Genomic DNA, 288,358 nt, shown 5'->3' on the forward strand with positions numbered 1-288,358 from the left:
GCTCAGGGAGGACAGAAACCTCCCGTGGAGCAGAAGGGCAAAAGCTCGCTTGACCTTGATTTTCAGTATGAATATAGACCATGAAAGCAGGTCCTCACGATCCTTCTGACCTTTGGGGTTTTAAGCAGGAGGTGTCAGCAAAGTTACCACAGGGATAATTGGCTTGTGGTGCCCAAGAGTTTATAGTGACGTTGCTTTTTGATCCTTTGATGTCAGCTCTTTCTATTATTTTGAGGCAGAATTCACCAAGCGTTGGGCTGTTCACCCACTAATTGGGAACGTGAACTGGGACTAGACTGTCGTGAGACAGGTTAGTTTTACCCTACTGATGATGTGTTGTTGGCATGGTAATCCTGGTCAGTAGGAGAGGAACTGCGGGTTCAGACATTTGGTGTATGTGCTTGGCTGAGGGGTCAATGGGTCGAAGCTACCATCTGTGGGATTATGACTGAATGCCTCCAAGTCAGAATCCCACCCAGGCAGAACGGTATGGCAGCACTGGGAATCCTCGGTTGGCCTCAGAATCCTCAGCTGGCCTCGGACAGCCAGTCCCCTGCCATCCCTGCCGGCGGCCTGCCGCCCGCGTCCCTCGGTGCACAGCATGGCGTGCCCCGCTGTGTGTTGGGACCAGGTCATGCATTAGGACCAGGTCCGGTGCAGAAAGCCTTTCGTCCTGAGACATGGGGCACGGCCAGAAAGGCGGCCGCCCCCTCGCCCGTCACCACTGCAGGTTTGTGGGGAACCTGGTGTTAAACCAGACCTGCTTCTGGGTTGGGGTTTCATACGCAGCAGAGCAGCTCCCTTGCTGTGATCTATTGAAAGTCAGTCCTGGACACAAGGGTTTGAAAAAAGGAAAAGAACAAAAACAAAAAAAGATTTTTTAAAGTGTTGATATTAAAAAGTAAACACAGGAACTGTCCCTGGTGGTCCAGTGGCTGGGACTCCACGCTCCCGATGCAGGGGGCCCAGTTTGACCTGGTCAGGGCAATAGATCCCGTGCACTGCAACTAAAAGGTCCCTCCTGTCATGACTAAGACCCAGAGCAGCCAAATAAATAAACAAATAAATAAATAGTTTCAAAAAGTAAACACAACCAGGGATTGTAATATTCGTTTCCTGTATCTCAAAAGTCATCCTGCACTTCTCTTACTTTGAGGTCATTTCTTAAAACGATTTCCCAACAGATGGTGTACAAAGATGATTCCTGGGTTAAAGGGAAGTAGTGGTGACTGCTGCAATTTCTATTTTTAAATTCTCAGTTTAAAAAAGAAAAACTATTCAAGATGTTTCTCTTTAAATGGAACACTTTGAGAGCTTCTGAAATACTCCAAAAAAGTGAACACTTAGGACAGTTAATACAGATCAGCCAAATGTGCCCAGGATTCAGTGAGTCAGTTGATTTGTCACTCTGCTGAACCATGCTAACCATAGTAGCAGTCTTGATATCTGCAGTTTTTATTCTTAGTAATACAAATTTAATAAGTATCCCAAATGGATCACTGATTTAAAATAGGGGGCAAAAGGAAAAATATTTTCAAAATGTTAGTTAATGGAAGGCATTAAAACTAACAAATTTACATTTTTGTCTGATGGTGATTTTCATACCAATATATTTCACTGAGTACATCATATCAAATATTTAAAGGAAAAACACAGTGGTAGTAATACTCCATTTGGCTCTTTATGTACTGAGAATTATAGGGGAAAAAAAACACTTATGTTTCTCATGTTTCATTTATAAAGAAAACGTGAGACCTTCTGTCATCATTTACAAGACACAAAAAATTGTAAAACAATTATTTCCAAGCATCAGTCATAAAAGCAGTTTCTGCTTGGCTTAAATCCTCTGGATTGTACTTAATTTTTTGTCCAGCAACAAGCCCTGTTTTTTCTTACACGTATGAATGTTTGTATTACATATTAAATGGAAAAGAAATGCTGAAAAGGGCCACTCAGAAAAGCTTTTGATATTTACAGATTTTCACTTTTGCTAAACACAAAGCAATGAAATATTACTAAATGTGCTCACAGACATGAAAGGAGTTCATGATTCAATAAAACCAAGGAAGTGAAATGAAGTCACTCAGTCGTGTTCAACTCTTTGCAACCCCATGGACCTAACACGCTCCTCCAACCATGAGATTTTCCAAGCAAGAGTACTGGAGTGGGTTGTCATTTCCTTTGCCAGAGGATCTTCCTGACCCAGGAATCGAACCCGGGTCTCCCACATTGTAGGCAGATGCTCTACCATCTGAGCCACCAGGGAAGTCCTAAAACCACGGAAACTCTGCCTTAAACTAGCATGTTTCTATTAAGACTGAAAATGGACCTCATAATACAATCTTGAATAATATACAGTGTGTGTGCGCTTCCTGAAATTGGTCATGTTTGACATTTTAACTACAGCATTATTTTCTTATCAACACAGTAGCCAGTTCTGCTTTTTATATCAACACTTGATTTACGTAAACAGACAAAATAGCATATATAACTGTCAAGTTTAAAGCACTTTTCAAATATTGTCGAGTGAACACGAACATGAAAATCAAATACCATTTTGCTGTAAAAGCAAAAAAACCAAGACTTTTACTATCCACTTTGTATGTTAATAACGAACATCTAGCAGAGGGCTTCCCTGGTGGCTCAGTGGTAAAGAATTGGCATGCAATGCAGGAGACCCGGGTTCGATCCCTGGGTTGAAAAGATGCCCCGGAGGAGAGCATGGCAACCCACTCCAGTATTCTTGCCTGGAGAATCCCATGGACAGAGGAGCCTGGCGGGTTACAGTCCATAGGGTCGCACAGAGTCAGACACGACTGAAGCAACTAAGCAGCATCAGCAGAGGCACAGTAGTGAAATGTTTTAAATACTAGTATTTATCTTTACATACATTAAGTCCTTCTAGTTTTCCTAAGTGGCCTTTGGCTTTAATACTCCTGATAAGCGAAATGATAAGAAAGACAACGGAAAACAAGAAAATCACAGTAACTATCAGCGGTTGTTAACATGGAAGAAGTAGCAACAACCACATTCAAAGCTATGGGACACTTGCGCCCAGGACCACAAATCCCAGGATTGCCTGGGGTGGACGCGGAGCTACGTTCAAATTGATAACTTTTTCAGCCAATGACACAGCCAAGTCAAAGACCGCGAAAAGGCCTGATTGCTCTGCGTTCCAACACTGAAGTGATTATTTAAAAGTTCTGAGTGTATGTGGTGTTTCAGGGCCCCATTCGAACTACTAAGTATTTCTCACCCGCAGAAACGTACTGGTCAACGTCCCAGTTGTCTACCCGAGTCTGGCTCGGTGGCAGTTCTAGCGTCTAAACTCTGAAAGGAACTCACGTCGCCCTCTGTCAAACGGAAGGACCCAGTCGCCCGAGGAAGAGGCGGAACTCGCTTTCTTCTTGCCCTTTCTTGGACACGCCGCCAGGAGACTTACGCCTTCGTTACAACCAATGAGTCATTAAAACTTCCGCTAACGGAACGTACTTCCGTAACGTAAAGGGCGATGTTGCCCGTCCCTATACGGAAGCTGGGTCTACGTCTGCGCAGATGTCTAGCTTTCGTCCAATCCGGAAAGAGGCAACTCCCGGCGTTTCTTCTCACCTCCCCGCCCCACCTCTGTCCCCTCCCCGGGCAATGGCCCGCCTCTCTACTGTTGACCAATCCTCTGCGGGCTCCTTTGCGCGTTTATCCAATCAGAGAGTTGGAGGGTGGAGTTCCGGTCGTCCGCTCGGCTCCGAGTCTGTGCTCGAGTTCGTTCCCGAACCAGTCGCGGGCTTCCCGGTCAGGTATATTTTCCAGGCCTGGGGTGGTTAAGGTTCTTGGGATGGGCAGCTATCTTGACGGTCGGCGACAGTGCCAGTTGACTCTAGAAAACCGAAGTCGCTGAGCCTGTAGCTCTAGGGGCAGAGGGAAATTAGGGGAGGCGGTGAGAGGAGGGAGCCACGTGTTGGGACTTCTGGTGCAGTGATCCGAGCCCCTGGGTCATACCCATGCCGTCACTGCCCCGCCGACCTTCTGAGGGTTAGGTTGGTGTCACCGAAGCCGTCCTGTTTGGGTAAAAACTAGGCGTCTGTTTGTCAAGTGTTCAAGGAGGGGTAGCTGGGACCTATTTTTCCCCTACCCGCTCTCCCTCCCCTCACATTCTTTGCTACCCACCTCCTGTGTTGGTTAATTTTCGGGTCAGAAAAGCAGATTCTCCTCTGGGAAGAGACATCCTGGAGTATATAGTACGAACTGTGAGACTAGCTGCTCTGATAAGCACTTTAACGTGTATTATGTCATTTAATCTACACAGCAACACCTTAGAAGGGTAGATCTCATTTTCCTGCGGAGAAACACATTACTCGTTTACGTGTTCTCTTCAGCTTCTTTCTAACCACTTGCGTGTGACCTTAGGTTTCTATGCACGTAAAATTAAAATATGGTATTGCTTGTAAAATGTTGGTCTTGTTTTCTTTTCTAACTTGAAGTTATTTTAGAAGTTAATATAACTTCTAGACGTAGATCGGTTGCTGTTGTCGAGGTAAAATAATCTAGTAGAAAGACATCGGAGTAGGAGCCGTTTACTAACCTTTAACTGGGCAAATCAACCTCTCAGCCGCTGCTTTTTCCACTGCAGAGTTGAATTCAGTACCAGACGTGACTGCTTCCTAGAGTTGTGAGGATCAAATGAGATAATGAATATAAATTACTGATGTTAGCTACATAGGACTCTTTGTGCTTTTCAATTTCTTTCCTGTGGAAGCTAGACTACCTTTAATATGCAATATATAATATATTTAAGATATTATATACACACACACACAATGGATAACATGCAGCCTAGTACCACTTGAGTTGAAATACCTCTTAAGCCTATGTGGCCCACTTAGCTGCTTATCCAGGGTTCAGGACTTTATTCCCTATGAATGCAGAAGTGGTACTTGTCTGGTTTGTATTCTTATCTTACACTGCTGTAGACAGCATAAAGCAAAAATAGTTCAGCTCATTTAACTGCTTTTCTGAGTTCTGATTACTTCTGGAGACTCTGAGAGGAAGTCCCATTTCTTTGCTTTTTTCAGCTTCTAGTAGCCAGTATTCCTTGACTTGTGGCTCCTGTATTTTAAAAGCACATCTGTGAAACCTGTGTTTCCGTGATCTTATCACCCTCTGCCTTCCTCTTACTGGGGCATTTGTGTTTACAAATAGGTCCCACTTAGATCAGTCAGTTCAGTCGCTCATTCATGTCCAACTCTTTGCAACCCCATGGACTGCAGCACACCAGGCTTCCCTGTCCATTACCAACTGCCAAAACTTGTTCAAACTCATGTCCATCGAATCAGTGATGGCATCCAACCATCTCATCTGTCGTCCCCTTCTCGTGTCTTCATTGTTGCCCAGCATCAGGGTGTTTTTCAAGGAGAAAGTTCTTCACATCAGGTAGCCAAAGTATTGGAGTTTCAGCATCAGTCCTTCCAATGAATATTCAGGATTGATTTCCTTTAGGATTGACTGGTTGGAGCTCCTTGCAGTCCAAGGGACTCTCAAGAATCTTTCCAACAACACAGTTCAAAAGCGTCAGTTCTTCGGCACTCAGCTTTTTTTTTTTTTTTTTTGATGAGGCACTCAGCTTTATAGTCCAACTCTCACATCCATACATGACTACTGGAAAAACCATAGCCTTGACTAGACGGACCTTTGTTGGCAAAGTAATGTCTCTGCTTTTTAATGTGCTGTCTAGGTTGGTCATAGCTTTTCTTCCAAGGAGCAAATGTCTTATAATTTCATGGCTGCTGTCACCATCTGCAGTGATTTTGGAGCCCCACAAAATAAAGTCTCTCACTGTTTCCATTGTTTCCCCATCTATTTGCCTTGAAGTGATGGGACCGGATGCCATGATCTTCATTTTTTGAATGTTGAGTTTTAAGCCAACTTTTTAACTTTCCTCTTTCTCTTTCATTGAGGCTCTTTAGTTCTTTGCTTTCTGCCATAAGGGTGGTGTCATCTGCATATCTGAGGTTATTGATGTTTCCCCCGGCAATCTTGATTCCAGCTTGTGCTTCATCCAGCCCAGCATTTCGCATGATATTCTCTGCTTATAAGTACTACTCTGCATATAAGTCAAATAAGCAGGGTGACAATATACAGCCTTGACATACTCCTTTCCCAGTTTGGAACCAGTCTATGGTTCTATGTCCAGTTCTAACTGTTGCTTCTTGACCTGCATATAGATTTCTCAGGAGGCAGGTCAGGTTGTCTGGTATTCCCATCTCTTTCAGAATTTTCCAGTTTGTTGTGATCTACACAATCAAAGACTTTGGCATAGTCAATAAAATAGTCAGAAATAAAGGAAGTTCATGGTTCATGTACTGTTGAAGCCTGAGTTGGAGAATTTTGAGCATTCCTTCACTAGCGTGTGAGATGAGTGCAATTGTGTGTAGTTTGAACATTTTTCGACATTGCCTTTCTTTGAAAACTAACCTTTTCCAGTCCTGTGGCCACTGCTGAGTTTTCCAAATTTGCTGGCATATTGAGTGCAGTACTTTCACAGCATCATCTTTTAGGATTGGAAATAGCTCACCTGGAATTCCATCACCTTTACTAGCTTTGTTCATAGTGATGCTTCCTAAGGCCCACCTGACTTCATATTCCAGAATGTCTGGCTCTAGGTGAGTGAACACAACAACGTGGTTATCTGGATCATGAAGATCATTTTTGTATAGTTCTTCTGTGTATTCTTGCCGCCTCTTAATATCTTCTGCTTCTGTTAGGTCCATTGCATTTTTGTCCTTTATTATGCCCATCTTTGCATGAAATGTTCCTTTGTTATCTCTAATCTTCTTGAAGAGATCTCTAGAATTTCCCATTCTGTTGTTTTCCTCTATTTCTTTGCACTGATCACTGAGGAAGGCTTTCTTATCTCTCCTTGCTATTCTTTGGAACTCTGCATTCAAATGGGTATATCTTTCCTTTTCTCCTTTGCTTTTCGCTTCTCTTCTTTTCTCAGCTATTCATAAGGCCTCCTCAGACAACCGTTTTGCCTTTTTGCGTTTCTTTTTCTTGGGAATGGTCTTGATCACTACCTCCTGTACAATGTCACAGACCGCTGTCCCTAGTTCTTCAGGTACTTTGTCTATCAGATCTAATCCCTTGAATCTGTTTGTCACTTTCACTGTGTAATCGTAAGGGATTTGATTTAGTTCATACCTGAATGGTCTAGTGGTTTTCCCTACTTTCTTCAGTTTAAGTCTGAATTTGGCAATAAGGAGTTCATGATCTGAGCCAAAATCAGCTCCCTGTCTTGTTTTGCTGACTGTATAGAGCCATCTTTGGCTGCAAAGAATACAATCAATCTGATTTCAGTATTGACCATCTGGCAATGTCCATGTGTAGAGTCTTCTCTTGTGTTGTTGGAGGAAGGTGTTTGCTATGACCAGTGCATTCTCATGGCAAAATTCTGTTAGCCTTTGCCCTGCTTCCTTTTGTACTCGAAGGCCAAATTTGCCTGTTATTCCAGGTATCTCTGGACTTCGTACTTTTGCATTCCATTCCCCTATGATGAAAACGACATCTTTTTTGGGTGTTAGTTCTAGAAGATCTTATAGGCAGATAATCCACCTAGAGAATCCAGAGTAATCTGTCAATCTCAAGATCCTTAGCGTAATTACAAAATCCCTTTAATTTGTAAGGAAACATTCATAGGTTCTAGGAATTAGAGAAAGGAAGTTCTGGGTGGGGGTGCCTTGTTTAGCTTGCCACAAGGGGTATAAAGAAGGGTAAAATAGTTTCTATACTAGTGCAGTGTAAAGACTAGTAGGATATGCTGAGAGAAAAAAATATTAAGTGACTTCTGGATTGCTGTGAAAAGACCCTTAGTTACCATAAGTTGGTGCTTCAGCTTTTCCACTGGGGAATAGAAGAGGTAAGTGAGTATTCCTGTGATAATGTGGATACAAAGCCTGAATTAATCCCTTAGAAAAGTGAAATTTCTTGAATTCTAGTCTGTTATAAAAGTTCATGTGAGTGTTGCATTCAGTTTCATAATATTTGTGTTTGATACTGTTTTGAACTGTTGCCGTATCATAACATTGCCGTTCTAGGGAGAATAGAGTTTATTTTGTAGCTTTTTATAATAGCCAGTTTACTGTAGTCATAGGTGTGTCCCCTAGTTTAAGAAGCATGACCTCAGAAGATGGAGATGTATTATAAGGAAGTCAGTAAAGACTCAGTCTCATTCCTCCTAAGGCTAGAATATGCGTGAGTCGTCATGGAGAACTGGACTGATAGTCCCTCATCATTAATACCATCCAGTTCCCCCAGCAAGAAGATAGTAGCTCTGATGACTTCAGCTTTTACTCAGAAGGTAACAATCCGTTGCTCTCCTGTCTGGTTGGAATTAATAATTCTCAAGAGACAGAATCTGATGAGTGTTACCATCCAAGTATAGATATATTGGAAAAAGATTGGATAGATATATTGGAAAGAACTCAGGTCTAAGCAGTCATTCGGTATTCCAAGAACTCAGTTCAGTTCAGTTTAGTTGCTTAGTCGTGGACCCCAGGGACTGTAGCACACCAGGCTTCCCTGTCCATCACCAACACCCATTCCCTTCTTCAAGGGATCTTCCTGACCCAGGGATTGAAACTCGGTTTCCTGCATTGCAGGCAGATTCGTTACCGTCTGAGCCACCAGGGAAGCCCAAGTCCTTTTTAAGCTGGCTGCCTTCCTGTGCCATCATCAGATCCATAGGAAAAATCTCACATCCTTTGCCCTGAAAATAACAATGCATTGCAGTACAGCCATTTATCCTTGTTCTGTTGGAGCAGGTATCCAGCCACAGTCTCTTGGATCTTTCCAGGCATGGCTCTTGTGTCAACAGTTAGCAGGGTACCAGATCAAGGTCTGAGCTACTCTCATAAAAGTGGGCATGAAGAAAAAAATTCCTCAGTATTTTTCCACAAATAACTTACTCCAAAAAATTATTTTTCAGCTTCTTCTGTGCTTTTATTACTTAAAATGCGTGTCATGCTACCGATTACAAAATTAGTTTTAGGCTACCTTCTTGGCAAGTCCAGTGTGAGTGGTCTGCTTCCTGACTTAGGACTGGGAGGGTATAGTACACAGTTTTAGACTCTAATATATTTTTGTACACTTAAGGTACAGTTTGTTGGGTATTTTCTTGGTAATTAATTTTTAACTGATTATTTTAAAAAATCTCCCAGTAGTTTGAATTTTTAAACAAATTCAAACCTAAGGTATTTCACTTGGGAGAAGGAAATGGCAACCCACTCCAGTATTCTTGCCTAGAGAATCCCGTGTACAGAGGAGCCTGGAGGGCTGCCGTCCATAGGGTCACACAGAGTCAGACATGACTGATGTGACTTAGCATGCTTGTAAGGTATTTCACTTACTAAATGTTTCTCTTTGGTTCACTAGTCTTCTCTGTTTCTTTGCCCTGTAGTAATTCATATGAAATAAATATAGAGGAATGAATATTTTTGAAACTGATTATCTCTAGGAAGCTAACATTTAAGTGATTGAGATGAATGATAGAAGTGTTTTTTTTTTTTTGAATCCTAGAAAATAGTATTATTGTAGAGTTACATTATTTCACATATATGCATTTTAAATTGGATTTGTTTATCTTTATTTTATTTATTTTTTATTTTGTGGCCATGCCACGCAGCATATGAGATCTTAGTTCCCCTACGATAGAAGCATAGAGTCTTAACTACTAGGTCACCAGGGAAGTCCTCACTTAGCTTTAAATGCAGGTTTTTCTTGGGTTCCAAGTTTATTTTAGCTGAATTAACTAGTTCATCATTTCAGTTAAATAACTTGTACATCATACAATAATGAGATTTTTAGCAAATAGACCATAAAACTTCATTATGTTTTCTGCTGTACATTTTCCAAATTTTCTTGGCTATAAAGCAACTTGAAAAGTAGAAAGCTTAAAATTTTGGCAGCATAATGTGATAAAAGAAGCACTTGGACTCAGATCTATCTAGACCATGTTAAATATTTAACTTCTCTGAGCTTCAGTTTATTTATTAAAATAAGGATAATAGTATTTGTCCTATTTCAGGGTTGTGAGAAATAGATGAAATGACAAATACTATAGTCCTTAGAAAAATGTGGTTCTTTCATAAAATAGGTTATATTAAGTATCGGTAGTGCCTTAAAAGAGTTCAAGTATAACACTAATTCTATTGTGAACTCCACTAGTTCATGTGATTTTTGAAATTTTGCTGTTTCATAAGTTGACTGGATCAAAATACAATAAAAATCCTGTCTGTCAAGTTTTTTAAGTTAATATTAGTGTTAGTTAATATTTGTCTCCAAATTTCATTGTGTTGCTAACAATAGAATTTTGTAGGAAAATTAAAAGAAACCTCTGTGCCATTATAGTTGAAATTGTTTCCCTGGTAGTATAGATTAGTTTCTCATATCAGTTAATATGTTTCTTTTACATGGTCCTTTGTATTGGTATATATGCTGAGGTAAGTGATGGCGCCATTCTCTCTGTGGACGTTCATCCTGATCATTATTACTTTTTATTGGCTTTTTAAAAAAAGTGTTTCTCAATTTCTTTTCTATTATTATTATTTAATTGGAGGACAATTGCTTTACAATGTTGTGTTGCTTTCTGCCATACAACAATGCAATTTAGCCATAATTATATATATATATATATATCACCTCCTTCTTGAGCCTCCCTCCCACCCACCCCCATCTCACCTCTCTAGGTCATCACAGAGCAGCAGGCTGGGCTCCCTGTATTACACAGCAACTTCTCACCAGCTACCTGTTTTACATATGGTAGTGTATATATATTGATGTTACATTCTCCATTCATCCCACCCTCTCCTTCCCACACTGTGTCCACAAAGTCCATTCTCTATATCTGCATCACCATTCCTTCACTGCAGATAGGTTCATCAATACCATTTTTCTAGATTCTATGTATATGAGTTAATATGTGATATTTGTTTTTCTCTTTCTGACTTTACTTTGTATAACAAGCTGTAGGTTCATCCCCCTCACTAAAACTGGCTCACATGTGTTCCTTTATGGCTGAATAATATTCCATTGTACATATGTACCACAACTTCTTTATCCATTTACCCTATGATGAACATCTAGTTTGCTTCCGTGTCCTAGCTATTGTGCTGCCATGTGCTGCCATGAACGTTGGGGTATGTGTGTTCTTTTCAATTATGATTTTCTCAGGGTATATGCCCAGTAGTGGGATCAGTGGGTCATAAGGTAGTCTGGGGCTTCTCAGGTGATGCAGTTGTTAAAGAATCCACCTTCAATGCAGGAGACTCAAGAGACTCTTTCCTCGGCAGGAAAGATCCCCTAGAGAAGGAAGTGAGAACCTACTCCAGTGTTCTTTCCTGGAAAACTCCATGGACAGAGGAGGCTGGCGGGCTGCAGTTGATGGGGTCGCATAGCATTGGACACAACTGAGCTTGTATGCACATGTGTAGTTCTATTCTAGTTTTTTAAGGAATCTCCATACTGTTCTTCATAGTGACTGTGTTGACTTACATTCCTACCAACAGTGCAAGAGAGTTTCCTTTTCTCCAGCATTTATTGTTTGTAGATTTTTTGATGATGGTCATTCTGACTGGTGTGAGGTGATACCTCATTGTAGTTTTTTTTTTTTTTTCCTCTCATTGTAGTTTTGATTTGCATTTCTCTAATAGTGATATTGAGCATCTTTTCATGTTTTATTGGCCATCTGTATGTCTCTTTGGAGAAATGTCTCTTTAGGTCTTCTGCTCATTTTTTGATTGGGCTGTTTGTTTTTCTGATTTTGAGCTGTGTGAGCTGCTTATGTGTTTTGGAGATTAATTCTTTGTCAGTTGTTTCACTTGCAATTATTTTCTCCCATTCTGAGGGTTGTCTTTTAATCTTATTGTTTCCTTTGCTGTGCAAAAGCTTTCAAATTTAATTAGGTTTCATTTGTTTATTTTTATTTCCATTTTTGTAGTTCAGTTCAGTACAGTCACTCAGTCATGTCCAACTCTTTGCGACCCCATGGACTGCAGCACACCAGTCCACCCGGTCCATCACCAACTCCCAGAGTCTACCCAAACCCATGTCCATTGAGTCGGTGATGCCATCCAACCATCTCATCCTCTGTCGTCCCCTTCTCCTCCTGCCCCCAATCCCTCCAAGCATCAGGGTCTTTTCCAATGAGTCAGCCCTTCGCATCAGGTGGCCAAAGTATTGGAGTTTCAGCTTCAACATCAGTCCCTCCAATGAACACCCAGGACTGATCTCCTTTAGGATGGACTGGTTGGATCTCCTTGCAGTCCAAGGGACTCTCAAGAGTCTTCTCCAACACCACAGTTCAAAAGCATCAATTCTTTGGCACTGAGCTTTCTTTATAGTCCAACTCTCACATCCATACATGACCACTGGAAAAACCATAGCCTTGACTAGAGGGGCCTTTGTTGGCAAAGTAATGTCTCTGCTTTTTAATATGCTGTCTAGCTTGGTCATAACTTTCCTTCCCAGGAGTAAGCGTCTGTTAATTTCAAGGCTGCAATCACCGTCTGCAGTGATTTTGGAGCCCAGAAAAATAAAGTCAGCCACTGTTTCCATTGTTTTCCCATCTATTTGCCACAAAGTGATGGGACCGGATGCCAAGATCTTAGTTTTCTGAATGTTGAGCTTTAAGCCAACTTTTTCACTCTCCTCTTTCACCTTCAACAAGAGGCTCTTTAGTTCTTCTTCACTTTCAGCCATAAGGGTGGTGTCATCTGCATATCTGAGGTTGTTGATATTTCTCCCGGCAATCTTGATTCCAGCTTGTGCTTCTGCCAGCCCAGCGTTTCTTATGATGTACTCTGCATATAAGTTAAATAAGCAGGGTGACAATATACAGCCTTGACGTACTCCTTTTCCTATTTGCAGCCAGTCAGTTGTTCCATGTCCAGTTCTAACTGTTGCTTCTTGACCGGCATACAGGTTTCTCAAGAGGCAGGTCAGGTGGTCTGGTATTCCCATCTCTTTCAGAATTTTCCAGTTTATTGTGATCCACACAGTCAAAGGCTTTGGCCTAGTCAATAAAGCAGAATTATTGTAGAAGGTGGTTCAAAGAGGATCTTGCTGTGATTTATGTCAGAGTGTACTGCCCATGTTTTTGTCTAAGAGCTTTATTGTTTCTGGTTTTACATTTAAGTCTAACCCATTTTGAGTTTATTTTTGTGTATGGTGTTTGGAAGTGTTCTAGTTTCATTCTTTTACATGCAGTTGTCCAGTTTTCCTAGGACCACTTATTGAAGAGGCTGTATTTTCTCCATTGTATATTCTTGCCTCCTTTGTCAAAGACAAGGTGCCTATAGGTGTGTGGGTTTATCTCTGGGCTTTCTATCTTGTTCCATTGGTCTATATTTGGGTCTATATTTCTGTTTTTGTCCCAGTACCATACTGTCTTGATGACTATAGCTTTATAATATAGTCTGAAGTCAGGAAGTTTGATTCCTCCAGCTCCATTTTTCTTTCTCAAGATTGCTTTGGCTATTTGGGGTGTTTTGTGTTTCTGTACAAATTGTGAAATTGTTTATTCTAGTTCTGTGAAAAATTCCGTTGGTAGTTTGACACGGATTGTATTGAATCTGTAGGTTGCTTTGAGTAGTATAGTCATTTTGACAATATTGATTCTTCCAATCCAAGAACATGGTATATCTCTCCATCTGTTTGTGTCATTTTTTATTTCTTTCAACACTGTCTTATAGTTTTCTGCATACAGGTCTTTTGCCTCTTTGGGTCAGTTTATTCCTAAGTATTCTTTTTGTTGCACTGGTAAATGGGATTGTTTCCTTAATTTCTCTTTCTGATTTTTCATTGTTAGTGTATAGGAATGTAAGGGATTTCTGTGTATTAATTTTATATCTTGTGACTTTACTGTATTTATTGATTAGCTCTAGTAATTTTCTGGTGTCATCTTTACAGTTTTTTACATATAGTATCATGTCATCTGCAAATATCTCCATTTCTTAAATTTCAATAGATCTAGTGAGGTTAAGAGCACAGATTCTTAAACCAAGCTACCTGAGTTGAATACTGGCTCCAATTATAACTACTTTGTAGGCTGTTAGGAGAGTTAAATGAATAAATATTTGTGAAGTGCTTGAAACAGGGCCTGACACACACTATTTTTTTAATTAATTTATTTTAATTGGAAGCTAATTACTTTACAGTATTGCAGTGGTTTTGCCATACATTGACATGAATCAGCCTTGGATATACATGTGTTCCCCATCCTGAACCCCCCTCCCACCTCCCTCGCCATCCCATCCCTCAGGGTCATCCCAGTGCACCAGCCCTGAGCATCCTGTCTCATGCATCAAAAACCTGGGCTGGTGATCTGTTTCACATATGATAATATACATATTTCAATGTCATTCTCCCAAATCATCCCACCCTCACCTTCTCCCACAGAGTCCAAAAGACTGTTCTAAACATCTGTGTCTCTTTTGCTGTCTCGCATATAGGGTTATCATTACCATCTTTCTAAATTCCATATATATGCGTTAGAATACCGTATTGGCTGACACACACTATTAAGTAAATACCTTTCTTGATGATTTTATTCATATATCATTCATCAAGTATTAATGTGAAATAATAGCAAGAAGAGAAGAAGATGTTGGCTTATATTTTAAATTATATCTTGTACCTGACATTATTTTTTTTCTGACATTATTTTAAATCTTTCCTTAAGCCTGTAAATATTTGGAAATGTGCACATCTAGGCATCTAAAATTGGCACTGCATTTCACATCATTGATATTACCACTATCTTTTTAAAAACTTCCTTAGTATGAAGACTTTCCACATATATATGCTTTAAATATTTTAACTATATGTCACTTGGTTGTATGAATTCATTTTTGTTAGTGCCAATAAAAATTATAATAGCACCACTTTATATTAGACTGTTTATTTTTAGTTTGGCTACTCTGGGTCTTCATTGCAGCATGCAAGATCTTTTAGTTGCAGCATGTGGGATCCAGTTCCCTGGCCAGGGATTGAATCCGGGCCCCCTGCATTGGGAGCACAGTCTTAGCCACTGGACTACCAGGGAAATCCTGAATGGCCATTTTAGAATGCTTTGTGAAATATGTTCTTTATATCATTTGGGAGGTGGTATAAGGAAGTATTTAAGACTGTGGACTCAAGCCAGATTTGAGTTCCAGTCCCTGTTCTACATTTGTGAGCTGAGTGACTTTTGGCATGTCACCTACCCTTTCAAGCTTTACTTCCTAATTATAAAATAGGGAATCTACATCGTAGGGTTGTCTGGGAGGTTAAATGAGATATTCATATAAGACATTTAGAACAGTGCCTGGATTATAGCACAAGTTCAGTCCATCCTTAGTTACTGTTAATGTCACTGATGTATACAGAAGAATCAGTAAACACAGTAAGTAGAAATGTGAGGAAACTAAGATTCAGACCGAATCTGTGATTTACTAAGGGTCACATGCAAAAACGAAAAAAGTAAGGCCCCCTCACTTCTAGTGCAGATGTTTTCCCATGAAAAGAGTGTCTCCTTTTCTACCATTAACACCTTTTAGCACACTCATAATGACTAGGTACATCCCAGAGACATGTTCCTTCATTTTCCGTTGTGTTTCCAACTTTTGGCTGCTTGTTAGCATATTTTTATCTTGGTTCTAATTCTGTCAGACTGCTCTTTCTTCATGAATCCTTCGATCCTGCAGCATGCATGACAGGCATCTATCTTCAAGAAAGGAGAATAGATATTGAAGCTAAATTTTTCATAGTGGTTAGTTTATTTTAAAACATTTGATTTCATTAGCCTATGGTTAATTTGTATTTCATGTAGCCCTGAATTATTTTTGCAGAGCTATTTTATTCATTCTGAACTTACCCTCCCCCACCCTGCCCTGCAATTGTAAAGTCGAACTGAAGGTATTTCTTAGGAACTAAGAAAGGAGCTTGAAAATCACACAAATACCCTGAGCCATTCTAAAAATAGGAAGGATGCAATTTGTGAATCATCAGTTTATTTTTGAAAATTTTGAAAGATTATAATTTGGATGTATTTTTTTGGCATCAAAAACATGTTTATATCATAGGAACAAAGCAAGTAGTATTTAGTGTTTTATACTGGAATTTTGAATTTTTTGATCCTGTAACATGTTTTGTGAAAGAAGAGTTGCATTTTGAACATATTTGCTCCGAATTTGGGTGTGTAGGACTAGTTATTAAATAACATTCAAATCATCAGGTGTTTGTTTGCTAAATACTTTCTGCATATGGGGTGATGTTCCTAAATCCTAGTTCATTCTTCAGTTGTGCTTTCATGGTGCTTTCTAGGAGGTCGAGTGAATTGATCTTCTCAAAACTGTGGTTATGGGTTGTTGTTGTTGTTTTTAATCAATATTGATAAGATTATTACTATTTAATTTCTCTAGAAAGGGGATAGCTGCTTCTAAAGGTTGGTCTGTGTGTGTGTTTCCTGTCTTTGGCTGTCATTGTTTTACATCTGTGGGTAGTTCCTTATCTTTGCCACCTTGTCTGCCTCTCGAGTGTGTTTCGTATGTGTTTGTATTTTTACACTCCTCTTATGGGAGGTAGGATTTCCTGAGGCATGCTGTGGAGTTAGTCTCCAGCTGGTAGAAGATTGATATTAGAGAACTGAAAAATATAGTTCCTGTCCTTAAGAAATTTCTACTTTACACTGGGGAGAGAAACAAATATAAATATATAACACGTACAACTAGGGATAAATAACGTTTTAGTATATTTAGCATGTGATTGCTAAATGAGTAACAGTTGGTATTTTGGCATTCAGAGTAAGTAGAAACACTTTAGGTTGAGTTAAGAAGGATTTTGTAGTACTGGTGAACTTTTAGCTAGATCTTAAAGCATGGGTATTATCTAGATAACTCAAGAAAATGATGTAGGATTCTTGGGAAGAGTAGCAACTCTTTTAGCAGCTGTATTGTGGAGAAAATATTTTGCCTATTAAAATATTGTTGAGTCTAGGGATGCTATAAAATACATTGTGTAATTCACATGTTCAAATGTCTGCATGTGAAACAACAATAGAATGTATGTCATTTTTATGAAAATTATTTAGTTTTATGAACTTAAGAAATGTATGTGAAATCATATATTTGCTTTTATTTGTGATATACTGAATGTCAATATTTTTTACAAGATGAAGTTGGCATCTAAGAATAAAACCCTTACATGCTGTTTCTCCTGTAAGAAGTAAGAAATTTTCCCATTCTTGCCATCTTTGTTCAGGAGTCAGCTGTTGAATCAAGCGTTTCCTGTCATGCTCCGTATCAGGCACAGAGGAAGATTATTATAGTTGCAGACTAGAGGTAATGGAAAACAGGAAGACAGTGGCAGGATAAACAGTGAGGAGGTGGATGTGAAGGGCGATTTTCAAGGTAGGCTTTATTAGCTAGTGGAATCTTGTCCTTGGCCTCCCTTTAATCAAAGGTAATTCTGAGATTTTGAGTTTTGGTGACTGAGAAGACTGTGCAGTTAACAGAGATGAAGAATATATGTTTGAGTTACATTATCAGTATAATTAATTTCAAGTTTTAGCAGCATGTTCAGGGGTAGAGGTCTAGGCACATTAGAAAAACAGGATTAGAATTTTGAAGAGAGATCAGTGTTGAGGATAAAAGCTAGGAGTTCACATAGAGGTAGTAATTTATATTGCCAGGGGAAGAGAGGAAAAGAACAACTAAGAAAGTCTTAGTTGTCCTGGGAACAGTTTAAATTTCTCCTGTTTAGAGACTTTGTAGTTAAGTCCTGAATGATGTTTTTTGTCATTCTCTAATTTTTGCACCTGTTGCTTAATGGCTCTAGTCATTGGTGCCAAGAACAAAGTAGGCAAGTATTTAAAAAGAATTTGATAGTTTAAGTCCAAGCTAAATGTTTTCATGTTTAGTAAAGTTAAATTTGACAGTACATTATTTTCAGTCCTTTTTATCCTTCACATCAGATCTATATAGTAAGTGTGGAATTTTTTTTCTCTTAATATCCGGCTTTTGCAGGATGGTTCAAGAATTACGCCTTTTGTTGGTTATTTCTCTGATATCAGGATCTCTCACTGTGTTCAGAGGAAAGGAAATGAGTTTAGAACTTAACTACGTTCTTATCTTCCTGTGATATGGCACAGAGTGATTAAGAGCACTGGTCTGTCCTATTGAATCTTTACACAAACATAAAACTATAAGTATTTATGTTTAAGGGTTTTTACCACTCTTTTTCTATTTCAACAGATCTCTTTTGGCTATTCACCTAATTTAGAGTAATAAATAGTGAACCTAGACTTTGAAATGTAAAAGATGTCTTTAACTATCAATTTATAAACATTTATAAAATGTAGCCTTTTGTATGAGAGATATGGTGACATGATTATAGGCTCTCCAGTATCAGGAAGCCTCATTCTGGCTTAATCTTATTTTAAGTACTGATTAACAGTGGAAATTAAAAGAATGTTAAGGTGTTCTTCCCACAGTTTGTATATTCAATTTGATTTCAGTTGTCATGGTTAATCATGGGCTTCCCAGGTGCTGCTAGTGGTAAAGAACCCACCTGCCAATGCAGGAGACAGGAGACACAGGTTCGATCCCTGAATCTGGAAAATCCCCTGGAGGAGGGCAATGGCAACCCACTCCAGTATTCTCGCCTGTAGAATCCCATAGACAGAGGAGCCTGGCAAGCTATGGTCCATTGGGTCACAAAGAGTCAGACACAACTGAAGTGACTTAGCACGAACACATAGTTAACAACATGAGGGTGTGTGTGTGTGTGAAATCTAATAAGTTATTCTGCAAGTTTATCATTTGATGCTTGCATTTCTTTGAAATTTTCTATGCTGACACTTAATAGTCTTATGGGCCAGCCATCATTTTGATCACTTAATATGTAGTAGTTAATTTGTATCTTATAACAACCCTAATAGGTTGTCTTATAACAACCCTATTAGGTTGGAACTGTTAACCCCTGTTTAAAGAATAGAAGCTGAAACACAAAGCTAGTGAAGCCAGGATTTGAACCTTGACAGTCTGGCAGTATACTCATCCTCTTAGCTATTGTACAGTATCTGTTTCTCTAAGTCTCAGTTTCCTCACCTCAAGGGCAGTAATAAAAAGATTGTTTTTTAGGGTTACTGATTGGTAGGACTAAATAAAGCAATGCTTGTGAAGAGACTGATTCAGGATCCTAGATATTAATGATAAGTTAATACTTATTTGGCTACTTTTTGGGGGTCCTTCTGTTTCTTTTTTCCTTGTCTCCTTTATAGTTTTTATTTTTCCTCTGCCCATTTCTTTTAACTGGTGTTTCAAGGTTCCATTCTTGACCTGCTGTTGTATATCATTCTGTATAATTCCCCTTCAGGAGGTTCATCAACTTTCCCAGTTTTTAACCACTGCCTACTTCCTATAGGTCAATGATCCAATTCTGTACTTTCCTCCTGAGTTGTAAGCTGATGTATCCAAATGTCTGTTGTACATCCTCCTTTGCCTACCCCCACATGTCCCTCCAGCTTGATGCAGATAAAACTACAAACGGTTTTAATCGGACTTGAAACTAAAGGATACAAAATGGAGAATCTTGCACTTTAGCTCTCAGAACAGCAAAACTTGAAGACTAAGAGACTGATATTCCATAAATGCCTGATGTATAAAAGATTGAAACTTAACCTCTGACCAATGAATTGCTCCCCATCTTTGAGCCAGTTAACTCTGCATGGCCACTAATTGGGCTCTCCCCTTTTATACTCCTTGCCCGTGAATGCAACCCATTCTTAACCTTCTTCAGTGGACTCACCTATAGCTCACTGCAGCTGCATGTCCTGAATTACAATATCTCTGCTACTCCAGAATAAACTCGATTTTTGGTATCTTGTGAAGAAGGAAATGGCAATCCACTCCAGTGTTCTTGCCTGGAGAATTCTATGGACGGGGGAGCCTGGCAGGCTACAATCCATGGGATCACAAAGAATCAGACATGACTGAACGACTAACATACACATACGTTTGGTATCTTGTGTTTGCCTCAGCTTACCTCTTTTCTTTTAGGTTGACCTTACATGGTGTCATAAGTGGGATCTGAAGGCACCAACCACTTGAACCTGTGGAATCAAGTGAGTTTCTTGTAGTTGAGTCCTTTGCACTTAGCTTCTATGAGCCATTCTAACTTTGGTAAGTCTCCTCAGAGCTCAAGCTGCCTTCTTTTGTTTGAGCTCTCCTACTTTATTCAGGATCTAGATAGAGACAGATTGTCCTTCTGGTAAGTACTCTTGTTTCTGATAATTGTATCCAGTCATCTGAATGTACTAAAGGTACATTTAGTACTGAATGTACTAAAGTACTCCCCACAACCACCACCTTGAGGGATCCTAGCTGGTTTTATGTTAAAAAAATGTATGGCCTTTCCTCCTGTGCGTGTTTGACTAAATAGACCAATCTTACTAAGGATAACACAGAACTCCAATGGCCATTGTGTGGAAACTTTGATCTCTCCAAACTTGTTTTCTTTGAACTAAGTTAGAAGACCATGGCTACCATATTAAGCAATCTGAGTAGGATGGTTATTTTAATTGATATCTAGAGGCTACTAAATGTTCAGGATTCTAAAATTGCCTCCTTATTGTTTCTAAATTAACTGAGGCAAATAAACAACCAAAGATGGATTAAAGAAATCCCAGGTCCCTTCCTCAGTGCTCACTAAGGTCCTTTCTAACCCCACTGTTCCAGCTCCTCCTTATCTCCCTTTTCCCTTCCTGAATCTCTTCTCTGAATTTACTTTCCTTACCAAACAGAACCTATTAAGACCTTCTTTTTCAAAATTAGACCTTTTTAGGATCCTACTAAAAACTGCCGTAGATTTCCTACACCCCATGGACAAAGGGCAACATAATGGCTATAATAAAGGATTTCCCCTTAGTAACTGAGGATCCCAATATATTTGCTGAAGAATTCAATGCTGTAACCCAAACCCACCAACCTCATCTCTCTCATCTCTGTTAATTAGTTTACTTGCTTGTTGGAGAAGGTCAAGCCCCAAAGTGGATTAAAACTGTGGCTTGGGGAAACCCTGAACAATTTCTAGGGTTTAAGTTAAACCAACCATTAGTCCTTTTATATGGTTAACCTCATGGCAGAGCCAAACGGCTACACAAAGCCATCCCTGGAGCCTTCCCAAAACCTGTGGACTAGAATTAAAGTCAGGTATGCATCCAAAAGCCTGCTGAATCCTTCCATGACTATTAACAACAAACTCCAAACCGTTTCCAAAGGGAATTCTGGACTCCCTATAGATGTTGAGTCCTCTCAGGTGGCTTTTAATTCCATATGTGTAAATGGCCTACATAAGGACTTATCATTGTTGGTCAAAAGAACCTGTATCAAAGGGGAGAGAGTGTTCACCCCTGACCTTGTCAATCTGGCTATTAAATGAGCTCACACCATATAAGATGACTCCAGAAAGAAAAAAAAAATGGTAACTAAGATTTTGAATCTACAGCACCAATACATGGAAACTCCAAAGCAAATCCATCCTACAAGAATGTGTCATTATTGTATAAAACCTGATCAGGGGAAAGGATTGCTACAAATTGAACTCCAAATAGTTACAACCTTCTCAGAACCGTGGCCAAATCCACGCCAATGATGGGGCTTCAGGGACACACAGGGACTGTTCCTCTTCTGCCATTAGATAGACTGGGGAAAACTACTCTCCAGACCAGGGACAAATTCCTCACAGTGTTAACTGACACAGGGGCTGCTCCTGTCAGTGCTCCATCCCACTGCAATTAAACAGCCCCTTCCCTGGAGTAGTGTATTTGTTCAAATAGTGGGAGACTTAAGTAAACTGCAATGTGTCCCTATTTCCCAGCCCATATTTTTTGGTCTGGACCTTTTGTAAGGCAAGTGTCTGCTGCTTCTCAGTGATTTGGGTCCCAAACATTTATTGGGATGAGATTTGCTGGAGAAACACAATGCTGCCATTTTTTCTCTCAAAAGGTGGAAGCAAAAAAAAAAAGGTGAAAGTATCTCTTGAGTTTAAGTTCAACACTCAGGAAAATTCAACCCCCATTGCCATTATTTGCATTCTACAAACCAAGGCAGTCCAAACTTTGCACTCATCTGCTCTACTAAACATGAAATTCCCTGATCTTTGGGTAAAATCCTTAACTGAAATAGGCACAATTCATAGTGCCCCTCCCATTATGATCCAGGTGGACCCCACAAAACCTCTCCTAAGAATAAACAAATACCCTATAAATAAAGAAACTTATAGGGCATAAGGCAAATTACAGAGGAGTATAAAGCCCAGGCACTTAGAATCCTTTGTACTATCCTTGTGTTAATAATACCCTTATTTTGCCTGTAAAAAAAAAAAACACCAGTGGCTGAGAATGGAGATTTGTCCAAGACCACAGGGCAATAAATAGCATTGTAATTCTCTGCCATCTTGTCTTTTCTAATCCCTGCATGCTATTAGTATCCATCCATGCTGGAAGCACTTTTTACATTTTAATCAGTTTAGGCAGTGAGTTTTTAGTATCCCTGTTGAAAGGGATAGTCAGTATCTCTTTGCCTTTACCTGAGAAGGACAACAGTACATGTGGACAGTCATGCCTCAAGGCTCTACTGAGGCCTTCTTACTTCTCACAAGTTTGACAGGCTGATTTAAATGACATAAAATTCTCTAGGGGCTCCACCTTACTACTGCATTTGGATGAGCTTCTTTTTTGTTTGCCCTCCTAATACTTCTTGCAAAAAGAAGTATTTGCTGAAAATCTCAGCCCTTAAGGGACACACAGTCTTGAAGGGGAAATTACAATTTGTCCAAACTCAGGTTCAGTCTTGAGGACATTTAATCTCAAAACAGGTGCTACACCTAGATGCTGATAGGCTTCAAGGCATTTTAAACTTTTCAAACCATAAAAGCAAATGTTTCTTGGTTTTGGTTTTTTGGCCATGCCACGCAGTTTGTGGGATATCAGTTCCCCGACCAGAGGCTGAACCTGGACCTTGGCAGGGAAAGCCCAGAATCCTAACCACGAGGCCACCAGGGAACTCCCGAAAGCAAATGTTAATTGTGAGGTTTTCTTGGCCTAGCTAGCCATTGTCATAATTGGATCCCAAATTTCTTTTTGTTGGTTCATCCCCTATATACCCTGCTAAAGAACACCAGCCTGACCCCATAGTTTGGGATGATCAAGATAGCTTGGCCTTTAAGATCTTGAAGGAAAGCTTAATAAGTCTGCCTGCCCTTGGACACCTAAATTATCGGCTACCCTTTTCCCTTTTTGTATATGAGAAGGAAGGGAATACCCTCAGATTACTTACCCAAAACCATGGGGCTATCAGCAACCTCTAGATTGAGTAGCCAACAGTTAGATGCAGTGACCTGAGGATGCCTCCCTCCCTCCCATGCCCTAGAGCTATGCTTGCTTCCACTCCTTTAGCAAAGGCTACTGAAGAAATTGTTATAGAATCCTCTTTAATCATCTTTGTACCTTAGCCTGTTGAGCCTCTCTTAAATTTCATGCCACACTCAACATCTTTCAGCGAGCCATCCTACCACCTATGAAATCCTCTTACTTACCTCCCCTCATCACTCTTATTCACTCTAACAGTCTCAACCCTGCTCTCCTTCCCTCTTGCACTGATGAAATTCCCCCTGTCTCTTTGACTTTGATGGATCACCTCTTGACCCCTCATGATGACTTACAAGCTAATCTGGTTTATTGATGGCTATTGCCTAAAAAATGAGGAGGGCAAGTTTTGTGCCAGGTATGCAGTGTCAGCCATTTTCCAGGTCAGTGGAGCTGCACTCTTTCATTCAGCCGCTTCAGTCCAACAAGCTGAATTATATGCTGTCACTCAGTGTGTTTTAGCCAAAGGCAAGATGGCCAGCATCTATACAGATAGTTGGTAGGCCTTTGGGATAGCCCATGACTTTCTAATATTATGGAACAGTGGGGTTTTCTTTCTTTTAGTGGAGATAAAATTAAGAATGGCTCTTATGTCCAGAATTTGTTGGCTGCCAGACTGCTGCCAGCACCTCTAGCTGTCATTGAAGTCCCTGAGCATTCCAAGTCTGATTTCTGGAAGCCAAAGGAAATGACCTCACCAATATTCCTGCAAAAAAATGCCACCCTTCTGGAGATATATAAACCAAACCTCTACCATGGTCCAGAAGGCTACTCCCCCTGTGAAGACCTAAGGGCACTAGTCAGGAAAGTACAACAGTTGGCCTCTGAAAGGAAAACAGAATTGGAAGTCTAGAGGCTATTGGTCCCGTCAATTAAAGGGACGTTGGTTTGGACCCAGTAATAAGTTGGTCCTGCCAAGAAAATCTAAGATTTCCCTTATTAGACACCATACATGAATTAAACCATTGGTCCAATGAGAAAACAGTAGCATTTATGAATGAATATTGGTGAAGAAACATTGGTGAGGCCACAGAAAGCACATGTCTTGTTTGTTCTCCCTGCCCTAAATTCAACTCAGAGAAGACTCTATCTACGCTGCTGGGGACACATTGATTTACCTAAAAGACTGTCTGAGGTCTGGCAAATGGATTTCATACAATACTGCCTGTCTTGTGGATACAAATATATTAGTCTTGCAGGTTTGAAGGTTTTCACAGGGACTGAAGCATTTCCATGTAGAGAGGCAACTTCCTCTTCTACAGCTAACGTTCTTTTAAGAAAGATTATTTCCATTTGAGGAGCCTCCCTGGAACTCCATAGTGAACCCACTTTACAGAACAAGTACTTTGTGTCTTCTGGCCAGTTCTGCAACATTTTCATTCTGCTTATCATCCTCACTCTTCAGGACTAGTTGAACATTCAAATGGAATTATAAAGATCCATTGGCTAAATTAGTTAAAAACCTCCAAATACCTCAGCCAAAATTTTTTCTGCTGGTTTTTGTAAATCTTAGACCCATTCCATTCAGGATTCATAAACTCTTACCCTTTGAAATAATTACAGGACAGTCCCTGCTTCCTTTGACCTACGAATAATAAAAAGGGGATATATTTCAGTTTTGCAAAGGTGTAATTAAGTCCACTGAGAATAATAATGCTTTGGAAAAAGAATCTTTCCGTGGCATGCTCCCAGGAGACAAAGATGTCACATACCACATTTGCAGCCTGCTCTATTGGAAAAGGCATCTCCATAAAGTTTCCTTCTAACCTCGTTGGAAGGGCCCCTCGCAAGTGTTGCTAACTAACACCCGTGTCGCTAAGCTCCAAGGGTTGGACTCCTGAATTCATGCGTCTCTTCTATAAAAAGTGGATCTGCAACCTAACTGGTGATTCAAAGGTAAAGTTTTCTAATGACTGAAGCGGATGACATTAGAAATAGACCGCTTCCCCAAGATAACCAGACCAGGCCTGTGTCATGCTGCTTAAAGTTCTAATGGTCCTCTCTCTGGATTTCTTGCTGCCCCCTCATTTAGCTTTAGCACATCCCGTGGTTCCCTGCTTAGAAAAACTCCCAGTTTCTGCCAGCCTTACTGGTGGTTTGGTTTGTGCCAGAGCTGATAAGGCTCTTGATGAACCTGAACTGGTAGCCTGGCCATCATCCTTAGAAGGGTGGCACGGTCTCTCTGGCAGAGATGTAGTGTTTTCCTTTGGTCCCTTTGAACTGTTACACATTCTTCCTTCTGGCAAATTGGCACCAGACATTACAACATTCCATTGGGTGCCTCCCACCCACAAAGGTATACCCCTCACTCAAGTCTGGACTCTTACCCATAATCTTCCTTTGTGTTTCAAAAACGTTAATGGGACTGGTAAAAACTTTGTGGTGGGGTAACAAAAATTATAATGGTACTGGGGGATGGACGGCGGATGTCATTCCATTCAATGATAATTCGGTTGGTAAGAAATCTAGTAAGTGGTGGGAACGTACCTTCTCCCTGGAGATTCCCCAGACCTCCATCAGAACCTCACCCACAACAATCCAACTCTCCCATTATTCCAAATATATAGAAATTTAAGGTGTTCTTATAGCCATTTCCACCATGCCAACTATCATGTGCTATATGTAAATGACTGTTTTTGGTCATGAGAACTCTTCTTTTATCAGAGGAAAAAAAATACTTGGGCTAAAGGGCCCACTTATGCCCTTCCTTCAGAAAACACTGGTTATTTCTTTCTGTTTAGAAGAAATACACATTCCACATTCCCCCTGAAATGGAAGGGACCCTGCAGAGTTGTTTCCCTCACTCCTGACACCAGAGTCAGGAAAACCCTCCCTTCCACTGGAAGAACCCACATGGGTTCTTTCTCCTCACAACTTAAAGGAGCACGTGAACCTTTTGTTCAAAGTTGTAAAGCAGTTGTGGATTTAAAATATATCCATAAATTCTTAGATAGTCTTTCTTCCAATAGGTGGAACCTAATTGTCCTACTTTAAGTGGGCTGTAGTTAGTGACTCTCATCTATCAAGTAAAATGTGGCAAAAGTGACGGTGTGGTTTTCAGGACCAGATCATGAAAGGCATAGTGGCTTTGTGTGTGTGTGTGTGTGTGTGTGTGTGTGTGTGTGTTTATGGGTGTGTATGCGCTTTCTCTCTCTCTCTTGGATCACATCTTCTGGGGAAAGTTGCCACATCTTGAGGACACTCAAGCAGTTCTGTGAAGAGGTCCATCTGATCTGGAACTTAGGCATGCTGCCAATAACCGATAAAGAGGTGAAGCCTCATCCACAGTGAGGAAGCATTCTGGGGAAAGAAGTCCTCCAGCATCAGTCAAGCCTTCAGCTGACCGCAGTCTTCGCCACCATCTTGACTGTAGCTTCACGTGAGACCCTGGGTCAGAAACACTCGTCTAAGCCCCTCTCTTACTCTCGGAAACTGTGTGAAATAACGAATGCTTATTGTTTTAATCTGCAAAGTTTTGAGTAATTCACAATGCAAAAAAATTAACACACCATATTATCTTTATCATAGGGGTTTAATTTTAATAAAATGTGAAAACTAAAAAATCAGTGTGAAACTAAATGTGGAAATCAATGTGAAAACTAAAAAAAAAAACTAGGATGGATATAATTTTGGATGGATGCCCTCTAATAACCCTGTAGTAGTTAGGAAGGGATTTGAGTGTGTCTTTGGCTGTCTTTTCTCCCTAGGGTTAGAGTAATAGACTGTGAAAAAGCAAGTCAAAACCTCTCCATAGACATGGGAACTACCTTCAGTGCTTCTCTTAGAGCTTTTGAATAGCAGCAAACCCAGATAGACAGCCTAGCAAAAGTAGTCTTACAAAACCACGGAGCCCTAAAGCTCCTTACTGCACAGTAGGGAGGAACCTGTGCCTTGCTTTGGGAAGAATGCTATTTTTATGTTAACAAATAGGGAAACACAGTGGATGAACTAAAAATGATGGACAGTATCAATCTCTTAGCTGAAATGAAATATGCCAAGCCCTAGGATTGAAGACATTTTCAAGCTATTAAGTATAGGTAGCTGGGGAAACTGGTTAGAAGCTTGTTCCAGTTGGTAGCTATAATTGGACTTCTGACCCTGGCTATAATCCTTCTAATGAAATTTCTACTGTCTTGTTTCAATAGGCAAATGCCTTTCTCTCAGATATATATACAGAATAAAGTTCCTAAGGCTTATCCTGAGGCTTAATTGACCATGAAACCAAATTGACTCCCTTAGAGGAGTGTGACTGAGATTCTCCATGTTTAAATGAGGCAACAAATCAACTTGCCATGCCGTCTTCTGTGGGACAGAGCATCCTAGGATGGTCCTTTGCAGATTCAGGGGATACACAGCCCAACATCTAGCAACATCTCAGAATAAACAAATACCCAAGGTTGATCAGCAATACTTTTCTATGAGAGATCTTGCTCAAATGAGGAGGAAATAAAAGGATTTTAATCTAAAATGGAACCAGAGGGTATGAAATGGAGACCCATGCATGTGCCCTCAAGAAAAGCAAAACTTAAAGATTGAGAGACTAATTTCCCATAAATACCCAACTTAGAGAATTATCAGTTCAGTTCAGTCACTCAGTTGTGTCCTGACTCTTTGTGATCCCATGGACTGCAGCATGCCAGGCTTCCCTGTCTATCACCAACTCCTGGAGCTTACTCAATGTCATGTCCATCGAGTCAGTGATGCCATCCAACCATCTCATCCTCTGTCGTCCCTTCTCCCACTTTCAATCTTTCCCAGTATTAGGGTCTTTTCCAGTGAGTCAGTTCTTCACATCAGGTGGCCAAAGTATTGGAGTTTCAGCTTCAGCATCAGTCCTTCCAATGAATATTCAGGACTGATGTCCTTTAGGATGGACTGGTTGGATCTCTTGCAATCCAAGGGACTCTCAAGAGTCTTCTCCAACACCACAGTTCAAAAGCATCAATTCTTCGGCACTCAGCTTTCTTTATGGTCTATCTCTCACATCCATACATGACCAGTGGAAAAATCATAGCTTTCACTAGATGGGGTTTTGTTTCCATACATGACTACTTGAAAAACTATAGCTTTGACTAGACAGACCTTTGTTGGCAAAGTAATGTCTCTGCTTTTTAATATGCTGTCTAGTTGGTCATAGCTTTCTTTCCAAGGAGCAATTGTCTTTTAATTTCATGGCTCCAGTCACCATCAGCAGTGATTTTGGAGCCCAAAATATAAAGTCTGTCTCTGTTTCCATTGTTTCCCTATCTGCCATGAAGTGATGGGACCAGATGTGATGATCTTAGTTTTCTGACTGTTGAATTTTAAGCCAATTTTTTCACTGTCCTGATCTTTCACTTTCATCAAGAGGCTCTTTAGTTATTCTTTGCTTTCTGCCATTAGGATGGTGTTATCTGCATATCTGGGGTTATTGATATTTCTCCCAGCAATCTTGATTCCAGCTTGTGCTTCATCCACTCCAGCATTTCGCATGATGTTCTACTGTGCGTATAAGTTAAATAAGCCGGGTAACAGTATACAGCCTTGACATACTCCTTTCCCGATTTGGAACCAGTCTGTTGTTCCATGTCCAGTTCTAACTGTTGCTTTTGACCTGAATACAGATTTCTCAGGAGGCAGGTCAGGTGGTCTAGTATTCTCATCTCTTTAAGAATTTTCCAGTTTGTTGTGATCCACACAGTCAGAGGCTTTGGCGTAGTCAATAAAGCAGAAATAGATGTTTTTCTGGAACTCTCTTACTTTTTCTTTGATCCAACAGATGTTGGCAATTTGGTCTCTGGCTCCTCTGCCTTTTCTAAAAGCAGCTTGAGCATCTGGAAGTTCATAGTTCACGTACTGTTGAAGCCTGGCTTGGAGAATTTTGAGCATTCCTTCTCTAGCGTGTGAGATGAGTGCAATTGTGTGGTAGTTTGAACATTTTTCGACATTGCCTTTCTTTGGGACTGGAATGAAAACTGACCTTTTCCAGTCCTGTGGCCACTGCTGAGTTTTCTAAATTTGCTGGCATACTGAGTGCAGTACTTTCACAGCATCATCTTTTAGGATTGGAAATAGCTCAACTGGAATTCCATCATCTCCACTAGCTTTGTTCATAGTGATGCTTCCTAAGGCCCACTTGACTTCACATTCCAGGATGTCTGGCTCTAGATGAGTGATCACAACAATGTGGTTATCTGGGTCATGAAGATCATTTTTGTATAGTTCTTCTGTGTATTCTTGTCACCTCTTCTTAATATCTTCTGCTTCTGTTAGGTCCATAGCATTTTTGTCCTTTATTGTGCCCATCTTTGCATGAATTGTTCCCTTGATATCTCTAATTTTCTTGAAGAGATCTCTAGACTTTCCCATTCTATTGTTTTCCTCTGTTTCTTTGCATTGATCACTGTGGAAGCCTTTCTTATCTCTCCTTGCTATTCTTTGGAACTCTGCATTCAAATGGGTATGTCTTTCCTTTTCTCCTTTGCCTTTAGCTTCTCTTCTTTCCTCAGCTATTTATAAGGCCTCCTCAGACAACCATTTTGCCTTTTTGCATTTCTTTTTCTTGGGGATGGTCTTGATCACTGCCTCCTGTACAATGTCACAAACCTCTGTCCATAGTTCTTCAGTCACTCTGTCTATCAGATCTAATCCCTTGAATCTGTTTGTCCCTTCCACTGTGTAATCATAAGGGATTTGATTTAGGTCATACCTGAATGGTCTAGTGGTTTTCCCTACTTTCTTCAATATAAGTCTGAATTTGGCAATAAGGAGTTCATGATCTGAGCCACAGTCAGCTCCTGGTCTTGTTTTTGCTGACTGTATAGAGCTGTATGGAAGATTATCAGATGTAACAGATTTATTAACCTGTGACTAATGAGCATCCCCCAAAACTTTCTTCCCATCTTTGAGCCAGTGAACTCTCTGCATGTCTCCTACCTGGACTGTCCCCTTTTGCACGCTTTGTTCATAAAAGCAACCCACTCTTAACCTTAACAGACTTGTCTGTAATTTGCTACAGCGTGGTATCCCGAATTGCAGTTACTCTGCTGTTCCGAAATAAACTTGATTCCTGGTAACTTGAGCTTCACTTCTTTTAGACTGACATTTTATTATCTTAACCAATTTTCAAAAAGCAAAGATTTTAAATTTTAATTAATTCAAGCTTTTCTTTGCTGGTTTGTGCTTTTGTATACTAAGAAATCTTCACCTAACCCAGGGTCATAACTTCCCTACTTCTTTCCTAGAAGTTTTGTAGTTCTTGCCCTCACATTTAGGTCTATGACAATTTTAAATGAATTAATAGTCCTTGTTCAGACCTCTCCTTTATCTGATATTAATAAGCCACTGCAGTGTTGGGTTGTAAGTTAGTATGTTGTTGTTGTTTAGTCACTAAGTCTTGTCCAACTCTTTTGCAACCCCATTGACTATAGCCCACTAGGCTCCTCTGTCCATGGGATTTCCCAGGTGGCTCAGTGGTAAAGAATCTGCCTGCCAAGGCAGGAGATGCAGGTTCAATCCCTAGAGTGGAAAGGTCCCCTGAAGGAGGGTATGACAATCCATTCCAGTATTCTTGCCTGAAAAAATGCTGTGGACAGGGGAGCCTGGTGGGCTACAGTCCATGGGGTTGGAAAGAGTCAAACACGACCTAAGGGACTGAGCCTGCAGTGTTGGGATGCTGGAGGGCTTTCCTCATTGTCCCTCCTCCACTCACAACGTTAGGCAGGCACTGCTGTGCTGTGACAGATAGGGGATTTCTCACCTCACCCTTCCTCCTCCAGCGGTAGACTTGTTCCTTTTTACTCTGAATGAGAATCTTGATGGAGACAGAAGGTCATTCTCCATGGTGGCTTGTTTTTTCAAATTTGTATACATCTGTATATAATCAACACTCAAAAGTCCTCTTGCTCTCTTTCTCAATCTGGATCCCACCAAAAGATAAGCAGTATTCCAATTGCTACCATATAGATTTGTATCAGTGAAATCCTGCAGCACCCTGTTGTGCCAGGCTTCTATCACTAAACAGTTCTGAGGTTCATCCACCTTGTTGCATGTACTGGTGGTTTGTGGCTTTCTGGTTTCTTTGCTGTGTATAATTCTATTATATTAATAGATCAGTACCACAATTTATGAGCTTCCCAGGTGGTGCAGTGGTAAAGAACCCGCCTGCCAATGCAGGAAACATAAGAGATGCAGATTTCCCTGGGTCAGGAAGATCCCCTGGAGGAGGGCATGGCAACCTACTCCAGTATTCTTGCCTGGAGAATCCCATGGACAGAGGAGCCTGGCGGGCTGCAGTCCATAGGGTCGCAAAGAGTTGGACACTACTGAAGTGACTCAGCACGCACATAGGCTTCACAGTTTATAAAGACTATTTAAACAATTGGATGATTAATTATCTAATTAATCATCTTGTAATTGTCCTAAATGCTTATAATTATCCTAGAAGTAACATACCAGCGGTCTATTCACCTTGTCCCTGAGGCCAGAAACCTAAGAGTCATCTTTGACACTTCTCATACTCCTCTTGAAGTCTAATGAGAAAATTCTGTTTATTCCTCTTTTGTAATTATGGTCACAATCCAGCCACTTCTCCCTATTTTCGTATCTTTTGTCCACAGTTGTGCACAAGACTTTTTTTTTTTTTTTTTTTACTTTCACTTTTCACTTTTTTTTTTTTTTTTTTTCCAGTGGGTTTTGTCATACATTGATATGAATCAGCCATGGATTTACATGTATTCCCAATCCCGATCCCCCCTCCCACCTCCCTCTCCACCTGACTCCTCTGGGTCTTCCCAGTGCACCAGGCCGGAGCACTTGTCTCATGCATCCCACCTGGGCTGGTGATCTGTTTCACCATAGATAGTATACATGCTGTTCTTTTGAAACATCCCACCCTCACATTCTCCCACAAAGTTCAAAAGTCTGTTCTGTATTTCTGTGTCTCTTTTTCTGTTTTGCATATAGGGTTATCGTTATCACCTTTCTAAATTCCATATATATGTGTTAGTATGCTGTTCTTTATCTTTCTGGCTTACTTCACTCTGTATAATGGGCTCCAGCTTCATCCATCTCATTAGGACTGGTTCAAATGAATTCTTTTTAATGGCTGAGTAATATTCCATGGTGTATATGTACCACAGCTTCCTTATCCATTCATCTGCTGATGGGCATCTAGGTTGCTTCCATGTCCTGGCTATTATAAACAGTGCTGCGATGAACATTGGGGTGCACGTGTCTCTTTCAGATCTGGTTTCCTCAGTGTGTATGCCCAGAAGTGGGATTGCTGGGTCATATGGCAGTTCTATTTCCAGTTTTTTAAGAAATCTCCACACTGTTTTCCATAGCGGCTGTATAGTTTGCATTCCCACCAACAGTGTAAGAGGGTTCCCTTTTCTCCACACCCTCTCCAGCATTTATTGCTTGTAGACTTTTGGATAGCAGCCATCCTGACTGGCGTGTAATGGTACCTCATTGTGGTTTTGATTTGCATTTCTCTAATAATGAGTGATGTTGAGCATCTTTTCATGTGTTTGTTAGCCATCTGTATGTCTTCTTTGGAGAAATGTCTGTTTAGTTCTTTGGCCCATTTTTTGATTGGGTCATTTATTTTTCTGGAATTGAGCTGCAGGAGTTGCTTGTATATTTTTGAGATTAATCCTTTGTCTGTTTCTTCATTTGCTATTATTTTCTCCCAATCTGAGGGCTGTCTTTTCACCTTGCTTATAGTTTCCTTTGTAGTGCAAAAGCTTTTAAGTTTCATTAGGTCCCATTTGTTTAGTTTTGCTTTTATTTCCAATATTCTGGGAGGTGCACAAGACTTTTCACTGCCTCATTCTTACCCAAAGGTGTGTTCTCCAGGCTGGAACTGGCCAAGGAATCGGTCACAAACGTTCCTCACCTGCTGTCAACCTGCAGTGGCTTGCTTCCTTCCCTGAGAGTAAAAGCTGAAGTCCTACCATGGCCTGCAAAGCTCTTCTCTGACTCCCGCTACCTCTTCAACCATAATTCCTACGCCACTTTCTTTCTCTGACACAGCTTTAGCTGCTCCAGCCCACCTGCTGTTTTTCTTTGCCCAGGATGCTCTTGGCTCACATGGTCCAATACTTTGCTTCCGAATTTTCTTCTGGTGTCGGCTCAAATGTCACCTCATGAGAGAGGCTTGCCTCTAATGACCAAATCTAAAAGGCTCTTCCTGGGACTCCCCTGACTGTCCGGGGGTTAGGACTTCACCTTCTAAGGCAAGGGGTTCAGGTTCCATCCCTGGTCAGGAAGCTAAGATCCCACATGCCATGTGGCCAAAAAAACCAAAACATAAAACAGAAGCAATACTGTAACAAGTTCAATAAAGACTTCAAAAATCATCCACATCAAAAAAAAAAATCAAAAATAAAATAAGTAAAAGGCTCTTCCTGTCTCATGTCTTGACTTACACATTATTTTTTATAATACTTATCACTGTTTCCATTAGGACTTCCCAGGTGACACTAGTGGTAAAGAACCTGACTGCCAATGCAGGAGACAGAAGAGATGCAGGTTCCATGCCTGGGTTGGGAAGATCCCCTGGAGAAGGAAATGGCAACCCACTCCAATATTCTTCCCTGGGAAATCCCATGGACAGAGGAGCCTGGCAGGCTACAGTCCACAGGGTCTCACAGAGTCTCAGAGAGTCGGAAACGACTGAGGTGGCTTAGCATGCACGCACGGTTTCCATTACAATCGTCTATATATCTGTCTGTCTCCTCACCACCCTCTTTTGAGAGCAGGGACTTTGCCTGTGTTCTTTGCTAAATCCATTGTGTTTTAGGCCTGTCGTGTCAGCCATTCGAGAATTATTTCTGAATTATTGAATAAGGATTTAATGATATTGCTTATCAGTTTCTAACTGTAACAGTATTCAAATGGCTGGTTCTTTGATGTTAAAATCATTCTATTATAAGCCATGATTCTTTTTGTTCTCCTTCCTATCTTCCTTTTTCTTCTTGCAGTGATTAAAGAGAACGTTAACTTAATTTTCAAAAGCATCTATTGAGAATTATAAAAAGAAGTAGTAAACATAGAGTACCAATTCAAGATTTGAACTCTTCCACATTGCTACTGTCTGTTCCAAATTGAGACATCTGGTGATTGGGGAAGTTTGGTTCCTCTCTGTTTTGTTCACCAGCTGGTTGTTCTGGAAAGGCAAAGGCAATTTATTGTTCTTGTTGAAAGAGCTGGATGTTCATAAACTTACTATAAAGGATGGATTTGGGGTGGAAGATTTACTGGAGAAGCTGGACACCTCAAGATGTTACTGGGGAAAATGTCTGTTTTTTAAAAGTTACTTTGAGTGTTCTATCTGGAAGCTGAAGGGTAATCTCATACTGCTTGAGGGAGTGCATGTGTATCATTCCTTCCTACCCCCTCCCCGCTTTCCCTCGGTAACAAATTCCTGCACTTTGAACACTGTGCTTTCCCTAAGAATCTTAGTGTATTTAATGCATGAAGTACCATATGTTGCTGCAACCCGTATCTTTAACATTTGTGTGAGTAAGAATAGCATATTCAGGCTCACTAAGCAGGGTTAATTTACAAAGACATTAAGTCTCAGTCATTAATGAATATGATATTTGAAATTACACTGAAATTGTAGCAGATGTCAGTTTAGCATACCTTCCATTAAATATATAGCACTTCTGCCCAATTTAAAGCAAATGGTTCTTTGACAGCCTAGAGGGTTGGATGGGGTGGGAGGTAGGAGGAAGGTTCAAGAGGGAGGGGACATATGTATATCTATGGCTGATTCATGTTGACATGTGGCAGAAACCAGTATTGTAAACCAGTTAGCCTTCAATTAAAAATAAATTTAAAAACAATTTTAAAAATAAAACATGATTTCTTGATAAATTGTTTTAAAGCCAATTCTCTGTTAGTTTAAAACATACACACAAATTTCTCTACATTTGTTATATAAAAGTTTTCTGAGAAACGTTCAGCTGACATTAAACCAATGTTTGCTTTTTATCCCAAGATATTCTCTAGGACATATTGGTAATGCATATGAGTGACTGATCTAGAACTTTTGTAACTACCGTTAGATTTTTCCCGTTTGCCGTTGACCTTGCCAGTAGCACATGTCATGAGATATCAGCAGTTACTTCTTCCAAATTCTCTGCTAACACCCCTTTGCTTAAAAAAATAAGTATAGTGTATGTTTATTATACAGATAACATAGCCTACGGAGAAGGAAATGGCAACCCAGTCCCGTATTCTTGCCTAGGGAATCCTGTGAACCGAGGAGCCTGGTGGGCTGCTGTCTGTTGGGTCGCATGGAGCCGGACACGACTGATGCAACTTAGCAGTAGCAGCAGCAACATAGCCTACACCTATTTCTAAAAAATATGCTAAGTGCTTACCATAGAGACAGTATAGTATAGGAGTTAACTGTATGTATGGGCTCTGGAATGAGAATACTTGAGTTCAGAAGCCAGCATTTTCAGAACCTCCCTCTCACCTCTCACCCCATCCCACCCTCTAGGTTAGCTGCATGTTAGCTGTGTTTTTCTTATCAGTTTAATGAACATAATAGTACTTACGGGATTATATCATCATTGTTAAAAATTTTAACAATATAGAAAAAGTACTGAAAAGGCAACATATTCCCTCCATACACACACACATACATACACACACACTCTCCAGATAATTGAAATATATTTTATGAACATTATTCCAAGACCTTTCTTGTGTATATACAGATAAGCTGAACAGAACCATGCATGAATAGGAATAATTTTATTAAATATAATATTTATATATTTTATATAATATTTATTAGTATACATTTTCTCTGAATAGTATTGCATTTAACTTGGGTTTAATTAACAAAAACATAAAATGAAAGAAATAGCTAAAATTTAGGTCTTCCTTTAATATTTGCAAATTCCTTTGAGTTAACCCAAGGAAAAGATGAATGATATTAAAAAGTTGGAGTCATTATGCTGTGGAGTTTTTTAAACTACATCTTTCAGGTAGCATCTACACTGCTAATTAACTGATGCAATCAGATGTAGGTTTTTCTGTTCTGTAGTTAGCCTTTCATGTGGTGATTGGCAGAATCAGACTCCTTTCATTTTTTGACTCGACCATTCTTTTTCTTTGGTCACACTGAGTCTTCCGTGTAGTGCTCAGGTTTCTCACTGCGGTGGCATCTCTTGTTGCAGAGCACAGGCTGTCAGTGTGTGGGCTTCAGTAGTTGTGGCACTCAGGCTTAGTTGCTCTGTGGCTTCTAGGATCTTCCTGGATGAAGGATCAAACCCGTGATTCCTGCACTGGCAAGTAGATTCCTATCCACTGCACCACCAGGGAAGTCTGACTCAACCATTCTTTTGGGTCTTGGAATCCTCTGTATCCAGCCAGCAGATGGGTGAAGAGAAGGTGAAGAAGGCATCACCTTTTGATCACCTGACCCAAACACAACCATTGCTTCACTATTACTGGCAAAAAGTCATCACAGGCTAGGCTGAGGCAACCTTTGCTTGGGTACCTGGACTCTTTTCCCTTCTGGGATCCCATGAATGTCCTGTACCAAATCCCAGGTATATCTGTTCCTGTGGGCTGCTTCTCATGTCCTAAACTCAGTGTGGAGACCTTAGAAATACAGTAGGCAGCCCTCCTTCACCCTTCTGTACCCTTCACATAACCGTGATACATTTGTCAGAACCAGAATTAACACTGGTATGATACTGTTGACAAAAGTACAGAATTTAGCTGGATTTAACCAATTTTCCCACTGATATTCTCTTTTTGGTTAAGAATCTAATCAAGAATATCACTAATCTAATCAAGAATACACACAATCACAGACAACTAGCCAATCTGATCACATGGATCACAGCCTTGTCTAATTCAGTGAAACTAAGCCATGTATGTGGGGCTGCCTAAGATGGATGGGTCATGGTGGAGAAGTCTGACAGAATGTGGTCCACTGGAGAAGGGAATGGCAAACCACTTCATTATTCTTGCCTTGAGAACCCCATGAACAGTATGAAAAGGCAAAAAGATAGGACACTGAAAGATGAACTCCCCAGGTCAGTACATGCCCAATATGCTATTGGAGATCAGTGGAGAAATAACTCCAGAAAGAATGAAGGGATGGAGCCAAAGCAAAAACAACACCCAGCTGTGGATGGGACTGGTGGTCGAAGAAAGGTTCGATGCTGTAAAGAGCAATATAGCATAGAAACCTGAAATGTTAGGTCCTTGAATCAAGGCAAATTGGAAGTGGTCAAACAGGAAATGGCAAGAGTGAACATCGACATTCTAGGAATCAGCAAACTAAGATGGACTGGAATGGGTGAATTTAACTCAGATGACCATTATATCTACTACTGTGGGCAGGAATCCCTTAGAGGAAATAGAGTAGCCATCATAGTCAACAAAAGAGTCCGAAATGCAGCACTGGATGCAATCTCAAAAACAACAGAATGATCTCTGTTCGTTTCCAAGGCAAACCATTCAATATCACGGTAATCCAAGTCCATGCACCAACCAGTAACACTGAAGAAGCTGAAGTTGAACGGTTCTATGAAGACCTACAAGACCTTCTAGAATTAACACCCAAAAAAGATGTCCTTTTCATTATAGGGGACGGGAATGCAAAAGTAGAAAGTCAAGAAACACCTGGAGTAACAGGCAAATTTGGCCTTGGAGTACGGAATGAAGCAGGGCAAAGGCTAACAGAGCTCTGCCAAGAAAAAGCACTGGTTATAGCAAACACCCTCTTGCAACAACACAAGGGAAGACTCTACACATGGACATCACCAGATGGTCAACATCGAAATCAGATTGATTATATCCTTTGCAGCCAAAGATGGAGAAGCTCTATACAGTCAGCAAAAACAAGACTGGGAGCTGACTGTGGCACAGATCATGAACTCCTTATTGCCAAATTCAGACTTAAATTGAAGAAAGTAGGGAAAACCACTAGACCATTCAGGTATGACCTAAATCAAATCCCTTATGACTATACAGTGGAAGTGAGAAATAGATTCAAGGGACTAGATTTTATAGACAGAGTGCCTGATGAACTATAGATGGAGGTTCGTGACATTGTACAGGAGACAGGGATCAAGACTATCCCCAAGAAAAAGAAATGCAAAAAACAAAATGGCTATCTGAGGAGGCCTTACAAATAGCTGTGAAAAGAAGAGAAGCAAAAAGCAAAGGAGAAAAGGAAAGATATATCCATTTGAATGCAGAGTTCCAAAGAATAGCAAGGAGAGATAAGAAAGCCTTCCTCAGTGATCAGTGCAAAGAAAAAGAGGAAAACAATAGAATGGGAAAGACTAGAGATCTCTTCAAGAAAATTAGAGATACCAAGGGAACATTTCATGCAAAGATGGGCTCAATAAAGGACAGAAATGGTATGGACCTACTAGAAGCTGGAGATATTAAGAAGAGGTGGCAAGAATACACAGAAGAACTGTACAAAAAAGATCTTCACGACCCAGATAATCATAAAGGTGTGATCACTCACACTCACCTAGAGCCAGACATCCTGGAATGTGAGGTCAAGTGGGCCTTAGGAAGCATCACTATGAACAAAGCTAGTGGAGGTGATGGAATTCCAGTTGAGCTATTTCCAATCCTAAAAGATGATGCTGTGAAAGTGCTACACTCAATATGCCAGCAAATTTGGAAAAGTCAGCAGTGGCCACAGGACTGGAAAAGGTCAGTTTTCATTCCAATCCCAAAGAAAGGCAATGTCAGAGAATGCTCAAACTACCACACAATTGTATCATCTCACATGCTAGTAAAGGAATGCTCAAAGTTCTCCAAGCCAGGCTTCAACAATACGTGAACCGTGAACTTCCAGATGTTCAAGCTGGTTTTAGAAAAAGCAGAGGAGCCAGAGATCAAATTGCCAACATCCGCTGGATCATCGAAAAAGCAAGAGAGTTCCAGAAAAACATCTATATCTGCTTTATTGACTATGCCAAAGCCTTTGACTGTGTGGATCACAATCAACTGTGGAAAATTCTTAAAGAGATGGGAATATCAGACCACCTGACCTGCCTCTTGAGAAACCTATATGCAGATCAGGAAGCACCAGTTAGAACTGGACATGGACCAATAGAATGGTTCCAAATAGGAAAAGGAGTATGTCAAGGCTGTATATTGTCACCCTGCTTATTTAACTTCTGTGCAGAGTACATCATGAGAAACACTGGGCTGGAAGAAGCACAAGCTGGAATCAAGATTGCCGGGAGAAATCAATAGTTTCTAAATAGGTATAAAATGTGTGTTTTCTTTTTATACTTTTTTTCATCTTGTTTAAATGGGAAAGAAAGCTACTTCCTCTTCCATTATCGGCTTCCCTTGTGGCTCAGCTGGTAAAGAATCCACCTGCGATGTAGGAGACCTGGGTTTGATCCCTGGGTTGGGAAGATCCCCTGGAAAAGGGAAAGGCCACCCACTCCAGTATTCTGGCCTGGAGAATTCCATGGACTGTATAGTCCATGAGGTCGCAAAGAGCTAAACATGACTGAGCGACTTTCACTTCCATTATGGAATTATTTAAGCTAGCTAGGCTGTCCTTCAGATTTCATATTCAAACTTGGTCAATCCAAGAATAAGAGGAATGCCTAGTTGCAGTTAGATGTATTTAGAATGTACTTTTTGTATAGAAATAACACTTTATTGGGTTTATTTTAATAGGAAGTAAAATAAAAGAACATTTTGATTGATAAAGATAACATATCTTTATGCAAAAGCCCCAGAAGAAATACTTAATGTTTAGGGATGTTGTTATCAAGTAAATCAGCCCTCAACTATCTAAGGACTGTTCCTCAGATTAGAGATTAATGAGCATTTTCCATCTAATGTGTTTCAAGATGGCTTAATGAAAACTTTTTAGCCAACATAGCTTTAGACTCTACTGAACTTCCTTTATCTGGACTTTCCCTCCTTGTCTCATCTCAGTATTGGGAAAGTACAAAGTGCAGTGTGATTTAGGAGGTAGTGGCAGTAACTCCATTCCCTTCTCTTTTCTGTTTTGTCCTCTTTAGGCTTATCTTCATTTCTCTTCTTTTCTCCTCCCTATTCTTTGCTTCAGTATTCTTTTCTGTTCTTTTCTGTTTGTGCCCTTTTTCATTTGTGTGTGTGCATTAGTATAAGAAAGGCATCCTCAGCTCTCACTGGCCTGTTGAGATCTAAAATGCTAACTTAGCTTCCTTTTATGTATCTAACAGAAACAAATAGAGAAAATATTAAAATTATGGTTAGTCTTATTTGTTCTCTTTATACGTTTTTGTTAGGTTGAACTGTATGCAGTTGTCAATATTGTTTTAATCTCCAGAAATAGATCGAACCTTGTACTTCAGTTAGTAGCCTGCAGCAGAAGATTTGAGAAGGGATTGGATGAAAGCCCTGAGTAGGAGAGTTGGATTTTCCCCAGAGATTCTGGCTTAGGTAACTGAGTAGGTGAGAGTGCTGTCGTGGTGCCAGTACCACCAACCAACATGGAGAACATCGAGAAGCATAATTTGGTTTTGTTTTTAAGGAGAATGTTTCATGGAGGGGAAGCATAAATAATCAGTTTAACTTGGAGTTGTAGTGGGATTCAAGGAGAGATGGCTAGTTGACACTTGGAAATATGGGCTTGTAAATAGATGAGCTCATTGGCATGTTGGTGGCACTTGAAAACATGAATTTCAATGAGGTTACTGAGTGAGAAGAAAAGAGAGACCATGGCTTATCTTGAGGAATGGGAAGAGGATCATGCCAAAAGAAAAAAAAACTCAGATAAGGGCATACATAGAAGTAAAAAGGTTTATTTATCATTTTACAATGATTCATTAGTATGTAAAATTAAGATTGTGTAACCTTGGAAGTTATATTTCAAATATGTCTCATTTGCATATGCATATTAATGTGTTAAAGCATAAGTCAGAGGTTTTCATCTTTTCCCAAAGAGATTAAAGTAATATTTTACTATTTGTATCTGTGGACGAATGAATATAAGCTCTATAATATGAGCGTTGTGGGATCTACCTATCTTCTAATATCTTTCTCTTTTTTTGAAGCACTATACTGCATTTAAACAGTGTGTTAGGTGGAACACCAATGAGATTGTTACCATTACTGCTATCTTAAAATGTTGGTTTGCTGTAGCATTCCATCTGGGGCCCACTCTGCCTGCATCATCGATCCCAGAATCCTTTGGATTAAAGCCTTGCAGGACCGTTCCAATATGAAGCAGACTCTGGGCAGCACTGCTGGGGGGAGGAGGACAGCACTGCTGGATTGCTTGAGGGGAGCAGTGCGCAGCCATAGTCCTGGAACTTACCGTTAACTTAAAAGTCACATTAAACTTTCTTATTGTTTAAGACTCTCATCAATCTGATGTTTCATATGCAGAGATCAATATGAAACAGTAGCAAAGAATTGTTTCTTTTGTAATCTTATTAACACTTTGATTATTTCAGGAATGGGTAGTTGATTTTTATCTGGAATTAAAAAGGATTTTTTTCCTTGAAGTGTGTAGGCAGTATACTCTTAAGTGAACACACATTTTAGGACATATTTGAATATCTTGTAGTAAAAAAAAAATATGTTAAATAATGTTTCTTTCACAAATATAAAGTCTTTATATTTCCTTTTTGTGTTTTATTTAAAGTACTGCTAAAGAATGCCATTATGTTACTAATTTCCATAAGCAGAGCTCTCCGTGCAAACATACAGACATATGACATATCATTTTAGGTTTATTCTGCTTTTCCTGGAGCTCTTCAGCTCTTTATGCATGAAAGCTGAATCAATTATTCATTCATTTATTCAACAACCGTATTGATAACGAAAGAGCAAGAAAGTCAGGTAAAATCAAGTTTTTCAAAAATATTGAGTGAAAAGAGCAAATTGTAGCAAAGATACATATAAATGTGATGCCATTTTTAGAATTTCTTAATCATAGAAGTTGTATCTATCATTTCATTTCTTTAAATAAAAAACTGAGGCAAATTTGGCAAAATGTTACCATCTGTTAAATCTAGGTAATACATACAGTATTTGAGTATGTTTCCTTTTTTCTACACTTCTTTGTACATTTGAAATAGTTCATAAATTAAAGCATTTCTAATTTTTTATTTAACAAAATGGGCAATTTGATTAGGAGTGACCGGCCGCTTTAGGTTGGTTGATCACGGAAGTTCTCTCTGGGGAGGTAACATATTGAGACCTGAATAACAGGCAGGAGTTACTCACACAGAAAATGTACAGATGGTATTCCAGACAGAGAAGCAGCTACTGCCACAGTCCTGAGACAGAAGCATGACACGTTCAAAAAGAGAAGGCCATTTAACCTATCTGGTTATAAAACCAACAGTTAAACACTGTGGAGGTAAATCATCTTTTAGTCTCTGAATACTTAAAGGAAGTTCACTGTTTTCGTACTTAGGTTATTCTTATACAGAGTTGTTCCATGTAGGGACTTAAGAGACTAATTGTGATAATGACATATCAAAAGCACACAAGCTGGCCTGAAGAGTTTCTCAGTGGTCAGGTCAGAGACAGTTTGAGCACCAAGAACTTAAGGAAGTGATCAAAGTTGTTATGAGCCTCTATGATGTGATGCAATAAGAAGTCCCCAGCATCACATAAATTGTATCCCTGATAACAATGTTAAACTGGAATCTAATCTCGAAGAGGAGACAATTAGAAGAATCTAGAATATAGGACATTTTATGAGACAACTGGCCAGACTTTTCAAAAAATTCAGTGTTAAGAAAACAGAATATTGGGGAGGTTCTCTGTGTCAAAGTATTTAGAAGTGAAATGATATTTTGTCTGCAGTTCATTTTCAAATAGCTCATCAAAAATGTGTGTGTCTGTGTTTATAGAGATAGTAGAAAGCGAGTGATCCTCGGAGGTGAAAGACTGTGTGTATGTGTGTGGGTGTTCATTGTACTAGTCTTTCAACTTTTGTAAGTTTTAAAATATTCAAAATTTAAAGTTGGAGAAGATGCTTATTCTTCTTTTGAACCTCAATCCAACTTTTAATGTTTTTTGTCTATTGGTTTAATTGTGCTGTTTGGAGCCACTCTGATAGATTTAAATTCTCCACCATGTGGTGTTAGTGGTATTGGTAATGGTAATCCTGGTCATTTTTATGTAACATTTGTTGAATGTGTACCATGATATGCCAGACACATTATTTCAGTTAATCCTTCTAACCACTCTTGAGTTCATATTCATTCCTCCTTGTAAAGATGAAAAGACAGATAGCTAAAAAGCTATCACTAAAGCAACAGAAAAAAAAAAGCATTTCATCTTAAGAATGAAAATGTGAATTTGTGAGGCTGGCAAGAATACTCATGTGGTAAAGCAAGATAGAAAAACTTGTGATAAAGTCACTAGACTTTATGCATATCTTTCTGGCCTGGAACTAGTTCTGTATACCATTGAGAAGCAATCTAATGTGGTGGTGAAGATCACTGTTCCTGAAGCCAAAATGCCTGGGTTCAAATTCCAGCTCCACCATTTGCAAACTGCTCCTGCCTGAGAAGCAGATTTCTGCAATTCCTCCTGGGTACCTGTATTAGTTTTTTTTTTATCGCTGCTGTAACAAATTACTGCAAAATTGGTGGCTTGAAATGACATAAATTTTTTATAGCTCTGGAGGTCAGGAGTTCAAAGTGGGTCTCACTGGGCTAAAATCAAAGATTAGCAGAGTTTCACTTTCACATGGAGGCTCTAAAGGTGGCTATTTCCTTGCCTCTTCCACTCTCTAGAGGCCACCCAATTATTGGCTTCCCTCGCCCAAACCAATAATGTATCTCTCTGAACTTTTCTTCCACAGGAACATCTCCCACCAATTCTCATATTCTGCCTGCTTCTACTTTTTTTTTATTTTTTTTTTTTTATTTTTATTTTTTTTATTTATTTATTTTTTTTTTTCTTTGTCACATTCATTCTCTGTTATGATAAGTTGTAAAATATGACCACAGATTTCTCCGATGCGTCTATGCAATGACTACTCTTCCTTCCATCAAGAGGTTATCTATTTCCCCACTCTTTGCATCTGGACTGTTATTGTGACTTGATTTAATCTGCAGAATGTAGCAAAAATGATGTCCTGTGACTTCCAAAACCAGACCTTAAGAGACATTGCAGCTTCTGCTTTCACCTTGTTATGATGCTACCCTGAGGCCATCAAAAAAGGAAGCCAGTCTAACCTTTTAGAGAATAATGGTCACTTGGAAAAGAAACTAAGCTCCCAATGGACACCACCAGATGTCAGACATGTGAATGAAGCTACCTTGATCTTCCAGCCCAACCATCTTTCAGTTCAACCATCTTTCAGCTGAATGTTTCTGTACCAGTGAACTCAGGTAAAACCAGCAGATAAACTGTCAACCCATCCAGAGTATCATTTAAAAATAATAATAAATCATTGCTGCTTTAAGCTACTAACTTTCAGAGTTATTTATTATGTCACAATAGATAATTAATAGTATATATTTTTTTCTTCCACTTTCTCATCTTTGGTGATCCTCTGCCCCTCCATTATTTAATTCAGAAAGTACAATTTATTTTCTTTTTTTGGCTTCAGTTTCAGAACTGATCTGCACATGATTGATCTGTGCAAAACAATTATTCAAAACTTTAGCATTGTCACTTTTATGATCAAGAGATCCTTTCCTTTCTTTTGGAGACCTCTGATGTACTTTCAGTTTTTCCTGTTTTGCTCATTTCAATTTATTCTTCCTGTCACATGACAGAATACACTTAACTTTCTCTTTAAGTATTTTTCCTTCATTAAGAGATATCTTATCTCCTCTAAAAGTAGCTTGTGCTTAGTCATATCTAACTCTGTCACCCCAGGAACCGTAGCCCACCAGGCTCCTCTGTCCATGGGATTCCCCAGGCAAGAAAACTGGAGTGGGTTGCCATTTCCTTCTCCACCTGCTTCTACTTTTAAGGGCACTGGTTTTTACTTTGGGTCCACCCAGGTAATCCTCAATAATCTATTTTAATGTCAACTGATTAGCAACCTTAATTCCATTTATGACCTCAATTCCTCTTTGCTTTGTAACCTAACATATTCATAGGTTCCTGGGATGAAGGCATGAACATCTTTGAGGGACTATTTTTCTGCCAACACATCTGTGTTTAGATTCTATAGCTGTATAAGGTAGCTAGAGCCAGGAGAAAATGATCCCAAAGTAGAGATCCTGGCTAATGCTGAGGACCATGAGTAGGACCAATAATTAGGTTTGAGCTGAAAGGAATTACTATGCAATGTATGTACATGTACATACATTTTTATAATCTCTTACTGGCAGTAGATTCAGTATATAAAAAGTGGTTGAAATAGAAGGAAGCAGCTGAGTTTTCGATACATCATGGTAGGTAGGGGAATGATTAAAATAATAGATTTTATTTCTATTTTCTTATGCCAGCTCTCAGAGGGAAATGTTCTTGATTTAATTACAATGTAGAGATACTTTGGGTTTAATTTCAATTTTTGTTTTTATTACAGATTTTTACTACCCTTGGATGCACTCCTGATATGGAGAAGATTGAAGAACAATTTGCCAACTTGAACATTGTTAAACGTTCCTCAGAAACTAAAGAGCCTACTTACCTGCTTGGCATAGACACGTCAAAGACTGTACAAACAGAAAAAGGAAGCTTGGTTGCTGTTTTATGTTCTAATGGATCAATCAGAATATATGATAAAGAAAGGTTAAATGTACTCCGAGAATTTAGAGGGTATCCTGGACTTAATGGAGTCAAGTTTGCAAATTCCCGTGACTATGTGTATTCCTCATGCACGGATGGCACGGTTAAGTGTTGGGATGCTCGACTGGCCGGTGGAAAACCTGTCCAGCTGTTCAAGGGTTACCCTTCCAATGTTTTTATCAGTTTTGATATCAGCTCTAATGATCATGTCATTTGTGCTGGTACAGAAAAAGTTGATGATGATGCATTGTTGGTATTTTGGGATGCAAGAATTAATTCTCAGGACTTGTCTACTGCCAAAGAGCCACTTGGTGCATATTCAGAGACACATAGTGATGATATCACTCAAGTATGTTTCCATCCCAGTAATCCAAACATGGTAGTCTCAGGTTCAACTGATGGCCTGGTAAATGTATTTGATATTAGCGCGGATAATGAAGACGATGCACTGGTCACAACCTGTAACTCAGTTTCATCAGTAAGCTTTATTGGTTGGTCTGGGAAAGATTATAAACAGATTTACTGCATGACACATGATGAGGGATTTTGTTGGTGGGATCTTAATCATCTGGATACAGATGAACCAATTACATGTTTGAACATTCCAGACGTCAGAGAAGTAATTAAAGTGAAAGAAGGGAATTTGGACTATTTGATTGGTGGCCTATATCATGAAAAGACAGACAAATTGTTTGTTGTTGGAGGGACAAACACAGGAATTATTCACATAATGAGCTGTATGACATCAGGATTGGTCCACGTGACCAGCCTTCAAGGAGGGCATGCTGCTATAGTCCGGTCCTTCTGTTGGAATATGCAGGATGATTCTTTGCTAACTGGAGGAGAAGACGCACAGTTGTTACTTTGGAAACCTGGAGCAGTAGAGAAGACATTTACAAAGAAAGACAGCATGAAAATAGCATCCTCTGTATACCAGCGCGTTCGCGTTCACAGTAATGATTCTTATAAAAAAAGGAAAAGGCAATGATGTTACATCGGGCATTTACTTGATAGGTTTTATAGTTGCAAATGATTATTTCTGTGTACTACCTGTGGTAGACATGTTAAAAGTTCATATATAAATAAAAACAAGCCAGTTAGCAAACAATCCTGGGAATATGCTGAGAATGGTTTAATTCAAGTCTTCATGTATTCCAAAATTATTTTTTTAAAGCTGCCAGTTGAGTATATAATCAGTGAGTTGAAAGTAAAATTACATTCCTCATTTTAAAAACCCATCTGTTGAATTAGTAAATGTTGGGTTTGAAGAAATAGCTTTGATAAGGGTTTTTTAGAAGTAGATGGCTGGTGTGACTTTTAAAAACAGGTGGTTTGGGTTGTGTTTTTTAAGCTCAATTTTTTACTTTTTTAGTCATCTTTATTATAAAACCAAATCAGACTGTTTTTTCTTTATTTGAGAAGCCCCTACTTGCTTAATACATGTAGATTACACTCGCACTGTAGTTGAGTCCCAAAATCATGTTCAACTCTTTGCGACCCCATGGACTGCAGCACGCCAGCCTTCCCTGTCCTTCACTGTCTACCAGGGTTTGCTCAAATTCATATTCATTGAGTCAGTGATGCCATCCAACCATCTCATCCTTTGTCATCCTTTTCTCCTTTTGCCTTCAATCTTTTCAGCATCAGGGTCTGTTCCAGTGAGTCGGTTCTTTACATCAAGTAGCCAAAGTATTAGAACTTCAGCATCAGTCCTTCCAGTGACTATTAAGGGTTGATTTTCCTTAGGGTTGACTGGTTTGATCTCCTTGTAGTCCAAAGGACTCTCAAGAGTATTCTCCAACACCACAGTTCAAAAGCATCAGTTCTTTGGCACTCAACCTCCTTTATGATTCAACTGTCACATCCGTACATGACTACTGAAAAAACCATAGCTTTGACTATACAGACCTTTGTTGGCAAAGTGATTTCTCTGCTGTCTAGATTTGTCATGGCTTTTCTTCCAAGAAGCAAGTGTCTTCTAATTTAATGGCTTCAGTCACCATCTGCAGTGATTTTGGAGCCCAAGAAAATAAAGTCTGTCACTGTTTCCACTTTTGCCCCGTTTGCCATGAAGTGATGGAACTGGATGGATCTTAGTTTTTTGAATGTTGAATTTTCAGCCAGCTTTTTCACTCTCCTTCCTCTAGCCTGGCATTTCACATGATGTACTCTATATATGGGCTTCCCTTGTAGTCCAGTCGGTAAAGAATCTGTCTGCAGTGCAGGAGACCCAGGTTCAATTCCTGGGTCGGGAAGATCCCCTGGAGAAGGAAATGGCAACCCACTCCAGTATCCTTGCCTGGAAAATCTCATGGACACAGGAGCCTGGTGGGCTGCAATCCATGGGGTCGCAAAGAGTCAGGCACAACTGAGCGACTAACACTTACTTACTTATTCCATATATAAGTTAAGTAAGCAGTGTGACAATGTACAGCCTTGTCTTACTCCTTCCCCAATTTTGAACCAGTCATTTGTTCCATGTAGGATTCTAACTGTTGCTTCTTGACCTGCATACAGATTTCTCAGGAAACAAGTAAGGTGGTCTGGTATTCCCATCTCCTTAAGTGTGTGTATGAGTCACTCAGTTGTGTCCAACTCTTTGAGACGCCTTGGACCATAGCTCACCAGGCTCCTCTGTCCATGGAATTCTCCAGGCAAGAATACTGGAGTGGGCACCATTCCCTTCTCCAGGGGATCTTCCCAACCCAGGAATTGAACCTGGGTCTCCCGCATTATGAGCAGATTCTTTACTGCCTGAGCCACCAGGGAAATATTTTCAACAGTTTGTTGTGATCCCCACAGTCAAAAAAAAGCAGACTGGTGGCACTAGTAGTAAAGAACCCGCCTGCCAATGCAGGAGACATAAGAGATGTGGGTTCAATCTGTGGGTTGGGAAGATTTCCCTGAGGGAGGAAATGGCAACCCACTCCAATATCTTTTCCTGGAAAATCCCATGGACAGAGGAGCCTGGCAGGCTACAGTCCAGGGGTCACAAAGAGTCGGGCACGACTGAAGTGACTTAGTACCAAAGTCAAGACTTTAGTGTAGTCAATGAAGCAGAAGTTTATGTTTTTCTGGAATTCTGTTGCTTTTTCTATGATCCAGTGAATGTTGGCAGTTTGATCTCTGATTCCTCTGCCTTTTCTAAACCCAGCTTGTACATCTGGGAGGTTTTGGTTCACATGCTGCTGAGGCCTAGCTTGAAAGATTTGAGCATAACCTTACTAGCATGAGAAATGAGCACAGCTGTAGTTTGAACATTCTTTGGCATTGTCCTTCTTTGGGACTGGAATGAAAACTGACCTTTTCCAGTCTGGTGGCCACTGCTGTTCCCTGGAGAAGGGAAAGGCTGCCCACTCCAGTGGTGGGTGAAAATGAAAGTTCTCAGTCATGTCTGACTCTTTGTGACCCCATGGACTATAGAGTCCATGGAATTCTCCAGGTCAGAATACTGGAGTGGGTCCCAGGAATCAAACCCGGGTCTCCTGCATTGCAGGCAGATTCTTTACTAGCTGAGCCACAAGGGAAGCCCAAATAATAGGTAAGTAACTATTACACATATTAAAAATACATAATTCTTATTTCAAGAAATTCAACTATGCTTGGTATTATCCAAACCATACACCTGAGGGTAACTTAGTACTTTCCCTTTTTCTCTTAATCACTCACCAAGTCCTGTGCCATTCTACTTCCTAATAGAAGTAGGAACTTGTCATCTTTTTTTTGCTTTACCCCCTACCACTACTGCCTTAGATGAGACTTTCATCGTTTCTCTCCAAGATTATAGACTCTTATCCACTCCAGTTCATTTTCTCTACTCTTCTTGACTGACATCAAAAACACAGGTTTGATAATGCTTCATGCTGCTTAAAATCTTTGATACATTTTGATCTTTTGATAGAGGACTATGTAAAAATGAAAAGCCATGTTTTTAACATATTTAGGATATGAGGTAATGCTGACTATGTTGTAAGTGGGAAAAAATTAAATTATTAAAATGACACAACTTAAGAGGCTATCCCAGAACTTTATTCTTGAGGTTGAAAGGCCCAAAAAGAGTGTCAAGTGTAATGACAATAATAAGACAGCCCAATTTTTTCAATGGTCAAAGGATCTGAATAGACATTTCTCCAAAGAAAATATACAAGTGGTCAATAAACACACAAAAAAAGATGTTTAATATCATTAGTCAGTAGGGAAATGCAAATTGAAACCACAATGAGATACCATTTCACACCAGTAGGATGGCTATAATTTTTTAAAAAAAGTATTGGTGAGAGTGTAGAGAAAGCTTCACACGCTGCTATTAGGAATATAAAATGGTATAGCTGCAGTCTGGCAACTCTTCAAACAGTTGCTATTTGATACAACAGTTTCACTCCTAGGTTTATGGTGAAGAGAATTGAAAACGAATCCACACAAAAACTTGTATATGAATATTCATAACAGTATTCACAATAACCAAAAGAGGGAAATTCAAATGTCCATCAGTTGACGAATGGATAAAAGTACACATATGATGGAATATTATTCATCCATGAAAAGGAAAGAAATATTCATCCATGTACTAATGAATGCTACAACTCTGATGAATCTTGAAAACACTAAGTAAAGATAGCTACAAAAGACTACATATGTATGATTCCATTTACATCAAATGCTCAGAATAGTCAAATCTATAAAGAGAACATATATACAGTATTTGCTTGGGGCTGGGAGGTGGGGGTAAAATGGGAGGGTTGATGTCTGATTGCTGATAGGATTTCTTTTGGGGAAGATGAAAATATTCAAAAATTGATTGTGGTTATGGTTGCATAACTCTGGGCATATTAAAAACTATTAAATTGTACACTTCAAATATATGAATTGTATGTGAAGTACATCTGAAAAAGCTGTTGCCAAAAAAAAAAAAAAAGATACACCAAACAGATATGAACCAAAAAGCTAGGCGGCAATCTTAATTATTGACAAATGGAATTTACAAATGTAATTATTGAAAAATGTAGCATTGATTCCAAAATCAGATGAAAATGAAGGAAAAGGTTTATTTTGTTTGTATGAATATATATTCACAGTTTAAAATGTTAGCTACCAAATCCAGTGGTGTATTTTTTAAAAACTTGACAAATAGGGTTTGTCTCAGGGATACTAGGGTGACTCAATATCAGATAATCTATGGGAGTGATAGACAAAGAGTGACAGAAAAACATGTGGTAAGACTTAATACCTATTTATGAAAAATCTAAACCTCAAGCTATCAATAGAATAATTTTAACTTGGTTAAAGTTTATATATAAAAAATATGCACTAAATGTTATTCTTGTGGAAAAATGTTATATTAAAATACATTTTCTTTGAGAAATTGAGACTGGAACGCAATGAGGAAGCCTATTGGAGTAGTACAGATTCTGGCTAATACTATAAGGAAAGATTTTAAAAAACTATAATGTGTAAGGACTGGAAGAGAAGAGGGAAAAAAAACTCCTTTGTAAATTAAAAATACCTGAAAAAATCCAACAGCAAACTATTTGAACTATAAAGAGGTTCAGCAAAGTTGCCAGAAGATGGTCAGTCTACAAAAATCCAAACATCATTTAACAATAGCAAAAGTTAAAGACTATCCCAGAATTGACCAAGATTATAGGATATCTATTTGAAAGTGAAAGTCGTTCAGTGGTGTCCGACTCTTTGCGACCCCGTGGAATTTTCCAGGCCAGAATACTGGAGTGGGTAACCTTTCCCTTCTCCAGGGGAATCTTCCTGACCCAGGAATCAAACCCAGGTCTCCCACATCGCGGCGCATTCTTTACCAGTTGAGCCACAAGGGAAGCCCAAGAATACTGGAGTGGGTAGCCTATCCCTTCTCCAGCGGATTTTCCTGACCCAGGAATCGAACCAGGGGTCTCCTGTAGGTGGATTCTTTATCAGCTACCAGGGAAGCTACTGTATGGCCATAGAACAATGCAAATGTATAGAACTCAGAGATAAAGCATGGATATATGGCAACTTAATATTTTATAAAGGTGACATAATGAAAAAGGAAAGTTTTTTTCATTAAGTTATTTAGAGGATACTAGCTTACTATATTTGAGAAGGAAATGACAACCTGCTCCAGTACTCTTGCCTGGAAACTCCCATGGACGGAGGAGGAGCCTGGTGGGCTACAGTACATGGAGTCGGGAAGAGTCGGAAAGGACTGAGTGACTTCACTTTCACTTTTCACTTTCATGCATTGGAGAAGGAAATGGCAACCCACTCCAGTGTTCTTGCCTGGAGAATCCCAGGGACGGAGGAGCCTGGTGGGCTGCTGTCTGTGGGGTCGCACAGAGTCAGACACGACTGAAGTGACTAAACAGTAGCAGCAGCTTACTATATAGAGAAAAACAAAACTAGATTCCTTAAATTATAAATGTTGTTCAGTTGATAAGCTGTGTCCAACTCCTGTGACCCCATGAATTGCAGCATGCCAGGCTTCCCTGTCCTTCACCATCTTTCTGAGTTTGCTCAGACTCATGTCCATTGAATCAGTGATACCATCCAATCATCTCATCCTCTATTGTCCCCTTCTCCATTTGCCCTTAATCTTTCCCAGCATCAAGGTCTTTTCCAATGAGTCAGCTCTTCACATCAGGTGCCCAAGGTATTGGAGCTTCAGATTTAGCATCAATCCTTCCAATGAATATTCGGGGTCGATTTCCTTTAGGATTGACAGGTTTGATCTCCTTGCTCTCCAAGGGACTTTCAAGAGTCTTCTCCAACACCACAATTTGAAAACATCAATTCTTTGGTACTCAGCCTTTACAGTCCAGCTCACATCTCTACATGACTCCTGGAAAAACCATAGCTTTGACTATATGGACCTTTGCTGGCAAAGTGCTGTCTCTGCTTTTTAATATGCTGTCTAGGTTTGTCACAGCTATTCTTTCAAGGAGCAAGCATCTTTTAATTTCATGGCTGCTGGGACTGTCCGCCTTGATTTTGAAGCCCAAGAAAATGAAATCTGACACTGTTGCCGCATTTTCCCCATCTATTTCCCATGAAGTGATAGGACCAGATGCCATGATCTTAAATGAGAATAGCTTTAATTTAGAGGTGGTAAATGGATTCTTAAATTTCAAAAGTATACAGTATAAAGCAGAAAAAATATTATTATATCAAAATTAAGCATTTCTGGTCACAAAAGATCTGTAGATAAATGACTGATGGAAGAAAAGATACTTGGAATCAATGAGTGGTTAATGTAGACTATAGAAGGAATTCTGCAAATCAATAAGAGAAAATACCCATGGAAAAATTAGCAATGAATATAAAAAGGCAAATTTCAGATGAAACCCACAAAAATTGTCGAACTTCTTAGCAATCAGAAAAATAAAGACTTAATCACCTTATATATTTTAGAATTTAAAAAATTAGGAAATTAAATGATACCAAAATGTTGGAGACATGTGGGCACAGAGGAACCCAAAGCACTGCTAATGGGAGTGTAGACAAACAGATACAGCTATTCTGGATAGCAAAAACACGTATTCATGTACCCTCTGACCTAGCCATTACACTGCACGATGTGATAGCCCAAAGATATTTGCATACAGGTTCATTATTGGGCATTGTTTGTGATGTCATAGAGTAGGAGACAACCTGGATATGTATCCCTGGGAAGCAGGTAAAAATGTGATGGATGTACACCATGAAGTATTCTGCAACACTTAACAAGCCACAAACTAGATCTATATACTTTAGACATATGGCTTAATCATAAAAATATAGTACCCAATGAAAATAGTTAAGAAATGGAATGCATGTGTGGGAAAACCATTTATATAAATTTAAAATATACAAAAAGCAATTCACATTTTGCAAGCACATACAGACAATTATACATGTTAATCACCATAGGGTGGTTGCCTAGTATGGAAGGAGAAAGTAATGGAAGAGGGTTTAGAAATAGGGAGAATGAGAGAGGGAGGAGAGAAAGCAAAGACAATAATTTTAACTGGAAAGAAAAGAAGACCACGTTGATGGGATATTACAATGCCATTTCTACAGTTTGTGGGTCATCTGCTTGGCAGCTGTATGGTGGGTGGGGTTAATGGTGACCTTCTCCAAAGGGGTTATGCCGCAGGCTGTGTCACCCAGGTAGCTGCATCCTTCCTTCCAAGGACATTGCTATTCTATACCTATGCCCCTCGTGACTTTCAGAGCTTCAGGCTCTGGTCCTTTCATCAATCTCTAGCTCCATCAGAACCCCATTCTTTGCAATGAAGCCCCATCCAAGCCCAGAAATGCAACTGCAACCCACACAACAAACCACATACATGTAAGCTTTGCGTCTACTGCCCCAGACTTCCTCGACCTCTGCCTCACCTTTCTGATGACAACCACACCCTGAACCAAAGACTCCTGCAACAGATAGCCATGGCTCCTGCTACCACACTGATCATATTCTTTGCAGCCAAAGATGGAGAAGCTCTATACAGTCAGCACAAACAAGACTGGGAGCTGACTGTGGCTCAGATCATGAACTCCTTATTGCCAAATTCAGATTTAAATTGAAGAAAGTAGGGAAAACCACTAGACCATTCAGGTATGACCTAAATCAAATCCCTAATGATTATAAGTGGAAGTGACAAATAGGTTCAAGGGATTAGATCTGATAGACAGAGTGCCTGAAGAACTGTGGACAGAGGTTCGTGACACTGTACAGGAGGGAGTGATCAAGACCATTCCCAAGAAAAAGAAATGCAAAAAGGCAAAATGGTTGTCTGAGGAGGCCTTACAAATAGCTAAGAAAAGAAGAGAAGCTAAAGGCAAAGGAGAAAAGGAAAGATATACTCATTTGAATGCAGAGTTCCAAAGAATAGCAAGGAGGGGTAAGAAAGCCTTCCTAAGTGATCAACGCAAAGAAACAGAGGAAAACAATAGAATGGGAAAGACTAGAGATCTCTTCAAGAAAATCAGGGAAACCAAGTGAACATTTCATGCAAAGATGGGCACAATAAAGGACAGAAGTGGTATGAACCTAACAGAAGCAGAAGATATTAAGAAGAGGTGGCAACAACACACAGAAGAACTATACAAAAACAATCTTCATGACCCAGATAACCACGATGGTGTGCTCACTCACCTAGAGCCAGACATCCTAGAATGGAAAGTCAAGTGAGCCTTAGGAAGCATTGCCATGAACAAAGCTAATGGAGGTGATGGAATTCCAGTTGAGCTATTTCAAATCCTAAAAGATGAAGCTGTGAAAGTGCTGCACTCAATATGCCAGCAAATTTGGAAAACTCAGCAGTGGCCACAGGGCTGGAAAAGGTCAGTTTTCATTCCAATCCCAAAGAAAGGCAATGTCAAAAAATGTTCAAACTACTGCACAATTGCACTCATCTCACACACTAGCAAAGGAATGCTCAAAATTCTCCAAGCCAGACTTCAACAGTACGTGAACTGTGAACTTCCAGATAGTCAAGCTGAATTTAGAAAAGGCAGAGGAGCCAGAGATCAAATTGCCAACATCCACTGGATCATCGAAAAAGCAAGAGAGTTCCAGAAAAAACATCTATTTCTGCTTTATTGACTATGCCAAAGCCTTTGACTGTGTGGATCACAATCAACTGTGGAAAATTCTTAAAGAGATGGGAATACCAGACCACCTGACCTGCCCTCTGAGAAATCTGTATGCAGGTCAAAAGCAGCAGTAAAATTGGTCATGGAACAACAAACTGGTTCCAAAACGGGAAAGGAATTATGTCAAGGCTGTATATTGTCACCCTGCTTATCTAACTCACATGCAGAGTACATCATGAGAAACGCTGAGGTGGATGAAGCACAAGCTGGAATCAAGATTGTTGGGAGAAATATCAATAACCTCAGGTATGCAGATGACACCACCCTAATGGCAGAAAGTGAAGAGGAACTAAAGAGCCTCTTGATGAAGGTGAAAGAGGAGAGTGAAAAAGCTGGCTTAAAACTCAACACTTAATATACTAAGATCATGGCATCCGGTCCTATTTCTTCATGGCAAATAAATAAGGAAACAATGTAAACAGTGACAGACTTTATATTTTGGGCTTCAAAATCACTGCAGGTGGTGACTGCAGCCATGAAATTAAAAGACACTTGCTCTTTGGAAGAAAAGACAGAATATTAAAAACCAGAGACATTACTTTATCAACAAAAGTCCATCTAGTCAAAGCTATGGTTTTTCCAGTAGTCATGTATGGATGTGAGAGTTGGACTATAAAGAAAGCTGAGCACTGAAGAATTGATGCTTTTGAACTGTGGTGTTGGAGAAGACTCTTGAGAGTCTCTTGGACTGCAAGGAAATCAAGCCAGTCAATCCTAAAGGAAATCAGTCCTGAATATTTTTTGGAAGGACTGATGCTTAAGCTGAAACTCCAATAATTTGGCTACCTATTGTTAAGAGCTGATTCATTGGAAAATACCCTGATGCTGGGAAAAATTGAAGGCAGGAGGAGAAGGGGACAACAGAGGATGAGATGGTTAGATGGCATCACCGACTCGATGGACATGAGTTTGAGCAAGCTCTGGGAGGTGGTGATGGATAGGGAAGCCTGGCATGCTGCAGTCCATGGGGTCGCAAAGAGTCAGACACGACTGAGCGACTGAACTGAACTGAACAGCCCCATTGGAGGGTTTGAGAACTAATCATAGACACATGAAAAACTATGCAAATAAAAGAGGTGGGGGATGATTTGTAACTCTAAGGGGGGGAAATTGTATGAGAAAAGAAATGGAATTATAGTATACTGCTTGACCTAGTGGTGAATAATATTTATGTAGTCATCATGGAAGCACAATGTTGATTTAATCAAAAGTTGTAAAACTATGTTAACAGCAGGGAAGGGAAGTGGAAGGGGTGTAAAAATGCTTAGTTTCTTTTTCCATAGTAAAAAGTTGGCATTCTTTCTATGGATAAATCAAGAAAATAGCAAGGTAAGCATATTATCAATATTTAGAAGTATGTAAGTAAATCATCTGCCAAAACAGTTAAAAGTTGAAAGTTATCCCCTCTAGAGAAGAAAGGCAGAAGAGAAAGGAAAAGAGATTTCTGTTTTTATTGTTCTTTGATATTTGTTATATGTGGGCTTCCCTGATAGCTCAGTTGGTAAAGAAGCCACCTGCAATGCAGGAGACTGGGTTCAATCCCTGGTTTGGGAAGATCCCTGGAGAAGGGAAAGGCTATCCACTCCAGTATTCTGGCCTGGAGTATTCCATGGACTGTGTAGTCCACGGGGTCGCAAAGAGTCAGACATGACTGAGCAACTTTCACTTACACCTTGTGGTAGAATATCAGGATAGTTTTGGCTGCAAATAACAGCTCAATTCAAATTAACCAAATGAGGAACATGTTACCTGGCATAAGTTCAGAAGCAAAGCATTGCCAGGGCTGATAGCAAGAGTGCAAATTCTTTCCATTTTTCTGCTCTGCCAGTTTTCATCTTGTCAGGTTCAAGTTCACAAGATGACTACAATCAGCCAATGAGCACATCCATACTCAACAATGTTTAATGGGAGAGCAGCTGCTTCTTTGCTTGTGATACTTTTTATTAATGTTTGCATACATTTACTGAGAAGCCTTGTAGCAAGTGTCATTGGCTGAAATTTCATTGTGTGCTCAAGCCAAAAACAGTCACTAGCAAGAGGAATGCAATCACCACCAACTGGCCAAGTTGTGATTCACTGCCTGTGGGGTTGAAGATAGCACATGCTCCTTGGAAGCACATGGATTCAGAGAAGGGTATGAAAAAGTAGGTTGGGGTTGATGAATAGTTGTTCTTCGACAGGAAGGCTACTTCAATTCTGTGTATGTGTTATTTCAAAACAATTTTCATTTTATCACTGAGTCAATATTTGTGAGGGAAGAATTAACTTGCACGGTTTAATCAACATGCATTAAATGCAAATTATTGCATCTTTATTGGACTATTGTTTAGAGGAGAGGTAGACATTAAAAAATTAAAAGGAAAATTACTACATATAAAATAGACAAACAGTGTCCAACTATATAGCACAGGGAACTATATTCAGTACTTTCTAATAAACCATAATGGAAAAGAATGTGAAAAACAATATATGTAAAACTCAGTCATTTTGCTGTACACCATAGACTGACAAAACACTGTAAATCAACTATGTGTGTGTGCTTGCTAAGTCGCTTCAGTTGTGTCCAACTGTTTCCGACCCTATGAACGGTAGCCTTCCAGGTTTCTCTGTACATGGGATTCTCCAGCCAAGAGTGCTGAAGTGGGTTGCCATGCCCTCCTTCGGGGATCTTCTCGACCCAGGGATCGAGCCCTCATCCCTTATGTCTCCTGTGTTGGCAAGTGGGTTCTTTACCACTAGCACCACTTAGGAAGCCCATAATATGTAAATGAAATAAAATTTAAAAGAGAAACTGAAAAATGTGTCAGATGATTTTTGTGGTCCTTTTGGCAAAGTTTACAATACTGATTGCTTCTGAAGTTGGTGATATTATTTGAATTAACTTATTCGGTTACTGACTCATTAGTAAATACATCTCTCAGATCCACAAACTAACTCTCAGTTATCTAGCTTTGAGATTCCTCACATTATATTTCTTCTGCACTTTAGTGCTGCCTGGGTTTTGTGCTTTTCACTACCCATTACCTTTTTGATCATGTGACATGTCAGAATTAAAACCATACAACTTTGCGGCCTCATCACCTTTCATTCCTCCCAATTTTATACTTGTGCATCAGCCAAAAGAAACTACTTGAAATCCCTGAATGCACCATGAAAATAATGTAACCACACTTTGCATCAGTTTTATTATATGAAAAATGAAGATCAGTTCAGTTCAGTCGCTCAGTCATGTCTGACTCTTTGCAACCCCGTGAACCACAGCAAGCCAGGCCTCCCTGTCCATCACCAAGTCCTGGAGTTCACCCAAATCCATGTCCATTGAGTCAGTGATGCCATCCAACCATCTCGTCTTCTGTGGTCCCCTTCGCCTCCTGCCCACAATCTTTCCCAGCATCAGGGTCTTTTCCAATGAGTCAACTCTTCGTATCAGGTGGCCAAAGTATTGGAGTTTCAGCTTCAACATCAGTCCTGCCAATGAACACCCAGGACTGATCTCCTTTAGGATGGACTGGTTGGATCTCCTTGCAATCCAAGGGACTCGCAAGAGTTTTCTCCAACACCACAGTTCAAAAGCATCAATTCTTCGGCGCTCAGCTTTCTTTATAGTCCAACACTCACATCCATACATGACCACTGGAAAAGCCATAGCCTTGACTAGACGGACCTTTGTTGACAAAGTAATGTCTCTGCTTTTTAATATACTGTCTAGGTTGGTCATAACTTTCCTTCCAATGTAATAAAAACTTAATTGTCTCCCATTATCTATTCTTCCTTTCCATAGTATGGAACCCCCACATTTAGGATGGGGATGTAATGTCCAGAATAAAGATTGTATTTTCCAGAGTATTTCTTAACTTTGTGGTTATAAGATTTCATTGAGGGACTTCCCTGGTGGTTCAGTGACTAAGACTGCACTCCCAATGCAGGGGGCCCACATTCAATCCTTTGTCAGTGCACTAGATCCCACACGTCACAACTAAGAGTTTGCATGCTACAACAAAGATCAAAGATCCCATGTGCCTCAAGTAAGAGCCAATGCAGCCAAATAAATAAGAAATAAAAATAAATATTAAAAAAAAAAAAGGCTAGTTTGGGTTGGGAGTTCCCTGGTGGGCTGGTGGTTAAGATTTCAGGCTTTCACTACTGTGGTCCAGGTTCAATCCCTGGTGAGGGAACTGAGATTCCATAAGCCGTGTGTGGCATGGCCAAAAAAAAAGACTAAATTGGGTTAATGAAACATATGTAGAACTTCCATAAAATGATGGTTGAGTTCCTTTGCTCCCTTCTGCCATCTGGAATGTGGATGTGATGGCTGGAGCTCTAGTCAACATCTTGGACCAGGAGGATGAAGGCCTAGAGTAGTTGGCTAAAAGAAACCTGGGACCCTGAGGTTTTGTGGAGAAAGGACCTATTAAACTATCATTTAAGCCACTGTTATTTTAGGTCTCTGTTATAAGCAGTGGAACTTGATAATGTTGTATCAGCTTTTTAAGATTGTTCAAAACATTACATGAACTGACATATGTCAAAGCTTTTAGAGCAGTGTCTGAGAAGAGAGTGAGTGCAAAGTAATATTTATAACATTATAGACTGCAAGGAGATCAAACCAGTCAATCCTAAAGGAAATCAACCCTGAATATTCACTGAAAGGACTGATGCTGAAGCTGAAGCTTCAATACTTTGGCCACCAGATGTGAAGAGCTGACTCACTGGAAAACACCCTGATGCTGGGAAAGACTGAGGGCAAGAGAAGTGGGCAACAAAGGAGGAGATGATTAGATAGCATCACCAACTCAATGGACATGTATCTGAGCAAACTCCCAGAAATAGTGGAGGACAGAGGAGATTGGCATGCTGCAGTCCATGGGGTCACAAAGAGTCTGATGCGACTGAGTGACTGAACAAGAATAAAACTATTTCCATGATTTGGTAAGGTTGTTCTGTCTGCCTGGGGGTTTATTTGGCAAACTTGTATTTGTTCTTAAGCCCCAGATCAATCATTTCTCCTTCTGAAACTCTTTCTGGTCTCCACCTGGGGAGGTAATCATTCCTTTGCTTTGTACCGGTTCTTAATCTTTTTTTCTCAATCTTGTGTATACTTTTATAGCAGCTTGACATTTCAGTTTACAAATTTGTCTCCCTACTAAATCACTTTTTCTCATTCAAAACAAAACAAAAACAATTGGAATCCTCTCTCAATAAACATAAAAATCTCATGGCTCATGTAGATTCCAATACTGCCCCTAAACCTATTACTGCCCCTAAAGCTTTCCTGGTGGCTCAGACAGTAAAGAATCTGCCTGCAATTCAGCAGACCTGGGTTTGATCCCTGAGTTGGGAAGATCCCCTGGAGAAGGGAACGGCTACCCACTCCAGTATTTTTGCCTGGAAAATTTCATGGACAGAGGAGCATGGCAGGCCCCAGGGCATGGGGTCACAAAGAGTCGGACACGACTGAGAGACTTTCAATTGCACTTTCAAATCTGTTACAGTATTACTATGCTAATCCTGCAACCCCCTCCCCACTCCCTGTCACTGCTGCCTAAAGACCCTGATGCACCGCTCTTAGAGGAGACATATCCCTCCTCCCCTCTCCTGGCTGACTCAACTGATGAGTTGGGATGAATGCCTATTGAACTGGACACTGTGGCAGTTGACACAGGAGGAAGAGATTTGGTCTCATCCTCGTAGGGCTTGCACTGTGCTAGATGAGACAGGGTCTCTAATAAAAATAATACAATGTACAGAGTGAACAAGTAGGCGGGATGAGAGTGTGATTCATTCTGTTCTCAGGCACAGGTTAAGAAAAGATGATGCCTGGACTGTGTTTGGAAAGAAAAATAGTTTACCCGATAGACTGGAGAACGGGGAGAAAAGAGCAAGGAAGATAAACTGGGCAGAAGGAACAACATGTGCACAGGCACAGAGGCATAAAATTCGTGGTTAATTTTAGTCATGAGCACTGGACTCAGGTCTTTCTGAGATTCTATGCAAACGCATTCACAAAATATTTCGAGGGGTGAGCTACCTCTGCAGATGGTTCATCACATCTCTTCTGTCTTGATTTTTCACTGCTTTAGTCTGAGAGCTGTGTTTCCCTGAGCCTCTTTTCTGGGCTCAATAACACTATATAATAGCTGAAATTGTTAATTTCTCTTCTGGAGAAATATTCCTTGGTGCCAGTTCAGGGCCTCACTGTTGATTCATCCTGCAATTGTGTGTATTCAGAAGCTCTTCCTTCTAAGGCTCATGCTCTTCTCTGACATTCAGAGCATTTGCAAGATTACTTCATAGAAACTTACTGGTTAGTGCTTAGCTTTCCTTTTCTAGTTAACAGCAGGTTGGTTAGTTTTCTACCCTCTGTCTTTAGACCCTAGCCTAGGGACAATACTGTGCTCATATTGCCTTAGCCTTTCTGTGTGTTTTTTTTTTTTTTAATTCCTATAGCCTCCTCATTTATTAGACTAGACTGTATTTATAAAATTGCTCTCTGTGCCTTGATTTCTTTTCTCTTGGAGGGAACAAAGGCTACATATTTCCTTAAGGGCTTTGCAAATAATGTAGCTTGGCTCAGGTGTTGAATGAGCTCCTAAAAGGAGGTTTAACCCAGTACTTTTTCCTTGGAGACCTTCAGTGGCTATGAGTCTCACAGTGCACTGGACCTGGCATGATTTTACTGTCATCTGGCTGGATAGAGCTGCAACACTCCACCTGGCAACTCTTTTTAAATTTGGATTGAGTTTTGTGAGCCCTGAAGGCTATTTTGGATCCAGGCACCAACTGTAAGCACCCGCCATTATGGGGTTCTCTCTGCTTCCTTTGTGGCTTGCTCACACACCTCAGATGTTACATATAGATAATAGTTTACATTTCTAACTGTACTATTAACTGCCGCTACCATTTGTATTGGTCAAAGCCAAAGAACTGAATTATTAAGAAGTGAGTCTTGGGGATTTCCCTGGCAGTCTGGTGGTTAAGCCTCTGAGCTTCAACTGCAGGGGGCACGGATTCGATCCCTGATTGGCAAACTAAGATCCCACCTGCTGGGCAGAGTGGCGAAATAAAAGAAAAAGAAAAAAAGAGGTGAGTTTTGTGAATGCTCTCTTCCCTTCACCAAGCCTGGTCACTTGGCATGGAGTCTTTGATAAGGCCCAACTTTGAGTACTGTGTTCTCAGCATCATCAGGACCACACCAATGTACCCATCAATAGATTTTTAGCTCTTCCTAGATTCGGAGTACTTATTCCCTGCACCAGTGTGGTCCTTTTGCTTCTCTTTCCTGACAGATCTGTTTTGATGCAATCAACCACTTGCTCTAGGCTCTAGGTCTGATCCCCAACCTGACTTTGCTTTCTGAAGCAGTTTTAGAGAGAGTCCTTCAGGCAACTTTGTGCAATAGCAACCACTAATCCCAAGAGGAAACACAGGACACAGGAGAAAACAGAGATTTGCAGAGGTAAACTTAGTTATGGTTCCAAGATAAGAATAGGAAGTAGCTGGCTTCTGTTCTGACCTGGTAACATTCTCAGGATTGTAGGTAGGAGGCTATAATGTGATCTATGTGGTTAACAGTGTGGACTCAGATGTCAGATTGCCTGGGTTTAAGTCCTGGCTGTATTAAATTGTTGCTTCTGTGGTTTGAGGGGCAAGTTACATAATCTCTCTGTGCCTTGGCTTCCTCATCTGAAAAAAAAAAAAAAATGGAGCAATTAATAGCCTTTACCTTTTCAGTTGTTCTAAAATTTTAATGAGTCGATACAATTGAAGCATGTAGCAGAGTGCTTGGGACATGAAAAGTCCTTGATAAATGTTAGTTATCATCATCATCATTGTCATCAGTGGAACTGAGTTTGTCAGGTAGTAGAAGTCAGATAAAATGAGGCCCACGGCTGTTCGTCACTGATCACACAAATTTGTTGCTTCCACAATGTTTTTCAGTGTTCAGAGAATTTTCACACTTATTATCCTGTGTGATTCCATCACTATTGACTGGTGTAGTCAGTTATGCCATCTTCATTTTATGAAGATATTCCCAGGCATTTATATGCCAGGCACTGTTATGTTCTAAACTCAAAGATAGAAAGATAGCATGGTTCCTGCTCTAGGACAGTAAGAGTTATCTTTGGGAGTGGGTTTTGAGAGGCCTTTTCTTTTTCTACACTTAGTTTGAATTTATATGATAAAAATATATTAATTTTACGGTCAGAAAAGTAAAAGCTGTGGCATAGGGGGTGTGTCTAATGGGGATACAGGGGTGCAAATTACTAATTATAATACAATTGTCACAGTGGAGGTGCAGATAAGGGTCAATGGACATGTAGGAGTTTCAGGAGGAAAGTCAGAGGAGTGGCATTTAACCAGGGACAGGAACTGTAGGAAGTTTGCAAGTAAATGAAGAGAGGAGGGTATTCAAGCAGAGGAAGCATGAATGACTGTGCTATAGCTTGAGGAAATTATGAACCATTCAGTGTTGCTTGACATGAAGTGAGCAGCAAATGATATAAATTGATGCGAATTACACAAGCAGGAGGAGTCAGATAATGAAGGAATGTACTAGGACAGAGGTGTTCAGAATTTGCCCTGTAGGTGATGGATTTTGTGTTGAATTTTGTGTTGGAGAGTAGCAGGATGAGAATTGTTGGCAGTGTGGGGCTTCCCACGTTGCTCAGTGGTAAAGAATCTGCCTGCCAATCAGGAGACGCAGGTTAGATCCCTGTGTTGGGAAGGTCCCCTGAAGGAGGAAATGGCAACTCACTCTAGTATTCTTGCCTAGGAAATCCCATGGACAGAGAAGCCTGGTGGGCTACAGTCCATGGGGTCACAAAGAGTCAGACATGCCTTAGTGACTAAATAGCGGCAGTGGCAACAGTTGGCAGTGTAGACAAGGGGGCTGATTATATTCTGAAAGGCTAAAATTGTCGAATCAATACCAATATCAGAACTCAAGTCTTTTTGACCCAAATTTAGCATATTTTCCATTAAACTATGCTGACCCATCTACAGAGCAGTTTATCAAAGTTCTCACTCTTTATTGATTTGCTAGTGTGAATTTAAATTCTGAACTAAGAGAATGGGAAAAGGTTTCATATAATCAGTAAACAACTTAACCCCATCTTTCCTCTCTTTGGGGAGATGTGCCTATTAGAAGATAATTTTCTCTTGAATTCCATCTGTTCATCTGACAGGAAGAAAGCTACAATTCATTCATTCTTCAGATATGCACAGAGCATAGATTCTACCAAGCAATTTGTTCTAGTGCATATATCCTTTATAAATTCATGTAATTTTTAAAGTATAAATTTAATTTTCTTTGATACAGTACAATCCCACTTATCCTTTCATAAGATATATAAAGTCCAAAGATGTATGGACAGCAGCCTTTCACAAGAAAAGCTTGCTTTCTCCATGTGACAATAACTACCCTCACTATGTTTAACACTCTTTGCTTCTACACCCCTGTCCCCAACAGAGGGCATCAGTCAGCCTAATGCACAGCAAACTGGTCATCATGAATTCTTCCATTTGGGGTGACGATGCTTTTACTTCTGATGCTCTCTACCCAGGGATCCTGCTGTCTGGCAGGAGAAGGGAAAATACAGTCCTACACTATTAGCGCCCTCTCTTGGCTTTTCCTACCTAAAGCACTATCCTGTCAATTTGGCAGGACTTAGTATTCCAAGGGCTTCCCTGTTGGCTCAGATGGTAAAGACTCTCCCTACAATGTAGGAGATCCGAGTTTGATCCCTGGGTTGGAAAGATCTCCTGGAGAAGGGAATGGCTACCCACTCCAGTATTCTTGCCTGGAGAATTCCATGGACAGAGGAGCTTAAAGGGCTATAGTCCATGGGGTCGCAAAGAGTAGGACATGACTTAGCAGCTAACACTTTCACTAATTTTATCAGAATACCAAGGGTTTTCTGAGCTTCCGAAATCCTCATGGTTAGTATGAGATTTAGTCTGAATTCATCCTAAGGATATTATCATCGTTCTGGCAAAATTCATGTCATTGAGTGTTTCTTTGCCATCTGTGTTCTACTTCCTGCTTGTTGGAACAAGAAGTGCTAAACTATTCTCTCTCATCAGGGACAACACCCACTTCTGGGGTTAAGTTCAATCTTTTAAACTATACCCAGAAGCATGGTCTTTTAATCATATACTCACTCATTCATTTATCCATTTTTTAACTGCTTATTCAAAGCCAGCCACTGGCAGCCTTAAGTAACTACTTGAGGCACAGTGCTGGACAAAACAGAAAGATCCTTCCATCATGAATCTTCTGACCTAGTGACCCTGATGGGGGGTGGGGAGGGTATTAAAAGTGAGGAACAGATTATTAATTGAGAATGGGAGGAAATGGAAGCATTTACATTTACCATCATTGTAACTGGTGCATTTTAAGTAAAAAGTTTAAACAAATTTTAATTGTTATAGATGAGCATGGATTGCTATTTTCAATTTAATTAGAGGGAAGGCAATATACTGCCTCTTAACATATTGCAGGAGAGTCCATGAGAATGCGGCTATTTGTTTAAAAGGTAACTGGTTCCTTAAAATACTAAATATAGTCCATAAGATCCAGCAATTCCACTTCTGGGTATATACTGTTGTTCAGTTGCCCAGCTGTGTCTGACTCTTTGTGACCCCGTGGACTGTAGCACACCAGGCCTCCTGTCCCTCACCATCTCCCAAAGTTTGTCCAAGTTCATGTCCATTGCATTGGAGATGCCATCCAGCCATCTCACCCTCTGATGCCCTCTTTTCCTGCTGCCTTCAATCTTTCCCAGCATCAGGGACTTTTTCAACGAATTACCTGTTCGCATAAAGATGACCAAAAGACTGAAGTTCCAGCTTCAGTATCAGTCCTTCCAACAAGTATTCAGGGTAGATTTCCCTTAAGATTGACTGGTTTGATCTCCTTTCTGTCCAAGAGACTCTCAGGCATCTTCTCCAGCACCACAGTTTAAGGGCATCAATTCTTCGGTGCTCCGCCTTCTTTACAGTCCAGCTCTCACAACTGTATACAACCACTGGGAAGACCATAGTCTTGACTATACAGACCTTTGTTGGCAGAGTTATGTCTCTGCTTTTCAACACACTGTCAGGTTTGTCATAGCTTTCCTGCCAAGAGGAAGAATCTTCTGATTTTATGGCTGCAGTCACCATCTACTGTGATTTTAGAGGGTGAGAAGAGGAAATCTGTCACTACTTCCACCTTTTCCCCATCTATTAGCCATGAAGTGATGGGACCAGATGCCATGATCTTGGTTTTCTAAATGTTGAGCTTTTAAGCCAACTTTTTCACTCTCCTCTTTCACTTTCATCAAGAGGGTCTTTAGTTCTTCTTCACTTTCTGCCATAAGGGTGGTGTCAGCTGCATATCTGAGGTTATTGATATTTCTCCCGGCAATCTTGATTCAGCTTGTGCTTCCTCCAGCCCAGCGTTTCTCATGATGTACTCTGCATATAAGTTAAACAAGCAGGGTGACAATATACAGCCTTGATGTACTCCTTTTCCTATTTGGAACCAGTGTGTTGTTCCATGTCCAGTTCTAACTGTTGCTTCCTGATCTGCATATAGGTTTCTCAAGAGGGAGGTCAGATGGTCTGGTATTCCCATCTCTTTAAGAATTTTCCACAGTTTATTGTGATCCACACAGTCAAAGGCTTTGGCATAGTCAATAAAGCAGAAATAGGTGTTTTTCTGGAACTCTCTTTCTTTTTCGACGATCCAGTAGATGTTGGCAATTTGATCTCTGGTTCCTCTGCCTTTTCTAAAACCAGCTTGAACACCTGGAAGTTCACAGTTCACGTATTGCTGAAGCCTGACTTGGAGAATTTTAAGCATCACTTTACTAACATGTGAGATGAGTGCAGTTGTGCGGTAGTTTGAGCATTCTTTAGCATTGCCTTTCTTTGGGATTGGAATGAAAACTGATCTTTTCCAGTCCTGTGGCCACTGCTGAGTTTTCCAAATTTGCTGGCATTAAAGTGGTATCATCCTCATATCTGAGGTTGTTGATATTTCTCTCGCCTTATCTTGATTCCAGGTTGTAACTCATTCAGCCCAGCATTTCTCAGAATGTGCTCAGCATATATATTAAACAAACAGGGTGACAGCAGACAGCCCTGTTGTACTCCTTTCTCAATCTTGAACAAATTAGTTGTTCCATACAGGGTTCTAACTGTTGCTTCTCTACCTGCATACAGGTTTCTCAGGAGACAGGTAAGATGGTCTGGCATTCCCATCTCTTTAAGAATTTTCCAGTTTGTTGTGATCCACACAAAGACTTTACCGTAGTCAATGAAGTAGAAGTAGTTTTTTTTTAATTCCCTAGCTTTCTCTTTGATTCAGCAAATGTTGGCATTTTGATCTCTGGTCCCTCTTCCTTTCTAAACCCAGTTTGGACATCTGGAAGTTCTTGGTTTGCATAATGCTGAAGCCTAGGATGCAAGATTTTAAGCATGACCTTAGTAGCATGGGAGATGAGTGCAATTGTCTGATGGTTCGCACATTCTTTAGTACTACCCTTCTTGGGAATCGGTAGTACTAAATTCCCAAGTCCTGTGGCCACTGCTGGATCTTCCAGATTTGCTGACATATTGAATGCAACACCTTGATGGCATCAACCTTTAGGGTTTTGAATAGTTCTACTGGAATTCCATCACAATCACTAGCTTTGTTAACAGCGGTGCTTCCTAAGGTCCACTTGACTTTGCTCTCTGGAATGTCCGGCTCTGGGTGACTGACCGCACACCATCATAGTAATCTGGTTCATTAAGATCTTTTTTTGTACAGTTCTTTGGTACAGTTCTTCCATGTATTCTTTCCATCTCTTCTTGATCTCTTCAGCATCTACTAGGTCTCTACCATTTATGTCCTTTATTGTGTGCATCTTTAGGTAAAATATTCCCTTGGTATCTCCCATTTTCCTGAAGAGATCTCTAGTCTTTCCCCTTCTGTTCTTTTCTTCTAGTTTTATACGCTGTTCTTTGAAGAAGGCCTTCTTGTCTCTCCATGCTGTTCTTTGGAAATCTGCATTTAGTTGGATATACCTTTCCCTTTCTCCCTTGCTTTTCGCTTCTCTTCTTTCTTTAGCTATATGTAAGCCTCCTCAGATGGAAGGGCTTCCCTCATAGCTCAGTTGGTAAAGAATCTGCCAGTAATGCAGGAGACCCTGGTTTGATTCCTGGGTCAGGAAGATCCACTGGAGAAGGGATAGGCTACCCAATTCAGTATTCTTGGGCCTCTCTTGTGGCTCAGCTGGTAAAGAATCCACCTACAATGCAGGAAACCAGGGTTTCATCCCTGGGTTGGGAAGACCCCTGGAGGAGGGAAAGGCTACCCACTCCAGTATTCTGGCCTGGAGAATTCCATGGACTGTCCACAGGGTTGCCAAGAGTCAGACACGACTGAGCAATTTTCACTTTCAGATAACCACTTTGCTTTCTTACTTTTCTTTTTCTTTGGATGGTTTTGTTTGCTGCCTCTTGTACAATATTACAGACTTCCATCCATAGTTTTTCCGGCACACCGCTTACAAGTTCTAATCCCTTGAATCTATTTATTACCTCCACTGCATATTCATAGGGGATTTGATTTATGTCATACCTGGTTGGTCTAGTGGTTTTCCCTGCTTTCTTTAGTTTAAGCCTGTATTTTGCTGAGATACTGAGCCACAGTCAGCTTTAGGTCTTATTTTTGCTGACTCTATACAGCTTCTCCATCTTCAGCTACAAAGAATGTAATCAATTGGATTTTGGTATTGACCATTTGGTGATGTTCATGTGTGAAGTTGTCTCTGGTGTGGTTGAAAAAGGATATTTGCTATGAGCAGTGCATTCTCTTGGCAGAATTCAGTTAGACTTCGTCCTGCTTCATTTTGTTCTCTGAGGCCAAACTTGCCTGTTACTCCAGCTATCTCTTGACTTCCTACTGTTGCATTCCAATCCCCAATGATGAATTGACCATCTTTTTCGGTGTTAGTTCTAAGAGGTCTTCTAGGTCTTCATGGAACTGATCAACTTCAGCTTCTTCAGCATCAGTGGTAGGGGCATAGACTTGAATTACTATGGTGTTGAACAGTTTGCTTTGGAAATGAACCAAGATCATTCTGTCATTTTTGAGGTTACACCCAAGTACTTCGTTTCAGACTCTTTTGTTGATTATGAGGGTTACTCCATTTCTTCTGTGGGATTCTTCCCCACAGTAGTAGATATTATAGTCATCTAAATTAAATTTGCCCATTCCTGTTCATTTTAGTTCACTGATTCCTAAGATGTCAAAGTTTATTCTTACCATCTCCGGCTTGACCACGTCCAGTTTACCTTGATTCAGGGACCTAACATTCCAGGTTCCTATGCAATACTGTTCTTTGCAGCATAAGATTTTACTTTCATCACCAGACACATCCACAACTGAGCATCATTTCTGCTTTGGCCTAGCAGCTTCATTCTTTCTGGGGCTGTTAGGAGTTCTCTTCCACTCTTGCCCAGTAGCATATTGGACACCTTCAGACCTGGGGACTCATTTTTCAGTGTCATATCTTTTTGTCATTTTATGCAGCTCATGAGTTTCTCCCGGCAAGTATACTGGGGTGGTTTGCCATTCCCTCCTTCTGTGGATCACATTTTGTCAGAACTCTCCACTATGACCCGACCGTCTTGGGTGGCCCTACATGGCATGGCTCAAAGCTTTATCAAGTTACACAAGCCCCTTCTCCACGACAAGGCAGTGATCCATGAAGGGATGTATTCCAAATGAATTGGAAGCAGGATCTTGAAGAGATATTGGTACCTCTATGTTTGTCACAACATTATATAATTGCCAAGAGGTGGAAGCAGTCCACCATTCATCTGTAGACAGATGAATGAATTAAAAAAAATGTGATATAAATATACAGTAGGACTTCCCTGGTGGTCCAGTGGCTGAGAATCCACCTGCTGATGCGGGGATCATGGGTTCTATTCTTGGTATGGGAAGATTCCACATACTTTGGGACAACTAGCCTGGGGTGCCACAACTACCGAGTCAGTGCACCCCTGAACCTGTGCTCTACAACAAGGGAAGTCACTGAAATAAGAAGCCCATGCACCACAACAAAGAGTAGCCCTGCTTCCCGGAACTGGAGAAAACCCTCGCATGGCAATTAAGACCCAGCATAGCCAAAATTAAGTAAATAAGTAAATAAAAATTTTAAAAAGATCCAGCGTCTATCTCCCCAAATACATTAAAGAAAATATCATACAATGGGATATCATTCAGCCTTAAGAAAGAAGGAAATCCCATCACATGCTACAACATGGACAAACTTTGAGGATATTATATTCAGTGAAATAAGCCAGTCACAAAAGGACAAATACTGTATGATTTCTTTTATATGAGACATCTAGAACAGTCAAAGTCATGGAAACAGAAAGTAAAATGGTGGTTGCCAGGGACTGAGGGGAAGGAGAAATGAGGAGTTGTTTGATGGCTAAAGAATTTCAGTTTTACAAGATAAAAAAATTTTAGAGATCCATTACAGAATAATGTGATCATGGTTAACATATTGAACTGTACACTTAAAAATAGTTGAGGGAAAGTTTTATACTATGTCAGTCTTTTGCCACAATTAAAACTATGGATATGATAGAAGGAGTGGTGAGTTGGAGTCAGTTAGAAGACTGGAGCTGTAGACCTAGCCCTGCCAGTTCCCAGTTGTGTGACTGTGACCTTGGACTTGCGTTTAACCTCTAAGTCACAGTGTCCTTCCTGATAAAATGGAGATCATGTCACTACTTCAAAGAGTTTTGCAGGTAGTCATCTTACAATTTTTAAAATTGCACTATTTAATTTTCAGTGTTTATAAAAAGAGTTTTTCCCAAAAAACTTAAAAAAAAAAAAAGTTCTGCAGGGTTAAGTGAGATAGTGAGATGATGTGTGTGCAAGTTGGCAGACTTAAAGCACTGCTAGTTGGTATGATGATGAGTTTCTCTATTATCTGGCTTCCCCACTGTGACATCTGGCCATGCCTGGACTTGGAAGGATGTTGAGGCACTGTGTGAGATAACTGAGAATCTCTCTTCCATTTGTCCCGCTATTTTCTTCAATTCCAGGTTACAGATTTTAAAAGTAGAGTGCCTAAACTGGTTGCTGATCCTGTTACCAGAAACCATTTTTTTTCCTGGCTGCACGAGGAAAAACCTTTGTTCCCCAATCAGGGATTGAACCTGCACTCTCTGCAGAGGAAACACAGAGTCTTAACCACTGGAACACCAGCGAAGTCACTCAACAACTGTTCTTACTGACTTCTCTCCAGGCAACTTCTACTTGCCTCCTTTTTCTTATTTTAGTTAATCCAGTCATAGAATTGGACAGATTAAATACAAACATGAGGAAATAGAATTGCAATGCAAGATAGTGGGATAACTAAAAAGACTCTTAAAGTAGCTAGGACCCCTTCTTTGGGGAATGGAATGAAGTGTTGGCATTTCTGGTGGGAGGAAACCTCATGAGCAAAGTTTGGAGATAAAAATAGATGAGAAAAGTTTAAGGGACAAAGAGGATACAAGTCTGCTTGAAATAATGAGCTTGAATGATGAGAAAGAGGTATAGATAATGGGAGGGACTTCAGTAGAAGCTGAGGGTACTGGATTTTGTGCAGTGAAGAGTTTAGTCATTTCAGTTTGAGAGTGGAAGTTTGATCTGTCTAGTGTGGGTTTTAGACTAAAATTATTCTTGGACCTAATGCAATTACAATAAAATCTAGATAAAGCTATTTAGGAGAGCTATAACATGAATCTGAAATTCAAGTATGCAAGTTATCAGGTGAGAACAAGGAAGAAAAAGACTTAAAAGTATAATGAAAATGGACTTGTCATGACAATAAATGATAGTGGGAAAATTGGTTATTTATAAAAAAAATTAATTTAGGTTCTTATTTTATACCATATGCCAAAATTAATTCAAGCTCAATTAAAGGGTATAGTATAAGAGAGAAATAAAAATTAGAAGATAATGTTGATAAATGACTACTTTCTGAATGATAAAGGATAATTTTGGACATTAGAATCTCCTGTATGCTGCTGGTGAGGTTATAAATTGGTACACACATTTAGGAAAGCAGTATGCCCCTATCTTGTTGAAGTTGAAGAGGACATAACCTTTGACCTGATGTCTCTTCTAGATATGCACACTGGAGAAACCACAGCACACAAGGAGATGTGCCCAAGAATGTTCACAGCACCGCTGTTCAAGACATAAAATGCTGGGAAACAATCCAAACATCACAAAATAAGAGGATGAATAAATGGCAGAACATTTGTAAGCAGAATGCTATATGGCAGGGAAAGTGAATGATCCAAAGCATCTCTATGAACATGGTCAATATCATGTTGAGTGGATAATTATGTTACAGAAGACAATGTACAGTATAATACCAATTATATGCAATCCTAAAATATGAAAACTAAAGAGCCTCTTGATGAAAGTGAAAGAGGAGAGTGAAAAAGCTAGTTTAAAACTCAACATTCAAAAAACAAAGATCATGGCATCTGGTCCCATCACTTCATGGCAAGCAGATAGGGAAACAATGGAAACAGTGACAGACTGTATTTTCTGGAGCTCCAGAATCACCACAGATAGTGACTGCAGCCATGAAATTAAAAGATGCTTGCTCCTTGGAAGAAAAGCTATGACCAACCTAGACAGCATATTAAAAAGCAGAGACGTTACTTTGCCAACAAAGGTCTGTCTAGTCAAAGCTGTGGTTTTTCCAGTAGTCATGTATGGATGTGAGAGTTGGACCATAAAAAAGCTGAGCACCGAAGGATTGATTTTTTTGAACTTGGTGTTGGATAAGAGTCTTGAAAATCTTTTGAACTGCAAGGAGATCAATCCTAAGTCAATCCTAAAGGAAATCAGTCTTGAATATTCATTGGAAGGACTGATGCTTAAGCTTAAGCTCCAATACTTTGGCCACCTGATGTGAAGAACTGACTCATTGGAAAAGACTCTGATGCTGGGAAAGATTGAAGGTAGGAGGAGAAGGGGACGACAGAGAATAAGATGGTCGGATGGCATCACTGACTTGATGGACATGAGTTTGAGCAAGCTCTGGGAGTTGGTGATGGACAGGGAAACCTGGCCTGCTGCAGTCCATGGGGTCACAAAGAGTTGGACACATCTGAGTGACTGAACTGAATCGAAAATATGAAAAAAGTACTATGTGATGTTTAGGAACATGTACTTAAATATGATGTCATGAGAATAAAAGCCCCCCCAGATTCAGGGTCATGGTACCCTCTGAAAAGAAAGGACATGATGGGAGACCATTACATAAGAGACTTCCACCATAATTTTTTTTTTGACCAAGTCATGAAGCATGTTGGATTTCAGTTCCCTGACCAGGAATTGAACCTGGACTCTCAGCAGTGAAAGCTTGGAGTCCTAACAACTGGACCACTATTTAAGGGAATTCCCTAAAATGTTTTGTTAAATAAAATGTAAGATGATGCCTATGCTTTATAAAAATTAAAACAATATCTCAGTATATAATTTAACTTTTACCATCTTCCTCTGAGCCATGCCTTCAAATGTTCACTGTTAATAGTTCTAGTTATATTTTTCCAGATCTTTTCTAGATATCTATATATCTATTTATACATCAGGTTTCTCCTAATATAAACGGGGGACTACCTTATCTAAAATTTTATAATTCTTGCTTTTTTTCACTTACTGCCATAGACACCTTATCATATGAGGGCATATACATCTCCTTTATATTTAATAGCTACATAGTATTCCATAGTATGAATGTACCACAGTTTATTTTACTATCCCTCAACTGATACATATTTAAGTTGTTTATATTTTTTTGTTATTAAAATTCTGCAGTGAGCATCCCTGGTAAACCTTAGGAGTGTTTTCGTTTGAATTATTTCCAGAGGGAGGAATTTTTAAGGCAAAGACTTTCTAAGAATTTATGCTTAGCAATGAAAGAAATCCCAAAGGAAACCTGGTATATTCCTGTATGTAAATCAATATGTAAAAAATTCATATAAGTAGATCATAAAAGCATTAAAGCTGTAATAGAAAAACAAGCAATGAACACTAACAAACAATTTGCAGGAAAATAAATATAAACGACTACTAAATATGGAAAATATTTTAACTATTCTAGCTCTATAATTAAAAAGATGGAAGTTATAATTAGTTTCAAATTTGGGACCTATCAACTTAGACAAGATGGGAAAGGGAGTAATAGTTTTGGCAATGTGGCGGAACTTAATCAAGGACTCAACGAATACTCTTTTCCCTAGACCATTAATTCCACTGTTATAAATTTAATTTGAGGAAAAAATCAAAGATGTCATAAGCAGACAGTCATTGCATGTGTCTTGGGGTAATGGCTCCTTTTCTTTTTTTCTTTCTCAACACACCTGGAGGCAACAGAAAGCCTCATCGCTCATTTTGTGCAACAATCCTCTGATGTCCTGACCACAGTTGACAGGACCATACATGGGGAGGACCTAGGTTGGACCAGAATCCCCTCCCCAGGGAGTCTAGCTTAACTTCTGGATGCTGTTAAATGGAGACAATGAAAGCGTGAGAGCTTGATCTGCCATTTTGCACCCTGTAGCCTGGTCTCAAAGAAAGTGCCTGTTTAATGAGAGAAAAAAATAGAGTACAATCACAGCAAGGGACAGAGACAAAAAAAGACCTCAGGGCTTTCCTGTCCTGCTGCTAGTCCCTGTCTGTTGAGGCTGTATATCCCTGCCCAGAATTTTAATAACAATTCATCCCTTTTTACACCGGCTAAATCCCTGATAAGGCTTCTGCTGCTCTTTTTTATTATTATTATTATTATTTATCTTTATTGAAGTATACACTTTGCTGTACAGTAAAGTGAATCAGTTATATGTATACACATATCCACTCTTGTATTTTAAAAAGATTTATTGATTGATTTTATTTTTTGGCCGTGGTGGGTCTTCGTTGCTGCATGCGGGCTTTCTCTAACTGCGGCAGGCAAGTGGAGACTACTCACTAGTTGCAGCGCATGAGCTTCTCATTGCGGTGGCTTCTCTCATTGTGGAGCATGGGCCCTAGAGAACTGGCTCCATAGTTGTGGTGCATGGGCTTAGTTGCTCTGTGGCATGTGGGATCCTCCCAGACCAGGGATTGAATTGGTGTCCCTTGCATTGCAAGGCGAATTCTTAACCAGTGGACCACCATGGAAGCCCATATCCACTCGTCTTTAGATTTCCCTCCCATTGAGGTCCCCACAGAGCATTGAACAGAGTTCCCTGTGTTATATAGTAAGTTGTCATTGGTTATCTATTTTATACATAGTACTGTGCATATGTCAATCCTAATCTCCTAATTCATCCCACCCGCCAGGCCCCTGCTGCTCTGACTCAAGAGAGAACCTAGTTTCTACCTTGTCCTGCAATATCCCAGCACACAGAGAGTGAAGGGAAATGAGTATCCTAATTCCTAACTCTGAAGGTGGACTGGGGAAGAGGAGAAGGAATGGAAGGAAGAATTCAACATCCGTTGAGCACTTATTAATAAAATGAAAATAATTTATGTGACTCATTTGGATATTTCCTGGCTATAGCCAAGAATACTTTAAACAAACAAGCAAATAAATAAGATGCCAAGCCAGGAACGAATGAGAGCTCTGAGTGTCACAACGTTTAGCTTGTATACCACGTCCTCTCTTTCTTTTAATTTTTTTTCCCATTTGCCTCTCCTGGTCACAAGATTTTACACTGGACTCAGATGGTAAAGAATCTGCCTGCATTGAAGGAGACCTGGGTTTAGTTCCTGGGTCAGGAAGATCCCCTGAAGAAGGAAATGGCAACCACTCCAGTATTCTTGCCTGGGAAATCCCATGGACAGAGGAGCCTGGTGGACTACAGCCCATGGGGTTGCAGACAATCCAACAAGACTGAGTGACTAAAACTTTCCTTCTCACTTCACTGGGCTCCCATAATAATTAACTCTTGATCTTAACTTCCTATAATACACTAGAGTAATATTACTTACTACATCTTATTCATATTTGAGTTTCCTTTGTACACAGAGTAGTTACTTAAATATTTGGAATGAATGCACAAGGCAATGATTAAGTAAAATGATAGAAATTTGGTTAGGAATGTTCTCTGATATTAAGTGTTTGAAAGGCTTATTGAAATGTACTGACTTCGATGATAATGATTTCTCTTGAAGCTAAGCATTTGCTCCCATCTGCCTCCAAAGCCAGTGACTTTTAGTTAATTTTAACTTTTCCTCTCTAAAGGTCAACACAGCTGGAATTTTATATTTTGAATGAGTCTCTTCCAATGCTTGTTCTTCAAAAATACTTTTTCATAAATAGTTTGTTCCAGTTGCCAACTGATTTGTTAAGCGGGTCACTAACCATCGAAATCTGAGAATACAAGCTTTACTGACTTTGAAACCCATCAAACAGAACGTTTTCAAATATTAGAGGTGGCTGCTGCCATTGTCCCTGTTTCAAAGCTCTTTAAGACTAAGGTCTCCAAAGCAGAGCTCTTCAATAAGAAGGTTGATTTGGATCCACACTGCAACCTAACTCCACCAGCAAAGTGTGCTTCCCACCAAAGACAGAATGGGGCTTCTTTGTTGTTTTGGAAAAAGGTTTGAATATCAAGGGAAATGAGTGAGAAAGTTTTCATGTTTTCTATATATTCTATAAAGCACTACATACAAACCAGATTGTATAGACCACTTCCTAGGGGAGACAGGCAGTAAAACAGTGCATTTCAGTGCCTGTCTTCTAGTCTTAACTCCTGCCCAAATTCTGCCACCTACTAGTTGCATGATTTCTGAAAAGAAACTGAACGTTTCTGTGCCTTAATTTCTATATCTGTAGAATAGGATAAAAGTACTTGCATTATCAGGTTATTTTAAGAATTAAGAGAATACATGTAAAACGTCTGCTGTAATTCCTGGCTTATAGAGTGGGAGTTCACATTGATGATGATGATGGAAGACTTGATCCATTGTTTATACCATTTTTTTTTCTATATGACATTGTATAGGATACTTAATCTCTGTGTCTTATTAGTCTTTCCTTCTGTAAGATCGAGAAAATAGTAGCCTTGTATTCAATTACTTGGCCATATCATTAGCAAACAAGGATTTAAAAATAGAGGTAACTTGGTACAGTGTGAAAAGGCCTGGCCCCTGGAAGAACTGGATACAAATTGTGGTTCTGTTACTAGCTATGTGGAACTGGACAACTTCCCCATCTCATCTTTCTTATTTATAAAATGGAAATAATATACATCTACAGAGATAGGATTCAAATTAAGTAGTGCACAGGAAAGTGAGCTAAATTGCTATGCATGTGTTTGCAGTTATTATTACCAGTACCATACAAGATTGAGTATATTGTCCTTATTGTTGTTTGTTTTGATAACAGTATATTCAGATTTAAGTTCTCACCCTCTTGGTTGTCTTGCCCACTGATAACATTTTAGCAGTGATTTACCATCTGTTCATAGGTTTTACCCAATTTTATTGATATCTCAGAAGCAATGCTTGCTCTCTATGATAGGTAAGAATCCTGGATGCAAAATTCAACCATAGGCTACACTTTCTAAAACATGGCCTGGTGTCTTAAGTGATACAGTAAAAATAACCTACTGAAAAGCAGCAGTTTGCTAAGAATAAAGCTTATTTTCATGTTTGGTAGGTCACTGCACTTTCTCCTCATGTAGGTGTATTCTAAGGAAACTTAACTCTATAGGTATAATTCTTAAAGATATCTGCTTTGAATTTTAAAAATAAAGCCCAACAAATAAATTTGACTTGATAAATTACATCATGAAAGAATTTCTGGCAAGGTCACTTTAAATAATTTTCTCTCATACATCGGATCAGAGTTCACCTAAAGATTTCATCCCGTAGAAAACCCCAGATTCAGGGACTAAGAGTAAATTGAGGCTTGGAGAGGTTAAGTAACTTGGCCTTGCATTATTAGCCAGGATTCCTTTGGGTATAAGTTATAGAAATTCAATGCCAAAGTAGCTTAAACAAAAGACGGACTTCACTGAATCACACAACAGAAATTAGTTTCTGACATAGCTGAATTCAGCAGCTCCAATCAGGTGGTTAAAACTCAGCATTTGCCAATGTTTTCCCCACAGCATTGGCTCCCTCCAGGCTGGAGGAGAAGAAGGGAGTTGGTCAGAAGTAGCTCCAACTTACATCATTTCTATGGTTTAAGATTCAAAAGAAAGAGAGGCATGCTCTAGGTTTTCACAGAGCAAATCTTGCGGAAGATCCAGGTGATCCCCTTGGGTCGTGTGCCCATCTTTCATGGTTAACAGTTCCACCAAGACCACATGAAGTGAGGAGTGTGGTCCTCAAAGGAAAAGTGGGTATTCATGGGAAGCCAATATCCACCACACCAAGGCTAGGCTATTACTAGAAACAGGCCTAGGACCTCAGTCTTAGTGCTGTTCTGAAGGTTACAAGGAGAAAGAGAAATAGGTAAGTTTAGAGCAAAATAGTTTACAACTCTTTTAAAGGTATATAAATTAGAAATGAACATAAAGCTCTGGAATAATGTTAAATCAAATGATCATTTTTTATTACTTTCAAAAGTATGCAGATATTGTACAACGCAAATCCCTGTTATTGCTAATGAATGCTGCCACACGCACATGATAATTTAGTGTGGAAATGGATTGAAAAGCATGTGGCTCATTTCCTTGCTCCTTGTTTTCTTTTTATCACAGAAGGGTATTTCAGAATATAATTTTAGGGGGAAAAAAGACAAAACCTCTTAAAGAAAAATTTTGAAATGGATAAAAAGTATTGAAATGTGAAGAAAGTGGATGATTATGGTAATAACTAGTATTTATTGAACAGTTAACATGTGTCAGGCACTATAGTAAGTGCACACATGAATGCATGCTAAGTCGCTTTAGTTGTGGTCTGACTCTTTACCATCCTATGGACTGTAGCCTGCCAGGCTTCTCTGTCCCTGGAATTCTCCAGGCAAGAATACTGTAGTGGGTTGCTATGCCCTCCTCCAGAAGATCTTCCCAGCCCAGGGATCGAATCCACGACTCTTAAGTCTCCTTCATTGGCAGCTGGGTTCTTTACACCAGTGACACCTGGGAAGCCCATAGTAAGTGCATCGTTGTTGTTCAGTCCCTCAATCGTGTCTGACTCTTTAAGACCCTGTAGACTGTAGCACACCAGGCTTCCCTGTCCTTTATCATCTCCCTGAGTTTGCTCAAACTCATGTCCACTGAGTCAGTAACGCCATCCAACCATCTCATCCTCTGTTGACCCCTTCTCCTTCTCCCTTCAATCTTTTCCAGCATCAGAGTCTTTTCCAATCAGTCAGCTCTTTGCACCTGGTGGCCAAAGTATTGGAGCTTCAGCTTCAGCATCAGACCTTCCAATGAATAGTCAGGGTTGATTTCCTTTAGGATGGACTGGTTGGATCTCCTTCCAGTCCAAGGGACCCTCAAGAGTCTTCTCCAACACCACAGTTCAAAAGCATCAATTCTTTGGCACTCAACCTTCTTTATGGTCCAACTCTCACATCCATACTGGAAAAATCATAGCTTTGATTATATGGACCTTTGTTGGCAAAGTGATGTCTCTGTATTTTAATATGCTGTCTAGGTTTGTCATGGATTTTCTTCCAAGGAGCAAGTGTCTTTTAATTTCAAGGCTATAGTCACCATCCACAGTGATTTTGCAGCCCAAGAAAATAAAGTCTGTCACTGTTTCCATTGTTTCTCCATCTATTTGCCATGAAGTGATGGGACCAGATGCCATGATCTTTGTTTTTTGAAAAGTAAACATGAAAATCACTCAGTCGTATCTGGCTCTTTGCAACCCCATGGACTATAGAGTCCATGGAATTCTCCAGGCTAGAATACTGGAGTGGGTAACCTTTCTCATCTCCAGGGGATCTTCCCAACCAAGGAATGGAACCCAAGTCTCCTGCACTGCAGGCAGATTCTTTACCAGCTGAGCCACAGGGAAACCCATGTTGAGGTTTAAGCCAGCTTTTTCACTCTCCTCTTTCACCTTCATCAAGAGGCTCCTTAGTTTCTCTTTGCTTTCTGCCATTAGGGTAGTGTCATCTGCATATCTGAGGTTATTGATATTTCTCCCGGCAATCTTGATTCCAGCTTGTGTTTCATCCCACCCAGCATTTTGCACGATGTACTTTGCATATAAATTAAAAGAGCACGGTGACAATATACAGCCTGATGTACTCCTTTCCCAATTTTGAACCAGTCTGTTGTTCCATGTCTGATTCTAACTGTTGCTTCTTGATCTGCATACAAGTTTCTCAGTAGGCAGGTAAGGTGGTCTGGTATTTCCTTCTCTTGAAGAATTTTTCACATATTGTTGTGATCCACACAGTCAAGTGCTTTAGTGTAGTCAATGAAGCAGAAGTAGATGGTTTTCTGGAATTTTCTTGCTTTTTCTATGATCTGGTGGATGTCGGCAATTTGATCTCTGGTTCCTCTGACTTTTCTAAATCCAGCTTGAACATCTGCAAGTTCTCGGGGAATGTACTATTGAAGCCTAGCTTGGAGGATTTTGAGCATGATCTTGCTAGCATGTGAAACGAGTGCAATTGGATGGTAGTTTGAACATTGTTTGGCATTACTCTTCTTTGGGGTTGGAATGAAAACTGACTTTTCCAGTCCCGTGGTCATTGCTGAGTTTTCCAAATTTGCTGGCATATTGAGTGCAGCACTTTAACCAGCATCATCTTTTAGGATTTGAAACAGCTTAGCTGGAATCCATCACCTCCACTAGCTTTGTTCCTAGTGATGCTTCCTAAGGCCCACTTAACTTCGCATTCCAGGTTGTCTGGCTCTAGGTGAGTGATCACACCATCATGGTTATCCGGGTCATTGAGATCTCTTTTGTATAACCTTATTTAAATCTGATGACTATTCTGAGTTAGGAAGTATTCTTCTGTTCACTTACAGGCCAGGAAACCCAGGCCATGAAGAGTGAGAAATTTGGCCCAGTTGCTGGCTCTTGGCACTGGAAGTCTACCTTGAGTATAGTATCTGATTCCAGAGTCTGTGTTCTCACCATTTTGATTATATTTAGTTACAACTTTAGTCCACTTTTTGTGGCTTCCTTGGTGGCTCAGATGGTAAACAAACGGCCTGCCATGCAAGAGACCTGGGTTTGATGGCTGGGTGGGGAAGATCCCTTGGGGAAGGGAATGGCAGCCCACTCCAGTATTCTGCCTGGAGAATTCCATGGACAGAGGAGCCTGGCAGGCTATACAGTCCATGGGGTTGCAAAGAATCAGAGGCAACTGAGCAGGCACACACATTAGTCCATTTAATTGTATATAAGGTGACAATTTTACCAGCAAAATTATTGCTTGTAGTACATTAATTTGTCTTTTAGCCTATGTGAAAGAAAGTGCACTTGAAGCATAGGCTTTCTTGTTCCCTGTTTTTTTCCCCTTTTTTGTTAAATTTCCTTCCCCATCAGCAACATAGGGTCCCTCTTCCTGTTTGATGCATTAGTGACCAAGGACCTCTCACTGCTAGGAATGGAAATGGAACAGCTAAATGTTTTAAATCTCAAGCTATAATTATACACATTAATCACATAAAAAGCCATGCATAACCTATGACTTTTGAGGTATATCTGAAAATGCAACTGCACTGTTTAAATTGTAACCCAAGAAAATGTCACTGCGGAGGGTGTTTCCTGTGTAGGTAAATGTTGTTGAAAGAAATATAGCACCAAACTTTTTTGTTTACGTAGCTGTGTATATAATCCTTTTATTGCTTTCCTAAGACAGCAGCTCTTGTCTCAGGCTTTTTCACTATTCTTCCCTCTTGGCTCACAACCAGCTTCATGTACCCTCTACCCCCACTCACAAATTGGGCTCATGTACCTGATGGTACTTAGGCCGATAAGACGATACCTCTGATGGTGTCATCTTAGCAGCATAAGTCTTTCTCTCCTGTGGTGGTAGTTTAGTCACTCAGTCATGTCTGATTCTTTGGGACCCATAGACTGTACCCTGTCAGGTTCCTCTGTCCATGGGATTCTCCCAGCAAGAATACTGGAGTGGGTTGCCATATCCTTCTCCAGGGGATCTTCCCGACCCAGTGATCGAACCCGAGGACACATGTCTCCTGCAATTGGCAGTAGGGTTCTTTACCGCTGAGCCACCATGGAAGCCCTTTCCTCCTATGCTGGTTGACAATTGTTTTGCTGATACTTCTGCTTATTATCTTAACCCTTCTTTAGTTCACCGGTCAGTCTGGTGAATTTCTTCAGTTCACCCGAAGATGACAGCCTACATCTTCCAGTCTCATCACATGGTCAGCTCACTAGTAGATTCAAGATAAGCTCAGCCTCGGTCTGGGAACTGAATGCTATCATCTGATCCGACGCAGTGTTTTGTCACTTGGTGATGGCTTCCCAGACAACTATAATGTATTTCTTTGTTGTTGTTTGTTTTTATATTTCTTTTTGTGCAGAGTAGACGTCTCCAAACTTTTTTGATCATTCGTTACCATCAGCATATTTTGGGGGAGCAATTATTAACCAAATATATGTATATTTATTTACAAAGTATATACATATGCTACCAGCACTAGCTAATAACTCAATTATATGTTCAGGATGAAGTTCATTGTTAATGACAGCGGATATAAATCCACATTCAGAATCTTCTTGATGAGTTTGGTATTTTTCAAGCCAAAATTTGGTTGAATATTTTACATTAATTTTGAAATGTAGCTGCCAAAAAACCTGATACTAGAAGATGTGTCAGTTCTGCCATTTGCTTGTTTTCCTGTGGTTTCATTGCAAAGAACCCTGTAAAGCAACTAGGATATTTTCTATGGATTAGTTAGGAAATGACAACCCACTCCAGTATTCTTGCCTGGGAAATCCCATGGACAGAGGCAGGCTACAGTCCTTGAGGTCACGAGTCAGACATGACTGAGCAGCTGAGCTCAATCATGAGTTTCATTAAACCTAGGTAATATATTCAGTAACTTCTCTTAACTGAACCAAACAAACTGCAATAAGTCACTACATGTTGACAGAGATTGACTGAGTGGGACTACCACTGCAAACCGCTGAAAATGGATAACTCCCACTTTTCCTTGAGGACATCTCCTGTGCTGTTCTAGGCCAAGAGATCATTCCATTGACTGGGTGCAGGATCACTCATTATATATATCAAATATTATGTAGAATATTATTTTCTTTTTTGATTAGAACTAGGCATAAACAGATGTCTCCATACTTTTTTCTCCTGCAACCCAAATGAACTGGGTTGACTTTTTTTTTTACCAGGGAAGTCTTGGGTTGACTTTAAAAATAGTCACAACCTAAAAGTTGAGAGTTATATTTTATCTGGTGGGAATTTTTAGGACTTTAAGCCCGGGGAAACAGCATCTCAAGTGACCCTGAGAGAACTGCTCTGAGAGTGGGGGGGAGGAGTCAGGTTATATAGAATTTTCCAACAATAAGCAGGTGGTCTAAACATCAAAAGATTATTGTTAATTAAGGAAAACCAGATATCTCATGAGTTTGAGTAAACTCTGGGAGTTGGTGATGGACAGGGAGGCCTGGCGTGCTGCAGTCCATGGGGTGGCAAAGAGTAGGACAAGATTGAGCAACTGTCCTGAACTGAACTGAAGATATCTCAAGTTAAGGAATTTAATGCTTTTCTATATATGGGAAGATGGAGAGTCTGGGTTCACTGAAATCACTTCTTCCATTTGCATCTCAGCTATCTGGGGCCAGTATCCTGCATTTTTTGCATCTTCCCGCCCCCATCCCCCATCTGCCCCTGCCCCCATTGCTCCTCAGTGCTTATCTAGGGAATGACTGCAGCCTGGGAGCTTCCTGGGGGCCCTCCCGGCTCAGCAATTCACACTTGGAGGGCCAAAATCACTGATGGTTGTGACTCCTTGTTTACTGATATGGCAGGAAACACTCCATTTCTCAACTGCTTTGTACTTATCTGGAATATACATACCCCTTGGATGCGTGGACCTCCTTTAGAAAGCATCAGTTCAAGGAACAATCTCTCACACAGGCAAGGATTTTTCCATTTAAAAAGACCTACTCATTTCAGTTACTCAGCCATTTTATAGAAAGTGAAAGAGTTTTGAAATGAATTGTCTTTATAGAGATCCATAATTTGCAAGCAAAATCCCCACTCTACAAAATGTGAAATATTCTAAGCAACAGCTGTGAGCATTTCAAACAAGCACTACTCTTTGACAGTTCAATTGTTGCCAAGGGAAACTGAGTTGGTTTTAAACTCTTCCCCGGTTTAAATTCTGCATTTACCCTTAATCAGAAATTGAGCAAAGAAGTACTGCATGGCTGGGACACTGAATTTTTCATGAAGACTGGTATGGGAAATTGAGATGTGGAAATGCAAGTTTCTTGAAGGTGGGAGGAAGACTGGTATGCTAGCCAGTTTTATAATGTTTAGGGGAGATGGAACTTTTCAGCGCAAACACAGACACTATGTATAGTGGCCAATCATCTGGAGCCAGTAGGGGAAGCCCGCTTCCATCTAAGAGCACCAACTTTTTCGGCTTCCTATATCACTTACAATTTCTTTTAATGACAAATTATTTTCATTCAAGACTCATTTCTGGGGAAGTGCATAAAAATTTGCAACACTTGAGTGTTAAACAACACAAGAGAAATAAAAGCATTTTTTTTTTTCCCTGCTGCCAGTTGTGTGCATGGTACAGTTTTACTTACATGCAGTTTTACTACTTCCTAACTATGGAAAACATGATATAATGCCAAGTGGAAAAATTAAAGTCTAAAGAACGGAACACACAATTCTAAGGAAGAAAATGCTGGAGAGAAGTACACCAAAATGCTAACAGTGGTTGTCCCTGGGTTGAATGATTCTAAATTTTTTTTCCTTTTTCCAAGTTTTGAACATTTGGTACCTTGGCATTTGTACTTCAGAATTTTTTTTTTCACCCTCTCAAAAGACAAATGTAGCGTGCACTCGAATAGAGCAACGGTTCAAGAATATTCTCTGGTAATGCACCACTTCGCCTGTTGTTCAGTCACTCGGTCGTGTCCGACTCTTTGCGACCCCATGGACTTCACCACTTGGCCTAGGGCTCACCAAGAATGCAACCATGCCTCTAAATATTTAATCACTTGTTCTAGCTAGAGTTAAGTGAAGCCTTCACCACAGACTCTTTCGGATCCAACTTGCCAATTAAAAGCTCCCAAACTCCCACAGTTTGGAGCTGCGTTTCCCTGAGTTCTGTGCAGCGGGTGAGCCCAAGCGGCTGTTCTCGGTAAATGATCTCGGGGCTTAGAGACAGCGTTCCCACCTGCGCCCGCCACACCGACCTGGCCCCAACCAGGCTTGCAGCAGCGCCAGGGAGCTGGCATTCAAAACAGAGGTTCAGGAAAAAGGAGACGAGGACGAGAGAGAATTCGAAGCGATATCCAACCCCTGGCCGGGCCCCAGGGGTTCGGATTTCGGTGCCAGGCCTCCCACAAGGTGGAGCGGTGAGCGACTGCTGGGGGTTTACGGCCGCGAGGCGCGAAGGGCCCATTTACACGAGCAGCGGCGCTGGTTCCCGTCGCGAGTGGACTATTCGAGCCCAGACGGTCCAGTCTCGCGGCTGAAAGGGGCGGAATCGAGGGCCGGATTACCCGACCCTTGCCCTCGGAATCCTCAAGTTGCAGACGACCACCGCCCAGAGGTTCCGCACTGCACGGAAACCCTTCGTATTTATGTCAGCTGCACACCTCCTGAGCTTTAGCAGCTCCAGTTAGGCCTAGTCGCTGAAGCAGTTCTCTTCCTCAGCCTACCCTACCGCTTGGCGGAAGCGGCGGCCGCGCGGCCTGAGAACGCGGCTGCATCCGGGTTCCTCTCGCCTCAGTCCAATCCTCGGTCTCCTCTCTTCCCACCCTCCTGTTTCTCCGCCCCCCCGCCGCCAATCCGCGATCGGCTCTCAGCCGAACTTGCTGACAGGGGAGTGAAGGCGAACGCCGACCAATGAGGCCTCGCTTCCCGTTTGAAGTCTCCAGTGAGTGGGCGCCGGAGGCGGGCGCTGCTGGCGAGAAGGTTCGGTTGCGCGTGTGCCATGGACTCAGCCGCCCGGTGATATTGACAATAGGAGAGAGAAAGGGGCATTGACGGGGACCCACCGCGGGTACCGAACGGCGGCTCTGGCAGTGGCGGCTCCAGCCCCAGCGACTCCTCCTCTTTCTCCTTCCTTCTCCTGTTGCCGCTGCGGCTTCAGTTTTCCTCCCTCCCTTCCCCCCTCCCCTCGTCGTCGCTTCTGCCGCCGGGTCCGAGGCAACGAGCAGAGGCGCCGCCCGCCGGGAATGTGAGCGAGGAGCCACCGGCGGAGCCGCAACGGGGTCGGTGCCGATTTGATGGGACGGGCCCGCGGGGGAGGATCGTGAGGCCGCCGCCGCCGCCGCCGCCGGAGCGCTGAGGTTCAGGTCCGGCTGTGAGGCCTAGAGGCGCCGCCGCCGCGGAACCGGAGGGACGCCGCGCCGGACAGCCGTCGCCCCGGGCTCCCTGCCGCTGTCCGGACCTCCCCCTGCACGTCCCAGTCCCGCCACCCGCCCCCGCTGCGGCCCTCTCTCCCGTCTCCCGCCCCTCCGAAACCACAGATCATCTTTGGATTCTTCTCCAGAAGCTTCAAGGTAACTTCGTCCCTCCAGCTCCGCGGCTTGTCTGCTTTCCTTTTCTCCTTGCTTGCCTCTTCCCCGTCCTCCTGGAGAACCCGCAGGGCACCGGCCTCGGGAAAGGCCTGGCCCGAGCTGGCGAGGGGTGCGGTGGGATGAGGTGCGGGAGAGGGAGCGCCGGTCCCACTTGTCTGATTTACCTGCAATTGCTTCTGATGTTGTCTCTCGTTCTGTTTGCCCCCTCCCCCCCTTTTTCTCCACCTTCCGGCACTGGAGGCGTATTCTTGTCCCCCTTTATCCACTGACGGCGGCGGAGGGGGGAGGAAAGGGGGATTGGTGTAGTGAGAAGGATTCTGTAGCAGCTTAGCTTCTCCAGGGCTTGGGGTGGTGGGGGGATGGGGTGGGTGGGAGCAAAGGGAGTATGTGAGCATCCCTACAGACCAACCTCTTGTCTGTCTTTCTCCTCCACCCCAGCACCCACTTTGGATTATCCTGAGCCTTGGAAATGCCCCGTGCCCGCTGCTCAGAGGATGATAAAGCTTGGGCGCCCTAGTCCGGGGCGAAACCTGTTTCCCCGGGCTTTGCACCGACCCGCTGCTACTGCACGTTCAGTTCTGCAGCGCTTTAGGGTTGAGATCCTTGACGTTTATCCTGGGCCGCGGGCATAAGGGTCAAGTGATTAAAAAAAAAAATTTTTTTTTTTTTGTTTTTTTGCTACCGGTAACTTATCTCTAAGATGAGACGTGAAGAATAAAGGGGAGACAAAACGAGTGATGGAGGAACAGGATTTACGGAAATTTTGTGTTGTGAGGGTTACATGTAATCTAAATAACTCACATACCAGATTGGAAAAACTGCCCCTAAATTTACAACATACAGATATGATGTGGAGCTTGTTGTAGATGCAGTCATTATGAAAATTTAGTTCTAAGTGATCTTACTTCTCCTACAGTCATTCATGCTTCGCAATTATCTATCACATTGTATTTGAGGCTAAATTAGGTAGATTGCTAAAAAACTTTTTTTTAAAAAAAGAGAGCCAAACGGGACTTCAGCATCCCAAACCTCAGCAGTATAAGGTTTTGTTTGTTCTTGGTTTCTGTTTTTGTTATTTTTGCTCTGTCAGAATCCAGCTAATCCAGGTAACTTTTTATTCTCACACGTTCAGGAAGAAACTCCCTTACTCTTTTATTTAGAGGTTAAAAACCGCTCGTGTTATGTAGGGATGACAGGTGAGTGATTGCATTTCAGCATTTCCACTATGTGCCTTATTTCTATTCAGGACTGCCATTCATTCTGCATGGGGCATGGTGGAGCCTCGGTGCCATGGAAATGAGGGCATCTGTTTAAATTGGTGAATGAAACTGAGCTTAATGCTTGTTACTTTTAGGAAATAGCCTTCATTTTAATAATTTGAGAAGGTTAAAAAAATCTCAAGGAACTGTTCTGTTCCATTAGTTTACCGAATGAAAATTAATATTTGATGATGAACTTCAAGGGAACTCAACTTTGTTGCCTCAGTAGGCTGTGAATTTAGGTTTTTGCATTAATTTTGCTGCATGATTTCATCATAGTTTTTAAGCTTTAGTAACATCAGATGGCTTCATTCAAAAAGAAGACTTCTTTGAAATGATTTTAATTATGCCCTTTATGTGTTCTGTTTAAAGTAATCTAGCCTGTCATTGGTGGTATGGTGTCGTTTATCTTAGCTAGCACATTGCATTAAAAAGTCATGCCTTAGTAGTTCAGAATTTGTAAATTTCACCTTGCTGTGATCCATTGGTGCAGATTCTTGAAGTACCATAAGGATTTCAACCCCAGAGCCCATTCATAATATTAAATATCTTGGGAAAATGTATCGATGGAAGTTTTCCAGTTGCAGAATAGCTCCAAAATTAATTTAGGATCTCAAGATGAGAAGAGCTGTGCAGTTAGAAAACGCATACATGGCTTAGAAGAGTTTTTTCAGGTATAAACGAACATCTTTACTGCATATTGTAGAAGCAGCACAAGGCATTAGCATTACAATATTGTTTATGTAGTACTTATATTCTATTTTCCACCAAGTTTTTCTGCTTTCCCATTGAACATAGAACTGTTAATTAATTTTATTTGCTTTCTTTTCCCCATATTCCCATTTTCAAAAAAAGTGTGTGGGAATTTTAGAATTTGTGTAACTCACTTGTTTGCTTCCACCTTGGGGGTGTGTGGATGATACTTCTTTCTCTTCAGTAGGGATATGTCCTCAGCACCAACTACTCCTCCATCAGTGGATAAAGTAGACGGATTTTCTCGGAAGTCCGTCAGAAAAGCCAGACAGAAGAGGTCGCAAAGTTCCTCACAGTTTAGGTCTCAAGGCAAGCCTATTGAGTTAACACCTCTGCCGCTGCTAAAAGGTAAGGCTCATGACCAGGTGATGGATTCCTTTTCAGTTGATCTTTTTATATCTGTATATAATTTTCTTTTTGTACCATATTTGTTAAAATTCTTTGTTGCAAGTTGAAGGAATGGGAGACTTTTCAGACATGTTTTAGACAAGTTACTGGTCTGTGACCAGGTATACCCACTCCCACTTTTAGAGGGCTCAATTGAACCTAAATAGCCATGGACAGATGAAAAAAACTTATTATCAGGAGTATCTCTCACATTGATAAGTAGAAAAACTGAATACCACAGAAATTTTAAGATGTCTGGGTCTGGTGCTTGCTTCAGCAGCACATATACTAAGATGTCTGGGTCTGTGTTTTTCTTTTTTTCTTCTGTTGAGATTTAGATGTATACATTGTATGCAATGACACCTATACAATCTTAATCACAGGAAGTAGTAGAGGATATGGTACCATGAACTTACATATAGAAAAGGATACTCAAAATAATTCATTTTTTAAAATTGAGAAAAAATGGTCAGTAATTGATTACACGCATTCTTGTTTTCAGATAGTACAAACAGGAAATGGATTTGATGATCATTCTTGTTTGTGGAATTAATTATGGATAAGTTCTTATGAGAACTGTTTTTTTCTAAATTAGACTTTATTCTCAAAGGAATAAAAAAAACTTGGTTTCTTTTAAGCTCAAAGGAAATAAAAAACTTGGTTGCTAGTTAGTGAACATTTATTTCTATAATGATTTGTGAAATTGTTACAAAGGTAATATAAGAAAGGTATAAGAAAAGCTGGAGTGTGACTAGAAAATGTAGCGGAGGATATTTCAAGCTTCTGTTTTTCCCATATGAATTTATGCTTATGTTTTTCCCAGTATAAACTTGAAGTTGGTGGACATGAAATGAATATTGATTACTGTAGAGATGATATATCTACAGTTAATGAAGATGATCTCATATGAGTTTGGTGGAGAAAATTTTTGACTAAAGATTTTGTTGGTAAAAATGAAAGTAGTCTATGAGATTTTGAAAGAAAAATGAAAGGAAAACTTGCTAGGGATAAAAGTAACCATGCTTGAACTACAAAGTTGGGAGGTATATTGGGTTCTTTACTAATTTATTTAATCTGAAATGGACTGATGATAACTACTGTCATCTCTGTCTGGCAGAGGACTTTATTCTGAGGAAGCAGTTTAAACTTTCTTAGAACAGATTTAAACTTTGTTATATTAATTTCTTGGGATCCATGGTAAATATTTAAATTGGAATCTAACTGACCACTCAGAGCCATGATGTTGGTTTTGTGAGTAGTGAAAGAGGCATGCATGGGGCAAATTTGGCACGTTTCAACATGTTTCAATACTTTGTTGTTTCTTACCTTATTTAAAAAAATGTAGTAAAATATATATAACATAATATTGATCATTTTACCTATTTTTAAGTATGCATTAAGCATGGCATTTACCTTTGCATTGTGAAGGCATCCATTACCGTCTCATATCTCTAGGACTTTTTCATCTTTCCCCAACTGAAATCCTGTATCCATTAAATAAATACTACCTCCCCATTACCTCTGCCCCTGACCTCTTTGCAGCCATCATTCTACTTTCTGTCTATGAATTTGAATACTCTAGATATCTTGTATAAGTGGAATCCTACAATATTTGTCTCTCTTGTGGTTGGCTTATCTTGCTTAGTGTAATGTCCTGAAGATTCATCCATGTTGTAGCACGTGTCAGAATTTCTTTCCTTTTTAAAGGTTGATTAATATTCCATCACACATACACACACACACAGTCACGCACACAAAACTTACTGTTTGTCCACCTTTTGGTTATTGAGAATAATGCTGCTATGAACATGGGTGTGTAAATATCCTCTTGAGTCCCTGCTTTCACTTCTTTTGGGTATATACCCAGAAGTGGAATTACTAGGTCATATGTTTAATTTTTTGAGTAATTGCCATGCTATTTTCCACAGCAGCTGCACCATTTTACATTCCTACCAGCAATGCCCAAGGCTTCTTCCAATTTCTACACATTCTCATTGACACTTGTTCTTTTCTTTTTTTGATAATAACAATCATAATGTGCATGAAGTGGTAGTTCATTGTGGCTTTTATTTCCCTAATGATTAGTGACACCGAGCATCTTTTCATGTGTTTATTGGCTATTTGTATTTCTTTTTCTCATATTTTAAATGTAGTCGGGTAGTACTGAAAAATTTCCAAGATTTTTGTGAACTTGTATATTTTGCCAGCATAGGAGCATTGGAGAGCAACAAGATCATATAATACTAGATACATCTACAAGCTTAATTCTAGAAAGACTAAAAGTGATTCTTGTGTAATAAGCACGTTTTGGGAAAATATTTAGGAAGCATTCCATAAGTTAGATTTCCATATCCTGAGAATAACAAAGAAGTATAGTCATGTACAGACTATAGAAATGTGTGTATGTTCTTGATGATTATAGTGAATGTAGAGAGTTTGTTGAATGACATTTGTTGTTCTTACAATGGATTGACTTTTGTTTGTGTGCCTTACAACTTTAGGAAGTGGTTTATGAACATAATGAAAATGTAAGACGAATTTCTTTTCTTTTTTTTGCCATTTCCTTAGGAAAAACCAGAATAAATTATATATGCATGCCAAAGGCTAGTTACTGATTTAATTTTCTATAGAATTGTTTTGACTAACTTGGAAGGCTTGAGTTAGTTTTATTTGGGGGTGCAGTATAAAGTGCAGTTGAATTTTGGGAGTTGCTTTAAAGAATAAAGTAAAAACATGTCCTTAAGGTCTTTAATTTTAGGGGAGTTTGAAAATGGAAATTGTATAAACATAGTAATTATGTAATAACATTTTTAATATATAATTTTTGAAAGCTCAAAAATTAGGTATTCATTAATGATGACTTATTTTGTGTGTTTGCCCTATAAAAATTTTTATTACAGACGTCATAGTATTTGACTGACTTTAAGTAACACTACCATTATTGCTTAGCATTTTAAAAGTCTCTTTACTTGCAGAACTGTAAAAAAGCGAAAGGAAAGTTTCATCTCTTTTGCTCTTTTTCTAATAGGTGGGGTTTTGAAATTTGTATTAGTGATTTTATTTTCTGCAGAAAGCAGCACCAGCATGTAATTCTGTCTGTGTTAATATATTAGAGTGACCTGGCTTTTCCTGCAATTGTGAAATTGCAGGATAGACCTTGACATACAGACATCTGAATTTTCTCCATGAAGTACTTCTGAAAGTGTTTTCAGAAGGTCCTAAAGTTTTTAAGCCTGAAGGACTTTTCCTCATTTTCCTCATAAGTGAAATTCAGTAGAGGTTGCGTACCTTACGAGCTTCAGAAGAAAGTAAAGACTTTGATGCTTCCTGGGTGCCTGCATAGCGGGACATGAAGCAGACTTTGACAAGGACCTAGAATGAGATAAACACTTAGGCAGATACACACACACACCCATGAATAATAATTGCAATAATAATAATAACTTCTAGGAGCTGTTATCTGCTTAGGTGGTTTATGTTCTCTACCCACTCCTTATTTCTTTCTCTTTTTAACTTTAAACGATTATATAAATTTAGATTTGAGGGAGATGTTTTTGAAAACTACCACCTCTTTGAAAATGTGATTATAATGAAAGTGGCATCGTTGTTGCTAGGCTCACAATTCATCATACATTTCTGAGACATTTTGCTTATAGTTTGAACAGTCGGTATCAAACATTCCAAAAACTTGGATGCCTGGAGGTACTGTTCAGCAGAAAGAAACTCTTTGCCTCTTGATATTGAAACCTTTACATGGGTAACATTTCTGTGACACTAATTCTCTGATTTTTTTTTTTTTAACTTTAAGCTTATGATTCAGCATAAAATTTTTATTTTATAGGGTTGACAGTTTGTAAGGACTTAAATAATTTCAAGTTAAAACTAGTTTTTGTGCTTTTGAAATTGTTAGATGGGATAATTCCTCTCTTTCATTTGTATCTGGTTTGGGTAGTGTATAGGAAAATGCAGATGGAATTCCCAGTTTTTATAATGGACTAGGTCTCTAAACTGTATTTATGATGAGAATGATCGCCTGAGAAATAGTATCCTTGATTTTAGTGTTCACCTTCCTCCATGGAGGTTACTCTGCAGTGTTGCATGGGAGGAGGTACAGAGGCTTTGTTTCCTGCAAGAGTTCTAGCTAACTTCTAGCTTTGTTGCCCAGGGCAAGTGAGTTAACTTCAGAAAGCTTGGTTTCCATATCTATCATATGGGAATGATAATAAAAATCAAAGAGATACGGCAGTACCAAATCCAATGCATTACTGACTAGTGTCATTTAACTGAGGTTTCAGAAGTTAGAACATGAATAATATGAAATTATTATTTGACCTTTTATATTTTTGCAGCAAAAAGTTGAAACTGGAAATTTCTCTGAAAATTAGGAAACAAGAGCATAGTTTTGTGGTCTTGAACCTCTTTCAACCCCCAAATATGAAGAAACAGTGTGCAAATATGTTGAATTTAGTAGACTAGTTATTTTAAATATCTTTATTTGGAGATTTTTTTACCTTCTGCATTGGTATCCTGCCACATATTTGAGTGTAATGCTTTTTTATTTTTAACTTACTAGTGTTTTGAATAGATAATAGAGTTACGTGGTTCCAATTTGAAAAATACAAAAGGATATGTAATGAAAAGTCTTCCTTCCAAGTTGGTTTTCCTAATTAGTTCCCCTTCCCAGAAACAGGCAGCCATAATATACTTGTATTGTAGGTATAGGCATTTTTAAACCCTTGATTTAATTTGAAATGCCCTGAGCAGACTGAAATTATATGCACATTTTGTATGCATATGTCCATTTTTTTTTAAATGGGAGAATTCTATAGCATTTTTCAAATTCTTGAAGGGATATTGGAATCAAAAAAGGTTAAGAACCATTGATCTAGTGATCTAGTTTGTACCTGAGATTAGTGATGTATATTCTTTATTTTCTTTTCCATTATGGTTTATTACAAGATATTAAATATAATTCCCTGTTGGGCCTTGTTATTTCCCTGTTTTATAGTAGTTTAAATCTGCTAACCCCAAACTCCTCTAATTTATTACCCCCTTCCCTTTTCCCACTTTGGTAACCATGAGTTTTTCTTCTATGTCTGTGAGTCTGTTTCTGTTTTGTAATTTGTAATTGATGTATATTCCTTAGGCAACTAAATTGTAGTGTGTGTGTGTGTGTGTGTGTGTGTGTGTGTGATGTGTGAATGGTTTAAAAAAAAATAATCATAAGCTTTGCTTTTGAACCAGAAGAACATCTGTAAGTTAATAGGTGTTAATGTTCAGCTTTGCAGCCTTTGAAGCAATGTGGTAATATTTTTCCTTGGGGGAAGAAATTATAAGATTTTGTACAAAACCAAATCTCAAATTACGCTGTTATCATGTGTGAAAGATTACAGTAGTTGTAGTGAAGAGGTATTTCATTCACTTTTAGGTGGGAATTTATCTATCTCTCTTCATACATGTATATATATAAATTTGTGTGTGTGTGTGTATCTGTATATCTATATATATCTAACTATATCTGTATCTATCCTAATAGTTTGTTCCTGTAGCATAGAGAAAATTCCTGTACAGAGTCTTATGTGGGCCAAAATAAATTGAGAGTAAGCATTCCTGATTTGTGAATCATTTAAAAGTAGAGTGGTAGCTTGCATTCATATCCATCTCATCTGAGTATGATAATTACTGCTTAATTCTTATCATGGATTTCTGGTTGGGGATAGTGTGTATGTGTTATAGATGAACTTCAGGGTTCTAAGAACCTCCTAAAATTTTATGTAAAGTTTCAGTGTATGTGCATTTTTTGAGGGGGAGGGGGGAGGACAGAGTTCATTGCTTTCATCAGATTCTCAAGGATTTAGCATAATCATTACTGCTCTTTCCCCAGAGTTAAGAGCTTCTGGCTTAGACTAAAAGATTGGGAAATTATTATTATTACTGTTTTTCCTGTTTATCAGGTTAGCTTTGTGTGTGCACAGATGCGTTGGATACTTATCAGTAAATATTGTAAGCTTTAAACAGAATTCATCATAAAGTGGGTCTCTCCAGGATACAACCCATCCAAGACATAAAAATTAATTAAATTGCGAAATAAAACCTCTCATAAGGTGAGGTGGTCCTTTTCTACTTAGAACTTTCTTTTTGTATCATTCTTCAAATTTCAGCTCAAATAGGACCCTCTTATGGACCATCCTGCATCACTTTAAAAAATGATCTTCTTTGACATTTCTATCATTTTATTGTTTTTTTGGCATCGTATTTATAATCTGAAATTATTTTATCTTTGTTCACTTGTATGTTACCTGTTTCTCATCCCCCATGAGAATGTAATCTTTGGTGTGAATACCTTGTGTCACTTATCTATCTCTAGGGTCTAGACCCGTGCCTCATACATAGTTGATATTCAATAAGTATTAGCGAATGAATGAACATTGTTAGATCACAACATTGAGGTTATTAGTAACAGCAGTATAGACATTTGTTTTTCCTTTCTAAATACTAAAATTCTTCCCCTCAAATCCAGGCCATGCAGATTTTAACTAGCAATTTACACAAAATGGTAAACTTGTTTAATGAAGATTTATCAGTTTTAAAGGATCGCTAAGTGTTCACTTAAAATGCTAAGAATGGGTTTATGTTCTGTGTAATTCTCCGTGTTTCAGGCTAAAAACAGAAGTGGTATCTTGTGGAGAAAGAATAGAGGGGATTATATGTATGGTACACTAAGAGTCATTCCTTTTACTTAGGGGATTCATCACTTTGATTTTGCACAAGTTAAGATGTTAAGTACAAGGAAATTTCTTTTTTCTGCTGGTGTTTGGGGACTGAATTATGGGCTGATCAGATCATCAGACATTCTTTCTTAATATAGTTTGAGAGAATATCTGATTTATAATGAACTTTCAGAGCAGTGTTTTATGGTCAGATTTTCTCATCTTTAAAACATTTATTTTATGATAATGTTAACTCTTAATATTAATTAGATTTTGTAGCACTTGAAAAAGAACAGTAAAGTTTCTCGATATTCCATAAAGGCTAACTAAAGTAATTCTTTGATTTGTTTTCCAGTGACATTGTCTTTTGCCACTTAAAAATACTTTTCTACCTTTGGTATTATAAGATTTTATTTAAAAAACCAGGCATCTTATTTTTATATTATAGTACAATTATGCATAAAAGAACTTATGCATATGTTAACTGTATATTATTATTGTTACCTAATATATAACAGTATATACCTAATATATGTATCATATATTACTTGAGGGAGGCACGTACCCTCCCTGAGGTAAGAATGGTCTCTGGGGTCACACACATGTAGGTTTGAGTTCCAGGTCCATTCACAGCCATGTGACTTCTGAGCATTGGCTTTATATCTTCAAAATGGGGAGTGTATTAGAACCCACCTAAGAGAGTCAGATTAAGTACCATCAGGCAGGTAAAACATTTAGCTCAGTGCTGGGGACATTGTAGGAGTTGAAGAGTTTAACTGTCACAATTATGGTAAGAACTGCGTGGTGGAAAATGCTCACCAGTGTTTTCAGTTTATTTTTTATTTCTTTAATTCATTACATGGATTATTTCCACTTAGGTAGAAAAATACGGAGTGAGTGGAGCTATGAGAATTAGACGTTAAAAGCAAAAGAGGGAACTGGTTCTTGTGGAACAATCTCAGCTTTATTGTTGAGTCAGTTTGAAACCAACTTCTCATTTCAGGACTAAGAAAGATGGCTAATGTGATTATTTTCAAGGGAAATTCCATTTGTGGAGAGTTACCCAGGAGAAACTATTGTTAGGTAAACTAATTTTGGAAGTTGTCTAGTAGGACAGGATTTACAAACTTTTTTGTGATTGCTTACTCCTGTCAGTAAAAATAACATGTATTTCTGTTTATATATTATATATACATGTGCTGTTATGTAAATATGTAATGCATGTTGAGAACATACACAGACATAGAAAATTAAAAAGGATGATACTGAAAAACAGTGTGTAGATGTTCTTAATACTTTGTATTTTAACCTCTTTTTCCCTTGCCCGCCCTCCCAGCACATTCACTAGCCTTGGGCATCTCTTTATTTTGATGTTTTGCTTCAAAGAGAGAACCTTCTTTTCAGGTTTTGAGCCTTGTTAAATTTATAGCATTTTATTTTGAGCCAGAAAGAGTTGACACTGAACCCAGATGTGGAGAGTTGAATGTGAAAACTTCTTTATCTTCTTGAGGTTTTTGTCTAGGCTTTTGAGTTTATTGCACTTTAAAGAAACAAAATCTAAATGGACGATTTTGCCAGTTTGAATCAGTTTGAATATCGTAGATGGTTCCTTGTTGAGGGCTCTTTGCTGTTGATGGGTAGGTTTCAGAGGGCTCTGAACCCTCGTGAAATTCCAGGCAGTATTTTGTGTCTCTGTGCAGATTGACATTTTTCTGGGCACAGGGTTTAGAGTGTTCATCAGATTCTCAAAGGAGTTTCTCCCAAAGGCTAGCAACCATTGCCTTGGGTGGTGGGTGTCCATTTGCTCAGAGCAGAGAGAGAGAGAGTTTGCCATGTGACCCCTTTCTATAGAAAGGAGATCTCATGTCAAGAGATTTCTCCTGCATATGTCTTCTGATTTTTAATTCTTTTTGGTATCAAACAGAATTTTAAAAGGTGTTTGAAGGTAGATGTTGCTACGTGACTCCAGTGTGGTTGGCTGGAAAATTTTTGATCAGTGTCTTTTGAAAAATTAAGCTGAATGCATGTAACTACCATTGGTAAAATTGAGAGTGCCTGTAAACAGCATTTTCACTTGAACAGCTGTAGACCAGGAAGAAGTCGGGTGGAGAAGCTCAGGTTGTCTTTGCTGGTGAAGAAATGATTTAGTAACCACTGAAGCAGAAGAGAAGCACCATCTCTTGGTTCTGCCCTATGCCGGGCGATGTACCACATGGTGTTGCAGTGACGCTTCTCAACAACACAAAGAGCATGGGAGGTTTGCTGTTGATAGAGGGTAGAGAGAGCCTGAGTTGGGACCCCAGGCCCATCTGGTTTCAAAGCCAAGGCCTTCTGCATTATATGCATTAGTGGTGGATGAACACAGGTGGGCACTGGACCTAACAACTTTCTTGCTCATGCTATGCTAAGATGACTAGGGTCCTAAAATTCCTATGCTAAAATTCCTAGGTGAATCATCTTACTACCTCTTGTAACAACCCTGAAAATTGTGAGGAGATGAGGTGATGAGAAAGAGAGGCAGAGAATAGAAGAGCAGGGAGCCGCCAGGCTGGCAGTAGCACTGTGGTGATGGGGAAGAGTTGAGGGAGAGTCACAGGCCTCCCAGACTCAGCTCCTTGGAAAGGCCCAGGCCGTGCCACCGAGAGGCAGACAGAAAGGGTAGTTGGCACCTCACAGAGGCGGGAGAGGGAAGATGCCTCCCTTGGATCCCTGTTGTCCCGGTCGCCATAAAGTCCAGATAGTTGATAAACAGGTAGCATTCTTGCCATGATGGTTCCCCCCCCCCCCCCCCCCCCCTTGTTTCTTTCTCTGGCTGGACAGTGGCATGTGGGATCTTAGTTCCCTGACCAGGATTGAACGTGCACCCGCTGCAGTGGAAGGGTGGAGTCTTAACGTCTGGACTACCAGGGAAGTCCCTGGCAGTGTTTTTTTTTTTTTTTACCATTCATCTTCTCATCTTTGGGAACTAGCATATTGTAGGAAAGGGTCTGGGTTCAAGCCTGGGTGATATTTAGCTTTATGAATTGAGATCAGGTATTTAACCTCTTTGGAGCTTTAGTTTCCACTTTCATAAAGGGGGACTCATACGTCCCAAGGTGTTTGTGAGGAATGAGATCGTGTGGGCAAACTGCTAATGTGTGGTTGGTGGCTTAATAAATAGCCCTTCGCTTGCTTTCTGGTTGCCATTGATCTTTCTTTGAGTCACTCCTGTGGGCCTGCATCATGTTTCAGAGTACACAGTGTTGTGAAGGAAGAGGTCTGGCAAAATTCCATCGATTTATGTAGGCACCATGAAAGACTTTTTGTCTTTTCAAAAAAATTTATTTATTTTTAACTGGAGGATAATTGCTGAACAATGTTGTATTGGTTTTTGCCACGTGTCAGTGTGAATCAGCCATCAGTTCAGTTCAGTTCAGTTCAGTCGCTCAGTTGTGTCCGACTCTTTGCAACCCCATGAACCGCAGCACGCCAGGCCTCCCTGTCCATCACCAACTACTGGAGTTCACCCAAATCCATGTCCATTGCATCGGTGATGCCATCCAACCATCTCACCCTCTGTCGTCCCCTTCTCCTCCTGCCCCCAATCCCTCCCAGCATCAGGGTCTTTTCCAGTGAGTCAACTCTTCGCATCAGGTGGCCAAAGTATTGGAGTTTCAGCTTCAGCATCAGTCCTTCCAATGAACACCCAGGACTGATCTCCTTTAGGATGGACTGGTTGGATCCCCTTGCAGTCCAAGGGACTCTCAAGAGTCTTGCCAATACCACAGTTCAAAAGCATCCATTCTTTGGCACTCCGCTTTCTTCACAGTCCAACTCTCAAATCCATATATGACCACTGGAAAAACCATAGCCTTGACTAGATGGACCTTTGTTGGCAAATTAATGTTTTTGCTTTTTAATATGCTATCTAGGTTGGTCATAACTTTCCTTCCAAGGAGTAAGCGTCTTTTAATTTCATAGCTGCAATCACCATCTGCAGTGATTTTGGAGCCCAAAAAAATAAAGTCAGCCTCTATTTCCACTGTTTCCCCATCTATTTGCCATGAAGTGATGGGACCAGATGCCATGATCTTAGTTTTCTGAATGTTGAGCTTTAAGCCAACTTTTTCACTCTCACTTTCATCAAGAGTCAGCCATAGACACACACATGTCCACTCCCTTTTGAACCTCCCTCCCACCCCATCCCACTCCTCTAGGTTGTCACAGACCACTGGGTTGAGCTCCCTGCACCATACAGCAAATTCCCACTGGCTATCTATTTTATATATGGTAATATATATGTTTCAATGCTGCTCTTTCAATTTGTCCCCCCTTCCCTCCCCAGCTGTGTCCACAAGTCAAAAGACTTTCATCTTAAGGTGAGGTTACGTCTTAATGTAATTAATTTGTAGTTGTCAGTGTCTGGAACATGGTTCAGAGTAAAACATTAAAGCATGAAAAAGAACTTGGAGAAAATTGGGACTTGCTACCATTTCAGGAAAAGTGCTATCTTCTGACAGGAAAGATACAGGCTTTAGAATTAGCCTTTCATCGAAACATGCCCAGAAGACCCCCTCCATTGAGGGGTTGCACCTTAGACATACCTTATAAGGGTATGCGGTGAGAGTTCAGAGTGGTTTCAGGCTCTCAAGGAGCTCTCGGTGTATTCTACATTAGAATTGGAAATCATAGCCACACTGTGCCTTCCACATTGTAAACTTGTAACACTTTTTTTGAATGAGTATTTTGAATTCAAGGACATTTGTCGCAAAAATGATGCTGCTTTTAAGGGTCAGAAGGCTGTTTCAACCTTTTGACTCATCAAATTAAGTTTTCAGAAAGTTACAGTGATGAATCAGAAGGACTGGTGTTTTTCCTTAATTTGTGAGCAAAAGTCAAAATGACTTGAAAGCACATTGATACAAGGGACTTTCCAAAAGTAAAAGGAAGTTTCAGCACTCTCCGTTCCACCTGTCTTCCATGCATCCATTTATGTTTGCCTCTTCAGCTACATCTACACATGATAGAACCAACTGGTATTTTTAATGGTACCTAGTGATTTAGATGGAGAAGGCAATGGTACCCCACTCCAGTACTCTTGCCTGGAAAATCCCATGGACGGAGGAGCCTGGTGGGCTACAGTCCATGGGGTCGCTACAAGTCGGACACGACTGAGTGACTTCACTTTCACTTTTCACTTTCATGCATTGGAGGAGGAAATGGCAACCCACTTCAGTATTCTTGCCTGGAGAATCCCAGGGACGGGGGAGCCTGGTGGGCTGCCTTCTATGGGGTCACACAGAGTCGGACACGACTGAAGCGACTTAGCAGCAGCAGCAGCAGCAGCAGCAGCAGCAGCAGCAATGATTTAGAAGGGCTTTCCTGGTGACTCAGAAATAAAGACTCTGCCTGCAATGCAGGAAACGTGGGTTTGATTCCTGGGTGGGGAAGATTCCTGAAGAAGGAAATGACAAATTATTCTAGGGCTTCCCTCATAGCTCAGTTGGTAAAGAATCCACCTGCAATGCAGGAGACCCTGGTTTGATTCCTGTGTCGGGAAGATACCCTGGAGAAGGGATAGGCTACCCACTCGAGTATTCTTGGACTTCCCTGTGGCTCAGCTGGTAAAGAATCTGCCTGCAATATAGGAGACCTGGGTTCCATCCCTGGGTTGGGAAGATCCCTGGAGAAGGGAAAGGTTACTCACTTCAGTATTCTGGCCTGGAGAATTCCATGGACTGTACAATCCATGGGGTTGCAAAGAGTCGGACACGACTGGGTGACTTTCACTTCACTCATGTTGTTGCCTGGGCAATTCCATGGACAGAGGATCCTGGCGGGCTGTGGTTCTGGGGTCCCAAAGAGTCGAATCCGACTTAGGGACTGAAATAACAGCAACAACAACAGTGATTTAGACATAAAATATTCCCTGGTGGCTCGGATGGTGAAAGAGTTTGCCTGCCGTGTGGGAGACCTGGGTTTGACCCCTGGGTCAGGATGATCCACTGGAGAAGGAAATGGCAACCCACTCCAGTATTCTTGTCTGGAGAATTCCATGGATGAAGGAGCCTGGCAGGCTACAGTCCATGGGGTCACAAAGAGTTGGACACAACTGAGTGACTTATCTTTCCTTTTCTTTAAGAGAGCTTAAAGATGTTTCAATCAATAACAGTTAAGATGAAGTTCCAAAACTCAGTCACTTCAGTCTGGGATGTGACTGGATCTTGGAGGAGATCTATCTATAACTTTTCAGGTATGAGAAATCTTGGCGTAACCTTTGGCTTTTGAGAAAAGCTTGTGCTTTACTACGTAAACTTAGTTATTTCCTAAAGATTTTAAATAGAGCTATATTTTATTGTGTTTAGACTTATAACAACATTGTAAAAGGAATTTCAGCTAATGGTGGAATTTATTTAGGCATTTCTGGTTTAGTGGCATGTTCTAGAAATGGTATATACTTTAAATACCCTTGGCTTACGAGTGGTAGGTCCTGTACTCATGCTGTTGAATTTCGGTGAGATCTGAATGAAAAAAATTGTGTGCAGGTATTTTTCAATATGTATATGAAGCAAATACCTATGAAAAGAATCTGCATTTGACCTGGCTAAATCAGTCACATCCAAGGGACTTAAATTCTCATTTTTGAAGTTGTTTTGTGGGCTCTTTAATTCATTTTGTTCATTTGTTCCTTCATTCATTCGTCAGATTTCTACTTTGTGGTGTGATGTACCAGGCACTGTTTTGGGAACATGGTGATGAGCAAAACAAGAAGACTGAGGAGGTGCTTCTTTTCAAAAGGCCATTGTAGCTGGAGGTCAGAGACCGATGGAGCTCTTCAGGTTGTTGGGCCAAATAATTCAGGCTCGGTTAAAGTTTGTCCTGATCCTCAGGGTATTTGTTGTCTGTTGTTGTTTAGTTCTGTGACCCCATGGACAACAGCCTGCCAGGTTCCTCTGTCCATGGGATTTCCCAGGACATTTCCTTCTCCAGGGGATCTTCCTAACCCAGGGTGTTTCCTGCAATGGCAGGCAGGTTCTTTACTATTGAACCCTCAGGGAAGCCCAGGGGTATTTGTACATAGCCATAAATATACAACGATAGAGTATATACATCACCCAGAAATAAACTTCCTACTCAGCCAGTCAGAGGCGTATTTTCCCCTCACGTTTACATATTCCCTTAAAAAATAAGTCATTTGTTTGTTTGGCTGTATCGGGTCATGGTTGTGTCACACGGGGTCTTTTGTTGCAGCCCACGAACTCTAGTTGTGGTGCTTGAGCTCTGGACGCACAGATTCAGTAGTTGCGGCTTGTGGGGTTAGTTGCCTTGCAGCATGTGGGGATCTTCCCGGGCCAGGGTTCGAACCCATGTGCCCTGAACTGGCAGGCAGATTCTTAACCACTGGACTACCAGGGAAGTCTTTCATGTTTAAATAGTCTTGTGTTATGCTTTAAAATTTTTTTTTGTTATATGTGATGATAAATAGCATTGTGATTATTTTGAGGTAGTCTTATTATTGGAGTTGGAATTTTAAAAAGTTCTTTTTTTCTTGTCATGGTAACATCATCCTTGTCATTTTCTGACACTGAAGTTTCTTTGAAAACAAATCACTTAATCATTACTTGCTTTTTAAATTTTTACCAATTTACTTTCAGACTATAAACATGAAGTGTACAAAATGGAAAAAAGTCCTTTTAAAACTAAATAAAGTCCACTTGTAGGTCCAACTACATGCTCTATAGATGGCACTGTGTTATTAAAGTGCATGGTCTTAAGTTTTCATGTTTTAGTTCACTCTTTTGTGAACTGCTGCTTGGAATAGTGGGGGACATAATATAGTAGACTTAATTCATTAATAGAAGAAAGGTTTAGAAAGATTAGAGCTAGATTTACTGTCAGCACCACTTGAAGCTCATTAAATGAGAATGTAAGCAACAGTAAACCACAGTTAGGCAAAGCAATTAACACTGGTAAGCATTATGTTACTGTGAAGATTGGGAAAAACAAATAATGGAAAGTATTTTAAATTTGACAAATTGAATGAAGTTAAAAATTGAATCCACCTCTTTATCACTTGCTAATTTTAAATTTTCCCGAGCTATTATGATTTAAATTATTGGGTGTTATCTGTGCTGAGTTCTGTGGGTGGTGAAAACTGAGTGGAGTGAGTGCTTTTCAGTACCAGTGCTTGAAGCAAAACTGGATTTGTGATAGTTTGTGATGTCTCAGACTCTGACTTGTGGGAGTGTACAACAGAATAAATAAAAGAACTGTAGAGTTTGGAATTTTTGACAGTCCGAGCTTAAAGGACCACTCTTGTACATCAGTGGTTAATGAATTTCAGAATGATTTTAGAATCAATGTACACTCCTCTAAGTGCAAATCTATATTTAATATTAGCATGCTCTTGGTGAAATTATATTTCTTTGCAGTTTTACTTACTGGAAAATTTTCTTTTAGTTGTTAAAGTAACACTTTACCTTCATATATTTCCTGGCTAGAAAGATACCCCCTTTTTATTCTGTACTATCTCTTAAGGGAATAATTTCTTCACATCAGAGCATCATAGTTAATAATTGATACTCATTTCTCTATAAATACAAGGATAATTGTGTAGTTATTTGCCCTGCTTGGTGAGATAGTTGTAATGTTTTGCTTGACTCATGTGGACAAGATGAGAGATCAAGAACTTCTTCACAGGATGGTTTTGAGTGTTGAATGAGTTGAGTGAGGGCTAATGCTCGGAGCAGGGCCCAGCTCATGCCAAGTATTATATAAATGTTAGCTGGCTTTGTCATTGTTGTTACTGTTATTATCATTTATTTATAAATAGCACTGAATTGTATCTTAAGGCTTGGGTTTCAAGTGAATCCTGTGAAGATGATCTATTTTTGTATACCATGTTTAGGAAGTGGGTGTTTTGTTTTTCTGAAATTTATTTGGTCTATACATAGACAAAATTGTTTAAGCAAAACAGTGTATCACTATGTATTACATTTACTAATGAACTTTAGAGAACATTTAAAATGAGTTTTTGAATGAAGAAATATTTGGAAGCTGTAAAAAAAAGAAGATTGCTGAAGCCAAGGACTAGTCTAGCCAAGAGTGAGCTGCATCGTGTTATGATGGATGCTGAAGCATTGTGCTCACCTGTCTTCCCCAGCTGTTGTGTCGGTGCTTTGAGGGGAGGGAGGCTTGGGGAGTTGCATGTGTGTGATGACACTGAACATTGTCATGTGAAACATCAGGAGGGACGGTAGGTGGTTGCTAAATGGAGTTAAGACGTTGGTGGATGCTACCTGGACAGATAGGAAAGAGTTATCAGCCTAACATCTTTCATTTAGTGGGAACATTGGAAAATCGTAAAAAACCAAAGCAACCCCCAAAATCTAAAGAATTTGCTAGGAGTTTTGCAAAAGTATCTTTGGAGCAGGTGGTTTAGAGTGTGAATTTCAGGTGTGTTAGAAATTTTCCTTCATCTGTGAGTTTTTACCTAAAGCTGTTTTTATGAACTGAGATTATGAATTTGTTATGTGTGTATAATTTTGATTAGCAGTGAACCTGTATTTAGTCTTTCTTCAGGCCTAAACCTAGAAAGTTTTTTTTTCCCTTTTTCTTTCCCATGGGAAGTTATGGTTACAATATCAGACCACTCTTTTCTCATCAGATGGTAAAGAATTTGCCTGCCATGCAGGAGACGTGGGTTTGATCCCTGAGTGGGAAGATCCCCTGGAGAAGGAAATGGCTACCTACTTCAGGATTCTTGCCTGGAGACTTCCATGGACAGAGGAGCCTGCCGGGCTACAATGGGGTCACAGTCAGACCTGACTTAGCGACTAACAGAAACCTAGAAGGTTTTTTTCCCTTTTTCTTTCCCATGGGAAGCTATGGTTACAATGTCCTGAGCGCTTGTTTCTCATACTTGTCTCATGATAATGAGTTTTCCCATTGATATGTCTTCAGTTTCTGTTGAGAAATAATGAATTCAAATAAGTGACTGTGAATTGAAAACATTCATGAAAACAGCATGTATATACACTGAAGTAGGTATATAAGGAGGGAAACCAAGGCTCCAAGAAATTACTGGCAGTTCAAAATTCAGTGAGTGGAGTCGAATTGGAATGCATTCCAAAAAGAACTCTCTCTTCTGAGTGACCTGTCTCCTTGAACTGGTAGATGCTGATGATTCTGTTCTACCTTGAATTTTTACTTTTTATCTTAAAGATTTAAAGTGAAGACTCAAACTCGGAGAAATGAAAGCTTCAGTCAAGGCAAGGCACTTTAGGTGTATACTATACTGTTTGACTTCAGCTTTGTTGAAGCAAGAGACGGTTCCTAGACTTTTTCCCCTGCCATCTGTTTAGAAAAAAATTTTTAAGACAGATTTTTGACGTTTATTTTCCCAACTCTGTATATCTTGCTTAGTTTTTTTTTTTTTTTTGTCTTTCAGGTGAGTTTACTTCAGGCCATATAGAACTAGCTGTGACTGGGTCATAAATACACAGGTAGCATGGGAAGCTAGGGAGACTGATGATTAAGACATGAAGATGTTGCATAGCCAGCAAGGTAGGGTTACAGGTAGAGGCTAGGTTTGTGAGCCAGTCAGCCCAATGTCTTGGAATTCTAGCCAGTTTTCCTTGCAAACTGGGTGACTTTGGACACATAACCTTCTCAGAGCCTCAGCGTACTCATTTGTAAAGTGTTGATAATATCTGCCTTGCAGGATTAGCTTGAGCGGCCATGTCTATGATATGTCTCGACCAGTACCTCACGCATGGCAGACACTTGCTGATTGACCCTTGTCATGGTATTTCCATCTTTGGGGTCAGGGACCATGTCCATTTATGATTATATTCCCACTGTCTAGGATAGTGTCCCTTCACATTGTCCCTGTTGGTTGAGTACCTGTTGAGTTGAAGCTATCCTTCAGATAGGAAAGGAATTCTTTATGTATGTGAAGCAGTGCTGACTCATTCCTTTTTCTTTTCTGATTTGTATCTTAAATATTCTTTTAAACAAATGTACATATATATTTTAAATGAACAGACTTTTATGTAACATAGTTGTTTAATAAACTGAACATTGCTTTAAAGACAGATGTTTATGACTATGCTTGCCCTGGTTAGGTGAAAAGGTGCTGCTTTGGATAGAGCACAGTCTCTGAAAGGATTATCAAAAGTTGCCAAGTGCTTTGAAAGCCTTCCTCTTCTGGCTTTATCTTCAGTCTCTTCAGCTGTGATTTAGAGCTGTCTGTGTCTGGTGTGTTGGAGACATAGCACGAGTGCTTATAGAGTGAATGAATATGTTGATGGTTCAGATATCAAAATTTTGTGGGATCTTCATTGGGTACTATTTATTTAAACATCTTTGCAAAGCAGAGAGAGTATGCAAACATTAAAAGAATTTTAGTACCTTCTTGACAATAAAACCTCCTCAGTTTCCTGTCACATCTTAAGTGTAGACCAAACAGACTTGCTGGTTCACAGTAATTGCTGTTGACACTAACCTGGCACTTTACTGCTCTCCTTAAAATACACCATAGAGGAGTTTCCACTGGGTTAGCACCTAGGGCCTGAAAAGTGTCACATTTGTATAGTCTCCTTTGGGTGGATATGTGGGGGATGTATGAGTGAAAGAGCGTGCTGCAGGAGAGAGTGTGTATGTTCTTGTCTTTTCTCTCGCTTTGGCCCCACTTTTCTTGTAGGTATTTATGTCATCTCAGATGCACTGATTCTGGCTCATTTGTGACTAATGAGAAGAAGTGCTGTAAAAGTTACTACTCTGGTCCTCTGTGTAGTTTCTTTTTTCTCTTAAATGGACTTTTTTTCTTCACCCAGTCTGTCGTTTGTTTGGTGTGTGTTCAGGAAATCTAAAAAGCTTATTTTAATTCTAGCCTTAAGCTAACATAATTAAAAAGGAAAAGTTTCTGTTGGTTATTGCAGGAAGCCCTCCCTACTTCTACTCCCTGCCTCCCATGCCCTACCATCAGTATATTTTTTAATAACTCAGGAAGAAGTGAATTTTAGGTTTTCCATATTTCTGTCCCTTCATTAGGGAGTATAATTAAGAGGTGAAAGGATTTGATGTGGCTTGCTAAATTTTTGAGTAACATGAGAGGCACACTGAGTGGTTCATAGTTTTGAAAATCTATACAGTATTTGGGAACATTTTCTTTTACTAGAAACTTTATTTTCTGGGCTCTTCATTTTTCTGTGTATACTTTGATGACTCAGTCTGTCTGTCCTTGTTCTTTATACTTGAAAGGAGACTCAATGTATATTTTAAATAGACCAGCCTGTGACCCTGGGAGGCCTTTCTTTGGTGAGCGTAGCTTCAGAAACAGAGGTAATCAGCATCTGTCCCCAGGAATTTCCTTTCTTCCCGGAGACACATTTCCAAACGTCAAATATAAACTAAGCCCATAAACTCTGGCAAGTGCTTTCCTTTAACCATCCAAACAGTTTCTGTTTCAGTTCCAAAAAAGGTAATTTGCCCCCTCCCATTAACTCCTTAGGCTTCCAGATTTTTTAAAAAATATTTTGTGAGGCAGAGTGGATTGTTAACAGTGATTATCTTTGGGGAAATAAGAGGGTTTCACTTTCTACCTTGACATTTTCAAACTAGTGAAAGAAAGTAAGCATGTGGGAATAAAATGATCCATTTAACATTGGTGATCATTAGATTAAGCCTTTATATAGTTAGTTGTAACATGAGAAAACATGTATAGGAGCTTATCCATATAGCGTAATATAGCAGTTAATAGTGGAAGTATTATTTGTATGTATGTATGTCTGTCCTTCTATCCTTCTGCCTTCTATCTACCCATCTGTCTGTATCAGTCAAGGAAGCGTGATCTCAGGTTGTGATCTCTTTAATATAATTGATTTCTTTTCTATAAGGAAAGAGTTTTAATTACTCATCTGTCTAGACAACCTTGAAAAAGTATCATTTTTAATGTTTAGAAGGGAGGTAAAGTACTTTGTAGTTTTCAGAAATGGTGTGTAGGACATTGCAAAGAAAAAGTCTATCAGTGTGAAATCTTTTATTCTCACGGTTTTCTGAGATGCTTATCTTGGTGATTTTATTTCACAAAGAACTCAGCTCCCTGGCTGTCACACACCACACTTTAATGAGCTACACAGTAGTTTGTGACTTGTGCTCTCTCCTTTTTAATCAGCTTATCACTCATCAACATCATACCCATTTCGTATCAATTTACTTTACAATCGAAACTTTTTGTGTAGTGCCATTAGAGAAACCAGGAGAGCTTAGTGGTTTGCTTTCTGTTTGGGGGATCAAAAGGTATTCAGTTAGCTTTTGCTGTTTAACAAATGATTCCAAAACTTGGTGGCTTAAAGCAGCCATTTAGTTAGCTCACCATTCTGTGGTTTGGCAGCTGGGGTTGGGTTCAGCTACATGATGGTCCTGGCCTCTGCTGGGCTCACTCTTGCACCTGCAGTCAACTGGTGCATAATAGTGTCATTGACATGTCTGATCATTGGCTGGCGGTTGACTGGCTGTGGCTGCAGGGGTGTCTGGGCTGTGTTGACTCTCACCATGTAGCAGGTTAGCCTGGTTTTCTTTATGTGGTGGATTGTGGGGTGCTGTGAAGCAGTGAGAGAGGGCAATCGTTAATGCTTCAGTACTTTTCAAATCTCTTGCATAATTTTTGCTGTTATCTTATTGGTTAAAACAAGTTACAAACAAGATGAAATCCTAAGGGTGGAGAAAGACTCCACCCCTTTGTGGGAGGAGCTCTAAAATTGTACTGCAGCATCGTGAATGCAAGGAGGAAAAGAATTTGTGGCCATTTTTGCAGTCTGCGAAAGATATTCTGAGGACTTCAGGTCTTGGTTCAGTGGATATTGTCTCTCTTTTGAAATACATGTGGAATCTTCCACCGCTTCTGGTCCTACCTCCAAGTCCAGACCACCATCAACCTTCTGTCTCCTAACAGGTCCCTTGCTTCCACCCTTGCCCCTGTATTCTACACAACAGCCAGAGCAGACTTTTCGAAATAAGAATCAAATCATGTTTAAAACCTTCTATTCACTTCTCATCTCTTTGAGAATAAGCTTTAAACTCCCTCCTGTGGCTGTAAGACTGCACGGTGTGGCCCTTTCTCTGACCTCATCTCACCCTGCTCTTCTCACTCACCCTGTCCAGCTCCGCTGCCCTCCTGGCTGTTTCTCAGACACACTCATCTTGTTCCTGCCTCAGGGCTTTATCTTTGCCCTTTCTCTGCCAGATTTTCTGCACAGCTCCCTGCTTCTGTTAGATCTCTGTTTCTGCCCTCTTGCAGAGAGGCCTTCACTGATATCCCCATATAAAATAGTATTCTTTCCTGCCAGTCTCTAGCTGGCATTATTTGACTCCCTAGCTCTTATCATCACCTGACATGTGTTTATTTCCTCTCTCTTCCAGGTAGAATGTAAACTCCTTGAGGGCCGAGAATGAGTGTTTATTCCCAAATACTGGAGCAGTGCCTGGAGCAGGGTATATGCTCCCTGAGCCCCAGGGAAATGACCACTAAGTGATATTCATCACTGGGCCTTGTTGATGGCCGTTCACTAGAGCTAGTGTCTCTGTGTCTCGTTGTTTCTGGGCTGGAAGCAGCCTCTCTCCTCCCCTTGCCTGATGCTCAGCTGGACCAGTGTAATGATATTTAATGAAGTAGTCATTCAGTTTCCCTTAAAAAATTTTTTAAACAATCTAAATATAATGATTTTTGGATCATATTTCTTTATAAATACCTGTATGGACTCAGGAAGAAAATCATTCTCTTTTATCGTGATGGCTTATGTAAATGCATAAATATTCATTCATTCATTTTTTTTTTTTTTTTGCAGAAGGTGGCAAACAGCAAACTCTCTAGGCTAAACAGGGAGGTTCAGCTGTTGTGGTGTCAATACCTTTTTTTTTTTCCCAAAGATAATTGTCAGAGTTATTTGTCAGAAACTTAAGAGCACCTCACAGAGAATGACAGTACTTCCTGAGAATTGTTAACGACAAGAAAAATGCTCCTACTTAAGTGACAAAACAAAGCAAGAAATAGCAGTTCCATACTTTTGTTCCCAAGAATATATAAGCTGTTGTTTTTTCAAATACAAGTAATACATTAAAATAATGTAAACTATCATTTGCTGGTGGGATAAATGATTACCTTCTTTATATGTTCATATTGTCTAAAGAAAGTACTACCTCTGCAAACAGTACATTTAAACCTGGAAAATAAAATGGCAAAAAATCAACAACATGATATTTTTATTAAGTAAATCAAGCAGGAGAATGAAACAGGGCCCATAAATTCTTCGCAAGAGACATAAACAGGTCTTGAAGACTGCCAGGATGCAGAGGATGAGAAAAAAGTCTAAGGTAATTCCAAAGTCCCAAGCTGGGAGGGATACAAAACAAGAGGTTTGGGGAGAGTTGTATTCTGCTTTGGACCTAAGGAGTTTGAGGAACCTGTAAAGTCCAGTAGAAATGTATAGAGAGCGATGTGTGTGTGCTCAGTCATGTCCAACTCTTTGTGACCCCGGGGCCCGGCCTCCCCAGTCCATGGGATTTCTCAGGCAAGAATATTGGAGTGGGTTGCCATTTCCTTGTCCAGGTAATCCCTTCTTCTTGTACGCTGGAAATTCCTTCAGTCCCCAAGCCCCCTTTTGTTAGGCCTGTGTACCAAATTCAGGTCCTACTGAGCCGTACTTCCCCTGCACTTTAGCTGACCCAGGCATAGCGTTCCTATCCTTCAAGTGTAATTTGTCTCTCAAATGGCTTTCCTATAGCCACCTCTAGGCTTTGAATCTGAGTTCTGTTAGTCCACAGGAGTTTACCATCTGCAGGTATTTGTTTGTAACATAGAGTCAAACCTCTAATTTGGAATAATGAGATGGGATGGGGCTGAGTAGGAGGAAGGGCATTTGGCTTAGTGAAACCTCTGAATCACAGAATACTTAAAAATAAAGACAATTATATGATTCTTAAATTATAGAGCGTATGATACACTAATATATAACTGAAACATAATGAGCTGTGCGAGTAGCAGTAATGGAAATATTTACCGTTCACAACAGGGCTGCAGAATAAGCTAAGAATGGTAAGCAGCAAAATCTTTGTGAGAGTTATTTGACTCAGAATTTGAAGGCCGACCTAAAAAACCCGAGGACTCATAAATTTCCAGAAAGCTTTGATTTGAAAATATCATTGATTTTTATATAGAGTGTTCTTCATTTATGAAGACCTGAAAATGTGCAGGTATGGACTGACTTGTATTTGATTGTAATCACAATCTTCAAGTTTAAAATAAAGTGTGGAAAAGGAAAAGCTGAGACAGGAGATTTCACTGCTTCACCTTCCTTCCTTCTATCCATTCAGGTAATCCTTTGTGGAAACATCTTCTCCTAATGTAGAAGGTGGGTGGGTACATATTAATTTCTGTTGCCCCAAAGCTGATTGAGTTAGGAAGCTGGCAAGCAAAACAAGATGGGGTTTTAAATAATTTAGTGGAAAGAGAGTGCTCATAATGGCAGCAGGGACTGGGGGCCTTTTCTTCACTCTGGCTTCTTATGATGAAATGGCCAGGGTTAAGAACATGCACTTTGGAGACAGGCTACAGTTTGAGTCTAGTTTTTGCCATTTACTGTTGGAGTGATCTTGGGCTTCCCAGGTGGCGCTAGTGTTAAAGAACCTACCTGCCAATGCAGGAGACCTCTAAGAGGCGCAGGTTCAATCCCTGGGTCGGAAAGATTTCCTGGAGGAGGGCATGGCAACCCACTCCAGTACTCTTGCCCGGAGAATCCCCATGGACAGAGGAGCCTGATGGGCTACAGTCCATAGGGTCGCACAGAGTCAGACACAACTGAAGCGACTTAGCACACACACACACATTGGAGTGATCTTAAGTTATTAAGATCACTAATCTTAATAATCTACATCTCAGTTTCCTTTGCGATTAAAAGGAGGGCGCACATAGAACTTGTATTTTAGACTTATTGTAAGGAATAAGTGAAGTTAATATATGCAAAAGACTTAATACTAGAAAAGGCACATAATATATACTCATGAAGTACTAGTTAATTTATAGAGAAGGCATACTTTCTCAAGTATCTGGACAAGTGATGGTATCAGAAGGGTGTAGAAATGGGCAGCAGAGTATAGTCTTTTGTGACGTTTAAGGCCCTATGAAAATATTGAATATGTGCAGTTAGTCTGTGAGAGGGACAGGGTGAGGGGCGACAGGGAGCGGGCAGGGGGGGTCATAGCATTCACAAGCCCTGTGGTTGGGGTGGGTAGCCAGTGGTTTAGCAAGGAATGGGCAGGGCCTTTGATGTGTGCAAAGTGGCTCTGAGGACAGGAGTGTGAGGTTGTGTGAAGAGAGAACACACGCATGATAGTGGGGGACAGAGAGCTACAGGGCAGGCGGAAAACACTGGTGTGTGAGGGGTGTGTAGGGGACAGGGGTGGGAGGGCAGCGGGTGGAGCAAGGACTTGCAGGCTTCAATCTGGCAGTTGCATTGAATTCCAGACATTTAGGAGCCCCTCAATCAAGGCCTCTACAAGGAGGGATGATACAAACTAAGGCTGTCCTGTTGGTGTGAGACTAATGGTGTAAGGATAATGCTCGAGTATGTCTACTCAGGTACCTAGGCATAAGAGAATTACCCTTGCCACAATCCTGCAATTTCTTTGAAGTTTTGTTTTTTACTTTAAAAATTCAGAGGTTTTTGCATTGCATAGGATCTTCGCTTCTTTTAATTCTCAAAATCGATGTTTTTAGTAAAGTTTATGGTTCCAGGGTGATGTGCCATGTTTATGCTATGGCTTCTGGAAGACACTCACACTGCCCTCCTTGGATCAATCTAGGAACAAGGTGATTACCAAATAGGGCATTTGGACTGTGAGGACCAAGGGGCTTTAGGAGGGCTTCGCCCTTATCAGGCAGGCAGGCCCTTGTTACTCTTCTTCCAGGCGTCGTAGGCCCCAGGCTCTTTCCTGGCGTCTTTGAAAATTCATTGACTGTGCTTTAGTGCTCACTGCTTCCGCATCTTTTTTTCCTCTTCCCGTGGTCTAAAATATCCAACCTCTTTCTTACTGCTTTTTTCAAGCAACTTTTTTGAGATATTGTTTACATATTGTATAATTCTCCCATTTAAAGTGTTCAATTCAGTGTTTAGTTCATTCACAGAGTTGTGCAACCATTGCCACTCTCTAATTTTGGAAATTTTTGTTCCTCCTAAAAGAATCTGTGCCTATTATCAGTTACTCATTTTCCTGCCCCCACCCCTGCCACCCCTAATCCGTGGCAACCGTAATCTATTTTCTGTGCACAGATTTGCCTTTTCTATTCATGTAAGTGGAATCATACATTATGTGGTCTTTTATGACTGACTTCTTTTACTTAGCAGGTTTCCAACGTTCATAATGTTGTGACATGTATCACTGCTTCGTTCCTTTCTACGGTTGATCATATTCCATTGTAACACATTTTACTCATCCATTTGTCACTTGATGAACATCTGAGTTGTTCCCATTTTTTGGCTTTTATGGATAATGTTATGTTTTTGTGAGGACATGTTCTCAAGTTTTCTTGGGTAAGTACTTTAGGTGTAGTAATTCTGTGTTTAACTTTTGTGGAGTCACCAAACTTCTTCACAGGGGTGTGCCATTTTGCATTTCTGTTAGTGCTGTATAAGGGATCCGACTTTTCTATGTCCTTGCCAACACTTGTTATTCTTTGTCATTTTGATTAGGGCCATCCTGTTGGGTGTGATAGGCATTTTTCTGATGGCTTGTGATGTTGAGCATCTTTTCATGTGCTTATTGGTCATTAGTGTATCTTCTTTGGAGACATTTTTGTTCAAATCATTTGCCTATTTTTGTTTCTTTGGTTAATGAGTTGTGATACTTGCTGTAATATTCTGAGCACAAGTTTCTTATCAGATATATGATTTGTAAATATTTTTTCCTGTACTGTGGGTTGTCTTTCACTTTTCTGATGGTGTCCTTTGAAGCAGAAAAGTTTTTTATCTTGGTGAAGTCCCACTTATTTATTTTTCTCTTTCATTGCTTGTGCTTTTCTTCCTGCTTTATAATCCCAAGCTTGTTGGGATAGGTACAAGAGAACCTGGGTTTTAGTCCGTATTACCAGTAATGAACTGGTTGACAGTGAGCAAGTCACTATCTGTTTGCTCTGCTTATACACCAATCTGTCCTCCACAAAAGAGATCTTTTTCTAAAAACTCCACAGTGATCATGTAACTTCCCTCTTCACAAATGTCTGTTTATTATTGTCCATAAAGGATAAAATCTAAATATTTAAGGCATTTATTTGAAGCTAGTCCTCTGTTCTTTAGCACACATCCTTTTTGGATATGCTGAATGCCTCATCAATGTTTAAATCTGTGCTGAATATTCTCACCTGCGTCTCAATCTGTCATAGCTTTTTCCTACTTCATGACTGTGTGCTTTTTTCTTAACTGAGAAATCTTTCTCCATCCCATATTCCTCTTTATTTAGTAAACTCCCTACTTTAGTCTTTCAAGATCTATGGCAAATGTTCATTGTTGTGCCCATGAGGTGCCTGGTACACAGTACATACTTAATAAATAATTGTTGAATAAACAAATGAATGAAACATTACCTTTTCTTGAAAGCCTTACCAGACTTTATTCAAAACTGTAGTTTCCTCTTTCAGGTTTCTAGAGCATATACTTTTTTATGTCTGTCATGATATTCCCACACAGTTTTGTACTTTGTGATACTTTTCTCTCCCACCCAGTGATCCCTTGGGAAGCAGGGGCTATGTCCTCTATGCTCCCAGCTGAGTTTCTGCCAAGTGCAGGAGGATAGCTTAAGGTGGTCGGTAAATGTTGCCTGTGAAGGGACGAGTTTCTCTGGGGAACTCTGTAAAGTATAAGAGGGGATATAGACTGTTGATTCTCAGCTTTTATGAACCAGGCTATAGAATGATTGTAAAGCTGGTGTAAAAGGATGTGAGGAGTTAAATTCTCAGTCAAAGATATTCCTCCAGACTTTGACAGAGACTGTTTGGAGACACACCAGCTCCATGGACCCAGCCTCCCTTGCCTAGTCTTTTGAGTGTGGGGAAGGAGTTGGGGGAGTGAGTGGGAAGAGTACTTGAGCAGATAGGTGGTTATTATTAGGGTTCTGTAATCCCCACCGTTTATGTGGATTTCCTCAATTCTAAAGTAGTTACTACTGAGTTTAATTATCTTTTTAACCTTAGTGGGGTGTAAAGCTGCTTTTGGCTTCTTTAGAAACTTCCTTGGGAGTAACCAGCTTGTGTGATCCTGCTAATGCTATAATAAGATCTCTTCTAGCTCTGAGATTTCATGGTTCAAAACTTTGTCTTGCCTGTGAAATATTTCTTGATTAGTCCTCAGTGATCTCTCTCTTCTTATCCTAAGTCATGCAAGACCTATTTATATGTACTGCACCCTGTCATTCATTCATTCAACAGACCTTCTCCTGGGAACGTGCTAGATGCTGGAGTGACCAAGATGACTAAAACAGCATCCGTTTAACTGCATTTATTGAGCATATATTTTATACTGTGTTCTGGGGGTAGCGTGTGAATAATACAGGCAAAGCTCTTACATTGCACTGGTTGTTGCTTTTCATGGGTGTTGGTTTGCTGTCCCTAATTAGAGGGTAAGTTGTGTGTTTTGTATTTCATTCCCCCAGTCATCTTAATACGCTGAATAAATAGTTCGCAAGAATTACCTGATTGACTTCTTGGATAGAGTTCTTTTGATTGATTGCCAAGAAAAATTCTACTTGCCAAGAAAAAACATGAGCTGTTTGGATAAATCAGAACTTTGAAGTTTATAATCTATACAGTGTGTCCAGGTCTTACAAGTAGTAAGGTAGGTAATCTGATAGGAATAATCTATACCTGTAGTTGAGTTTTATTTGGAAGAAAAATTGGAAATAACTTAAACTTCTGGGCTTTTTACTCAGATTTCATTTCTTAGTAATGAATTTGTATTCAAAGTTTGGACTCAGGATCCTGGCATGTGACTTTGGTATTGCATGCTAAATCAGAACTTCAAAGAGTTTTTCTGTTTTGTTTTGCTTTTAAAAACAGGGCAATGCCCTTCTTAGTAAAGTAGAATCTTTTTGTTTGCTTGTTTGAGTTGTATTGGGGTTTTCCCAATATTTTTCCCTTGCATTCTGCTTTTAATAAGGGCTTTCAGAGCCCTCATGCGGTTCTCACCACTTCATTATTTAATACCTAAGAGGAGAGAGACTATGATTGTTGTATCAGTATCATTTGCAAATATTTTCTTCATTCCGTAGGTCATCTTTTTAATTTGTTGATGGTTTCCTTTGCTTTGCAAAACCTTTTTATGTTTATTGAGGTCTCATTTGTTTATTTTGGCTTCTGTTTCCTTTGCCTTAGGAGACAGATCCAAAAAGATATTACTATGTTTTATGTCAAAGAGTATTCTTCCTCTGTTTTCTCCTAGGAGTTTATGAATTCTAGTCTTACATTTTAGATGTTTAATCTGTTCTGAGTTTTTTTTTGTATCTGGTGTGAGAAAATATTCTAATTCCATTATTTTACATGTAGCAGTTCAGTTTGCCCAGCACTACTTATTAAAGAGTTCGTTCTGTTGCACACTCTTGCCTTCTTTGCGGTAGATTGACCGTCACTGAGCGGGTGTGTTTCTGGGTTCTCCATCCTGTTCCCTTGATCTGTGTGTGTTTTTGCGCCAGTGCCATACTGTTTTGATTACTGTAACTTTGTATGCGTGCTAAGTCGCTTCAGTTGTGACCGACTCTGTGCGACCCCATGGACAGCAGCCCACCAGGCTCCTCTGCCCACGGGATTCTCCAGACGAGAATACCGGAGTGGGTTGCCATTTCCCCCTCCTTAACTTTGTATAGTATAGTCTGGCGTCAGGTAATGTGGTTCCTTCAGCTCCTTCTTTCTCAGGATTGCTGGACCATTCGGGGTCTTTCGTGCTTTCACACTGCTTCTGTGTTTTAATCTTCCTGCTAACTTTGTGTGTGGTTGATTTACTACAGCTGCTGTGTTTCTGCCATTACCAGTGAGCTTTTTCCTTTTGTACCTTTCGTGTTTCTAGTTGTGGCCTTTTCGTTTTTGCTTAGAGGCCTCCCTTTACCATTTCTTGGAAAGCTGCTTTGGTGGTGCCGAACTCTTTCAGCTTTTGCTTATCTGTGGAACTTTTGATCTCTCCATCAAATCTGAATGAAATTTCTTGGTTGTAAGTTTTTCCCTTTCATCATTGTGCATTTATCATGCCACTCCTGCTGGCCTGCAGAATTTCTGCTGAGAAGTCAGCTGATAGCCTTTGGGAGTTCCCTTGTACGTAACTTGTTGCTTTTTATTATTCTCTTTATCTTTAATTTTTGCCTTTTTAATTACAGTGTATCTTGCTGTGGTCTTCTTTGAATTGATCCATTTTGGGGCATTCTGTTTTCTTTCCAGGTTAGGGGAGTTTTCAGCTATTATGTCTCCAAATAAGGATATATTTTCTGTCCCTTTCTCTCTTCTCTTCTGGGACCCTTGTAATACGAGTGTTAGTACCCTTGATGTTGTCTCAGAGGTCTCTTAAAACTGTTCTCATTTCTTTTTATTCTCTTTTGTCGTTGTTCAGCTTCAGTGAGTTCCACTACTCTTATCTTCCACCTTGCTGGTTCATTTCTCTGTATCATTTAATCTACTGCTGATTCTTTCTAGTTTTTCTTTTTTTAAAGAAAAATTCATTTATTGTATTCTTCATTTATTTTTGGTTCTTCTTTATATTTTCTAACTATTTGTTAAAAACTTCTAACCTCTCACTCTGTTCATCTATTCTCCAGGGTTCTTTGATTATCTTTACCATCATTGCCTTGAACTCTCTACTGTGTAGATTGCCTGTCTCCACTTTTTAATTAGTTCTTTGGGGGAGTTTATCTTGTTTCTTCATGTGCAACATGTTACTCTGTCACCTCGCTTTGTCTGATTTGCTGTTTTTATTTCTATGTACCTGATAGGTTGATTATGTTTCCTCACCTTGGAGAGGTGGTCTTTTGTAAGAGATATCCTGTACATGTCAGCACCTCAGTTCCCTCTGGTTATCAGGACTCTGTGCTTTAGGAGTATCCCCTATGTAGGCTTCATGGGTCCTTCTCTTGTGGTGGGCTGACTACTATGGGCAATCTGGTAGGCATGACTGGCCCCCCAGCCTGGTTGGTTGCCAGGCCTTGCCTTGTGTGGAGCCTTGATGGCCATTGGTTGGTGGGTGGGACCAGGTTACAAGGGAACTGGCTATGGAACCCCAGAGGTTTCTGCAACTAGTGCTGGCTCACTGGAAGGCAGAGCTGGGTTCTGGGGTGAGGCGTTATAGGACCAGGGTTCCTGAATCCAGTGTTGGCCTGCTGGTGAGTGGGCCAGTTCCTGTCATGACTGACTGCAGGTTTCTGGGTGTTCCAAAGCTCGTGCTGGCCTTTTGGTGAGTATGCAGGATCCTGGGGTGATTGGCTGAGGAGTTTAAGATATTTCAGAGTTAGTGTTTGCCTGCTGGTAGGTGGGTCCAGGTTCCAAGGTCCCTGGCTGCAGGGCCTGAAGGGTCCTGAAGTTGACGTTAGCTGCTGTTAACCCACTAGTGGCTGTGGCCGCTGTCTGATGGACCCAAGGTTTTCCCAGAGCTGCTGTTGGCCTAACGGTGGGCAAGATCAGGGCTCTGGGGGGTCCCAGGGCTTTTGTTAGCCTGCTGGCGTGTTGGATGGGTCCTGGTAAGGCAGGCTGTGGGACTGTGGTGGTCTTGGGCTTGTGCCTGCCCGCTGATGTGTGAGGTTGGTCCCTGGTCTAATGCTGGTCTTCTGGTAGGCAGAGCCAGGTCCTGGAGTCTCTGAGTATAAGACCTGGCAGTTGCAGAATTGGTGTGTTACTGATAGGTGGGGCTGAGGCCTAGTGGGATTTGAGGTTGATGCCTGGTCCACTGGTGCGTGAGCTGGGTCCTGGGCCCTCTGGTGAACAGGGCCCATGTTCAGGGCTATGATTTCAGGGGGATTTAAGGCAGCGTACCTACTGGTGGGTGGGGCTGCGTCCCTGCCCATCCAATTGCTTGGCTTAGTACTGGTGCTGACAGTCTGGTAGGCGGGGCTAGGTCCCCAGTGCTACTAAGTTAGAGGGAGGATTCCAAAATGTTGCTTGGCAGCACTAGTGTCCACACGGTAGAATGAACTCCCGGTGATGACTGCCTCCAGTGTCGTATGTCCCCAGGGGGACTCCAGTTGCCTCCTGTGTCTCTGGGAGGTTCTCCAAGATCAACAGGTGGGTTTGACCCAGGCTGCTTTCAAATTACTGCCTCTGCCTTGAGTTCAGAGTGTGTGAGGTTTTTGTATGTGCTCTTTAAGAGTAGAGTTCCTGTTTCCCACTGTTCTCTGGGTCTCAGGAAAGTAAGCCTTGCTGGTATTCAAAGCCAAACATTCTGGAGGCTTGTCTTCCTGGTGCAGGATCCCTGAGGCTGGGGAGCCTGATGTGGTAACTCAGATGTTAATTCATGTGGAGAACTCTGCAATTGTAATTATTCTCCTGCTTGTGGGTTGCGCACTCAGGGGTATGGGTTCTGACTATATGGGTTTTGACTATACTGCAACTCTGCCCCTCCTTCTTATTTGTATTGTCAGTTATAGATGATCTTTTCTGCTAGATTCTGGTCTTTCCCATCAGTGGTTGCTCTCTAAATAGTTGTAATTTTGGTGTGCCTGTGAGAGGAGGTGAAGTCAGGATCTTCCTACTCTGCCATCTTGCCCAAGCTCCTTGAGTATGTAATTCTTGATATATGGTATGTATTGCTCATTGGACCATTCCCATATACTGGACTGCCTTACTAGCATACTTTTCAGGGCTCCCACATAGAGCTTTGCAGATTTTACACTCATTGCATAATGTACAGTGTTTTAATGCAAAAAATAGCTCATTTCTCTTATAAATATTTTCAGTTCCTTGAAAGTAGGAATAATCTTAAATTTTTATGTTCTCCATAGTACCTAGTTAACTGTTTATGTTCAACCTATTTCTTCTAATATTTTTATCAATTTCATACAACAAAAATATGGTGGTACTGTTTTATCTTTTATTTAGGAAATAACTGTACTAACAAATGATTTAAGATTAGTCACAGAGTCTTAAATTTGATGAATGTTCTTTTTTAGTTTTTAGAGTTCTTTTGCCACCATTGCTTCATTTCCATTATAATTTAGTATGTGATGAGTAATGTTTTAATAACCATTAAAATTAAAGTACTATTGATTGAATATTGTCTTATGAAATATACAGTTGCTAAAGGAGATTATTTTTACATAATGATTCCAGTTAGAAGCCTTGAGCTAAGTTTTTCCAGATCTTCCCCCCTACCACCTTCCAAATATACAGATTATTCCTGTATGAATAGTTGAATGTGTTTTTTGGTCTTCTTCTGAAAAAGAAAAAAGAAGAACAAAAATGGCAACTTTTTCAGTTATAAAAGTCACACATATATCTTTATAGAAAATACGAATGAACATTATAGAAGGACATAAAAATAATCACCCCTACTCTCAGCTCCAGAGATGGTTACAATTTCAAGCATTTTGTTGTTATGTTCTTCAAGCTTTTGGTGGAGGGAGGGGGTGACTATTTATATGGACTTACAAATCATTTATATGGTCTTACAAATCATTCTGAATTTATTTTTAAATTGATCCCCCATTTTTGGGGGTAAGGGCTAATTCTATCCTATCCACAACTATGAGTAATTTATATTAATTTGCCTTTTTTTCAAGTCACATCAAGAAATTGACTTAGCCAATTAGTAGTATGTCTCTTGGTTAGTTCAGTGCTTATTGAGCAGCAAGACTGAAATACAAAGAATATAAAGCAGTGCTGTTGGAATATTAGGTCATTGTCTTCTGCTTCAATAGACTACCCATTTTGGGAACCACTGACCTTTTTTTTTTTTTTAATATTGGAAACTGAGCCAGAACATTTTGCTTGTAGTTTGAGGAAAGAGAGCACTCGTGCTCAGCTCCTCTGCATTTTGGAGGATCATGGTTTATGACTTAATGTATACATTTCTCCAGTTCCCTTCTTATCCTCCTGTCTTCCTGGCAGAAGAAATCCAGGTTAACTGCTGACTAATGCCAATAAAAAGATTTCTTGTGTTCATAGAAGGAGTCCCGGGTAGTGGAAGAGAACAGGCTTTGGAGGTTTGCTGTTTTTGCCCTGTGCATGACCCTTAGCAAAAGCATAACCCTTTTGAGTCACAGTTAACTCATCTATTGGAGTCTGCTCCAGTGGTCATCTCTGCTGTTATCCTGGCTGTCTTTCCTCACATCACGTTTCATTTGGTCTTCATGGCATGTGAGGGAGTGAGGAAGATGAGGATTATCATCCTTATTATTTAGGTAAGAGAAGTTATAGGTGTTAGGAGGCAGGCCCTCTTGCCTCTAGCTGTGGTACCCTCTACTTTATGCTGTGCTGATGCTTCCATTAAAAACAAAGAGAACAACAACAACAAAAAACAGAACTTAAAATAATTTTTGATTTAAAGTTCAAGAATAGAGAATTCAAATTGCTTTCCCTAGTACTAGCAATTTATATAACCATCATCATTTTTTTCTACTGAATATGGTTCACTTTTGGATATATTTCACCACCATCTTTTCATTTTATTTTATTTATTTTGGCTGTGCTGGGTCTTTGTTGCTGTGCATGGGCTTTCTTTAGTTGTGGTGAGTGGGAACTACTCTTCCTTGTAGTACATGGGGTTCTTACTGTGATCGCTTCTCTTGTTGTGGAGCAAAGGCTCTTAAGGTGATTGGGCTTAGTAGCTGTGGCTTTTGGGCCCTAGAGTTCAGGTTCAGTAGTTGTGGAGCAGGGGCTTAGTTGCCCCACGGCATGTATAATCTTCCTGGACCAGGAATCGAACCCATGTTCCCTGCATTGGCAGGCAGATTCCTATCAATTGCTCCACCAGGGAAGTCTCATCTTTTTCTTTTTTTAAAACAGTTTTATTGAGATAAACCGTTTATTGAATTAAAACTGAGGTTCCAAAACTGCAGATTCAACCAACTGTGGATTGAAAATATTCAGGAAAAAGAAAAAATTCCAGAAAGCTCCAAAAAGCAAAACTTGAATTTACTTCATGCTGGCAACTATTTACATAGCATTTACATTGTATTTACAACTATTCATATAGCCATTTACATTTTATTATAAGTGATCTAGAGATCTAAAGTATAAGAGAGGATGTGCATAGGTTATATGCAAATGCTGTGCCATTTTGTATAAGGGATTTGAGCACACATGGATTTTGGTATGTGGGTGGGGTTTGGGTCCAAAAAACAATTCCCTGAGGATACCGTGGGTTGACTATGATATGCATACCATATAGTTTACCCATACAATTTACTAGTATTTAGTGTAGTCACAGATTTGTGTAACCTTCGCCAACAGTCTAATTTTAGAACATTTTTATCACCTCAAAAATAATACTATACCTATTAGCAGTCACTTTCCCTTCTTCTTTCCACCCGTTTCCCCCAGCTCCAGGAAGCCGCTAATCTACTTTCTGTCTCTTCTAGATTTGTCTAGATATTCTGGATACTTCATGTACATTTTCTACCATCTTTGTATCTTGTTAGCATTTTCTATACAGATTCCAGAGCTTCACTTCCTGAATTTAAGTCCCTTACTAGAACCTAACAGTGAACTTGTCATTTAATTTGTCTCTGCCTTGATTTTTTAGTTTGTAAAATAAAAGATAATTATAGTACATACATACAGGGTTTTAAGAATTAAATGAGTTATTGCGTGGAAGGTACTTAAAATTGTACCTGTCCCCAATAAATACTCTATAAATTTTAGCTGTTGTTATTGTGATATGATCTGTCATATTTCTAATTAATTCATTTTGCAGTCTTCTGTATTAGTATTTATTGTGTATGTGTTGTAAACAAACTTAACCTTAAAGTGTATAAAAGTCATTCAGGTCAGTTTTAGTATTATAACTCCAGGGTTTAGAATTTAGTCATAAACTATTTCCTGTCACAAAGACTTAGTTGGTTAAAAAGAAATTACCAAACAACCCCCCCAAACATAAAAAACCTGCAACATTTTGCAGTGTAATTATGCATCTTCATTTGGCACCTTGATGTGTTTATTTGAATGGGAGATGATGCACCCATCTGATTTTAAAGTAAAGTAAATCTCGGGCATTGGTTTCTGAAAAGCAAGTTGGACTTCATTAAAGGAAAGTTGTACTTCATTAAAGGAAAGTTGTGTTTAAAATTGATTTTTTGGACACAATTATTTTTCATAGACTTCCGAAATCCAAGAGGAGATATGTTCCTATGAGAAAAATTCACGGTGCCCAAAAAGCATATCTACCATCACCACCACTTCATAGATGGGTAAACTCTGAGGCTCAGTTGAAATGATCTGTAGGATAGTGAAATGAAGCGTGAGAAATGTCTGTTTAAAGTAATTATCTTTGTCAAAATAATTGTCAACATAAATGCAAATCGCATCTAGATTAGGACATTCAAGAGGGATTGTGAAATACCAGATAAGACACTAGAGACGCTAGGCTAGGAACCAGAAGTTCTGGGGCTACCACTTGCTATATCAGTCAGCTGAATGACCTGGAACATGCCACTTAATGTTCTTTGGGTTTTCTCATTTGTAAAATGAGACAGTGGGTCCCAAATAGATGGTCTCTTGGGGCTTATCCAGAGGGAAAATTCTTTGGTTTATTTCTTATTAGTAACAGACAAGATGCTAGCAAACATTGATCAATTCCCTGTGCGCTATAAGGGAAGGATAGGGCAGAGAGATGACTAAAGGTGTGTTGTTACTGCTCTTTCCCCATTCTTGTAATTGCTGCCTCTTTTCTTCTAGTTTCATGGTGAGGTGGCTGCTTTATGATTTGTATTTATGCATTTCTGCAATGTGTCTGTCTCTCTCACTAGCAGCTCTGATTTGTGATACCTTCAAAGTCTTGTTAAGATTTTAGTTACAGATGGTCTGGCTGGGCAGCATAGCTCAGGACTAAAATCAGCCTCTCGGTGGTAGAAATGGCAGCTGGCATATCCCATGTTCTAGAGTGTCCTGAGGCCTTTTTATGAGTAATTGCATTTCTTAAAAATTGCCTATGAAGTAAATGCTTGTATGTAAATGATTTTTGTGACTAATTTTTAATTTAAATTTGGAATTGTAATTTTAGAGGGAAATAGTATAGTCATGCCTGACATAAAATAAATTGTCACTTCAGATTCCAAATACTTAAAGAGCCTAGCCTAGGCAGTTTTGTGTTTCCTATTCTTTGCCAATGGTTCACCAAATGTGGCCTTCAAAAGATGAGGGATATGTAGTAATTGTAAGGGGTTCAGTCATCTGTGCAAACCCCTAAGCTACAGACTAAATAAATAGGCCCTGGGCGTAAATGTATTGTACTAGTATTTTTCAGATGTTTATAGGTGCTTGTGATTAATAAAGCACAGATTTATTTAAAAATACATACTGAATTCAGAAAAACCTTTGCCCTTGTATTTTCTTGAATGATAAAATTACTAGCGTGTAAAGATCCCCAAACACTGTAAAGCCTTGTAAAAATTCATATATGTGAAGCTTGGAAAACCTTGAAAAAGCTTCTCTAAAATCATGTCAAGAAGGGAGTGAAATGCTTAGATTAACCATCTGATACTACGTATTTGTTTATAAATATGTGTATTAAACAGTTTCTGTCTTAAGTAAAACAATTTAAGCAAGCTTTGCCTTTTCACTTAATAAAACCCACAGTATTTGTCTCTCTAATGGATTTAGGACATTCAGTCTCAAGACAAAATGACAAACATTCAGAAAAGCTCTCAAGACTTGGTTGATACTAACTAAAAAAGCCATCTAACTCATAAGGAAAAAATACTAACTTCTTTTCTAAGATGATTATTTTGTTGACCGAATGATATTGTACTTAAAATAAGACATAAGCCATAGAAACTGAATTCAGTTATTGCCAAAAGTTCACCAAATGTATTGTCTTCTAAGTGAGTAAGGAAATGAGATTTATTGATATTTGTGACGAAGGAAATATTGAACAATACCAGGTGGTACCATTAAACCGAGTGTGTTTTGGCCATGAAAGAAGCAGTGTTTTATGACAGGTTGCAGTGATCAAGTTACCTTTCCAGTTCCCGGGTAAACTTTGAGCAGTTTCCTGTGTTTATACCTGGTTCCTTACTCCGTACACTGTTAGTTACTTTTGGAGAATGAAGAGTGTGGTTTATCTACAGATAGTGCTTTTTCTTGTTGGTGTCAAGAAAGAGGATTGTATGTAGCCTTTTGATGTAGACCCAGGTTTTACAAAATCCCATGGATCCAGTCTTCAGATCCAGCATTCTAATTGAAATAAAGACCTTCAAGGTTCTTTGTTATATTGTTCTTTCAGTGGAAAGGAAATAGTATCATGCTCACATTTATGCATCTCTGTATAAAATAATTTAGAAGTGATATCATATCATCATCATTACAGTCACTAAGATGTGTCCAACTCTTGCGACCAATGACTTCTCTGTGCATGGTATTCTCCAGGCAAGAATACTGGAATGGGTTGCCGTTTCCTTCTCCAGGGGGATCTTCCTGACCGAGGAATTGAATCTGGGTCTCCTGCATTGCAGGCAGTTTCTTTACTGACTGAGCTATGGATATAGTGTATTTGAGATAAATGCCCTAATAAAGGTTAAACTATCTTGGAAAAATGGGAAAACTTTAACAGGAGGAAATACAGTTATTTTTACAACTTAGAATGTTCCATTTAAAAGCAGTTAAACTGGTTAGAGCTGAGGGTAGAGGGTGGTGTGCTAAGATGGTTTAAAGGCCATAGCTATTATGGTTCATGCTTGACATTTTGTTTTGAAAAGTGTCTGCTCGTTTATTTTAGAACCAAAAAAAATTTTTTTGGAAAATTACCTTTCCTTCTGTGCACCCAGATAAAATAGTTTGTTACTCTAAATCTAGAATTGAGGTTTTAATTTTTATTTATTATCAGGTCTGTCAGTCCTTCAGATGTTTGATTATTAATTGAAGATTTAAGTAGAAGAGGAAAAGCCACATCAATAAGTATGGATCATTTAGATCAATAAATTGAAAAGTAAAATTAGAATCAAATTTAAATTTGTATAAGATCAGAGTCTGCTAAATTAAACAGACACTTATTAACATTTCATAAAAATTAAAATATTATGCTAAATTAAAATATTTCTTTCTGACTATGTTCTTAGTTATCAACTGACTGTGATTCAAGAGGGCATCTTGGTGAGATTTCTTACCTCTTTGAAGTTGACTTGGCAAAGTGAGTTAAGCCTTAGGTGACTGCTTTGAAGGATCAGCAATGTCAACATTATGTGGTCGACAAACAGCGGACTCTAATGCATCCCAGTGTGTGATACAGAATTATCCACAAAGCCTGATTTATTGAAAAAGTGACATACAGAAAAAAGTTTTTAATAAGCCTTAAATTTGAAAAATGAAGATAGCCCAAGTCTAACTTTAAGTCTGTGTCTTGAAAATTGTTAGTGGCTTAAAAGAACACATACTTGTTGAAAACATCAAAACAAACTGGTGTATATTCTTTCAGACTTTTTTCTGTCTGTATCTACACACAGACACAGACAGAGACACAGACACACACACATATACATGAAGCCATACTTTCTCTCTCACTATATGTATTTCTTTGTCCATTCATTTCCCACTTAAAAGTTTGTCTTATTATTGCTTTTTTAAAGAAAAATGGCTGTCTAGTCTTCCAAGGTGTGAATATACACTAATTTATTTAAAACTATTTCCTTACTGACATTTGAAGTATTTCCAATTTGTTGCTGATGTAAACAGTGCTGTGGGAACTGCTTTATGCATCCCTCTCCTTGTGTAGAGGTGAGTGTATCTGTAGGATAGATTCCTAGAAGTGGAATTTTGAGTAAAAAATAAAGTTTTGTAGATGCTGCCAAATTGCTTTACAAGTTGCAGTCTACATTCCTAGACGGTTATCGGAGAATACCTGTTTTCCCCCAGTCCTTGGATAGTCTCAGTCCTGTTAATTTATTGCTAACTATATGAGTTGTGTGTGTGTGCGTGCTAAGTTGCTTCAGTTGTGAAGCGCCTCTTTACGACCCTATGGACTGTAGCCCGCCAGGCTCCTCTTTCCATGGGATTCTCCAGGCAAGAATGCAGGAGTGGGTTGTCATGCCTTCTTCCAGACAGTCTTCCCAACCTACTTATTGAATCTGCGTTTCTTGCGTCTTCTGCATTGCAGGTGGATTCTTTACCACTGAGCCACTGGGGAAGCCTGAACTATATGGGTCACAAAGTGGTTTCTTATTTTTATTTAAAACCATATTAAGACAATAACCATCTGAGTTTAGGAGTTAGAACATCATGTCTTCTGAATAGTCACTGTTGGTTAATCTAATAAAAATGTTTACCAATTAAATTAGTTACTAAGGCAGGAAGCTTTACTTCCACTGTAGTTGAAGAACCTTGTGTCTGAAGCTTGGCTGGTTCCTGGAGTACTTCATTAAATTGTGGCCCTCCATGTTTGGGCGTATCAGAGACTTTGTCAGAAGTACTTCTTACCAGGTGTGCAAGACCAGCTGTTTGAGTCCAACTTGCCACCCACCTACACAGAGAGCGTGGCCTCTGATGTGGTGCAACTTTTCAGGTGCTTTTGCTCTCTACTGATGCTTCTTGGCTGGGGGCTTTTTTTTGTCTCCCAAGGGATCTTTGACAATGTCTGGAGACCTTTTTGATTGTCACAGCTTGTGGTGCGGGTGTGTGGGAAGGAGGTCATGGCTGGCATCTAGTGGGTGGAGAGTCTGCAGATGCTGCTAAAGTATCCTACAATTCACAGAACATTGCCCACAGTAAGGAATTTTCTGACCCTAAACACCAATAGTGCGAAATTGAGAAACCCAGCTCTATTCAAAGAAGTTAGGGTGTTTAGCCTTAACAGCTATTTGATTTCTTAAACTGTACCCCCATTTCTTACTGCTTCATGCCAAGTCAGTCTTTAATGTATCAGAATTTTTTACTTAGAGTGGCTGATGGGCGGATGACCATCTGGTTAGCCCTTAGCCACCTTTGGGGACTTTATTGTTAGAATGTCTAGCTTCTTCATGTTTTGCTCAGAGGTAGAGACAGGCAGAATTAGGCACAACTTGGCCAAGTAAAGCCTGGTATAAAGAGCCGACTCCTAAGTTCCAATGAGGAGACTCTGGTAGTTTCTGTCTTGGATTTGGCTTTTTTTATTTTGCTGTTATTTTCCACTCAAATGGAGAAGTAAAACAACCCCTCCCCCCAACAAACAAACAAACAAAAATGCAAAACCCAATCAAACAAAAATGCCCCCATAAACAAAAACAAAACACCTGAGGAGAGAGCCTAAAGTAGTTATCTTTAGTTCACATTTCAGGTTTGTACTTGACTTGTGTTAGCATAAAAGAAAACTAACTGGTATGACTGTCCGGAGTGCGTTTCCAGCAAAGAGGCTGGGAGAGTCCACAAGAATGTTTTGAGTCATCAGATCCTTTTAAAATGCCAGATTCTTTCTGTGGGGTTAATTTAAACCTGTTGTGACCCTTTAAAAATTTTCACAAGAGGCCTCAGAGTCATAATAACGTGGAATACTGCTTGTTTAGTAGAAGTTTCTAAAGGGCACCTTTATATTTGGCCACCTTTATATTTGGCCACATTTTTTACATGATTAGCCATCATGTAAGAGAAAAACAGATAGGAATTTTGGGGTCCTTAACAGGAAAGAACAGTTGCTTAGGAAGAGCCTCTCATGGCAGTGTTTTCTTTTGAATAGAAAGGAAGCTCTCTGATTGAAAAAAAAAAGCTCTCTGATTTTCTTCTTTCTTCTTTATCCCTGACAATTTAGGTTTAAGCTAAGTGTATGGAGTGTCTGTGAAGGTGTAACAATTCAGTGTGCTGTTTATTTAAGAAGTTGCCTGCACTTCTTGTTCAGAGGTAGTAAGCTGTAAGTCAGGTTATTGAAGAACAGAGAATGACTGGGTTTCTTTTATGATCACAGAGTAGAATTGTTGCGGGCTCTTCCAGGTCCAAAGGAATGGCAAGTTTTCCTCTTTGTTTTTTGTTGTAGCAATTTGTCTCCTTTGTTTCTTGTGTTAGTTTGTGCTTCCCAGTAAAAAATAGGATGCAGACCTCAACGTGAGTCACATGCATAATTTAACGTTTTCTAGTAACTAGATTTTTAAAAAAGGAAAAAGAAACAGATACAGTTAATTTTGATTTCTTTAACTCAAGGTATCTAAAATATCATTTTAATACATATATGATATAAAATGAATTATTTCTGTTTTTAATACTCAGTCTTCGAAATCTCATGTGTTTTTTTACACATTTATAGCACACCTCACTTAGAACACCTGATATTTCAAATGCTTAATAGCTACAGGTGGTCTACTGTATTGGACTGCGCAATTGCTTTTTGTTCTTTTTTTTTTTTTTTACTGAAGTATGATTGACAAATAGAAATTAAAGTGTACAATGTGCCATTCTAATACTTAAGCATTGTGAAATGACCAGTCAGGCAGTTAACATATCCATCACTGCACATAGTTAACTGGTGTGTGTGTGTGTGTATGTGTGTGTGAGAGAGAGGGAGAGAGATGAGAATACTTGTATAAAATAAATTATTTGTTACAGAAACAAGTGGGTTTGAGACAACTCAGCTCTATTCATGTTGTGTGTTGGTCTCATAGGGGCTACATGGCACAAATACAATTAAATATAATTCCAAGAGGGCAGATATTATCACATCCTGTAATCTACTTAAGTGCAGTAAGAGAGTTACAAGCAAGGGACCCCTGTGCTTCAAAGGCAGGGAAGGATGACATCAGGTTGAGCAAATCAGGAAAGGTTCATGACCTTTGAGTATGACATTTGAGAGGGACATCTAAGGATGGATGGGGCTAGAGCCTGGAGGGGTATGGGGCCAAAACGAGGAGAGTGAAGACTTGCTTGGGGTCTTTTAGCTGAAACACAGGTAACGGTTTGGGGCTTAGAGTTTATACAGGAAAGAGGAAGGCAGGAAAGCAGAGATAGGATAGGAAAGAAAATGAAAGGGGAAGCAAATGGTAGAGCATAGTGGATCTCATGATTTCTAGTTTCATATTCTGATATATCCCAAATGATGGTGTTGGTAAGCAGTTTGTGATGAGAATTTAGTATATTTGCACAAGTAAACTAAATATGTAATTTAATATACATCTCAAGGGGTTTCCCAGGTGGCGCTGGTGGTAAAGAACCTGCCTGCCAATGTGGGAGACTTAAGATATGTGGGTTCGATCCCTGGGTTGGGAAGATCCCCTGGAGGAGGGCATGGCAACCAACTCCAGTATTCTTGCCTGGAGAATCCCATGAACAGAGGACCCTGGCAGGCTGCAGTTCATAGGGTCACAAAGAGTCGAACATGACTAAAGCGACTTAACATGCACACATGCATACATCTCAAGATAAGAATGTTGCCGTGTATAGATAATGGATCTTTTTGTATGAGAGAGATCTGGTAGAGAGAAGAGAGAGACTTATTACCGAGAAGAGTGTGTCTTTTGGTATTTGTTAGAGAACCTATTGTTTGTGCAAATGTTTTCACTTATAAGCATCATGGGAAAAAAATTGCTTCCTGGTGAAAATGTTTAAAGAGTGTGTGTGTGTTTATGAAAGAGAGTGGAAGAGCCGGAAGTTAGAAAGGGGCAAGGGGGAGAAACGTGAGGAGGAGAGGAGAGAGGTGCAAAGGGGAGTTGGAGAGAATAGGTAATACCAAAGTGTAATGAGGACATATTTTTTAGAGGAAACGCCTTTGGGAGGCTTCTCTACTACAAATGTTTGTCAGTATTTACACAACCATAGATTCATCACAAGTTGTTGTTGCTGTTCAATTGCTGTCATTTTGAGTCATTGCGACCCTATGGACTGCAGCATGCCATGGTTCCTTGTTCTTTATACTATCTCCTGGAGTTTGCTCAAATTCAAGTCCATTGAGTCAGTGATGCTGTCTAACCACTTCATCCTCTGCCACCCCATTTTCCTTTTTGCCTTCAATCATCTTTCCTAGCATCAGGGTATTTTCCTGATTAAGTCAGCTTTTCACAACAGGTGGCTAAAGTATTGGAGCTTTCAACTTCAGCATCAGTCCTTCCATTGAATATTCAGGGTTGATTTCCTTTAGGATTCACTGGTTTGATCTCCTTGCAGTCCAAGGGACTCTCCAGAGTCTCCTGCACCACAACTCAGAGCATCAGTTCTTCTGCGCTCAGCCTCCTTTTTGGTCCAACTCCCACGTCTGTACATGACTACTGGAAAAACCATAGCTTTGACTATACAGACCTTTGTTGGCAAACTGATGTCCCTGCTTTTTAATACGGGTATCTAGGTTTGTCATAGCTTTCCTTCCAAGGAGTAAGCGTCTTTTAATTTCTTGGTTTTAGTCACTGTCTACAGTGATTTTGGAACGTAGGAAAATAAAATCGGTCACTTTCCCACTTTTTTCGCTTCTAGTTGCCATGAAGTGATGGGACAGGATGCCATGCTCTTAGTATTTTTCATTTTGAGTTTCAAGCCAGCTTTTTCATTCTCCTCTTTCACCCTCATCAAGAGGCTCTTTAGTTCCTCTTCACTTTCTGCCATAAAGGTGGTATTATCTGCATATATGCATCACAAGTTATATATCACTAATAATGGAAGCACCTGTAGATTTTTTCCCCTGCTTTTTAAAAAAGTAAGAAAAACATGGAAAATAGCACTCACATTTCATAGTCATCTTGTTGAAAAGTATGTAAAGTATGTAAAAAGTTATGTTTTTACATGCATACCATAGCAGTAGCTCTTTTCTGTGAGGCAGAAAGATTTAAGCCAAAATCTTACAAAAGAAGTTGATACTTACTTTGGACGGAACATTTACTTTTATGAAAGCAAAGCAGGTGAAAAGACTGTTCAAAGAAATGAATGGTTGAGTTTGGATATAATAATGGCCTTAGGAGAAAAATTATTTTTTCCTTTCTTTTAAAGTGCTGAAAAATTTTTATTTTCAAAATAAGAAATGTGGTTACATCGTCCCTTCCTACAGGAGTGTTTTCAGGGGTGCTCCCACTGAGAAAGATGAGGCAGCTCTTTGCTGCCTTGGTCTCCTGCAAATTTAAAATAATTTGTTGGCTTATCTATTTTTATTGTGAATTATTGAAATCTTAGGATATAAAAATTGAACTTGGTGGTGCCCTGGTAGTATTTTTAAGCTTCCTGTATCTTTAACTAGCTTGAGAACACTGTGAAGGACTCAGCAAATATACTTGGCCTAGTTAGAACCTTGTTGTGTCTGGCTTTCCTGATCTTTTGAGTAGATTCTGAATACTTTTCTTTGGTTTGAATTATAACATTGTTTCTTGTGGTTCTGGAAACTATCTGTAATAGCCTCATTCTTATAGTTGCCTCATTCTTAAGAAGTTCCTTTTTTGCTTTTGAGTAATTGTGTTTGACACTGTGCACTTAGGACAGATAAAATATTAATAGTCGTGTTGTTGCAGGCTGCTTCTTTCTGAAAAAGGGAATGATTAGAAGATCTTGGTGCTCTCTTTATAATTGATATACTTGTGTATGTATATAGTATGTGTGTGAGAGAGAGAGAGGGGAAGAGAGAGAAAAAGATGGATAGTATCCATTCTGGTGCCTTCAGCTGTACCTCCCAAACTTTTCAGTTTATATTTCCAGGCTAGAATTTTTTCTAATCCAGATCTGCATTTCTCGCTACTCCATGGTCCCTTTCACAGGTCCCTTACATTGAGCGTGTCCTAAATCTCTCTAGGATCTCTTCTGAATGTCCCCATTTTAGGGAGTGGTACCTTCATCTCCAGTGTGGCCTTCGCTGCATCTGTTTGGGCTCCGTGTCTTTCTGCTTCTAGCTGCTCGGTAGATGTTTTGAGTCTGTCCTGTCCTCTCCTTTCCCCATCACTGCCTCTGCATTTTCATTTCTTTCCTGGCCCCACACGAAGCTGCCTTTCAGAGCTGCCTGTGTGAGCTTTCTGTAGCATAGCTGGTGGTAGAAAGCACCCCCTCGAAGGCGGAACCCCCTTGCTCTGACCCCTGCCTGCCTTTCTCACAGCTGCCTCCTCCCCCATCACATCAGCCGTGGTTTCATCCTGGGAGGCTGCCCACTCTAGCTCCCCTCTCCCGGCCACGGCACATGCTGTTCTCTGGACATTGAGAGCCCATTGTCATCTCATGCCTCTGGCCAGCTTCTCTTGGTCTCTCAAAAATTGGTTCAAATGTTCCTTCCTCTGGGAGGCAGAATTAAGGGGCTCCTCCCTCCCATTGAGCCTTGATCAGATCTCACGTAGTACATATTATCACATTGATGTCATGATTAGGTAAATGTCTGTCTAGGCCACAAGTCTGTGAGCTCATCCTACTTAAAATTGTAACCTTGCTGCCTTTCCGGTTGCTCTTTCCTGCTTTCTTTTTCTTTTTCCTGTTGCACTTATCCCTCTTTAAAGTACTAGCTAATCTTCATATTTATAATAGCATCTGTGCTAGAACATAAACCCCATCAGGGCAGGAATCTTCATCTTGTTTGTTCACCACTGTATCATCACTGCCTAGAGCAGTGTCTGATGCACAGAAAGTACTCCAGAAATATGTGTTGAAGGAAATATGCCAGGGTCCATTTCACAGCAGGCATTGGATAAGTTAAACTGTTGGTGAATAGTATATTCTGTTAGACTTACCGGGAGGTATATGCCTGTGCCTTTGTGTGGTACATAGAAGTAAACATAATTAAATACTTTTCAGGATTTTATGTGTTCAAGTAATTGTTTTATTTTGTAAAAGGCTGACTTACTCTTTGTTAGTTTCTTTGTCCTTGTTGATGAGAGAGATTTTGTGCCAGCATATATTTACCCCTCTTTCTTATATAATCCAAAACTCAGCAACTGAACAACCAAGAAAATATTTCACCAAAACTCATGCTTTGAGAATACCATCTATATGCCATCCAGGATCACACATGCCTGATGGCAGCAGTTTTCAAATATTTTTGGTCTATAAACCTGACAGAATTTTGTAGAACATTGAATTTTTGAATTGATTCTGACAAGTTTATCTTGTATGTTTAGACAATTGCATAGCGTGTAATTTCCAGGATGTTGTAAATATTGACATTTAGAGAATGTCAGAAAGAGAAGTTGGATGATGGGTTTGTGGGGATTTATTACACTGTGTTCCTTTTAGGTATATTTCAATACAAAACACAAAGTAAAACAAGACAAAGCAAAAATTCTCTGTGGAAAGTGTTCTCACATGTGTATTCTGATTGGAGACCACTGTCCTTTGATGCTACTAATATTACTAGTCTTAGTGCTATTAACAAAGTAAGGCATTCTCTTAGGTTGAACCAGATGAAATTGCCTATATTTCATATAGACCTAGGATCGGTTTTGACATATAAAAAATTGACTGTTTTATTTAATTCAAACTAACAAAATTTGATCGTATGTATTGGTTTTCTCTTCACACGTTTCATTTTACTAGTTGGAAAATTTCCTTTTACTAGCTTGATGGCTTAGGGAGAATTTTTTTCAGGCTCTAATCCTTATAGACAGTATTTTTAGCTAGGATTTGTCAAAAGGGTTTTTAATTTGATGTCAGTGTGGTGCTCGGTGCTGTTTAGATTGACATGTAGCCGTGTCTTACTCTGTTGTATCAAAGACTACGTTTTGTTCAGCTCTTGATTCCTAAGTGTAGGCAAACAGACAGGTCAGTTCATTTAGCGAGGTGTTGAGTGAATGGAAGAGACCGTTTGGGGCCAGACAGCTGGAGCTGTCACCTGAATAGTACTTGACAAGTAGACTTTAGAGGGAAATTAATCTGCTAAAGGGCTCAGAGTGTGTGTGTCTCTGTGTGTTTTTGTCTTTGTTGTGAAGTATGGGAATAAAAGACTGGAGACAGATATTGTTCTTAATGTTTTCTTTAGCCAGAAGGAGATTAGGATCTAGAGAAGATAAGTGATTTAGTCTGCTCATATGCTAAATCAGGGATAAGAGTCAAGTTCTCATGGATTCTCATACCCTGGACTGGTTGTACTGAGTGTACTTGCTGCCTTAGCCAGCTTGGCTGTTGTCACCCAAGAGATTCCTGGCCCTCTAGTTAAATGTGTTACTTATATACTTTTTAACTTAATGGCGGGTAAATATTAAGCATTTAATGCATTTTTTTTTTTTTTTGCCTAGTTAGGTATCATATGGCATAAATTACAACAAAACTCTGGCTTTTGTGATATATAGATCTAGCCTCTGAATTTTCTTTTTAGAGAGCTCAGTAGAGGGCTTTGCCCATGGTACAATTTGCTTTGCTACTTCAGCCTCACTGTAGAGAATCTCGGACATATGATTATTTTGTGGTATCTCACGAAAGAATAATAGTGCTCAGAATTTATCTTGAGTTTATAGTAAAGTAGTGAATTTTTTTCTATTCACTAGAGTAAATTTTTGTGTTTTGATTGGGGAAAAAAGTTAATACGGTTTAGAACTGTTAGACCATATGATTTTACTGTCGCTTGAGTTTTGTAAGGTGAGTTCCTTGGTGCACTTTTGAATGTATGTTTCAAGTTCTAGGTTTCCTGCAGGTACCATGTTTGTATTTTCCAAAGCAGTAGTTGGAAGTTAGGGTCTGGCAAATATTTAATTTTTCTTCATGGTATTTGACACACACATATATAAAACTCAGATACTATTTAGTTACTATATTTCCTTTTACTTTTATTGAAACTTCACATAAGAGTGAAACTATCCTAGAAAATCTAAGATGGTGGTTTTCTGTTTTTTTTGGTCACCTCCAGTAAAAGGTTCATTTTGCATTCTGACTGCAATATATGGGCCTCTCCATAAATGCAACAGGGTACATGTAACCAATATAAAAGTTAAATGAAGTAGAACTTACATTTCATATGTTAGATGCACTTGTTTATGTTGTTGTTTCTATTCTGCTTCATTTACAAATATATGCTGTTGCAATTCCCTAAGTTGAGATTGAAAAAACGATGAAATGGTACATATTGTTATTGTACATGTGGTATTAAACACCTTCTAGACGGAATTTTGAAGAACTGTGTTGAGTATCAATTCCTCTGTTGATTATTTGTGTAATCTTTCTTTCTTTCCTCCCTGCCTCCAGTATTCAGTGGCTACTCTATGCTAGGCTCTGTACCCACTGTCTAAGGCAGATGCAGTCTTTGTCCCCTAGAAGGTTGTATTCATAATAGTAATTGATAACTGTCACCTACTGAGCCACTTGCAAGAAGATTGGACTAACACTAAAACCACTGTCTCCCACTTACTGCTAAGTCACTTCAGTCGTGTCCAACTCTGTGCGACCCCATCCCTGGTATTTTCCAGGCAAGGACACTGGAGTGGGTTGCCATTTCCTTCTCCAATGCAAGTCTCCCACTTACTGAGCGCCTATTACTTGGTAATGTTGTACATTTTGTTTTCTTTATTTCTTATCAGCTTGCTAAGAGAGTGGTATAATTCTCCCATTGGATGAGGAAAGTGAGGCAACACTTAGTCAGTGAGGGAACTTGGATTCTACTCTTAAGTATGACATTTCTTTATGTTCCTGCTTTCCACTGACCATCTGGCTTTTTTAGACTTAACCCTCTAGGTTTCAATTTCCTTATTCTTTGTTTTTTTTTCAATTTTCTTATTCTTAAAAAAAGGTTGGATGTTAGGTTGCAGAAGACCAGAAGTTGCCATTTATTTGTTTTGCAAGTTGAAAACAATAGTCTCAGTGTTCAGTTCTACAGGGTAGGTGTCTACTTTAATGGTATCCAAATTTTTATTCAATTTTTCCTTTTTTTATTAGTAGTATCGACAGATGATCAAGTAATAAGCCAGATATTAAATGAAATTGAACTATGTCTTTTTTTGTTATTATTTCCACCTTTGAGATGGGAAAACAGCCTTGAGAGTGTTTGAAGGATCTCAAAGCTAAATCATATTAATTCATTTACCTATGTTTTGCATAAGAGCAGTATCACTTGGGATTCATTGTTTCTCTCATATAGATTTTTGGGTTTTTAACTCTAGTATGCATGTTAATTAAGTGCTTTTTTTTTCTGTAGGAGTCAGTAGTGGATAGTGACTTAACCCTAGGCTAACCTACGCTTACATTTTCTTTGAAAGAGCCTGCCTTAAAATGAGGATTTGTCAGTTAGTTTTTACAGATAATGTATCTAACTTCTCTTTCCCTCGTTTTCCTAATTCCTTCTTCTCCCCTTCCCATTTCCTTTTAGTATTACTGCATTTTTTAAAAGAAGATAAATGAGTCAGTAAAATAATAGAAGATGACATTTTATGACAAAGAGATAAAACTCTAGACAGTCATCACTGAACTTGGCCTCTCTTTCTGAAAGCTTTGACTTGTTTCTTCCTGAGGTTTCTCTTATGGATCTGTTACCTTCTCCCTTCTCAGTTTCCTCTTGTTGTCCATATTCTTTTCTCATGTTTTTATTTTAGGAGTTTATTTGATTGTTAGGAAGATTGAGTAATACTGGTAACAATTACTAGCGTCTGTGGAGTGTTCATCATGTGTCAGGCATTGTTCTGAGCGCTTTACTTAAATTAGCCCATTTTACTCACACGTGATGACGAGAGGGCAGAGGCTGTGGTGCTGGGTTCTCCCTAACTGCCAGTGCAACCCTGGGCAAGACGCCTAGTCTCTGTGGACCTTAGTTTCTCTGTTTGTAAAGGGGGGTATCTATGCCAAAGCCTTCGACTGTGTGGATCACAATCAACTGTGGGAAATTCTGAAAGAGATAGGAATACCAGATCACCTGACCTGCCTCTTGAGAAACCTGTATGCCGGTCAGGAAGCAACAATTAGAATTGGACATGGGACAACAGACTGGTTCCAAACAGGAAAGGAGTACGTCAAGGCTGTATATTGTCACCTTGCTTATTTAACTTATATTCAGAGTGCATCATGGGAAACGCTGGGCTGGAAGAAGCACAAGCTGGAATCAAGATTGCCGGGAGAAATATCAACAACCTCAGATATGCAGATGACACCACCCTTATGGCAGAAAGTGAAGAGGAACTAAAAGCCTCTTGATGAAAGTGAAAGAGGAGAGTGAAAAAGTTGGCTTAAAGCTCAACATTCAGAAAACTAAGATCATGGCATCTGGTCCCATCACTTCATGGCAAATAGATGGGGAAACAGTGGCTGAGTTTCTTTTTCTGGACTCCAAAATCACCGCAGATGGTGATTGCAGCCATGAAATTAAAAGACGCTTACTCCTTGGAAGGAAAGTTATGACCAACCTAGATAGCATATTAAAAAGCAGAGACATTAATTTGCCAACAAAGGTCCATTTAGTCAAGGCTATGGTTTTTCCAGTAGTCGTGTATGGATGTGAGAGTTGGACTGTGAAGAAAGCTGAGCGCCGAAAAATTGATGCTTTTGAACTGTGGTGTTGGCAAGACTGTTGAGAGTCCCTTGGACTGCAAGGAGATCCAACCAGTCCATCCTAAAGGAGTTCAGTCCTGGGTGTTCATTGGAAGGATTGATGCTGAAGCTGAAACTCCAGTACTTTGGCCACCTGATGGGAAGAGCTGACTCATTGGAAAAGACCCTGATGCTGGGAGGAATTGGGGGCAGGAGGAGAAGGGGACGACAGAGAATGAGATGGCTGGATGGCATCACTGACCTGATGGACATGACTTTGAGTAAACTCCGGGAATTGGTGATGGACAGGGAGGCCTGGTGTGCTGCGGTTCACGGGGTCGCAAAGAGTCGGACATGACTGAACTGAACTGAACTGATTTATGAGTCTGAGTGAAAGTTGCTCATTCGTGTCTGACTCTTTGAGACCCCATGGACTATACAGTCCATGGAATTCTCCAGGCCAGAATACTGGAGTGGGTAGCCATTCCCTGCTCCAGAGGATCTTTCCAACCCAGAGATTGAACCCAAGGATCGAACCCAGGTCTCTGGCATTGCAGGTGGATTCTTTGCCAGATGAGCCGCCAGGGAAGCCCAAGAATACTGGGGACTTCATAAAGGATACTCCTGAGAACAGCCTGTTAAATTAAACGGGAAGTGGGGGAAGAGATGCTGGTTACGTGACATTTCAGGTTACAAGTCTCGGGCTGTTTAATCACGGTGTATTTCCATGCCCTGTGCTCTCTTTATTTTCCTAGAGAGAGAACGTGAATAGCAGAGCATGGGGCCCTGAAAAGGGAAGCAAGAGGGCATCTCAGTGGAGTATAGAAGAATAGAAGGACAGTAGAAGAAGGACAAAGTTCTGGCACGTTCTGATTTTGCCTGAGGCCTTTCTTGAGTCCTTTAGTTGTGCTCTGTCTGATATGGTGGCCACTACATGCATGGTACTATGCAACGCTTGAAATGAGGCTGATACAAATTGAGATGCTTTGGAAGTATAAAAATACACTGAATTTTGAAGACTTAGATATGAAAAAAGAATGCAAAATATCTCATTAACATTTTTACACTGATTACATGGTTAATGATAATATTTAGAAATTTTGGGTTAAAATGTCTTATTAAAATTAAAAGAAAAATTTGATACTTGTTAATAAGCATCTTAAAGTGAAGAGGTTGGATTTTTTGTTTGTTTGTTTTTTGATGTGTGTAAGTCACAAAACAGGTTCTAATACTTTACAGTCTAAATGGTTCACCTTGTTCTTTAATTTTCAGCTATTAGTGGACTCTTAGTTAAGTTTGTGTTAAATATATGGTCTTATTCATGAATGTCGTGAATGAGTAGTTTAGAGATTACTTTCTGACTGCTAATTATTAATGGACTTGAAATCAGTGGAACTTCTAGGAAAGGATGGAAACACAGTGACCACCAACAGTCTTACAATGATTTCTGTGTGCTCATTAGGAAAAATAATAGCATAATGAATGAACCATCAGAATTGGCTTTCTGGTAATACATCAGTGTAGCTGGGCATCTAATGCCTCAGAACTAATCATCAAAGCTTGGTTATTACTTGGGTGAATAACTGAGTCTGTTGAGAAGTCACAGTATTTTATGTGATATTTGAACCAATTTTGGCAGGGATTTGAAACCCTTTAATTAAAGACTATATTACTTGTAAACTTTGGTGGAGGGAGAAGTGGACCTCTTGAAGCCTGTAAGACATGGATTTGAATGTGGTCCTTGTTACCTCTTATGTTGTAATTTTGAGCAAATTGTGCCTCTTTGGTGGAACTCAGGTTCCTCAGTTGCAAAATTAGTATCAAACTTAGCCTAACTCATAGTTTTGTTAGGATCACTAAATGAAGTATTGTATTTTAGGGAGGCCTTAAAATTCTTCTGAGTACTATACAAATATAAATTAATGTCAGTCCTCCTTTCAAATGCAAAGGCATTGTTTGAGAGTATTCTGACTCCAGCTTGTGTTTATGGTTTTAATTTTTTGTTTAGGTTCATCAGTGGCAAGTATAAGCTTTAAGTATCATGATCTTCTATTTTTTTGACCACTAATTGAAATGAAGGATGTCTGCATTTGTGTCTGGCTATGTAGGCATAAGTAATGGTAGCAGTGCTGTTTATGACACTATAGTTAAGCATTTGTCAGAGTTTCCACTGTAAACTTTATATTAGTTTTTTTTTTTTTTTTCATTTTAGCTTGGCTTTCCTGTGGGGTGAAATTATAGAGGCCTGAGTGTTTTGGTTGGAAACTGTTTTTCTCTTTAAAATAGGGAGTGAATGCATACTATTAAAAACTTTTCCTGCACTTTGTTTTATTGTAAAGGTTTTAAAATACATGTATGTATTTTTCTTTCTATAATAATTAAAAATGTACTAGATATTTTCACTCTATATTCATAAGTAGCTTTTCTTTGTTGTTGTAGTTTTTCCACTTAAAATGATCACTGCCTTCATTGTATTATCCCAGTTAAAAGGATGTAAGTTGTTTTTATAAATTAATGATAAGGTCTAAGAACGATGTCTTGAACACCTGGATACTTATTCCAAATTAAGAAAAACTAAACTACTTACAATTTTAAAATTTCCTTTGACCTTCATCAGTAAAAATATTCATTGATTTTTGTTTTTTAAAAAATTTTTATTTATTTGGCTGTGCTCAGGTTTAGTTACGGCTTGTGGGATCTAGTTCCCTGACCAGGGATCAAACCTGGGCCCTCTATATTGGGAATGCAGAGTCGTAACCAGTGGACCTCCAGGGAAAGTCATGATCTTTGTTTCAAATTTAAGTAGAGTGCAGTGTGTTAGGGACAGGCCAAGACTTAGAATACCCATTATAGTCACAGACCCTTTCATAATGGATGTCGTGTAGAACCTTGTGGTCTGGTCTCAAGATCATGCAATGAATACGCAGGCCTTTGATCCAGGCAGGAAGGAATCCAACCCAGAGGCTCTACCCAACAGATGAGAGTGACGTGTTGTACCTAAGTCAGAATCCCTGAGTTTGAACTTGGCACAGAGCAACTGAAGGCAGGAATAGAGGCTGAAAAAGTACCTATGGCTGATTCATGTTGATGTATGGCAGAAACCAACACAATATCGTAAAGCAGTTATCTCTCAGTTAAACATAAATAAATTGAAAAAAAGTTATGCTAATGGTGGGGCCACAGGGTAGGATTCCATAAATTCTTGCCGTTGTGTGGTCCTGCCTTTATTGTTGCTTTATTGAAATTACTCATCAAGGCCATCCCCAAATCTTGATGGACACGTGTCTGTCAGCAGCATCTGCTGCTTGTCCCCATTCTCCTTGGGGAAACATACTCTCCTTTGGCTTTTGTGACACTCTGGACATTTTCTTCCTAACTCTGGCTATTTTTTCTCATTATCTTTGCTGCTTCTTCCTTCTCTCCTACACTTACACATGTTGGCTTTTTCAGGCTTCTGTACGTCACTTTCTGTACTCGCCGTAGGTGATCTCATCTGTTCGATTGACTTTAAGACCATTTATGTGCTGTTTGCGTCCACATTTCTATCTCCAGCTCTGACCTTACTTCAGATTTTGGTCTTGTATGTCCAGTTACTGACTGGACATCTTCAGGTTTATATGTCTCCTAAACACCTCTAATTAACACATTCTCAGTGGAATACTTGATTTCTCCCACCAAACTACTTCTCTTTTTTACTTGACGACTCCTCCATTTGCCCAGCTGTTCAAAGTAGACAACCAATACTCATCATTGATTCCTATCTCTCACTTTCAAGTCACCTTCATACCCTCCCCAAGGAACGGTTGCTGTCAGTATGTGCTTTTGATGCCACATTCAGTGTTTATCTCTAAGTCCACTTTGTCTCCAGTCATTATGGCAACTTCACAGCAGTAGGCTTTTATATACCAGTGGTCTGAACTGGTTTTCCAACTTCTCTTGCCCCTTTTCCATTCATTCAGCTCATAGTGCCCAGAGAAGTCTTTTGAAAAATAGAAATTGTATGCTGTGTCTCTCCCTCAGGCTTTAACATTGCCATGGGTTTTCACTGCATCTGGAATTAAAACCAAAGTCCTGACCTTCACCTTTTGCTCTCCTCTCTTCACCTTGGCTTTTTTCATGCAGTTTTCCTGACATTACTAATTAAAATTTAATGTTGAAGTCAATAGCATGTGGGTTAAAACTGCTGAGTTCCTAAGAGCTTGAATGGACTTGATTTTTTTCCCTCTTTCATCTTGTCTCTTTTCCTCTTGTTTCTTCTCTTAACTTGGTAAAAACCAAATCAAAACCAAATTACAACCGGCCTTGTCCCAGTTCCCAAGTTTTTGAGTTCATTGAGTATCTCTCAGACCTCTTTGGGAACTTGCTTTGTTTCATTAGCATCAGGAGAATTTCTTTAAGGCTACAGGGGTTTTTTCCACTTGTATGTCTGTAGTAAACTGTTGGCATTGGATGTGGCTTAGAAGTTCTGCTTATTGTTATTGGTGATCATCTTCTTGGTTCTCAGCTCCCTTACTGAGTTTTCCGCGTTGTCATTGAGTTTTCTTTATCTTGTTTCTAGCCACTTTATGGTTCCATTTTTAACCTTCTGTGCTTAGTTCATCACTTACAGTGTCATTGAGCTTGTTTATTTCTCTGACTTTCACTTTTATGGGAAAACTCTGGAATCTCTATTCTCTAGTTTAGCCTCGTGTTTCCAGTACCATCATGAATTTTTCCTCCCTTGCATGCCCTGGAGTTAATCTCACACTCCATTGTCCCCAACAATGACATACACGAGCTTCCTTTATAAACTAACCTCTCTAATGATTCCATTTTTACCACCAGTATTATCATTCTCTCAACCTGGAGACCTTAGTGATCTTTGACTATCTTTCCTTTGCATTACACATAGTATGACAAAAAATTCTTTTGACCCCTTTGTTTCCTGTCTTTTAAATGTATCTCAGACTTTCCTCCATTCCTCGGTTGCCATCAGCATAGTATTGGCTGTCATAACTCCTCATGTTTGGTTATGGTGACAGTGTTTTTGCTAACCTTCCTTCACACCTTTCTGAAACACTGATTGTGTTTGCTCCTGCTCAACAGATCTCTGTTGTCACCTGCATGAAACTCAGATTACTGTGCATTTTTCAAGGCCATTTGAGGCCTGGTCTGTTCTGATTCTTCACTCTGGTTTCCTACTCTTCCCAGTCAACTATGTCCGCATCCAGTCAGTTGTACACTGTTGTTGTTCAGTCGCTTTGTCCTGTCTGACCCCGCAACCCCATGGACTGCAGCATGTCAGGCTTCCCTGACCTTTATTGATTCTGAGTTTGCTCAAACTCATGTCCATTGAGTTGGTGATATATGCCATTCAACCATCTCATCCTCTGTCTCCTCCTTCTCCTTTTGCCTTCAGTCTTTCCCAGAGTTAGGGTCTTTTCCAGTGAGTAGGCTCTTTGTATCTGGTGGCCAAAGTATTGGTGCTTCAGCTTCAGCATCAGTCCTTCCACTGAATATTCAGGGTTGATTTCCTTTAGGGTTGACTAGTTTGATCTCCTTGCTATCTAAGGGTCTCTCAAGAGTCTTCTGCAGCACCAGTTCAAAAACATAAATTCTTCAGTGCTCAGCCTTCTTTATGGTCCAACTCTCACATCTGTACATGACTACTGGAAAAGCCATAGCTTGGGCTGTATGGACCTTTGTCAGCAAAGTGATATCTTTGCTTTTTAATATCTGTCAAGGCTTGCCATAGCTTTTCTTCCAAGGAGCAAGCATCTTTTAATTTCATGACTGCAGTCACTGTCTGCAGTTATTTTGGAGCCCAAGAAAATAAAGTCTGTCACCCTTTTCCATTTTTTTCCGCATTCATTTGCCATGAAGTGTTGGGACCGGATGCTCTGATCTTTGTTTTTTGAATGTTGAGTTTTAAGTCAGCTTTTTCACTCGCTTCTTTCACCTTCATCAAGAGGCCCTTTGGTTCCTCTTCACTTTCTGCCTTTAGGGTAGTATTATCTGTATTGCTAAGGTTATTCATACTTTTGGCATTCTCGATTCCAGCTTGAGCTTCATCCAGCCTAGCATTTTGCATGATGTACTCTGCATATAAGTTAAATAAGCAAGGTGGCAGGTAGGGTAGTTTGGTATTCCTGTCCCTTTAAGAATTTTCCACAGTCATGAGCATCTTCTTATATTTCCCATATAACGTGCTTGATCTTAACCACCGTATCCTGCTTGCCTGAAATGTCTTCTTCCCCTTCCTTTGTTTTCTCCTTGCCCCATTCATGGTTCCCTTAAGTTCCATTGCCCTCAATCTGCCGGATGTCTTCCTGACCTTAGGCCCTGCCAATGGTAACAAAGGATTGAACACTCAATTTGACTCATCTTATCAAAACATATGAAGAATCAACAAATGTCAGGTGTTCCAGAACAAAGTGCAACAGCTAAACCTCTGTGTCCTTACATTTCCTTGAAAAGTAAATTAAATCCAAACAGAAAGAAAGTTGAAATCTTAAAGGTAGAGCAGCTCAGGTGCAAAGGAGGATGTTGGAAGGCCAGAGAAGACTTCTAGTAATCATTTGAGAGACTTAACACCAACATAAAGGGGTCCTTTAAATTTTAATAGAAATAACAGTCCAGCTAGAGAATCTGTATAACTCCTGGTACTTGCATTTTGTTTGGTCCAAGTGGAGGTAGATCACTGAACTTGTGCCTTTGTAGACACTATATTAAAGAATCTATTAAGAGGATTAACCTTTTCAGGTTGTCCCTCTAGCGCCGGGTCACCAACCTTTTTGGCACCTGGGATCAATTTTGTGGAAGACTATTTTTCAATGGATTAGCGGAGTTGGCAGGGTGGGGGGATAATTTCAGTATGATTCAAGTATACATTTTTGTGCACTTTAAAAAATATTTATTTATTTGTCTGCCCAAGGTCTTAGTTGCAGCATTCAGGATTGTCGATCTTCATTGTGACATGCCAGATCTTCAGTTGTGGCATGTGAGATCTAGTTCCCAGACCGGGGATTGAACTCCAGGATCCTGGATTGGAAGTGTGAAGTCTTAGCCACTAGACCACCAGAGACGTTCCTATTGTGCACTTTATTTCTATTATTATTTTATCAGATCAACCTTAGATCCTCAGGCATTAGATCCCGGAGGTTGGGGACCCCTGCTTTAGTTTATGTTGTATGTATGAGATGAAAAAACAAAAGTGGTTATTGATAAGCCAACTCATATTACTCTCTGGCAGAGGTGATAGAGTGTTCAGGTGCCAGATTGTTTGAGTCTAAGGCTCAGCAGGGCTCCTTTCCAGCTGTGTGACCAAGTGCAAATTAGTAAATCTCTCTGAGACTGAGTTTCCTGTATGTAAAATGAGGATGATAATGCCTCCTGCACAATATTACAGAAAGGATTAAATGAGTTAGTACATGTAAACTGCTTAGAGTAGTGACTGTCTTAGAGTAAGTGCTTACTAAGTTTTTACTATTGTTATGTATACATGATATGGCTGGGAAATGGTGACTCATTGAAGATTTTCAGAAAGAACTATTTATTGTGAAACAGGAAATGGCTCTTGAGAGTGTTTCTTTTTTTTTCATACCTGACCTGTCCTTGGTGACTCTTGTTTATTTTGATTTATTCATTCATGAACAAGTATTTTTTGACATTGTTTATAGTGTTGTGGATCCTAAAAGGGCAGATTGTCTCTAGGAGATTTTGGTATTTTCAGTAGAACGTGGATTCTGAAAAATACTCTCATGAGGGGTGTGAATGAGGTTCTTCTGGCCCATCTGCATCTGTGAACCAGCCATACAGATAAAGCATCTGGTTTCATCGGAAGCTGGAAACATACACATTTTAGCATGTGCTTTCTCTTCTCACAGAGAATCTGGTGCATATTTTCCCCAGTTTACGTAATATGAGAGTTTCTGAACTCTGGATGAATGTCATTCAAAACTGCTGAGCTTGCTGCATGTTAAACCCTTTCAAAGAGACATTATCCTTTGCTTGCAGTGCTTGGTAACTCTTAAGACTTGGGACTTCAGGAGGAGCAATGGCTCAGGAGCAATGACTCAAGCTGTTGCCTGGTTAACTTTTTGAACTTGGGGTGCACTAATAATATAAATGAACAATGTGATTTGTTTGAACTTCAGAATAGATATTTCATCTTTTTAAGACTGGGACACAGGTGAGAGAAGGGGGAATTGGGTGAAGGCAGTCAAATGATACACACAATTACAAGATAAGTAAGTACTAGGAATATAATATACACATGATAAATATAATGAACACTATATATGTTATGGGCTTCCCTGATGACTCAGACAGTAAAGAATCCACCTGCAATGTAGGAGACCTGGTTTTAATCCCTGGGCTGGGAAGAAGGGATTGGTTACCCTCTCCAGTATTCTTGCCTGGAGAATTCCATGGACAAAGGAGCCTGGTGGGCAGCAGTCCATGGGGTTGCAAAGAGTTGGATGTGACTGAACAACTAACACACACACACGTTACATGTAAAAATTGTCAAGAGAGTCAATCCAAAGAGTTTTTGTTACGAGAAAATGTTTTTCTTTCACTAACTTTGTACCTGTGTGAGATGATGGATGTTCACTAAACTTATTGTGATAATCACTTCATGATGTATATAAATCAAATCATTATGCTGTGTACCTTCAGTTCATTTCAGTTCAGTTGCTCAGTTGTGTCCAATGTTTTGTGTCCCCGTGGACTGCAGCGCGCCAGGCTTCCCTGTCCATCACCAACTCCCGGAGCTTGCTCAGACTCAGGTCCATCAAGTCAATGATGCCACTCAATGACTATATACCTTAGACATGTCCAATTATATCTAAGTAAAACTGGAAGAAAAGAAACATATTTTCTCTTTTTATCAAGTTGTGCTTTTTTTGTTTTTTTCCTGCCCAAGATCTGTTGATAAGACTTGCCTTATGATGATGTGAGTAGTATAGATATAACTGGGGAGGATCGGGCTCCAAGTATCTTGCCCATTTTGTTTGAAATGTCCATTGTTAAAATTAGACCATCAAGTGAGGCCATTTTGTTATTATTTATGAAATCTTTGCAATAGTATAAATATGTTTCTTTATTGGTGTAAACCTGTTAGCCCTTTAGCATTCAGGGTAATCCACTATATTTTTCAGAGGATAAGGAAGATATTTGCGGGTGTGGAAAGGTCATGAGTGTGCAGTGTGATTATGCTAAAATATGGTCTGCCTCAGAGGTTGGAGATGGACTATAAAAGAAGAAGTAGAGGATGTGGAGAACAGATTCATTGCTCTGTTCTCCACATTCCTGCTGCCACATGTATCTGTTCAAATTAGTGTCAAAGAAGGATTCCGTTTTAATGTAAAATTTTTGTACCTTTTGGTTCTGTACAATGAAACTGCTTTTACATCATGGTTATTGGCCTATATTAATGAAACTGAATAGCTTGCAGCCTCAGGTTTCTTGTCTGTAAAATGGGACTATTAACGCCTGCCTTTCAGGATTTTTGCAAGGTTTCAATGAGAGAACTCATGGAAGGATCCTGGCTGGAATATTTTAGGTCCTGGCTGAATGCTTTTTACTTTTCTGTCTCTTAGTCAGTGAAATTTAGGTACTTAATTGCATTGTTCTTAGATTTTTTAACTCTTGTTTACACATATTAATTTTGCTTCCCACCAGGCTGAATTTCTTTGAGGACAAGCATCATTTCTTTTTTATTCTCTGTAGTTTATGTTCCTATAGTATCTTGTACCTTTTCTTCATCGTGCAACCTGTCTTATATTTATTTACATGACTGTTTAGTTAGATTTTCTTCCTTTTTGCGCCATAAGCTTCTTGAAGGGTAGAATGTTGTTTGATCTTGCTCAGAAATGTGTACTTAAGGCCTGAACTAGTGCCTGGCATGTAAAAAGTGTTCTGTAAATATTTGTGGAATGAATGAATGAATGAATGATTGATTATTAAATTAAACATACTAGATTCTAAGCCAGTTCTGTTCTGGGAAGGCTGAAACTGCCTATCATATTCCTTCCAGACTTAGCCTGAAGCCTTGTAGGAGGCTATAAAAAGTTTGCAGAATTTTAACTAACACCTTAGATCTTTAAATAACAGAGTATGTGGAAAAGAAAAAAGGTTTATGAGGTACTTTGAAGTGGTTCAGTACTTAATGTTATTTTTGTGGGAGGTCAGTAATGTTTGTTATAAACATGTTATTGTAAAGAACTCTAAGTATAAATTACTGTTATTGCTTTTAGCTAATATTTATAAGTATTAACATCTGTGAGTACTAATGTTATTTTAAAACTCAGGCTGGGAGAACAACACTGTGCACCATTGTTTCTTTTTCTTTCCTTTGCGAACCTGATTGTTTGGGGATGTGTGAGAACTGGGTGTGTCCCAGTCTGGGCAGTGCTCCTCCAGATGGTTGTATTTCTCATAATTGCTTGATTTTCTATCCCTGATGCTCTGTTAGGCTCTCAAACATTCAATCAGACGCTGACTGTCTTCACCCTCCAGGATTGTGACACACTGCTGAAACATGTCCTGACAGATGAATCATTTCATGTATTGAGTTGAGTCAGCATCGTCACCTTCCTTCTAATCAAATTACAATTTTATTTTGAAGTAATCTCACTGGATATTAGTAGATCAAAAGCTCAGTATTATATTCTACAAATATGGCTTGCACAATTAGACACTTAAACACACTCATATGCAGAAGGGGAGGGAAGAAATCCTCTATGTATCATCAATTTATGTTTTTCATTTGTTAGGTATTTCTTAAAAAGCTGATATTTTGGAACATTTTCCATGTGTCAGGCATTGTGTGAAACATTCTATGTATTATCTCATGAAATGCTTGAGCTCTCACTGGGACAGAGCTACTATTCTTAGATTCATTTTGCAAAGGATTTTAAGGTTCAGCAGTGCTTTTTAGCAATAGCAATGTAGCAGCTAAAGTTTATTGAGCACCTAAAGTGTTCCAGACATTGTTCTATGTGTTTTTATTTTTATTCACTCACTTAATCCTTAAGTCAATCATATGAGGTAGTTACTACTCTTAAGCTAGTGGAGGTAATAGAATTCCAGCTGAGCTATTTCTAATCATAAAAGATGATGCTCTTAAAGTGCTGCACTCCATATGCTGGCAAATTTGGAAAACTCAGCTGTGGCCACAGGACTGGAAAAGGTCAGTTTTTATTCCAGTCTCAAAGACAGGCAATGCCAAAGAATGTTTGGCACAATTGCACTCATTTCACATGCTAGCAAGGTTATGCTTAAAATCCTCCAAGCTAGGCTTCAGTAGTACGTGAACTGAGAAATTCCAGATGTTCAAGCTGGATTTAGAAAATGCAGAGGAACCAGAGATCAAATTGCCAACATCTGTTGGATCATAGAAAAAGCAACAGAATTTCAGAAAATCATCTACTTGTGCTTCATTGACTATGATAAAGCTTTTGACTCTGTGGATCACAGCAAACTGTGGAAAATTCTTAAAGAGATGGGGATACCAGATGGAAACACTGTATCTGCCTCCTGAGAAACCTGTGTGCAGGTCAAGAAATAACAGAACCGGACATGGAACAATGGACTGGTTTAAAATTGGGAAAGTAGTACATCAAGGCTGTATATTGTCAGCCTGCTTATTTAACTTCTCTGCAGAGTACATCAGTGTGAAATGCCAGGCTGGATGAATCACAGTCTCACATCAAAATTGCCAGGAGAAATATCAACAACTTCAGATATACAGATGATACTACCCTAGTGACAGAAAGTAAAGAGGAACTAAAGAGCCTCTTGATGAAGGTAAAAGAAGAGAGTGAAAAAGCTGGCTTGAAATTCAGCGTTCAGAAAACAAAGATCATGGCATCCAGTCCCATTACTTCATGGCAAGTAGAGGGGTAAACAATTGAAACAGTGACGGACTTTATTTTTTTGGGCTCCAAAATCACTGCGGCCGGTGACTGCAGCCATGAAATTAAAAGATGCTTGCTTCTTGGAATAAAAGCTATGAGAAACCTTGACAGCGTATTAAAAAACAGAGACATCACTTTGCTGAGAAAGGTCTTTCTAGAAATGCTATGGTTTTTTTCCAGTAGTCATGTAAGGATATGAGAGTGGGACCATGAGGAAGGCTGAGCACTGAGGAATTGATACTTTCAAGCTGTGGTGCTGGAGAAGACTTCTTGAGAGTCCCTTGGACAGCAAGGAGATCAAATCATTCAGTCCTAAGGAAATCAACCCTGAATATTCATTGGAAGGACTGATGCTGAAGCTGAAGCGCCAATACTTTGGCCACCTGGTGCAAAGAACTGACTCATTTGAAAAGACCCTGATGCTAGGAAAGATTGAAGGCAGGAGGAGAAGGGGACAGCAGAGGATAAGATGGTTGGATGGCATCATCAACTCGATGGACTTGAGTTTGAGCAACCTCTGGGAGATGGTGAAGGACAGGAAAGCCTGGTGTACTGCAGTCTATGGGGTTGCGGAGTCAGACAGAACTTAGCACCTGAACAACAATAACTGCTTTTAAGGGATTTCCCTAGTGGCTCAGTGGTAAAGAATCCACTTGCCAAAGCAGGAGATGTGGATTTGATCCCTGGGTGGGAAAGATCTCCTGGAGAAGGAAATGGCTACCCGCTCCAGTATTTTTGCCTGGGGAATCCCATGGACTGAAGAGTCTGGTGGGCCACATGCTGTGGGTTTGCAAGAGTTGGACATGACTTAGTGACTAAACAACAACTATTATGCCCTCATTACTGAGGGAATCGATACACTGAGTCTCACCTCTGATTCTCTGGCTAGGAAGTGGCAAGGACAGGCTTGGAATCCAGCAGTCTGATTTTGTAGTCCGTTGCCTTAACTGTCACCCAAACTGACAAACTGGCAAAGTGCTCCAAACTGACAAGCGGCAGACAGTGGAGTCTGCTTAGAGCCCAGACCCCTGACTTCAGAGCGTGGAACCCGCAGAATAATCTCAGCCATCTGGTATAGTGAATGCAGAAAGTTTCCACTTGTGCTGAAGGAAATCAGTTTAATTTGAAATTGTAAACATTTGTGTAATGTTCCTTCAGAATTATAACTGACAGACTTTTGAGATAGTAGACTTAAGTGTCCAGTTTAGTGTTTATCACTCTTATTAACCCCAGATCTTATTTCTCACATTTGGTCTGCCTTCTTAAGTGGAAGATACAATTATAGAATATGTTTCCAAAAAGTTGTTTTTAGTATAACTGAAGAGAAAATATTTGTACTACCCAGTGACATTAGCCAAGCCCTAGAGTACTGCTTTGGTTGTAGAATGCTGAATTATATCTCGATTCAGTAAAAACACTTGTGCTTAGAGTTGCATCATTAGCATGCTTATCTTTAGGTTTCAGTGACTCTTCCTACCTTTGGTGACAGATTTTTGTGGCCAGGAAGTCAGTAGCAAAGAAGGGAGTTATGTTGTAAATATCCTCGTTCTAATTGATATATCTTACCGTTCAGTGTTTTAAAAATGCTTCTCTGCTCTGAAGCTGTTACGCTTTGCAGATTCATTCTGTGTCTTTACAAAATCTTTGTATTACTGTTTTCTAAGTTTCCATTTTGGAATCATGCACTCACAGTTGTATTTATACATACATATGTACATGATACATGAATACATATGTGTAAGTTCCTGTTTGTTCTTTTATACTTAACTACTGTTTTTATACATAATAGGAAATAAGTTTTCAAAATTGACTTCATTTTTCTCAGTATGGTGTTTCAAATTTGAATTTTGCATTTCATCAAACCTTATATGTATATGGGCTTTACATTTATCTTCAATTTCTATTCATTAAGTAATATGCTTTGCATGAAGTATAGGCACATTCCACAATTAGTGAGGTGTACTGCCTGCCATCGCTGGATTTTATTGTCCAGATTATGACTTTAATTATACATATAGGCCCTTTGTTACTGTTGGGATTAGAGGTCATTTCACTGTACTCAGTCCTGTGTCACTCTCAGGAGCTTAAGGTCTCATATTTAAAACTCCCAGCTGAGGTTCAGAAATAGCATCTCTAAGCTGGCATTGCAACACTGGATTGACTCTTTTTTTGTATTTTAAATCTTTTTTTTTTCTTTTTTTAAAGTTTAATGATGTCTTTGGTGTCAGCTCTAAGTTGTGAAATAGAGGTAGTGGTGGGTAAATAGCAGACATGGGCTTAATTGATATTAATATGATGTCTATCTATTTAATTTGTTTTTAACTTCATAACATACCGTTAAAATAGCTAAGGTTCATCTCATTCTGAACTGATTCCCACTGATGTTAATCCTCAAAACAAATGGAAAGTAGATAGGCCATTTTTTATCCCTTGTAGAAGTAATCCCTGGGGAAGAGGTGGGGTTAGTGGTGCTCAATTAACTGAATCCTTGAAAGTAATGCATTTTTTTTTCTTTTGGTGGGGGAGGGTCAGTTGAAGGGTAAGTGCTTGTTGAAAAAACCTGTAATCCCATTAATTTATTTCTTACCTTATAATCATGGAATAAGTGAAAATAGTCTTTTAGAAGATTTTTGTTGCTCATATATTTGAACCTGGCTGAAATTTGGGCATCAACAATGCTGACTCTTGGACATATCCCGGAAATTTGTTCTATTAGTTACTTTTTATCAGAGTAAGATTTTCATAATTTACTCCTTGTCTTAAAGTCCAAATGTAGAAGAGAAGACAAATTATCATTATCTTAGGGTTTTAAAGAGATGGCCTTTGTTTAATTGAAGTTTGATATTATTAGAATAAAATTTCAAAAATTAATGTTTCTGAAAACACTTCAGAATGTATTTTGTATATGTTTTTAAAATACTAATGAAGATGTGCTGAAAAAGCAAATGTAAACCTTTCTATACAGAAAACAGTTTTAATAGGATTTAAAATAGCGAATTTATTCAATACCATATGCTGTAGATACGATATTTGTGAAGTAAATGGTAACTTTTTGAAAGTGCTTTTGGAAGGGACTTAACAGCCTACAGAACACTTAATTCATTTACTCCTCGCTGCACCCTGTGCAGTACATTTTACAGATAGGGAGACTAATGCTCAGAAAGTAAGTGGCTCGTCCAGTGTCTCTTATTAAACTGTAAAAGTGTGATTCCACTTCAGAACTGGAAGCCTTGTGTGCAGGCTCAGTGGTGTCTGACTCTTTGTGACCCCATGGACTGTGCCCACCAGGCTCCTCTGTCCATGGGATTCTCCAGGCAAGGATACTGGAGTGGGTTGCCATTTCCTACTCCAGGGATTGGAGTCAAGGCCAAAGTCCTTGCTGTGGTTTTCAAGGCCTGACATGATCTCCTGCAGCCCCTCGTCCCTTACTCTTCTGACCAATCACCCCACTTTGCGCTCAGGCTCCAGCCTTGTTTGCCTCTTTGCTGATACTCAGATTCATCTGCATGCCCTCCTGCCATGACCCCTGGATTTATTGTCCCTGTGCTCATGCACTTGCCCTTCAGACACTCTCTGATTACCTTATCTTCAAGTATTTGCTGAAAATCCATCTTACAGGTGGCTTAGACGGTAAATAATCTGCCTGCAATGTGCAATACCTGGGTTCAATCCCTGGGTTGGAAAGATCTCCTGGAGGAGGGCATGGCAGCCCACTCCAGTATTCTTGCCTCATTCTGTTTGATTTTAAAAGTCAACCTGTATTTTTTTTTTTTTTTTGAAGAAAGTGTTAGAAAGTGAGACATAATCTTTTTATATAGTAATAGGGGCAGATGGTTCAAAGAACTTAGGTTTTTGTCAAGTAAGCTGCACTTTTTTAAAACATTCATAAATATTGTGTCATTAAAAACCAACCTAGTTTTAAAATTTTATTTATTTCTAGTTTTCTTGAGATATAATTGATCTATAACACTGTATAAGTTTAAGGTGTACGGTATGTTGATTTTCTATGCTTATATTTTGCAAAGTGATTACCACCGTGGTGTTAGCTAACACCTCCATCTGGTCACATAATTCTATTTCTTTTTTGTGGTGAGAACATTTAAAATCTGTTCTTTTAGCAGCTTTCAGGTATATAATGTAGCCTTATTTACTATTATACCATGCTGTGCATCAGATCCCCAAAACCTGTTTATCTTATAACTAGAAGTTAATACTCTTTGACCATCATCTCTCCATTTCCTCCACCCCTCCACCTCTGGTAACCACCGTTCTAGTTTCTGTTTCTTTGAGTTTGACTTTTTTAGATTTCACATATAAGTGGTAACCTCCAATATGTCTTTTTCTGTCTGACTTATTATACTTACTCCATCTTAGTTTTAAAATTTGCATTTTGTGACTTGATATTATTAAAATATTAGGAAATAATTTATTCTATTAAATATATTAAACTTTTTCCTCTTCAGTATAATTTTTTTTCTAGAGGAATAAAGCTGTAATTTACCATTGAAAGTAGAGGAAAATAAGATTTGGTTTATAAAGTCAACCTGCATTTATTATGTACCTACTATGTTCCAGAAACTTCTTTTGGGGGCCGTTAAAAGAGGAACAAGACACATGATTCATTGGCTTAAAAAAAAAAAAGTGGTCCTAATGTAATGTGGCAAGTCCTTCAGTGGAGTTATATATAAGGTTTTATGGGGGTTTTATGTTACGGGATTTCAGGACTTCTTGGCTGCTCTAAAGTGAGATGGTCCTATAACCCTTGCAGGGTGTATGATTATCTTCTAAGTGTTTACAGCCGTCTAAATACAGTTGGAATTAGTACTGTCATTACGGCTGAGACTGTTATCCACACTCCTAGAGAAATGTTGAAACAAAGAAGTGATGTGGCCCAGAGGTTCCCAAATGCAGGAGACCAGTGGAAGAGTTGTTGCTGGTACTGGGCAAGATGAAAAATAAGTAGAAGGGAAAGAAGATTGAGAGAGAGTACATGACTGTGTGTGTATGTGCTCACACGTGTGTAGATGTGTATGCATGTGTGTACGTATGTGTGGAGAATTGCATGTGCTCACACGTGTGTAGATGTGTATGCATGTGTGTACGTATGTGTGGAGAATTGCCACCCTCCTTTTTAAGGAAGGATTATTTTTTATTCTAAGTTTGAGCTTTCTCTTCTTTTTCTATCCTTAACGGTCCTTTCATTTTAGGAAATTATAGTGGAAATAAGTGTTATCTAGTTATTATTTTAATGTCTTTTCCTGAAATAGAAGAAAGTCAACCTCTTTTTCTTAATAATTTTACTGGTAAAATCTTCAGAGGGAGACACTGCCAGGGATACTTTAGAACATTCTATAATTCTTGCAGTTCTTATTTTATTTTTTTAACGTAGCCCAGCATGCTTCAGGAATTCCTTTTATTTAAAAGGCCTTGGTTCCTATTTTCCTAGTCTCATCTCTGCAAATGGTAATGAACTGATAGTAGAGAGACTGGGTCAGTCAGAGGCTGTGGTGGCTTCTATCCTGCGAATAAGTTTGGTGGCAGAAAAGTAATCTACATCTGTAACTAGGAATTTTTAAATGTTTTATTGTCCTTACAAGTTATAGTGCCGGCCTTGGCATTAGAAGGTAAAGCATGAGGGAGAACTGTGAAAAATTGGAAGCATGTTTATTAGAAGTTTTGTATGTGTGGGTGCATGTGTGTGTTTCCCGTTTATTCTGATTAGAACACAGTGTTGAAACAATACGATAGCTCTGAGTCCTGTGGTTTTGGTGCTGAGGGCACTGTTCTGCATTAGTGGAGACCTCTGGCTATTGCTTATAAACTGGCATGTACATATTTGTCAGCTTTGGGGAAGGGATAACTGGAGAGATCCATGAAAGAGTAATAACACATGTTGATTGTCCAAATTAGGAAGAATAATTAATATATTATTATTTAAAACTTTATCCACCTGCCATTGTTCACTTATGTTAAAGTTTTAAAATGTGTAAATACTTGTAGAAAAGTCTATCAGATTTTCCTTTACTTTTAGATACTTTTCTTAAACAGATAACCAGTCACGATAGTTTATCCATTGCTCCGGTGGTGGTGGTGGTGGTAGTAGTGAATTGCTTTTCTTTATCCTAGTCATCGTCATCATTGCTCTTGGTGTGGGCACTGGATTAAGACTATCTGGGTTTGGATACTGGCTACAACCCTTAGTAGTGGGTGATATTGGGCAGGTGACCTAGCTGTCTAGGCTCTGTTTTTTGTTTTTTTTTTTAATCTGAAAAACTGGGATATTAATAGTGGCCACTCATAAGATATTCTAGGGATTAAATTGGATAATGTGTGTCAAGAGCTTAGTACAGCGCTTTGCAGTAGTGAATGTTCCTTATCATTGTCATCATTCTTTTAACCTTAAAATATCAATACTGGTCTTAACTGCCTTTCAGTTTGTTGTTTAATACTTAACACCTTGGTCTTCTTTTTATACTGTTTTTTATTGTTGTAGTAGTTCTATGTGACATGTTTTTGAATCTAAAAAAAGTGTGTGCTAATAATCACCAAAGTGTTTTTCGACCTTCCTAATAGGTTGTGAAGAGTTGTGAAAGCAGCCAACTCTAAATTCACATATTTATAGCCAGGGCCAAGAAGGAATACTTTCACTGTTGTAGGTGTTGCCAGGGACCTTCCTTTGGTTGAAAACCAAAAGTTTTCACTGTTAGCTTTAAATACACTGAGGGCAAATTTCAAAGGTGAAGGGGGTGAAAGAAGGATTTTAAAGTGGTTACTTTAAGAACAGTGGTCTTCAGCTGTGGCCACACACTGAAATCACACAAGACACTTTTATGAAATATAAATACCTTGTAGTGGAAGCATCATCAACAATAAACGTCTTTGGAGCCACTACTTGAAACACAGTAATAAAATAGTTGGAATGGTCAGATACTTAATACTTATTTTAGCTCACATCAGTTTCTTATTTGCTTATTTATCTGGGACTGTCTTGTGTTACCAACATGGTATGCTTGGGTTCAGTTTATAGGACATGAAGTCTAATTTTATTATTTGGTTCATTATAAGGATTTATAGTGGTCTTATTTTGATGAAATATTGTTGGCTATATCTGATTTTTTTTTTCAAGTATCAAAAGCAGTTCCTAATAGAAGCATAGTTCCATGAATAAAATAGGATTCTTTTTAGGTTTGTTTTTGAAGTAGGTATGACAAAAGTGGGGGCTTCCCTGGTGGCTCAGTAGTAAAGAATCTGCCTGCAGTGCAGGAGACCTGGGTTTGATCCCTGGGTTGGGAAGAAACCTGGAGAAGGAAATGGCAACCCACTCCAGTATTCTTGTCTGGAAAATCCCACGGGCAGAGGAACCTGGCAGGCTGCAGTCAACGCAGTCGCAAAGAGTCAGACACGACTGAGAGACCGTTACTTTAGGTCCTTAAACACATCTGCTAACATACCACACTTCAGTCTTCAATGCTCAGGCAAGCTCTTCTCACTGCTGTGAGACCAGTTTTCTGTAAATACATTCTCATATACCCATACGGATGCAATCCTGTGACTTTGTTGAAGTTTTGAAGGGTCATGTGTAAGGGACTCATAGCACACTTGGATGGGGATGTGTTTGCCGTGGGGAAGGTTCTAGAGGAGGAGGTGGGGGATCAGAGACCACAGTGACATGCTGAGTGCTTTCGGTTCTTTTTGTTGTTGTTGTTTGAGTCGGGGAAATGGATGTAAAAGGGCTACAGGAGGAATAGCTTAGGGTGTTTTCAGGTGAAAAGCATTGTTAATTTAGAATTTTTTTTCCCAGATCTTTTGAATGGACATAACTGATTATAAATATTATTCATTAGGAGCTCAAACAATGTTACTGCTTAACTTCCAGTAGAAACATGACCATTTTATGAAAATATTTATCTACATACATTTAAACAGCTTATGTGTAAATGCATTATCAGCCCACATCTCTTATTTTTTTTTCCTAAAAACCAATCTGCTTTCTTCCTGTGAGATCGTGGCTAATGAATTTAATGATGTGGGCTTTCTTTATTTACTCAGTTGGCGTATTTATTTGCAAGTTGCAGTGATTTTCAACAATTAAGTTTAACTGGAGTCCCAGAGTACCAAACCCAAAGGACATTGAGCTCATGTTTCATTTCTTCTGCCTTTGCTGCTTTCTTCTTTGCAAAGTCCAAAATTGAGTCAGGCCCTCAGAGAAGATGCGTTGATATTGGGTCCATGATTCTGTGTCCCAGACTTTAGAAGGGGTGGAATAATGTAAGCTCTTGATTAGGGAGGAAAGAGTGTTCTTCCAGTTATAAACAAATAATAAACATCCATCCCTTGAAATCATAATGAGGGTGAGTGGTGTGTGTGTGTCTGCATGCGTGTATTACATGTATAACTAAGTGTGTATAACACCCGTTGACTATTCTTTAGATATAAGGAGAATCTTTGGCTCTTAATCTGAACTTGCATCCTTTCTGTACTGTTGAATTCTGTGCCTGTTTTCCTATTACTTTGGGGCTTGTAACTTTTAAAATTCTTTGGGTATGAACACCTTGGAGGTGAGAGTAATCATTTCAACTTACTAATGAAAATTGATAGGAGGATGCTGAGAGATGGTGATAGAAAAAAAGCATGTGTGAGAAAATGACTAATGCTGAAAAGGAAAGATGAGGACACTACAGTTCGAAATGCAAGTGTTATGAAGATCGACCATTTAACTGGTCATTACATTATCTTCTTGGGTGAGGAACATATTCTGGAAATCAGCTTAAATTCTAAGAGTTGTTCCAGAATAGTGGAATCTGACCTTATGAAATCTTACCAAGCTGAGATCATTAGATCAGTTAACTCTTCCCTTCAAACAAATACTAACATTGGATGGATGGGTTGTTGTGCTAATGACCTTCATGGTATTATATAACCACTTACTGATTCTTCATTATTTATGGTTATGGTTTTATGGAATCCCTCTCCTGGGGGTAGGGACGGTCTGTGCAGGACGGAGGCTCCCATGGAAGAGGGACTACACAAGCGCCCACTGCCTGGCGTGCTTTGGGACTCTGCAGTGACCCTTAGTTTTTCTAGTTTACATTTATTTTGAAATGTCTATAATTTTTTTTTCTTCATCTAAGTTACTGAATGTTTCAATTCTCAGGTGGCTTGGATTTAGGAGGTGGGTAGTTTTGAGTTGCTAAAATCTAGTGTTACTGCGTGTAGCCAAAATGTACTGCTTGTCTGATTTCTTCTTTTTGTCATTTATGAGATTTTCTTTATGGGCTAGTACCTGATCCTTTTTTTACTCATGTTTCTTTAAAAAAGAATATTTGTATCTGCTCCTGGGACTGGTTCTGTAGACATTAATCTGACATCACTGGAACCGTCTGCACCACTCAGTGTTCTGTCTCTGATCCTGGCCGGTCCTCCCTTTTCACATTCTACTCTTACATCCTGCTGGAACTAGGGAAGATGAGGGCAAGGCGGGTGGGAGCAGCACCGCCGTGTGGGGCGGTCTGAGGGCCAAACGAGAGCCCTATGCTTGGACCATTGTGAGTTAGGGCATCCTTCAGCACAAATGAAAACACAATTTTTAAATATTGTTATAATGGGATTGGTTCTTTGAGGACACCATTCCCTTTTTTTCTTTGTCTTGACTCTCCTTTTTTTCTTCAGTCTTGATTATTTAAGTTCTTACATTTAGGGGAAGGAGGTTATTTTAGAGGAATTTAGTCTGTGATAAAGGATAAAACGTAGCTTGTTGCTGTGTGTGTTAATCTCTGGGAAATGGGCTGGCAGGGTTCAGCACCATACTTTATATTGAGGGCATGATGGAAATTAATTGGTTGTTTTCTTTCTGTGTTCTTCCTCTTTTCTCTTTGTGCATACCCTGTCTATGGAATATGGTATTACTCCCATGTTTCACTGAGTTTGATTGTTGCACAGAGTGAAGAGTTCAGGCTCTGGAGTCAGTTAGCTTGAGTTTGAATCCTTTCTCCACTGCTTATTAGCTCTAAGACTCTGCGTAGGTCACTGAATCTCTCTGTGTCTTGGTTTCCTCATCTGTTAAGTGGGAAATAGTACCTCTTGCATAGGGTTATTGTTGGGACTGAGTGAGATATAAAATATGTAAAGTGCTTAGAATATTACCCAGTATTTATGTCCAATAGTGGTCAATAAATGTGAGTTAATTATCATTATTGGGCAGTTGGATAGCCTGCTTCACATTTGTCTTTGACATTATAGCAATTTGGATTAAAAGAGAATACATTTCAGTTGTTTAAAATTAAGAAAGAGGACTAAATGTTAACTGCCTGCATTTTTTTAGATAGCCAAATGTGAATTATTTGAGTATCATTGCACTGACCACAAAGAATAATCATTGTTGTCACTGCTTAAATGATGATTTGCTTTTTGGAGGAAAAACTGTCATTTATACATGCTTTTATAATGCATGTGTGCTGAGTTAAGGAGTTTTCCTTGTACATGGTCTGGTTTTTAAGCTTTATCAAAATTACTGTATCAAAAATAGGATTCATTAAAATTTGTCCTAAAGACTTTAATACATTAATAAGCCTTTTCTTGTTCTCTGTGCAGCGTCAAAACTCCTCTTCCACTTTGAGGTGTGGGGTCTGATGTAGAACTTAGAAGACTTCAGTAATTAACCATGATGGTTATGTTCATGTAGTTAGCCATTGGTTAAGGATATATAGTCATGTTGATAAGCAGCCTTGTTAGTTTTTGTTTGTTTATGTAAACACCTGAAGGAGATAGCAATTAAAGAAAACACTTGGTTTGTGTGATTTAGTCCTTATAAAGCTTAGATGTTTTGAAAGTGATTAAGTTTAGGGGAATAGAATAAGACATCTCATGGCTTAATTCAAATTCTTTGACGTTACTAAATCAATATGTTAGACTTTTGGGGTAACTTTGAGGGGTGGTGGTGAGAGGGGCAACTGGTTGAGAATACTTTCTAAATATTTAACTTGTTTTTGCTGAGAATAGCAGTGGTGCTATATACCTTTAAAAATGATCAGCTATTTCTTCTTCCCTTATATCTGGTAGAGAAATGTGATACTTTCAGATACCGTTGTGCTTCACCTAAAGTTGACATCAGTTTTGGGGAGAATGATCCATGAGGTCCCGGGTCCATGGGCTGGCACTTGGGCTGTGGGTTGTGAGGAGGAGAGGGGGCTTGGAGAGGAGGAGCCAGGTGGATCCCGTGACTCGCAGTCTGGCCCTGTCTGCCCTCTGCTGGGGCTGCCGGTGACTGTGTAAGATGGGTGCTGTTAGCCTTTGCACTTACTCCGGGAATCAGGTGGCCCGTGCTGCAAGGCCATTGCAGTGCATTTCCTGGGAGATTGGCAGCTGGGGATGGTTGCAAGTGACTGGACAAACATGGTTCCAGTCCCTCTTGAATTGTAAAGAAGGGAGATGGGAGTGTGGTTAGAGACTTGGGTGCTGTGCCTGGCTTCACGACTCATTCATTGTGGGACCTCCATGATTGTCTCTAATTTTCTTTGTGAAAAATGGAGAATAGTAATAATGATGGCACCTGCTTACCTCAGAGAGTGTTCTGAGGATTATGAGTTAATCACCTTGGATCGCAGCAGAAGTTCTCTTGTCATAATATCATTACCTTTCCAGAGAGGCTCCAGTTTGGTGGAATAAAGTAGTAGAAAGAAGATAGAAGTGGAATGAACTATTTACCATTAGTTGGTGTCTTTCAAGTCCAACTCTAGGTCAGGTTTCCATTCTAGCTGGGGAATTTAGTGTAGAATTTCTACGTAGTTTTTAGCGACACCAAACCAAATGTCTGACCTGCTGTTTGTAGGAAAAGAACAGATGTTTATTCTGAGAACATATTAATGAACATGTTAGTGGTTTTCTCTCCTGTAAGAGAGGAAGATGGGTCAAGAGGGAGAGCCTAGGTTTAAGTAGAGTTTGCTTGCATTGTCCTATTATGGATGTGCCCTTTTTGAGAGTCTATATTGCTTCATTCTGTTGATCTTTTGAGTGTCTTTGACAAGAAAGCTTCAGAGATACCAAGCCAAAACAAAACAAAAAATATAAATACTCACAACAGTCACCTTAAATACCAAGGATGTCAGCGTGAAATTAAAATGAATCAACTGACATTTCTGCTTTTAAGTTTTTTAGTAAAATTAATTTAAACCAACAGTGAAAAATTCTGTGTCTACCTTATAATGGAACGTTTGACCTTTTCCAGTGTTTTTGGCTTAAGAGTGTAGACATTGGGATGTTTTTGGTTAAAATTTGCTGCAACTCTCTAAGGGCTCTTGGGATTTTGGTCAATCTTTGGTGGCGAAATAGCAAATGCTGTCAATTGTGTTGGTACCATGTAGTTTCTGCAGACAAGGTCTCTGAAGTAGTGGATATGGTATTTCCTCCTGTCCATGTGTAACTGTTTTAAAAGAACACTGTTGTCATGTGAATTCTTATTTTTTTGAGCTTGCTTTTGAAGTTAACTTTCACAGAGAATTCCTGTTACCTAGAAATTGACGACAGACTTACACCATTTCCTTTTTTTTTCTTAGACGTTCCATCCTCAGAGCAGCCTGAACTGTTCCTAAAGAAACTTCAGCAGTGCTGTGTCATTTTTGACTTCATGGACACGCTATCTGATCTTAAAATGAAAGAATACAAGCGCTCCACTCTTAATGAACTGGTGGACTACATTACAATAAGCAGAGGCTGTTTGACAGAGCAGACTTACCCTGAAGTAGTTAGAATGGTGAGTTTCTTTTTTTCGCCGCGGACACATGTAAGCACCTTCCATAAGGACGCACAGGTGTATTTACTGCAGAGTCAGGTCACGGGAGGTCACCTCCACAAATGAGAGCCAGCCTTCTGAGAGCTAAGCACAAGTAGTCGGCACAATGCTAGAATTTGAAGAGCATGATTTCATGAGAATGAAATCCAGAACTTTTCACCTACAACAGTATTGGAGGAATCATTGACTTCAAAATACGAAACCAAGATTGCCAGAGTGTTACTGGATTTCTGGCATTGGGAAAAGAAAAGACACAGGAGAATCAACAAAAGTTTTAGATCTGTGTTCGAAAAATATACAAGCCTGTTGGATGCCTTGATTTTTTTTCTCCCCATTCATTGTGGTATATTAGAAATGGCTTTAAACTTCATGAAATTGTGATAAAGAACCTAGATAAAGCCTCTCTTGGCTTTATAAACTAATCATTCATTTTATAATCTTGCAGTCAGGAATTATGTCTTTCATTAGTTTTGAACAGCGTCTTGTACTTTGTGTGGTCGTTAAAAGTTATGAGAAGAAACATTAGTATAATATAAGAAATTATGTTCTTATTGTATCAATAATTATATTAGTTTTTCAAAAGCTGAGCCAAAATACAGTCTGCTGTTAGATTTCCTTGGCCTCCTAGAAGATCTTGGGTCTAGAGAGCACAAGCTATTTGGAGGTGGTGGCTCTGGTCTATTAACTCCTGAAATTATGCCAAAGAGATCTAAGGGGGTCGGTGCATCATTGGGAAGCCCATTGGGGAATCTGGCTCACCCTCTGTGTACTGCTGAAAATGTACTTAGTCTTTTTGTGTAACTTGTATCACTTGTATTCAACAAATGCAGAAAAGAGACATCTGTGATGGAGTAGTTTTGGTTAAAAATGAATAGTTTTCAGATTTGGGAAGGGACCTGAATTATCACAACTTGAGAAACTATGATACATATATGAAGGTCATTTCAAAACAATGTCCAGTATAGTCCTCAGATCCATATCGCAGTGTATATTGCATTTATTAATTTACAGGAATGTAAAACAGTGTTTTGTACATTAACTGTTTACATTTTTACATTGTGGCTCTTGAGCAGTGGTTCTCAACCAGGGGTGATTTTCCCTGCCAGGGCACCTTAACATTGGAGACGTTTTTGGGAGCTGCAATCAGGGTTGGGAGGGGGGTGCTACCAGCATCTAAGGGGTAGAGGCCAAGAATACTGTTAAACCTCTTAAAATGCACAGAACAGCCCCTGTAACAAAGAATTATCTGGCTCAAATGTCAGTAATGCCACTGGTGAGAAACCTTGGCTCTAGAGTTTGCCTGCTCTCCAGCCCTCTTACCCTGATACCTAGGATCTTCTCTAGTCCACCTGCTTCTTCAGAGCATAGTCCCTTGGTTTTAACCTACATGTGTTCTCAGCCAACAGAGTTATCCTCTGTTTATAACTTTCTTCTGCATCTTTCCGTGGATAGTCTATGATTATTGAAGCATATCCAAGCCTATATGTATAAATATTATCTTTTGTAATCACACAAATGGTAGTATACTATACACACTCTCTGTATCTTGCTTTCTTTTCTTACATAAGTACATCAGTACATACAAAGCTGCCTCATTCATTTTTATAGCTGCATTTCATTGTGTGGATGTGCCATAATGTATTTAACCATAACCCCATGAATATCTTTGTACGCATATCAGTCTGCCCTTGTGTGAGAACATCTATGTATTTGTGGATTTGTTCTCTAATAGCCTGTCTTTTCCCCTCTTCCCGGACCTTTGTGAATTCCCTGGCCCTCTGCCTCTAATTCTGGTTACCCCCCTTGCCTTCAAGAGCTGGCTTAAAGTGCTACCATTGGTTCCTGAAAAGTCCAGTGTTTTCTCCTTCCTTCAGTTCTACCACTTCCTGACAACCCAGCCTTTTAGAATTTGTTCATTGGCTCTTCTTTAATCCTTTCAGACATTTATTTGATTTTTCTATTTAGATTATAACTACTTCTAGGGGGTCCCTAGCCTTTGGGCCACAGACTGGTACCTCCTGTCAGATCAGTGGCAGCATTAGATTAGAAATAAAGTGCACAGTAAATGTAATGTAATTGAATCATCTTGAAACACTTACCCCCGCCCTCTAGTCCATGGAAAAATAGTTTTCCATGAAACTGGTCCCTGGCCAAAAAGATTGGGGACCCCTGAATACTGCTCAGCAGGAACTATGCCACGAACATCTCTGTGGCCTCTGTAATATCCTAGTCCCGGCCTACCTGGAGTTTGATGAATGAGTGAATGAAAGCATGTTCCCTCTTAAAATATGGGCATTTCATGCTCTCAAATTATGATGAAGATATTGGATTTATTGGACTATATCCAGTTTTAAACCCAGTATGTGGCATAATTCAAAAATTCATTAATTCCTGTGAATCATCTTGGTCCTAAAGCAGCTTGAGTCTCAAAGGAGAGACCGTTTTCTCTTCTCTTTTACTGTCCATCCCCCCCGCCATACCCATCACAACCCTCAAACCTCAACAAAAAAATGTAAAAAAAAAAAAAAAAAAAAGACTCCTGTCATTTGCTTGTGAATGTGTACCTTAAAATGACTTAAGTCCTGTTTTAGGAAGTTTTGAATCTGTAGCATGCCTGCCATTCTAGGGCATTAGATAATTGACTTTCTAGATGATAGTTTAGGGTGCTCAGAGGTGTAATTTATTTTTCACATCTTGTGATTTGTGAAATTGCTACTAATTTTACATGATTCTTAGACAGTGTGGGATTTAAAGAGAAGGAAGTAGTATGGTAGAGTAGAAAGATAAAGGGCTTTGAAACCACACAAACTTGGGCTCAGATGTCAGCTCTTGGCACACTTATTTGCTCCATCACCTTGGACTGAGCCCTCCGTCTCTTAATGTCCTCAGTTTACATGAGGTGCCAAGAGATGGGTAGGATGGAGGGAAGAGTGGCTACAGTCCCTCCCACCCTGCTCCAAATAGTCCACTAAGGAAAATACTTTGTTTGTACATCAGGGTTCTCACCACCTCAGATACACATACAATCTAGTAAACAGGGATTTACCTCTATAAGAAGGGTTGGAACTACGTCCCTCCTTATCCTCTACTCCCTTCCATTTTGCCACCTGTGAGCCCCTTGTATGTAGAAATCCTGGTGCTGTTACTGCTTATTTTCGTCATCTGTATCATACCTACCCTTTGGTTACTTTGTGAGGATTGGAGATGACATATGTGAAGCTCTTGGTATAACCCCTAAAGGGCTTCCCCAATGGCTCAGTGGTAAAGAATCCACGTCCACTGTAGGAGACGGGGTTTCATCCCTGGACTGGAAAGATCCCTGGAGAAGGACATGGCAACCCACTCCAGTATCTTGCCTGGGAAATCCCATGGACAGAGGAGCCTGGTGGGCTGCAGTCCATGGGGTTGCAAAGAGTCAGACATGACTTACTGACTGAACAACAACAGTAGTCCCTAACACATGGCAAGCGTTTAGTCAGTAATACTATTAACTAAACTTGGATGATTTCATTATTAGGTACTTGACTTTATAATAAGTCCTCCAATGGGAGGAGCCCAGAGTTCCTGTTTGTGGACTGAAAAAGCCCTATTGGCTAGATGTGTTATATCCCACTGCCTCTGGTCCTCAGATTCTCTAATTCCAATCCTGCCTGTTGAATAGTCACTGTTCCCACCAGTTCCTCTTTCTTATTCCTGTAAAATGAAATTGCTTCGGTAGGATTAGTGAGAGAAATGGTGGTACTTTTAATGAAATATCAGTGAAGTTGATAGCTAGGTTTTACAAACGAGTATGACCGATGACTTAAGGTGGTATGTTCTGATGTCAGCATTATTACCGAAAACCGATGGGACTGTTCTGAAAGCTGCTATTCCTGTTAGGGTAAGAAAAGAGTGGCAGATGAAAGAAATCTAGGAGTTGTAGAACCCATTTCTAACATTTAAATAAAGTCTAGATACCACCTACAGACTGTTAGAATTAAGAAAGAAAAATGATTCTTTATGTGTAAACAAAAGAAAACAATATAGCATGTAACTCACCTTCGGGTGGTGTGGGTAATGGAATAGCCCCAGATAAAGTAGAAGCCACTGTCCTCATTTCTTATCTTCCATTTAACACTGTGAGACTTGGGTAAGCTCCCCCTTGAGCCCCCCATCTCTCCCCTTGTAAATGAAGGGAGTTGGTGGTGGTCTCTCGTGTCTGTCCAGCTCCAAAATCTACCAACACATTTTCAGAAATTTAGAATGGATCCTGCCATCCTTAAAGCTTACAGAATATTGTCCAAAGTAGTTGCTTCTACTCTGTCAGTGGTTTCTTCCATGTGTTTCTTTCTCGTGGGGTCATATCTGATGGAAAAATGAGAACCAGGACTGTTAGTTCCTCAGGCTTTGGCACATATTGGCCTTGTATCATTTCAAGTGTCAGGCTTCTGTCCTTGAGGCAGTGTTTTTACCACATTTATGCTCGTGTTTTCTTTCTGGTTCTGTTGCCATGCATCCATTTGAGAAATTTCTTAGCATTTCTAGCTCTCTCAAAGGGTTGGACATTACTTGCCTGCTGAGCAGTAAGTAATCTTGGGTTAATTTTTTTATCCAGACTTAAACTCTGTCTTTTATACTCTTTATATTCACCCATCTTCCTTTTCAAAACCATCTCTGGGAAATAGTTCAAATATGAGAGGAAATCTTACGGGTGAAGGCATTGTTTTAATTAGCCCCGGGTAACATTTATTGACTGGTTTAGAGCCACACCTTTACATTTTGATGATTAAAAACAGACAGGGCCCTGCTCTGTCAAAGTCTGGTAGAAAGGGCACCCATGTGAACAAATTTTATGTCATCCATGTATTAATAGAAGTTTGTAGAAGGCAACAAAGGAGCAGAGAGAAAGGGGGAAGGGAGGAAGGTCAGGAACGGCTTTACAAAGTGAGGAAAGCCCGACTATTAAAAACAATGGAATACGTATTTTCCAGTGGTTGAAATAATGTTGAAATGAAAAAGAGAATTACCTGATACAAAGGCATTCCCAAACCACATGGTAGATTCAGAGGAACACAAGCAGTGCTGTGTTGTTACAGCATTGTGTGTGGGGGGTGGGTGGGGGGGTGGGAACAGGTGAGTGGTGGCAGCTGAAGACGTAGGTGTGGACTGGGAGGACCTGAAGGAACCTCTGGTCCACCTCCAGACAGTAGGTGACCACTGAAAAGCTAGGAACAGGGGAGTGACACGGTCAGTTTTGTATTGTGGTGGCAGCGGGCCAGGTAGATTGGAGAGAAGGCAGAGGAGAATTGATGAGGGGTTTGTTGTATTAGAGAAGTTGTAGAGGGCCTGAACCAAGTACAGGGTGGAAGTAGGGAAGGGGAGAAAAGTTCAGTTCAGTTCAGTCGCTCAGTCGTGTCCGACTCTTTGTGACCCCATGGACTGCAGCATGCCAGGCCTCCCTGTCCATCACCAACTCCCGGAGTTTACTCAAACTCATTGAGTTGTTGATGCCATCCAACCATCTCATCCTCTGTCATCACCTTCTTCTCCCGCCTTCAATCTTTCCTACCATCAGGGTCTTTTCAAATGAGTCAGTGGTGAAAGTATTGGAGTTTCAGCTTCAGCATCAGTCTTTCCAATGAATATTCAGGACTGGTTTCCTTTAGGATGGACTGGTTTGATCTCCTTTCAGTCTAAGGGACTCTCAAGAGTCTTCTCCAACACCACAGTTCAAAAGCATCAATTCTTTGGTGCTCAGCTTTCTTTATGGTCCAACTCTCACATCCATACATGACTACTGTAAAAACCATAGCCTTAACTAGATGGACCTTTGTTGGCAAAGTAATGCTTTTTAATATGCTGTCTAGGTTGGTCATAACTTTTCTTCCAAGGAGCAAGCGTCTTTTAATTTCAAGGCTGCAGTCACCATCTGCAGTGATTTTGGAGCCCAAAAAATAGCCTGTCAGTGTTTCCACTGTTTCCCCATCTATTTGCCATGGTGATGGGACCAGATGCCATGATCTTAGTTTTCTGAATTTTGAGCTTTAAGCCATCTTTTTCATTCTTCTCTTTCACTTTCATCAAAAAGGGGAGGAAAGGATGGCATTTAAAACTCATTAGGGCACTTCCAGTGGTTAATAATCTGCCTTCCAGTGCTGAAGACACAGGTTTGATCCATGGTTGGGGAACTAAGACCTTGCATGCTGCAGGGCAGCTAAGCCCATGCACTGCAACTGGAGAGCCTGTGTGTGGCAACTATGGAAGCCCACCCAGCACTGCTGCAACTACTGAGCCCATGTGCTGTAGAACCTGTTCTCCTCCATAGAAGTCCGTGTGCTGCAGTGAAGACCCAGTGCAGGTGCACACCGCCCTCGTTAGGAGGTAAAACTGAAGCCACTTAGCGTTTGCATTGATGTTAGAGAGAGAGAGAGAGAGAGAGAAAGGAGTCTCCAGTAGCTTTGGAAATCAGGTAGTCTGTGGAGCTGCTATTTGAGAATGGTACGGCAGGATTAGCAGCAGGTTTTGGATGGAAACTGAATTGAGTTTTGATGTGTTACCTTTGAGATTACAGGAGTCCTTGATGGGAAGGTTAGAGATGGTTATCTGTAATTATCAGCATGAGCTTAGAGCAGAGGAGAAAAAGAACAACGCTGGGACCGCAGGTGGTAGCAGAGAATCATTGTGCTTCAGTGCAGTCGTTCAGGGGGAGCTAGTGGGTTGAAGTGATGGCTGTGGATAATGATTGCACACACAGTAGTGGAATCTTGGGTGTACTATCCTCATTAGAGTAAAATCCTATCCCTTCTTTCCTGAGTGAAGGATGTTTTATCGCATTGGTCGTTTATTATTATTTTCATATTTTCTCTCTATATCTTGGCTTTTCTTGATTTTAGAGTCTGCTCCACTTCTGTCTTGTTTTGGTTAAATATGTATCTCAAATTATAGAATGTATGGTTTGCCAAAGTGAATGTAATTTTAAGATAAAATACAACATTTTCTTCTTTTCTACTGAAATCTTGCCTTGAGTCCTTTATGTTGTTTCTAGTCCACACATTGGGTTTGTTTTTTCCCACTCTCAAATTATGCCCTGACACTTAGTTATCTAAGTGTTTTATTTATTAATTTTTTTTGGCACTACTGGATCTTTGTGGCTGCGGGTGGGCTTTCTTTAGTTGTGACCAGCAGGGACTACTCTTGTTGCGGTGCCTGGGCATATCATTGTGGAGGCTTCTCTTGTTGGAGAGCATGGACTCTAGGTTGCACGGGCTTCCGTTGCAGCACGTGGGCTCATAGTTGTGACTTTTGGGCTTCAGAGCACTGGCTCAGTAGCTGTGGAGCATGGGCTTAGTTGCTCTGCAGCATGTGGTATCTCCTTGGACCAGGGATTGAACAGTGCCCGCCCTGGCAGGTGGATTCTTAACTACTAGACCACCAGGGAAGTTCCTGTTTTATTTTTTATATGTTCTGTGACTTAACTGGAAATCACCGCTCTGGTTAGCCTCTTAATAGAATAAAACAGTTTTGTGGAAAAATATGAAGTCTGCAATTTAAAGATCTCAGAGTCTCCCTACACAGACTCTTATGGGTGCTTTGTTAACTTCACTGCATCCTCTCTAGGCTGAAGGATGGAAGATTTCTTTTCATAAAATGACAGCCATCTAAAAGTAGCTTTGGGAATGATAACTGCCAGGGGGAGCATGAAATTGCCATTTTTCATCTTCCTGCATCTGATAAGGACTTTAGCTCTACATTCTGGCTGGATTTGTCTTGGAGGTGACTCTTTAGACCGAGAGGAGATAAGATCTGTAGGTGTGAGCCATTGGGTGTGGTGGGATACGGGAGGTGGGGGAGATTAGAAATATAAATAATGGAGGAGAATTGAGTGACATCTGGAAAAGGCATTTAGGAAGTGATGAACTTACTGGGAAATTTTTAAGGATAGGATAAGTCTAAAAGATAGGACCTAATAAATTAGAAGGTAAATAATTCATTGGTACTTTGAATATACAGTGGTGGTGGTTTAGTCGCTAAGTCGTGTCTGACTCTTTGCGACCCCATGGACTGTAGTCCTCCAGGCTGCTCTGTGCATGGAATTCCCCAGGCAAGAATGCTGGAATGGGTTGCCGTTTCCTTCTCCATGAATATACAGTGAGTGAGTGAGTGAAGTCACTCAGTCGTGTCCGACTCTTTGCGACCCCATGTAGCCTACCAGGCTCTTCCGTCCATGGGATTCTCCAGTGAATGTATATTGTATATATACAATAGATGTATATTGTATATATTGTATACATACATATATTGTATATGTATTGTATATATTGTATATATATAATATATATATTGTATATATACAATATACAATAGAATGTATATTCTCCATGAATATCGGTAGGTGCAAATAACTGCTGACACCACTTATACGAGGTACCTAGAATAGTCAAATTCATAGAGTCAGAAAGTAGAAGCCAGGGGGCCTGGGGGTGGGGTGGGAGTGGGGAAGGGGCAAGGGGGATGGGGAGTTAGTGTTTAGTGGGACCAGAGTTTCAGTTGAGAAATGTGAAAAACTCCGGAGATGGATGATGGTGAGAGTTGTGCAACATTGTGAATGTACTCAGTGCCACTGAAGTGTTAAATGGTTAAAATAGTATGTTTTATATTTGTGTAATATAATATGCATTGTGGACTTTTACCACAATTAAACATTAAAAAGAAAAGAATTTCTTGGTATTTTGTAAAGACTGTAAGGTTATGATGATGAAGATTGCCAAAAGATATTTTTAGAATGAGATGAGGAAAAAATGACTGCTCAAGGTTAGGAGTAGTTTGTTACCATTTGTAATGTATCAGAGGGTAGAGAAACTGGCAGGCACTCTGTCCTGTTGTTAAACTATCACTGTGCTGCATCTGTTAATGCTCATTTAATAGTATTGTTTAGCGTGTTTGGGTGTCCATTGAATATTTTTGTGGGGGTCAGTGAACCTCTTGATGTTGAGCACAGAATTTTGTGTGTTTCACCTGTTTTTATGGGAGAAGATCTGTAGTTTTTGATTAAATTTTGGGACATAGTCTGACTCCAGAATGGCTTAAGCTCAATTTTTACATGTGCAGTGCTCCGCTCGGTGCTGCTCCCTAAATTATAGGATGAGATTAGAGGGGAGCAGGGTCTTCCTGTTTATGGCAGTAACTAAAGATGAAGATGAAATTGTTGGAATGATTTCACCAATGAAACCATCTGGGCCTGGAGTTTTCTCCATGGGAAGGTTTCTGGCAGTGAATTAATTGTTTAAAAAAATTTATTGTATTGAAGTATAGTTGATTTATAATGCTCTGTTAATTTCTACTGTATAGCAGTTATGTGTATCTCTCTATATATACATCAATTATGAATGTATACATTATTTTCATATTCTCTTCCATGATGGTTTATCACAGGACATTAAATATAGTTAGTTCCCTGTGCTTACAGTAGGACCTTGTTGCTTATGCTTATCCATTCTATACAAGTTTGCATCTGCCAGTCCCAAGCTCCTAATCCATCCTTCCCCCACCCCCTCAATTTTTAAAATACATATGTGACCTATTCAGGTTTTTTGTTTTCTCTTGTGTCAGTTTTTGTTGGTTTTTTTTAATGGTTTCACAATTAAGAATTGTGTTTGAATTACTTAATCCTTAGTGGTTCTTCATAAACGTGTGTACTAATGAAAGATGACCAGCACCTGTACAGTTTCCAGTATTAGCAGCATAATTATCTGCAAATACTGTGTGAGTAAATTAAGTCTTCACAACAACCCTGTTGTATTATATGTTATATTATTTCTAGATTATATAAAGGAAGTAGAGACAGGTTAAGAAACTTTCCCGAAGCTACTCATCTGGGTAACTGTCAAGACTGAGAGTTGAACCCAGTCTGGCTACAGAGCTCATCCTCTTGACTGCTGTGCTGTAATACTTTCCTGGGATCAGTCTTTCTAATAGGAGTGGAGACTAAAATCTCTAAATTTGGACTCTTGCCTCAGTACTGTGTCATTTTCCTTGAACCCCTCTACATAAGTAATAAGGCTTTGATGCTTTCCCTGGAACCTTTTCCTTGCTTGTTATTTTACCAGATAATAAGCTCTGGGGTTAAATGTTCATTTTTGCTTAAGGAACAGCTTCCTTTTCACTCCCTCTCCTCCACCAACCGCCCCCCGCCTCCCCCAAACCTCACTATCCTATATAATAACTACGTTGTCTTTGTTATTCTCAAATTAATTTTTCCCCCTGCCCGACCACTGCCTCCCAGTAGGCAAGAGTACATGGTCATTGGGAGTGAGGAGGGGCTCAGGAGGAAAACTTTGTAGTTCAGAACTCTCCTCTGTTCCACCCCAACCACAGTCCTTGAGATGGTCATATCCCCTAGGTTCGTGTGCTCCCTGCGTGACAGTTCTCCCCACCTCTCCTCATTAGAAACAAGAGAGCCATATCAGCAACCAAGGGATCCTTAAATTGCTTGGTTAGCCTGGATTTAGAGCTAGGAAGTTAGATATTTAAATGTCCTTTCATCTCTATGTTGGTCCCTAATCCTTGGAAGCATTTATGATTACTTACGATTGTACAGCCTGCCTATTTGTGGTCCTTCCTGGGTCAGTGATACAGACGGAATAACCTGGGCCACTTACTTAGCTGTGTGATCTTAGATGAGTCTTCATCCTAAGATCGTTATGCACTGTAACTTTATAGAGTTATTGTGATGTGATTATTGTTATCATTTATGCTACTACCTTTGCCACCTCTGTTAGACTTTTTCTTTGAATGGATTAATCAGTTTTTTGGTTACAATGAAGTCTTGCTAGCATGAAAGCTCTTTGTGTCATTAAGGTGACTTTTCACATCTTTGACTATTGATTTTAAACTTTAATTCTCTCTGGGAAGTCTTATTTTCAAGTCTGTTTTTTGGGATGGGGTATGGCCCTGTAAATCTGCAAGTGCCCATGTGTATATAATTATATTAGGTTGTCCAAAAAGTTTGCTTGAATTTTTCCATAACATCATAGGAAAAACCTGAACAAACTTTTTGGCCAACACTATATATATGTATGTATGTACTGTCCTTAGTTCACCTATATAACATTTTTTTCTGATATTACTTGCATAGTAATATCCACACTGTATTAATAATTTACCACTTCTCTTCTGCAAACATTGTGTCTTAAAATATCTGGTAGGGATTTTAATGGGTTTAGTTTAATTTAAACATTCTGAGGAGCAGGTTTTTACTCAGGAAGCAGTGAGCCACTCATGATTGCTATTTGCTTCATTTACAAGCTGTAGTCCCTCTGGCTTAACTGCTTCACAGATTGTTGAGAGTTTTCAATATACTTAAAATGGTTTGACAGCTGTGACTTGTCTAGCGCTGATCTATCCAATACTGTGATTTCATTGAGATGAGAATATTCCTCCTCTTTCTCCTCCCTCCTTGCCCCCAGGCTGGCAGCAGAGTTTGCAGGGTAAGTTACAGTACTGCATTCACATTTTGATTTCTCTTTTATCCCACCTTATAATTTAACCTAGAAACTGAAAATATGGTTAGTTGTGTAAGCAATACTTCTGGAAAAACCTGCCAAGAAAATGGATGACAAAATGATTGGAAAATATTGCTGGTTGTATATTTAAGTGGGTCTTACCTCTAGCATAGCAATTGATGTTAGTTTCTATGGCTTGGTCTTCTCTTTACTGAAGAAGGACAGAAATGAGAGAGAGAGGGATTTATTGGTTGATTCTCTAAGGGAAAAGCCGGTTACACCGTAGTGGTGCATTATTAGCAGGAAAAAGTGGAGAAAATGAGTGTCTTCCATGTGGAATTCTGAGAGACAGTGATGCTTGAGGCAAGAATTTGGCAAGAAAACAATGAGCAGGTCCTTTCCAGGAGGTAGCTGGCCTCTGACCAATAGTAAAAGCCAAACTTGATCTGTAGATGAAAACAAGAAATATGCTATCTAGTGACTTCTGCAGAGAAAGTTGCCTCTGAAAAGTGAGGGGAAGATAAGGGACGTTATTCTCTGCAGTTCCAGTGATGAACAGAGAAGTGGCGGGGGTTAGCCTGTCAGCGGAGGAGGGAGACAGGAAAGACCAGAGCCTGAGGCAGAACTCAGGGAAGAGCCGTGCCAGGAGAGGAGGGCAGGGGTGACCCCGAGGAGAGACGATGTTTCTGAGTAGAAACAGGACTGGGCGTAACTCTCTGGTAAGTTGGAGAGCAAGTTTATTTTTTCATAAAATGGACAAGCAAGGTATTTTGGAGAGTATGATATTTCCTGGCCCTCCAGAAATGTAGGTTACAGAGTGGGGGGCTGGGCAGGTGCTTACACGGGGCATACCGTGGATTTTCCCTTCCTGAAGAAGTTAAGCCTTTTATGAGAACAGGGTAGAACATTCTGGAATAACCCCAGCCTCTTTTCTTTAGTGGGACTTTTGGATTTTTCTCTTAGAAGTTAGAAAAATTTAGACAGTAGGTAAGGTGCTAGAAAATAGAGTTTTGTATCGTCAGGAACAAAGCGGGGTGTCTCTTATGCCCTGTTCTGGAAAGGAAGTGCAGTAATTTGAAGCATAAAATAATTGGAAGGCAGTGGTCTTTAAGAGCACATTTAAAATGGAAGCTAAAAGGGTTGGTAGACAGTGCCCCTAGAACCCTCTCTTGTTTTTTTTCTGAGGAACTTACACCCACGCTTTTGCCTCCCCCTCCAAGACGAGGCTGGCATGCCTCTGTGAGGCTGGTGAGGGAGGGCTGGCTGGCTGGAGTGGCGTATCTTACTCAATTTATTATGAAGCAGTAGTATCTGGTAAAGAGTGATGTTCATCTCTGGTCAGAGGTAGGTCAGGTGTGTTTTTGTTTTCACCGCTCGCCCTCTACCTCAGGGCTTTATTTTACTAATGAAGGGTCACAGAGACAAGAGAATTACACACAGGCACACAGAGGAAGGGGCAGTGACAGTTTGGGCAATTTCCTGTTTATTTTCAGTAATTTTATGGAAGAACACATACTCAGTAGCCAGAAATGCCCCATTAGGAGCCTCCAGTAAAGTTTTGTGTGTTTTTTTTTAATTCAAAATTCAAGAGGTTTAATTATTCCTTTAGCACTGGCTGATTTTGAAAGTAAAGCATTGAAAGCAGATGTTAAAAGACTGTGTGTGTTCTCAAAAAAGCCCCGTGTTGTTATTGTTTATCAACTTGGGCACTGTGGTTCTTACTGAAATCACTTAATTTAGCAGTTTTGGTACCGTTCCGGGATGTTAGGACCTGCAGTCCGTGCATAATGAAGCAGAGTGAAAACCCGGTATCACAGGGCTAGCCCGAGTGTGGGGTGTGAGCGCTTGCCTGCCAACAGCAAGACAGCCTGCTCTGTATTTATACACAGCAAGCACCATGACTATTGCAGTGTTTACACCTCTATTTTTGGATTCCAAGATTTAATATCAACAATCTTCACTTTTGGATTCACTGCTACATTTCCAATTTTGGAGACGGTGCAATATAGTTGTCTCTCTGTGGGAAATACTTCCCTGTGATGGTTCCTGTGGGGATAATAGACTCTAGAGAGAATAAATTTGATATTACTGTCAGCATGTCAGCAGGTAAAAAGTTGCCTCTTTGAGCGAAGTCTAGTCTTGAAATAGAAGCCTAATGGGAGTGGAGGGTTCATGGTTGGAATTTGTGGGAAATGAGATGGAGCCCCAGGGATGGCTCTAGATTACAGAGGTCTTGGCAGGCTAAGTAGAGGAGAGTAGGCTTAATCTCGTGGATAGCAAGCAAGAAGTTGCTAAGGTTTTTGAATAAGAGGTGAAATGTAAATGATATTCTTATTTTTCTTTCTCCTCCGACAAAGAGAGCTTCCTGCCAGCTCCTTTGTGTAGATTTTCAGTGAGCCGATTCAACCCACGATGGCCAATGGGAGAGGACTATTGTCCCAGTCCTGTCGGATGGTGGCAAAAAAGAGGAATTAGAGAAGAATATGTAAAGAAACTCCCAACCTTCTCTATTTTTTCTTGTGCTCATCAAAGAAAGTTCAGAAACCAGAGGAAAAAATGATCTATAGTTTCATTATTTAAATTCAACCATTGCCCACATTTTGGCCAGTTTCCTCCTATCAGTTTTTTTAAAATGAGATTTTTTTCCCTTAAGTAAAAAACTTTTAAAAGATATATGGAATATAATTTTAAGAATAGAGCTTAGGCAGTGAATGTTCAGTGAATTTAACAATTCTTTATACTCATGTAACCATAACCCCAAATGTAGAACATTGCTGTCACTTAAGAAAATTTCCTGTTTCCTTTCATTTTTTCCCTTGTTAAATTTTTTTCTAATCTTACTACATATATAATTTCTATTAAAATTTTTCTTTAGAATTATTATGTAAACATGCTTTCATGTAGTTAAATATCTTTTAAAAACATCATTCTAATGTCTGCCTCATACTCCGTCTTATAGATATACCATTGTTTACTTAACTGTTTTCTCATTTGGAAGACATTTAAACTGCTTGCAAATTTCCACTGTTAGAAGTAACACCACAATTAACCCCAAGAGACATTATGAAGGAATAAAGAAAATGACTTCTCGATAAGTTGCATAAAGCAGATAATGAAGAGGAAGAGTTAAAGAAAATTCTCAAGAGTTAGAATGAGGAAGGTGAAAGGAGAATTCTCTTTTATGAGGAAGTGGAGGATGTGATTGGTTTTGACTAGAGTAAATTTGAGATCTACTGAGATGTCAGAATTGCTTTGTACATAATTGGAAATAATGGAGTTAAGGACATCCTAGTGCCTTGGAAACAGAAATCATAGTAGAAAAGGTGACAGAAAACTGAGATGGGGACTTCCTGCCGAGGATTCAGCTTTGCTCCAGCTTGAGTTTTAGTGATCTCTTTTTTGAGATGTATGTACTTGTTCCTTGGGTGAAATTGATGACTTTGAGGCATTCATTGACTTCTGTATTTAATATTCCAAGGCCCAGAATGTGCTTTGCTTTCTGTTCTGCTTCACACTAAGACCTTTTACTGCGATTGGTGCTAATGCTGAGAAAGAAAACTTGATGTCGGGGAGTCTCTCACTTTTCTTTGGCTGAGGTCAGAGCAGATGCCATTTAATTTTCTTGACCTTCTACTGGATTCTTTCCCACTAATGGAGGATTGATGTATTTGCATAAGAAAATTAAATTGCTTGAATTTGCAGAAGTTATTGAAGAATGGAAGAAATAATTTTGTAGGAAATGATGGCTAACTTTTGAGTAAATAGCAGGAATGGAACACATGCACACATATGTCTACTTCCTTTATCTCTGAAACCACAGAAATTACTGAAAGGAAATAAAACCCACAGGAAAAAAGTGAAACAGAGATCTCAGAGTCAATATTTTGGAAACCATAAAGCAAATGAACTGGGGATCACTACCAAGACTGATTAGAGAAAGCTGAATCCTAGTCCATAGCAAGGATAGTTTGGACATTGCCAGCTCACACTGCATTAGCTCCAGAAGGTGCAGAAAGGCACCTGTCAAAGTGAGGGTGCTTGGGGTGAAACAGACGTGGTGGACAGTCTGTGTAAGATATAGCTGGAACTGCTCCTCTCAAACCAGGCAGCCAGATGACTGCTCCTTCCAATCTGCAGCAGAAGACTGAAGGGTTGCTCTCTGGAGAGGCTAAACTGGAGGGAATCCGAACTCAGGGACATTGATTCAGAGCAGCAGTCAGTACCTTTCTGAAAGCAGGGAAGCATATTGAGTGAAAAGATCCTTAACCCTCTTCCCCACTCAGCTCCCAGATCCTGTATGCCACTGTTCTGGAGGTGGATGCTGCTTCTCTGGAGAATTAGATAAGCCCAAGAGAAAAGATCCAAAGGCACCAATAAAAAAGAGTTCTGGGAGGATGAAAGGATGGTTGTGGTAAGAAAATAGCGCAGCCAGTCTCACTGCAGGGAAAGCCCACCGCTCCGTGCCATCCTGTCGCGTAGGTCTCCCGTTTTAATGTGACTGGGTGTGACACTGTGAGTAAGAGCACCAATTCTGTGGGTTTAAATCCTCTCTTCCAGTTAGTTTTCCAAGATTTTGAACTTTATGTGAGTGTGCCTGGAGGGGTTCTGCTCAGATGTCTTCCTCTTTCCCTAGCATCCCCCTGCCCTCACAGTCTCTGCCTGCCACTGATCTTTGCTGTCTTCTGATGGGCGTAGGTCAGAGAAAGTGGACCAAAAATCAACGGCCTGCCCTTCACACACTTTCTCCCTTTTGTCTCCTTGTAGCTAAGTGTTGATGTTACTCCTCAAAACTGCACCTGGTACTTGTATTTGATCTGTATTCAAGTTCTGTTGATTCTCTGTCCTTGATCTCTCATGGACAGATTCCTTTCTTCCTATACAGTTGTCAGTGCTCTGATCCTTCTAGAAACTGATCGTCTAAAGGGACCAAATTATTTTCAGAAAAATCCATTTATATCTGTTGATCATAACAGTTATCAACTGCTGCCACCACCAACAGCAGCAGTAATAACATCAGTGAAAACAGGTGGTTTTTTTCCCCCCCAGTCTGTGTAATCTGAATAGTGTGTGTACCTAGTAGATTTTGAAAGGAAAACAGTATTAAGGAAGTGTTGATATAAGTAAAAATGTTGGCATCCTTGTGAGTTAGGGAAATGCTTAAGATTTCTATTACTCTAATCTTTTGAATTAGGCTAAACTCTAATTGGGCAACATAAGTTTTTAAGCTTCCTTTTGTTGTTTATTTGTTTTGTTATTTGTTACTCTCTTTCTTCAACTGATTGCTAAGCTTTTTTTTTTTTAATCATTTAAAAATGTTCTTTCTGCCTCATTTCAGAAATCAGTTTTAATAGAATAGCTGCTATGTCCTAGAAAGCCCTATTAATACAGATTTAAAATATGATGGTGAATGGGTAACAATAATTAGGTTGTAATCGTTGACTTTAGAAATCTTTTAAATCCTCTTTTAGATTTCTGGATCTTGTAAAACAAACTGCCCAGCTGTCTCACGGGCATATTTCTTAGCCACAGGGAAACAATGCTCTCTGTCTTGGTTCTGGTTTGGTGAATGTTTTCTGAAAGGTATAGAGCTTTGTCCACAAAGATGGTTTCATGATAAAAATGTGAACAATCTTACTGGAGTAGCTTGACACACCTATGTATCACAGTATTTTAGTCCTTACTGTGTTGCTAAGACCTGTGCTTATGACCTGTGTGGAGGTGGTTTTGGTTCAAGGAATCACATTCTAGTGAGCATGTCTGGAATGATAACTTGTGGAAATGCTTGTCTGAAACTTCTACTTTCATTGACACTTACCATATTTAATATATTAGAGAATAAAATGACACCTGTAGTGGATGGCTCATAATCTAAGAAGTTGTTATACGGATTTAATTAAATTTCTCCTCTTTAGAATTAGTGCTAAGGACTTGTCTTTATGTTAGAATAAGAAATTTTAATGATTCCATGAGTTAGATAAGTTTTAAACAGCCTTGTCCATTCATGTAGACAGTGAGGTTTAAAAAGAAAATTTGTACCTAGTCTGAAGTGGAGACTAGAGGAGATTTATTATAATTAAAAGACAGTTTGTCTTTCAAAATGTTGATTGAAGGGATTGCCAGTGAATTAAATTAAGTGCTAATTGAAAGTTTAAAATGTTGCCATTTGTTTCCTAATCAGAGCATCAGTTTAAAAGATAGTTTATTTTCTGCAGTTTCCTTGAGCATAATTACAAATGCTTTGGGATTTTCCCCTTTGTTTTTATTTATCTGTAATTAAAAGGGGCTGAGAGTCAGGTTTGGAAGGTTCTTTATAATTAGATCACTAAGAATTCTTAAATTTGGTGTTACCAAAAGTAACTTGACATTATATATGTATATGTTGTTACTTTTATGTTACAAAAATTATATAGCATAGCAAAGTGTACCTAAGCAAATTTTGTTAGAATTTTATTTCTTAGAGTTTGAATGTTTAATACAAATTCTAGTGTGTTTGGAAATCAGTCTTCTCTGTTCAAATGTCTGATTTACAGATTTAAAGTAAGTTTTATTTCAGTTTATTTTGTTTTATTTCAGTTTATTTTATTTTAAAATATTTCAGTTTTTATTTTGGATGTGATTGTTTTTAAAAATTGCATCCATGGCAGATGTTGATGAACTACTATGAAATTTTCTTTTGAAATTTAGTTTTAGTGTATCTATTTAGATGTATCTTTTGGGCTCCCAGGAAATACTATGAGAATAATGCATGATGACCTAGCTTCAACATTGTTTCCTGGGTCCTGCCTCTGCTTATAAATACTTGATTAAGTCATTTGTTTCTTTTTAATACATGATGGATTATGGAATGATAAATGAAGAACCGGATGAAAAAACTCAGGGGTATTATTGAAATTGTTACTTGCATGAGGTCTTGATACAAATTTTGCTAGAGGGATGCTGGAGGAATAATGGCACTTTGAATTTTGCTTGACTGTTCTCTACTTAACATCATTCATATAGCTCTTTTTTTGTTAGAAAACTTACTTCTTAGATGTAATTCCAAGAAAATTTATTTTATAGTTATGATGTCATTTTTTGTATTTACAGCTAGTATGATTTCAGTATTGCATAAATATTTGAAATTACAGTTTCACAGATGAAAGGGGGAGAAACCTTTCTGATGTTAACTAGTTCACCTGCTTTTATTGAAGAAAGATGACAGTCATCTAGAAAGTATTATTTTAAAGCACAGGGAAGATAATTTAAGTTACCTTGTTATACTTGGTGGAAGTGTCCCTGATTACATACCTGGTTTTCCCAAGCCTTAAATATTAATATGCTAGCAAATATATAACTAAAGGAAATAAAAAGTACTCCTTTAATACCTTTAAAAAGTACTTTTTAATACTCCTTTATGTTAAATAGGTTTTTTTTTTTTTTAAAGCAGTACTCAACTGTATTATCCTTACCTTCTGTTTTGTTCATTATTAATCCTGGCAGATATTTAATGAGTAGTTACTAGGTGCTTCCACATTCTGTTCTTTTATGCTAGGCTAGTTATTTTCCTTAAGCAATAACAATAGCAAGATGTCAACTAAAATCATGGTGTAAAGTTAGTAGTTTCTATGGAGAGAAAGAGATTGAGGATATTGAGTTTTCCTTTTTTTCCTGCAGTAATTTAACTAATTATTTAAAATGTTAGTAGTTGTATTTTAATATTGCAGGTTAAAATGAAATAAGTTGTTTAATGAAAAACTGGTGAAAATATGCCTAAACACTTCTTTTGCTTAAAGGGGCTATGTACTTAGAAACTTTTTAGTCTTCTCTTTCACATTTGGTCAAGACTTCAAAATTTATTTCTTTACACCATAGTTAACAGCAATCAGCAAGAAACCAAAGAACTGAAAAATAAGAGAGCAGCCAGTCCCTCAGAGCAAGCTCCTGTCGGGTCCTAGGCCTTGCCTAGCATCTCCCGCTTTCATCCTCTTCCCCAGTGTGTTACAGTGCCAGTTCTGAGTTGCAACTGAGTTGTAACTGGTAGAGATTCTTAATTAACATTATTTTAGGGTTGTTGGATTTAGGAAATGAAAATACAGGGCACCTACTTCAATTAGAATATCAGATAAACAGTGATTAACCTTTTTTAGTACCCATGTAGAGTGTGGGATGTATTTGACCAAAAAACTGTTCATGTGAAACTCAGACTTAACTGGCAACCTGTATTTTATCTGGAAACCCTATTTATTTCCATTTTCTCTCTATTAGGCTCTAGGCATTCAGAAATTAGGGATTCCCAGGTGGCTCAGTGGTAAAGAATCTGCCTGCAAAGCAGGAGACCCCAGTTCAATCCCTGGGTCAGGAAGATGCTCTGGTGAAGGGAATGGCAACCCACTCCAGCATTCTTGCCTGGAGAATTCCATGGACAGAGGAGGCTGGTGGGCTATAGTCTGTAGGGTCATAATGAGTTGGACAGCACTGAGTGACTGACCACACACATGCCCATGCTTTCAGAAATTAGTAAAGAGCCCTAGAGGGACTCAGAAGCTAACTGGGCAAGGTGAGAAGGGATGTGAGGAGCAGGAACACCAGAGGGGAAACTTGCAGTCATCCAGGTGTTTGATGATAGGGGTGTGAACCAGACAGCAGGGATGCAGAGCTTGTTTTATTTCTGTGTTAGTGCCGGGTAAGGACATCAGCTTGTGTCTGAATGCTCTCAGAAAAAGAGTGTCCGTGCATGTCACTGAGGGCCACTGGCAGACCAGAAACCTAAGAAGGGGGTAATGGGAAAACAGAGTAATAAAAATGGTAAACAAACAAACAGAAACTGGTGAGGGGAGTCAGGGAAGAAAGAGAGAGATACAAAGAAGGCGGGTCTATACATGGTCCTCAGGGGTGGTGGCAGAGGTGAGGTGTCAAACAAAGAACCCCAAGAACCCTTTGACAGATCGTGGCACTTTTACCTTGAAAAACTCACAAACTCTTAGGACCTCACTTTTCTGATTTCTTAGAGTGGAACTGGATTTTTTTGTTGCTGTTATGTTGCTCAGTCATGTCCAACTATTTGCTAACCTATGGACTGCAGCACGTCTGGCTTCCCTGTCCTTCACTGTCTCCTGGAGTTTGCTCAGATTCATGCCCATTGAGTCAGGGATGCCATCCAGTCTTTCATCTCTGCTGCGCTCTTCTCCTTTTGCTCTCAGTCATTCCCAGCATCAGGGTCTTTTCCAGTGAGTCAGCTCTCTGTATCAGATAGCCAAAGTATTGGAGCTTCAGCTTCACCCTCAGTCTTTCCAATGAATGTTCAGAGTTGATTTCCTTTAGTACTGACTGGTTTGATCTCCTTGCAGTTCATGGGACTCTCAGAAGTCTTTTCCAGCACCATGGTTTCAAGGCATCAATTCTTCTAAGCTCAGCCTTCTTGATGGTCCAACTCTCACGTCTGTTTATGACTACTGGAAAAGCTGTATCTTCTTTTACTATACAGACCTTTGCTGGCAAAGTGATGTCTCTGCTCTTTTAATACACTGTCTAGGTTTGCCATTGCTTTCCTTCCAAGGAGCAATCATCTTTTAATTTCATGGCTGTAGTTACTGTCCACAGTGATTTTGGAACTCAGGAAAATAAAATCTGTCACTGCTTGTTCTTGTCCCCCATCTGTTTGCCATGAAGTAATGAGACTGGATGCCATGATCTTAGTTTTTTTCATGTTGAGTTTTGAACCAGCTTTTTCACTCTCCTCTTTTCACCTTCATCAAGAGGCTCCTTAATTCCTCTTTACTTTTTGCTCTTTGACTAGTGTCATCTGCACATCTGAGGTTATTGATATTTCTCCTGGCATTTCACATGATGTTCTCTGTGTGTTAAGTTAAATAAACAAAGTGACAACACACAGCCTTGTTGTATTCCTTTCCCCATTTTGAACCAGTTATCTGTTCCATGTAAGTTTCTAAGTGTTGCTTCTTGACCTGCATACAGATTTCTCAAGAGACAGGTAAGATGGTCTGCTATTGCCATCTCTTTAAGAATTTTCCACAGTTTGTTGTGATCCACACAGTCAAAGGCTTTAGGGAGTCATGAAGCAGAAGTAGATGTTTTTCTGGAATTCCCTTGCTTTCTCTATGAACCAGCAAATGTTGGCCATTTGATCTGTGGTTCCTTTCCCTTTTCTAAACCCAGCTTGTACATCTGGAAGTTCTCGGTTCTAGTACTGCTGAAGCCTAGCTTGAGGAATTTTGAGTCAAACTTCGCTAGCATGAGAAATGAGTGCAATTGTCTGGTAGTTTGAACATTGTTTGGCACTACCCTTCTTTGGGATTGAAATGAAAGCTGACCTTTTCCAGTCCTGTGGCCACTGATGAGTTTCCAAATTTGTTGCGTGTTGAGTGCAACACTTTAACAACATCATCTTTTAGGACTTTAAATAGCTCAGCTGGAATTCCATCACCTTACTAGTCTCTAACACGATCTGATTCTAGAAGCATTTCAGTGGAATCACCTACCCTAGATTTTCTGTCTTTAAGGAAAAGTATTAACATCCAGATTTTAATACCTGTTCCTTGCATTCCCCCAGCTTTGCTTTCTGTCCTTATCACTACTTTCTAGAGACTAGGCCAGTGCCTTTAAGCCTTTAGTTTGGTCCAACTTTCAGTGTTTATTTTAATATTGTTGAAAATGAATTAGACTTACCTCAAAGGCACTTGTTTCTTAATTTTTTTCTTTGCATTGACCCCAGTATAGATTAAAATAAAATAGTGATAGTATATTTTAAAAACTTTTGTTCATTTCTGGTAATTCATTTTGAAAGAAATAAAACAGAAGGGTTAGGACTAGAACCTCATACGTTTAAATGTATTAATAGTGACAATTCGTGACATTATAAATACCTGGATGCATTTTAATCTAGCTACATAGATGCTTTGAAACTTTCTGTGCGGTGAGGAGTGATGCTGGTGGCTACTTGTGGTCATGATACATTTGCATAAGCATGCAACTGCCAGTTCAGTTCAATTCAGTCGCTCAGTCGTGTCCGACTCTTTGTGACCCCATGGACTGAAGCATGCCAGGCCTCCCTGTCCATCACCAACCCTTTGAGTCGGTGATGCCATCCAACCATCTCATCCTCTGTTGTCCCCTTCTCTTACAGCCTTCAATCTTTCTGAGCATCAGGGTCTTTTCAAATGAGTCAGCTCTTCGCATCAGGTGGCCAAAGTATTGGAGTTTCAGCTTCAACATCAGTCCTTCCAATGAACACCCAGGACTGATCCTTTAGGATGGACTGATTGGATCTCCTTGCAGTCCAAGGGACTCGCAAGAGTCTTCTCCAACACCACAGTTCAAAAGTGTCAATTCTTCAGCGCTTAGCTTTCTTTATAGTCCAACTCTCACATCCATACATGACTACTGGAAAAACCATAGCCTTGACTAGACGGATCTTTGTTGGCAAAGCTTCTGTTAGGTACCTATTTAATTGTTACCTACTTAATAATCCTTTTAAAACCTGGCTGTAAATCAGAAGTGACTGCCATGATAAAGGAAGATTTAATGGATGCATATTTATTATTTTGGACAGTGGTTTTTAACCATTTTAGAGCCTGGAAGTCTTTTGGAAATCTGATGAAGGCAACTGGGTCTTTTCCCAGGTTGGACTCACACATACACAGTGCTGGCTAAGACTTCGGGAATTTAGAGAACTGTCTCCCATACGCTTTTCATCCAAGGATGACCCAATTTTAAACTCATGATTTTGCAGCTCAGCTGTGTAGTTCAGCTAGTCCATTCATTCAATCCTTCAACCATTCATTCATGAGGTAGATCCTAGACATTGTAAGAGGCTCTGATTTTTAACTCTCCTGACAATCATAATCTTTTTCTAACAAATTCAAGAGCTTGTTTTTATCTTGAAATTAAAGGCATCATGCACATACTACATGTCTCTAACTTAGGCTTTTTATGGATTTAGAACTTACTTGGTGTATCTCAAGAGGATGAACAGCAGCTACTGAATTTCATCCATAATCCTCTTGCTTTAATACAGCTTTTCTTAATTTCCTTTTTGTTGTTGTGCTGTGTGATCAGTTGTTTCTGACTCTTTGTGACCCCATGGACTATAGCCTGCCAGGCTCCTCTGTCTACAAGATTCTCCAGGCCAGAATACTGGAGTGGGTTGCCATTTCCTCCTCCAGGCAGTCTTCCTGGCCCAGTGATGGACCCTATGTCTGGTGTACCTCCTGCAGTGGCAGGCAGATTCTTTACCATTAGCACCACCTGAGTTATCCATATCTGCTCTTATCTGTGTAGTTACAGTTGATGCCATTATAGCTCAGATGGTAAAGAATCCACCTGCAATGCAGGAGACCCTGGTTCAATTCCTAGGTCGGGAGGATCCGCTGGAGAAGAGATAGGCTACCCACTCCAGTATTTTGGGGCTTCCCCTGTGGCTCAGCGGGTAAAGAATTCTCCTGCAATATAGGAGACTTGGGTTCCATCCCTAGGTTGGGAAGATCCTCTGGAGAAAGGAAAGGCTACCCACTCCAGTATTCTGGCCTGGAGAATTCCATGGACTGTAAAGTCCATGGGGTTGCAAAGAGTCGGACACTACTGAGCGACTTTCACTTTCATTATAGTCACATCATCTTTCCCTCTAAATCTTTATTTCTGACATCTCTTTGTGCTTCAGTATAGTGATTATCTTTAATCCTGTACAGTGTCCTACTGAATAGATGTGCTTCTCTGATGTTGGACTTAAAGGTTATTTCCAATTTTACACTCTTTGGAGAATGTTGCAAATGATTGCTTTAAATAGTTTTATCAGTCTTATCTTAGATTAGTTTCTTAGGATGGATTCTCAAGGATGGGAACAATGGTTCATTTATTCATGACATTTTTATTAAGCAACTATGATGTGCCAGGCAGAGTGAAAGGCTGACTTGATTTGCGTTGACATTCTTTCCATTTGTTCTAGAAAACTACTTAATTAGTTGAGTTGGCTATTAATTGTCCAGCCCAGTAGATCCTTGCTTCCTCATTACTCACGGTGAATGTTTAGGAGTATACTGAATAAAGTATTGTTAAGGAAGGCGGATCTGAAGACGTGGCAGTGTGTGGCTAAGTGAGATGTACATGCCTTTAGAACTCTTTGCTGTTTGGATTGCTTATACAATTCAGCATTCTTTTGATGTGACAGTAATTGAGAGATGAAGCTTTGACCAAAAGAGAGGCTTAGAACACTGCAGAGCTGAACATCTTAGGTTAAATAACCAATGCTTATTTAAATCACTCAAAAATTTAAATTGAAATTTGGCTAAAGCAAACACACACACTTGTATTATATATCCAAACCTTTTTGTGAACATTTATTGGGAGACTCATATGTACCAAGAAAACAAATGTGAATATGACATTGCATATTCCTAATTAGTGGGAAGAGACAAATATGTAAACAAATATTTGCTGCAGCCCAATTATTTCCCCACCATAAAAGAGTTTGAATGTCAAAGAATACAGAGGAACAGAAGTTTCTGTCTTTTTACCCAGATTTTTTTTTTTACTACAGAAGATATGTTTCTTTTCTCTCTCTTTTCTCTTTATTTTTATAAATTAATTTTTATTGGACTATAGTTGTCCTTCCTTCTGTGTTTTACTTTTGCATCTTGTGGGGAGGAAAAGAAAACTTGTTACAGAGTACAATAAATATAAATGATGTAGCTGAGATGAAAACTCAGTTTCTGCAATAGATGCATAGTTGAATGAAGATTCAAAAGCAAGTAATTAAAAGATTTTTGCTCTTTTGATTACACAGTATGACTGGCTGGTTGAAGAGAAGTCATTGACTGATTATTATCTGAAAAGTCACTGGTTTCTTTGTAAACATAATTTCTAATAATCATTAGAAGGGACAAAAGTAAAATAACGGTGTGTGCTGTATAAGCTCTAATTAGTCACTGCAAAAATACTCTAGCATGATAATTTTATTTTTCAGTCATCTAAGTTAAAGAAGAGCAAAAGAATTAGTCTACCTACTTTTCTAGAACATTGGGGTGGAGCCTGACAGCTTGGGTTCAGTCATAACTGCTGGTTACAAACGATAACTTCAGCTCTCAACACCTGTGCTTCTATTTCCTCAATGGTAAATTGAGGGTAATGATAGTACTCGCTTTATAGGGCTTCTGAATCCAGTAGATTCTGCTCTGGAGGAGGATCTTGGTCCTTCTCAAGCAGCATTTGCTGCTTGGTCATCTTTTTTCCCTTAAGACACTGTTTTCTCCTAGCTCTTAAGATCCTCAAACCTTTTTTTTCTCCTACTTCCTACTCCTTTCCTTTTGTCTTTCTTGTCTCCCCCTACACCCATGTCTGGTTTCTAAATGATGGATATCTGAGGGTCCTTTCCCTTCTTCCTATTTATTCCTTTCAAGAAGATCCCTTAGTCCCATGGTTTCAAATATCTCTACATGTTGATGAGTCTGTGTAGATCTCCAGTGCTGACCTGTCTACCTCTGAGATTACAGGTTCATGTGTCTGGTTGGCTCCTGGATATTGCTTTTTTAACATATTTCTAACTGGATCTCTGGATGTCCCCACTAAGGCCAGCAAACAAAGGAAATGTTTCCCTTTCACAGTCATTTTCATCTTGGCTAAATGACCTTGCATCTATGACTCATTCTCGTCTTTCCTTTCGTTCACCCCATACTTCCAAGCCAGCAGCAAATACTACCTCCAGAATATATTTGAATCAGTCTATTTCTGTCTTCTCTGCTAGCCATCATCATGTCTTGCCACTTTCATAGTCTTTTAACCTGTCCCCTTCCTGTCTGTCCTATACATAGCTGCCAGAGGGATTGTTTTAAAAGTAAAAATTGAACTCCTTTTTCTGTTTAAGATCCACTAATGGCTTCCCATTGCACTTAGAGTAAAATCAAGTCTTTCCATAGCTTACACATCTGAGTTCAGTGACCATATCTAGAAAATAGGAATAATTGTGACTTTAAACTAGAATATAAACTCCTGGAGGGCACAGATTTTTATCTACTTCATTCACTGCTATTGTCCCAGTGCCCAGAACAGTGTGTGTACGTAATGAGCACTTAACAATTATTTGTTGAATGAGTAAACACATTCAGATTATATGAGTCTTTCTTTTTCCCTCTTTTAGAACAACATATTATAGCCTAGTATTTTCTATACTATATAGAAGGTTCAGCAAAGGCTTCTGGTACAATATCCACCCACCCCTTCCTTGTTTCTTTTGCATTTGTTTGTTGGCCCTAAGGCTCCAAGATGTTAGTTCCCCAAACAGCTATTGTACCCTTGTGCTCTGTAGTGAAAGCTCAGAGTCCAAACTGTTGGACCACCAGTGAATTCCCTCCCCACCCCTGTTTTATTTTTTAAATATGAGGATGCATTTGAGTCATTAGGGAAGGATAGATAAGTAATAGAACAAGGAACAGAATAGAAATTGGAAGGAACCCTGGGAAGGTCACTGCAAAATAGTAGCAGTGACATTACACAGATGTATCTTACCCTGGTCATTGTCACTATTGTACAAACCAACTGAGAGCAGATTAGATATGATTGTAAGGACTCTAGGTTCTGAAATATTTTTTCTGATTCGCATTTTTGTAAATGCCTGAAATTTATCATTAGTATGACTGTAAACCCGCAAATTGTGAATAAGCCTGAGAAGGGAAATACATGAAGCCCATTAGCAGTTATTTATATTTTAGTGTAAATTGATTAATGAGAAGATTGCTTGACGGGTAAGTAATGAAGCATAAGCTTTGATGGAAGGCATAAAATCGCACGGACCTGGGGTGGAGATGGCATTGTAAGCACTAGGAATACTGTTCTAGAGGGTGGAAGGTACTGCTCTATTTCCCAGCTTTTCTTGGAGCTGGTCCTGGCCTCAAAGCTGGGTCTCCTCCCAGTTTGGTGGTGTTCTTGTCATCTGGGTTCCCTTTGGCTGGCCGCAAAGACCTTGTGTAAGGCTGCCGAGGAGGTGATTCCATTCCAGCTAACTCTGCTGCTTGTTTATTTTTAGGTATCTTGCAATATATTCAGAACTCTCCCTCCTAGTGACAGCAATGAATTTGATCCAGAAGAAGATGAACCTACCCTTGAGGCATCATGGCCACACTTACAGGTACTTTGAGCTAACATTTGTTCTAAAAGAAAGATCCATTAGTCCATGAGCTGATTAGCATGGGAATTCCTTGACGGCCTTTATTTACCAAGAAATCAGATTAAAAGTACATTACTGGAAAGCTGAAGAATGCATTTTATGTTTCTTACTCTTGATAATTGGATGCCAGAAGAATAAAATAATAAGTATTATAATGCTTTAGGGTGGCCCCTCCCGGGTTGCACACGCGGCCAGCAGTTTTTTTTTTTTTTTTAGCATTTCTGTGATCTTTCCGCTGGAGCCTCAAATAAGAACAGAACTATTTCTCGTTAATATTAGTTAGATATGATTAGGTCACAGAGTACATACCTCATTTTCAGCAGTTAGGTACCCTGGGGACTTTGAATGCCTGTCTTTGTGATAACCACGAATGTGTTTCTTTAGCCTGGAAGGACAAAAACAAATTGCAGTAGCTGTTTCACAGTGTCATATAAGGAGGAGCAATAGCTGCGAAAAAGCTTGTGTGAAGGCCAGTTTTGCTCTGTTGCACTGAGAAGGCCATGTTTTCCAATTACCCTCATGTGCCAGGACAGATTAGGACCATCCGTGTATCTCCTTTCCCAGCATTAGGCCCATTTGTACTGCGTTGAGTTTTCCACACCAGCCCTTCATCATCCTCCTTTCCTGGCTGCCTTCTTTCAAGACCAGACTTTCTCAAATGAATAGAACGAGGAAATGTGAGTACAGTGAACCTTAAGGCCAGTTTTCCATTCAGTTAGGTTGTTCTCCAAGGCTGGGTAACAGCTAGTAAGGAGGGAGGGAATGATGGAGAAGGAATATGACCTTGTACATTTTAACGGGAGGCAGAAGCCACTGCATCTTTGTAGCAGTGTGCTTATGGTTACTAGTTGACTTTTCTGAAGGGCAGAAAACTGTAGCAGGGAGAGTAGGCCTAGAGAATTCTAAGGGTTTATTTTTTTCCCTGCTTCAGAATTTTTGACATACATTTGCAACTTTCCGTGTCCTGCTTTGGCAGCTCAAGGTTGCCGCAGATATATGTGTAATGCTCTTTCGCCTAGTTATATGGAAAGCTTTCAGGGCTGTTTTCTCAGCTGTCACCTAGGCATGTCATACATATATATTCCTGCTATGATTGCCACGTGGAGAAAATTAGTTAAAACCCTATAGTCGATTTACTATCTTAGATGCTTGATTTTTTTTTTTTTCCCTCAAGGTGCCAGACATACTTTCTGCAGTCTAAGAAATCTGGGAGACTGATTTGTGCTTTTCATGGTGGATCCCAGATTGTGACCAAAAAAAAAAACCAAAAGCAATAACTCTTGTGGATTTTTTGTCATGTCTTATTCTTCATGCTTGGCATCAGGTCACAGAAGTGCAGTATTGTCTGGAAGAAATTTAAAAAACAAAGCAAACAAAAAGAGATAATTTTCTCTGAAAAGTCCCGCATTGTGTAGTAGAAAAGACGAGGATGGAAATGCCTTCAGAGCTTCAACTTGCTGTCTAGTCTACATTCTGAAGAAGAGACAGTAGACCATTCTTACTATTTGCAAGAGCTTTTGAATACTCTAAATTATGATTGCCATAGATATAAATTTCCCCTAAAGTATGATAAAGTTTAATTCAGTATTTCAGTTAATCCTTCATAAGCTTAATGACTCTATAAAACATGGGACTAAATTAATTTCTAAAGCTGTTAAGCTGAATTCCACCACCACAAATGTCAGGCTTACACCGTGTCATTAGTACAGAAACATTAATCATTAGTTCATCTGAAACTCTTAAAACCAAAGCAACAGTGAAGAGTGATGCTGAGATCTGTGCCTTTGGAGATCTAAAGTAACAAACTGTCTTCCAGAACATGCTGGTTTCATCTCTGTTGACATGTGTTTCAGCCTGTAGTCCTCTCAGCCCTTCTTTAGCTCAGGGGAAAACATGACCTAGACTAGATCAGGTTCCGCGAAGGCTCAGTCGTAAAGAATCTGCCTGTTAATGCTGGAGACTTGGGTTCAATGCCTGGATTGGGAAGATCCCATGGAGAAGGAAATGGCAACCCACTCCAGTATTCTTGCCTGGGAAATCACAGGGACAGAGGAGCCTGATGGGCTATAATCCAAAGGATCGCAGAGAGTCAGACACAACTGAGCACACACAAACACACAAAAGAAACCTACATGAGAAAAGATTCTAAAAAAGAGAGAATATATGTATATGTGCGTCTGTATCATTTTCCTGTACACCTCAAACTAACACAACTTTGTAAACAAATTATACCCCAATAAAATTAAAAAAAAAAAAAAAAAAAAGAAGCCTCTTAAAATTGACAAAGCAACCTTCATTCATAGCAAAGGTCAAGTCAGTAGGCACTCTGGCCTTCACTCTCTTTGGCTTTCTGTATGTCTTTGTACTGGTCCCTGACTTGTCTCATGAATTCTGTTTTCTTTGTGCATTCTGACTCCATGAATCAGTCACTGTTCCATTTTTACTGATGGGTGGTTTTAGCACTGAAAGACCCTCGATGGATGTTTCAGAAATCTCCCTTTCTGTCCATGATAGGTCTCTCCTGTTGCAGCGACCCATCACTACTATTCAACATCTTACTTTATGATTGATCAGACAGTTGATTTTTCCTAACCCAAACGGCATGTTCTTCAACCTTTTCACTTTTTTTGTAACTCCAGCATTTACAGTGTGCTGCTGCTTCTGGACCACGTTTTACAAGGAAACAGTGAAGTTGCTCAGTTGTATCTTGACTCTTTGCGATCCCATGGACTATAGCCTACCAGGCTCCCCTGTCCATGGAATTTTCCAGGCAAGAGTACTGGAGTGGGTTGCCGCTTCCTTCTCCAGAGGATCATCCCGACCCAGGGATCAAACCCAGGTTTCACACATTGCAGGCTCACACATTGAGCCACCAAGGAAGCAAAACACAGGACACACAAGTGTTTATTACCAAATCTCTGACAATAGAAGAGAAGAAATCACGCTGTGGTTGTTGGGTGGTTGGCTACGATCATTGCTTTCACTAATTGTCTGCTCCTGCACACTTTGATTTTAATTTAGGCTCATAGCGTATTACTCATAACAAATTATGAATATTTCAGGATATTTAAAAATAAGAAAAAATGTTAAATCTGCTCTATGTGTTTTGTTTGATCTTTTCTGTTAGTGGTATCTTTTAAACTTTCATCCCATGGTTACCACGGTTATTCTTTGCATATTTTCTGAAATTTGTTCTATATTTCTAGTAGAATATGCTTTTGTAGGACTTCCATTTACAATTAAGGGATTATTTGTAATATTTTACACTTTAGACTGAAAATCTGGAATGCTTAAGTTTTCTTACTTACGTTCCTTGGAGAATTCACTTATGTGACCTTGAAAAGTAATTTCAAGTTCTCCCCAGTCCCTAGTCTTTTCCTTTAGAAACTCAAGGGAGATTTTTGATTCTGAGGTAAAATTGGTAAAAAAGAGAGCATTTATGCTTATTAATAAATGTGTCTGAAGTATTTCCACCAGACTTTTTAAAATCATAGCTGCGTTCAAGAAGGGAGAGGACGCTTTGCCAATCCCACCAGAAAGCCCTGCCAGCCCACAAGTCAGGCCTGGAAGATGGAAATCTCTCCATTTTGTGGGAGTCAAAAGAGAGTTGAAACCCTCTTTCATGAGTTATTTGAATAATGCTGATGTAAAACTATTGGTAAAACTATAAGTTGAAAGATTAGTATATTGAAGAAAAGAAAAATTCTTCTAGGGCATGTTTGAACTCGGGTGTTATTATGACTAAAAGTACAACTTGGCATTGTTCAGATCACAGGGAAGAAGTTTTTCTGAATCTAGGGTTTCAGAGAGCAAAACAGAATTTTATAGAAAATTAAAATGCTAATATGGACACCTAATGTAAGTGTTACATTAGAGTCTAAAGTCACAAGATCTCCTTTAGGTTAGTGCTATCTGCAGACCATTAGGGGGATCCTGAGATCAGATTTTCAGTGGCCTGCAAAGTCAGAATTAGTTTTATAACAATACTGCTTTATTCTCTCTTTTTACTGTGTTGGCATTTGCCCTAATATTTGTAAAAGTGATGGTGGTTGAAATTGCTGTTTCCTTATTAGCACAAATCAAATGTCAAACTGACTTAGTAGTTGCTTTCTCCACTGCCATGCACTTACAATTTAAAAAAATCCAATTTCAATTAAGAATGTCCTTGAAGAGCAGCAAAAATTATTGATTTTATTTAATCTGGACCTTTGAGTACATATTAAAAATAACATTCTTCATGGTGAAATGGAAAGTATGCATAAAGCCAGCTGAATCTTTGTCTTGTGCTAAATAAAGCGTTTGTGTGATTGTCTGAGCTGCATATTAAAGTAACTATTCATAAAGTATCATTTTTATCTGAAAGAATACCTGACAAACTATGGTTATTCTGACTTGGGTACTTAGTAAATGTTTACTGTGAAACAAAGAAAACAGTTGTTTCCCCACTGATAAAATTAGAGCATTCAAGCAAAATTTAGAATTAGAATTTTAGAAAATTTGTATCTATCCTTTATCTGTCACCTTGAGCTTTATAGCTCCCCAAAGCTTAAAGACTTAAAAAAAAAAATTGGAGATATTAAGGAATGTGACTTTTATTGATACTGTGTAATAAAATGTGCCAACATTTGCAGTAACTCAGTGAACCAGTATTTTCCAGTTGACCAATGAATGATGTTAAGTAACCATGCATGGGTAAATATCATCCAAAGTGCAAGATAGATGACTGGTATTTAGTGTAACAGTGTGAAAAATTCATTGATATGGTTTCAGATTCTCAACTTCAGTTTTAAGAAATGACTGTTGTTCTGGTGTAGTATCAAAGAGTATCCACAATTAAGTAAAAAAATAATGTGAAAGTACTCTCTTTTTCGCAACAGTAGGTTTGTGGATAGCTCGATTTTTGTGATATATTTTAACCAAAGCAACATATTCTAACAGCTTGAAGATAGAGGCAGATAAGAATCTGTCTTCTAATATGCCATTAAAGAGATTTATGAAAACAAAAAGCAGTATTCCTTTTCTTAGTAACTTTTTTGAAAAATACAGTTGTTTTTCACAAAAATATATTAGTTATGTTAGCATGTGATGTTTTATTGTTCTGAATAATAAATATATTAAAATAAATATAATTTTACAATTATATATTTATAAAATAAATAAAAATATATTAAAGTTTTTGTGTTTATTTCTACTTCTATATCTCATGTAAACAAAAGCATTTTGGAGTCTTCAGTAATTTTTCATTATAAAGGGGTGAGACTAAAAAGTTTGAGAATCGTGTTTTAAGCAGTAATGACAGTAGTGATATGTGTTAGCCACTGTGTAGGGGCTTTCTGTATATATTATTACATTTAATCTTAGGGATTATCATTTGCATTGCACAGTTGAAACAACAGACTAGGGTTACACAGTAAGGGGTAGAGCTAGGTTTTCAACCCAGAATCTGTCTCTTGAAAGTTCTGGTTTTAATATACTGTTGTATATGTGCTACACCAGTATTTAATGTATGCTTTAACATAGGTTTATTTTGCAGAGCATGTAAACAGTGATTCCCCCACTGTTTCTCAGAACTTATTTGAGGTTGACTCTGTGGATGAGAATATTCTTACTCTTTGCAGATGAGAACATCCTGACACACTCTTACATATTGTTGTTGTTGCTAGAGGAGCGTAAATTTCCGTAAACTTTCTGAAAGGAAATTGGTAATGAATGTTGATAATCCTGACATGTTTGGATATCTTTTGATCTAACAATTTCCCTTTAGAAATATTTTCTCATGAAATAATTGATCAAGTTCACACTGATGTGTGTTATATAAGGTACATTGTGGTGAAATTTAATTGAGTAGTAATTTAAGAACTATTTACATGTCTAAGCAGAAGATATTGATTAAAGTAATTACGAATAATGGAATTATTCATTATAAATTATCTATAGTGGACTATGCTTCTGGCTACTAAGAATGGTAGCATAGATATTGTTGGCGTAAATTGACTATATTGTTTAGATGGTAAAAATAGTTTGAAAACTATATTTTATATATATGTGTGTGTATATGTGTGTATATATACATACATACATACATAAATTTATAGTACATTGGTATGTTGTAGAGGTTTAGAAAAAATCAGGAGTTTTATACATTAAAATGTTAACAGTGGTTAACTCTGAATGATGAGATTTGGGGAGGTTTTTATTTGCTTTCTTAGGCTGTGTTTTCAGATTATAAATTTAAAAAGCTAAAAATCATAACAGCAACTGTGAGCTTCAAGAAAGGCTAGCACTGCTAGTTGATTGATACTGAAACACACTAAACCCCTCGTCAGTTTTAGTATTAGAGCTTTTTATGGTTTTTAATACTGTTGTCAGTGAATTATAGTTTGAGATTAACAATAATCTTTTTCTTGCAGCTTGTATATGAGTTTTTCATACGGTTTTTGGAAAGCCAAGAATTCCAACCCAGCGTTGCCAAAAAATACATAGATCAGAAATTTGTATTACAGGTAAGTATATTCTTGTCATTGTATGTATTTGTTTTTCAGTTGATAACACTTTATCTCATTTGCTGTAGATGTTTGTTAAAAAATCTTACAGTGACAGTTATATCACCCTGTAAACAAATATATATACATAAATTTATTATTGCCCACTAAAAGTAATAGGTACCTCTTTAATTTATTGTACTGGAAATTAATTACATTTTAAATAACAAGGAATTCTAATGCCTAAATCCCTGCAATTTTCTTTCTTAAAATGTAATTATAGAGGAATTTCATTTATATAACTCTAGTTTGTGACTCTTTATATAATTTGAAAACTTCTATTTGCATAAGGATTTTAAACTATTTCATACATCTGTTAAAACTGAGTAGGCATGGTCTAGAGCATAAGTAAGCTTTGATAAGTAATCAAAGTCAGGGTACTAGTAAGCTTTCATAGCTAGGAAGTAGCACAGGTTAAGACTTAAGATTCCCTTGAAGAGATTAACTCTCACCTATCTGTTTGGAACTTCTCAGTGTACCTACATATTTTTCTTGAATGTCATTTTACATTTATAATTATGGATCATATCTGTTTACTCCAGATCTGGAGTACATTCATGGTGCTGTTGTTGACAGTCATCTGTAAAAATGGATACTTGAGCCAACTGGTGTATGGATTGTTGTAGCTTCTTTCTAAGTGATGAATGAGATGCCTTATGTAGAAAAAAAAGTATCTCCTAGTGAGTCAGTATGCAGAACTTCACATTTAAAACATTGCTTTGGCAGGAAATTGATCTTCTGGTCTTACTGGATAAAGGTTGATGACTCAAGTGATGACCTCATTCCCCTTTCTTAAATTAATACGTTTAGAATTCTGGACATATGAGGCTGAGAAGTTTTGGAAAAGTGAGATTTGATATTTGTTGTTGTTCAGCCGCTCAGATGTGTCCGACTCTATCACCCCACGGACTATAGCATGCCAGGCTTCCCTGTCCTTCACCATCTCCCAGAGCCTGCTCAAACTCATGTCCATTAAGTTGGCGATGCCATCCAACCATTTTGTCCTCTGTCATCCCCTTCTCTTCCTGCCTTCAATCTTTCCCAGCATTTGATATTTAGAGAGGTAGATAACTAAGTAGATTGGTGGTTCACTGGGCAATAGGTCGATTGGTCCAGATCCTTATCCCAAAGAGGTAACATGCATTTCAGGCAGAACAAAAACCAAAACATAACAGATCTGTGTTTGTATTGGAAAGTCCTTGCATTTCTACAGCACTGTATAGTTGTCAGAGCACCTTTATATGCATTATTTAATTTGATATATACAATAATCTAAAGCAGATATGGCTAAGTTTTATGCCCATTTTGTAGATAAATAAATTTGAGGTCTAAAAAAGTTAACCAGATTTCCCACACACATGTCTGTCTTATTCAGGTTTTCTGTCTCTTATACCATGATGGCTCCTTGTGATTCCCGTCACTATAACTTGGAATGACCTCAAGGCAGGAGTAGCCCCCATCTCTCAACACGGGCGAAATGATAAGGTTCTCTTACATTCATGGTAAATTGAAGTGCCCAAGAGGATCAGATAATTATTCCGCAGTAGACACTGTGTTTAGTTGACATGGAAACAGTAAATCCTGCAATCTTTCTATGAGAGCCGGTGCTTTTCTTACATGAAGAACATGCAGGGCCCAGTCAGGGTACTCTCCGTGGTTGATGATACTGATGATAATAAAGCTCCTAAAATTAAAACATCAGAGAGACCCAGACTTGGAAGGGACATTTTGGTTTGTCTCTTCTAGTTCTTTATCCATTGAATCAGTGTCCTTTGAGGCCCTGGTCAGGGGTAACCTCTGCTGGCTCTTTTTCAGTGAGGAAGGGCCACACACTTAGGCAGGTTCTTCCCTTTTTGTTAGAAAGTTGTTGTTTATGTTGAATCTCCCTATACCTCATATGCCTTTGGCCTTATTTCTTCAATAGAGTCCCTCAGTATATCACTAGCCCAGGCATAACCTTTTAGGTCCTAGAACACAGTTTTTGTATTTACCTCTCACCTCTTTTTCTCTAAAGCAGCAGTTACAATTCAGATGCTTGTAGACTCATTTAAAATAGTCTGGGGGCTAGATTCAGGCAATAGGCAGACTGGTTGCTACTGAAGGGAGCTTTGACTATACCTCTTTCATCAGTTCTTGCTAAATACTGTTTTTTTCCAAGAGAAATTTTTTTCTCCCAAATTTGTTTTTTTGGTGAAATTTTCTGATAGTTTAAAAATCCTATTCAGAGTGAAGTAAAGCCATCTGCCTCATAGATCTAGCCTTCCAGCTGTCAGTATGCATTCTCTGCTCTAGACTGAGTCCTTAGTATCTGTCTCATTTGTTAGTTTTTGAAGTCTTCAATATGTGTCTGTTTGTCTTTAAGGATGACATCTAGATCTGAACACAGAGCTCTGAGTTTGGTCAGTCCAATGGAACTTAAGAGTCCGGGTCTGCATTCCTTGTCTGGATACTAGGGTTCTTAAAGGAGTCATCTCATTAGCTCTTCTTGCTGTTCTATGACACTGTTAATTTAGGTTAATAAGCTTATGGTCTTAACTGACTTTTTCTTTAAAAAACTTTTTTTATATTGGAGTATAGCCAGTTAGCAATGTTGTGATAGTTCAGGTGGATAGTGAAGGGACTCAGTCATACATACATATGTATTCATTCTCCCCAAACTCCCCTTCCATCCAGGCTGCCACATAGCATTGAGCAGAGAGTTCCATGTGTAATGCAGTAGGTCCTTGTTGGTTATCCATGTCCATCCCAAACTCCCTAACTATCCCTTTTCCCTATCATTCCCCCTGCCGCCCCGACCGGCAGCCATAGTTGACTGACTTCCAATTTAGTGTCATGCATTTTGTCATAGACCCATTTTCATTTTCCCTTGTTCTTGTTCATTTTGTGGTTAGCTTTTTTTTTTTTTATCTTAATATAGGATCTGACATATATTCCTATGAAGTATCTTATCTCCTCAACCTTCTGAAGTCTTTCTGGGTCTTGATTCTATCATCAACCTTTTTCACTCTGCCTTCCATCTGTATCACATTTGTGACTTTCTAAATATGCTAGCTATTGGCTTCATTAAAGCCACTGACTAAAATAGTTAAACTAGCCAGGATGGAGGATAGAAGCCTGTGGAGTGCTTTTAGCAACTTCCCTTTATTTTAGCACAAGTTCACTAATCAGAAGTCTTTGAATTCCATCCTTGAGCCAGTTAGAAATCGACTGTAGAATTTCATCCTCCTCTGATTCCAAATTTTGTTTATAAAGAGAGAGAGAGATTTTGTCCAATGCAATGGTAAAAGCTATTTTTTTTAGCTTTACATGTTTACAGGATTCCCCTCCTCTATGGACCTTGGAACTTTATCATAAGAAGGAATGCCGGAATTCTCTGGCTGTCCAGTGGTTAGGACTCCTGAGCTCTCACTGCCGAGGGCTTGAGTTCGATCCCTGATCAAACATTGCCACTGAGTGGTACTTGAATGTAGTCATGTGACTCAAACCATTGCATCATGTTAGAGATGAGCTGTCGTTCTGCCAGCTTCCATCTTCCATATTACCCTGTTCACTCATGTTGGTAACCTGTACAATTGGCCTCCCGTTCCTTTTCCTTCCCTAAGTTTGCCCAGCACCTTCTCGGAGAAGGGACTCAACCGTCTACCTGCTTCTCCTGAGATTCCTTCCTTGGACCTTTGGCCCCAACCTGGGACCTTCTGGCAATGGTGAGCCTTTTGGAGCTTGAGGCGTTATTGCTGCGATTCTGTCCTGTTATCCCCTGTCCCACCCGACCTCCCTCTTGCTCTGACCACCATGCCTAACCGTCCTCGAACTGGCAGGTCCTCTGTACGTCTGTGCTCTGTTGTCAGCTCATTCATTTTGCACACCGTCACTTTTCTCTACCCCACGGACTTGCATGGTATAGCCTGGTTCTAGTCTGTTTCTCTGTGACATGGGAACCCTTAGAATTTTCCCTTTTGCAAATCAGAATGACGCTCACTTTATTCCTTTTCTTTGAGCAGATAGATATCTTATTCTCTGTGAATTCTCAAAGATCTCAGAGAGTTTTGATGATCTTAATGCAGAACTTTTTTTATTCAGTTAGATATAATTTATTCTAGTTATAAGATTTACACTTTTGGTAGCAGCTAGCTAGATTCTTTACAGTCTGATTCCTCCATCCCCTAAAGCAAAATAAAAATTGGGCTATTTTAGCATGATGTAATGGAAAGAAAGCTAGAAAGCTCTGGATTTGAACCCTGACTCTCCTGTGTATCTACTTATATTTTAGGAGCTGAGAATATGACTGTGGCATAAGAAGAAACTGTATTTAAACCCTGTTTCTGCCTACTTGCAGTGTAACTTTCAGCAAGTTAATAAACTTGCTACCGAGCATGGATTTCCTCATTCATGACATAGGGATAATGGAATAAGTGAGATACTGTTCAGTAAAATAGAATATACCCCAAACTGACAGCTGTTAGATTTTCTTAATTGAATTGGCACGACAGATAAAACACAGGGCTCCCTACCTTCAATCTTTAAATAGGTACTGAAAACTTGGGCAGATTATTGACTATTCTGAGCCTGTGTTTTCTTCAGTAAAGTGACAATAACAGTCATCTCTCTTATAGCAAGTTAAAACAAAGTAGTAGGCTGTTAAGATGATAAAATAATATGACATATAAATGTCTGCTAGTATCGTATAAGAGGCCTAATATTTGCTCATTAAATATGAATTCCTCTTTTCATATATCCTCATTATATTACCTGTCCACATTGGCAGAATATCTTATTTTTCTTGATTCCAATATTAGTTTTATAATTTCCACCTTTTGAAATAATTTTAAAATTTATGTGAAACTTATAATAAAAATTTGCAAAGGCGGCTTGCATAAATGCAGAAATGTAGCATTCCTGGGTGGGAAGACTTGCCATCAAAGAAGTGTCCATAGAATCTCCAGATTAATCTGCACATTTAGTGCACTTCTAATTGAAATTTCAGTGTGTGTGTTTGTGTGTGTGTGCTACATCACTTCCGTCGTGTCTGATTCTGTGCAACCCTATGACCTGTAGCCTACCAGGCTCGTCTGTCCATGGGATTCTTCAGGCAAGAATACTGCAGTGGGTTGCCATGACCTCCTCCAAGGGATCATCCCGACCCAGGGTTCAAACCCACATCTCTAATGTATTCTGCATTGGCAGGTGGGTTCTTTACCACTAGCACCACTTAGGAAGCCCAAAATTTCAGTAGTTTCTTTACTTGAAAATTTCAGAGTTCATGAAATAAAACATTTTTGAAAAAGGAAACTAATGATACTTTATTGGACATTAAAACATACTATAAAGGCACATTAATTATAAAAGTAAGGTATGGGTACAGGCGACTAGAACATAATAGAGATTTGGGTGGAAAAGACTTTTTCTTGTTAGGGCTTTCCTGGTGGCTCAGATGGTGAAGAATCCACCTGCAATGTGGGAGGCTTGGGTTCGATCCCTGAGTTGGGAAGATCCCCTGTATGCCATAAGACTCTTAAAAATGCACAAATGAATAGACAGGTACCTACATCCCTATATATTAAATTGGTATAAAGCTCTGAATAGGAGATCTGATGGTATTCTATTGATGAAGATTGTGACTGAGCAATTCCATGAGAAATAGATATGTACACAAAGCAAAATATACAGGGATATTAAATCCATCATTGTTAATGATTATTAGAAAATTGGAAACAATTCAGCAGTTCCTCAGTAGGGTGTTAGTTGAATAAACTGGACATTCATTTAACAAAATATAGATCACTGAGTAAAAAGAATGAGATAGAGTTACACAGGATCTGTTTTTAAGTGGAACATGCACATTGTGGAACAGTAAAATATTTTGAACCTGCATCTGTTATTTTAGAGAAAAAGATTATTTGTCTCTGCAATAAAAAGTGTGAAAGGAGATACAGTACATTTTTGTTAATTATCTAGTAGGGTGTCAGATTATGTATGATGATCTTTTTAATTTTTGTGTTTCTCTATTTTTTCATTTTAAAGTATGATTGTGTATGTTGTAATTAATAAGAATAGTCAAAATATTTCCATTGCAACTACATTCTCATTTTGTTGCCTTGCATTTTTCATAAATGTCAGCTGATTCTGTGCATTATCTTTCTTAAGACTACTTTTACAAGACTGGGCCATTCTTTTACACTTAACATTTTTTATGTGTCCATCCGTTTATCTTTTGTGTATGTCCTTTTAAAGTCTGAATCTCAGAGGAAAGCTTCCTGTGTTTCCTCGAAAGCCTCTTTCAGTAACTCTTTTTTATCCAGGAAGAAATAGAAGATCTTAACAAACCCATCACAAGCAAGGAAATCGAAACTGTAATCAGAAATCTTCCAGCAAACTCTTTTTTAATTGATAATTCCTCAGCAGGAAGCAAAGTAGATTAGTGGTTAACTGTATAGAGAGGTTTGGATGCAGACTCTGCCATTTTTTAGTGCCTGACCTTGGGCAAATTATATAACTGCTGTGCCTCAGTGTCCTCCTCTGGAAAGTAGATTCAAAATATCCATAATTTGATAGTAATTACAAGGTTGTGTAGATTTAATAAGTGTGTTCATGTGTAAGTATGGAGAATAATTTCTGATCACTGTAACGATACAGTAAGTGTTACACTGCTGCGGTCACTACTGTTTTTGTTAGGATCACCTCTTGTTTTGAGAAGTTTCTTTGTCATTATTTTCTAGAACAGCCTTAGTCCCCAAAGTTATATATTAGTCTGTCATGCCTCACATAGCATGTTATCAATTTTTTGAGATCTGACTTCTACTAGTCTAAAACATCAAAAAGCCCTTTGGACTCTACTTGTATGGTTCTTCTCTGGCTGTGGGTTTTTTTTTTAAAGATGTTTAATATGGTCTCTTATCTTTGAATTCTTATCATTTCCACTTCACCAGCTGATTTCTTCCAGTCAGTGTTAGAAGTAAATGTTTAGTGCCAAGAACGTATACTTTTCGGTATGTGAGAACTGGGGAAAGCACGTTCAAATCTTCATAGAGGCCAGACAAGTGATATATAATGTAGTAGTCTGGGTTTGACAGAGAAGAGTTGATGGAAACAGTGGTGACCTAGAGAGCTTGGACCCTGCTGCTGCCAGTCCACTCCAGTCAACTGTTGGCTACTTGATAAGTGGGCCAAGTATTGCTAGATTCTTTTGATTTTTTTAGGAAAACCTGGAAGTCTGGATTTTTGTATGGGCCAGTCAGAACTATCTGTGACTTGTACCTTTGAAGGGTTTGCTGTTTTTTATTTCAGAATGGACTTCTGTTGTTCAGTCGCTAAGTTGTGTCCGACTCTTTGTGACCCTGTAGACGGCTGCACACCAGGCTTCCCTTTCACTGTCTCTTGGAGTTTGCTCAGAATGATGTCCATTGCATCAGTGATGCCATCCAACCATCTGTCTCATCCTCTGTTGCCCCCTTCTCCTCATACCCTCAATCTTTCCCAGCATCAGGATCTTTTCTAATGAGTCGGCTCTTCAAATCTGGTAGCCAAAGTGTTGGAACTTCAGCTTCAGCACCAGTCCTTCCAATGAATATTCAGGGTTGATTTCCTTCAGGATTTACTGGTTTGATCTTGCTGTTCAGGGGACTCTCAAGAGTCTCCTCCAGCACCATAATTCGAAAGCAGCCATTCTTTGGCACTCAGTCTGCTTTGTGGTTCAACATCTGTAAATGACTACTAGAAAAACCACAGCTTTGACTGTGCGCATCTTTGTCGGCAAAGTGATGTCTCTGTTTTTAAATACGCTGTCAAAGCTTGTCACAGGTTTTCTTCCAAGGAGCAAGTATCTTAATTTCATGACTGCAATGACCGTCCACAGTGATTTTGAAGTCCAAGAAAATAAAATCTGCTACTATTTCCATTTTTTCCTCATCTATTTGCCATGAAGTGATAGGACCGTATGCCATGATCTTAGCTTTTTTTCATGTTGAGTTTTAAACCAGCTTTTTCACTCTCACCTTCCTTCAGAGGCTCTTTAGTTCCTCTTTGCTTTCTGCCATTAGAGTGGTATCATCTGCATATCTGAGGTTGTTGATATCTCTCCTGGCAGTCTTGATTCCAGCTTGTGATTCATCCAGCCTTACATTTCACATGATGTACGCTGTATAGAGGTTAAATAAACAGTGACAGTATATAGCTGTGACGTACTCAGAATGACGTATTAACTAGCTTAAAGTTCATACTAATTTTTGTTAAATCTAGGTTTACATATCGTTTAGCATTTGTTATGTACTTAATCTAAGTCTTTACATAAGGAAGCTGTCAGAGACTTCAGAGATAGTCGATTGATTACATAGTGCACTGTGTCCAGGGTAATGTTGATTTTAGACTTAGGTAACTTAAGCTATAAGTGTGTAGGCTTGCCTAGACTTATGAAACAACCTTGTCTGTTCCCAATAAAGATAAATTTCACCTGTGTTAGTTGGGCAAATGGTTCGTTTTTGACACTTCACACCCCCAAGACCAAAAATGAATCATCAAACCTTGAATTATTTCACTGGGTGGATTATTGTGGCAGGAATTGAGTAGTGAATTTCTAAAGAGTGCTTTCAACCACTCTGCAAGTCTGAAAAGTAGTCAGTGGTTGCTAAGAGACATACTATTCAAGTATCTCCATAAACATATGTACTGTTGGAGATGGCTGGCTAATAACTTGTTCTTCACATGTGCAGTTATATTTAGCTGAAAGGTGCTGTAATTTTCATGCAAATTATGCAAATCTTCCAGCCTGTCCTTGATAGTGACCTTTTGTTATTGTGTTTTAAAAACTGAAGACAAATTGGACACGACATAAAACCAACTTGTGAAAGAATTTTAGATTCTAACGTGAAATAAAATTCACAAACCTTGAATCTCAGCCCTAATGCAAAGAACTATTTTCCAAACAAGTTCCCTGAGTGTGTCAAAATGTTTACATTTCTCTCTCAATAGTCTTTAGCAAATAAAACTTAAGAGTTTATTTCTACCAGGAATTTTATCAGATAGCCATTACCAGTGAACAGTAAATTACTCCATCTCATCTGTCCAACCTGTAACTCAGAAACCTTAAAAAAGGGCTTTACTGCTCTGACTCCTGCATCCAAAGCCAGCTTTGTGGGGATGCAGTTCATGCTGGGGCAGAGGGCCCTGTGCTTAGAAGGCACTTGTTCATGGTTTAATGCTTTGCTGTTGCTGTCTTGAAATTCTTAACACTTTTTGAACAAAGAGTAAGGCATTTTCATTTTGCACTGGGCCCACAAATTATGTAGCTAGTCCCTGCCTGTATCCCACTAAGTGCATCGTTATGGAGCATAACCACTCTTTCTTGAGATGCCGACCAAATTGATTGTCTTAAAATTTTTAATTGCAGGGTTTTCTTAATGCTTAAGGGAGACAGAATGGACTTCTCTACTTTGTAGGAAAAATGCTGAAATTAGGAAAATAAAAGCATGTGACTTGGTGGAGTTGTTCATGTTTGTATGACTTAAACCTTTGAAATTTTTATACTGAGTTTCAAAGTTCCTGAAGTCAGAATTGCTAGAAGCTTATAATGTAAGCTTGTGTACACTGTACTTGCACATTTGCTGCCCCATAGTTCATTTCATATGTTGGTCCTCTTGAGTTGTTATGATACATGGGAGTCAGGCTGCGGTTGGCTCTTGTTTCTTGGTTCTTGGCTCTTTTCTCCAGGTGCCTTTTTATTTGATTGAGGTGAAGGTATTAGGAAGATAGTATTTTTTCATGTAGCAGAATTTGTTCTTCAGTCACTTAGTTGTGTCAGACTCCTTGCAACCCCATGGACTGCAGCACGCCAGGCTTCCCTGTCTCTCACCATCTCCCGGAGCTTGCTCAAACTCATGTCCATTGAGTCAGTGATGCCATCTCATCCTCTGTCTTTCCCTTCTCCTCCTGCCTTCAATCTTTCCCAGCATCAGGGTCTTTGCTAATGAATTGGCTCTTTGCATCAGGTGGCCAGACTATTGGAGTTTCAGCTTCAGCATCAGTCCTTCTAATGAATATTCAGGGTTAATTTTCTTTAGGATTGATTGGCTTGATCTTCTTGTAGTCCAAAGGACTCTCTTTGTAGTCCAGCACCACAGCTCACAAGCATTGGTTCTTCTGCGTTCAGCCTTCTCTACGATCCAACTCTCACATCCATACATGACTACTGGAAAAACCATGGCTTTGACTATACAGACATTTGTTGGCAGAGTAATGTCTCTGCTTTTTAATATGCTGTTTAGGTTTGTCATAGCTTTTCTTCCAAATAGCAGTGTAGCAGAATAGCTTAAGTTAAGTAAAAGCTTGACATGTAGAGATCTGATTTTAGTTTAGATTTAAAACATTTAGAATACTAATTTCATTGATTATTTACTCTTTCTTTACATGAACTAGAGCTGGGCAGTTGGTTCTTTATTGCAGAAGAGGATAATGGGCTTTTTGTTTCAAGTCTCTTGCTCACACATTTTATAAAGAAAAGTAGCAGTTCCTGCCTGATCCTTCCCCAACCCAGAGTCTCATTCCCTGGAAGTAACCACATTCAAGCTGTCTCCTTGTGTGTATCTCAGTACTTCTAAACAGCATTCTTAATGCTGTTTCTTGATTTTTTAAAATCTGTTCCTACTATAAGCTGTTACATGTCTGCCTTTATATCTCCCTCCTCTCCATCTTTCCAGTACAGTCAGAAAATTTAATTAAATCAAATTGCAGTATTTTACAGTCAAACAACATGACTGTGTACATGTTGTTCAGAGCAAAGGCACACATTCTGCCATAATGACATTTGTTTTCTTGTAGGGTTGTTTTTTTTTTTAAAATAAAAACCCTAGAATTAGTAGTTACCTGATTTTTCACTTGCTTGCTTCCTTATGTTGCGGTCATCAGTTCATTCGTTCATTCTTTGAGAGTGTCGTGCAGCTCTTATTCTGGCCCACACTGACAACTAGTCTTTTGCTTTTGTATTTTCCTTGGAGGAGGCCTTCTTCCTGGAGCCCAAGTCATGCTGCTCTGGTTGGCACTTCAGGCTGTGTCCACAGTGGCCATCCTGGGACTTCCCTCTGCCCCTTTTCTGACTGTGTCTTTACTTGCTTCATTTCCTTTCATTTTGGTGGGCTACATCCTCTAGATGCTTCCGTGGAAAGCATGGATGGGATGTACATTTTTTGATACCCGCTTCTCTGCCCTGGTGGCTTAGACAGTAAAGTGTCTGCCTACAACGTGGGAGATCTGGGTTCAACCCCTGGGTCGGGAAGATCTCCTGGAGAAGGAAATGGCAACCCACTCCAGTATTGTTGCCTGGAAAACCCCATGGACGGAGGAGCCTGGTAGACTACAGTCCATAGGGTCGCAAAGAGTCAGACATGACTGAGCGACTTCACTTCACTTCTCTGAAAATGTCTTTATTCTCCCCACATAACTTGATTGACATTTTGATCTGCTAGTTTTCTTGTCTTCTTTCTTCTGTATACTTTATCATTTGGTTATACTTTCAAGCTAGATTTGCTCACTTTAATGCATAGACCTTCTGAAATTTTTATTTCTGTTGCATCTTGAATTTTAAGTGTGCTATTTTATTTCCTGAATATTCATCTGTAATAGCATTCTGTTTTTGTTTCAAAGATCTAGTAGATTTATTTATTTTGAGGATGTTATAGATTCTTTTATTTCCAGTTTTTTCCACTCTTGCACTGTTTCCTCTGAATTCTTTATGATTGTTTTTTGAGGAATGTTCTGTATCTTTTATGTTAGAGTCTTTGGTGATCTTAGACTATATTCGTAGTTGTTGTTTAGCTGGTAGGTCGTGTCCAACTCTTTTGTGACCTTGTGGACTGTCGCCTACCAGGCTTCTCTGTTCATGGGATTTCCCAGGAAGGAATACTGGACTGGGTTGCCATTTCCTTCTGCAGGGGATTTTCCCCAACCCAGAGATCAGACCTGCGTCTCCTGTGTTGGCAGGCAGGTTCTTTATGACTGAGCCACCAGGGAAGCCCTATATTCATAGTTAACATGTTAGTTTTTAAAAAAAGACCTCTTAAAATCTGTATCTGTGTGTGTGTTTGTGTGTGCATGTGTGTGTGCATGGGTGCATGTGTACACACATGCACAAGTGGGAAACACTTGGCACCTTGGGCAGAGGCCTTGCCATTTAATTGAGAAACCTTCAGATATTAGTATATCTGTAGCTGTTTCCTCTTGAGACTGTCCATTTCCCCCATAAGGAACTTTCTAACCTCCTGCCTCAGTCAGAACTGATACTTCGTCAGGGAAGGGCCTGGCAAAGATAATGCTCTTCAGCATGCAGAATTTTATTAAATTCCATTGTTTTCAATAAATGTTTTACTTCAGCCTATATCTGATGTCCTCAAGACTAGAGACTCGCTCGTTTATTCTCTCCAGGCCTTGAGTGTAAATCTTCAGTCAACTGCATGGGACGGAGGATCCAGGAGATCTTGTTACTCTTCCTCCAAACTTTCAATCAGCTCTCCTGTTTCTAGCTCCTCACAACCTTGCCATCAAATATATCTGGTGCCTTCAGTTCTTATGCCTTTTAAGGGTTCTCTGGTGTGAACTGGCTTGCTTCTTGTTGGCTTGCCTCCCTGCTGGCAGAATGGAAAAACACTGAGCAGAGTGGAGAAAGAGGAAGCCTAAGATAGTGACCCCTTGCCATCCACTTTCCATCTTTGAGAGATGTGCAGATTTGTCTGATCTGCTCCCCAGTCCTCTCTACCCCATGGATTTCTTGCATTTTTATTCCTTTACTCTCATTTAAGAAGAGAGAGGTTCAACCCCTCTAGTCTAACTGACAGACCCTGACTACCTTTTTCAATTTGTCCTTTACATTTCACTGTAGATTTATGATGAGGTTCAAAGGAGGTTGTTGGGCTAAGTCACTGGGCAGTTATCTCTGTCAACTCCAGGATGGCTGGTTTTGTAAAGTAGGAGACAGCATGTTGACAGGTCTGTCTTTGCTCTGTAAGCACCTTGGAAACTCTCCAGCTTCATTTCTTTGACAACAAGTTGCCTGTTACATTGTAGAGAGCACAGTCTACCTAGGGATTTACAGATACTGGATTATATTTTACATTGCTTTTTTTTTGTGGGGAGTATTTGGAGTTTATATATGACTATGCACACAAATATTACTTGGTTTTGGAAATTAAATCTCATCCCACTCCCTTCTTTTTGGGCCTACACACAATTCTATCTTTTCTTTTGCCTCATATATCATGAAATAATTGAGTGTGTTCTGTAGTGCCACAGAAAAGTAGTTTGTATACTACAATTCATCTTTCTCAAAGAACATAGTGTATATATATATATATATATATATATATAATTTGTGCCTTTAAGACTGGCTCAGGTTAGGTGCCTGGTAATACATTTTCTTTGAGGGCCTAATGAAACACTAATTTAACACATTAGTTAAATAATTTTTGTTTAATTATTATGTGTTCATCAGACTCTTAAGATTAACAATGAACAGTACATAAGCATGGTTGATTCAAGTTTTGCTAGCATTACACCCCCTCAGACCTTCTCCTGTGTTAGTTACAGATTACTCATTAAGCCTTTTTACAACACTTAAAAATAGAAACCAAATTAAAAAAATAGAACTCAAAGGTTAATTATTTCTGTTAACATGGAATGGAATGAATGGGTCAGTTAGAAATTTGTCATTTTCTGCAGGTAGTGGTAAGAAATAACAAACCCACGGGGCCTTTTTTGCCCGTAGGGTTCACATCTGTCTTTCACTGTTTCCTGTAGAAATGTGTAGTTGACTTTCTCATTGCTTTCCTGTGGGCTCCATGTTTATTCATGTCTGTGTGTGTATGAGTGTGTGCGTGCATGCCCCCAGCAACGGAGATGGTCATGGTCCCTGGTATATGCAGAGATTGATTGATTGGCTGGCTGGTTGATTGTATGACTAAGTAGGCAGAGAGATGGCAGGTATTTTAACCACATCTTATATTTTGATAGGCTGCAGGCGAAGGTATGTACTATTGAATCTGCCATGAACACTTTCTTCACCTCTGGCTCCTAGTTTCTTCATGGATGTCACTTCGTGTAGAAGTCTTACCTGATCACTCCACTTCTCCCAAATAGAGTAGATGTTGCTGCTGTGTATTTATCTAGTATCCCGAGTCACTTGCCATGGTGTTTATTTCCGTGTATTCCTCATTACACTAGGTCTGTAAAAGCAGTGTCTCTATTGCTCATCATTTTGTCCCTGAGACTGTGCCCATTGCAGGGCGACATGCTCATTTGAAATATTCAAGTTTTGAATGGATGGATGGATGACATTGTACAGTCAAAAATTTTGTCTGTCTCACTGCCCAATTTTGAAGACTGTTCTTCAGTTTGTGCTTTTTTTTGGCCTGTTGTTCAAACAAAAGTAGATAATTTTTTTGAATCCGGCCCACCAAGTTCTTCTGCTGTCAGTCCCAGGCTCAGTCTTTAATCACCTGAAGTCATGTTTAAGTGTGTCTTGACAGCTTTTTTTTTTTGGTAATTACAGTAGTCTGCATTCATTTGTATGGTGTCTATATGCTCATGAAATGTTTTGCTATAAAGTTAACATCAGAACTATGAGTTCTGTTTATTGCAATGATAATGAAGGTATGAAGAATTCAGTAAAATTCAAACCAGTCTCCAAGTTTGTTCTTCAGGTAGAGGAACCTTCCTATTATCATTAAAAAAAAAAAAAAAGTAGCCTTACTGAGATATAATTCATTTACTGTAAAATTCAGTCTTTTAAAGTTTATAATTTAATGTTTAATATATTCTACAGAGTTTAATCATCACTGTCATGTAATTGCAGAACACTTTCTATCATTTCAAAAACAAATGCCATGCTTCTTAGTGGTCACTCCTCATTCTGCTTTCTGTCTCTACGGACTTGCCTGTTCTGGATATTTCAATGAAATCACACACTATGTGGCCTCTTTGTGTCTGGCTTTTTTTTTTTTTTTTTGCTTGGCATGATGTTTGAGAGGCGTACCCATGTGGTAACATATTTCAGTATGTCATTCCTTTTCATGCCTGCATAATATTCCACTGTAGCACACTTTGCAGCAGTTGATGGGTATTTGGGTTACTTTACTTTTTGGCTGTCATGAATCATGCTGCAGTGGACATTCATGTGCAGGTTTTTGTGTTGGCATATGTTTTCAGTTCTGATAAGATGTGATCTTATCAGGATTCAGTTATTGCCTTTAGATTATAAATGATTGGAAGCTTGAAAAATGTCATTCATGTATAACATACATACGGAAATCATAACTATTCACATCAGTGGGTATTTATAAAGTGAACATACCCATGTAATAAGATCCAGGATCTCAGAAGAGAATGTTGCCAGTGTTCTTGGGAACTTTTTGATGTTTGCTTTGGTTTAGGTTATCTCAGTTTACTTGTATGCTCTGGGAGAGCTGAAAGCCTGGCTGTATCTTTGAAACATAAGCTCAGTAGATGACTTATGCCACAAAAGTGTGGTGATTGAAGTAATGGACTCTAGGGTCCCGACTGCTTGGGTTCAGATTCTAGTTCTACCACTTCTCATCTTTGTGCCCCAATTTCCTCTTCTGTAAAATGGGAATAAGACTACCTTATAAGGAGTATTAAGTAGGTTGTTTAGAAAATTGCCTGCTGATCATACTAAGTGCTATATGTGTGTTACCTAATATTATAATTACTGTTATTGTTCTTTTTGTGCATCTCTTCTCTATAGAGTATGAGCCCCTTGTCTGACTGACTTATCCCTGCATTCCCAAAGGCTAGCGCTATGCTTGTCACATAATAGATTTTTAATAATGTTTTGAAGAAGGAAGAGATTTTAAATAACACGTGGCAGAATTTCTAAATCCTTTGCTGAAACCGCTTTTGACAACTACACTATTTTTTTGTTTACAACAGCTTTTGGAGCTGTTTGACAGCGAAGACCCTCGGGAACGGGACTACTTAAAAACAGTCTTACACAGAATTTATGGCAAGTTTCTTGGTCTTAGAGCATTTATCCGAAAACAGATTAACAATATTTTTCTAAGGTAAGTGGAGGGAAGAGAAGCAAAGTTGATGGTTTTATAGAAGTATTAAGTAACCTCAAATATTTGAACATGGTGTACTGACTTTTTCTCTTTTTCTTTCTCTTTCCTCTTCTCCCCTTCCCTCCCCTTTCTTTCCTCTCTCTTTTTAGGTTTGTTTATGAAACAGAACACTTCAATGGTGTAGCTGAACTGCTGGAAATATTAGGAAGGTAAGCACCGTTGCTACTCTCAGGTGAATATTGCTGTGATGGTTAGGGTCAGGTGGCTCGGGGAGACGCTGCCCCGGATCCCTGCTGTGTGTTCATCAGGTCTCATTTGTGCTTATAGCATGCTTCCCAACTGACCCTACAAAACATAGTTTTGTGTTCCCCTGCTTTCATAATTATACATTGCATTGCTAATTGTTTTGGCAAGAGAGTTCCAGAAAAACATCTATTTCTGCTTCCTTGACTATGCCAAAGCCTTTGACTTTGACTGTGTGGATCACAATCAACTGTGGAAAATTCTTAAAGAGATGGGAATACCAGACCACCTGACCTGCCTCTTGAGAAACCTGTATGCAGGTCAGGAAGCAACAGTTAGAACTGGACATGGAACAACAGGACTGGTTCCAAATAGGAAAAGGAGTACGTCAAGGCTGTATATTGTCACCCTGCTTATTTAACTTATATGCAGAGTACATCATGAGAAACGCTGGGCTGGAAGGAGCACAAGCTGGAATCAAGATTGCCGGGAGAAATATCAACAACCTCAGATATGCAGATGACACCACCCTTATGGCAGAGAGTGAAAAGGAACTAAAAAGCCTCTTGATGAAGGTGAAAGAGGAGAGTGAAAAAGATGGCTTAAAGCTCAACATTCAGAAAATCATTATTTTCTGAAACAGAAGATCATGGCATCTGGTCCCATCACTTCATGGGAAGTAGATGGAGAAACTGTGGAAACAGTGTCAGACTTTATTTTTCTGGGCTCCAAAATCACTGCAGATGGTGATTGCAGCCATGAAATTAAAAGACGCTTACTCCTTGAAAGGAAAGTTATGACCAACCTAGACAGCATATTAAAAAGCAGAGACATTACTTTGCCAACAAAGGTCCGTCTCGTCAAGGCTATGGTTTTTCCAGTAGTCATGTATGGATGTGAGAGTTGGACTGTGAAGAAACCTGAGCGCCGAAAAATTGATGCTTCTGAACTGTGGTGTTGGTGAAGACTCTTGAGAATCCCTTGGACTGCAAGGAGATCCAGCCAGTCCATCCTAAAGGAGATCAGTCCTGGGTGTTCATTGGAAGGACTAATGCTGAAGCTGAAACTCCAATACTTTGGCCACCTCATGTGGAGTTGACTCATTGGAAAAGACCCTGATGCTGGGAGGGGTTGGGGGCAGGAGGAGAAGGGGACGACAGAGGATGAGATGGTTGGATGGCATCACCGACTCGATGGACACGAGTTTGAGTAAACTCTGGGAGTTTGTGATGGACAGGGAGGCCTGGCGTGCTAGGATTCATGGGGTCTCAAAGAGTCAGACACGACTGAGCGACTGAACTGAATTATTTTGGAATGACAGAAAGAGCCCACAGTTTATTCATTATTCATCTAATCACCATCAGACCAGTTACCCAAACATCTTCTTGTCCGTTTCGTTTCTCTGCCATCATTTTCTAAAGCAGGTTTATAATAAATTAGAGGGACATCCCTGGTGGCACAGTGGCTGAGAATCTGCCTGCCAGTGCAGGGGATGTGGATTTGATCTGGTCTGGGAAGATTTCACGTGGTGTGGGAAGCTAAAGCCTGTGCGCCACAACTTCTGAGCCCACACTGTAGAGCCCACAAGCTGCAGCTACTGAGCCCCCGTGCTACAAGTACTGAAGGCTGCACACCCAGAGCCTGTGCTCCGCAATAAGAGAAGCCACCACGAAGAGAAGCCTGTGCACTGCAACCAAGAGTAGCCCCCGCTAACTGCAACTAGAGAAATGCCGCACACAGCAGGGAAGACCCAGCTGAGCCAAAAATAAATAAATACATTATTATTATTTTTAATAAATACATTATTTTTTAAAAAATTAGAAAGATTGCCATGTTCAAAGGGTCCATGTACCAGGTGTAGTTCTTGAACAGCTGATGCCTGGAATAGTGAAATGAACTGGGGAGAGACACCTGTGGTTGGGTTTCCACACACAAGGGAGTCTAATGTAGCTGGACAATGTGATTACTTGGTCTGTCCTCCTGATATGAGGAGAGAGAGAAGGTGGAATCACTTGGTTCCCTTTAGGACTTCCCACGGGTGGGCTTTATAGCTTGGGGTAATCTTGGCATGAGCAGATTTCAGGGATGGGAAGGAACACTTTCTGGAAATGGAAAGGGTCATCAGTGAACCAGGCCGGTGATTATTTGGGGAAGGATAAGAGGGAAGGAAAAATAAAGAGTTGTTGTTACAAAAGCTTTTGGGAACTATGCATCTTCTACTTAAAGATATTCTTTAAAGCAACTGAGAGGACTTGAATGCCACTGGGGTGGGTTTTGGTTTGTTCTGGATCAAACATAAACTGATTAAGATATAGCCTGATCTCACAAGAACAGCATCTCAATTTAGCTTGTTGTGGTAATATCACTAATTCGTGTCTCTTTTCTTTTTCCTAGTATTATCAATGGCTTTGCTTTACCTCTTAAGGCAGAACACAAACAGTTCCTGGTGAAAGTGTTGATCCCTTTGCACACTGTCAGGAGCCTATCACTCTTCCATGCCCAGGTAGAATTTTGTACAACTACTTTTGGAAGCACAATAAATTTTGTAAACCCAGTGTTTTGTTGTTCTTGTTATTTACTTAATTTAAACAAAAGGCTTGTGAAAGTTAAAAATATTCCCCAAAGCAAGTAAAATGTGTATCTATTTGCCTGTGTATAGGAGAATCATGGAAATTATTTCTTAAGTGGGAACAGCAGTTGCTTAATCATCTCATCTTACAGAGAGAACTTAGATAGTTGCCCAAGTTCACAATCATATATTCAGCAGGTTGCGTGTGATAAACATGTATATGGGCTTTTCGGATTTAAACCTTTGGACGAATGTAATCATTTTGGAATGTTCTCAAATCTTTTAGCCCATCCTCTTCTTGCGTTAGTCTATCCTTGTTCTTTTTACCCCCTCTTCTACTTCATTCACCATTTCTTTCTCACTTTCTCTATACAGATAACACTCTCACAAGAAAACAAATCAGTCAGTATTTGCACTTTAGCCTCCATTACTTTAAAAAGCATACCCTGTGTAGTACCCCCATTCTGATTTCCCTGCTAACACTTCCTTGCATGGTAAGCATGTCACTAGGAGGTAGATTTATGATATCATGGCATTTTAATTTTAGCATTTCAAACCTCTGATATGCCCCCTCCCTGTAATGGGAATGTTTTGAGTTTTCATAAAAATGTAACACATCTTTCAGAGTAGTGTTCTTGTTTAAATGTGAAATAGTGTGTTTCGAGGAAAAATTAGTCCATATGCTTCTGATTTAGAACACCATCAAAATGTTTCACAAGAGTGAATTTCTTGTCCAAGAATCTTTCCGAGCCCCTTTGCTGATCTTGCCTTGAGTTTTTGAAATAGGATATCACACTTCATGATCATTTAAAAAAAATTCTTACCTTGGTGAGTTAGCATCAGATGTAGAACTCTTCTTGTTTGTTCAGGGTTCTATCCATGGCAGCTACAACCTTTTAAATCTTTCCATGAAACTATTTCAGCTTGCATGTGCCATTTCAGGTGGTCAGCAATGTTTTCAGTGAAGTGCCTTCTTCTCAGATAGGACTCTTTGGAACCCCAGTAAAACCCCATATCGTTAATGTTCCAGCAAAGAGAAAAGAAACCCATGAGATGTAGCTCAAACTCTATGTAGACGAGATACTTTAAGAATATACTGAAAAAAGAAAAAGAAAAAAAAAAAAGAATATACTGGATGTGGTATTTCACCTCTGCTTTTCATTAACTGACTACTTCATGTCCCCACATTCTTTTTAAAAAAATTTCCCTGGAGCCTTATTAGTGTCAATCTTTGAGTTGAAAAAGTAGCTTCTTATTTTTCTTTATATGTATTTTATTTTTTAAATGAATTGAATGTGAAGTTATTAAAACCAGACTTTGGAAGCTTTTTAGGGCTTTTTAATAATACATCTTTGAGCCTTGAGTATATATAATTTCTTTTTTTTTTTTTCATTTATTTTTATTAGTTGGAGGCTAATTACTCTGGGAAGACCCAGAGGGATCGGGGTGGAGAGGGAGGTGGGAGGTGGGGTCAGGATGAGGAATACATGTAAATCCTTGGCTGATTCATGTCAATGTATGGCAAAAACCACTACAATATTGTAAAGTAGAATTTCTAATTTTGTCTTGTGTTTGCTTGTTTTTCCAGCTGGCATATTGCATAGTACAGTTTCTGGAGAAAGATCCTTCACTCACAGAACCAGTAAGTATTTTTTCCATAATTTTAAAAAACTTCAGAAAAACCACTTTTCATGGAGTATGTAAGAAAAATTAAGTGCAATTTGTTTTTCTCCTTTTCATTTTAGGTTATTAGGGGATTAATGAAATTTTGGCCCAAAACATGTAGTCAAAAAGAGGTAAGTGTTCAGTGTCAGTGTGTTAATAACTTACTAGAGCACTGAGATAATAGGCGTCTGTAAAAATGCATTATCTTAGCTAATCCTCATGGTAACCTCAGAATAAGGCAGGGCTGTAAATATTCTCATTTTACTAGTTATGAAATTGACATTTAGAGGTTAAGTAGCCTTCCTGGGTACACTAAGTTTAGGTGGTTAGGCCAGAGCCCGCCCCCCCCGATTCCTGCACCCTGGGCTTTTATCCTGGTCTGCTCACCGATGTCCGCTTCCTAGTGACCACCTACAGAGGATGGAGGCTTTGCTGTCACTGTTGATAGATGCTGTAGCAACCTGCCCAGATACCCACTTTAAAGCATCATGTGGGTGAGATCTTACTATGCACAATCTTAAAATATATTGCAGACCTTTAGTTTCAGCTGTTCACAAGTGGCCCTGGAAATCTCTGATTTATAATCATTTGTACTTTGGCCAAGACCTCACTGGGCATGTGCAGTGTGAGGTTGTGGCGGAAGCGAGTCTCTTTGTGAAGTGAGCCTAGCTGAGCGCCAGATCTATACCACCTTTTCTTAAAGGTTAGAAACCATGTGGAAAAGGGTCCAGAAACAAAGGTCAGCAGTTGGTTTTATATTTGGAGAGTGTTTTAGAAGAAATTCAGAATGTTTCTTAACAAATGGCAAGGCTCGACTATACTTCACTTTTGATGGAAACACCCTCCTTCTCAAATCAGCTTCAATTCGCCAAAGCCCTACTTTACACATTTTCAGAAACTCTTCTAATTTCTTAATACCTGTTAGGTAAAATTAAACTAGTCATTGCTACCCAGATGCATCTTAAGATATGAAAAGATCATTTTTCATATTTTAATTGCATACTTAAGTTTTTTCTAGGCAGTCATTTCTTCATACCTAAATAGGAAAATGGTTTTTATTTTTCTGTCAGTTTCCCATTATATTTCAAACAAGCGACTGTACTATTGATTTGGCTCCATTGTGTGATCTAAAAGCTCTGGGTTTAGACGCACAGGGTACTGAGGCAACCAGATTCATTGTGCTCAGTAGCGAGCGAGTGTGTACATATGTACGTGTAAGCGTGGAGAATGGGTCCGCGTGTGCTGAGGAGTTAAAGTGGCATCTGTCTGTGACTGAATCTGCGCATTGGTGTGTCTCTGACTTTGTATGTTCTGTGAACTGGTGTCTCCTAGAGGAGCACCTAGCTCATGGCACGGACTGTAAATGTTTGGCAAACATCTGCATGTGCCGCTGTGGACTTTGTCCATCATGCAAGAGGGCCACTTGCCCACCGTTTTAAAAATATGGAGGCGGGGAGGCAAGCCCCACAGGGACATCCCATTTCCCAGGGCCCTGCTGCAGTGTGTAAGTACCCCGCTGCTCTATGGAATAGATGTAGCACATAGAGTATTTTTTCCAAAGTAAATAGAATCACATCTTCAATGCTATAGGAAATTTGTTCTTAACAAGTACCCTCCGGTGAGTTTCTTATGAAATAAATATCTAACATAAGTTAAATTCTGATTTGTTCATGTTCAGTTTTATGCATAAATTTTCATTATATTAAAACCGTGCAAAACTCTCATTTTCCTCATTGTCCGCAGGGATTTTTTAATCAAGCACCTGACACTTGGTGTTTTGCATGTACTTCTAGGTCATGTTCCTTGGGGAGCTGGAAGAAATACTGGATGTGATTGAACCTTCGCAGTTTGTTAAAATCCAAGAACCGTTGTTTAAACAAATCGCCAAGTGTGTGTCTAGCCCCCATTTTCAGGTTAGTTAAAAAGAGGGCATGAGCCAGAGTGGCTTGTACAACATGTATTATTTTGGTCAAGTTTTATTTCTGTTGAAAGAAATGTAATGGACACCAGCTACTTGTTGTTTTTATTGGCTGTTTTTCCACACAATAATAATACTTTTGATAATCACCACCTTCATCTTGAACTCTTGCTACATGACATCCACTGTGATGGTGCTTTCTGTCCAGTAACTTGAATTCTCACGACCACTCTACAGGCAGGGCATCCTGATTTTTACAGATGTAAACACTGACCTTCAGAGTGGTTCAATAACTTGTCTCAAAAGGGTTGAGAAAGAGGTGGACAGGTAGGGCTCCTATGGTGTGTAAGGGAATGGTGAATAAAGCTTAAGAAAGAAAAAGAATGCTGATCTTCTTTACTGTGTTAGATGTTTCACATACATACTCCTGAACTTCATATTATCCTGGGAGACTCCCCCCCTCCACTTTCTAGATGAGGAAAAGGCGGTTCAGAAAATGATTTGTTGAAGTTCCCAAGTTGAGAGGGAGTGAGGAGTCACATGGCATAGCTTCTTGTGAAAGCCTGTGACCTTCCTGTGGCACCAGTCTGCCTCCTTGTGGCCACTCAGAGAGATTACAGGGAAGGTGAGCTGGGCAACCCTTTCCTCCACTGGGGCCATTTTAGTTGTGCTGTGGGACCCACACTGGAGAGAAGAAGGTGATCCTGGGTGATTAGGTTTTATAATTTGGTTGTCTCATCAAAGGTCCAAATCACAGACCTAGAGAATTGACTCTATATATACTGCCTCTTGCTTGGAAGAGATTGTTCAGATCGCAGTTGGCAGTACAAAGCCCCGCTAGTAGCATGATGGACTTGATGGTAGACTTCCCTCTGAGCTGTTATTATCTTGCATAGTTAGAGACACTGGCTGTTGTTCTAATTTTTGACCTAAAGACATCTTTAGTATGTCAAGCCAGTAATCTAATCTTGCAGTTGTACCACAGAGCCAAGAAAAAAAAATAGAAACCATTCCATGAACCATCACATTCAGATGATATGACACATGTCTGCTGCTGCTGCTGCTAAGTCGCTTCAGTCGTGTCCGACTCTGTGCGACCCCATAGATGGTAGCCCACCAGGCTCCCCCGTCCCTGGGATTCTCCAGGCAAGAACACTGGAGTGGGTTGCCATTTCCTTCTCCGGACACATGTCTAGATTTCTTTAAAAATGCAGGACCCTTTGTAGATGTTTTACATATGACACATGGTCTATGGTGCTCAAATACTTGGATTGTTTACCTTATTTTTCAGTTTTTATTATGTGTTTGGGGGTAGTGGAGGGCAAAGAGCAGGAATCTCTTTCCAAATGAGCATTATCAGGAAGACTTAGACTCAAGTGAAGCTCGGAAGCATCGAAGGGAGACAGAGTGTCTTAATCCACTGGGGCTGTGTCTTAGGGCTACTTAACAAAATACCACAGACTGGGTGGCTTATGAACAACAGAAAACTTTTCTCAGAGTCCCAGGGGCTGGCACTCTGAGATCGGGTGGCAGCATGTTTGGGTGAGGGCTCTCTTTTGAGTCACAGACTTTTTGCTGTATCCTCATGTAGTAGAAGGGGCTAGGGAGCTCTCAGGGGTCTCTCTGAAAAGGCACTAATTCTATCATCTTTGGAAGTTAGGATCTCAATGTAGGAGTTGTGGAGGACACATTTAGACCACAGCAGACTTCCATAGCGCTTCCCAGGTGGCGCTAGTGGTAAAGAATCCACCTGTCAATGCAGGAGACGCAAGAGACGTGGGTTCGAACCCTGGGTTGGGGAGATCCCTCTGGAGATGGGCATGGCAACCCACTCCAGTATTTTTGCCTAGAAAACCCTGTGGACAGAGGAGCCTGGTGGGCTACAGTCCATGGGGTCACAAAGAGTTGGACATGACTTGAGCACACATATGTCTGTGTGGCTTAAACGATAGGAATTGATTCCTCATAGTTCTGTAGGCTGGAAGTCTGAGATCAGAGTGCCGGCATGGTCTGCTGCTGGGAGGGCTCTTTCTGGCCTGTACATCTTCTCACTGTGTCTTCGCATGGTCTTTCCTTGCTGCATGCTTGAGGAAAGAATCAAATCTCACGCTTCCTCTTCATAGAAGGTCTCCAAGCCTATCTGCAGTCAAATGCTCTTCCACTGAGCTATACTCCCATCTCCAAGCCTATCTGATTAGGGCCTCCCCCATATGACCTCTTTTAACCTTAGTTATCTTCTATCTCCAGATGCACTCACCCTAGAGGTTAGGGCTTCAGCAAATGAGTTTTGTGCAGGGGGTGGGGACAGATTTATTAAATGTATTTAAATGAAGCATAATTTCTTAATCTGTGTAAATGAAAGAAGCAACTCTTTTCCTTTCCCCATATAACTACTCTTAGAGTTTTTAGTGGTTTTTTTTTTTTTTTTTGAGACTTTGGTTTACTTGAATTATTATTGTTATCTTAGATTGCTTTTTAGAGTTTTTAGGTTTTCTTTGAAGCATTCCTTTGAGTTCAGAGAGTCAGTTGGTAAATGTGGCAGTCAGAAAAAAGAGGTTTGAGATAGCAAGTGTGTGTACATACAGCCAGTATCCCTAAGTCCAAAACTGAGTGACTTCCTCCTGGCTTACCCAGTTCAAAGGAGGGGACCAGAAATGAACTCTGGAAGGAGCCTGGGCACTAGACTCACATCTCCATTTATCACTGAAAAGCAGTGTGACTGTAGCCAGGCTCCCCATCCCTCTGAACCTCGGTGCCCTTGTTTGAACAGTAGTACCCACTCCTCGGATGGTGGTGAGGATAACACATTCTGCCTGCAGGCTGGGCACAGTCTCTGGCGAAAGGAGGTGTTTAGCAAATGCGCCTGCTCTGCAGAGATGGGCAGCTGCGTATTCTACAGCAGCTATTGATTGAAGGCCAGCTACGTGCTGGGCCCTGTGGTTGATCTGAACTGTGTGGGATGAAAGAGGTGAGCCAGGAAGGGAATTAAAGTGATGGGGAAACAGCATGGCATTTAGAAGCAGGGTGAAGGTGTCTGATGCTTGTGAGCTGTGTAGGGAAAATGTGGAATCAGGAGAATAAATGTGTTGAAAGGAGAATAAAAATAAGCAGGTAGCAGATCTTCTTTTTCTTCCCCAAATTGATTAACCAGTTTGGAACTTCGTGAAAGATTTTAAACCCACAAAAATGTAAAGTGTGATTAATACTTAATTTTATACTTGTTTGAATGATACTAAAATAGTCGTAAAATACTTTTTTTGAAGAGGTTATAATTTTGTTTTATCTTTGTCTTTTTTCTCTCTGTTAACATTTTCTTTTTCTTTTCTCAAAGGTGGCAGAAAGGGCACTCTATTATTGGAATAATGAATACATCATGAGTTTGATAGAAGAAAACTCTAACGTCATCCTTCCCATCATGTTTTCCAGTCTTTATAGGATTTCAAAAGAACATTGGAATCCGTAAGTTTTCAGTTTTCCCTGTCCTTCTCTTTCTTCCTCCCTCCCTCCTCCCCTTCTCCTCTTCCTTCCTTCCTCCCCACTCTCTCCATACCTCCTCTCCCCTTCCATCTTCCCTTCTCCTCCTCTCCTCTGGCCTCTCTTCCTCCCTCCTTCTCTCTTGCTTGATAAAATGTCTTGTATGCATGCTGTGTGTCAGATGTTGTGCATGATGCTGAAGATACGCGTGTGAAAAGGTAAAATGTCTACATTTTAGGAATTCACTGACTGATTGGGGAGACCCACAAGTAAACAGATTTTTTATAAAACAGTATTTTGAGTGTTGTTATGTTCACATACCTGTTTACTTGAGGGCATCTTAACCTGTCTTTGAATATTGCTAAGATCTTTTGGGGATGCTCTGGATCAAATGGAGAAATTTGTATATTGATGGGGGTGATGATGCTCATGCTGAATCTTAAAAGAATTGGGCAAGTGGATGGGGTGGGGGGTAGCCCATTCAGATAGTGGGTTTACCCGTCACCTAAAAAGGCACAAAAGGTAAGAAGCACCTGTCGTGTCGTGTTCTGAGACCTGTAAATGTGGGGGAGCTGAAGCACATGGTCATTTGAGAAGTTTGCTGGAAGATTGGGTCAGAAAGTAGAGGAGTGCCTACGTGAGGCTTCACCAAATAAATAATAAGGAAACACTAGAGAGCTGAAGGAAGGGAAGTGGTCTGAATTGATTTGCATTTTAGCAAGATCCATTTTTTAAAAACCCACTCAGTCATTATACATGTTCTGTAGAGGGAAAAAACATTTTTGAATGTTTTTTATCATCTAGTCTTATGAAAGTTAAAGCATTTTGTGTTTGAATGACTTTACATATTTCTCTATGACATAAAAAGAAAATTGACTGTGGCATTAAAAATCAAATATAATTCGGTATTTCCATAGTTTGTCTACAAGTTTTGCATACAACTATAAAATATCAAATTTTTCACTTTTCACATTTGTCAAATTTGTGACTAAAGCTTATAAAAATATAAGAGTTGGCAAACTGTTAAATCTCATTATGCAGATAGCCTCTTGAGAACCTAGAGAGTGGTTCTAGCATGTGTCCTTAACCTCTCAGCAGACTGTATTTGCCTTTTCTCCATCACAGCTCCATCACTGTCATATCTGAGAAGGTCTTTCTTTTCAACAAAAGACAGCTGAAGTTTCTCTTTTAATGAACACAGGGCAGAAGCAACACAGTAAATCCACTTTAAAATGTTTCAGAAACTTCACACCCAAGGAATGCCTTTTTCAGTGGTGTTGGAAAACACGCAAAATGGAAGAAATGTTGTATAGCTTTGCACAGGGAAGTGTTATTTAGATTCTAGTCTGAAGATACTAAGCTCGTCATGGCAGAGTCCTCACACTGCCAAGAGCTTATTCTTAGACTTGATAAGCATGGGCAGCCATTTGGCTCTTGAGCTGATTAGTGTTCCATCGCTGATAGCAGCGATCACCAGCTAGCCAATTACCTTCAGCCTGTGCGTTGAGTCAGCAAGAGGACTGATGCAAATCACCACTAGAAATGTAGCTCATATTAAGCTGCCCAACTTACAGGGGCCTGGTATCATCTTTGAATATGAATTATAGATATATAAAATTTGTTACCATGGGAACAGCCTTTGATTTTGATGAATTATGTATATTATCACTTTAAAAATAAAATTCTATGCAAATTCAGGTCTCAAAGGTTGGTCCTGCCACAAGTGTTCATTTTTAGGGTGAAGTTGCTTTATTTTTATACTTGCCTTTGTATTAATTGAAATTAACAAGTGCCCATAGGCAAGTCTATTCTGGGTACCAATGATTAGAAGGGCAAAATTAGATTTTCTTTTTCTAATCCTGCCAACCCCTCAGAAAGATTCTCTTGTCTAAAGAATGTAGCTCTCTTCATGTGGAAATGAATTGTAGGTCATTTCTAGTTGTTGTAACTAAAAAAGGGATGGTGACTATGCAGTGTGAGGAGCCCATTCAGGTAAAGGTTGTACATCCATTTTCTTCAGGCAGCAACCCATTATGTAGGACTAACCAACATGTTCCTTTCTCTCTGCTTCCAGGGCTATTGTGGCGTTAGTGTACAATGTGTTGAAGGCGTTTATGGAAATGAACAGCACCATGTTTGATGAGCTGACAGCCACATACAAGTCAGATCGTCAGCGGTAACTTTTTAAAGCTTTTTTGTCAGCTGCACATAAAGCTATTGAGTTCTTTCCTTGCTCTTTGCTGAATTTGCCTAGTTGTACCTGAAATCCTAAGCAGCACGATTTTATTTCCAGATTCATTTTTGCGTGTGCATTAGCTGTGTCTTTATTAGTGTGCCACTGGGTAACAAAGTGTCATTTTGGTTAAGGCTGCTTTCCTCCTTCCCTTCCCCTCTGCATCCAGGTTAGAAGCCTGGCGCATAACTGGTGTTTCAGGATCACATAAGGGGACCCATCAGATCATTAGCCATCTGGATTCACTCCCATTCTGAACTAGAATTGGGCTGATTTGTCCTTCACCCAGCAGCAAGAGAGATGGGGCATGTTTTTTGTTTAGCTCTTTGACCCAGAACTTAACTTTCTATACTAGAACCCAGCACATTCCTGTGATTTAGAGGGCAGTGAAAAGAACAAGGAGGTAAAGAGTATTATGCAAATCTTGATACGTTTAAGGTCAAAAGGGAGCAGAAACCAGTTGAACTCATTATAATAAATGCTTCTGGTTTCATGGGTCTTTCTTGATTTCATTTACGTGATTCTTCAATTTTGTTATTTCTCGTTCAGTATATTCAACTTTCCAAAAGATGTGTCTCAGTCTGTGTGGGCTGCTATACCACATTATAGGTATCTTGTGGGTAGCTTCCAAACAACTAAAATGTTCTGGAGTCCAGAAGCCCAAGAGCATGGTGCCCCCATGGTTGGATGAGGGCCCTCTTTCTGGTTCAGAGCTGGTACCTTCCCACTTATGTCTTCACAAGGTGGAAGGGGCAAGGGATCTCTGTGGGGTTTCTTTTATAAGAGCACTAATCCCATTCATGAGGGCTCCACCCTCATGACCTAATCACCCCAAAGGCCCCACCTACTAATACCATCACCTCTGGGGTTTAGGATGTCAACATGTGAATTTTGGGGGCACATAAATATTCAGACCCTGACTTGATGTACTTGGAGAGGTTGAGGAAAGTCTAGAGAGCTCCTTAGTAGTTGGAACTGCTGGGCTGACTTTTCTCATCCAGAAGAAAATGTCAGCTTGTGTATATTATAAAACCATAGACCTTCAAGGATCCCAGTGTTCATACTCGGGACCTGGCTAAACCTCCTGAGAAAAGCTGTCTGTGGTTCCCTTGCACCTTTTCCTGATTTTTAATATGTTACTTGGATTTTAGATAAAAGGAGCAATGAAGGGAAAGGTTTGGTGGCAGGGGACAGAGGATCGTCATAGTGATTTTTTAAAAAATGACCAGGATGTGGTATACAAGAGCAACTTTATGGCATACGAAAAGTGTTTAATAGTAGAGAGAAGAGACTTGAGTTTTTTTTAATACCACGTTGAGGTAAAAATCAGTTATTGGATATGTTGTACCAGACTTAAAGAATTTTTAATTTACTATATTTGTAGTTGTTGCAAATCATTAGATTTATAATAACCCTCCATGTTTCAAACTTAAAATCTTTAAAAAATGTTATTTAAGTGAAGGAAATACAGGGCAAATTTTCATACTGTGATATACCATTAAGGAGTGCATTGTACATAATATCCTTTTTTTTATAGTAACTAAAAACCCATTTTTATTTTCCTAGTTGAATAAGGATTAAATCTGTAGAAATCCATTAAGACTACTGAAGACCTATTTCTAAAACATTCAAATCATTTGAATTAATTTTGTTCACTTTTATTGAATTTCAAAATTGTTTTATGATCATATATCATTTAAACTAAATAGGCCAGACTCTTGAAAAAGATAATTAACAGCAAATAGACACTATGAAGCTGACTATGACAGTCTGGTGTTTTAAAGTGATTTATAGTGAGTGGACTTTCTTAATGACAGAGGATTATTTAAGAACTATAGTATTTTGTCTAATGAGCTATACAAGGGTATACTTAGTAGATGGGAATACTGGTTTTTTGTGGATATAGGAAGAGAAAAAGAGACTGAAGAGATTTGTATTGTCCGACAAGAGCTTCCCTGGTGGCTCAGATGGTAAAGAATCTACCTGCAGTGTGGGAGACCTGGGTTCCATCCCTGGGTTGGGAAGATTCCCCTGGCGGAGTGCATGGCAACCCACTCCAGTATTCTTAGCTGGAGAATCCCCATGGACAGAGGAGCCTGGTGGGCTACAGTGCATGGGTCACAAAGAGTCCCGACAAGAAATGAAAAGAGGATTTATTTCTAGAGTCCTGACAAGAAATGAAAAGAGGATTTATTTCTAGAAGGCAAGAAGTTAGTAACTGTTGCAGTTCAGATCAACATTTTTTTAGTATTACAAATCTGAAAATGGTGGGTGGAATAAGTAACTAACACTGATGGATACATATGTCAACATTAGTGCTCTGTGAAATTGTAACAGTGAGTTTCACATTATCCCTAGTATGACAGCTAAGTGAAGTTTTAAACTGCCACCTACAGAGAGAGAGAAAAGTGGGAAAGAATAGGGGTGACAGAAGCTATATCAGAAATACTTAGGGTTTTTGAAGATAAAGCTGTCAATATAAAAGATGTATGATAACTCAGCAAAAAGTTTACCTAGAAGAAAAGCCCCATAGGGTAGACTGCATTGACTGCTATACAACTCTTGATCAAAGATTGGTGAAATGCCTCAGTAACAAGATTATGAGTGTTTAATCATGTCAGCTCTTCATTTAAACTGCAAATTAGGGCAATAAGAACCTAACATGTGTTGAAGCTGTTTTTTAGTTGAATAAAGTCTCTAAAGCCCTTGGTTACTATCTTCCTCCTCTTCCAAGTAAAAAGCTCAATATGCATTGAAACTCAGCAGGATCAGCAGAATTTACTTTCAAATCCATATTCTATGATAACATTTATTTAGACCTAATGTTGGGCTTCCCTGGGAGTCCATTGTTTAAGAATCTGCCTTGCAGTGCCAGGGGAACCTGTTTGATCCCTGGTCCAGGAAGAGCCCACATCCCGCAGAGCAGCTAAGCCCGCATGCCATAACTACTGAGCCCAGCCCTCTAGAGCCCGAATCACAGTGACTGAGCCCACACGCTGAATCTGCTGAAGCCAAAGTGCCTGGAGCCTGTGCTCTGCAACAAGAGAAGCCCCTGCATTGAGAAGCCTGTTCCACAACAAAGAGAAGCCCCCGCTCACCACGAGCAGAGAAGAGCTTGCAGGACAGCGAAGACCCAGCACGGCCGATAATAAATAAATGAATCTTTAGACGGGCCTAGTGTTGTCCCCAGATTGTACTGAGAAACCACAGTGATACTTGACCAGTTTTGCTTTGCAGTTAGGTATCTAGAATCCATAATGGTTGGAGAATTATTGCCCTATAAATAAAATTTTTCAGGGTCAAAGTTACCAAGTAGGTAATTGTTTGAAAAACTATTATGCCTACTAAAATTCATGTTGTGTCAAGTGTATTTGAGCCAGTTAAAACTAGTTGCAGTAAACAAGGCTTAAATTGCCAAAATACTAATTATAAAATGATGGAATGGGGATGTAAAAGTCTTTAGATATTTCTAGAGGTATTTTGGCGGGGGAGATGAAGATTAATTTCTGTTGCTGTAGATAATCAGTACAACTTAAAAAACTGGTAATGACTTAAAAAATACAAGGCAGTGGAATTATATATACATTTCACTTATGTGGATTTCCTTCCCTGAATAAATATACTGTACTGCAGTGAAGTATAAAAGTCTTGCTAAGTGAAGTCAAATTCTTCCCAAGTGAAGTAGAGCCCCTGTTTTTAGGAATTATCTGAATTTATGGATTCACAAATATTATCAGGTCTGCTGTTTACTGGTTCATCACAACATGAAGAAACTTGGAACAGGGTAGTGAGTTATTTTTAATAAATATGAATTTATAGTGGAGCCATGTATTCCTGGATTCCGTACTTACTACTTCATAGTTATTAAAGTTAACATCTTTTCTTTTATAAAAGTATGGTAATCTAAAAATGTCCTGGGCAAAATAAAATTCCTTTACCCTATTTTGAACATCAAGTTTTTGGGGAAATTTTAACCAAACAGTGAAATCTGAAGTCTGTAAGTCACAAATTGATATTGAGCCAAATTCAAAGGCTTGGAACATTAAAAATTTAATAACTGATAATATCAACAAAGTTCTGTTGAGAATTAAATTGTAGAAGAAAGGATGTTTAATTTTATATATAGGTATAAAATAAATTCATGATTTGGTTTCTTTGGTTTGATATTTTTAAGAACAAGATTCTGCTAAAGACTTTACATACATATAATGTAGAAAAAATGGACCATAATAAAGAGGAAGTATGTTTTCTTGACCTATTACGTTCTCTGTATCAGTGTCATCTCTAGCAACCCCTTTGAGAAACTTCAGAGATAAAAAGAAAATCAGATTTGAACTAGACCCAAAGTAAAAATGACTAATATGCCATTGGATTTAGGGTAACAGATACTTATAAATGTTGATCATTTTTTTTCTTGGTATTTTGAAGTTAATCTTCCTTATTAAGCTAAGTGTAAAGGAATACTAATGTGAAATGAAATCTTAAAATATTCTTGTCTATGTTGTTTCTATATATGTGTCAAGGAAAAAAAAAAAAGAGCAGAAAACCAAAAAGATGAAACACCTACAAGTTTAATGCCAGAGTTTTCAGAGATATTTAAAAAGACTGGGTTAAAGTATGTCAAAGGGGCAGTTATTGTTGGATAATCTTTTTAAACTTTCTCAGTTGTTTACCTTATATTCTATTTTTTTTTCCCCCAGTGAGAAAAAGAAAGAAAAGGAACGTGAAGAATTGTGGAAAAAACTGGAGGATCTGGAGTTAAAGAGAGGTCTTAGACGTGATGGGATAATTCCGACTTAACGAAAGCAACACCACCACCGTCACTAACCTGTGGAGTCACACGTTTATGTCGTAGGAGATGGAGCCACAGTTTTCTGTATTGTGCAACCTTACAGTAGATTTCACATTTGTTTCATTATTACAACAGCACTGTATATACCTGTCTCTAAGTAAAGAAAAAAAAATAAGGACTTCAATCCAAAGTTTGGACAGTAGATGGACTTCTCAGAACTTGGCAAACGTAATTATTGTTCTAACCCTCTTTTAAAAAAAAAAAAGGAGTCTTCAGAGATCTGTTGATGAAATTGCTATATTAAAATTCCATTATTGGGAGTTCCTTATTTATCATTAGCAGAGAGTATGAAACAATTTTCAAATGTGAACAATCTTCAATTTAGCTTGTCTTTCTGCTAAGCTGTTAAATGTATTTATAGTAAAGAAAGGAAAAAAAAAAAGACTGTCATTTCCTTATAAGTTTGTATAACATCCTCCTCTGGATAACTTGACTGTAATTTGACATCTTTTCCTTTTGCACATCTTCATGAGTTGAATGTGGAATGGGGCTATGAATTATAAAGGTCCCGTGGTAAAAGTTTCGTTTACTGGAATGAACATCTTTCCAGTAACCAGGTAGTCCTGGTACTCCTTTAGTTTTAAAATTAGGAGTAAAAGAGAACAGGTGATAAACATAGTAGGGAAGGGAATTTTGGATTCATGCATGAGTTTATGGTGAATCCAGATCAATGTCTTGAATCCTTTGAAAACAGGCACTGGGACAAGATAGGGTTCAGTACCTGACCAGTATTAGTTATGTACATCATTGAACACACATACCAGAGATGTTTTAGAAATGTCAGGAGACATCCTTTTGGACCATTTTGAAATAAGATAGACAAACACTGAACAGTACAACCATGAAATTGATTGCCAGGATTGTGAATCTAATTGGGAATAGAGTTGAGCAAACAGCTTGGACTGTTTGGAGTTGTTGCCTTACTTTTTAATATGTATTTATAAAGTATTCCAGCAAAAAGAGGATGTAGCCTCTGGGGAAAACAAACAAACATATTACAGTGTTTTTTGTAGATTCTCGTTCTATATCCCATCACAGCGCCAGCCCTGTTTTTAGCCAGAAAGGATTCAGGATAAACGTTATTATGCATTCTGAATTGGATGCGTATTCCTAACTACTGTATTTGTTACCAAAAGTGGTTCTACAAATGCTACTGAAAAAAATCTGGAAATTCCTAATGTCCTGAGTGTTAATAATAAAGTTTAAAAATGCTTTTATATCAAAGGTGCATTGTGACCAAATTGTTTAAGAAAACAAACAAAAAAACCACAAAATCTAGGGCTGTATTATAGATATATCTTACTGGCTCTCTGCTTTGTATTTGAAAGAGGAATCTTACATCTTGGGGAGTTAAAATGCTGATAAAACTTGTGTACATTGTGTACTTAACCTAATGCAGTTGCATTATCATGTACTGAAAGATATGTGTTTTGGGATTTATTTCCAGGATGCTTTTGCTTGTTATGGACATGGCAGCAGTGAGTTGATAATCCTAAACCATCCCTTCCAGCAGTATTCGTGATATGGAGCTGATTCTGCGTTCATGTGTTGAATTGTGATAGTAGCAAACAGGAACATATGAACTGTTGTTGCTCTTAATAGAAATATGGTATCAATATGGGCTTGTATATTTTCTTCCTTCCATTTAAAATATAAGCTAGAATATGCAGTTTTATTCTTTATAAGAAAAAAGGAAAAAAAAAGAAGCCGCTGACCTTTCTCCCCTATCAAGTGTTTCAGGATTATCAGGTCACAGTTTGTGCATAAAGTCAGCCAATTATGGACATTGTCATCTCAATAACTTTGTAAGAAAAAAACAAAACTTGGCATTGTTAATTCTGAAAAAGAAATAGCAGTAAAAGAGTTATATGCAATATCAAACATAACATGGTTTAGTGGAATTAATAGATTTTTTTTTTTTAAAGAACTTTAATGGGGATTCAATGTAAAGCTGGCAGAGGCTGCCAAAGATGAAAGAACTTACTTTAAAAGTGCTGGAGCAAAGGTGCAAGTTCAAATGCTAAAGATAAAAATAAATTTGTAACAAACCATCTCCTTCAGCCCTTTTGATTTTAGCCCATGAGTTTTGACTTTGCTTTATATTTAATTTTGACAATGTGAACTTTTGTTTGCTATCAAGGTCACAGGTTTATGAACTATATCTCTGCCTGTTAGAATGAAATGCAGTCATTTGAAATGAGAAAGACCAGGATTCTTTATTGCACCTTACCCTGTCTTCAGAGTTAAGGTGAAAGCTGTACCGATATCCTTGATGTCAATTTCGTATGTTGAGCATTCCAAACTGAGAAGAATAAAGCCAAATTTTAGACATATTTAAAGAAGCTATTATAGATATATGTCTAAAATTCATAGGGCAACTTCTGAGAAGAAACACTGTCTTTTCTATTTTAACCGAAAGTGACAATGTGACATTTGTCATGTTGTATCCAGTGACGCAGAGTAACTGAGGTAACCTGACTGTTGCACTATGTGACATATTTAAGGACGTACTTGCTGCATTTGCAGCAGCCCTCTCTCTTTGTCCTTTCCCACATTTCTGCTGTTGCTGCAACTTGAGTTAATTGTGACAAATGCATCTTTGTGTTATATTTTGTTTGCTTCCTAATTTCCAGAACTATATATAAATATATTTTTTAAATAGCAAATATTGTAGTTAGTGAGTGATGATCACTCCAACCTTATCCCTACCATATTGGTTTCAGGGGTAGGATTAAGAGTGTCTTTGGAAGAAAAACAAAAAAACAAAACCCTGTGGTTTAGAAGGATGCTGAGGCCTTAGGCTGTGGGCCTAGAACAACCATGTGAGTGAATTGACCCATCTCATACTTTGAATCAAGCATGCATTCCTTTTCTCATTGTGCAAGTGTCCCCAGTTGTTTTCCCTCAGTGTTTAGTTTTTGTCCTTTGAAATTTTATTATATTTTGCTCTCCCTAACATCTGTTTTTTATAAAATAAAATAAAAAACAAAAAAAGTGAGATATAAGTAATACCCTCAATGCCTCTGGATACTCACAAGCAGGGTTATACTCCTTCATCTTGGGCTCAATTGCCTAAATGGAAGGGTTTAATTTATTTTGTACCTCCTTCTATCCGTGGGACAGTCCAGGGTGCAGAGCCAGGAATTGCTTATAATTGCACCTGCTATACTTAAATGTATAGCCCTAGGCTCAATCACACTATGGAAAGAAAAAAAAAAGTATATTTAGAGCTTTAAAAGCTTTTTTATTTTTTTGTGGGGCCCGGGGGGGGTGGGTTGGGAAAGGGAAGATGTATGGATGTTATTGGCATTTTTAAGTGTTCAGAGGTGGTTTTTTTTTTTTTTTTCCTTCTGTTTTGTTTTTTTTCCCTTCAATTGGATGCACTGACCTGGCCCAAGAAATAAAGAGATTCTCTCTTTTGATGCTATTACCAATGTTATGACAAAGTGACAGTCACCTGGAACAAAAAAGGTGGCACCAGACATGATCAGTGATATTTTATTTGCACATCGATATTTTTATTTTTATATTCTGGCTCAGCTGCTTCTCTGAGTGGAGTTAAGGAATGAGCCACAAAGAATTTTTGTAGTAGCTATATTGGCAGCGCATTTTATATTTCTCAGTATTTAATTTTGAAACTCTTAAAAGGATGGTGCATCTTGAGAGAAAGCTGAGCAGATTTTAACCTAGTGGAATGTTAATTTGTGCTGCTTCTTGTGCACGCCTGCAGCAGTAGCATCTCTCTTGGAAATAAACATCCCAGATTATGACGTCTATGAATATAGGTTTCCTTTTCTATCCCACTCCTTCCCTTCCCTCCCCTGTCTTTCCTCTTTCCCTTCTCTTTTCTTTACTTTTTTGGAAATCACTTATTGTATATAAGTTGTAATCCAGACCTCATGTATCAGTGGGGAACTTTCAAATATAAATATTACCAATACATTTTCTGGTTGTTGTCTGATTTTTGATTGAGGTATAATGAGAATGACATGTCTATTGCTTTTGGTTTGAGGATTTCGCTTCAGCTTCATGCATCTTTTGGTATTTTAGTATTTCATTGTTTTAGCAGGAGAGGGCAGCAAAAGTTCATTTTCCCTGTTAGAAATGCTGTGATTCATGACTGGTTTTAAATTTAGTTGTGTGTGTGTGTGTTTTTAAACAGCATCTGTTTGTGGGTAGAGGTAAAAAATGAAACATTTTTGATATGAAAATTTGCATATGAAAATTATAGACTGGTTCAACCAGACAGTGAAGACTTCTGATCCACATGAAAGTTAAAAGGCCACGAAACAATCTTCTGGCACTGGCTAAAATATGCTACTTCCTTTTCAAACACAACAAAATGCAAGCTGAATCTTAAAAAACACTTGGAGTTTAAAATGCCTTTCTTTGGAAATGATTTACTTTCTTCAAAGTGGTAACAGAAACAAAAATGAAGGTGCTCCCAAAGGAAAATGTAACCTTCCCCTTTCACAGATGTGTGAGAGGTTCTGTACTGTGGGTGCATCCTAATAAAGAAGCAGTGAAGAGTTTCCAGGCACCTGGCTATGTGTGTTTGTTCATCTGTTTCTGACCTCCATGACCTTTTTGAACCATACAAATAGTAGATTTGATCAATATAAATGTGAGACAGGTTGGTATGTTCAGGCTTTCAACTTGAGAAAATCAGTTTGTGATTAGAGTGTGCTCCAGGGTCTATTGCTGGGTATGCAAATACCCCAGAACTTGGTGGCAAAATTGAAGTTATTTATTTTGTTCACAGATGTACGATGTGGGCAGGACTTGGCAAGAATTCTTGTCTTTGCTATTCAAGTGTCAGCTTGGGTTTATCAGGTGGGACAGGAGAACTCCCTTCCAACATGGCTAACTGCATGGCCGGCCAGTCGGTGCTGGCTGTTGACTTGGGGTTCAGCCAGAGAACTCCGTTCTTGACACAGACTTCCTTTTGGGCGTGCCTTCCGTTACATCCTCAAAGTATGACAACTAGGAATGAGCGTTTTAATTGACAGGAGGTGGACACTGCCAATTCTTTAAAACCTGGGCCCAGAAACTGTCACAACGTGATTTCTGTCATATTTTGTTGCTCACACAGTGACAAAGTCTGCTCAGATACAAGTGTAGGGGATGTGGGCCTCATCGCTATGTGATGAGAGGAATGTCATCTGTAGCCAACCATGGGATACTTTCTTTGTAAAGCATTTGATTTCGGTGTGGTTTACTGTCTTGGCTAATTAGACTTGGAACCATGTAGAGTTAACTAGTTAATGTTTCATGTTCAGTTAAACTGAGTTGGGGGGGATGTCCTTGTAAATTCAGTAGTTTTGTATTTCAAAGCATGACAATTTTACATTTGAAGATCACCTTCTTGGTAAGTTACTTACCAAGAAGAAACTTGTAACAAAGAATTTTAGGGTTCATAGAAATATGAGTTGATTTCCATGGAATAACCTCTTCTATAACATTGCTTCCTGTCTTATAATGAAGCAAAACAAATGTAAATCCGGATTTTGTTTGTTTGTTTTAGCCGAGACTAAGTATGGAAAAGTATGGAATAATTGACCAAGACTATGGGATTAGGGGAATTAAAATTTGATTTTTTTTTTTCTGATTATGATACATATTCATTGTATATTCTTGAGAAGGAAGATTTTAAGAAACAAACTGAATATCTATATGCTACTCCCCATACCAAAAAGACCATTAAAAGTCATGTACATTCGTTGATTGACTGGACCAATGTTAATTGATTACCTCTGTCCAGAGTTTTGCCCATCCTCTGTTGTTCCCATTTTCTACATCTTTATTGTCTCATTTAATGTAGTTCACAGTCTGAATTAATTATACAATTTGAGTCAAATTTTGCTGCTTCCAGATGATATGGGGCCTCAGAACCAGGATGGATATCAGTCACGGCCCCCTTTCTCCTCCCCAAAGCTCTTCAGGCAAGGTGTCTTCAGCCAGTGTCACTCAAGATGATGACCATGGACTTGGAAGACAGAGACCCCTGGGATCATTTGGCTTCTGACATTTGTCAACGGTGTGACTTTGGGAAAACTGCTTGAGTTAAGCCTTGAATTCATTTGTAAAGTGGTACTTATTTTTCAGTGTTGTTATATTCTATTAGGTAGTATATGTAAAATAACAAAGTGTGACACATGGTAACCTGAAAAATATTATTATGTTTGATGAATACTTTATTAAACCCAAAAGTTAAACCCACAGCAGAAGAATGGAAGTAATAAAGATTATTAAGCAGAAATAAAGTAGAGAATAGAAAAACAACAGAGAAAAATGAAACCAAAAGTTGGTACTTTGAAAAAATCAGCAAAATTAACAAACCTTTAACCAGATGGACTAAATAAAAGAAGACTCAAATTACTAAAAATCAGAAATGAAAGTGGAGATATCTTTGCTAATTCTATAGAAATAAAACATAAGGGCACTGTGAACATTTGTTTGCCAAAAAAGAAAAAAAAAATGTTGGATAGTCTAAATGAAATGATTCAATCACCATGAAATAGAAAATCTGAATAGACTTATAATTAGTGAGAGGATTGCATTGGTAATCAAAAATCTCCCAACAAAAATCTTGGCCCAGGTGGCCTCACTAATTAATTCTACCAAACATTTAAAGAAGAATTAATACCAATGCCTCTCAAATGTTTTCAAGAAATCAAAGAGGAGGGAACAGTTCCTAACCCATTTGTATCAGGTCAGTATAACTCTGATACCAAAACCAAAGATACTATAAGAAAGTAAAACTAAAGGCCAATATCCCTTATAGACATCGATACAAAAATGTCCAGCAAATTGCTAGCAAACAGATTCAGCAGCATATTAAAAGCATTATTCTCATGACTAGTTGGGATTTATTCCTGGAATGCACGGATGGTTCAACATACAAAAATCAGTCAATGTAATGTACCACATCATCAAAATGAAGGGAAAAAACCCCACATAGTCATCTCAACTTATGCAGAAAAAGTGTTTGATAAAATTCAACACCCTTTCATGATAAAACACTCAACAAAATAGGAATAGAAGGAAATTGCCTCAACGTTGTAAAAGCCACATGTGAAAAATCCTTAACAAACATTGTATTCAATGGTGAAAGACTGAAAATTTTTCATCTTAAGATCAGGAAGAAGGTGAGGATCCCCCTTTTTCACTACTTCTATTCAACATAGTGCTGGAAGTTCTATTCAGAGCAATTAGGCAAGGAAAAGAAAAAGCATCCAAATTGGAAATGAAGTAAATTTGTTTACAGGTGGTATGATGTTACATGTAGAAAACTGAAGACCACAAAAAGTTGTTGGAACTAATGAATGAATTCAGCAAAGTAGCAGAATACTAAGTCAACACACCAAAATCAGTTTCATCTCTATATGCAATAGAGATGAACACACTGAAGAGAAATTACAAAAACAATTCCATATACACTTAGCATCAAAAAGGATAAAATCCTTAGTAATTAATGGTGAGACTTGTACAATGAAAACTACAAAACATTGCTGAAAGAAATTAAAACATAAATGGGAACATATTCCATGTTTATTGATTGGATTACTTATTATTGGAAAAATGTCCATACTGCTGAAGTGATCTACAGATAGAATGTAATCATTATAAAAATCCCAATTGATAATGATTGATTGATAAAAGGTTTTTTTTTGCAGAAATTAAAAAAAAAATCCAATCTAAAATTGATATGGAATCTCAAGGGAGCATGAATTGCCAAAATGATTTTGAAAAAGAACAAAACTGGAGGACACATTCTTTCTGATTTTAAAACTCACTATAAAGCTACATTAATCAAAACAGTGTGGTGGTTTTGGCATAAAGCTATATAGGCCAATGGGATAAAATAGAGAACTCAGAAGAAACTCATATGTGGTCAAAAGATTTTTGACAAGGTTGCCAAGACCATTTGATGAGGAAAGGAAAGTGTTTTCAAAGAATAGTGCTGTGAAAACTGGATATCCACACTTTGAAGTTGGACCCTTATCTAACACTATATACAAAAATAACCTCAAAATAAATCAAGGACCTAAATGTAAGACCCAAAATAATAAAGCTCTTAGAAACATAGGACAAAAGTTTCATTGTACAACATTGTACAGTATTTGACATGACTTCTTGGACATAACATCAAAGGCACAGGTAACAAAAAATAGACGAATTAGACTTCATGAAAATTTTAAAAATTTGTGCATCCTAAGATACTATCCACAGAGTAAAAAGGCAACTCGTGAAATGGGAGAAAATACAGATATACATCATATATCTGTAAAAGGGTTAATATCAAGAATATATAGAGAACTTTAAAAAACTCAATGACAAGAACCTAAACAGCCCAATTCAAAAATGGGCAAGGATTTAAATAGATATTTCTCCAAAGAAGATAATAACTGGCCAAGAAGCACTTAAAAAGATACTCAACATCGCTAATCATAAGGAAACTGCAAATCAAAACTTCATTGAGGTATACCTCATACCCATAAGGATGGCTACTATCAAAAAACCAGAAAACAAGAAGAGCTGGCAAGGATGTGGAGAAACTGGAACATTTGTGCACTATTGATGGGAATGTAAAATGATACAGCTGCTGTGGAAAACAGTATAGCAGTCCCTCAAAATATTAAAAATAAAAATATCATGATCTGGCAATTGCCCTTCTGAGTATATACCCAAAAGAAAGCAGGGCTTCAAAGAGTTATTTTTACACCCATCATTATTCACAATAGCTGAAATGGGGAAGCAACCCAAGCGTCCACCAGCAGATGGCTGGATGAGCAAAATGTGGCATATACATGGAATATTATTCAGCCTCAAAAAGGAAGGAAATTCTGAAAGATGATAGATACATCATAGATGAACCTTGAGAACATTATAGTAAATGAAAAACAGGCCGTCACACAAAGGCAAATAGTGTTTGATTGCACTTAAATGACGTACTTAGATGAGTCAAAACCATAAAGACAGAAAGTATAATGGTTGTTGCCAGGGGGCTGAGAGGAGGAAAGAATGGGGGTTATCTTCTAATAAGGATAGAGTTTCAGCATTAAAAGATGAAAAGAGTTAAGAGGATGGGTGGTGGTGATGGTTGCACACTAAAGTGTACAAACGACCTGTGCATGTAAAAATGATCAAAATGGTAAATTTATGTGTATTTTACCTCAATAATAAAAAATGCTACTAAACCATTTTCCACAGTGGATGTGACATTTCACACTGTTAGCAACAAGGTATGAGAATTACAGTTGCACCACATTTTTGCCGACATTTAGTGGTGTCACTTTTAACAGTTTTAGCCATTCTGGTGAATGCATATAAAGATAATTTATTGAGGTTCTTATTTGTACTCTCCTGATGACTAATTATATTAAACACCTTTTTCATGTGTTTTTAGCAATCTGGGTATCTTCTTTTGTGAAGTGTCTGTTCAAATTTTTGCCCATTTTGCTTTATTGGGTTGTTGACCTTTTTTATTATTGAATTCTAGGGTATCTTTATGTTTCTTGGATAATAATTCTTTGTCAGATGTATGTTTTGTGAATATTTTCTCCATACCTAATGAGCAAAAAGTTTAAATTTTGATGAGATATAATTTAACTTTTTTCTTTTATGATTATTGTTTCTTGTGTCCTATGAAATCTTTCTCTTCCTGCTTCCTTTCCTTCCTCCCTGCCAGTCCAGATTATACTCTTTTATATATATCCCCTTTGAAAGCTTTATAATTTTTACTTTTATGTTTAGGTTCATGATTCATCTTGGATTATTTTTTTGTGCACATCTCTGGCTATTTTCAAAATTTTCTTTATCTTTTGTTTTCTGTTTACTTCTGATGTGCCTAATGTTTTGCTTCATATTTATCATGCTTGGAGATCACTGAGTTGCTTAAATCTCTACATATTTACTTATTACCAGATTTGGTGAGTATTTTGATCATTATTTTTCAGATATTTTTTTCTGTCCCATTCTCTTTCTTTCTTCTGGAACACTAATTACATGTACTTAAATCTTATAGTATCATACATCACAGGTACTGTTCATTTTTTATTAATAAATTATCTTTTTATTGAGATAGAATTCACATAAAATTGATCATTTTATTTACTTTTTAAAATTAGCCATTTAAAAATATACCATTCACAGACACTTTGTACATTAAAGATATTGTACAGCTTTATTTTTATATCATTCCAAATATTTTCACCATCCCAAAAGAAACCCCCATAATCTTGAGGTTTCCCATTCCTCCCTCCCAACATCTGTCAACCACATTAGCCTTCAGTCTTTATGCATTTACCTATTCTGGATATTTCACATAAATGGAATCATATAATATGTAACCTTTTTGTCTGGCTTCTCTCACTTAGCATATTCTTTTTGAAGTTCATATTGTATGTATCAGTACTTCTTTCCTTTTTATTGCTGAGTATTTCATTGCATGATATACCACATTTTATTTATCTTTTATCAATTCATTGATATTTAGGTTGTTTTCACCTTATGGCTATTGTGAATAGTGCTGTGATGAGTGATCATTATGAGTTTTTGTTTAAATACATGTTTTTAGTTTTTTCAGTAAATAAGGTTGGATTGAAATTTCTGGGTCATATGGTAATGCTATGATTAATTTTCTGAGGAACTGTCAGACTTTTTTATAAAGCACCTGCACTAATTTACACTCCTTGAGCAATGCATGGGGGTTCTGATTTCTTTACCTCATTGCTAATGCTAGTTGTTTTCTGTTGTTGATTTTATCTATAGTCATCCTAGAGGATGTTCTGTTCATTTTTTAAAAAATATCTTTTTTCAATGCTTTTTAAATTGATAATATATGATATTCCTCAAGTTCTTTTTCCTCTGTCATCTCTATTAACTGTTATGCTCATATAACAAATATTTTTATCTTAGATACTATATTTTTTAGTTTTAGAATTTTCTCATGGTTCATTTTCTGGAGTCTATTCCTTTGTTGAGATCTCTATCTTTTCATTCACTGTATGTTTTTCTTAATATCATTGTGTATAATTATCATAGCTATCATAAGATTCTTTTTGCAAATTCCAGTATCTGAGACTTGTCTTTCTTACTGGTCTTTTTCTTGAGAATTTGTCACATTTTTCTGGTTCTTTGTAAGTTGAGTAAATTTGAATTTTTTCTTGGATACTTTAAATTTTATGTTATGGGAACTCTGGATTGTGTAATATTTTTCTGAAGAGTATTAATTAGTTTTAGCAAAAACTAATTTGGCGGAACTCTACAAACTCCATCTCTTGGTAAGTAGCTCGTATCATCGTTCAGTTGTTTTATCCTTCTCTGGAGTTTGTTCCACGCATGTGAGGGTCTCGTGTTAGTCATAGATTTGGGTTAGGTTATACACACAAAATTTTGGTTTCTCCTCTCTAGTGCTGTGCTTTCTGTGACATAACCCTCACTTTCCAATGGCTGTGGTTGCCCTGCACGCTGTGGTTCTTTAGGGCAGAAAAACAATTTTTCTATTGTCTTCTATTTGTGTTCTCCTCTTCACCTAGTACTGACCCTCAGGCTAAAACTTATAAAAATGGAAGATTTACCCAGTGTCGTCCTTTTTTCCCAAGTGTTGACTTTCCTACAGAATATGCCTTTTAGTGCTTTCCAATTGTTTTCCTTTTTCCTCTGTGTGTATGTCTCTGTATTTTTGCCACATTTCCCCGTTTTTATCTGCATGAAGAGGTCTAGCAGAATTCTGATCATATATTCTTAAAGCAGATTTTCCCTCAAGGGCTATAATTTGGAGACACATGATTCTCTCCCCCTCCAACCCCAACACATTCTACGTATCAGGCGTGGTACTAAGTCAGGTAAGTATTTCCCACACATCATTAAATTACATATCACGGCCATTAATTTTGCCACTTTAATATTACACTTGTAATGTGTTAGCTTATTTTTAAATGCATCGTATTTTCATTCAATTTTATTTATTTGCTTTTAAAACTTTTTATTTTGAGACAAATTTAGACTTATACAAGAGTTGAAAAATATTACCATGAATTCCTGGATAAACTTCTTCCAGCTTCCCCTTTTGTTACCATCTTCTATAACCAAAGAAGATTTATCCTTGGCACAAGTGTCCTAGATACAATGCTGTCAACTAAAATACAGACTTTATTCAGATTTTACCAGTTTTCCCATTAACGTCCCTTTTCTCTTCTGCATCCAATTCAGGACTCCACGTTATAAGTAGCTGTCACGTCTCCTTGGTCTCTTCAACTTGGTGACACTTCCCCAGTCTTTCCTGATCTTTCATTACTGACACTTTTGAAAACACTGGTAAGTTGTGTTTTAGAATGTCCCTCAGTTTGGGGTTTCAGATGGTTCCTTATGATAAGATTGAAGTTATAGGCATTATATCAGGATATTGATAGGATGCTTCAGAGATGATGCTCCTCCCTCAGTGCATGATATCGGGGAGTACATGGTGTCACTGTTTATTATTAGGCTAGAGAGAATATTTACATACTCATATTAATGCAGTCCCTGATTACTGACTTAATTAAAAGAATGATATATTGGGAGGATGGGAGTGGGGAGACACAGGTTGTGCAAAATTAAGCTGAATCTTTGACAATGTTTGTAGAATTTCCAAATCAAGAAATAACGGCATAAGCAACTGGACATGTGGAAGCAACTACTGATGGCTTGCAGACATAATATAGGTAATATTAGCTAAAGGTATTCAAGAGGAGAGAGATCATGAAAAAAAAAAGGCTTGATTGTCTTTTATCAAAGTCTCAGTGTCTGAGAAATAGGTCAAATAAATAGTGTGCATTCTTTCTTCAAAAACTCAGTGGAGCAGACCTACAACAACCTCCAATGCAAGTTGAGACATGCCTGTTAGTATAAAGGGGGATTTCTTCAGATCACAGTGATTACATATGTATGGATAGAGCATGTCCCGGTCAAGAATTAGGATGTAACAGGTTGAGCTGATATCCGTCAAGATGCATAATTCTTTTTCTGAGATTCTGAGAATGCAGGGGTCAGGAATTGACCTCTGCCACTGATTAGAAAGAAATCTGGCACAGATAACCTTCTAGTTTGCTTGAATGAGGAAATTTGAACATCAGATGGTGTTAATTAGGCGTTTACAGGCTATTTCACTGACACAAAAAGGATATTATCGCTGTTCCCCCTTGCACTTCAGCACCTGGAGTGTTTCAGACAATAGTGAATTCACATAATGAGCAATGTGAAATGGCAAGTGATTATGATGAACAAATTGAGCTTGTGGAATCTCAGAGGCAGACTCATTTCCTCCTTACAACTCTGGAATAGCCCTGTCTCTTTGGAAAGCTTGCTGCTTGTTCCAGGAGCTTCAGCAATCCAGGAAGGACCACCTGGAGAAGCCCAAGAGGGGCCAGTCAGCAGAGAGAGGAGAACTTTCATTACTTCTTCTGCAGACTCTGAAAATCCAAAGGTCAGGAGGCATCCTTGTAGGGGTGGAGTCCTATACTCTTCTTATGGCTAATTTGATGAAAATCATCACAGGGAGAAACCTCTGAAGATCCATAAAACACCACATGAACGGTTCAGCTAAATTACAGCAATGGGAGAGGGAAGGGAAGTGCTGGGGAGAATCATTTTAAAAGCTCATGAATAAAAAGTATATCAATTTTGGAGGCTTTATTTTCATTATGAAATTATATGTACCCTTTCATTTCTACTGCTTCTTGAGGTATAATATGGGGTTTCCCAGGTGGTGCTAGTTTTAAAGAACCCACCTGCTAATTCAGGAGACATAAGAGGCATGGGTTTGATCCTGGGTCAGGAAGACCGCCTGGAGGAGGGCATGGCAACCCACTCCAGTATTCTTGCCTGGAGAATCCCGTGGACAGAGGAGCCTGGTGGGCTGAAGTCCATTGGATCACAAAGAGTCAGACATGACTGAAGCAACTTAGCACGTTTGCACAAGGTATAATATCCTTGCCAAAAAGTGTACATATCCTACATGAACAACTCACTACATTTTTTTACTGTTTTCTTCAGAGAGATAAAAACAAGAAGCCAAAGTGAGACATAGAAGACAGGTTGGGAGAGACTGCATTCTGCTGTTACCATCTAGGGGCAAACGGCTCGATGCTTTGATGTCCACCTGATAACCACGTATGGCTGCATCTCCCTGAAATTGTCTCCATGCTGCTAAGGACCAACCAGGATCACCTCAGGCTGACCTCCTGTGAGGATACTCATAGCAATGGAAATCCTGCCAAGTTCAGCGCTGCACCCAGCGACACCTGGGAAGACACTAAGTCTTCAGGTACAGGCTATAAAAGAAATAGGACTATGAGAGATTAAAGGAATCATTACAAAGTCTCTGCTATGGTTTCTCCATGAGCTTCAGGGTTTGTTTCCATCCCATGACACATCACTGATTCAGATAAGTGAAAGCCTGAAGAAAAAGCAGTGGATTGCTCTGAATATCAGATCATGTCAATATTCTTCCAAAAACCCTTTCCGTGATTACTTGATATACTAGGAATAAAGACTAGACTCCCAAGCATGGTGTACAAGGTGCCAAGTTATCTGGCACCAGCCGGCTCTCTGATCTTCTTGCCTGCTACTCCCTTCCCTTACTCATTGATCCTAGCTCCATCGGCTGCCATCTTCTCCCTTGGCTCTGCCTCAGGACCTTTGCATTTGCTGTTTCCTCTGCCCTCGGTACTTTGTGTTGTTGGCTGCTTGTCACTTTTTAGTTCTCTGCTTAGATGTCATCTCATCAGTGGATTCCCATGACTGGTCTACCTAAGTAAACAAGTCCCTTCTTCTGAATCACTCCTATCTCACAGTCCTCTTTATGTACTGAATTTAGTGTCTCATAGCCTGAAACTACCTTTTATTTGTTAACTTTTTTTTTTACTTATTTTTACCTCCCCTCTCTAAAAGTTCAGTTGAGTAGGGCAGACTTTATCTGCCTCACCGATGCCTATAAATTAGCCCTGAGAATAACCGTGCCTGGCAGGTAGTTGGTGCTCAGTAAGTCTGTGTTGAATGAATGAGTAAATGAATAGTGAGCAATATGCATAATAAACATATCCATTATGCTAAGGTTTCTGTGAGGAATGAGCCTATGCTCTTCTTCTTTGGAAGCCCCCTGGAGTCTTGAGTATAGAGATCTGAGCACTGTGCTCTACATGTAGACTTCTGGAAAGCCCAGGCTAGCTTACTGGGCTCTGTATTAGTTATTTATTGCTATGTGACAATTTTCCATAAACTTAGAAACTTTAGAGACTTAAATCACATTTATTAGCTCCTAGTTTTTCTGGATTAGGAGTCTGGGCATGGTTTAGCTGGGTCCTTTGCTTGGGATTTTGCATCAGGCTGCCGTCAGGATGTAGGCTAGGGTTGTGGTCTCTTTGTTCTCAAGGACTGATGGGGGAAGGAACTGCTTCCAAGCTCACGTGGCTGTTGGCAGAATCCTGTGCTTTGCAATTTTAAGGCTAAAGGCCTCAGTTTCTGGCCGGCCATTGGCTGGGTGCTGTCCTCAGTTTCTAGCTGATTGTTGACCAGAGACTATCCTCAGCTCCTTGTTATGAGGGCCCCCCCAGTCTGCCTGCTCCCTACAGTGAAGACAGCAAGGGAGAGAGTCTGCTATAAGATGGATGTTCTGATCTTATGTCATGTGGTCACAGAAGTGACATCTCATTTCTGTTGCCATATTCCAGCCTAAAGCAAGTCACAGGTCCAGGCTGTACTCTAGGGGAGGAGATGATGTGGAACATGAATGGGAGCCCCAGTAGGGCTCCCTGGATCATCTTAGAATCTGCTTGTCACTGTCTAGAATCTAGCTCTCAATGGTTTACATCCTCTTGCATGTCCTCCTCAACGCCCCCCCCCCCCCCGCCCCCCACAAAATAACATCCACCTCCTTCCAAGAGGAGCCACGAGTCTCATCCCATTTCTCATCACAGCATCTGTTCAAAGTGCAGCATCTCGTTATCCAAATCAGAAAGTGCACTTTGGATAAAATTCCTCTACATTGATGGATTTTTAAAACTAGAGAGACAACTTATCCACCCCTTGTCCCTGCAACCTACAACTGTGGAATATAGGCAGAGAATGAAGGCTATAGATCTGTTCAAAAAGGGGGAAATGGGAGGTACAAAGGGGTGATAGGAATCATTCTCATTGGCCCTGTCCTTTGAGTTCTTGATTTCATCCCCTGAATGATCCTTTTTTTTTTTTTTTTTAAAGTGAAAGACAGTACTCTTTGTAGCTTAATAGTCCTATTAGCCTACTTCTTGTGAGTAGGATTTTGTGAGTTCAAATGCCTCCTTTCACTTAGTGGTGGTGATTTAGTCACTAAGTCATGTCCCACTCTTTGTGACCCTATGGACTGTAGCCTGCCAGCCTCCTCTTTCCATGGGGAGTCTCCAGGCAATAATACTGGTGTGGGTTGCCATTTCCTCCTCCAGGGGATCTTCCCAATCCAGGGATTGAACCCAGGTCTTCTACGCCACAGGCAGTCTCCTGCATTGCAGGCAGATTCTTTACCGACTGAGCCACTAGGGATTTATCTCTAGTTTCTTCAGTCCGTTTTGGCAGTACTTTTGCTAAAATAACTTTTTTGAAAACATAATGGGTCTTCCTTGGATTCTGCTAGGACTGGGGTTCACTTCATTGAACGAATCCACACTCACAGATCTTTGTGAGGGAGCCCTCCTCTAGCTGTGCCCCTGGTGCAATGGCTGAGATAGGAGGCTCCTAAGATCCCCACTGAGCTTCCTTGGTAGCTCAGCTGATAAAGAATCTGCCTGCAATGTTGGAGACCTGGGTTCAATTCCTGGGTTGGATTCTTGGTTTCATTCAATGACTATTTGGTGTGATTAAGAGAATCTGGGAGACACAGCCTTGGTGTCTTGAGAGGATATTTTGTGTGACTGAATACTATTCTGCAACTCTGATCTGTCTTGAGATTTTAACAAAAGGTGTATGGTCACGTCCTTGGCTTTTTTTTTTTTTCCATGCCACATTTTCCTGACAGTGCAAGGAAGCTATTTCTTAATTTTAGCATCTTTCAACATACAAAAAATCTAATAATTTTAAAAAGTCATTAAGTCTTGGTTCTTGATTTAACAGTTCCGCCCCCCGCCCCCCAATTCACTGGTCTCCTAGTGCATTTTACTATTGTACAAATGGCAAGAAGAAGCCAGGTGGCACCTTCTTTATTTTGCTTGGAAATCTCTTTGGCTAAATAACCAAGGTCAATCCTTACACTTTCTTTTTTTCATGTAACTGCGAGAGACAACTTTGCGAAGCTTTCTGCCACTGCACTGCAAGCATCTCCCTTTCACCAGTTTCCAGTAACTTGTTCCTCACTTCCTTCAGAGCCTTAACAGTGTCTTCAAGTCTCTTCAACTAACAGTCTATTGGAGTCAATTTAGGTTTTCTTTCTCATGTGCCTCAAAATTCTTCCGGGCTCCAAGACCAAGCTCATATTTGTTATGGCAGGACCCCACTTCTACATACCCAAATCCGTGTTAATAGGTTTTATGTATGCTTTCCACCAAGCTGAATTAAGGGAAGTTAACAGTTGACTCACTTAGATTCCCTAAGTGCTGAGTTAAACCTCTCATACTCCCAACAGTATGTTAGGTACACGGAAAACTATCTGGTGACAGTTACCTTTTAGGACAAGTTTTGTTGCTATTGTTCTGACTCTGTTGTTCCATCATCATGGATAGGTTTCTTCTCTCTTCGCATTTATTTGCCTGTGGGGTTCTGTCCCTCTGCTGAGCAAATAGAGCAAACTGAAGCCAAGCCACTGGGTGAAGATTTGGGCTTGGGGTTTCTGGAAAGTTTTAGCAGCAAGGAGGACATAACTCGGTGTGAGTGGCCTAGAGGGGTATTAAGGATGGATCATTTGGTGTTGGGTTTGTGCTTTGTGATTGTCAACCCATTTGAAAACATGTTTTCCCCAGCAGGCTGTTGGGCCACTGCCTGTGTTCCCTCCAGCAGTCTGACCTTTGAGAGGATGAACAGTTCCTATGACGGTTGTCCCCAAGGGTGGCAGCCAGGCTGTCCAAGCATCCTGACACGCGATAAAGATGCTTCAGGCTAGAAGGCCCTCATGGCAACCCTGTTCTGCTGCCAACAAGTCAAGCTGGCCATGGGATTCCATGACTTTGTCCACTTCTGGGGACACACCTGGAAGGTGAGCCTCGGGGCCCCAGCTTGGGGTCCTCCAAGGCTCAAGAGTGCTGCTTGGCATTCATGTTTGGTCTCTACTAATCTGGAATGTTTTTCTATGGCAAATGCCAGGATGAAAAATCCATAGACATTTGAGTGCCCTAAGGATCATGCCTGTCTAACTTGGTATGTATCTCATGAGTTTAATTCAGTATGATCTCCTGAATGCCACGGGCATGTCCTTGTATCTTAGTGTCCTAACATTTCAGTTGACCGAATGACTCACTCTTCTGCTTGGGAAATTGCTACTGCATCTGCAGCATTCATCCTTACACATGTTTCCATTTCATCTATGTCAATATATTCCTCAGTTTCAGCCAGGCTCCTATTCTCCACTGTCATGTAAATATATTCTTTGTCTTTTGAAAGATTCACTTTTTACCTTTTTGTTAGGAAAGTGCCCTCAATCGTGAGTGGCCTTACTTTGTAGTTATTCCTAAGAGCCTTTGTCCAACTTTCTGATCAACTTTAGTTAAAACTGTGTTTTAATTTTTTGGGTGGATAGGAGGCAGGGCTTGCAGGGACAGGATTGTATGGTTAACAGTAATTTCAGCTGATGTGGGAAAGAAGCAGTCTTAGAGTCTCTTGCTGAGTAGAAACTGCCAATTCTTAAAAAAAAAACAAAACAAAAGACAAAGGTAATTTTTATTTTATTAGCTCCATTGGAGTAGGTTCCTATTCAGGTCAAGTTATATCACATAATTTTTGATCATCAAGCCTTCAGTGTCACTTGTCCAGAGGCAAAGGATATATCCAGCCAGAACTTGTGAATGTGACCCTACATGGAATGGATCTTTGCGAAGGGAATTAAGTTAAGGATCTTGAGTGAGATCACCCTGGATTTAGGTTGGATCCTAAAATTAGTGTCAGGTGCCCTTAGAAGAGAAAGACAAAGGGAGATAGAGACACAAATTGGTCTCCTTAGAGTTCTAGGATGAAACATTGGAAGCTAAAGGGATCAAGTTGTTGGCTGTGGGTTCAGAATACAAGTATGCTGATACTTTCCTCCTAATCAGGAGGTGAAAGTCTAGGTTTAAGAAGCAGCCACTATGAAGAACGGTATTAAGGTTCCTTAAAAAAGTAAAAATAGAGCTTTCATATATCCCACTCCTAGGCATATATTGGAGAAAACCATAATTTTAAAGAATGCACAGGGAACTCTACTCAATGATCTGTGGTGACCTAATTGGAAAGGAAATCTAAAAAAGAGAGGATATATGTATATATATAACTGATTCACCTCGCTCTACAGCAGAAACTAACATGACATTGTAAAGCAACTATACTCAAATAAAAATTGCTAAAAAAAAATCACACACAGATGCTATTTTTAGACTCTGTGCACATGTAAATAAGTACTAAAAGCAAAACTTAAATGCTAACTACACAGTTGAAATACAAGTGAGATAAACTATATGTGAAAACCTTAAAAAAAGAAACATTCATGTATGTGTTCAGTTATTCCTGAAAGTGTAGTTTGTGGCAGAAGATTGGAGACATTGAAGCAATAGGGGAATAAAGGACGATACTATGGCATGATGATGATATTATGGCATGACATGCAGATGGTAATAAAGGATGAGGGGAATCTCTATGAAATGATAAGGTGAGATCTCTAGGACATATTATTGGATGGAAAAAGCAATGCTGGAAAGAGTTTATACAGTAGGCTTACTTAAAAAAAAACAGGAGAAAATAAGATTTTGGGGGTATTTCTCAGTATTTGCCTAATGAAATACTAGAAGGATAAGTAAGACATTAATATAAATGATTCCCTGTAGGGGGTGAGGGCAGAACTATGTGGGTGGGGGACAGGGTAGGAGTTAGACTTCTAATGTTAATTTGCTTTTAAAATAATGTAAACATGTTATTTTTTCAAGAAAGGGAAAAAATTAATAAGTCTGAGCCTGCCAGGCTTCTCTGTCCATGGAATTCTCCAAGCAAAAATACTGGCGTGAATAGCCAGTCCCTTCTCCAGGGGATTTTCCTGACCCAGTGATCAAACACTGCATTACAGACAGATTCATCACCATCTGAGCCACCAGGGAAGTCCAATAGGATTTAGCTTTTTTTTTTTTTTTTTTTCAAATATAACATACAAAATCTATGATATATAATAATATAGTGTCATTGTTGTTCAGTTACTCAGTCACGTCCAACTCTTTGCAGCCTCACGGACTGCAGCATGCCAGGTTTCCCTGTCCTTCACCATCTCCCAGAGTTTGCTCAAACTCATGTCCACTGAGTCAGTGATGCCATCCAACCGTCTCATCCTCTATCATCCCCTTCTCTTCCTGCCTTCAATCTTTCCCAGCATCAGGGTTTTTTCCTAATGAATTGGCTCTTCACTTTAGGTGGCCAAAGTATTGGAGTTTCAGCTTCAACATTAGTCCTTCCAATCAACATTCAAGGTTGATTTCCTTTAGTATTGACTGGTTTGATCTCCTTGCAGTTCAAGGGACTCTCAAGAGTTGTCTCCAACACCACAGTTCAAAAGCATCAATTCTTTGGTGCTCAGCCATCTTTATGGTCCAACTCTCATGTCCATACATGACTACTGGAAAAACCATAGCTTTTACTATATGGATCTTTGTTGGCAAAGTAATGTTTCTGCTTTTTAATATGCTGTCTAGGTTGGTCATACCTTTTCTTCCTAGGAGCAAGCAAATTTCATGGCTGCAGTCACCATCTGCAGTGATTTTGGAGCCCAAGAAAATAAAGTCTCTCACTGTTTCCATTGTTTCCCCATCTCTTTGCCATGAAGTGATCGGATTGAATGCCATGATCTTAGTCTTTTGAATGTTGAGTTTTAATAATATATATAAAGCTATATATATATATCTACATATGTATGTATAATCTATCATTTATGTATCTAGAATTTTAAAATTCAGCTTGACAATCTAGTTTTTTACTTGGAGTAAACCCTTGAGAATGTGGATGTTCAGAGAGAAGAGAGAGCAGGAGTAAGGCTGGTGTGGGAGGCAAGGGAGTTAAGGGCTAGATCACACACAGCTTTTCAAGTTGCAATAAAGCGTTTGGATTATATCCCCAAAACGATCCAAAGTTACTGAATGAATTTAAGAAGAGGAAGGACTGAATATAATTTCTATATACCACTTTGGCTGCTCAATTTTCTGGCCATCTCATAAACTGAAGTTCTTTGCAACTCCCAATACTGTATTACAAATTATTATTAACTGACCATATTGCAGGACAAAACATTTTTGAAACTTAAATAAAAGCCAACACCATTAACAGATTAATAGTCTAATATATAGACAATTCTTTTAATTAAAACAGCTTTGCCTGAAAGCTTTAGGAATTTGATTTTGCGATTCAGGGAGAAATCTTGGTAATTGGTGCCAGTCAATATGTTACTGACTTCATAAACATGAATGCAAGTTGGTGCTTACCCCATTAAAAAGATATTGAGATGTGTTTCATTAATAGTTCTACTATTACTAAGTTTAGGTGAAAAATGATAGTGATTTCTATTAATTAACCAAAATCAAATTTCTCTCTTTCTTTCTCCCTCATCCCCATCTTTCTAGTCCAGCTTTAGTCTATTGTTTTTGTAGTGTGGTGCTTCTCAAAGACTGAAGGGCAGTGTCTCTTGGACACTGAGACCCTTTTAGGAATCTGCAAGGTAAAAACTATTTTCAGAATAATATTCAGATGTTATTCACTCTTTTCACTGTGTTGACATTTCCACTGGTAGTGTAAAATCAATGGAAGATAAAAGTGCTGGCAGATAAAAGTGCTGAATTAAGGCAGTGTACATCAAACCATAATAGTAGGAATTGAAATTTTCACTCAGTTGAAAAAATAATGCTAGTTTCAATTAAGAATGTATTTAATAAAGCAGTAAAAATGATAAATTTTACTAAAATCCTCAGTAAAATCCTTATTCCTTGGACAATTTTAATATTGTTGTGATGATATGAAAAGTGTATATACAGCACTTCTGTTACATATTGAAATATGATTATCTTGAGAAGTAGCACTTGTTGGACTGAGTTGGGAGTTGAATTAGCTGATTTTTCATGGGGCATCATTTTTACTTGGAAGAGTGAAAGACCAATTGTGGTTACTTAGCATTGGGTATTTGGCATATATTTTCTGCCCAAAATTTCAAGTGAACCTATCACTTCAAGGAAAATAACTGATAGTGTTGGTTGGCAAAATGAAATTTGAGATTTTAAGGGAAAATTAGAATTTTGGAAAACATATCCACTACTGTGAACTTGTCAGCTTCCAGAAAATTGAAAGACTTTTCTGATCAGAGTGCTGATGAAATTAATGAATGTGATTTTTTTAATGTTGTATGATGAAATTTATGAACACTCAGAACATTTGCACAATTCAGTCAACTAATGTTTTCTAAATCACCAATGTAGTATGTGACGATATCATGTCTGGGTAAACTATTTAAAGTGCAGGAGAGACAAATGGATTTTAATGTAACTCACTACAAAAAGTTCATTGATGTAGTTTCAGATTCTACATTACAAACCAACCTAAAAGAAACTACCACTTGTTGAGAATTTGGTTTAGTATCAAAGAATATGCTTTATAATCATAGTAACGTTTTCTTTTTTTGACTAGGTCTTCTAGGGTAATGGAAATAAAAACTAAAATCAACAACTGAGACCTAGTTAAAAGAGAATCATTAGAGAATGCAAATTAAAACTATAGTGATGTATCTCCCCACACCAGTCAGAATGGCATAATTAAAAGGTCTATAAATTATAATTGCTGAGCAGGGTGTGGAGAAAAAGGAACCCTTCTACACTGTTGGTGGGAATGTAAATTGATATGGCCACTATGGAGAAGAATATGGAGGCTGTTTTAAAAAATTAAAGATAGAGCTAATGTATGACCCTGCAATCCCACTCCTGGGCATATATCTGGAGAAAACCCTAATGAGAAAAGATAAATGCACCCCAGTGTTCATAGCAGCAATATTTATAATAGCCAAGGCATGGAAGCAACCTAAATATCCATCAACAAATGAATGGATAAAAAATGGTGCATATATTATATATGTATGAATATATATATATATATATATATGCACACACATAATGGAATGTTAGCCATAAAAAGAATGAAATAATGCCATTTGCAGCAAACTGGACGGTCCTAGAGATTATCATATTAACTGAAGTAAGTCATACAGAGGAAGACAAATATCATATGATATCACTTATATGTGGAATCTACAAAAATAATACAAATGAACTTCTTTACAAAACAGAAATAGACTAACAGACATAGAAAACAAACTTTTAGTTATCTAAGGAGGATAGCAAGGAGAGGTATGGGGAAGGGGAGGGATAAATTAAGAATTTGGGATTAACATACACACACTACCATATGGAATGGATAAATGATCAAAGACTTACTGGATAGCATGGGGAATTATATTCGATATCTTATAATAACATATAATGGAAAAGAATCTGAAAGAGAGTAGCTGTATACACACATGTATAACCGAATCACTTGGGTGTATACCTGAAACTAACACAGCATTATAAACTAACTATACTTTAATTTAAAAAATGTTAAAAATAAACATCTGAAGAGTATTAGAATATTTCATTCCCAACTATGTATCATTATGAGACTAGCTTGTCTTCATATACGTCAACATAAACAATGTGTTACAACTGATTGAATATAAAAATACCTTTAAGAATCCAGATGTTTTTATATGCCAGCTATTATAACAACTTGTAAATGAGTGAAACAGAACAGTTTTTCTTACTACTTTTTTTGGAAAATATATTTTTTCCACAAAATGTGTTATTTATATTAACATGTAATGAGCTTTTTATTGTTATTTTAGAACTAATTAGTAGTTGAACATTAAGGTATATCTATGGATATGTGCCATGAATGAGAATGAAAGGATGAAATGAGGATTAAAGGTAGAAATGAAAGGATTTAATAGTCAGACATAAACAAAAGCTCTTGGGAGTCTTCAATAATTTTTAGAGAATAAAGGGATCCTGAGATCAGAGTTTGAGAATCTGTGGTCTAGAAAAAAGTCTGTGTTCCTCATGTGCATTCCAGTATTACTCTTGTTCTCAATGATTTCATGTGAGAAAGTCTTTAATTTCAAAATTCTCATCTGAAGCAAAGTACAAACTAATATGTACATAGGATAGACAATGATTGAGATATTTAAAATTATAAATATTACTCTTGGTAGTTTATTATTCTCTCTTCCTGTAAAAAGGGGTTAACATCACCAATTTTATGGGGCTGTTGTTGGGCCAGATGATGTATGTAGAATGCATGGTATGATTCACTTGTCTCTCAGTGTTCTTGATTATCATTTTTCAAGTAGATGCATGTGTGTGTGTGTGTGTTAGTTGCTCAGTCGTGTCCGACTCTTTGTGACCTCATAGACTGTAGCCTGCCAGCCTCCTCTGTCCATGAAATTCTCCAAGCAAGAATGCTCGAGTGGGTTGCAGTTCCCTTCTCCAAGGGATCTTCCCAACCCTGGAATCGAACCCCGGTCTCTCACATTGCAGGCAGATCCTTTACCATCTAGATGCATAAATATCCTTAAGTGAGTTTATCTGGGTCTTAAACTCCTCTCTGATGTCTTTGTTGGCACGTTTCTGTGTGGCATCTGTAGTCCTGCAGCTCTTCCTCTCATCATCAAATAAAACTTCCATATAAGGAGTTTTTTGTATATATTTCTTCATATCCCATAAGGAGAATGAGTCCAAGAGGCAACATCTAAGCAACAATCATTGCTTTTCTAAACAGACTAAGTGATGAAGACTTCTATAGATTATTCCTTACAGGGAACTGGAAAACTTATTAGGATACCACATTACCCCAAAGCCATCTTGGAACCTTAGTGAATTTGAGTGACGAGTTCCTAAAAGGAGAGATTATGCAATTCTATTACTGCACTGAAAAATCCCTACTTACAACCTTTTTTTTCCCCTCCACTTGACAAATTATTCCTAAAAACCATGGCCCATTACTATTATTTTCTGATTTTCCTGACTTACCTACAACCCCTCTCAAAAATCCTTGGCTGTGATGTCTGAGATTTTAGAATAGTCTGGCTCATTATTGTGTAACTAGAAACCAGGTAATGAAATTTCTGTTTGGCTTAACTACCAGGGAAAAGATTGTGGAGAAATAAGCCACATGTAGTCCTAGTATTTTCCTTTGATCAAATGTCATAGTCATGAATAATAGGAATTCTGATTTAGTTGGGAAGTTGACTAATTAGCACAGAGTTACCATGTTTTTCTAAAGTAAACAAACATGTCTTTTGTTGTCTTTTTACAGATGGGCTTTTTAAAGTTTTATATTTTAATGATATGGATTTCATTACTATTGATGACATCTGATTGGCAGCTTATGAACATGAATTAGAAGAAGATTAATTCTCTAGGGGAAACTTTGGAAATGACTGGAAATTTTTTTTGTTAATAGCTAGGTATCCTTTCTAAGGAAACCTTCCCAGTATCTAGTCATGGAAGAGGTGAGATAGAAACCCACTCAGAGCCTGCTGGAGAGAGACTGAATAATGGAGTTGGAAGAAACTTATGTAAAGTGGATTTTTCCATATTAGCTTATTCTAAGTTCCGAACATGTTGGCTTTGTTTGCCAAAGCACTGACTAACTTATTCTAAGATTGGGTTGTTGAAGTCTCTTGTTTTTCTGTCTTCTTTCTCTTGCGTTCTGCTATTTGTGTATTTCATTACCCATTAACATTTATATCAAAGGATGAGATTATAACAGAGAAGAAATTTATGGCAAGATGGAAGTCTGATGGTTCCTTTCAGCTTGCCTTTCCTCATTTATAAAATGAAAATGATAATATTCCCTACTTCATAGGGTTGTTCTGAGGATCAAAGAGATAATATATGTAGAGTGCTTAATATAGTGGCTAGTACAAGGTAAGATGAAGAGTGCTTAATATAGTGGCTGGTACAAGGTAAGATGAACAAATACAGACTGCAAACCATTTTATGTGAGCTTACCTGGTGGCTCAGACAGTTAAGAGTCTACCTGCAATGCAGGAAACCCAGGCTCATTCCATGGGTCGGGAAGATGCCCTGGAGAAGGAAATGCCAACCCACTTCAGTATTCTTGCCTAGAGAGTTCCATGGATGGAGGAGCCTGGTGGGCTACATACAGTTCATGGGGTCCCAAAGAGTCAAATATGACTGAGTAACTAACACTTTCCCTTTTCACTTTACATGAATTAGTTTTATTGATTCCTCAATTAAAAAGAAGAGAGGGTCAGATTATTGGCAGAAATGAGGCTTAGATTTTATCTCTGTTTACATCAGGTTCTCCTAAATTAGCTGGTCAGAAATATTGTCAACAATATACTTATGAACCCACCTAAGTTATTGTGCTTCTAAACTTCCTGACTAAATACATGACTATTTCAATTTAAGTAAATTCAGTGCTCCCTCCTTGTTGCAACAACATCGTGTGAGTTACAGCTGGCAGTGAGGATCCCACTCTGTTGGTCTCATTGTAGCAGGTGGAATAGGGTGGCAACTAACAGAAAAGTGGACTAACAATGGCTTAAATACTGAAAATATTTATAAATTCACATAAGAAGAAGTCTGAAGGGTGGATGCAATGAGTTTGATCTTATCACACCACTGTCCTTAACACGCTGGTTTTCCTTCACAAACTTTTCTCTTGCTTACTAGATGGCTGCCTCAGTTCCAGGCGTCATGTCCTCATGTTACTGCATCCAGAAGAAGAAAGAACAATTTCTCTTTATAGGTCTCTTTCCACTAGAGGGGAAATTCTTCTCTAGAAGCCTCCCACGAGACTTACCTGCCCTTGCTTGGGTTCCCCAGAAAGCAGAGTTTGAGCGTCAAAGTCTTAGATTTTAAAGGGTCAGGGCAAAGGAAGCAAAGAAGTACCCATCTGAGACAGAAAGAATTAACAAGGATGAATAATAATGGTGAGTTTTGTCTAACGATGATCTTAGTGTTCTAGTTTATAAGCCCCCCCCCATTCTCTCTCTGTGTGTGTACACTCATGGTGTATATGAATTCATTCATCCATTTCTTTCATACATCATAAATTCAGTATGTACTGATGAGCACTGACTATGCCGGAAGCTGGGATTCAGAGACAAATGTGACCTGGCCCTTGCTGTAAGGACTCCATGGCCTGTTAGCTCTCCCTCGTCCACATTCCCTCATCTAGTTCAGACTCCTGCTGCATTTCCCAACTCACTTTGTCTACAACCTTTCAAGGCCCTTGCCTTAGAGCAGTCCTGAAAGTGAAAAGTGAAAGTGAAAGTCGCTCAGCCCTGTCTGACTCTATACCGTCCATGGAATTCCCCAGGCCAGAATACTGGAGTGGTAGCCTTTCCTTCTCCAGAGGATCTTCCCAACCCAGGGATCAAACCTAGGTCTCCCGCAGTGCAGGTGGATTCTTTACCAGCTGAGCCACAAGGGAAGCCCAGAGCAGTCTTGGAAACCTCCTGATCTTGCCTCAGTCTGACGCTCTGCTTTCTGCAGTTTGGCTGACCTTGGTCCCTGATCTCTGCCAAATAAAATCAAGTAGACCTAGGGATTAGTTTCTTTACTAATGTGTAGTTTCAGTCCTATCTGAACTAGGAAAAGCTGTGATTCTTTTGAACAACTTTAGGTTGGATATATTTATATATATCCTCATGGATATATACATATATCTCCTTATGGATGTTTAAGTCTTCACTAGGACTTTGCTTTGGACGAACGAAAACTTAGAGCTGCATTTGTGCCTTGCTGTAGCACATAAGCAGAATCCCACTATGTGTGCAGAAGGGTACACCAGAAAGGGATGAGGCTGCTAGGCTGAGGGGCGAGCCTGCCTGTGGTGGGAGCCCTGTTACAGTGGATGACGCCGTGGGCTGGATTCTCCAGCTCTGTCGCTTGCTGGTTGTGTTCTGGGGCAACTTGTATCAAATTTTCTGGCTAGTAAATTTTCTGGCAGTGTTGGGCATCTTCAAATATTCTCCAATTCCCTCTCATTTATTACAAAATTAGTGGATGTTTTTCATAAAATAGCTTATAAATGTTGGATAATATTTAGGCCCATGTCATGTGAGTAAACAGTAGCCCTTTTGAAGATACCCTTGCAAGATAATTAGAAAGAAGCAAGAAAGTTTTACTCAGAGTCTTATTCTTTCGTGTTAGAAACAAAATATGTGCCTTTGCTATAGTTGTTTGCAGCCTCCAGTGCCGAGGGTTGAGAAGGAGGCCGACTTAATAGTTTGGATGTATCGGATGTTGAGAAAATAGCATTTTCAAGGCATGTGAAATATTCACCCCAAAATAGCTTAATATAGTGACAACTCAACAGCTAATCAAAAAGAAAATAATTAAATGAGATTTAAAGCGTCTCACTGTAAAAGGAATCACTGTAAAAAATGATCAAATATTTTTTACGGAGGCTGCATTAGAAGTAGATTTGTGTTTTTGCAGCAGGTTACATTGGATATTGTAACATTGTTCAAATGGTAGGCAATACTTCAAATGGTTTTCAATGTCTCTTTGGGGCTCTCTTTGCTAGGAAATCACCCTAATGTCAGAGTTGTGACCAAAGCAACTTTTAGTGAAACTATAGGTTTACCAGTGTAGGTATCTGCCTGGTAATATAGTCTCAGTAACTTACAGCCTGGCTGATTTTGCTGACAAAATATTTTCTCCTGTGTTGAAATGCTACCTGTCTTCATACTGCCTGAATAGGAATTAAATGACCTTTTATTACTGTGGAGGAATATGGTATTTTGTAGATGCTTCAGGTTTTGATACTGATTTGTGAAAAATGCTCTTGGCTGAAATTTGTTTTGCACTGTTGTTTCCGTCTCCTTTTCCTTTGACTCTCTTTCCCCCAGTGCTCAGTCTCTCCCAGGAGGAAAAGTTTTGAGACAGCTCTCCTGTCTAAGAGTGGTACTTTACTCAAGACATCAGTTCAGTTCAGTCATTCAGACGTGTCCGACTTTTTGCAACCCCATGGACTGCAGCACGCCAGGCTTTCCTGTCCATCACCAACTCCCGAAGCTTACTCAAACTCGTGTCCATCGAGTCAGTGATGCCATCCAACTATCTTATCCTCTGTCATCCCCGTCTCTTCCCGTCTTCGATCTTTCCCAGCATCAGGGTCTTTTCCAGTGAGTCAGTTCTTCAAATCAGGTGGCCAAAGTATTGGAGTGTCAGCTTTAGCATCAGTCCTTCCAATGAATATTCAGGACGGATTTCCTTTAGGATGGACTGGTTGGATCTCCTTGCAGTCCAAGGGACTCTCAAGAGTCTTCTCCAACACCACAGTTCAAAAGCATCAATTCTTTGGCACTCAGCTTTCTTTATGGTCCAACTCACATTCATACCTGGCTACTGGAAAAACCATAGCTTTGACTAGATGGACCTTTGTTGGCAAAGTAACGTCTGTGCTTTTTAATCTGCTGTCTAGGTTGGTCATAGCTTTACTTCCAAGGAGCAAGCATCTTTTAATTTCATGGCTGCAGTCACCATCTGCAGTGATTTTGGAGCCCAAAAAAATAAAGTCTCTCACTGTTTCCATTGTTCCCCATCTATTTGCCATGAAGTGATGGGACTGGATGTCGTGATTTTCATTTTCTGAATGTTCAGTTTTAAGCCAGCCTTTTCACTTTCTTCTTTCACTTTCATCAAGAGACTTTAGTGCTTCTTTGCTTTCTGCCATAAGGGTGGTGTCATCTGCATATCTGAGGTTATTAATATTTCTCCCAGCAATCTTGATTCCAGCTTGTGCTTCATCCAGTCCAGCATTTCTCATGATGTACTCTGCATGTAAGTTAAATAAGCAGGGTGACAATATACAGCCTTGATGTACTCCTTTCCCCATTTGGAACCAGTCTGTTGTTCCAAGTACAGTTCTAACTGTGTTTCAAGATCCCAAGAGGCTCTGTCAGAAAGGGTTTCCTGGGCTTGAGAGTTCTCTGAAGTAGAGATTATAGTTCATGGTTAGTTGTCTGTTTAGCATAAGGATTCACCTACTTCTTCCTCCTTAAACTTCTCCATTGTGAGACAGTAGAGGCTGATTCTAGCCCTTTTCCAGGGATGGGTCCTCATTCATGTGAGCCAAAATTAGAGTTCAATCTTCTTTTTCAGTGGTTGGTCAGGGATGGACATCTGAACGAAGGGAGCTCAATCAGATGGAAGGGAAGGACTTTTATCATAATGAGTGAGGAATGATGGTTAATTTTATGTGTCAACATGAGAGAACTCTGTCTGGTATAGAGGGAGAGTCTTGCTCTCTCTCAAATGGACATGGAAGAGAAAGCATGTTGCTCCAGGTGCTGCTGTAGCCATCTTGTGACCATGAGGGCAGCCTCTTTCCAAGGATAAAACAGGCATGCTAAAGGGGGAAGACCATAGACAATTTCAGAGAAAGAGAGAAAAAGCTTTACTATTTCCTGGAGCTAGTCCTACCTTGGGGATTTAGCTTTGTGAGATAATAAGTTCCTTAATTGTTTAAATATGTGTGAGTCATATTTTCCTCTTTATTTCAACAATTTGCTTAACCTATTGCCTACTTAGCAGCCACTATGTGCCAGGTGCTGTCCCAAACACTATGGTCAAAGTGCCTATCCTCATGAAACATAATCTCTGTTAACAGAAAAAACAGTACACACATGAATACATAGAATGATATCAGGTAAGCCAGCAGGATAAGAAGACAGGTAGTGTTGATTGGGGGTCATATAACTGAGAGGCTTGCTGTTTGGTCAGGCAAGTGAATAAAGTGAGGGAGTGAGCCATTAAAACATTTGAGGAAAGAACTTTCTAGACAGGGGAAACAGCAAGTTCAAAGGTCCCAAGGCAGGAATGTGCTTGGTATGTCTTTAGGAAAAACCCAACTTACTGGTACAGGTGAATGAGATGGAGATTGCTGGTAAGAAGGAGGCAATGGTTAGAGCATGTGGGTCGATAGACTTGGAATTGCTTATCTGCATAAAGCAAAGCTATTGGAAGATATTGAGAATGGGAGTAATTTGCAGCTCAAAGCATTCTAATGAGTATAGAGGTAAAGTAACTTGGACCAGAGGTACAATTTGCAAAGATCAGGACAGGATTTGCCTTTGAACCTTTGAATAGTCATTGCACTCAGTTAGTCTTTAAGGAACTCATCAGTTCATCTGTTGCTGCATTCTTATTGTTCTAAATAACCAGAGCTCAATATAGCTACATACATATGTGTAGATATACAGATAATTGAGAAAAATACCTATTTTTCCTATTTTACCAAGAATTTAAATATTTTCAATGGGGAGTAACTGTTGTATTTATTTTATTACATGCTTTTGCAGCCTATGTTGAGATGACATCATGTGTTTTTCCTTCTTTGATCTATTAATATGGAGAATTATATGAACAGATTATTTCCTGTTACTGAATCATCCTTGTATTTCTAGAATAAACCCAACTTGGCCATGGTATATTATTTGTTTAGTATGTTGCTGGATTCAATTTGCTCAGTTTATTTATTATTTTTATATCAGTATTCATAAGAAAAATAAGATTATAGCTTTCTTTTCTGGTACTCTCTTGTCCTGGTTTTTGTATTAGGGCCTTTGTAAGGGCACTTTGTTTTCCTTCTCAAGTGCTTTCCCACATGCTACAGTCTTTATAATAACTTTAATTGATAAATACTTTTCTATTGTATGGCTGGACCATGGTCTAACATTTTCTTATCCTTGCATGGTTAGGATATTTCCTGTTGCTATAATAGTTTGTAAAATAATGCTACAATAAGTGCACTTTGCAAAGTTGTATCCTAATTTTAGATTTTTTTTCCCCACTAGGATAAATTTCCAGGAATGAGAGGGTAGAAAACTTTCTATGACTTTTAAGATCTATGAGCAAGTTATTTTCCCACAGATTTGTACTGATTTACAGCATCTCCATAATTTTGATGTATTATCTGTACATCATTCTTGTCAGCACTGGATGTCATTTATATATATATATTTTCTGTTGTCAGGTATGGAATAGCAACACAGACATCTAATCTCCAGGCTCAGGGGCAGAACAGTGAGGCGAGTACTTTTCCATTAAACGCTGACCCTCCCACTGAGGTTGCAGGGTTGATATAATTGCTGTTGTTTCTTGGGTTAGTCTGAGACTGGGACCCCGGCTCTTGCCTGCATTGTATTGACTGAAGCCAAAGCCCAGTACTCAGATTTGGTCACCTTTTTGTTTTTATTTTTCTTTTTAGGTAACATTGATTGGGCTCTTATAAATATGCCAAATACAAAGTCTTAGCTGCATTTGCTTATTACCAAGAGGACCCATGACTGGGGAATATGAAGACTTCTATGGGCAGATAGGGCAGGCGCCTGCCTCTGGTAGCCTCTTTTCAAAGACAAATGCCTTCCAGCTTGACTTTCTCTTCAATTCGATTTAGTGACTATAAACACGTATCACTATCTTCTGAGCAGGCTGGCTCAGGGAGGGGAGAGAAATCTTGGCTCTTTAACACTGAACTTGTGGTTCTTCCCCAGTTAATCTGTTTTAAACAAAACAGCACTTGCCACCTCAGCAGAGAAGACCTCTTATTTTTGTGAAATCAAAGTGCTCTGTAACCATGACGAACTTCCAATGTCAGTAAACTATCCCCAGAGAGAGATTCTGATTACAAAAGCCTCATAGAATAACCATGCTGCTGGAATTGTCACACAAGTGCCCGCCCCGGGAGGGGGTCTGATCTCCCTCGACAAGCTGGGGCCTCAGACAAGGATTAACTGAAGAGCAGAAACCAATCAGGAACCTCCCTATGGTATTTAAATTTAGTTGTAAAAGTGAGCACAATGAGAACCTACTGCATAGTTCAGGGAACTCTATTCAGCGCTTGTCAGTGACCTAAATGAGAAGGAAATCCAAAAAAGGAAGGGTTATATGTATATTTTATATGGGCTTCCCTGCTGGCTCAGCTGTGTGTATAGCTGTATGTATAGCTGATTCACTTTGCTATACAGTAGGAATGAATACAACATTGTAAAGCAATTATGTGTGTGTGTGTGTGTGTGTGTGTGTGTGTGCTCAGTTATGTCTGACTCTTTGCAACTCGTGAACTGTAGCCCGCCAGGCTCTTCTATCCATGGAATTTTTGAGGCAAGAATACTGGAGCGGGTTGCCATTTCCTGCTCTAGGAGATCTTCCCCACCCAGGGATTGAACCCACTCTCTTAGACTGCATGTACTGGCGGTCGATTCTTTACCACTGTGTCACTTGGGAAGCCCACTATACTCCAAGAAAAAAAAAATTTTTTTTAAAGTGAGCACGCACAGTTCAAAGAAAGAGAATACCTTGTTTTCATGATGATGGAGAAAAACAAGTGGCAGAATCTAGAAATCAGATTTCTGTTCTTAAGTAAGTAAAGAGAAAGAGGGGGCACAGGGAAGAGGTGTGTTCCTAGATTAAAATTTATCCTGAGTGACATGCTAAAGCCTTGTACCTCCCTGAATTTGAAACACATCAGACTTGCTGTTTTTGTCTCTTCCATGAACTATGAGTTCACAATTATTATTTAATAAACACGTGTTGAACATGTAGAATATTGTAGAATATTCTGAATTGTGTATTTAATCCTACAGACATGAATAAACTAAGATTTTGTCCTTACCTTCAAGCTCACTGTGTCTCAGGCAGGAAGAAACTGTACACAGACATAACAATGATGGATGTTAGGTCAATGTGCTGTGGGAACCCTGAGGAGATAAATACTTTGGTTCCAATGAACTAAGTACTAAGCTCTGAGGCTCTTTATATGACTTCTTGCCCCTTCAGTTCAGTTCAGTTCAGTTCAGTCACTCAGTTGTGTCCGACTCTTTGCGACCCTATGGACTGCAGCATGCCAGACTTCCCTGTCCATTACCAACTCCCAGAGCTTACTCAAATTCACGTCCACTGAGTCGGTGATGCCATCCAACTATCTCATCCTCTGTTGTCCCCTTCTCTCTCCTCCCACCTTCAATCTTTCCCAACATCAGGGTCTTTTCCAATGAGTCAGTTATTCACATCTGGGGTGGCCAAAGTATTGAAGTTTCGGCTTCAGCATCAGTCCTTCCAATCAATATTCAGGACTGACTTCCTTTAGGATTGACTGGTTTGATTTTGCAGTCCAAGGGACTCTCAAGAGTCTTCACCAACACCACAGTTCAAAGGTATCAATTCTTTGGAGCTCAGCTTTCTTTATAGGCCACTCTCACATCCATACCTGACCACTGGAAAAACCATAGCTTTGACTAGATGGACCTTTGTTGGCAAAGTAATGTCTCTGCTTTTTAATATGCTGTTTAGGTTGTCAAGTATTTATGACCAAGTAAATGATGTTCTAATAGATCTTACAGAACTAACAGCAGAACAATTGCTCTTTTAGAAGCATGAAGGGTAGCAAGAGAGCCAAGAAATGGACAAACGTTGCCTACAAAAACTAAAGGGGAATTATTGAAATTAGACAGGTAAGACTGATAGCTATACCACCACTTTGGAAGGCAGTACTTACGGGTGATCACCAAGACAGTCATGTCAAACTAGATAAAGAGCACATGGAGCACATTGATTTAGGAAAATGCCTAAAATGTCTTATTTTTCATTTTTTTTTTTTTTGGCAAGATGAAGGAGAGGCAGACATGGGTGGTGGTCACTAGTGATATACCCGGGGCTGTGTTTATGGCCCCATCTGTTTTCCCCTCTTCTCTTGAACCTACTCAGGAAGATGGGACCATTGGCCGGTGGTTTTTTTTGAAGAATTGAAAGAACTGGATGAAAGTGAAAATACTCTGTTTGGGGATCAAAGAAGGTGCCATATTAATGAACATTTACCCTGTCTCATTCTTCCCTCTTTGACATTTTGAGGCCGAAATAATGTCCTTGGGGAGGAGGGGGAGCTTTGGGTAGAATGAAGCAAAAAATTATGAAAACTTCTTTATCTCTTTTTCCTCTTTATTTAAAAAATATGTAAAATTTTAGCCAAGAAATACATTACATGGTTAAAAACTCAAATACTCTACCAAGAGTTAGGATGACAAATGGCATCCTCTGGCTGTATCCCACTCTACTTCCAAGTTCAGCCCACCCTACTTCCAAGTTCAACTATCCTAGAGCAATACTTTCAACTCTTTTTAACTGTTCCATTTGTCATTTACTTCTCTGTTTCTAAGTAATATGCCTATATTGAAATTTCTAGATTTATAAATTTTTGATGTTGTTTATTGACTTTCTATAATGAAGATGAGGGAGCAGGGCAGTATGTCATCCATTTATATCACCAGCCCCCTTCCCTTTTCCCCACCTTCGAATGTGGTCCCCTTATACCCTTCTGTTCCAGTTTGGGTTTGCTGTTCTCTGGGCATTTTTTGACTATTATTCTGGATTCTCTTCAACTCTCTCCTGCCTTGGATTGCTCATTCCCGAATTTGATATTTTCTCTTTCCTTTATTGACTTCCTTATTTATATTTCTTGGTTGCTTCCTGAGAACAGGCACATTTGAGATGTTGCATGCCTGAACATTTCTTTATTCTACTTTTATGCTTGACTGAAAATGTGTCTAGGTGTACAATTCGCTAAGATGAAGATACTATTCAATAGAATTTTGAAGGCATTTTTCCATATTACTGTGAAGGAGCTCTGGTAAAAAGAATATTATGTGTTCATCAAATTTATTTCATCTTCTTCATGGGAAAGACAGCCTCATTTCTCAGCCTTGTTTGCAGTTAGGTCAGAGCCATGAGATTGAGTTATGGTGGGGTGTGGGTGGGAGTGATGTGCCTACTTGAGGCTTGCACTGTCTTCCAGGCTGTCTCTTTCCCACCCATGGTGGTCTTCCAGGTCACACCTCAAAGATGATGTTGTCACAAGTGCACCCTCTGTCCCTTAATGATGGCAAAGCCCTGCCCTCAGCTTCTGCTGATGGTGAGTGATTTTATTGTATTCAGCCATTGAGACCTGGGGTCTTTTGTTAGCTAGTCTGATTAATATACAAATCCTGTGTCATTCTGATTCTAGTTCCTTCTTATGTGACTTGATTTCCATGTGATCTATTTTTCTCTTTGGAAGATGGATGGAAAGAACACATCATAGATGCAACATCTGAGCACATGCCTAAAGGAGCAGCAGGAGCCTGCTGGGCAGAGGGAGCTGTATAAGGTGGGGCACAGCAGTGTGGTGGTGTAACAGAGTCTGTTTGAAGAACATTGAAGAGTCTGCACAGGAAGTCATTTGTTCATTCATTCATCCATCCCTTAAGTATTTGTTGTCTATTTGCTCTCAGACATAATACTGCATGTATGCGTGCTTGGTTGCTTCAGTCCAACTTTTTGTGATCCTGTGGGCTACAGTCTGGGCAAGGATGCTGGAGTGGGTTGCCATGCCCTCCTCCAGGATATTATCCCAGTGCAGGGATTGAACCTGCATCTCCTGCATCTCAGGCAGATTCTTTACCACTAACATCACCAGGGAAGCCCCAAATACAATACTAGTGGGTAGAAAAACAATGACCCCTATGGATTAGTGGTAGAAGTAGAAATGTATAGAAAAATTTAAAAAATATTTAGATACTGTCAGAGAAATGTAACAGTGGTTAAGGGCATGCGCTCTGGACACAGACTGCCTAAATTCAAATCCTAACTCCATTACATTTCTCTGTGTGACCTTGGGCAAGTTACTTAACTCCAGTTTTTTCACATGTAAAATGGAGATATTAACATTATAGCAATATTCTTGCTGTGAGGGTTAAAGGAGACAATGACATGAAAGTGTTTAATATGTATTGAACTGGGAGTAAGACTAAAAACATTAGCTGTTATTATTATGTATGAATAGAAGCTGATGCTAGGAACTTTTATAAGCTATGTCAAGGCATTTAGGCTGTATCCTGTAGACTCAGAGATTATTTCAAAGCAGAGATGAAGGAGAGACCCGTTTTTAGTGCCTTGTCATTCTGCTTGTCTTACAAAACTCGATTTCAAGGGAATAATAATTTTCTTAAACTCTTGTCAGCCCATTACATGGCTACACTGAACAACAGGCTTGGGGCATATTCACAAGTTCCTATTTTTATTAAACTGACACTGGCATCAAAGTTCATCCTTATTTACTAGTTTTGATTCCTTAAGGCCAGAGTAAGTCAATGTGAGTCAAATTGTTTCATTTCATAACAAATCTTAGGCTACTTGTGATTTGATTCACTGCTTGGAGACATTTGAATGCACAGTCATAGAACCAGAGAACATCAGGGCTGGAAGGGGCTTCAGAGACGCTTATGCAAACCCCTCACTTTGCAGGTAAAGAAACTGAGGGTACTGGTTTATTTTCCTGTGGTCAACAGTGTTCCTGGCAGTAACTGTTAGTGTTTGAGGGTGATAAGCAATCATGACTTTCTCCTTGCTCTGAACTTGGGACTAACAGAAAGATAAGACAAAGGAATCTGACAGGAGGAGGTATAGACACTGAATTTCCTACTGAAAGGGGTTAAATTAGAGAGCAGGCCTTGACCTGTCTTTGCTGTGACTCCAACCAACACATGGGACAGGCACTGATGGTTGTCTACCCGACACCAGTAGGTGCCTTTCTCTCTTGTCAGCAGAGTTGGTCTTCCACTGTAGAGGCTGGAAACGCCAGGTACTCCCATCCCCAGCCTTCCTTACAGTGAGGACATGATTGTGTGGCCTGATTCTGGCCAATGCGATTAAAGAGGAAACCAGCAGGAAATGGTGGTAAGACCTTTCCTCTCTTAAAAGAGAAATGCTGTGACAAGATACTTTCCTCTTCTTATTCCTCCCCAGCCTGATTTTTTGTTTTTGGACACTGTTGCCTAAGGACACTGCGTTTGGAGCTGGGGCAGGTCATGAAGGCAGGCAGTTCAACATGCTCGGGTTGGCAGACCAGGCAGATGGGCAGCACCCAGGTCCTTGATGACAATGTTAAGCAGCCACACCAGTGCTGGATCGCCCTGACTCTGGATGTTGTTACTTAAACTCAAGTGTGCTTATGACACCTTCAGTGGCTTGTTATTTGCAGCCAAAACCATCCCAATTGATAAATCTACCTGAACGCTAAACGTCCAAGATGGTGAGTCACCATATTTATTTCCTAATCTCATCAATTGATCAGAAAAGAAACAGAGGTGGGGTGTAGAGTAGATAGACAGAGGCCTGAAGCATTCTATTCATCCTTTTCCTTCTTACCCACTGCAGACAAGTGAGAATGGGAGATAAGTCTCTCTCCCCACCCTGATCTTAACCTTGAAAATTAGAGTCTAAAATACAAGGGTCTTCTAATTTTTGAAGAGTTAGATCCATGATTTTACATGATGAGCAGAGTTGAATCGAGAGTGAGTGTATTCTGATAGCAGTTCTAAAGCGTCACACTTTCGGCTCAGTCTTCTGTAGGCCTCACCGGTTTTCAAGGCAGTGCAGAAAACGGCACCAACAGCAGTGTCAGGCATGCCCAAAATACGCATCTTGTTTCCAGAGCCCTGGACATGAACAATGCAGAAAGGATGAACCTAGCGACCACATCTTTGAGGCACAGTAATTTCATTATGAAGTTTCCTTCTTTACTTTTGCCCCTGAGGGGAGAGGATTATTAAAATTATGTCATTACCCATCAGGCTGTCAGAAAAGCCCAAACTCCTTTGTCCAAAGAGAGCTGCAGAACAGCAGAAGTGATGGAAGCAAAGAGCTGGCTGCCAATCAAATCTAGTTTCCATAGTCTCCACAATCCTTTGATGAGATATTTCAAGCTGCAAAGAAGGAAAATGTTTTTTCCTTTCCAAGTAATTGAAGTTAGTCATAAAACTCAGCCAAACAGACCATGGTGCCAAGGAGTTCCAAGAAGCAGATATGTGTGCCCTGCCTGACCACTCGCATGGAGGACTCTGTTCCGACTGGTGGGGGGTGGAACCCATCAGGTTACTGTCCTGTTATGGGGAAGAAGATAATGGGAAGGGCCCTGCTCCCAGGGCCTAATCCTTCTAGAACTTCTTGTTGCCTGCGTAAGTGCACAGCCCCTCATGTGGACCCCACTCCGCACTAACTCGAAGCTCATGGCATTTCATGGTGACACCTGCCCTCGCCCACTGAGCTCTCATTTAGAAATCGAAAGGCAGAACTTACTGGATTGACTGCTTTTCCAGAGATACTTGCCAAACTTTAATGGAGGCTGACTAAGTTTTGAATTGGGGGAAAGTGGGAATAAGTGATATTTGGTGTTCTCCACAAACATTCAGATCTCCACATTTAGTTCAGCATTTATTGCTCACTCTGTAAGGCACTGGGGTTGGAAGATTGAACTGGAGAGTGATGGGGAACTACTTGTAGGGGTTGGAGACAAGTGAACTGTTCATGAAAGGAGCTGCAGTAGGGGAGGCATGAGGAACGATGAAAGTACATGTCTTGGGTGCCCATCTCTGTCTTTGAGGATCAGGAAAGGCTTCCTGAAAGAAGCTAGCAGCGAAGCCAAGTCCTAAAGGATGAATAGGGGTGAGGCAAAGGTAGGGGTTGGGGGGGAGGAATGGGCAAGTGTGAAGGCCAGATGGGAGCGAGGGTGGTCCTTGGTTCATGCAGACAGACCCAAACTTGGAATGAGAATGGGGAGGGGCTAAGGAGAGAGCTTTGTTAAAGAGCTTGTGTTTTGTCTTGGGTGGCATGAGAAGCACTGGTAAGTTTAAACCAGAATGAACAAGTCATATTTAGACTGACATTTAGAAAAGATCTTCCCAGGTACAGTGAACAGAGAGTCAGAGGCATTAGTAAGAAGGGTCTTCAAGGGTTTTGAATTTGGAAACAGAGTTACAAGGTGTTTAGGAGATAAAACTGATAGAATTGTGCATGTTGAGGGGTGGGGGTCCAGGGGGTGGGATTGGGAGGTACTAGGATGAATCTCAAAGGTTTGGTTTACAGAGATGAGAAATGCCAGACGAAGTGGGTGGGGAAGACCCTAGGGAGAAAGATAAAGAACTTTGTTTGAGACATAATAGAGTTAGGATGTTTCCGTGACATCAAATGGGCTTCCCAGGTGGTGCCAGTGGTAAAGAATCCACCTGCCAATGCAGGAGACATAAGAGATACGGGCTCCACCCCTGGGTTGGGAAGATCCCCTGGAGGAGGTGATGGCAACCCACTCCAGTATTCTTGCCTGGAGAATCCCATGGACGGAGGAACCCGGAGGGCTCTGGTCCACAGGGTCACAAAGAGTTGGACACAACTAAAGTGACTTAGAACGCACTCATGCACATGACGTCAAATAGAGAGATCATGTAAGGAAATCAACAAATGGTATTAGATGTTAATGTACTTAATATTTGAGCTCCCCTGATGGCTCAGACAGTAAAGAATCCACCTGCAATGCAGGAGACCCAAGTTCAATCCCTGGAGAAGGGAATACACTTAATATTCAGGCTGTTTCAGCTTCATATTCAGGGTCTTAGTTTGCCTTCTATCCATGGCTTGTTAACTCAGAATCGTGGGTTTGAGACTCTTATTTTATTCAGCTCTTAAAAATCTCAAACTGCTTCTCTAATCCTTGGTCAGCATTTTGCAAAGGTGGGTCCCTGGTTCCAAGAGACACCTAGGACCCAGGCCCACAGCTACAGAGAGAATTGGGTCTCAGGTCTGCTTTTGATATACTGCTATTCACTCTATCCGTAGCCACCATGGCCTCATGATCTTATATTGTGCTTTCCTTCTGCTCAGGCTTTGCCTGTCCAGCTTATCTTTTAGACTGGTGATTTTGTTTTTTCAAAGCCCATTCTTCATTATTAAATTCTTCTATTCCCTTGATAATTTTAGCTTCCCATCTCTGGACTTGATTGTTCACTAAATGTCAGGGCCATCTCTACTTAGAAAAAATTTCTCCCCATATTTAATTTTGATGTGAGCTCTTCAGCGAGGTTAAGGTAAGAAGCAGTGATTCAGTCAGGCAGATTAGTGCATTTCTAAAGACTGGGACTCTCAAATCAAGTAATTAGGCTCAGCAGATCAGAAATCAGGTTCTAGATAAATAAGCGTTTTGATAAATTCTGAAAAAAAAAAATCATCTCTTTAATGGACTCCTTGCTGCTTTAAGCTTTGAAATTTCACATGTATCAGCTGCACAGGCTCAGCTGGCAAGGCCTCAGATGTTGCCATAAAATTGATCTAATGATCCCTCACTGTAGGCCCAAGTTTCTCACTGGAACAGCCTAAAAAAGTGGCTAAAGCAGGCGGATATAGAAAAAGGCGGTCAGAGCTGAGTTTGAATCCCAGCTCCATCACTGACTAGCTGGAAGGCCAGGGTCAATTTGTTTAACTTCTTCGGGGCTCAGTCTCCTCATCATAAAGGTAGATAATAATACTTCACAGGGTTGTCGTTGCTGTTGTGAGAACTAATAGTCATGCCACATGAAAGGGGTTTAGAAGGAGTTCAGATAATCACTCCTTGCCACTGGGTATCACCATCTATGCATTAGACCTGTGCTGTTCATTATGGTGTAAGTAATTCTTCAGCACTTGAAATGTGGCTACTTTGAATTGAAGTGTTCTGTCATTTATGCATATCAATACAGATTAGACTCCAAAGACTTAGCATAAGAAAAGGATGTAAAAAGAGTATGGAGTGTTTCATGAATAATGTGTTTCAGTGTTTGAAGTGAAGTGAAAGTTGCTCAGTTGTGTCCGACTCTGCGACCCCAGGGACTATACAGCCCATAGAATTCTTCAGGCCAGAATACTGGAGTGGGTAGCCTTTTCGTTCTCCAGGGGATTGTCCCAACCCAGGGATCAAATGCAGGTCTCCCACATTGCAGGGAGATTCTTTACTAGCTGAGCCACCGGTGAAGCTCTTTATAGTGTTTACATGTTGATTATATGATAATATTGGGTACACTTTTATTTCTAGCACTTAACATGCTGGAATTAATTATTATAATTAATTTCACATTTTCCTTTTGTTTTCTTGATATGGCTACTAGAAATTTAAAATTGCATATGTGGCTTGAGTTCTACTGCTATTGGACACCTCTATTTTGGACATAGGACTTTTCCTAAAGGACTTCTAACATAGCAAAGCACTCACCAGCTGGTGTCCCTCTTCCAGTCTATCTCCTCACTATGCCCACAGGATCTTTCTGAAGCACAGAATGCTTCTTTCTGAAACTCCTCCTTTATATTGGAATAAAGATTGAGCCTTTCAGAGTACCTGATCTGTAGCCCATCTTCTGCTACCATCCTCATTCCTGTCTATCCTCCTGAGCACTATGCTCAACCATGATGACTCCTTGTAGCTTCTTGAACACACCACATCCTCTTCCACATCTTTATGATTCACTCAATGAAAGTGAGCCAGGTAGTGTTTTAGGCCTTGGATAAATTGTAGTGAACAAGACAGATGAAGAGTCCATTCTTTTAAAAATTTTTTATCGAAGTTAATTTCTGATATACAACAAAGTGATTCAGTTATACATATACATGAATTCTTTTTAATATCCTTTTCTATTATGGTTTTTCACAGGATATTGAATATAGTTCCTTGTGCTATACAGTAAGACCTTGTTGTTTATCAACTCTATGTTTACTACTTTGCATCTTCTGACCCCAAATTCCCATGCCTTCTCTTCCCCCACTGCCTTGGGAGTCATACGTCTGTTCTCTATGTCTGTGAGTCTTTTTCTGTTTCATAGATAATTTCATTTGTGTCATATTTTGGGTTCTACATATAAGTGATACATGGTATTTGTCTTTCTCTTTCTGACTTTGTATGATAATCTCTAGTTGAATTCATGCTGAAGCAAATGGCAATATTTCATTCTTTTTTATGGCTGAGTAATATTCCATTGTATATACAAACCACATTTTCTTATTCAATTATCTGTTAATGGACACTTTGGTTGTTTCTGTTTCTTGGTTATTATGAATAGTACAGCTATGAACATAGGGGTCCACATATCTTTGTGAATTATAGTTTTGTTCCAATATCTGCCCAGGAGTGGGATGCTGGATCACGTGGCAACTCTGTGTTTAGTTTTTTGAGGAAGCTCTATATTGTTTTCCATAGTGGCTGTACCAGCTTACATTCCTACCAACGGTGTAGTGGTTTCCTTTTCTCTATGCCCTCTCTAGTATTTGTTATTTGTAGACTTTTAAATGATGGCCATTCTGTTCAGTCTAAGGTGATATCTCATTGCAATTTTGATTTGCATTTCTCTATTTATTAGTGATGTTGAGAATATTTTCATGTGCCCTTGGCTATCTGTGTGTGTTCTTTGGAGAAATGTCTATTTAGGTCTTTTGTCCATTTTTTCAATTGGGTTGTTCTTGAGTTGTATGAACTGTTTTTATATTTTAGAAATTATTATTTTTGAAATTGTTGGTCACATTGTTTGCAAATATTTTCTCCCATTCTGTAGGTTTTTTCATTTTGTGTATAGTTTCTTTTACCGTGGAAAAGCTTATAAGTTTGATTAGGTCCCATTTGTTTATTTTTGCTTTTATTTTGATTTTCTTGGGAGACTGACCTAAGAAAACATTGATACGATTTATGTTAGAGAATTTTTTGCCTATGTTCTCTTCTAGGAGTTTTATGGTGTTATGTCTTATATATAAGTCTTTAAGCCATTTTGAGTTTTTTTTTGTGTATGGTGTGAGGGAGTATTCTAACTTCATTGATTTATATGTGGCTGTCCAACTTACCCAACATCACTTGCTGAAGAGATGTTTTCCTCTTCCTTTCTTCATATTCTTGCTTCCTTTGTCATAGATTAATTGATTGAAGGTGTGAGTGTTTATTTCTGGATTCTATTCTGTTCCATTGATACATATGTCAGTTTTTATGCCAATACTGTGCTGTTTTGATTACTGTAGCTTTGTAATATTACTGTAGCATTGTCCGAAGCCTGGGAGAGTTATGTCTCCTGCTTTGTTCTTTTTCCTCAGGATTGCTTTGGCAGTTCTGGGTCTTTTTGGTTCTATAAAATATTAGAATTATTTTTTCTAGTTCTGTGAAAAATGCCGTGAGTAATTTGATAGGAATTTCATTAAATCTTTAGATTGCTTTGGGTAGTATGGTCACTTTAACAAAATTAATTCTTTCACTCCAAGAGCATGGGATAGCTTTCTGTTTCTTTGACTCATCTTCAGTTTCCCTTATTAATCTCACATAGTTCTCAGCAAACTGTCCAGAGTATTTTACTTTTTTTCTGATGTATTTTTAAAAGGCACTTTAAAAAAATATTCTCTTTTTGATATTTCATTGTTAGTGTAAAGAAATGTAATGGATTTTTGTATGTTCATCTTGTATCCTGCCTGCTACCTTGCTGAGTTTGATTATCAGTTCTAGTAGTTTTTGTGTGAGATCTCTAGGTTTTTCTCTATATAGTTTCATGTCAAAAGAGACTGCTGTTAACTCCAATGGTGGAGTCAATGTGTGATTTCCTCTACCTGAAATGAATTCTCTCCCAACTCACTGGAGTCACCTCAGTAGGAAGTCTAAGGTCACATAGGATCCTTCCTCCATTTTATCACTGCACTTATCCCACCTAATGGTATGTTGATTTATTTTTTAAGCTTCTGGTTCTTTTGATTTCCTAGCAGTAATACTTAAAATTGACTTCTTTATTTTTTCTTAATGCAGAGTACTTTTTCACTAAAAAATTGACATATAATTGACATATGCCTTGTATTTGTTTTAGTGATATGACATGATGGTCTGATATATATGTGTATTGTGAAATGATTACCACATTAGGTTAGCATTCATCATTACACACAGTTACAAAATTTTTTTCTTGTGATTAGAACTTCGAAGTTCTACTCTCATACCAACTTTCAAATATACAATAGTGTTATTAATGATAGGTCATCATTATGAGCATTATAGCCACAGGATTCATTTACTCATAACTGGAAGTTAGTAACTTTTGACTACCTGCATCCATTTGCCCATTGTAAATAAATGTTGATTTATTTTTTAATCAAATTTTTAATTTTTATATATTTGTAGATTTATATGCAATTGTAAGAAATGATACAGAGATATTCTGTGTCCCATTAATCCAGTTTCCCTCAGTATTTTTTATACTTAAAACTGTAGTACAATAGTATATTGTCAGGGTATTAACATTGATATAATTACCCATCTTGCTTACATTTACCCAGTTTTACTTAGATTTCCCAGGTTGTGGCAGTGGTAAAGAATCCGCCTGCCAATACAGGAGGTACAAGAGACAAGGGTTTGATCCCTGGGTTGGGAAGATCCCTGGAGTAGGAAATGACAACCCACTCCAGTATTATTGCCTGGAAAATTCTACAGGCAGAGGAGCCTAGTGGGATACAGTCCATGGAGTTGCAAAGAGTTGGACATGACTGAGCACATGCCTCAACTTGTATTTGTGTATATGGGTATTTTGATATTTAGTTCTGTGCAATTTTATTACATGTTTTGTTCATTTATTTACCACCACAGTGAAGAGAAGAACATTTCCACCATCACAAAAATCCTACATTTGTCCTTTGTAATCACATCCACCTCCTTCCTATCTGAGTCTCCTTAGCGAAAAGTGAAAGTGTCAGTTGCTCAGTAATATCTGTTTGCAACCCCATAGACTGTAGCCTGCCAGACTCCTCTGTCCATGGGATTCTCCAGGCAAGGATACTAGAGAGGGTTTTCATTCCCTTCTTCAGGGGATCTTCCCAACCCAGGAATTGAACCTCGGTCTCCCACATTGCCAGCAGATTCTCTACCATCTGAGCCACCAGGGAAGCCTTGACCACTGGCAATCCAGTCTGTTCTCTGTCTCTAGAATCTTATCATTTCAGGAATGGTATATAAATGGAACCATATGATAAATATCTCTTTAGGATTGGCTTTTTTCACTCAGCATGATTCTCCAGAGATTCATGAGTTGTGTGTTTGTTCCCTTTTATTGAGGTATAAGGTGACATGGATAGACCACAATTCGTTTAACCATTTACCTAGTGAAGGACACCTGAGCTTTTTCCAGTTTGGGGCTATTATGGATTAAGCTGCCATGAACATGTATGAAAAGTTTTTTTGTGAATATAGATTTCCATGACTCTGGGGTAAATGTCCTAGAATACAACTTCTAGATCATATATCTGTTGGTTTATTTATCGCCCTTGCTAGATTTTGACTCTTTGGGGGCAGGTTCTTAGCTCTGTTCATATTTGCATCACATATACTTAGCATGTGTCTGACATATGGTAACAGTCAATAAAATATGGAAGGACAGAAAGAAGGAAAGAAGGGATAAAATAAAGAAAGGGAAAGAGGAAGGAAATCTATTATTACTCTCAGTTGTTAGCTATTCCACTTTCCCAACATCATCTTTTTATTTTTAAATGAACCCAGTGACTCCAGTCCTGGACAGTGCCTGGCACATAGTAGTTGCCTAATAAATATGTGTAAAGTTGTGTAACGAGAACTCTGGAGAGTCGAACAGCTCTCCACGTCTTCACTCTCCCGTCACCCTGCTCCATCATCCCAGCACAAGCATGGGTGCACACAGACATATGCCCGTACTCTGGGGCTGTGATCCTAGGAACCTTTTTCTGGAACAAAGCCAAATAGCCAACAAATGAGGTGCTGTTGCTTCAGAACTTAACTAACAACAACCTTGGCCCTGTGCGATTGCCTAGGGAATCACAAATGAAGGATTTGGGGACCCAGCCGCTTTGTGGACTCATTCCAATGAGAATAAAGGATACACTTGAAATAAAGAATGCTTCTTTGTGACTCATTAAGCTCCTCTCTGTTCCTCTCTATTAGGCATGTGCCTGCCATGCCCTGCAAAGCTATGACATTCAAAAGTGGAAGAGTCAGGCGGAAATAAAAACATTCCGCTTCAGTGCCTAAACCATGTGCCCCTTAATCTGAAATAAATCTGTGACAACTGACAGATACTTCTTTCAGACAGTTGTGGAGAAAGGCTTGACTTGTCCTAGTAAATCACACACAGGCTTCATTATTTTTAGTCTCGTTAAAAAAAGATAGTTACCATGGCAACTGCACCATCATCTAGGGCAAATGTTATCTCTCTAAATCAATAAAACGAAGAGTCCCACAAATACCCAGTGCTTTGAAAGGAAGAAATGACTTTTCAATAAGATTCATTTCTTCAAGACTTTGCTATTCATCTACATTTGTAATCCAAGATCTTCTTCTCTATCTAAATAAGGGATATTGAAAGCAACATCAAACTTTGAAAAGTCCAAGGCTGACCTTGCTTGCATCTGTTTACAGAAAATTGTGAATTCTATCACTTCCTTGAAACACATAGCTTCATTTGTGGCTTTTTTACCCATCCTCAGGAGGCATCATGCTAATTACTTTGGCCCTTGGACACAGCATTGTGTATTCTGAGAGGACATCAGAGCTTGCATGTCTTTTCTCAACCCTTAACAGATCCTTGTAATCAATGCAGCAGACAGCTGAGTTCCTGTGGGCTCTCACTGAGTTACCCGTGGGTATGCCGTATGCACTGGCTGGCTTAGTTACTTTGGCCCTATTCTTGGTCAGAACTGACATTGTTTCAGAGTATTCATGAAGATTTCTTAATACATTAAAACTTGTTACTGTGGTACACATGAAGTATGAGATTTCAATCTTATAAATTAAATCTAATATGTCAGACTTTTTTCCTGCTTGCTCAGTCACTCAGTCGTGTCCAATTCTTTGCGACCCCATGGACTATAGCCCGCCAGGCTCCTCTTCCCATGGAATCTTCCTGGCAAGAATACTGGAGTGGGGTGCCATTTCCTACTCCACGGGATCTTCCCGACCCAGGGATCAAACCCACATCTCTTGCATCTCCTGCATTGGCAGGTGAATACTTTACCAGTAGTGCCAACTGGGAAGCTCTTTTTCTACTTAAAAAGTGTTAACTTTAATGTCAGATCACAACACTATAGGCTGTGGGAAAGCACAGTTGGTACCCACCTATGTCTCCTGGTTTCAAGATGCTGAGAAGGTCTTCTAGACCCCAAAGACTTGGCTTCCTCTATTTTCAGACTTGTATTTTTTCCACATTTAATACTTTTTAAATCAGGGTATGCCTAATAATGAACATAATTTTTTTATTGGCGGCTTCTTTTTTCTTAGGGGTACACACAATGACAATGGGAAAAAAGAGTAAAACATTTATTGCCTGCTTCTGAGGTATCAAGCACTGAAATAAACAATTTCTAGACATCATTTTGTAGAATGCTTACATAAACCCTTTGAAAAAGGCATTTTCAGTTTTGTGGAAAACAGATTCAGTGGGCTATGAGACTTTCCCAAGATCACAAGCTCAACTATCAGAGTCGGACGAACACACATCTAGATGACTTTATTATAATATGAACCTTCAGATTCTCTACCTGACTTGCCCTCAGCTTGTTATATTCATAAGTAATTTGCAAATCTTTAAGTTCTGGTGCTGGAAAGCACCTCATGAGTCATAAGGTCCGACCCATTCATGTTACAGATGAGGAAACTGAGGCTGAGAGAAGTGACTTGCCCAAGGCAGTCACAAAAGAAGTTGTGCCACTGAGCATCAGCGTGGCCGAACCAGGGAAGAGAGTTACCAGGCTCTTGCAGTGATTGCATCTCCTTCACAGATGCCCACTCTGGACCAGGCCTCAACCCTTTAAGGTGCTGACACTCAGCTCCTCCCTCCTCTGTTGTGCTGCCCTAGACCTCAAGATGATTGCCCTCCTATGCCCCTGCTCCCCTCTCCTTACCCCGAGGAAACCTGTATCTTGTGACTCATCCTCCAAGGTAACAATGAATCCATGTGATGCTAATGTGACAAGATGAGAGAAGATTCTCTTGGTGCTTGGAGACATTGCCCACATCTTTGCTGTATCAAGAGAATGACTTTAATGGTGGGAACATCAATGAAAATGGAAGGGAAGCCTGCAGATACAGATTCTGAGATGTTTTGTGGGTATCGGGGCCTTAAGTAACCCTTGAAATCACACAGCAACCTCTCACTGCCTCTAGAGAGGCAGGTGGGATGGCGCAGTGCATGGGTTGCAAAAAAGTGGCAGCCATATACCATCCCCCTTTCCTACACTCATGATGAAGTTGGTGGCCCCCAGCTTTCTGCACTAGGAATGGATTCAGAGGCCTTGCTTTTCTTATTTATTTACTTAGTTTATTTTCTGGTTGTGGTGGGTCTTCGTTGCTGCATGTAGACTTTCTCTAGTTGCAGTGGGTAGGCTTCCCATTGCTGTGGCTTCTCTCGTTGTGGAGCACAGCAGGCTTCAGTAATTGCAGCACGGGGCCTCCGAAGTTGCAGCTCATGAGCTCTAGAGTGCAGGCTCAGTAGTTGAGGCACGTGGGTTTAGTTGTTCAGTGGCATGTGGGATCCTCCCAGGGCAAGGATCATACTGGTGTCCCTTGCATTGCAAGGCAAGTTCTTATCCACTGGACCGCCAGGGAAGCCTGAGGCCTTTCTTAACAGAGTGTTCCGGGTGGTACCTTCGACTGACTGCAGTTGATTCCAGGGATGAAACAAACTGATTTGCCATCTCAGTGTTTCCAAAGGCTTTGGAGACCAAGAGAGTACAAAATCACTGATCCTCCATTTCTCCCAATGGAAAAAGAAGACAATATAGTTTGACTTACATAACTGATGTAAGATTTAGGGGTGACATATGCAAGAGCACATAAGGAACCACGGAGTCTGGTACATGGCAGGTGCTCAGTGACTATAGTGGTCATTCTCATGAGGTCAGCGCTGATGGGGAGCAGGCAGAATGCCACAGCCCAGCTGGAGAAGAAAGGCACTTCTTGGCCTCTCTTTGTTGTCTGTCTTTATCTTGTGACATTGCAGACACAGGTATGTATGTTTCAGGTCTCCTCCAAAAGGGTTGAACAGTCTCAGGTCAGGATGGCAGCTCACCACCGATTGGTTCAGCAAGTTAGGACAATCACGTCAGGTAAGCAGTCTGTCCCTATAGTACCCCAGGTCTGGTTATGCTACTCATAGTCTGAAAGGCTGAAGAAAGTCTTTTATTCCAAGTCTAGTTCTATTTCTATAAAATATATATGATAATCTGACTCTGGGAGATAGGTATAGTGATGGATTCACTAAGAGTCATTATATATTTTGAAAAAAAAATCAAACCCTTAATGAGTAGCAAGTCTATTTAAAGAACACCTTTGTAGAAAATAGAAATATTTGAACTTTATTTGGAATCATATTTATTTAACATGCATCTTAAATGTCTTGAACTATGTCATTATTAGCTATGATATGTAAACTCCCAAAGGCTAGAAAGATGTCTGCTTCATTAATTTTTTTAGTGCACCCACAATAATGCCATGAACAATGAGATTTTTAATCCATTTATATGCTACAATTGCAGACTGGAATATAAACTGTGTCTCATACTCATAAAGAATACTATTTCATTCTTAGTTTAAACTCTAAGAACCAGAAATTGAATGAAGCAGATCTATTACAACAGCATTGAATATTCTTACATGCAGCACAAATGGATAATTATTGGTTTATTTTAATTTTTCAAGTATCAATATTAACCAACTTTCTATGAGAGAAGCCTGCCTAAGTAGAAAATGTGAAAGATGCTGAAAACTACATGGGATAAATAAAAAGTCATTTTAAGTCCCATGCTGGAAGATAATCGTGTCGAATACCTTCATATTTGTTTCCTGTGTGATTCATTTTAAGGTGTTATTAATATGCTCTAGTACTTAATGCATTTTAAGACATTCAAATGTTTCTTACCATGATTTCCATCCTTTCAGTTAGTGATCCCATGCTCTTCCCAGGAAGAATTATTGTTTTGTTATCTTTCAATGCATTGAAATGTGTTGTGAGTTAAAGGAGAGAGTGCTGTGAGCAGCTGGTGACTGCCTCCTGTTGAGAAGGAAAGTTGTGGTTACTGCAAAGGAAAATCGAATCCATCTTGCCCCAGTGCACTTGGTCTTCCAGAGCCAGGTGAACTATCTTTGACTATTTCCCCAGGATTATGTCACCCACCAAGGTAACTTTCTTTTTCAGTAGGCGATGTTAAGAAACAAAACAACACCCTTTAAGTTAATCACTTTTGGAAAATAGAGAACGGCTTTATTTTCCAAGGCTTTGATGTGTTTAGTGGTTCCTGTAAGGCTCTGCCTCCCTTTTCATTTTGATTGACAAGACCTTTCCTATATATTTGAGCAATCAAGCAGCCCAGTCACAGAGGGTAGAGGCATTTACCCAGAGCAAACTTGTACCGCTCACTGTGACTTTCCAAAATCTTGAGTACGAGTTTCAGCTTTAGAGGCGAGTCAGCTCCAGTAAGATCAGGTAAGTGCTTCTCCATACAGGAACTTCATTCTGCCTGAGGGTAAGTCCAGAGAGCCTTGCTAAGGTGACAGGTCAGAGACAGGAACTGGGAGATAAGTTTGGGCATAAATAACTCTGCAGTCTAAATCATAATGAATTGGGGGTGTTCTGTAAGTGGAGAGTCCACCCTCATTTCAGCATTCAGGTATGTCTGTCTGGTGGGCCAACCATGAAAGAAGTGATTCTGGCTCCTGAAAAAGCACAGGAAATGATCAAGACCCAGGAAAGACCCTGATGCTGGGAAAGGTTGAGGGCAGGAGGAGAAGGGGGCAACAGAGGATGAGATGGTTGGATGGCATCATCAACTCAGGGGACATGAGTCTGAGCAAACTCAGATGGATAGTGAAGGACAGGGAAGCCCGGCATGCTGCAGTCAATGGGGTCGCACGATTGAGCCGCCGAACAACAACAACAGAGAGGATAGACAGTAGACTGGTATTTGAGTGGGGCTGTGTTTTAAATACCCCTGATGCTTTCCATCATTCAGATTTAAATTTAGTCACAACAAGATGCCTATTACAGTGGAGGCTTAGATCAAAGGGAATTTGTAGCAACTAGGCCACATTTTTATCAATGGCCACCAAGTCGGATGTGAGGGCTGTTCTGCATATCCAAGCTTTATCGTTTTGTGCTGGGTTGGGTTAGTAACAATACATATGGGGCATGCAATTATTATTTATCTACCCTCTCCATTTCTCATCCATGACATTGGAAATATAATTTCGAGTGAAGCATGTAGCATGATACCAAATGGATCTGAATAAAAATAATTTGTGTGTGTTCATGTATTATGTTAGGATATGCACTACTTTTGGTGTTATTCATATTCTGTATTCATTCTGGAGAGATTATTGGAACAAACTTCTTTAATGCACAAATCCAGCAGTTGGGATACCATAAGGAAAAGTCTAAGAAACCCTTGGAGGGTTGAGTGTCTAGTGACCTGAAATTCCAAGAGCAATGTCCCTTTGATAGTGACTGACACATTATCGATGGAGGTTGTTGTTATTGTTCAGTTGCCTGGTCGTGTCTGACTATTCGCGACCCCATGGACTGAGTCCATGGGGTCCATGGACTGCAGCACACCAGGCCGCCCTGTCCCTCACCATCTCCCGAAGTTTGCCCACATTCATGTCCATTGCATCGATGGAGGTAGCTAGATCTAATCATAAATTCTCCGTCCTTTCCCTCTTGGAGAACAGCATGAGGCTGGTGTGCCTTATCCTTGGCCCCACGGCCCTCCTGCTCCTGGCTGGCTGTGGCTGTGTCGTCAGCACCTCCAGCGGGGACCTGCGCACATTTGTGGGCTGTGCAGTGAGGGAGTTTACTTTCCTGGCCAAGAAGCCGGGCTGCAGGGGCCTTCGGATCACCACGGATGCCTGCTGGGGCCGCTGTGAAACCTGGGAGGTGAGTCCCCAAAACAGACCCTGGTGCCAATGCCTTCGTGTCGCTTGGACTGATTCTAAAGTACTCACTTAAAAAAAATTTTTATTTCTTTATTTTTATTTTTGGCTGTGCTGAGTACTCATTGCTGTGTGTGGGCTTTCCCTAGTTGTGGAGAGAGGGGGCCACTCTAGTTGTGGTGCAGGGGCTTCTCACTGTGATGGTGTCTCTTGTTGAGGAGTAGGGTCCTTACGGTGCATGCTCAGTCATTGTGGCACTTGGGTTGAGTTGCCCTGAAGCATGTGGGATCTTTCCAGACCTGAGATGAAACCTGTGTCCCATGCATTGCAACGCAGATTCCTAACCACTGCACCACCGGGGAAGCCGAAGGATTAAAGTTCTTAATGAAATGAGATAGAGCTGGGGTAGCTATACTTCATTATGGGTTAAACAAGCAAACAAAAAACAACTACTTGGAATCCTCGAAAAATAATCTGAAAGAAACATGATATTGTCCTTCTAACGAAGCATTGGTAAAATTCGTAATTTGATTGACATGGTGTCTGTCTATTTGGGAATCATCTCTGGGAGGCCAAGATGTGCTGTTTTTCTGCCCATTTTACAGATGACATGCAAGAATTCAATTGGTAGCTGACTGCAGAGTCAGGCAGGGAGTCAGTGAAAAGTTTGGAATAAATTCTTGGTTCAAGCTTATAACCCAAACTCTTCCCTGTGTTCCTCCCCCTGTAAAAAAGCCAGCCAGTTAACAAGAAGGGCCCTAAGCTAAACATCAGGTGAGGGCGTGTCCTCAGCCCCTCCCTCAGTGCCTTACGCTCAGCCCTGCTCTCTTCTGTTCCCCTAGAGTAAGTCCTGGGTCCCTCAGGGATCATCACTGACAGATCTATTAAAGCCCTTCATATACAATTATATCCAGCTTTTTTAGACACAGTACATCTAAAATGGGATAAAAATCTCAATCAAAGTTAGAATGCTATTAGGCTGAGAGGAGGAGATGTTTGAGGGGTGAGGAGATAGAGCGCCTTTCAGCACCCTGTAGGGTCACACCATATAGTGACTGCTGCCTCTGCCTACTAGGGCCTGAATTGATTCCTAATAAAGTACTAGCTCTGATTTTGTCACCCTGGCTCCAAAAACCTTTAATGACCACCCACTGCTGCAAATTCAGTAACTAACTTTTAAGGTCCTCAGCAATATGGCATCTGCCTATTTTCCCAGGCACTGTACATATTATTAGTTCTCGCTAAGAGACTGGATTTTAAAGGTTTTATTCAATATTCCTCATGAAATCTTACTTTTGGCCCTTTCCTCATATTCCTGCTCACTTTTATCCCTTGGTGCCTGTCTCCAGAACCAACTCCTCTAAGCCTTTTCTGACTCTCTGGTCAGCCCATGACTATCATCTACCATTTTTGTCTTACTTCCTTCTCCACCACACATTAGGTTTTAAGTTTTTTGAGTGGAGAGGTTCATTCTTGTGCCTTTCACGGCTTTTGTCAAAAGACATGTATAAGCAAGGCATTCAATAAATGTCGAATTAAAACGGATGAATCCCTTCCTGGAGTTATACATCTTCTCATCAAATTCAGCCCATTTAGAAGTCTGGTGGCTCAGATGGAAGAATCTACCTATAATGCAGGAGACCTGGGTTCAATCCCTGGGTTGGGAAGATCCCCTGGAGAAGGGAATGGCTACCCCACTCCAGTATTCTTGCCTGGAGAATTCCATGGACAGAGGAGTTGGGTGGGCTACAGTCCATGGGGTCACAAAGAATTGGACACAACAGAGTGACGAACACTAAACTAGAAGCCCATGAGTACTATGAAAGGACACTGCCATTAGGAAAAATATCCTTCTATTCAGGGACTCAGAGAGCAACCTGTCATCACTTGGATAAAATTATGGCCCTATGATTGGAATTGGATTATGGTAATGAAACCTGTAATTTAAATGAAACAACGCCACCAAGTTAGCTTCATTTTCCCATCATTTGGGGGCTAGAGACATAACAGCAAATGAAAATTCAGTTGTTGCAGATACTGTGGCTGTCACATGACATCAAACTTGTGTGAGAAATTTTTCTTGTGTTCAGGGCGTGGCCTGGCAGTGCCTTCCCCTGCTCAAAGCTGTGTTGGGGCTATTTGGAGCTCTTTCTGGGCTAAAATCTCAAACTACAATTTCCCTTTAATTCAACCCATCTTCTTTTCCCCTTATAAATCAATGAATGGCTTTAACTGGGTAGCAGTCACCCACAGGAGGTCAGGGATTGTGCTCTCACTGGAGAAATGGAAGCACTGAGACTATTAAAGAGTAAGAGTCTCTTTAACGTCAGCCAGCTTTTATTTATGCCTTTATTGTGGTATGAAAATGGAGGCTATGTCTAGAAAGTAAATAAAAGAATGAGGTTTATTTTCCCCACAATCTGAAAGTTTCTGATTGATAAAGCACTTATTTTTGGTAACTTAACTGGGGAGCACGTCTGAAAATAAGGATATGCATGATGACACAGTGGCTGGATTTACTTTGAAGGTGGAACTATTGCTGAAAATAGCCTTTGTTCCTGGCCTAGGTTTAGGGTAGCTAGAGTTAGCAAATAACCAAACCAATCAAGCCAGGATGCCAGTTACATTTGAATGTCACATAAACAACCTTTTTTTTTTTTTTCCATTTTGGTATAAGTCTATCCCATGCAATATTTGGGACATACTTATACTAAATATTGTTGTTTATTTGAAATTCAGATTTTACTGGGTATCCTGTATTTTATTTGGCAGTGCTGCCCAGGATTCCAGATTACTGAAGATAAGAGGACATGAAGCAAACTGAGAAAGGATAAAACATTATCTGAGAAATAGTAGGAAGAAGCTGATATTGAATTTAACTCTTCTACAATGGTCCTCATTGAAGGCAAAGCCATATTCCCATGACATGCATGTAAGATCTGCATCCTGGACCTCCATTAAACATATTTCATTTGCCTGGGACAAATGAAGGTGCTGTCCTCTGAAAGCTTGCTAGTTATTATTTTTATATTACTTTCTTACTCTTATAATCGCTCTGATAAGAACAATAGACTACACTTACTGAACGCTTACTTGGTGCAGTCATCTACCATCTTACGTTATCTCCACAACAATGCTGGGAGGTAGGTATTTTGTTTCACAGATGTGGAAACTGATTTTCCAAGGTCTCCAACAAGTGGCAGATCAGGGATTCAAGCTTAGCGGGTCTGACTGCCGGGTTTGAGATGTGCTGGTTTCCTGATGCTGTATGCTCTGTTTGTCAAAATTGTCTTTGAAGTCATGATTTCTAGAAGGTGAAGGAAGGAAGTGAATCCTTTGATGATCAGAACCAGCACATAGGGCACTAAGGAATCTG

General features: G+C 39.4%; 3 protein-coding genes across 8 annotated transcripts in view; all 3 read left to right on the forward strand.

Annotated features, from left to right (window-relative positions):
- The first annotated feature begins 3,710 nt into the window (after positions 1-3,710).
- On the forward strand, positions 3,711-47,258 carry WDR89 (WD repeat domain 89). 4 transcript variants are annotated; one of them, XM_043920481.1, is made up of 5 exons: positions 3,715-3,794; positions 20,085-20,149; positions 44,265-44,293; positions 45,370-45,417; positions 45,948-47,258. In XM_043920481.1, exon 5 carries the CDS (start codon positions 45,978-45,980, stop codon positions 47,136-47,138), a length of 1,161 nt encoding a protein of 386 aa, XP_043776416.1. In that variant the 5' UTR covers positions 3,715-3,794; positions 20,085-20,149; positions 44,265-44,293; positions 45,370-45,417; positions 45,948-45,977; the 3' UTR covers positions 47,139-47,258. The 4 variants fall into 4 exon arrangements, with proteins under 4 accessions (XP_043776419.1, XP_043776416.1, XP_043776417.1 ...); XM_043920482.1 differs by lacking the exons at positions 44,265-44,293; positions 45,370-45,417 and having other exon boundaries at positions 20,085-20,207; XM_043920480.1 differs by lacking the exons at positions 44,265-44,293; positions 45,370-45,417.
- A 39,617-nt stretch (positions 47,259-86,875) lies between these two features.
- Positions 86,876-236,506, forward strand: PPP2R5E (protein phosphatase 2 regulatory subunit B'epsilon). 3 transcript variants are annotated; one of them, XM_043921211.1, is made up of 14 exons: positions 86,876-87,470; positions 89,685-89,848; positions 164,547-164,743; positions 192,275-192,376; positions 198,826-198,918; positions 214,882-215,012; positions 215,162-215,221; positions 217,650-217,758; positions 219,413-219,466; positions 219,570-219,620; positions 221,283-221,402; positions 224,739-224,866; positions 226,956-227,057; positions 231,815-236,506. In XM_043921211.1, the coding sequence occupies exons 2-14, from the start codon at positions 89,692-89,694 to the stop codon at positions 231,912-231,914; spliced, it is 1,404 nt and encodes a 467-aa protein (XP_043777146.1). In that variant the 5' UTR covers positions 86,876-87,470; positions 89,685-89,691; the 3' UTR covers positions 231,915-236,506. The 3 variants fall into 3 exon arrangements, with proteins under 3 accessions (XP_043777146.1, XP_043777149.1, XP_043777147.1); XM_043921214.1 differs by having other exon boundaries at positions 226,956-227,042; XM_043921212.1 differs by having other exon boundaries at positions 86,890-87,470; positions 89,688-89,848.
- Positions 236,507-284,782: 48,276 nt separating this feature from the next.
- GPHB5 (glycoprotein hormone subunit beta 5) overlaps positions 284,783-288,358 on the forward strand; it is a 4,045-nt gene continuing 469 nt past the window's right edge. Inside the window, exon 1 of the mRNA XM_043921043.1 lies at positions 284,783-284,986. Within this exon, the coding sequence (XP_043776978.1) occupies positions 284,783-284,986 (204 nt within the window). The remainder of the gene's footprint in view (positions 284,987-288,358) is intronic.

The sequence above is a fragment of the Cervus elaphus genome, chromosome 12, assembly GCF_910594005.1.
Source record: "Cervus elaphus chromosome 12, mCerEla1.1, whole genome shotgun sequence".
Taxonomy (NCBI): Eukaryota; Metazoa; Chordata; class Mammalia; order Artiodactyla; family Cervidae; genus Cervus; species Cervus elaphus.

Bases quoted from the DNA above. Each gene is read 5' to 3' on its own strand.
- PPP2R5E (XM_043921211.1), top strand. From the start codon at position 89,692: ATGTCCTCAGCACCAACTACTCCTCCATCAGTGGATAAAGTAGACGGA. The intron at 192,377-198,825 runs GTACTTTGAGCT...TTTTTCTTGCAG, and splicing joins CATCATGGCCACACTTACAG to CTTGTATATGAGTTTTTCAT. The intron at 215,013-215,161 runs GTAAGTGGAGGG...CTCTCTTTTTAG, and splicing joins ATTAACAATATTTTTCTAAG to GTTTGTTTATGAAACAGAAC.
- WDR89 (XM_043920484.1), top strand. From the start codon at position 45,978: ATGGAGAAGATTGAAGAACAATTTGCCAACTTGAACATTGTTAAACGT.